Source organism: Lacerta agilis, chromosome 7 (assembly GCF_009819535.1).
Source record: "Lacerta agilis isolate rLacAgi1 chromosome 7, rLacAgi1.pri, whole genome shotgun sequence".
Lineage (NCBI taxonomy): Eukaryota > Metazoa > Chordata > Lepidosauria > Squamata > Lacertidae > Lacerta > Lacerta agilis.
In genome coordinates this window covers 72,186,267-72,393,668 of record NC_046318.1, presented here as the reverse complement: position 1 = coordinate 72,393,668, position 207,402 = coordinate 72,186,267, and the positions used below count along the sequence as shown (strand labels likewise).

Below are 207,402 nucleotides of genomic sequence, written 5' to 3'. Positions count from 1 at the left end.
GTGCCATTAAATTCGTAGTTGTATAGCTTAAGGGGAGGTAAAATATGGGTGGGGTTTCTTTGCTTCTTTGTATTGTGAGAGGAACAGTGTCTGTATGTTTACATTGCAATGTAGCCAAAACAAATTCCAAGTATGTTGGAAAATGTACTTGGCCAATAATAAATTATTCCTATTCCTATTCCTATTCCTGTTGAAGCTGTCCCCATCATTATATTTCTGTACTAGAAGAAGTTTGCCCTGTTCTATTTCTGCCTGCCAGGAAGTCAATGAATGGTGTAATAAAAGATGGTTAATTTGTAACGTAAAATTTGAAAATTCAATAAAAATCACACAAACACACACACACACACACACACACACACGGATTAAGTGATGTGAACATATCACAATGAAAGTTGCATGGTTAAACTATGGAATTCCGGACCACGTGGTGTTGTACTTGAATGGCTTTAAAAGGAGTTTAGGCAATTTCATGGAGGATAAGCCTATCAATTGCTGATAGCCAAAATGGATATGTACTAACTCCAGTAAAGGTAAAGGACCCCTGGACGGTTAAGTCCTGTCAAAGGCGACTATGGCTCATCTTGCTCTCAGGTCAAGGGAGCCGGTGTTTGTCCACAGACAGCTTTCCAGATCATGTGGCCAGCATGACTAAAGCGCTTCTGGCGCAACGGGACACTGTGACGGAAACTAGAGCGCAAGGAAACACTGTTTACTTTCCCGCCGCAGTGGTACCTATTTATCTACTTGCATTGGCATGCTTTCGAACTGCTAGGTTGGCAGGAGCTGGGTGGAGCAACGGACAGAGCTCACCCCGTTGCGGGGATTCGAACCACTGACCTTCCGATTAGCAAGCCCAAGAGGCTCAGTGGTTTTAGACCACAGCGTCGCCTGCATCCCTAACTCCAGTACCTAACTTCAGTAGCAGAGGTGGTAGGCCTCTGAGAACCAGTTGCTGGCAATCACAATTATTTATTTGTTTATTAAATTTATATGTCACCCTTCATCCAAGGATCACAGGGCGGTTTCATTACGAATGGGGAGAGTGCTGTTGTGCTCAGGTCCTACTTGCAGGCTTCCCATAGGCATCTGGTTGGCCACTGTGAGAACAGGATGCTGGAGTGGTAGGGAGGCTTTCTGTCTCCTCCATCAAGGGTCTTATTATGCTCTAAAGGTAAAGGGACCCCTGACCATTAGGTCCAGTCGTGTCCAACTCTGGGGTTTCGGTGCTCATCTCGCTTTATTGGCCGAGGGAGCCGGCGTACAACTTCCAGGTCATGTGGCCAGCATGACTAAGCCACTTCTGGCGAACCAGAGCAGCGCACGGAAACGCCGTTTACCTTCCCACTGGAGCGGTACCTATTTATCTACTTGCACTTTGACATGCTTTTGAACTGCTAGGTTGCCAGGAGCTGGGACTGAGCAACGGGAGCTCACCCCATTGTGGGGATTTGAACCGCTGACCTTCTGATTGGCAAGCCCTAGGCTCTATGGTATAACCCACAGCGCCACCTGCGTCCCTCTATTATGCTCTAGCTTTCTATAATTACCAAAACACAGAGAAATGCTACAGTGTGTGTGTGGGGGGGGTGTTCACATCTGCTGCTTTTGCTATAAAAATGCAAGTGGCACTTCATGAAAAACAGACCTTAAGGACCCATCCCAGAAATAAATTTTAATTTTTCCAACATCACCCAGCAACAAGATGGCAGCTTTTTGACTCCTCGAGAACGATGGGATGCGTCGTCTTAAAATAAAAATGAAATAAACATTGTCCTTCCTCTTCTGCTACCACCCAGAATTCAAATCTTACAGCTGCTTCTCACAAAAGAAAACTGACCTGGCAACACTCAAACAAAACGACTATACACAACAGGCAACTGAAAGGAGGATATTGATAGAGCTGTTATCGCCATAGTGAAGTGTTTAAGAGGAAATGAATGCAATGGAACAGCTGTTCCGCTTTCCTCTTCTACTTGGGGCTGAGTGCCCATAACAAGCTAAAACCGGTTGCCTTTCTCTGCCTTGAGTGCCAGTAAGGCTGGAAAGTGTGATTTCACTGGCCTGACTCTCATTTACTGGGCTTTCCTGAGTTGTGTTCTCCCATACCCAAGCCAGCTCATGTCTCCAGCCATGTATGGTTTGATAAACCTCTTGTTTTAACTCAAGTTGGGCTGATTGTCTCTCCTACACTCTTTCGCAGGTGATGTCACTGGCGAGTGTTAGAGAGCAATAGACCTCATCATCTACTGGGCTGCAACGGCTTGACTTTCCACTCTTGTGTTGACTCCAAAGCTATGGCTTTGGGGGAGCATCTAGAAACCAAATAGGGGAGGAAGATCTGTGGCAGTCTTCATCCTTCCAGACCTCCATCTTATCCTTATGTTTGTGTAAACAGAACTACCACAAAGACAATCCTGTCTCCTATGACCTTTATTCTAAGGAAACCAAACCCAAGGTATGGGACTCCTGAAATCTCATGCCACTCAAAGATTGGGATGTGTAACAATAACAAAAATATAAAGTTTATGAAATATCCATTGAATATTTTGCAGCTCTGCAAAATTCAAACTTATTATTAATGGGCCCCAATGAGTTTCAGATTAATGTTCTTTGGCAGGGCTTAGATATCAGGTGGCACTTTTGCTATAGCTACCCCTGCTGGATGGGAGGGCTGTCTGTCATGAGATAGGGCTTGTACTATCTCACTTTTCATACATCTATGTGAAAAAGCACATAAAAATGTAATTACTTTGGGAAGGCTAGTTTTATTAGGTTTGCCTTTTTTTAAAAAGGCACATCTGGAAACCCTGAGTCCTTGGGAGTTCATTTCTATCCTATCCTTAACTTTCCTTTAGTAAGATTTAAGGATATCCCTCAAGAAACCATTCCTTCTTCTATTGAGGGCTTATTTTTGGCAAGAGTTTCCTTCCAGATATATGTATTTAGGTACATGTGGGAAACTATGTATAGTCATAAAGCAGCTATATCCCTTCAATCCTTAAGCGGGGTTAACATAGGACATAAGTGGTCTGCTGGACTGGTGCCAGTTCAGTTCCCATCAACTTCAAAGCGAACATTTCCATTAGTTTAAGTAGGATTTGGATAAGACTTTGAGGGCACACAACCCTCATGGTTGCCTCCATCTCAGGGTTAAATGTGGTGCTTAAACAGTAGTCATTCTGCAAAGGGCTGAGTACAACTATTCGCAACAAGAGGCAAGGGCTCATCTTCATTCAAACCAGATGACCTATTCAGTGCAATGCCCTCTGCAGAAATCCCATTCTTCCATCACCTCCTTGATTTTACTGTAGTCCCTCTGAAACGCCGATACTTAAAGCAATGAGCAAGTGGGAAGGTCATTTTGGCTTCCTGGTTGCAGGTTTGTTTGGTCTGATCTCCTTTTCCCCCTACCCCACCAGACTCCACCTTTCAGTGTAATTGCTCTCCTATTTTGTCTGCTTCCAGAAGGCTCCATCTATTTTAATCATGTTGATTATATAATGAGTATCATGTGGAATTCAATTCCAGACAGATGTGAGGTCATGTTTGAATTAATGGAGTGGTTTTAATGGAAGAGAGGTTCCACTTTTGCTACCTGAGAAGCAAAATAAAGGTTTATGAGCAGCTGCTGGGGACCCTGAGATCCCTACTGGCTTGGGTCTTGGTTGATAGATGCTATCTACCAGAATGAATGAAGTGGATGACTGAATGAAGGCTCCACCCCTTTGCCTGTAGAAGCTGGGGAAGGAAAGGCCATCCCACTGGCTACATGTCCTGCCCCACCCATGGAACAGTGATTCCCTAGCAATGAAGGAAGGGCCTTGACCAGCCAGGAGGGGAGGCTGGACAGATGGAGCCAGTGGTGGGTGGGAGGGTCATGGCTGTTTGTTGAGACACCTTCACAGCTTTTATCCAGTCTCAGATGTACTCCAATAAGCAATGAAATAGCATTGACTTGTTATCTCACTCCATATTGCTGTGGAGAAATCTGCCAATCAATATACGTGGATGATATTGGAGGCATGGAAACATTTCCAAATATCTTTGCTCATTGAGTTTTGTGGAGGGCAAAACTGTGTGCCTGTGAGTGACATGAATGAACTTCCGTGCTATTCCATGATAAAATTGGATCTGCAAATTTAGAGCTTTGTAGCTTACAGAGTTAAGAATCTTCTACAATGCATGGAGCCAGATAGACCTCCACTGGCCAAACACCTGCAGGGCTACGTGTCACATAAATTATTTCCATAAAACTCATCCATAAAACACATCCTTGTGTATGTCCAGGCACACACAAAAAAGTAATACCATGCATGTAGTTGGACATGGTGATTAATTATCTGAAGAAGTATCATTGGGACTTTGTAAACAGTAGAATTAAAATTAGTTCCCCCAAAGGGGCATATTAATCCAGCACACCCAACAACATTCAAGGGATCAAGCATTCAGATGGAAGTCTGTGCATGCAGAGATTACCAAACACACAATACAAATATGCAGGAACGTAAGTTCTTGTCGTTGAAAAGCTACATCAAGTTCTTATGTGCAGTGAAACTTTTTAGAGCTTTGAACTCGAGCCTGAATGTTCAAACTGTAACTTACAAACTCACAAGCTTTTTAATGGAGGTATGATAGAGTTCTGTAGTGGCGTTCATAGATGGTGGCATCGATTAACCATTGAATCTGGCAACATAATCAACTGATGCTTCAAAGAAGCTCATCGTGACATAAAGCCAATGGACATGGTGACTGAAAGGGAGTGATGCTGCCCAGAACCAAATGCATAATCTCATGTCTTACTCAAAATCCACTGGCGGCAGGGTTGTGGTAGCATTAACTAAGCATCAGAAAACATGTCAGATGGATTTGCAAATGGTCAACCAACATCATCATCATTTATATAGCACAAAGTGCTTTAAAAGGAATAGGTACATTAGGTCTCTACCTCAAGAAGCTTAAAGAGAAAAGATGAAATTTAGGTGTAAGTAGCCAGGTGAAGACAGTGCTTTATTTCAATTACATGTTTAGGGACTAGCTGGATTGAGTATGGGGACCTTTGGCCCTCCAGATGTTGGAGAACTACAACTCCAATCATCCCTGTCTATTGACCATGCTTGCTGAGGTTGATGGGGCCAAAGGTTCCCCACACCTGAGGTTGGGTAAGCTGTTGTCTTCTCAGAAAAAGTGAGTTTGGGGGATGGGTTGGCCAGCTAGCTTCTTCACCAGTTGGGTCTGAGCCAATGAAATGCCCAATATAACCAACATCTCATTCAAATAATACAACATATATGAAAAAGTATATTGTGTTATGTAAAGTTCGTGAAGTTTGATTGGTGGTTTTCAAACTATGTTCATAGGGACTCTGCAGCTCCTCAGATGTTCCTCAATGCCATCCATAACAGTGGACAAGTTTTATTACAAAACAGGCTGTCCACCACAACCTTTCTCCTGCTGCAATGCAAAGCATCCCCCCGCCCCCCTGCTGTAGAATTTCTTTTCGTTGCAGGGATTCTGGGAAGTGCTTTGGGGAATACTCTCAGGTTTGCAAAAGGGCATAGTAACTATGGAGGGGTGAATCCATCAATTTCAGTTTCTCTCGGTTTCTCATTTTCTTCGCTCTGAAATTCAGTTCTACACATTTCCACAGCAGTATGTGGTGTGTACACACACACACACACACAGGTGTGTTTGTGTGTATACTATCATGAAAATTCAGCAGCATTTTAGAGTGAATTTCTCCTAATATATTTTTCTATGCAGTTTTGCCAAACATAAACATATTTGCAAAGCAATTTCCTCTAACAAAATGCTTTTTCCACTAACACCTGCATTTTTATGCACACTCTACAACAGAACACACTACTTGCCTGGAGAACTGCAGAATTCGGAGATGTGCTAATTTCATTGGGTGGCTACAAAGGTTGCTGTGAAAAGGAGACTTAACTCTGGAGACCACAATTTTAGATCAGTAGGATGTCTTTGCATTCATATTGGCACCATTTACACCATTCGTTTGACCATAATCCCACCAGGAGGGGCAATGCAAGAATCACAGCAGTCACACATCAAGTGTGATTGTGCACACCTGTGCTATATGGCATGGGTGCACACCAAGAAGCCAGGATTGATCCGTGTAGCTTAGATACATTGCCTTGTATTCTCTTTAGTGATTAAAAATAAATAGTTCTCTCCCCCCACCCTCCTTTCTGAAATCCTTGTAGATATTGAAAACTGTTGGCTTGTTCCCTCCGGCCTTAACATTTCCATAGTATGTAAGTTCATTGTGCATCACAAAAAATATTACACAGTGGTGTTGTTCTTGTTTGTTGTTCAGTCGTTCAGTCGTGTCCGACTCTTCGTGACCCCATGGACAAGAGCACGCCAGGCACGCCTATCTTTCACTGCCTCCCGCAGTTTGGCCAAATTCATGCCAGTCGCTTTGAGAACACTGTCCAACCATCTCATCCTCTGTCGTCCCCTTCTCCTTGTGCCCTCCATCTTTCCAAACATCAGGGTCTTTTCCAGGGAGTCTTCTCTTCTCATGAGGTGGCCAGAGTACTGGAGCCTCAACTTCAGGATCTGTCCTTCCAGTGAGCACTCAGGGCTGATTTCTTTAAGGATGGATAAGCTTGATCTTCTTGCAGTCCATGGGACTCTCAAGAGTCTCCTCCAGCACCATAATTCAAAAGCATCAATTCTTCGGCAATCAGTCTTCTTTATGTAGTGGGCTATCACACAGTAGCCCACTACAATTTTGAAAAGGTAGAGCTTTCTGCAAAAGAGATAATAGGCAAGTACCACACTTGGCCAAACTGCAGGAGGCAGTGGAGGATAGGGGTGCCTGGCATGCTCTGGTCCATGGGGTCATGAAGAGTCGGACACGACTGAATGGCTGAACAACAACAACAACAACATCAACAACAACAACCACACCATGTGGTGGGAAATGACCAAATAGGTGTGTTGATTTACTGTGAGGTCCCAAGAGCCTGACTGAGGGAGCTGCTTGTTTTGGAAGCACATGTGGCCAAATGATAACGTTTCATAGGGAAATGGAGACACCTTGAGGCCAAACTGTGCCCTGTCAACTCTTGATCGAAATGCTCAAAGAATATACTGTGGTTTGGTTTTGTTTTTAATGTAGATTTTAGTCTGTTTTTATTTTTCTCTCTCTTAAAAAAAGCTTGTCACGCTGGTGGCTTTTCAATGTTGCGATTTTATGTTGAGATCTAAGGGGATAGGGTGCTATAAAAAATTAACTGATGATGATGAGGATGACGATGAAAGACTGTTAATGTTTTCTGTTAATGAAGGTAAAGGTGAAGGGACCCCTGACCGTTAGGTCCAGTCGCGGATGACTCTGGGGTTGCAGCGCTTATCTCGCTTTACTGGCCGAGGGAACCGGCGTACAGCTTCCGGGTCATGTGGCCAGCATGACTAAGCCGCTTTTGGCGAACCAGAGCAGTGCACGGAAACGCCGTTTACCTTCCTGCCACAATGGTACCTATTTATCTACTTGCACTTTGACCTGCTTTTGAACTGCTAGGTTGGCAGGAGCAGGGACCGAGCAATGGGAGCTCACCCCTTGGCAGGGATTCGAAGCGCAGACCTTCTGATCGGCAAGCCCAAGAGGCTCAGTGGTTTAGACCACAGCGCCACCTGCGTCCCTGTTAATGAAGGTAGCAGGGAACATTTCACCAGTTTCGGGAGCGGTGAGGCAAATATTTAATAATTTTTTTCCAGGGCAAGGGAGGAAAGGCTGTATTTTTGTGGCAACGTCATCATTCCAACTTCCCCCTTGCCTGTCTGGAGGTGGGCAGGGGAAGAATTTTCTAGGTAGCTGGGCCTCATTATTCTTGCCTTCACAAATTTGTCTGGACATGACCATTGGCCATGTAGCACACGGCAATGAGCTTCATTTCCGAGTGACCTCAGCAACAAGCTGGTGTCTTTGCCTTGATGCAAGACAGAATCATCCCATGAGCTATGAAGCAACAGCCCCCTCTGTTTCCATCTGGCAGCGCCAACTACCAGTAATAAAGGGCAGTTCAATATAGCCTTGCTCATAATCTCACACCTCAGATGGTTTATTGCTCTGCAAAGACAGTTCACTGAGGTTTGCACAGCCCCTAAATCATTTCAATACTATCAACACTCTTAACAACACCCCGTTGCACGTTCCGCAAAGGGCAATTTTGTGTGATCGGTTTTCTTTTGGGTCCTGTTCCAGAACGTTACTGGCCGAATGGGGTGTAGCCCGCTCAGACACAAAGGGCCCATTATAAAACTGGATGCAGTGTAAAAGATGTACTCACCATTTTCAACTTCGCAACGCCCATAAAAGAGCCCTTGGGTGCCTTGAGGAACTCTAAACAAAACAATGAAAATGAAAAGAAAATAAGACAACATGGTCTTTAAACAAGTTGCTGGAATGACGGCATATCACACCCCACTGCAATCTGACGTTTATTAGACTTGAAACAATGTAAAACGCAAGTGTGGGGGACCAAGACAGTAAAGGACAAGCACACACTCCTTCCCATTAGTAGTTTGAGCCACATAGATCTTCTGTACTATAGAGAAGTTAAACCTTCAGTTGTGGGGGGGGGGAGGCAAGTAGCAACATACCTTTTCCTACCTGGCCTAGGAGGGTGAGGCCCGGACTGACTCCAGCTACAAAAGCTGAGGAAGAAGAAGAAGAAGAAGAAGAAGAAGAAGAGGAGGAGGAGGAGGAGTTTGGATTTGATATCCCGCTTTATCACTACCCGAAGGAGTCTCAAAGCGGCTAACATTCTCCTTCCCCTTCCTCACCCACAACAAACAACTCTGTGAGGTGAGTGGGGCTGAGAGACTTCAGAGAAGTGTGACTAGCCCAAGGTCACCCAGCAGCTGCATGTGGAGGAGCAGAGACGTGAATTTAATATGAAACCTTGGAGCATCTGCACATACTTCATTGTCTCAGAACAAAGGTAAACAGCAGGAAGAAGAAAAAGCCAACATGTTCACCTCCTTGACTTCTAGAGAACAATAAAATTAATGTTGAGTTGCCAGTGATTGATGATCCTTGGGCTGCTGGAAAATGGCATTCAGCAGCCTGTCAAGATCAACAAGCTATCGATTATCACTTCATGTGAGGTAAAATGATACAGAGCCCAATTGTGTGCCCAAAATGACTGGCATATGAAAGCACAGAACAGTTGAAGATGCTGTGATTATCCAACTCATTTCCAAAAAGCCCTTTGTGCTTCAATTTAATTCAGCTCTCTGCAAAGTGTGTATTGTAATTAATGGGCCTTCATGACACCGGGGGGGGGGGGGGCGGTTTCAGAGGCTTGTCAAAGCCTGGGGGGGGAACAGCTTTCAAATGGGCCCTTTTCACAAGAGACTGGCAAAGAAGGTAGGTAGTCAGGAGAAATTTCCTCCCAGGTTGGCTCAGTCAGTGGAGCATGAGACAGGGGGTTGTGCTAAACGACCTTCAGGATCCCTTCCAACTCTGCAATTCTATGATTCTATGAGCTGATCATGCTGTTGGTTTTTCTGCATTCTTTGTAATGGGTATCATTCATTTCTGGTCCCTGCAACAAGACTGGGGAATAGCCTGCCCTTAAATGCCCATGTGTTTCAGAAAGCAGGATTAGAGATATTGTTCACCCTTTCAACTCATTGTTAAAATTAACTGGGATTTTCAGCTTCTTTGCTTTGGCTTTTTTGCGGAGGGGAGGGGGCAGTAGATACCAAACGGGAGATCAAGATCTGTTGAAGTGTTAATGCTGTGAAGCCCTTCATCTTATGCTCAGCTTGTATATTTGTGTAAACAAAAACTATGTATCAGAGAGACAACTCTGCCTCCAGTGACTTTCATTCGAAGGAAATGAAACCCGTAGCTGCCAACTTTTCCCTTTTCTTGCGAGGAATCCTATTCGGAATAAGGGAATTTCCCTTAAAAAAAGGGAAAAGTTGACAGCTATGAAAACCTGAGGAACGTGCTGGGAGTCCCAAGATCTCTCACCACTCAGAGATTGGGGTTCACAACTACAGCGGTGGAACTTTCAACTGTGCCCTGTGCAGCGCCAAAATTTGGTCGTCGTCCCGACTGTTCGCCTTCCTTTCGACATAATAGTTGCAGTGCCCCCTGTGGCGCTCCTAAGGCTCCACGCCCAGTGTGACTGAAGCAGTCGTGCTCCCCTCTGACAATTATATATTCATTTATATAGGGTTTCCAGGCCCACTTGAAAACATTAAGGGGTGCTGCCTGTGTGAACTTGCTCAGAGCTCCCCAAGGGAGGGCCGGAAAATTCCTTAGCTGCACTAACTGAAAAGAACTCGGGCATAGGCAGCCGACAGCTTTTGTAAGGTGTTTAACCGCCCATCCAAGAAGTGTTGCCACAGTTGTAACTCGAATCCCAACTTCTAAAGTGTACAAGAATCAAGGGGGTCGTAACACTATTGGAAAAAAAGAAACAATTCAAGTTTGCTGTGAGAGCTGCCTGCAATGAAGGCCCCCCACCCATCCACATTTTTTTGCTTGGAAGATTTATAACGTATATTAGACATTGCATTCAGCCATAAAATCAAGGGAACTCTACAACTTTGACAAGCTTCCCCTGCACTAGTAAAATTAAAATGTGCACGCCTTGAATGTTGTCATAGAAACATGTGGGAAATATTAAAATAAGTGAATGTGATGAACGGGGATAATTTATATTTCTTCCCCTGCTTACCTCACACATTGCTAATATAAATCATCTAGTTCATGAGTGCAGTACAGGGATTTGTCTGTCTCCAGTTTTGAGATGTTTGATCGGTCAAAATAATAGGGTTTCGGCTGCAATTAATCCAGAACTGCGACGCAGACATTGGTTGACCTTCAATGAGATCAGTCCAAACTAAATTCTTTGTTGATGGTTTACATGTAAACAAGTAAAACAGTTGCAAACAAAAGCAGCCCTTCTGTGGGGCTGCCACAAAGAAACCTGTCTCCTGCGTCACTATTCCCAGTCGTTTAGGGTGACAGAACTACAAAGAAAGCCCCAATGTGCACTGATGCCGATCTTAACACCCAAGAGGGTCTGTTGTGATGGAGCAGAGAGACAGCACTAGATGTCATTGTCATGCTGATGACACCTCAGTTGAGATCTCCCGATGGCAGCTCCTAGTCATGACATTTAGTTGTCATATAGCACGGGAAGCTGTTTAGTAAGGCCAATTCTGGGGTGATTTCTAATACTTGCTTGGTTATTTTACATATTTCTCACAGCCCAACAAGACAATGACAAAAATCCACCAGCAGCATACAAATCAATATGGCTAACCTGATCCAAAACACCCACCCACCCCACTCACACATGAAAACAAAGACCACCACAGCCAACCACAAATGAACAAGCACACCCTAGGCCAACCCCAACCTCTCTCACCACCAAAGGAACACAAGCGAACAACAGAGAACTTGCACAAACAATGCTGAAACCAAACCCTACATACATTAAGTAAAACAAAAACATAGTCACCCCACCCCACCCCACCCCACCCATCTTTCCCCCCACCCCACCCACCTTTTTCTTCCTAATGTCTCAGCAAATGAAACTGATTTGTAAAAATGTTACTTGGAAAAAATACGAGAGAGAGACATTGCACATACTTTTGTGAATCAAGAAAATCATTAATAAAAAACAAAATAGCACGGGAAACAAGATAGAACCCTGTGGGACATGGGCCTCATGGTGTGAAACAGTGCCCCTGATACCTACTTTCGGGAAATGGCCTTGGAGGAATGGGTACAGGGCCACCAACTCATATTTCCTTAAGCTGCTTGAGAAGGGTTCCATGGTCAAAACCACTGACAAGTCAAACAGAATGAGCCATGGGTGACTGCAACCTTACTCTCATGTTCAACTACCTATGTTAGTTCTCCAAAGGTTGTTGTGTGTGTTGTTTTTTTTTAGTAAAACAGATGTTTCATTTCAACACTTAACTTTTTCTAAAGTGGTATTTTTGCTATTGTCAGCTTTGGTGACTGATAATATATTAAACATATTAAAGCATTTCCTCAGCAGCCCGTCTTGTATTATTTGCTAAGGCCTTCTGGCACCCTAATTCTAAAGGGATCATAACTTACCAGCAATCATTACAGAAATAAAATGGCTTGTTGAAAAGAAAGGCACAATTAAGTTGAAAGCTATTTGGCTGTGCAATGTTTATATACGTTTGATTAAGATGCAAGCCATTAAGCCGTATTTCTTCCTGGGCATTACTGCCTCTGCACTATAATTTAAGCTTCAGATCTCAGTGGTCTTAAATTATTGTTCACTTCGGAAGAGAAGGAATGAACTTCCAGTTTTTCAGTCTTGCAATTAGGAAAGGAAAAGTGAAATGCAAGGAAGGAGATATGTTTAATTATTGTAAGGCAAACCAGACGTGATGCAAAAGGACCAGCACTCTTAACAAACTACAGTTCCCAGGATTCTTTGGGGGAAAGCCATGACCGTTAGAGCGGTTTAACGGTGCTTTCATGGATGGTGTGGATGTGACCCTGGTGCAGTTTAGTTGCGTATCGAGGACCTCAAGTCACCCCCCCCCCAATGACTTGACACAGGAGACATAATTTTGTTTGGTTTTTTGGCAATAATTTAGGCCACAACTTTATTTAAAATACAAATTCGGTGAGTGGTTGCATAGGCATTGATTCAGACTATCTGTCCTACCGGGACAGCTGCTGACCTCCAGTCAGCGTCGGGAGAATGCAGCTGGGGAGAGTTAAGGAGGCTGGGGACAGAACCTCCCTCTCCCCAGCGGTCCTGGGGGCTCTGGCTATGGCCCTATCCCCGACCGGGGGTTCGGACAAAGCATAAGAGCCGCCGGATTCCTTTAACGGAATTCCCAGTATCATCATGATTCTGGTTGGGTACCGCCCAAACCAGCAATCCACACAGGAACCAATGCCTAACCGCCAACCTTACAAGTTGTGACAAGTTGCTACTGCAGTAGGCAAAACCAAATGGCAACAGCCAATCAGCCAGATGGACAAATTCCTACTGGGCCTCTGTCCCAAAAGCAGACAACCCCATGACAGGCAGTTGCAAGGTCAAGAGCAGAGGCCTAAGAAAAAGAGGGGGGGCGGGATGGGTGATCAGAAGCTCGAAGCCAAGAGAAAGATTACCCTGCGTGCAGAGGAATATATAGGACGCTAAGCTGTCCATCACAAATTGCTACATCTAGCTTTGCCCAGCAACACCTCTCTGCCCTATAGCTGCTAAGGCCGGCTGCCAGCCCCACCCCACAGGAAGGGATGTGTCTTGCCAGGTCCCGATCGCAACACGTGGTAGAACCCAATTTCCACTAGCTGTGGCTCTGTGTTTGTACATGCTAGAGCAGGCATCCCCAAACTTGGCCCTCCAGCTGCTTTGGGACTACAATTCCCATCATCCCTGACCACTGGTCCTCTTAGCTAGGGATGATGGGAGTTGTAGTCCCAAAACAGCTGGAGGGCCGAGTTTGGGGGTGCCTGTGCTAGAGTAAGTGGAAAGGCTGTATGATCTGCTCTGCTTTGCTACAAGAAAAGTGTGCTTTGCTGTGTTCCTAACAAAAGAAAAAGTTTTTTTTTTTTAATGAATCTACCTGTCTCCACTAAGTGCTGACCTGAAGACAGAATTTATCAGGGCACAGAAGAAGCTTGAATTCTACCCCTGGAATCCACAGACAACAAGAAAATATTATAACACTTGGACCCTGTATACAGTTCCCACCTGTGTGAGTAATGCGGCCATACGTGTGGAATTGAGGATGTCTTCCTTGGAGACACTTCTGTGGAAACGTGTTTTTATCTGTTGGTTAACTCTCTGGCACAGTTTACCTAATTATTATCTAGCCCAATGCCTATGGCAAGACGAGTTCACTAGCCCTTGGGCTGGTAAGATCCACGCCAAACTATCGCTTTTTGGAATCTCGCCTCTAGAAATTCTGAATTACGATCTCACTACAGCAAAAGCAACTGGCTGCTTGCTCTTAGGAAAACGATGGGGAAATATACTGAGAAGTGTGGGATGAATAAATGATTAACGCGAAGACAGATAAACACAACATGAGCAAACCAGGGCGAATACTCGTTTTTGTGTAATCTCCCCACAAACAAGTCGTAACAAATGCTCATTGTAAGCCAAACATGGTCTCACCCTGAGTAAGCTTTGTAAAAGCAGATTAAATGACTGCTTAATAAACAGGTTATCCAGAGGAGCCCTTAATTCACTAGATGGCAGCATTTACTTCTTGTTCCTAAAAAAAAAACAGCACATTATGTATACACTTGGCTGGTGGGTGAAGTAATCCTTGGGGGCAAGAGTTGCAGGTTATATGTTTTTCATATAAAAAGAGGTGCTAAATAACTAACAGTAATGGCAAAGCTATCTACACCATTTTGATATGTTGACAAAGATTTTCCAAGGCCCAGATTTTTAAAGTTCTGTCACCCCTTTTCAGCTAAAAACATTTCAATTAAATTCTTTTCAACTGCAGTATTCCAGTAACATTAGAATCCAGAAACGCACGAATTTTCTGCTGCTTTCACAGTTCACAATAACGTGAGTGTAGAATCGGAAAAATTGAATGGGAGTCACACTCCAGAAAGCATGCACTGGTGCCATACATACATATAACCAAGGATAGGGTTGCCATATTTTTAAAAAAGTGAAAATCCGGACACACCAGTTGATGAGCTTTTGAACTATTTTTAAGGAAATTCGCCAAAATTCACACTTCCGGCATGGGTTGCCATACGTCCGGATTTCCCAGGACATTTCAGCGTTTTCTGCAAAGACACTGTTTCTGACTGCCGAATCCCGTCTATGTCCGTGAAATTCCGGACGTATGGCAGCTCTACCCAAGGACGTGCTCTACAGGGAACTGGCTTCAGGCAACACGCCAACTCTGCATTACAAAGACGCCTGCAAACATGACGTGAAGGCTGGCAACATCATCCCCATCACTTGAGAATCCACAGTGCCTGGAGACAGGCAGTCAGATCGTGCATTCATAGCAGTGACCAGAGGAGGAATAACTGCTGGGAGGAGCGCAGAGGGAATAAACGCCATGGTGCATCTGCAACAGCACAACCAGACACCTTCATCTTCCCCAGCTGCAACAAAATACATCTCTCCTATATCGGCCTGTACATAGAATCATAGAATCACAGAGTTGGAAGAGACCACAAGGGCCATCCAGTCCAACCCCCTGCCAAGCAGGAAACACCATCAAAGCATTCCTGACAGATGGCTGTCAAGCCTCCGCTTAAAGACCTCCAAGGAAGGAGACTCCACCACACTCCTTGGTCGCAAATTCCACTGCCGAACAGCTCTCACTGTCAGGAAGTTCTTCCTAATGATTAGGTGGAATCTTCTTTCTTGTAGTTTGAATCCATTGCCCCGTGTCCGCTTCTCTGGAGCAGCAGAAAACAACCTTTCACCCTCCTCTATATGACATCCTTTGATATATTTGAACATGGCTATCATATCACCCCTTAACCTTCTCTTCTCCAGGCTAAACATACCCAGCTCCCTAAGCCGTTCCTCATAAGGCATTGTTTCCAGCCCTTTGTCCATTTTGGTTGCCCTCTTCTGGACACGTTCCAGCTTGTCAGTATCCTTCTTGAACTGTGGTGCCCAGAACTGGACACAGTATTCCAGGTGAGGTCTGACCAGAGCAGGCACTGTAACTCTCCTTCCGTTTGACTTCAGTCCCAAAGGCACTCTCCTCCATATGGTATGACAGATGCCAACCACATACCAGACTGCATTTCCTTTTCAGACATCACCCTAATCACTTTGGACTAAAAACATAATAAGAGCCCTCCTGGAGCAGACCAATGGCCTACGTTGTCCACCATCCTGTGGCCAACAGTGGCCAACCAGATGAACATGGGAAACTCTCAGGCAGGGCCCAATCTCAAGAATGCTCCCCCTCCTGCACTTTCCAGCCACTGCTGTTCAGGGAGAAAAGAGGGGGGGAGCAAACTTAGGCACCAATTCTTAAATAATAGTTCTGATATTGACAAGTTAGCATAGACACAGTGCCTGGGGTAGGAGGTGCTCGATGGAGCTGCTTTTTCAGCAGAGCTGAAGAAGAAGAGGAGGAGGAGGAGGAGGTGGAGGAAGAGGAGGAGTTTGGATTTGATATCCCGCTTTATCACTACCTGAAGGAGTATCAAAGCGGCTAACATTCTCCTTTCCCTTCCTCCCCCACAACAAACACTCTGTGAGGTGAGTGGGGCTGAGAGACTTCAGAGAAGTGTGACTAGCCCAAGGTCCCACAGTATCTGCATGTGGAGGAGCGGAGACGCGAACCCGGTTCACCAGATTATGAGTCCACCGCTCTTAACCACTACACCACAGTGTAGTGGCTCACAGTGAGCCCTGCTTCCCATCTCTCGCACTGACACAGCCTGATGGGATGGTTGCTGCCAGACCGACAGCTGGGGGAGGCCTGATGGATGCAGGTAAAGGGCCAAAAACTGTGTTGCTGCTTCCTTCTTGGAGCAAGTGCATTCTGTAACCCCCCCCCCCCAACAAGCAGTTTGGAAGGAGGACCCAAGTTTTCCATGCTCAGGGTTCTTCTGCGGTGTTAAACTGATCGTATTGATTCTCTTCTCCAAGCCACATCCAGCCCAGGAGATGTGCAGAGTGAGTACCGTATTTTTCCGTGTATAAGACAAGGTTATTATTATTATTATTATTATAAACAACTGCTGAAAATTGGGGGTCGTCTTATACACGGATAGTGCAGAGGTGGGACGGGCGATTGGTGGCTGCCACGAGCAGGAGATTGTCAGTGGCATTTGGGCAGGTGATTGGTGGCTGCGGCAAGGCCTGCTGGCGATTGGCTGCTGAGCGGGCAGACGATTGGTGGCTTTGTCGACCCATGCGATTGGCAGCGGCAGTCAGGCGGGTGAGCTCAACAAGTCTGGGCAATCCCCCCCCAAAAAAAAGCTCTCCCCCCATTTCCTCAATTTGGAGTCCAAAAAAAATAGCAGTTGTCTTATACATGGGGGCGTATTATACACAGAAAAATACAGTACTTATTCCTCTTCGCAACTGCAGCACTTGCCCTCCAGCATTACCCAAATTGGGAAGAGCTGGCAAAAGGGTTTAGGGCAGTCACCATCACTAATAAGTTAATTTGTTTTTCAATTAGATCCCATTGGGATTTGCCTCCCTTGGCAGAGGCATGGGGCTATCCTGTGATCCCCTCTCCAAAAACCTTGTCCACCTCCCAGAAACAAATAGGATTATCTCATGCTATGGCACTGATTTCTGAGACAAACTTCTACCTGCTGGGATGTTAAATTGCCTGTTAAGTACATTTAAGATTCTTTATTTTGAGGAAATAAATCTCTATTCCTAGTGACGAAACTCAAGAGATCGTCTAATTAATGCTTAACTTACATTGCAATAGTTTTGAAGCTTTCAGAACACGGGGGGGGGGACACCCCCCCAGTGGGTTTGCCCACAAAATGTGGAGAAATTGAAGGTATGTTCACCAAATGCCAGTAATTTCCATCAAAACATGGATACTTTCCAAAGATGATTTGTTTCCTGAAAGTTATGGGTCTTCCCCCCTCAGAATCCCAAACATTTATCCAAAACAAGAAAGCAAAGTTTCTTTCTTTCTTTCTTTCTTTCTTTCTTTCTTTCTTTCTTTCTTTCTTTCTTTCTATCCTCCTCTCTTTCAAAACGCAAATATAATTCAACACAAGCTAAGCTGGTCAAGCAAGCTAAGAGAAATTGCCTCAATAAAACACATACTGTACTACTATTTGCTCTTACAGGTAGGTAGCTGTGTTGGTCTGCCATAGTCAAAACAAAATAAAAAATAAAAAATAAAATTCCTTCCAGTAGCACCTTAGAGACCAACTAAGTTTGTTCTTGGTATGAGCTTTCGTGTGCATGCACACTTCTTCAGATACACTGAAACAGAAGTCACCAGACCCTTATATATAGTGAGAGTGTGGGGAGGGGTATTTGCTCTGTTCTTCAATTCACAACACTTGTTAGCTACTTTTCTTCTTTAGATTGATGGGGGATCCATCTTCTTTGGCGATCACTTGTAGCCGAGTAAGATTGTCTTCCATAGACACGGTTTTAACAATGAGTTCGTAAGTGACTGCGGAGGCCAATTCTGGACCCACACGTTCTTCCACAGTGGGGACATTGGTTCCCGGGTGGGGGTTGATCACGGTGTGGATTTGCCAAGCGTGCCTTCCTCTTAGCTCGTTTCTCCCTTGCGTCCTGCGTTCGAGTGTCTTCAAAGCCCATGACACCTTTGGTAAAGGCTGTTCTCCAACTGGAGCGCTCGCAGGCCAGTGTTTCCCAGTTGTCGGTGTTTATACTACTTTTTAAAGATTTGCCTTGAGACAGTCTTTAAACCTCTTTTGTTGACCACCAGCATTACGCTTTCCATTTTTAAGTTCGGAATAGAGTAGTTGCTTTGGAAGACGATAATCAGGCTTGGCTGGAATGTATTACAACATGTCTTTGTTACAAATAAAGAGCTGCATTGATCTGGAGATGATGGCTTCACACATAAAGAACGTATGCAATTTTCCCAGGGATATTACCGTGTAAAGACTGCTATCACATTGGGAGATATTGTCCGCAAAGCAGATTATTTCAATGCCTTTCTGTTTGTACTTTTAAAATAGCAATTGCTGACTTTCCCCTTCTTATGCATTCTGATATTGGGCATATTTACGTTAAATCACACTGGGTGCAATGAAAAAAATCCTTCCAGGAGCACCTTAGAGACCAACTAAGTTTGTTCTTGGTATGAGCTTTCGTGTGCATGCACACTTCTTCAGATAATAATAATAATAATAATAATAATAATAATAATAATAATAATAATTTTATTTATACCCCGCCCTTCCCAGCCAGAAAACCGGGCTCAGGGCGGCTAACATCAATTAAAATCACAGCAAGAAACATAAAAACGATCAATTTCATGATCAACAAAAACGATCATGAAAGCTCATACCAAGAACAAACTTAGTTGGTCTCTAAGGTGCTACTGGAAGGATTTTTTTTATTTTTTATTTTGTTTTGACTATGGCAGACCAACACGGCTATCTACCTGTAACTGGGTTCAATGAAACATATTCAGTGGGGTATTAAAAATATCTGATCGATAAAAATGGAAGAAGGCTTCCAAATATGACCATTTTTTATCTCCTTCTAAAAAAGATTTATAAATGTTATAAACCCATAAATACAATATGCACTTCAGGACACCTGATCAAAGATTTTCCACTTTTTGTTTGTTTAGGCCTAAAATCATACTTCCTGTTGTGTTACCTGTTATTGCGCTAAAGGTTGTCTCTTAAGTTGATAAGGACTACTTTGGAGTAAGCAATTGGTGGGCTGCCAGCCGCAGTTCTTGTTCTTCACCCTCCTACACGCCTTGACATTCTTTACTTGAGCCAAGTATTATTTCAAGAGCTGTTAAATAGTTTCTGCCTTTTAGAAATATGAGAAAAATTCTCAACAGGCTTCCTCCAGAATGCACATGAGGGTCAAAGAACAGAGGAACCACGAAGGAAATTAATGACATGAGAAGCATTTCTACAAGTCACACAGAATGAAGCATCAAGAGTCTGAGGTCTCCCTCTTCAGATGAACAATTGCTTTTTCTTTTTCTTTACTGCTTTTCTCAAGAGAGAGAGAGATGATCATTCCTTCATGTAGAAAATTAGCACATCAGTGAGAAAAGTTGAGTGCCTGAGAGCCAGTGTGGTGTAGTGGTTAAGAGCGGTAGACTCGTAATCTGGGGAACTGGGTTCTCGTCTCCGCTCCTCCACATGGAGCTGCTGGGTGACCTTGGGCTACTCACACTTCTTCGAGGTCTCTCAGCCCCACTCACCTCACAGAGTGTTTGTTGTGGGGGAGGAAGGGAAAGGAGAATGTTAGCCGCTTTGAGACTCCCTAGGGTAACAACAACAAAGGGTAGTGATAAAGTGGGATATCAAATCCAAACTCCTCCTCCTCCTCCTCCTCCTCCTCCTCCTCTTCTTCTTCTTCTTCTTCTTCTTCTTCTTCTTCTTCTTCTTCTTCCTCTTCTTCTTCCTCTTCTTCTTCTTCCTCTTCCTGAATAGGTAAGTTTTACCTACATGCAGGTGCCACCGTGGAGGATGCTGTCTTGTCGCCAGTGTTGAAATATTTCAAGATTCACCTGTAAACCCATTCGGCTTCTGTAGATAAAACAGGAAGAGGATTACATTGTCCTTCCCCTCTGACAACAAAACATCACAAGATGTAGTGATAACCACCAACCTGGATAGCTTTAAAGGGGGATTAGCCACTGATAAGGCTATCCGTCACTATTCAGTAGGCCTCTGAATAAAAACTGCTCACAACTGCAAATGGAAAGAGCGCTGTGGCACTAAGGCCCTGTTTGAGGTCTTCTCATGGGCATCTGGTTAGCCACTGTGAGAACAGGCTGCTGCACTGGATGCTGGTCCTTGGACTGATCCAGCAGGACTCCTCTTATGCTATGTCTTAATCAGGCCCGTCTTTACCCCAGGGTACAAGGGGTGCGATGCACCTGGGCGCTGAATTCTGGGGGGCACCAAATGTATTATGGGGGGGGGCACCAGAAAAATCTAAATTGGTAACACCTGGGACTCTTGTTTGAATACCTATATATAGTTATCCTTACATGGTATGTTTGTTCTACCCTCTATACTGCTGTTGTTCTGTGTTTGCGCATTCACTTCGAGTGGTATGTATAGCAGTATTTATTTTGCGGGTTGATAACATACATTTGGGTTAAGAAACTGATTTTGTACTTCTTTATAACATACAGCGTATTTGTTGCTGATGAAGCCTAATTATGGCAAAACAAGGACTGTAATCCGGGTAACCTTGTCCTTCTTTGTTTGGCGTTTTCTTCGTGCCAACTTCACCTGTATCCTTTGGAGCGGCGAGACTACAGTGCCATCGCCAGCCTCTACAACCTGCGTCATGCTCCACAATATCTATCACACCCCTCTGTGGCAACATTCATGTTGCAGACTGGCATGACTGTAATTATTACATCTATGCTTGCCTTTTGTCTGCCTTGGGACCTTGATCTGTATTATGTGGATCTCATGATACATATGGACACATGTTGGTGTCATATATTTACAGTTGAATACTTGTACCCATCTATTATTATGTTTGAGTTCTCTATTATATCTGTTTATATGTACAATTGATGAAAATTGAGATTACTTTAGCAGCCGGTTACGATCTTTGTGTGTTTGGTGAAAAGCAATGGAGCAAAAGTCCCCCCCCCCCAGTCACTCCATTGCGTCAAATATCCCAAGTCAGGAAACAAAAGCAGTTAGTTCCGCTGCATCGTTGTTACAGGTGAGCTATTTTCCTTCCCCCAAAAAGGTCAACAAGTTTGGTTTCCCCCCTCCTGGCGACGCATATGCTGAAGATGGCCCTGGTGTTAATTTTTTCTGAAATTGGGTCTCCAACTGTTTTTGGACTACAGTTCCCATCATCCCCGACCACAGGTCGTGCTAGCTAGGGATGCTGGGAGTTGTAGTCCACAAACAGCTGGAGACCTGAGTTTGGGAAACGCTGTGACTTAAACCAACCCTGGTTGTCAGGGCAAGCGCCAGGGAATTTAGTCAAAGGGTATTGCAAAATTTCTGATGCCCCTCACTGAATGACTATGCCAACCCTTGATGGTCAACCCTTTCAGGTGTGGATTTAGGTATGGCTTCCTGTAGCCATGGAAGATACTAACACGATCACCACTCACCTGGTAACACTGCACCCTGACTTTGCACTAAAGACTTAACCAGGTTGAAAGACAACAGATCATTAGCCATGTTATCTCTACCACCAGCACAGATTTTTTTCTCTCTCTCTTTTCGTGTGCAGATATTTTGCCAAGTAATTACAGAGCACAGCTGGAACCAACTAAGCCACTCAATAGCGCATCTAAAATTGCATAACAGTTTTCTATTCAGTGCAAATTGGAATTGTATAGTGGGGAAAGGAGGTCAAGGAATTTTTTTGTATGATCTCCGCCTTTCACTCTCTCTTCAGTAGAATTGATTTTGAAACTAGGCTTCTCTGCTGAAGGTTTTTCGACTTTACCAGGAGGCAGCCCTTTGTTAGTTGCTCTTCCTTATCACAATAGTGTCTGCACTGTGTCCTTATGAATCGGGGGAACCTGATGAGGGAGAAGAGAGATATGTGAATTCAGCGCTTCTCATCAACACAGCCCATGTTGGGTGTGCAGCCATAAAGGAAACAGGGCTCTTAAAAAGCACATTTATTGTCAGGAAGAATTTTAACACTGCATGAGAGGAGATCAGTTTCGTTATTCGCTACGAAAAAAGCGAGGGATCAGAATAATGCGTTGGAACATTCTGAGTCTACAGTCTTCAATGCTCTTAATGTTTTTAAAAATAGTTTATTGTTATTATTATTTATTAAATTTACATATTGCCCTATACCCGAAGGTCTCAGGGTGGTTCGCAACATAAAATCACAATATAAAAACACAAAATACGTAATAAAAATAAGAACAAGAACAACCCAATAATCCCTCATCCCCAACACATTTCAAAAGGGCATTGGATGTCAATCAGCCAAAAGGCCTGGTTGAAGAGGAATGTTTTTGCCTGGCGCCTAAAGGTGTATAACGCTCCCTGGGGAGAGCATTCCGCAAATGGGGAGTCACTGCAGAAAAGGCCCATTCTCGTGTTTCCACCCTCTGGGTCTCTTGTGGAAGAGGCGCATGAAGAAGAACATCAGAAGTCCGGGTAGATTCATATGGAGAGAAGTGGTCCTCCTTAAGTGCCATGAAAATTAATGCAAGCGCATTTCAGAGTGCTGATTTTTTAATCCAATCGGCTTCAGACCCAAATATATAGAAGAGGAAGAGGAGGAGTTTGGATTTGATATTCCACTTTATCACTACCCTAAGGAGTCTCAAAGCAGCTAACATTCTCCTTTCCCTTCCTCCCCCACAACAAACACTCTGTGAGGTGAGTGGGGCTGAGAGGCTTCAGAGAAGTGTGACTAGCCCAAGGTCACCCAGCAGCTGCATGTGGAGGAGCGGGGAAGCGAACCCGGTTCACTAGATTATGAGTCTACCACTCTTAACCACTACACCACACTGGCTCTGAAGAATGGTAGCAGAGTTTGGGACTTTTCAGGTTACTGGAAAGGCAAGCAAGTGGCAACATGACAGAGGTTTACGAAATTACACAAGGAGAAAGTAGGGAGAGAAAAGTTTCGCTCCCTCTCCCATGACAGTAGAACTTGCGAGCATCCAATGAAGCTGAAAGTTCAAAGATTCAGGAGAGAAAGAAAAAATACTGCTGCACGTGGTGCCTAGTTAAAAATACAGAACTTGTGCCCACAGGAGGCAATGATGGACGCCCAACTTGGATGGCTTTAGAAGAGGATTAAACAAGTTTATGGAATATAAGATTATCTTTGGCCACTTCTTCTTCTTCTTCTTTGGTGATCACTTGTAGCCGAGTAAGATTGTCTTCCATAAACACGATTTTAGCAATGAGTCCTTAAGTGACTATGGAGGCCAATTCTGGATCCACACGTCCTTCCACCATGGGGACATAGGTTTCCAGGCACAAGTTGATCACAGTGAGGGTTTGCCAAGGGCACTGGTGAAGGAAGGGTGGGGCATAGGGGGCGGGGCGCCCTGGGCAGCGGGATCCCAATAGGGTTCCATCTCGGTGCACCCTGCCCCCAGAATGTGTGCCCCGCCCCTGCGGGTGGTGCCCCCCACCCCCAGAACATGTGCCACGCCCCCACCTGCTTCCCGCCCGCAGTGCCAGAGCATGAAGCTCCGCCACTGGGCAAGCATACCCTAGTTTGAGCGTCTTCAAAGTCCATAACACCTTTGGTAAAGGCTGTTCTCCAATTGGAGCGCTCACAGGCCAGTTGTGAGCGATGCTTCTGAATACCATCATGACTTTAATTTCATGACACATAGGCCATGTTTGGACAAAATATTAAACCATGGTTCAGTGCTGCAGCGTAGTAGAGTGTTGGGGGGGTGTTGCTGCAGTTTTGCATGGAAATGGTCTTCAGAAAGGTAGCTTGTGTATGGGTAACGTGTTGTGCTTTTTTTGGTGACAGCTAATGGTTTGACACGGGTGGCGCTGTGGTGTAAACCACTGAGCCTTGGGCTTGCCGATCGGAAGGTCGGCGGTTCGAATCCCCGCGACGGGGTGAGCTCCCGTTGCTCGGTCCCAGCTCCTGCCCACCTAGCAGTTCGAAAGCACGTCAAAGTGCAAGTAAATAAATAGGTACCACTCCGGCAAGGAGGTAAACGGTGTTTCCTTGTGCTGCTCTTGTTTTGCCAGAAGCAGCTCATTCATGCTGGCCACATGACCCAGAAAAACTGTCTGCGGACAAACGCTGGCTGCCTCAGCCAGTAAAGCAAGATGAGCGCCGCAACCCCAGACTCGTTCACGACTGGACTTAACTGTCAGGGGTCCTTTACCTTTACTGGTTTGATATTTGGGGCTCAGACACAACCTCTGTTTTGTACTCAGCTCCCTAGTAAGCAACCTGTCCCCTGTGACTAGCCAAGCTCCCCCAGCAGCCCCCAACACTGTCTCAGATTTGCAAATGCAGCCATGGGTTCCAAACGATCAGTGACCCCGGGTATACTCAGTGGGAATGATTTTCGGCTGACCCTCATTCTGTTCAATCTAGCGATAGTGCAAAGAAAAGGTTTAATATATATATATGCAAATTTGTGTTTATGTACAGAGACAGTGGTACAATTCAACAGCCCAGTCCCGAAACTGAATCCCATCCAGAAAAGCACTTAAGCAATCTGTTGAACTGAAATGAAGTGCAGTTGGTGTTTTTGTTGGACGGAGGCTAAGCAGGTGAGAGAGAGGGAGGCCTGTTTAGACATTCTTTTATTTTGAAATATGAAGGTGACATACCCCTAGATCCTTTTCACAGGGAAATTTGGAACATGCTGAATTTTCCACAAGATCCAGCCATCCCAAAATGATGATACTGGCAAGATCGTCTCCTTTCCCACGCAAGACTGTATTTCATCCATACTTGAAGAGTATTGAGGTTGAATCCTGACAAGACAGAAGTACTGTTTTTGGGAGACAGGGGGCGGGTAGGTGTGGGGGACACCCTGGTCCTGAATGGGGTAACTGTGCCTCTGAAGGACCAGGTGCGCAGCCTGGGAGTCATTTTGGACTCACAGCTGTCCATGGAGACACAGGTTAATTCTGTGTCCAGGGCGGCTGTCTACCAGCTCCATCTGGTATGCAGGCTGAGACCCTACCTGCCTGCAGACCGTCTCGCCAGAGCGGTGCACGCTCTGGTTATCTCCCGCTTGGATTACTGCAATGCGTTCTACGTGGGGCTACCTTTGAAGGTGACCCGGAAACTACAACTAATCCAGAATGCGGCAGCTAGACTGGTGACTGGGAGTTGCCGCCGGGACCATATAACACCAGTCCTGAGAGATCTACATTGGCTCCCAGTACGTTTCTGAGCACAATTCAAAGTTTTGGTGTTGACCTTTAAAGCCCTAAACGGCCTCAGTCCCGTATACCTGAAGGAGCGTCTCCACCCCCATCGTTCAGCCCGGACACAGATCCAGCGCCGGGGGCCTTCTGGCGGTTCCCTCATTGCGAGAGGTGAGGTTACAGGGAACCAGACAGAGGGCCTTTTCGGTAGTGGCGCCCACCCTGTGGAACACCCTTCCATCTGATGTCAAAGAAATAAAGTAAGCAGCTATCCTATTTTTAAGAGTCATCTGAAGGCAGCCCTGTTTAGGGACGTTTTAAATATCTAACGCTTTATTGTTTTAACATTCGTTTGGGAGCCGCCCAGAGTGGCTGGGGAAGCTCAGCCAGATGGGTGGGGTACAAATAATAAATTATTATTATTATTGTAGTATTTGCATAGCTGAACTTCTTGCTTGTTAAAAGGGGTCAAGAAAAGGAAAACCATAATTCCAGCCAGTAAATATATATAGACCTGAAAACCTTCAAGCACAAAAGGAGCATTTATACTTTTATGACTTCTGTAGATTGTGGGTGTTCCCTCCGCTCTTTATCCATCATTTAATTCTCACCTTTTAACCTTTTTTTTTTTGAGATTGCAGATTGGATGGCATTAACTTGACTCCTCTCCTGCTAATTAGGAAGGGAAGAGGGAGAATCTTGTTCCAGAGGATAATACTTTGAAACGCTCATTTAGAAAGACTTCCAAGTCCTGTTTTAACTTAGTGTTTGTCAACAATCCAACAATATCAAATGATCAAGCAAAATTAGGAGGGCAAGAGGAGGAGGCGGTGGCGACACTTAGGTCTCCAGCGGAGAATAAGAGATTTTATAGTAAAAGATATCAAGCCACTGATCAAAGGGCTCCTTCAGACGTTGAAACAGAAGTAAACCCCAAGAGTATGCTGAACTTTATGATATGGTTTCAAGAGATCTTTGAGCCTGGGGTGCCAGTGGGGAGCCTTGGAGGGAATTGTGCTTAATCTTTTTCAAAAAGCTGTTTCCAAAGGCTGTTTTCCCATCAGCTGGGAGAGAGGATAATCTCCAGATTGCAAGAAACAAACTGCATGTAATTCAAGACACCCTCTTTGTCATTATTGTGCATATTTTATTTGGTAGCACTAGTGCTAGAAACGGGACACGGGTGGCGCTGTGGTCTAAACCACTGAGCCTTGGGCTTGCCGATCAGAAGGTCGCTGGTTCCAATCCCCGCATTGCTTGGCAAACCCCTGCTCCTGCCAACCTAGCAGTTCGAAAGCACGTCAGAGTGCAAGTACGTAGATAAAATAGGTACCGCTCTGGAGGGAAGGTAAACGGCGTTTCCGTGCGCTGCTCTGGTTTGCCAGAATCGGCTTAGTCATGCTGGCCACATGACCCGGAAGCTGTACGCCGGCTCCCTCGGCCAGTAAAGAGATAAGCGCCGCAACCCCAGAGTCGTCCGCGACTGGACCTAACGGTCAGGGGTCCCTAGTGCTAGAAACATATATCAGACTGTGGGTCTGAGAATTGGGGCTGTGAACTGCTATTTCAAGATGAGCATAGGAGCCAACTCCTAATGGGCAGAGGTCCCTTCATTCTCTCCCCCCTCCCCAATAAAATAGTTGAGGGGGCCACCCCTCCCCCAATAGATGGGCATTCAAATGGTCTGTGTCTTGTGATTGATTATGCAGAGTGGGGCTTACCTGAGGCTTCCAATATTTTATTCAAGTTTGCACCCTTGACAATGAGCAAATATTCTGACAACCAAAGGAAGAGATATTTTAAATGTATTTTCATGTTTGATGGAAGCCGCCCAGAGTGGCTGGGCGGGGTACAAATAATAAATTATTATTATTATTATTATTATTATTATTATTATTATTATTATTAGAGCTGGTCTGAGACCGTTTTAATAAATTATTATTATTATTATGGAAGAGATTGGCTGCAAGGTTGGGGTCAACGGCACCCATGACGTCTTCTGTCAGATGGTGGGGGGGGGGTGCTACAGAGAAGGCATTTATTTGGTGAGACTTCCCATGATAGGAAGCTAAGGGAGAGGGGCAAGCAAAACTTTCCTGCAGGAGCAGCTAGGCTGGAAGCCAGACACAAACACAATCCATGCAATCAAATCTGCAAGCACCTAATTGCCGCTTGGAAGAATGTGTCTTTACTGCACACTGCCAAGGCTGAGAAGGCTTCAATTTACCCAAACTAAAAGTCACTATTTCCTTACATAAAGGGACACCTGACCATTAGGTCCAGTCACGGACAACTCTGGGGTTGCGACGCTCATCTCACTTTATTGGCCGAGGGAGCCGCCGTACAGCTTCCGGGTCATGTGGCCAGCATGACTAAGCCGCTTCTGGCGAACCAGAGCAGCGCACGGAAATGCCGTTTACCTTCACTCCAGAGCAGTACCTATTTTATCTACTTGCACTTCGACATGCTTTCGAACTGCTAGGTTGGCAGGAGCAGGGACCGAGCAACGGGAGCTCATCATGTCATGGGGATTCGAACCACCGACCTTCTGATTGGCAAGCCCGAGGCTCTGTGGTTTAGACCACAGCGCCACCCGCGTCTCTATTTCCTTACATAGTGGTACATAATGATCACAAACATACCCTCCAACATTCCTCAGATGAAAATAGGGACATTTCTCCCCCCCACACAACTGACCCTCCTCAACTCCCCATTTTTTAGCTTCCCTCTGCCCTTGTAGTGTTGAATTGGAGGCTTCCTGTTCTTTTTTACCCAGAGTCTATTTATTAAGTCTGTCATATATCTTGATAGACAGCATCAAAGCCTCAGAAATGCAAAGCAATATATGCTTGCGATGACAGATGCATAGCCAGCTTTGAAGTTTGATTCTCTTGTGTCACGTGCTTGCTATATCTTTATTTGGGGGTCTATAATTAGCTCTAGTTACTGCTTTATTGCTGATTTTGAAGGGATATTTTTAGAGTAGAGTATCTCAGTTTTAAACAAATTATCTCTTTTTTAAAAAGATGTTTTGTATGTTGATGTCTGGATTTTGAAAAACAGTGCCATTAAAAAAAAAGCAAAAGAAAGTTACAAACATTAAGGCACTATACAAGTGCGAAGGGCTATTAAACGAAATGGTAACCTAACCTTTGCAGAAGATACGTAATATTTTAAAAAACATAATGGGTGCGGGGAATCTGGACAACGACCAGTCTTTGTGTTCTGGATTTCACATCTACACCATAGAGGGGAGGAAATATTCATTGTGCATTTTTATACATTCCATGTTCCAACCACTCCCATGGATGAAAGTAGATGCAATTAAAATTCTCCTAAAAGCCATGATTAGTTGCATCACCTATAACTCCCTAATTATAGGGACTGAATATAGCAATCAAGAATGTCCAATCACTTGAAACTGGTTATAATTAATTTTCTAGCATTGCTGGGTGCATAGTGCTTCTAAGCTTGAACTTCCAGTTTTAGAGTAAATGATCTCAAGACGATTCATGCTGTGTCAAATGAAGAGAGGGATGGCCACTGGTATTTATTGCTCATAGGTGAGGCTTTGCACATGTGAGGTTGTTGCCTGCAGGGAGCAATAGGCTGGATGAGGGCCAAATGAATAAGATGGAGGTGGACTGGCGGTTTTTTGAGTCTGGGAGCTGGGTAGATGGACTGTTCTAGATGAGGCTGCACTCTTTTTGAAGGAACAGGTGTATAGCTTGGGGGCTTGATCCATCTTTCTCACTGTAGGCTCGGAAAGGCATAAGTGCTTATTAGCAGCTACGCCCAGTGGTTACAGCCACTCATGAAGAGAAATAGTCCATGCTCTAGTAACATCCTGGCTAGATGATTGTTGTTGTTTAGTCATTTAGTAGTGTCCGACTCTTCATGACCCCATGGACCAGGGCACACCAGGCACTCCAGTCTTCCACTGCCTCCCAGTTTGGTCAAACTCATGTTAGTAGCGGCTAGATGATTACAATGTGCTTTTTCTGGGGCAACCCTTGGAGACTGTTCAGAATTTTCAACTAATGAAAACTGACTGGCTCCCATTCTCTTGGAATAAAATGACACTGATTCATAAGAATCTACACGGGTTCCCAATACACTACTAGTAGCTTGTCATTTATGTCACCCATCTGACTGGGTTGCCCCAGCCACTCTCGGCAGCTTCCAACAAATCAAAACATCAAACATTAAAAATGTGCCTATGCAGGGCTGCCTTCAGATGTCTTCTAAAGGTTGTATAGTTAGTTACTTATTGCCTTGGCTTGGGGGTTACATAACTCCACACCCTCCAACATTTCTCTGATGAAAATAGGGACATCCTAAGGAAAAGCAGGACATTCAGGGGTCAAATCAGAAACTGGGACCACTCCATTCCAGCGTGCAGGAAGCAGAATCATAGAAACATAGAATTGTAGTGTTGGAAGAGACCTCAAGGGTCATCTAGTCAAACCAGCTGCAATGCAGGAATCACAGCTCGAGAACCTGTGGCTGCCATCTTCCAAGCTAGTCAGTTGCACTGGCAAACAGCACTTACTGTCAGGAAGTTTTTCATAATATTTAGTCGGAATCCCATTTGTCGTAATTTGAATTGACAAAAGTAGGGCCAGTGAAGGTTGTGGTTGGGGAGAGGATATGACACAGGGAGACTCCCAAGGGCCAGATAGAGAGCCATGGAGGGCCGCAATTGGCCCATGTGTCCGAGGTTCTCCTCTACCCCTTTTCCAAAGCTACCGGTATATAGGAGCTGTTGTGTAGCGTTGGGGTTGGGGCAGAGTTTATCCAGGTGCAACTGCTTTGCGGGTTTTATTTTTAAAAAACAAAGCAATGAAGTGGTGTAAAAAGTTCATGAAATAATTAATATCAATAAAATAAATGACTGCTGCCACTGTCCGTTTCCCTCTCTTTGCTGGGAAGACCCTTCCCCACCATCATCACTGCCGCCTGGCCCTGACAGGAACCGTGCGTTTGAAAGTGCAAGACTTGCTTTGCCCCGGGCGGCTGGCAACCCACGCAACACCACTGTATAGGAGCTCCAACATTCCTCCTTTACAAATGAACCCCCGCTTGTTACATGGTACAAACATAATCATGAATACCGTTTGAAGAAGAGATTTGCCTCAAAGGAGAAATAAATAATACGCTGGCAGGCACTCTGTGTGCTTTTGCCAAGAGACAGACAAAACGAACTCTTGTTGTTCCTATATTGCAAAGCAGAGGCAGATATGGCATAACAAATGCCGAGAAATGTCAGAAGGCGGGCACACCGTCTTTTGGCAGGTGGCACCAGGACGTGTAGAGACAGGAGAGGGGGGAAACAGGGGCATGCAGCTGTTCATTTTCAAAAGGCAAAGAGTGGTCTGCGTCGCATGTCAAAACCAGAAGGTCGGCCAGCGAGACGTCTGTCACTTCTCGGAGGAGGCATTTCGCAAAACGTGGCACCCAGAGCTGCCAAATGTCATAGGACATGCGGCTGGGGGCTGGTAGGTAAGAATGTGCACTGTGAAAAGTCTTCATGGAGCAATTGTGGCACTTAGGGAGCTGGGCCCCCCCGCAGTGCTCAAGCCACTATTTTACCACCACTATTTGCTTCGAAATTTCAGTTTAATGAACTGGCAAAGAGAGAAAGAAAGAGTGGGTGGCCTTCTAACAGTGGATGAGCAGACTTGCATGATTTTGCTTTCTCCGGAGGTACCTGTCAGAGGGTTCCTCCGGAAGGCCAGTGTTTCGCAGGAAGTATTAGAGTTGAGAAATTTGGGTTTCCGCAATCAAAGCGGAATAAAGTAGGCTACTCTGTTGCCCTAACGTAACATAACCACTTTTAAAAAGAAACTCATCTTCTGCAGGTAGAGGATATGCATTGAACGGTGTGGAATGAGCAAATGATTAACAGGAAGTTGTGTAAACAGCCTGCAAGCAAATCAGAAGGAATCCGGCTCGGATGCTCGCTGTCATATAACCGTCCCACAAACAAATCCAACGAATGCTAGATGAGATGACAGGCCTGAGACAATCGAATCTCGGTGTAAGTTTTGTACAAGCAAATCAGGACGAGTGTTCAATATGTAGATTGTCTGGAGAAGCTGAGAATCTCCTGGTTTAGTCATGCACAACCCTGGCATGACACCATGAGAGTCTGCATCTCCACCTGGAGTTTGGCCGGCCACAGCTCATGAGAACGGTTTGTGGGGCTACCAGTGTTAGCCAGAGTGTGTGAGCCAAGGGTTGCACCCCAACATTCCCCACATTGTTTTGGGGGATACCACTGGTTGATTCACTCCTCCAGCTGCTTCCCTTGGCCACTTCATTCTAGATATGAGGAGTATTTCCCTTAGCCACTCCCTTCAGCCAAATACCAAGCTACAGAATGAGGGGAAGGGGTCACACACAGGAAAAATGGGCTTGGAAAATGTGGCCTGGGTCTCCATTTTGCTTACAGGCCACCATCTTGTATTGACCAAACCTAGTGTAAGAAATGCGGTAAACACACTTCGACGTTCTGTATTTGTAAGATCCAGTATTAAGCAACTCCAAGCAATACTTTTAGTTTGGCTGCTCCCTATTCTGTGGAATTCAATTTCCTGTTGAGACATAACAGGTGCCCATCCTCTGTCCTTCCTGAGAGCAGCTGAAGACATTTTTGTTCTGGCAATTTTCCCCAGCAGGATGAATACCATGGCTGTGTCTCCTCCTATTTCCCCCCAGTTAATTTGCTGCTATTTTCTGTGCTGATTTTAACTGCTTTTTAAAATGCTTTTCACTATACAGTGGTACCTCAGGTTACATACGCTTCAGGTTACAGACTCCGCTAACCCAGAAATAGTACCTCGGGTTAAGAACTTTACCTCAGGATGAGAACAGAAATTGTGCAGGGGTGGTGCAGCGGAAGCGGGAGGCCCCATTAGCTAAAGTGGCACCTCAGGTTAAGAACAGTTTCAGGTTAAGAACGGACCTCCAGAACGAATTAAGTTCTTAACCCAGAAATAGTACCTCGGGTTAAGAACTTTACCTCAGGATGAGTACAGAAATCGTGTGGCGGCAGCGGGAAGCCCCATTAGCTAAAGTGGTACCTCAGGTTAAGAACAGTTTCAGGTTAAGATCAGACCTCCAGAACGAATTAAGTTCTTAACCCGAGGTACCACTGTATTGTGTACATCGCCTGAAGACATTATATTAGTGGAAGGTGATATATTACTACTACTACTACTACTACCACCACTAATAACAATCATAGATTTTTTTCAAGAGCTGTGTTTCCAGTAGTACCTTGGAAGTCGAATAGCCTAGTTCTCAAACATTTTGGCTCCCGAACGATCGAAAACTAGAAGTGACTGTTCCATTTTTTTTTATAATGTTCTTTTGGAAGCCGAATGTCTGATGGGGCTACCAATTGGCTGCAATCAGAAGCCGTCCTTTGGTTTTTCGAACATTTTGGATGTCGAACGGACTTCTGGAACGGTTTCCGTTTGACTTTCAAGGTACGACTGTGTAACTAAAAGATGCAGTTGGGGAACCCTATGTTTGAATGATCTCACTGCTGTTAGTAAACCAGGGTAAGAGCGAAAGCAGATCTATCCTAGACTTCTGCCTTTCATATGAAATGAGTTTTAACTGGGAGGAAGAGTCCAGTAATTTGCCATCTACACCAAGAAGCAGTGTAGTTCATAGAGGACTACAGAGCCAGTGTGGTGTAGTGGTTAAGAGCGGTGGACTTGTAATCTGGTGAACCGGGTTCGCTTCCCTGCTCCTCCACATACACTGCTGGGTGACCTTGGGCTAGTCACACTTCTCTGAAGTTTCTCAGCCCCACTCACCTCACAGAGTGTTTGTTGTGGGGGAGGAAGGGAAAGGAGAATGTTAGCCGCTTTGAGACTCCTTCGGGTAGTGATAAAGCGGGATATCAAATCCAAACTCCTCCTCCTCCTCCTCTTCTTCTACTACAGCATTTTAAAAGGGAAAAAGCCCTGATTAGTCTCCTAATCTAGTTGTTTGCTGCCCTCTTGATATTACTTTGGGATGTGTGAAAGCCATGGCAAGATTCTTTCACCTCATGAGTTGATTTTGTGCGTCAGTGTGAATGTAACCCCTACACAGAGATGGCCGATACTACATATTGGGAAAGACTTGAGGAGTAGCAGGCTCCAAAAGCTGGCAGATAAATCTGGGTGGAATCCTACTGTAAGTCTAGTGGGAGAGGTTCGGATACAAACATGAGTGTTATTTATGGATAGCTATGGCAACAAAGGGCTACAGCGGGAAGGACACGTACAAAACTGCGACCGGTTGCTGAAATATTATGCCATAATAAGTGGTAAAAGTGAGCGGAGACAGTTTAGTACTCTTGGGTGATGGGAGCAAAGGGTCTGCTCCAGCTGTGGGGAAACTTCAGCCCTCAAGATGTTTCTGAACGACAATTCCCATCATCCCTGGCCGTTGGCAATGCTTTCTGAGGCTAATGGGAACTGTGAGAAAAAGAGGCGCAGCAGGAGAATAAGCGTGAGGCTTGTGGGCCTGCTGAATTGGATGAGGTGAAAACAAGTGTATGATTTTATCCCTTGGGCCTAACGAGGAACGGTCCCAATGCTGAGAGAAATCCTTAAGCAGACTCCAGCAGCCAGGGGTACCCAGAATCCCCTGGGTTTAGAAAGGGAACCTTAGAAAACAGAAGTGTCAGCATTATAAGCAGGTGTAAACAGGAAGAGGTGATCCTTCCGGTAGGTATTGCAACTCCATGCTGCTTAGGGTCTTAAAAGGCATCCTGCAGTTTAAAAATAAACGAACAACGTTGTTTGTGTGGGTTCTCTGTTGTTCGCTTGTGCTTCTTCGGCGGTGTGAGAGGTCCAAACCCTACATATATTAAGGAAAATAGAAACATCGTCACCCCACCTCACCCATCCCACCCACCTCTTTCCCCCTTCTCTCCCTAATGTCTCAACAACCAAAACCGATTTGTAAAAATGTTACATGGGGAAAAAAATACGAGAGAGACATTGCACACACTTTTGTAAATCCAGAAAACCTTTAATAAATAAATAATAGAAAACAAACAAATAAATAAACGAACAAAAAACTTATGATCGTCATGATGCCAATATGATCAAGGGGGCGGAGAAGTGCAGGAGCAGTTGACTCAGTTCTGCTCAAGAGCGATTTTCAGCGTTGGAATGAGAGACCCTTTTATGAGTTTGGGAGCCTTTTCTTTTCCAATTAGAGCGCACAGCTGCTCAAAAGAAAGTGATGCCTGTCTGATGGGTAGCAGACACAATGCAGGCACTCACGGCCTCAATGGGGCCCATTGTTCAGGGGGAAATCTTGCCATTCAAAATGCCCAGATGCTAATGGAACTATTTTCTACTTCATCTTTCATGGTCACTCTCTTTGTTTATCTAGCAGGGCTCTTTGAATCCAAGCGGTGGCTTTTGTGCACTTTGTAGATGACGCACCTTCCAGCTTTGGCCTCGGGGAATGTCATCCGGCTATGCTTTTGACAAGGGCTGTAGCTCCACAGTACTTTGAGCATTTGCTTCGCATGCCAAAGGCCCCAGGTTCAATCCCCGGCATCTCCAGGTAGGCCTGAAACCTGGGAGAGGCTGAACCCCTTGCAGCCAGCACTGGTTTGAGAAATGGCAAAGAAAGAGCCCTGTGGGGGAAGGAAATGCTCACAGGGTGACAAGAGGATGGTGAGGGGATGGACAGGAACCCGAGCAGCAGGACCCATCACCAGAGCATCTTCATGAACATGGCAGGCTCTGAGGTGTACAAAGCATTGGGAGGTACGCTCTAGGAGGCTGGAACAGGCAAGCGCCCCCAGCCCACCTCCTTATTTGACCAGGTGGGGCTCGCTAGCTCTGGGAGGTGGTGTGATTCTTCAGCTTAAGTAGGCTTGGAACAGGTGAGGGTCACCGGCCTCATAAAGCCCAAATGTGGCAATCAGAGCAGAGATGCTGTGTCTGCTCAGCTGCCCATGTTGGTGAAAAAGAACAGGAGGAGGGGTTTGGATTTGATATCCCACTTTATCACTACCCAAAGGAGTCTCAAAGCGGCTAACATTCTCCTCTCCCCCCCCCCCCACAACAAAGACTCTTGTGAGGTGAGTGGGGCTGAGAGACTTCAGAGAAGTGTGACTAGCCCAAGGTCACCCAGCAGCTGCATGTGGAGGAGCGGGGAAGCGAACCCGGTTCCCCGGATTACGAGTCTACTGCTCTTAACCACTATACCACGCTGGTTCTCAGTGCCTTGGTGGACCTTGGCCTGGATGCCCCTGGACTGAGCTTTGTGTTGGACTCTGGAATGTATCCTGACTGCTGGACTTCAGATTTGGCCCACTTGGATTGACCTTCGACCTTGCTTGCATGGATTGACCTATGGTCTTTAAACTTTGGACTTGACATACTGACTAGCTGCCAGGTAGGCCAAGGGTTCAGCACACTTTGCTTCTAGTTGCTCTCGTTCTTATAGGTTTGCATACCTTCACGACACCAATTAAATTCTGTTTTAGTGTCATCCAACCTTCCTTGGGTGATTTGGTCAACCAAGGGTCTCTAGAATTTGTTGAGAGCTTCCTTCTAGGTGAAATTCAGGCTCGCTGTTCTGCTTTTGCAAAGTCAAGCAGGCAAGCTTAGAGTAAGCGGTACGTTGTTTTCTGGACAAGCCTTCCCTTTGACAGGTGGACAAAGGAAGCGGTGACGTGTGGGATTGTTTCTCGTCCTCTCTCTTACTATGCTAAGAATTCCAATTTGCTCAACAGCTGCTGTCACAACCACCACCCAACCTTTGATCTGGTCGTTTTAAGCAACGTGCCTCTTAAAGCAGCAGCAGATGCAGCTGATTAAATATATAAAAATGCAACAAACCAAAGCCCCTCCTGGAAACAAAAACGCTTGCCACCTTGGTGCCCTGGGAAGCAATCAACGCTTGAAAGAGACTAGCAGAGCGGGGAAGGGATGGAATGTCATTGTAACTAAGGATATGTCAACACTTTAGTTATAGCCATTTATTTTTAGGATTGCTTGTTTGGCTTTCAACAACAAAATTTGCTGAAGGCTGAAGTTTATGTTACAATACTTTGGGATGGATCTTAACTCTCACCAAAACAGTAGGAATAGCCTTTGCTTTACTTCTTCACTACAGCTGAACTAGAATCCAGGGCAGCTGTCTGACCATCTCCATCTGGTACGCCGGCTGAGACATGACCTGCCGGCAGACTGTCTTTCCAGAGTGGCACATGCTCTGGTCATCTTGACTACTGCAATGCGCTCTACGTGGGGCTTCCTTTGAAGGTGACTCGGAAATGACAACTAATCCAGAATGTGGCAGCTAGACTGGTGACTGGGAGCAGATGCTGGGACCATATAACACTGGTCTTGAAAGATCTACATTGGCTGAGCACATATCTGAGCACAATTCAAAGCCCGGACACTGAGGTCCAGTTCCGAGGACCTTCTGGCGGTTCCCTCATTGCAAGACAAAGTTACAGGGAACCAGACAGAGGGCCCCCCAACCACATGTCAAGGAGATAAAGAACTGTATGGCTTTTAGAAGACATCTGAAGGGAAATTTTTCTAGAGGGAAGTTTTTAATATTTGATGTTTTTATCAAATATTATTTGATATTTTGATTTTATATTTTGCTGGAAGCAATAGTAGTAGTAGTGGCTCTGTGGGTTAAACCACAGAGCCTAGGGCTTGCTGATAAGAAGGCCGGCAGTTCGTATCCCCGCGATGGGTTGAGCTCCCATTGCTTGTTTCCTGCTACTGCCCACCTAGCAGTTCGAAAGCAAGTCAAAGTGCAAGTAGATAAATAGGTACCACTCCAGCAAGAAGGTAAACGGCGTTTCCGTGTGCTGCTCTGGTTTTGCCAGAAGCGGCTTAGTCATGCTGGCCACATGACCCAGAAGCTGTATGCCGGCTCCCTCGGCCAGTAAAGTGAGATGAGCGTTGCAACCCCAGAGTGGTCCGCGACTGGACCTAACAGTCAGAGGTCCCTTAGCCTTTAATAATTATAATTATTAATAATAGCCCAGCCTCAATTTTCTAACAGTACAAGTTCTGCTAATGTGCACACTCACACATGCAAACAGGGGAGGCTCCCCATTTGAGGAGGCTAGGCAACATGCCCTCTGGAGAGCCAGTGTGGTGTAGTGGTTAAAAGCAGTAGACTCGTTATCTGGGGAACCGGGTTCGCGTCTCCACTCCTCCACATGCAGCTGCTGGGTGACCTTGGGCTAGTCACACTTCTTTGAAGTCTCTCAGCCCCACTCACCTCACAGAGTGTTGGTTGTGGGGGAGGAAGGGAAAGGAGAATGTTAGCCGCTTTGAGACTCCTTCGGGTAGTGATAAAGCGGGATATCAAATCCAAACTCTTCTTCTTCTTCCCTTCCTCTGCTGTTGGGCCCTGGTGGACTTGCCTAGTAGCAACGGTGCACACTAGCAAGCAGCAGTGCCATTTGGATGGAGGCTGCTGCATTCATTCCTCACAATTCCCCGAAGCAAAACTGCTGTGGGAAATTGAGCTGCTCCAAGCATCAGGACGGATTCTTTATTCTTTTAAAGAGCGTTCCAGAGCTGGGTTCTGGGGCTGCAGCAGCTGCCCAGGTTGGATCTGCACATCTATTCTACAGGCCTAGACTAGAGGAATGCTCAGATAGCTTCTGGACGCCCCAAAACGCAAGATCTACTTTAGGGAAAAAGAAAGGGGAAAACTCGGGGCTCTGGTGGCCAAGCATGTGACTACCTGCAAGAAGAGGTAGCATCACTAACCTAAGAGTGCAGGGCCCTCTGCCAGCCAGTAGCCAGTTTTCAGGCAGCGCTCAGTATGTGAGATGCATAAGGGTAATTGCTTGAACACTTCCACTGTGAGACAGTGGAATCTGCTAAGGTGTGGGTGGAGCCTGGCAAACTCTGAAGTTTAGTGGGTTTTCGGGAGCCAGACACCCGAGGCAGTTAAGAATAATGACAATGGTGGGAAAAAGAATCCAGAAGTAACAGTTGGGTAGGTACTACCGGTAATTATTCCATTAGTTAAGGCCAACAAAAACAATAATGTGCAAACTCTTGTTCCCTGGAACTATATTATTATTATTATTATTAATAATAATAATAATAATATAAAACAACAAGAGATCTTTGCTGGATCAGGCCAAGGCAGGAGCGTACCTAGGGCAGGGTTTCCTAAACTTGGGTCTCCAGCTGTTTTGGACTACAACAACTCCCATCATCTCTAGCTAGTAGGACCCCATTGGTCAGGGATGATACGGATTGTAGTCCCAAAAAGCTGGAGACCCAGGTTTGGGAAACCCCAACCTAGGGGTTGGTCAGGTTGGCCCCAGCCAAGGGTGCAGGCCGGATGGTGGTGGGGGGGGGGTCACACAAATCACACCTCTCCACTGTGTCTCGAGTGGCAATGAGCCTGCCTACCTGCCTGCTCCCTGGGCTACCCCTCCACTGCTCTGGGAGGCCAGGTGAGGAAAGTTTCTTGTCCATGGTTTCTCCAGGCTTTGGAGGCGCTGATAAGGCTCTTTGCCAAGGAGCCTAGGTACGCCTTTAGGACGAAGGACCATCTAGTCCAGCACCCTGTTGTTCGAGGAGCCAACTACATGGCTATAGGTAGCCCAGAAGCTAGACCCGAGTGCAACAACGTTCTCCTCATTTGCAGTTCCCAGGAACTGGAATTCAGGACTATGCTGCCTTGGTCATGGAGACAGAGCAATCGCTTGTGGCAACTGATAGTTTTATCCTCCGTGAATTCGCCTATATAAGAACATTAACGGGGTGACATCCTACCCTGTCTTCAAGGAGCTCAGAACAGTGTGTGTGTATGTGTAAAAGAGAGAGAGGCAGTCTGTTTTCCACAACCTCACAAAGTGTGAAGCAAGCTGAGGCCTCGATCCTATCCCCACTTACCTGGGAGTAAGCCCCGTCAAACTAAATAGCATTTACTTCCGAGCAGCCACGACCAGGAGTGCCCTTAAACCGAGGCACGATTAACAACGCCAAGGTCACGCAAGGTTCTTTTGCCTTCAATTCGAGCTGCACCCAGCTCCGTCTAATAATAAGAAAACCTGTTTGTTTGTTTGTTTTTAAAGCAGCCCCACATTTCCTATGGCACGGTGAGCTTATTATTTACTTATGTTTGTTCTGTTAAACACACACACAGTCACACACACACACACACACACACTCTTTCTCTCTCCACCGCCTAGGTCTCAAAGCGGCTCACCACACTAAAATACGCAAAACTTAAAACCTCAAGAATCTCGAAACAAAAACAAGCTTTGCCCTTCCAGGAAATGCTTGATCTCTCCCTCTCTCCGGGCCGGCGGCGCGGGAGCCCTTCTGCTTTAACCAACTCCGAAGTCTCGAGCTGCGCGCCCGTCTCCAAACTCGGGCTGCCTCCTGCGCCCTTGGGCCGGAGTTTCCTCCTTCCGCCCGCCCCGTCCGTCCTTCCCCCCCACCCCGCCTGGTTCTCCCCACTGCTCCTCCCCTCGGCTCGCCACGCTGCAAGGCTGGGAGAGCTCCGGGACTCCCCCTGGTTCCTCCCTCTCCTCCTCCTTCCTCGTCCTCGACGCCTCTCTCTCTCTTTCGCTTGGGCGCCGAGGAGAAGTCTTGCGCGCTCCTCCGCGCGCCCTCTTTCGCTTCCCTTGCCCGTCCGCCTGTCTGTGCGCGCCCTCGATCACATGGTGCTTCGAGAAATGCTCCAAAGATGGCGGTAGCGGCGGCCGGAGGGGGAGGCGGCGTCAGCCGGGTGCAGCGCAGTGGTGCGCTGGAAGTTTTGGTGCGCGACCGGTGGCACCGGGTGCTGGTGAGCCTGAGCGACGAGGCGCTGGTGTTGAGCGCCGACGAGGGTGGCGCTCCCACCGCGGCGGCGTACAACGGCATCGGGGCGTCGGGCAGCAACGGCAATGGGACTTTCTGCAGCGGGGCAGCGCTGGGTCCGGCGTCGGGGGGCGCCTCGGCCGCCTGCAGCCTTTCCGGCGGGGGTTCTCCGGAGTCGCCGTCGGGGGGCGGCGGCGGCATGAGCCCCAAATCGGGTTTGATGAGCGGGGTGCGCACGGCTTTCACGGACCTGCCCGAGCAAGTCCCCGAAGCCATCTCCAACAAGAAGCGGTGCGTCAAGGTGCTCAAGCAGGAGATGGGCGGGCTGGGCATCAGCATCAAGGGGGGCAAGGAGAACAAGATGCCCATCCTGATCAGCAAGATCTTCAAAGGGCTGGCCGCCGACCAGACCCAGGCGCTCTACGTCGGGGATGCCATCCTGGCCGTCAACGGCACGGACCTGCGCGACGCCACTCACGACGAAGCTGTGCAAGCGCTCAAGAGGGCGGGCAAGGAGGTGGCGCTGGAAGGTAAGGGGTTAACACAGGGGCAAGTCCTGCAAAGTTTCCTAAGAAAGAGACCGGGGTGGGGGTGGGGTGGGGGAGAGAGAGAAATAGTCAGCTGGTGGAGCGCACAGCCCTGCCCGTGAAACGCTTCGCGCGTGTGTTCTGTGTGTGATAGAAAGCGCCTTGTTTTTGGTTTAAATCTGGGCTGTGCGCCAGAGGCGCTCTGTACATGCAGAGAGGCGCTCTTGCCGTTATGTCAGGCGCTTTTAATCGCTTTTGAGTGAAAGGCACCCGGGATGGGCTGGGGGCAACGCCGGGTCCACCTGCTGGGGGTGCGTGGGAATGTGCGCGCGCGCGCGCTGACGCCGCTCTGACTCCGCAAAGCATTTCGCCCGCTTGCAGAAACACCCACGGTATAGTGTTTGCCTGTGGTGTTTGGCGGTAGCCAGGGTGGGTGCCCTCCACTCGCGACTTGCTGTGGTCAGGGACGATGGGAGTTGTAGTCCAGCAACATCTGGCGGACCCCACTTTGGCTAACGTTGCTGTACTCACCCCCGTGGTGCAGCCTGTTGCCTACCCCATCCACAAGTTTAGCAGGGCTTGCTCACGAGTAAATGCGTGGTGGATCATCCCCTAAGGGCAAGTGTGCTGAAGAAAGGCTTCGGGTTTAAGTTCTTTGTTAAGCTGAATGTTTATCTTTTAAAGATATATAGTAATGATAAAAATAAATGAGAAAAATGAAGGGCGTTGGATTTTGCTGTGCTTGGAGCCCTTTGGGAACTGGCAAGGTGGGTTTTGAAGCTGCTCCTGCAGGACTAGCACTTCCTAACCAGAGCTGGTTGAGCATCTCTTATCATTCTCTTGCTGGTATTGAGCCTCCGCCCTGAAAACACACTAGGTGTTAAGTTCCTAGGATATAGTTTGTTATTACTGTGCAGGTGATGAGAGCCATGTGTTCTTTTGCTTGGTTGTATTGGGGTTAAAGCAAAACACACAATTAGGGGCTAATCCCCTAATTGGAGCCTGCAGTCCTAAGCACACACTCACTTGGGGGAAATGAACCTGACAGAACAGGATGAGATTTACTACCAAGTAAACACACATAAGATTGTGCTACAAACTGAGATCGGAAAGGACCTCCCTGTTTCTCTCCGAGAAATCGTTCCTGGTTTCTGCATGCGTGGAGCCTTCTTTGGAGCAGAAAGAACAGGCAGCAGGGAAAGTGTTAAGTTTTGTTTCCCCCCCCCTGTTGTCCTCCCTGCAACCCCCCCCCCTCCCTGCAACCTCTGCTCACAATTGCTCACTCCAGATTCTGGCTTTGGATTGTAGAAAGGAGAGAGAGAGGAAAATTAGGGGAAAGTTGCCTGTTTTATGTGCAGTGTTGCCTTGCATAGTATGGTGGTTAGATTGCTGGACTAGGATGCCTGGAGGCCAGTTTCCAAATCCCCACCCTCAGCCATGCGACTTCTCTCAGCTCAGCCTACCTAACAGGATTGTTGTGTGAGGATAAAGTTGAGGAGGGAAGACAACCGTGTCTTTATCTCCTTGGAGGGATATCAAAATAATCAGTAGATAAAATTTAAAAAATGAAATGGGAGACAGTCTGGACTGAGCAGGCACCCCCAACCTGCGGCTCTCCAGATGTTTTGGCCTACAATTCCCATGAGCCCTAGCTAACAGGACCCAGTGGTCAGGGATGATGGGAACTGTAGTCAAAAACATCTGGAGGGCCGAAGGTTGGGGATGCCTGGTCTAGAGGTAGAATATGCCAGGACAAAAGTCAAGGGTGGACAGGAATTTTCAAGCCTTCGTATGTGAATATTGAAACGACTCAATGTGTGTGAAAAGCATGAGGATTTGTATCATCTGAATAGGGGAAAAACAGCTGAGCAAAGATACCTTCAGTGTTAAGTTTGACAGCCTCTCACAGCCATTTGCAAGCACATCTAGAAAAAACAGGATTAGGGGCTTCACCAAAGGTAAAGAGAGGTGGGTTTGTTTGTTTGTTTACTTAAAAAGAAAAAGTTCAGATTCAGGATGACAATTGGACGATGCTTTCGGAAGATCCCTCTGCTCCCCACCCCACCCCAAGCCTGTGTTACACCTTGTAAGTGAATAAGGGGTTAACTTCTAGAACTTTGCCATCTTATCTGTTGAAACAGAGAACAGTGGGTCAGATCAGGTCTTTCTGGCAAGGTGTGTAGTAGATAAAGCAAGCTTGGCTGGATACTTTTTGTTTCCTCATATCCGAGGAGCACTGTTCATTTAAACTACTACTCTAAAGTTCAGCTCTTTTTGCAAGTGTCTGTCTGTCCGCCCCCACAACTGAAAATGTGAATGCAGATGTTAGAACTGCATTGGCTAAGAAGGTGCTATATGCTGCATGCAAAATGGTTTGCTTTTTTTTCCTGTTGTCAACAAACCCTCGAGACCTCCTACATTTTTTTTTTTTTAAAAAATGCCGTCTTACGGCCCAGTGATATTTAATCGCGAGGTGAGGCTTCCTCCCAAATAAGAGCATGCAAGATTTAGTGAGGCTTGTGAGAAGTCGTTCAGATCACAAACGTGAGCTCTTTGCTTGCATGGGAAGAAAATAAAAAGGTTAACTGCTGCATTGAGGCACCCATCTCTCTCCAGGCTCACAGAGATTAAGGGTTGTGCAACTCTAGATTCAAAGCTTGATCAGAGATGAGTGACAAGGTTGTCCTGCACACTCTGTTTGAGCAGGAACAGTCTGTGGGATAACCAAAGGTTAACAGTGTTCTCCTGCAAGGGCACTGCCCTGTAGACCAAAGTTGAGTAAATCACAACTTTGGGTGTGCAAAACCTCCGCCTAGTACCCTTCAGCAGTTTTGGGCTAGAACCCACATCGGACTTAGCTAATGTGGCTGATTCATGGATGTAGTCCAACATAATTTGGACACCACCATGTTAGAGAAGACTGGGGGTAAGAGAACAGAGATGATGGGAATCTTTGTCTTCATTGCCCTTCCTTCCCTAACATTGAAAACCATGGACCGCATTTTTAAAAGGTTTCCGAAATGGGACTTTGGAAGCAGGATCACACCTAAAAGTTGCTGCTGCTCTCTTCTCCGTGTTTGTCAAAAGTAAGCTGCGAGCGCAGACCCCCCCCCCACCCCTCCCCAGGAGTCAAACAGCAAAAAAAGTTGCAGGAACAAAACATCCATTTTGTGTTTTTTAGAGAGAGGAAATGCCCCCTCTCTAAAATGAACCCGAGTTCATTGTCCCAGAGATTCCCGACCTCCAGTTCATTGGCATTTGTGAAGAAGGTTGACAGGCAAAACGCCACTCGAAACCTCCTGTCTTCCTTTGAAAAGGTTTGCTCAAATATATGGCGGCACCTGAAGCCTTGAAAAATGATTGGAACAGAATGATGGAGTAACAGTGCTTCGGGAAGCACGTAAAACTTTCTCTGTAGTTGGGTCAGCTGAGCACATCAGGGTTGGAGTTTGCAAGCTTTTGTGTTTCATAGAACTCCTCATGAGGCAGAGTCATGTGTCCTAAGAGACTACACAGGCATCTACGCCCTCCCTCTTCCTGTCTAGAGATTTAGTCCTCTGTTGAAACTTTAGTGATGCTATGAAAGCCAGGTTGACCAGAACAAAATCAATACACACCTGTTGCATTAAACAGAAGCTTGGTATGCAGAAGGAAGCACATGAAACGTTATTCATCAGTCACGATCATTTACGAGTGTCAGCAGATCAAGACGATGTAAAATGCATTGGAGCAGGAAGCAATAAAAAGTTGACCACCCCAATAGAACCTAACTAGCTGACCGGGTGAAGTGTATCTGAAGACGTTTGCATGCACACGAAAGCTCATTCCAAGAACAAACTTAGTTGGTCTCTAAGGTGCTACTGGAAGGAATTTTTTATTTTATTTTATTTTATTTTGACTATAGCAGACCAACATGGCAACCTACCTGTAACAGGTGAACCACAGTTACTGGTATTGTTAATAAGGAAGAAGAAAAACTATGGATTCCTGTGTTCAATGACAACGGCTTTTATGGAAACTTGGGAAGTTGGAGAGTTGCAGGTAGCTTGAATACGTCCTTCACAACACAGGCAACATGATTTGCATATACAGTTGTACCTTGGATCTCAAATGCCTTGGTAGTCATCTGTTTTGGCTCCCGAACGCCACAAACCCGGAAGCGAGTGTTCCAGTTTGCGAACATTCTTTGGAACCCCGAACGTCCGACGGGGCTTCTGATTGGTTGCAGGAGCTTCCTGCAGCCGATCGGACGCTGCAGTTTGGTTTCCGAACATTTTGGAAGTCAAACAGACTTCCAGAACGGATTCCGAGGTACCGCTGTATGTGAACGAATGTGGAATTGACAGAACCATTGTCAGTGGAAGGTCAACAGGTGAGAGCAGGTCCTTCTTTCGGGCAAGCGAATTTTTTTGCACTGGCAGCAATCTGCTTAGCGCCACACTGCATTCCTTGCAAAATGTGCTGAAGTGCATGGTTGGCCCTGATCCAGAGAAAGTGAGTTGAACTTTAAGCTGCATTGAAATCAGTGGGTTTTGTTAGTTTGTAATTGATTATAATTTAGGAACTCGGATATATACACTGTATTTTTCCGTCTATAGGACGCCCCCTTGTATAAGACCCCCCTATTTTGGGGGATACAATTTTAGGAAAATGAGGGGAGATGGCCCAAAGTTGTTGAGCCTCTCCCCCCACGCAGCTGCGGGCAGGAACACTCCCTAGATCGTTTCCCGGGCGCAGCGGCATCGGGGGCAGTTGCATTGTCCTAGTCTGCAAGGAGGAGAAACTCACAAAGTGGAAATGGAAATGGTATTAATGATGGACTAAAGCAGAGGGTATTTTTAATTACAGTAGCTCGATGGAGATGTCAGTCACCAACCTGGTGCCCGGAAATCTCCACATAGTCACAATTGGACCCACGCCAGTAGCAAAACAAGCCTGGCACGAGGGGAATTTCAAACACTGCCTTGGAGGTGGTGTACAGTCGTACCTTGGAAGCCAAATGCCTCAGCACCCGAACAAATCGGCTCCCGAGCAAATTGGCTCCTGAACAATTGAAACCCAGAAGTGAGTGTTCCAGTTTCCGAATGATTTTTGGAAGCCGAACATCTGACGCTGCTTCCGATTGGCTGCAGGACACTCCTGCAGCCAATTGGAAGCTACGCTTTGGTTTTTGAATGGTTCCAGGGGTTGAACGGACTCCCGGAATGCATTCTGTTCGAAAACCAAGGTACTACTGCATTGTTGTCCACCCTCACATTTTTTCCTTCACAAGAACCCTGTAAGGTAGACTTGGCCAAGACAGTATTGGTGAATGGCCCAAGATGACAGAATGAGTTTTGAGGCTGATCAGGAGCTGAACTGTGTTTGCTTTCCTCGCTGCACTATACTGTGGGAACTCTGGAACACACTGCAATCCTATGTATGTTTACTTGCAAATAAGCCCGGAAGAGTTAAATGGGACATGCTCTCTATCAGGTGTGTTTAGGATGGCATCTGGAGGCTAAAATACCACCCCTGGTTTGTTTGTTTTTTTCAGTAAGCCCATTTGAACTCAGTGGGACTTACTTCTGAGTAAGCACGCCTAGAATTGAAAGGCAGCTTACTCTGGATTTGGGCCTTCGTTGAGCTGATTTGCAGTGAATCATCTGAAAGGCTATCAATGGCTATGTTCTGCCTCAACTGTCAGAGCCATTAGGTAATTAATGGGATTTCGGTTTAGAGATGGTGTTTAAAGTCTATTCAGGAGCTACTGCCACGGAAGGGCCTCTTAAAGGAAAGTTGTAGAAGTTAGTTTCGCTTGCGCCACCCACCTTGCTTTCCTGTTGTTGCAGCTCTCTGCTTCGTTCGCAGACTAGAAACTCTCAGGGGCCTGGATCTGGCCCTGGGTTGCTGATTCCTACTTGGATGTCTGGCAATGGACACGTTTGCTAAACAGATGCCCAGGCGGGCAAAGCAAGGTTTGCATTGCGCTGTGCGGTGTTTCATTTTCAGAGAACAATTCCTGGCAGGTTACAGATCGTGCGACATCTGCTTTTCCTTGGCTAAGCCTATCATCTGGTTGGCATGACCCAGAGCCCTGGTACTGCTATAACTGGCGAGGTTCAGAATTGCAAATCAGGCTTGCTGAAGTCATGAGATTGGCTTGGAGAGAACCCTCAAACATTTGAGGGTTGTTGTGGGTCCCCCCCTCTTTTTAAAAAATCCTTCCTGATCCCCAATACTCCTGAGAACAGAATTGGCATCGTGTTGTCTCATTTGAAACTCTCGTTTAAAAAAAAAAAAAGATTAAGGGCTCCAGCATTCCTTTAATACAAGGCCATGTGTGTGTCTCCTATATGCACGATCCCAGGGTGCTTGCTTACATTCCACTAAAGTCTTGGAGATTTAGGCTCTTAACTTTCTCAAGATGAACTGTTCCACCCTGCTTACGTTATGCACGTGGCCAGTTAGCCCTTTCTCATCTCGACAAATCGATTCATGCACCTTTTTTTTTTTTTTGGCGCACCACACATTTTCTGAGTGCCTGCCACAGGAGAGGGTGCGAAGGATTAATTAAAATCTGTTGCTGCAGACAGCTGATTGCAGACTGAAGGCATTGGCTATGTATTTACCATATTTTTCGCTCCATAGGGCACACCGGACCATAGGGCGCACCTCATTCTTAGAGGAGAAACAAGAGAAAAAATATTTTTCTGGTTTTCCTCCTCTAAAAGCCCTGTTTTTTTGAGGATCAGCTAAAAGTTTTGCAGCTTTTTTGCAAAGGGAAAAGCCCTGTTTTTTTGAGGATCAGCTAAAAGTTTTGCAGCTCCTTTTCCAAAGAGGGAAAAGCAAAGAGGAAAAGCCCCATTTTTATGGGGTTGAACTCACATTTCTGTAGCTTCTAAAGGAAAGGGAGCCTTTTCTACAGTTTCCAGACAGATAATCTAATCAGCCAGTCACATGTCGCTGGGGAAACAAATAACCTCCCTCTGCAGCACAGTCAACAAAGGAGGTCGGGGCTGAAAGGGAGCTGGGGACTCTTACCTCTCTCCAGATCTCTTGCTGATCAGCTGCTGAGTGGGGTCCTTTCAACACCCCCTTTTCTCTTTGTAAAATAAAAAGCATGATCCTCTTTTGGCCCCTGGGCAATTCAGCTCCAGGGACCACCATTCGCTCCATAAGACGCACAGATATTTCCCCTTACTTTTTAGGAGGGAAAAAGTGCGTCTTATGGAGCGAAAAATATGGGTGCGGAAGAATTCTTGGTTTCAGTTCATATCAGCCCCAGGACAAACTTAACATGAAGAGTGAGCGTTTTAGCCCAGACTTCGGCAGCCAAGGCTGACGAACTCTGCATGTTGTGAGAACGGAAAGCAGGAGCCCTGCCCTGCAACCTTGTAGAAACGGGCCCAGCTGACTCTTTTCGTTCGTTCATTTCATCCTGGCCTTATAGTAGGCTTCATTTGACTGCCTCCTCCACCCTTCTGGTAAGCCGGGCAGTTCTTGGAAATATCTGCTGTGGCAGGCAGGGAGCACAGAAGGGTGGCCATGTTCTGCCACAACCTCGTGGGGAGGAATGGGTATGTGGGCATAGCTTCGGAGAGAATTTGGCCTTTGCCGTTTAGTTGATGATTGATGTGAGCAAACACTGCTTTTCTGAAGTACTTTTCCACAGTTGCAGCAACTCACACTCCAGCCTGGACATGCTGTACCTTGGAGGCAGCTTGACTTCCTTGAGGAGCAAAATATGAAGGTATCTTGAGAGCAGAGTCCCTCTCTCCTAGTGCTGAGCAGCAAACCTTTAAGGGCCCAGAAGGTAACCAGGTCAAACCAGAGTAAGGATGCTTTCTTGAGAGGGGAGGCAAACCGGGGACCATCCAGATGTTGTTGCCAACTTTCCAAACAGTGCAAGTTAAGTCTGCACACAAAATTTGTGATAACAGCTGGGAAGGGTGGCATAAGGACCTGAGAAAAAACCATCTGCTTTTTCAATTTAATAAAAGTTTCCTTTGCTTGCCGTGAGATTTACAAGCCTAAACTATTCCAGTGCCTGCAGAAGTAGGGCAGGAATTGCAGTGTGTTTTTTGAAAATTGGCTGCGTATTGTGTCCCCAGGAAAAGAAAAGAGAAGTTTCCCTGAAATTTAGCTTTCATTTAAAAACAAGCAAGTAAGTCTCTGTTCCTTTTTACTTGGGAGATATAAGGAGAAAACAGGCAGGGAGTATTCTACCCAGAATCTCATTAAGGAGAAGTCCGGCTCTTGCCTTTCAGCCTTCTTCATGACTCCAGAATAACTGAGAAGCTCTAGGCGAGATATCTTGCCTCTCCTCAGCTCTCCCCAGCCCCTGACAACATGGGAGTTGTAGTCCAGATGTTGTGGAGGGTTCCGCACCTAAATAATTCAATGCGCTTAGAGAATTCTATTCACCTGCCTGCATTCAGGTTCTGGCAGGAAGAACATTGGACTATCCAGCTCAGTATTGTCTACACTGACTGGCAGCGCCTCTCCATGATTTCAGGCAGGGAGTCTCTTCCAGCCCTTCCTGGAGACTGAACCTAGGGCCTTCTGCATGCCAAGCAGTGTTAGAAATTAGCCAGGCGCCAGGCGCGTTTTGCTACTGATGTGGGTCCAATGGGGACCACGTGGAGATCTCTGGGTGCCAGGTTGGCGACTGACATCTCCATCTGGCTGGCCTCTCCAGCTGTCTTAAGAGCATATTGCTGCATTTATACCCCACCTTTTTCTCCAAGCAGTACATGGTTCACCCGCCTCCTCAGTTAATCCCTACAACGACCCTGCGAGGTAGGTTAAGAGGCTGTGACTGACTCCAGGGGTCACCCAGTGAGCTTCATGAATGAGTGGGGATTTGAACCCTCATCTCCCAGGTCCTATTCTGACACTCTAACCCAGGGGTCAGCATACTTTTCCAGCAGGGGGCCGTTCCACTGTCCCTCAGACCTTGTGGGGGGCCGGACTATATTTTGGGGGGGGGGAAATGAACGAATTCCTATGCCCCACAAATAACCTGGAGATGCATTTTAAATAAAAGCACACATTCTACTCATGTAAAAACACCAGGCAGGCCCCACAAATAACCCAGAGATGAATTTTAAATAAAAGGACACATTCTACTCATGTAAAAACACACTGATTCTCGGATCGTCCGTGGGCCGGATTTAGAAGGCGATTGGGCCGCATCCAGCCCCTGGGCCTTAGTTTGCCTACCCAATGCTCTAACCACTACACCACACTGGCTTCCTACAGTACTTCTGCTATGAGGCATCTATACGAATTAAGTAGCTAAATAAATATGAGGAAATCAAAATGTCAGAGAAGGATCTGAAATATTTTTCTTGAAGCTTGAATTTGTCTGGATTGTTTTAGTTGACGTTTTAATGTGTTGTAAACTGCTTTGAGATTTTTTCTTTGAAATATGAAGAGCTATACAAATGAAATTAATAATAATAATAATAATAATAATAGTAATAATAATAAGTGCCATTGCAAGAAAAAAGGTACCTAGACATTCCAATGTGACGACTGCAGCTCGGGTTTAAGGTGCCATTTGGCAATTAACTTATATATATGAGTTTCTAACGCTGATGTCAAGCTGATCCTCTGCTACCGAGCCACAGCCATTCCCTGAATTCTGCAGTGATTCGGTTTCTGTCTATAGGTCTGGGCTAAGCCTCTTGTGCCATGAGTGCTGTGCAGGCTACAAGGCTTGAGAGGGAAGGGTGCGTTGGATGTGTGTGTGTGTGTGTGTTGTCCTCTGCAAAAAAAAAAGTATTGTGCAAATTAGGAAGTTCCTTCGAAGCAATTTTTGATGAGATCTGGCTTCCTCTGCAGCACCAAGCAATCTTTTTTGCTGGGGCTGTTTTGAAACCTTCTTTCGCAACTGCAATCAGAAGTTACACCCACTGGTTTCCCCCCCTAAAAGCACGGGCAAAGAGAGGGAGATGCCTCAGACGACCTCACACTGAGAACGATCTAGCTCCCATTTCAGTAGATGGCAATTTGGATCCTGTGTCCTTTATCTTCCTTTCTCCCTAAAAGTGGCCTCCCAGGGGGTGGGTGCATATTAAAAAGACTCAGCACGGTAGGTAGGAAACTCGTACATGGATATGGACAGAGGTCAAACCTCCAGAAAGTCTTCTCTGATTCAGAAGTAAAAAATTGGCAGGACAAAGGGATGCTGCCAACCGCTGTGCCAAAGGTATTGCTTGTTTCCTTGCACTGTCACCGTGAAAGGTACAAGATTTGGTGCAAGGTGCTCTTTCAACACCTGGTCTCCCCGCAAAGTTGTCAGAATAGCCTATCAATCTCCAGAGAGTGCGAGTTGGGGAACCTTCGAGCATTGTGCCGTAAAAGCAACCGAGAGTTTGCTTGAGCCTTAAAGACTAACACAGAATTGCAGTTACAGGTAGGTTGCCGTGTTGGTCTGCCATAGTCAAAAGCAAAATAAAAAATAAAATAAAAATTCCTTCCAGTAGCACCTTAGAGACCAACTAAGTTTGTTCTTGGTATGAGCTTTTGTGTGCATGCACACTTCTTCAGATACACTGAAACAGAAGTCACCAGACCCTTATATATAATGAGAGAGTGGGGAGGGGTGTTACTCAGGAAGGTGGTGGGAATGGGTGATCGGCTGATAGGTGTGGAAAACCTGTTGACGGCTGTTAACGACTGTAATTGGTCTTACAGGAAAAAGCAAGGGTTAAGATGGCTAAAGAAAGCTTTGTCAAGTATAATGAGATAAGAATCCAATGTCTTTGTTCCGACCAGGTCTCTCCATGGTTTTAAGTTTGGTAATTAGTTGCAATTCAGCAACTTTTCTTTCCAGTCTATTTCTGAAATTCCTTTGTAGTAAGACAGCTACCGTATTTTCCGGCGTATAAGACGACTGGGCGTATTAGATGACCCCCAACTTTTCCAGTTAAAATATAGAGTTTGAGATATACTCGACCACAGATTCTCCACCCGGCGTATAAGACGACCCCCGACTTTTGAGAAGATTTTCCTGGATTAAAAAGTAGTCTTATACGCCAGAATGTACAGTACTTTGAGATCTTGTATAGAATGTCCTGGGAGACTGAAGTGTTCTCCTACTGGTTTCTCTGTCTTGTGATTCCTGATATCAGATTTATTTCCAATATAGAGAGCTGAAGGGCACTGTTGGCATTTGATTGCATACACAATGTTGGAAGATGAGCAATTAAATAGTCCTGAGATGGTATGTTTGATGTTGTTGGGGCCAGTTAATGGTGTTGTCCGGGTTTATGTGGCAGCAAAGTTGGCACCTGGGTTTATTGCAGGCCCTGGTACCAGTGTCCATGTTAAGTCCTGTTGTTGTATTATTGTGGGTGAGGAGTTGTTTAAGATTGGGTGGCTGTCTGTAGGTGATGAAAGGTCTTCCTCCAAGAGCTTGAGAAAGAATTACAGAATTGTAGAGTTTGGAAGGGCCGTGAGCGTCATCTAGTCCAACCCCAACATGTTTATTGCAGCAGTGTTTTATGTGATCTAGAAGAGATCCCCATTTGTCAAATGAAGGCTCCAACTCACTGGTGGGGAACCTCTGGCCCTCCAGGTGTTCTCGAACTACAAGACTCACAATCAAAATTCATAGGCAGGTATGTTGGTAATTGTAGTTCAGCAACACAGGGATGGCTGCAGGTTTTCCCACTCCTTCTCTAGCTCACAAAATAGTATACCAGAATAAGGTTGCTGGCCAGCTTTGCAGCAGAGGTAAGGGTTTCGTGGCTCTGATGAGGCCGCCCCCTCTGAAATGGGTCACTTTGCTCGGCAGGCATGCAGCCAATGACCAGTGAGATCACAATTGACACGGGTGCAGTGATCTGAAAGCATCAATAAAATTTGATAGACCAGACAAGCCATACGCTAGAGTGGGGGACTATTTGCATCTTGTAGGTCGCTTTCCATTCCACCTTGCCGACAAAGGTCCGTATAGTTAAAGCTATGGTTTTCCCAGTAGTAATGTACGGAAGTGAGAGCTGGACCATAAAGAAGGCTGATCGCCGAAGAATTGATGCTTTTGAATTATGGTGCTGGAGGAGACTCTTGAGAGTCCCATGGACTGCAAAAAGATCAAACTTAAAGAAATCAGCCCTGAGTGCTCACTGGAAGGGCAGATCCTGAAGTTGAGGCTCCAGTACTTTGGCCACCTCATGAGAAGGGAAGACTCCCTGGAAAAGACCCTGATGTTGGGAAAGATGGAGGGCACAAGGAGAAGGGGACGACAGAGGAGGAGATGGGTGGACAGTGTTCTCGAAGTGACTAGCATGAGTCTGACCAAACTGCGGGAGGCAGTGGAGGATAGGGGTGCCTGGCGTGCTCTGGTCCATGGGGTCACGAAGAGTCGGACACGACTGAACAACAACAAGGTCGCATTCCATTTTGGACAACATTCTGAGGGCCACATTCCAATGTGGGTGGAACCAGAAGCAAAAAACAGGCGGAGCCATGGATGCAGTTGTTAACTTTGTACAGTAGGTTACTTTCTGCACACCCTCTTCATCCTCTGCCCAAACACATAAGGGACACAGTTCAGCCTTGCAAAAACCAGTGAGGCAACAGCAGTGAGGGGGAGACGGTCCAGGGCAGGGTTTCCCAAACTTGGGTCTCCAGCTGCCTCCCCATCACCCCTAGCTAGCAGGAGCAGTAGCCAGGGATGATGGGAATTGTAGTCCCCAAACAGCCGGAGAACTATGTTTGGGAAACCCTGGTGTAGGGGAGTTTTACGGCCTGCAATTGGCCTCTAGGCCTGAGGCTCTTTACCTCTGATGATGAAGGTTTATTGCGTAGTGGGAATGCCTTGGGATAAGTTTCTGGGTGGCGGAGCAGAGAAACAAATCAAGAACGAGGCTTGCAGATTACATTATAGCGCAAAAACAGCAGAGAGCTCTCTGAAACAATGTGAAATGTATTTTTTGAGGGTGGGGGGAGGTACTAGGCACGAGGGTGTGAAATGCACCCAGTTTTTTTCAAAAGCCAAGCCGTGGACCTCCTACTTTTCAAAGGGCAAGGGATTTGAAGGGTCTTGGAGAGGAAAGCCCCCCCCCCTGTTTTGGGCAGGGTGGGGAACCCAAATACAAAGTGCTGGTGAAAGGATTCGGATGCTGGCAATGTTGATGGCTGTAAAGAATTGCGAAGTGGGCAGGGAAAAGGCAAGGAGGCACGCGGAGAGGAATGGAATGTCGATCGCTGCTCAGAACGACGTTTGGCCGGCTTAGGGCTGCGCAGCGAGGCTCTTGTACAGCAAAGAATGCATAGCTGTAGTGTTTGCACAACTGAAGTATTTCCTTATAAGTCTGTTGCATACACACAAGGGGATAGAAGCACGTCCTCCGTTATTCCCTAGCGTTTGTGTTAGCTGGATAACGTGCACATCTGACTCTGGGCTTTATGAGCCCTACATTCCTGTACAATAAATACTTAGCAGAAATCCCCTGGTGGGTTTTTTGTTCTTGCTCCATTTCAGGCATCTGAGGAAAAAAGCGGATGTGTGGGGTTGCCTCCAGACTGTCACTGTTTCGGCTGGGGGAGTTTAGGTTTATGCACTGAAGAGGACTAAAGCACTCTCTTGCAACAAACCCAACTTTAGAAAATGACCTTTTGTGGTTAGGAAAGTGACAGGGAAACGCACCCGAAAGTGTAACACGAGCGAGTGACAGGTGGATGTATAACCTCTACCACAGGGGTCGGCAAGGTGTACCTCGCCTGGGCCGGTTCACTCCAGCGCAGATCCCTCCGCGGGCTGGACTGCGCACGCACGTGATCTTGCGTGCCTGCAATTTCTGGCGTCTGCACAGATGCAATTTCCGGTGTCTGCTTAGATGTGATTTCTGGTGCCGTGGAAGTGAGTCCTTGCGCTGCGCTGTGCCAGTTTACCGCAGCATCCAGGGACTCGCCGAGTGGGCAGCTTGTGGGCTGGTTAAATGACCCCCGTGGGCCGCTTGTGGCCCATGGGCCTTAGGTTGCCGACCCCTGTTCTACGAGGTTGTCTTGACTCGGTAACAGAGTGGATGAGAGCCAATAAACTGAAGCTCAATCTAGGTAACACTGAGGCATTGTTAGTGGGTGGTTCCCACCTAGACCAGATAGCTGGGAGGTGGCCTGCTCTTGGTGGAGTTACATTCCCTCTGAAGAGCACATATGCCGCTTGAGGGTACTTCTTCTGGATCCTTAGTTGTCACTTGAGGCTCAGGTGGGCCTCAGTGGCACAGAGTGGTGTCCCTCAGCTTTGGCTGGTGGCCCAACTGCACCCATATCTGGACAGGGACAGCCTGCCTTCTGTTTTCTACGCTCTGATAACCTCTAGGTCTGATTACTGCCACGTGTTATATGTGGGACTGCCTCTGAAGATGGTTCCAAGACTTCAGCTAGCGCAGACTTCAGCGGCCAGGTTGCTCTGATGATTTGACCATATTACATGTATTCTGGCCTGACTGCACTGGTCACCAGTTAATTTCCGGACCCAATTCAAAGTGCTGAACCCCTGCGATCATCATCTGAGACCCGTCTTCGTGTGCCTCCTCCGCGAGAGGTCCAGAGGGTGGCCTTTTCTGCAGTGGCTCCCCATGAGTGGAATGCTCTCCCAAGGAAGTCTCGCCGGGCGCCTTCATTATAGTTCTTTTAAGTGCCAGGCAAAAACGTTCCTCTTCTCTCAGTACTTTGACTCATTGAACGAATTATGGCCTTTTAAACGGTGTGTGGAGGTTATTGTTTTTGTTTGTTACTATGTATTTTTGTGTTTTTATATTGTAAACTGCCCTGTGATCCTCAGATGAAGAGCGTTATAGAAATTTAAATAATAATAATAATAATAATAATAATAATAATAATAATAATCAGGATGAATGGTTACCCAGGAGCAGAGCTGGTGACAGTATTTAGGCTAGGATGACGGAGTGGTCCCTGCTACTTATACAGTGGAACCTTGGTTCTCAAACTTAATCTGTTCTGGAAGTCCATTCAACTCCCAAAACCGTTCAAAAACCAAGGCACAGCTTCTGATTGGCTGCAGGAGCTTCCTGCACTCAAGCAAAAGCCGCGTTAGATGTTCAGCTTCCGGAAAACGTTTGAAAACCAGAACACTTACTTCCAGGTTTTCGGCGTTCAGGAGCCAATTTGTTCGTCAACTAAGCCGTTCGAGAACCAAGGTTCCACTGTACCATAATGGTGATGCAGAGGTAGATTAACTGAGGGATGGGGGCCGTGAATAGGGGGACCTCCCCCCACCAACTGGAAAAAACACCCTACTTTAAGTCAGCTTTGCTATGAGATGCAGAAGGCGGGAAGGAAATGAGAATCGTGTGGGGCTGCTGGAACACTCGAAATGCCTACTCTGAGAAATCTACTTTCCCCGGAGTTGTAGAAGGGCCATGTAAAGATTTATATTCTTTTTATTGAAGAATATTATCTTAAGACCTCATTATCTTGTATGCGGCATAGAATCCATCCCTAGGAGTGTTTTAATAAACCTAATAAACTTCTCCAAAAATAAAAGATGGTATGTACAGAGAATGTATTTCTGCCTGTGGCTTTTTCTGAGCGCAGAGCGCCTGAATTTTTAACATGTGTTCCTTAACCGCATATTGTAACTCTGAGGCAACATGAGCACCAAGCTTACATTCCATAATTCCGCTGAATTCTAACCCTTTTCCAAGGAGATCCATTATGCATGCAGGAAGCCTCCCCCCGCCCTCCCCGGTCCTTCCTTCCCTCATGTTACATTACCAAGCGAGTTGCAAAAGGTGGAAGGGATAGGATAAATCTGTTGGCTTTTTGTGATAAATCTGTTGTTGTTTTTTGTATACTAAAAATATTCCTTGATCAACGAAAACATCTGGAAGATACTGGATCGGAGATCTATCTCTCCAGTTTCAAGTCGTCTTCAGCTATTTGTAGTAAAGGTAAAGGGACCCCTGACTGTTAGGTCCAGTCACGGACGACTCTGGGGTTGTGGCGCTCATCTCGCTTTATTGGCCGAGGGAGCCGGCGTACAGCTTCCCGGTCATGTGGCCAGCATGACTATGCCGCTTCTGGTGAACCAGAGCAGCACACGGAAACGCCGTTTACCTTCCCACTGGAGCGGTACCTATTTATCAACTTGCACTTTGATGTGCTTTTGAACTGCCAGGTTGGCAGGAGCAGGGACCATTAGGTCCAGTCATGGGGATTCGAACCACCGACCTTCTGATTGGCAAGCCCTGGACTTTCTGCATCGCATTAGCTTCTAATAATTTCACACTAGATTTCAGACCCTGCTTGTATGACCTGGAAAAAACTTAAGGGCACTTCGACAGTGTTCGAATTCAGCCAGGCGCATTTTGCATCCGGCTTTCGACCACTTGCGACCAAATGAGGATGCTTGGGTGCCAGGATGGAGCTTCACATCTCCAGAATCTGGAGTTGCATGCTTGGGGATTCTTGGATCTGGAATATTTTCCAACACTAATACCCCATTCTGTAGAATTCTATCAGTTATATTTTATCTGCACAATCTGAATGTATTTCTGGAAGCAAATTGCTTTTTCTATGCAGCCTGAGAAGGAGCTGTCTCCATTAAGAAAAAGAGGTCGGAATAGGCGAATATCTACGAGGACTGTCCCTGGATCAAGTGACTTTCCTTCTTTGAGGTCTCAAAGCTCTTAACCTAGCTCAAGGTTGTCATCTTAACTGGCCAGATGTTTAACTGAGAATCAATCACAATCAGTCCATTGTTTTAAAAATAAGACTTGATCAACTAGACATTCTATTTTGGCGACTGCAACCTTGGTTTAAGGAAGAAGAAGAAGAAGAAGAGTTTGGATTTGATATCCCGCTTTTCACTACCCGAAGAAGTCTCAAAGCGGCTAACATTCTCCTTTCCCTTCCTCCCGACACAACAAACACTCTGTGAGGTGAGTGGGGCTGAGAGACTTCAGAGAAGTGTGACTAGCCCAAGGTCACCCAGCAGCTGCATATGGAGGAGTGGAGACGCGAACCCGGTTCCCCAGATAACGAGTCTACCGCTCTTAACCACTACACCACACTGGCTCTAGCTTATATATTGGCCCCTAGCTTATATATCTATATAAGCCCCAATGAAATCAGTACAAATGGAGTCCTTAGTTTAATTTTAGTGTGCAACCCTGAGCACACTTGGACCTATTTAAGTGAATGAGACTTGCTCCTCAGTAGGCATTTTTCAGGTTAGGCAGAAAGTCCCATTGTATATAAGCGTGCACCTTGGAATCCATGCAATGTTGGAAGGGTTGTTATTTTTTTTTTTGACTGAGTCTAACAAGCTGTAAACTTACCACATGAAAGTGCCTTACGGACACTCTGTGGTTTGTGGGCTCTATGCTGCCCGCCCCTGTAATTGAGACGTTTGCTTAGAAGTGCGGTAGAACGCAGTTGACCAACAAGTAACCCAGATTCATTATTCTGCTCCCAAGCCAAGTTTCCAAAAGCGCTTGCAAATTCTCTACTCTCTCTCCTTCTATGCATCTTTGTTTTGTTGTGTGTTCATGGAATAAACAGTAGTTCCTGGGGGGCGGGCGGGTAACAGAATGGAAAACAATCCGTTCTTAAAGGAACAGGGAAAATTCTAGCCCAAACTGGCTTGGCTTGCTTTTCAGACAAGGAAGGAAGGAAACTTGGCAAATAAAAGGCCTGTACGAAATAGGAGTTTCCTTGTAGATTCATCTGCATTGTCATAAAAATTAATTGGGAGGGAGATGGCTCGCCATCCGCATCAACCACATGTAGCAAAACGGCAAGTTCTGCCCTCGAGCATTTTGGGACTTGCTTCTGCAAGGTTTTTTATTTTATTTTTTAACTGTGAGAATCTGAGCTGTTGACTGTGGTTCACTACAAAGAGTGCCAGGACACTTGCTGAGCATTTTATATCTGTATTTTCTGTTGTAGAGGGACCTCTGGTCACAGGGGTTGCAGCAGAAAGGTCCGGCTGAGGCCCTGGAGGCTTGGCAGACTCATTGTAAGCATATGCTGCCCAGTGAAAAGTGCTTCTGTTCACAATACCAGCCATTCGTGACCTTTTGCATTTCGTCCTCCACCATTTCCTATCTCTTTTTCCTTGCCCCAACCTGCCAGTCAGCTTTGTGTAGCTGTCCAGCATGCTCAGTCCTCACTGGGCACTTTTTGGGGGGTTCCCTCCCGCACTTAGCTCCCCACCCCTTAAATCATAGACTCATAGAGTTGGAAGAGACCACAAGGGCCATCCAGTCCAACCCCCTGCCAAGCAGGAAACACCATCAAAGCATTCCTGACAGATGGCTGTCAAGCCTCTGCTTAAAGACCTCCAAAGAAGGAGACTCCACCACACTCCTTGGTAGCAAATTCCACTGCCGAACAGCTCTCACTGTCAGGAAGTTCTTCCTAATGTTTAGGTGGAATCTTCTTTCTTGTAGTTTGAATCCATTGCCCCATGTCCGCTTCTCTGGAGCAGCAGAAAACAACCTTTCTCCCTCCTCTATACGACATCCTTTGATATATTTGCACATGGCTATCATATCACCCCTTAACCTTCTCTTCTCCAGGCTAAACATACCCAGCTCCCTAAGCCGTTCCTCATAAGGCATCGTTTCCAGGCCTTTGACCATTTTGGTTGCCCTCTTCTGGACACGTTCCAGCTTGTCAGTATCCTTCTTGAACTGTGGTGCCCAGAACTGGACACAGTATTCCAGGTGAGGTCTGACCAGAACGGAATATAGTGGTACTATTACCTCCCTTGATCTAGACGTTATACTCCTATTTTTCCCTGCTTCTGCAAACCCTGCGGTGTGCACCAAAAATGGGCAAAAGGTCATTTTCTCCTTCCTTGTGCCTTAATCACCACTGAAATGAGTCATTAACTTATTAAGATTTGCAGGTCACCCTATCTGCAAGCGCTCTTGGCAGCCTGCAATCTTTTATCAGGTAATGATACGGTTTTACTAGGTTATTAATCCTATATACGGAGGGCTGAACATGTTAGGGAGCTGTGGAATGCTTAAACAGTGACTGGATACGGGACGGAGGGGGAAATGAGGGGGGCAATGCAATGGCGTAGCATGGAATTCTGCATGGTTGGTTGCCTAGAGCGCGCCATGCTGTAACATTTTGTTGCAGTTCTTGCTTACCATGAATAATAGCTTGCTAAAAAAATAGGTAGGTGAAATACAGTAATGCTTGCAGTTGAAACACACTCTTTCTCGTCCTTACAAGGCAGTGTTAGTGACCATCACTCCCGTTCAGGGTCTCTAGTGTGTGTAAGTGGTCTCATTGTTTGCCCAAGTGTCAGAAAAGCAGTGGGAACACAGAGTCTTTTGCCTCTACAGGCACCAAAAATGTATGATTCTCGAACCAGATGCCTCTGCTTGCAAGGAGTTATTTGTGAACTTGATATTCCTTTCTTCCCCCTTTCTCCTTCCAATAGGGCAGCATGTTTATTTTTATTCCCACCCCCAGCATATTTCTATCCTCAAATCCTTCCAAAAACTGCAGAATATGAAACTAGTTCAAGCATCTGGCCCAGAAAATGCAATTTTGGAGTCTGTTAAGCATTTTTCTCCTGAAGCCTGGTGTTTTCGGATGCAACCGTCAACTCTTGTTTCTCACATCTCTCATGTTTGTCCATCTTTGGCATCAGTTGAAACTGAATAATGATTTGAACACACACAGTCAAGGAATGAGTGTGAGTTTAGAAATAATCTACACTGCATGCAAACCTTCCTTCTTTTTTTTAATTCTATGAGGCCCAGTGTAAAACTGCAGAATAGTTCCCTACCAGTTACCTGATCTCTGATTTCAAAAATTGATGTGTTGTTTGTTTTTGTTTTTTGGTATGGCTTTCTGTGTGCCCTTTGTAAACCTCCTGATGTATATTTTTTAAATAGCAGTATACAGTACAATTGCATCCTACACAAGGGTTGTGTTCTGAGGATGGTACATGCGTGCAAAAACATGTATAGTCGTACATTGGAAGTTAAACAGAATCCGTTCTGGAAGTCCATTCGACTTCTGAAATATTCAGAAACCAAGGCGCAGCTTCCGATTGGTTTCCGATTGTGCAGGCGCACCGGAAACAAAAGGGAAAGCCACGACGGATGTTCAGCTTCCAAAAAAAAGTTTAAGAAACTGGAACACTCACTTCTGGTTTTTGATCATTCAGGAGCAGGAATGTTCGACTCCCAAGGCGTTCGGGAGCCAAGGTACAACTGTATACTCAAACCATCCACTAAAGCAGCTCTTCAAGACCCAAGTGATTCCTGTTGCCTTACCAATTCCAGCCCTGACTGAAACACAGAAAGGCAGGAGCAGGCAGGCTGGCCCATTCCACAAAATTCTGTGGAAGGGTACCTGCAATCAATCAGTTTATTTCAGCTTTAAGCTCATAGCGGGGTAACTGTACATTTTGTTGCATAACTTTCTTCCTAGGAGAGCTGGAGACTTACTTGAAAAAGAAAAAGTTAGCTCAGAGTCTTTGGCTCCTGCTGGGAATACCAGTGAAGGCCTTCACGGGTGCCATGGTGCCTGCAGGCGCCCAGCTGGCGCCCCCCTTCCAATGTAGTGGATTGGTTTTGGGTTGTTGTTTTTTTGCAGTCCCCGTAACTGCTTGGAAACTCAGTAGTAAATGTGCTCTGGGATGGGGTGGGAGGAGGGAGGGAGACTTTGTTCCTTTTCAGAAACTCCTAACAAAAGGCACCTCTTAGGGTTCTAAAGTGCCTGATCCTGCCAGTACAATGCGGTTTAATTGTCCAAATCTCTTGCTTCTGGAGCTAAGCCCAGATTTCAGGTCATTATGTCCATTCTTCACCCCAGTAGATTTGCAGAGGTAGAAGCCTCGTGGGGGGGGGGGGGAGAGAAGCATTAGGCTTTCAAGGCCTCTGGTTTTTCAATCCAAGCACATTCTCTGGTGACACAATCTTGGTATGCCATTAAACCAGGTTGTTGGGACTTTGCAAGCGAAGGAAACATTTGGAGTGCTTATGAGTAAGATCAGGGGTCGGCAACCTAATCCCTGCCGCCACCCCGCTGCCCGCTCTTACCGGTGTGGCGACCGACTTCCAGGTTAATGGTGCCTGTGCACACGCTCACAGACGCTCCTCCGACCCAGAAGAGCACATGTGCGCACATGCTCTGGCCCATCCTCCAATGGACAGAGCGCGGACCGCCCATCGTTCGGTAAGCTTGCCGACCCCTGAGTAAGACTCTCGGTTCTTTGGCAGCATGGGTATGTAAACTCACCATTGGCAGCAATAGCCAAGCAAGTGCTCCTCCCGTGACTTTTGCAGCCTGTCTTCAGAGAGTGCATCGCAGGCCACCTGTCCTCTTCTTCCGAGGAGGCCTCTCCAGGGTTTGAGTCAGCTGAGATCCGAACAATGACCCCCCCCCGAATGTTCATCAAGATCCAGCTCTTCATCATTTATTGGAGATGCGAAAGGATTTTGCTGTGGTTGCAATAGCAATGATAGCTATATCATAAAAACAGTATGCAAGATTTGGTATGTCAAGATCATTGTTACCCATGGTTTCTTTGCTTCCTGCGCCAAGTTTGAGGGGGGGAAATCCCCACTCCCCACAAATCATTGGATCCATGAATAGGAACATTTTGGAGAAGAAAATTAAGTTTCGGGATGATCCTCCTCTTTATGGCGTGAAGAAGAGGGAGCCACAAGAGCTGCCATCTTCCAGGCATGAGATGTTTGGTTTGTCTAAAGCTTTAGATCTTTTGGGTGTGGAATAAAAGCCATTGAGTTTACTTTGGATCATTACACACAAATAGATTTGGGGTGTATAGCCTTTGGGGACCAGCCCTAAACATAAGCGATGCATATCGTTTGTTGGCTTCTTTGATTGATACCCCACCCTTCCTCCTAAAGGAGTTCATGGCAGCAAACACACCAGTGGTCCAAACAACATCAAAAGCTCGTGGTTTATTTCTAACACATAAGTGTCCAGCTTTATCATAAGATTGTGCAGGGCCTTTAATTGGTAAGGTTTTTGTTCTCAGTAGGGTGACCCAGAGCAACCTGCTTGAATCTGAATTACCCTGGCTTTGTTGTCTGGGTAATGGAACACTGTGTTACACATAGGCATTGTGTTCCTTTAACAAAGCTCCCTTTGCTTCTTCCAATGCCCCCCCCTTCTTTTTTGGAACAGGGGCCTTTCCAGTTAATGAATGTTGGCTAAACCAGTTACATTTTTAGTAGCTGACTTGCGCTGAGTTATTAGCACGGTCCTATATGTTGTATGGATTAAAAAAGCAGATCGAAAAACCTGTGCCAAGGCAAAACCGATTCAGTGTGGCTGAGTATAATTCCTGCAAGGTAGGCCAGCTGGCATGCTTGATCCTTTCCCAGCATGGAATCCATTGTAGGGCATTGAACAAAGTGCTTGCCTTGCTCCAGGAAGGAGGTACCTTGGTTCAAATCCTGATCAGCTCCAGAGCCTCACTGGATCACATGGAAACTAGTCACAACCCTGGTTTCTGTACTAGACACAGTTAAAACAAACCAGAGTTTCCTAAGTTTGTGCACCTTGGGGAAACTATGGTTAGTTCAAAAGCAGGTGCCTTCAGCCTCCTATGTGAAGAAAGAGAGGGCATGTCAGCCTGAGGTTTGTGTAGGCTGCCTGTCCCAGAAATGCCTGAGTAAATCTCTTGAACTAGGCTGCAGTCTTTGAAATATGAATGTATGGAAATTGGGGGGTTCATATGCCATTGTGAAAAAACCTGCCTCCCCACTGTTGGGCTTCTCCCGGACTGCAAATGTTGTCAGAAACTGGGGGGAACTTCCAGCATGTTTATCAGCTTGTGTTTTCTGCGCCTTTCTGTCCTTGTGGAATTTCTGGAATCTTCCTCATAGCTGCCGTAGATCTTAAAGCAGCCTGCTTATCACATGGGAAGTCGGCGAGAATGAATAAGCATAAGCCAGTTGTAATAAACCGTGGAATGTTTTTCATTGCTGGGGCCAAAAGCTGTCTGATATAGTGCAGCATTTCCTGCCGATGGCATGGCGTAGCTTTAACCCCAAACGAAGGAAGGAACCGGTGCAGGGTAGGTTGAGGTGGTAAAATCCATTTGCCGAGAAGCAGCTCATTCGCTCTCGGTAACTGGAGAGAAATTGGTGGGAAGTTAGCAAGGGTTTGCTAGCTTAGGTAATCATAACTGCTGGAGAGCAAAAACATAAAATAAAAAATGAGAGAACATTTTCTTTTCTGTGGTGGCTCCCCCTTTGTGGAATTCTCTGACCAGGGATGCTCACCTGACACCTGATATCTTTAGGTGCCAGGTGAAAACGTTTCTCTTCAGTCAGGCATTTTGCTGATTAACATTCTACGGCTTTTTAAATGCGTTTGTGGGACAGGGGTTATTGGTTTGTTTTCTTTTATTGTGTATTATGCATTCTCATTTTGTATTTTTCTGATGTGAACCAACCTGGGATCTTTGGATGAAGGGCAGTGTAATAATAATAATAATAATAATAATAATAATAATAATAATAATATATTTCAGTTAATCTGCACTGCAGAAGCTGCAGGCACACTTCCCTAAGTGTGTTAGCCATTTGTAGTGTATTAATTGCCTGAAATGAGAAACCGTTCTCCTAGAGGCAACTAGGCAAGTAAGTGGCTAAATCAGATTGCATAAACTAGATTGGTGTGTGTGTGTGTGTGTGTGTGTGTGTGTGTGCCCTCAGGATAATAGAATTGGAAGGCACACCAAGGGTCATCTAGTCCAACCCCCTGCAATGCAGGAATCATGCTACAACTTCCAGCATCTGTGACCTTGGGCCTTGCAGCCACCTTGCTGGCAACCCCTACTGGGATTAAGGCCTAGTTATTGTAAGATGTTTGCCTGCGCTGTGCCAGTGAGGATGGCAGCTGCCATGACTGAAACCTTGCCTGTCGAAGTCCACTGTGGTTTGGCTCTGTCCTCGGTGTCTGTTATTGGCTGTGCTCCCTGAGCCACCCTTTTCGTATTGGGCCCCCGTTATATTTTCCTACAGGTGGATCCCTCAGGGTTTCAGTAAAGAAAGGAAAACGAAATATCGTAGGTCTGAAATCTACTCGCGTCCACGTTTAGATTATGTACCGCAGAATCATCTGCAATGTTCAGAGAGAGCCCTTTGCAAACAAGCTGATGCAGAATTGCTTCCCTGAAGGCAGAACGTTTTTTTTTAAAGCGCCGTTCTCGAGAATTCTCAGGCTCTTTCGGTCAGGAAGTGATGGCAGCACATACCCTCATTGTTGGAGCCAGGTGCACGATTGGATTCCAGGTAAATTGAACACTAATCCAATCTCAAGGCCTTTTTCATAAGAAAGGCATCTGGGTGCATGTCAGGAGGATGGCAATTTGTGATGTACAGTATATGGCGTTTCTGCTAAAAGTGACATAGCCCAATATGTTCTCGTAGAATCGTTGAGTTGGAAGAGACCACAAGGGTCATTGAGTCCAACTCTTTGCAATGCAGGAATCTTTTGCCCAATGTGGGGCTTGATGTGTAGGTGCGTTCCCACAAGGCAAGACACAGCAAGAATCTTTATTGAACTACCTAACTGGGAAACAGAGGCGAAACAACTACTTATATACATTTCTGAAAACCTGGGCCACTCCCACTCCCAACGTGATTAGCTATCTAAACTTCCAAGCTGCGAATCACAACTCAGAGTTCAAGGGCCAGTGGCAGAGGCCAAAATCCTGAAATGTTTTGTGACTGGACAACATGTATCGAATCAGAACACAGGAGCTCAGATTCCTTAGTCCAGAGCAGTGTTTTTCAACCTTTTTTGGGCAAAGGCACACTTGTTTCATGAAAAAAATCACGAGGCACACCACCATTAGAAAATGTTAAAATTTTTTAACTCTATGCCTATATTGACTATATATAAAGTAATTCTCTGGAATAGGATTCAAATAAACAAATTTTTCCCACGGCACACCAGGCAACATCTTGCGGCACACTAGTGTGCTGCAGAACAGTGGTTGAAAAACACTGGTCCAGAGTGACTCAAGCTCAGGCAAACACAGACCACTGAATACATAACAGGGCTTGAACCCATGACCCAGAGATTAAGACTCTCATGCCTGGGTTTTGTTGTGAGATTCCTGCATTGGCCTGGTTTGTATGCCATGTGAAGCCAAGCCATGGCTTAGCATGAGTGCACAAGAGGAGATCAAGGCCATGAGGTACCTGAAGCCTCTCTTTTCTGCCTGTTGTTGTTGTTGTTCACTCATTCAGTCGTGTCCAACTCTTCGTGACCCTATGGACCAGAGCACGCCAGGCACGCCTATCCTTCACTGCCTCCCGCAGTTTGGCCAAACTCATGTTAGTAGCTTCGAGAACACTGTCCAACCATTTCATCCTCTGTCGTCCCCTTCTCCTTGTGCCCTCCATCTTTCCCAACATCAGGGTCTTTTCCAGGGAGTCTTCTCTTCTCATGAGGTGGCCAAAGTACGGGAGCCTCAACTTCAGGATCTGTCCTTCTAGTGAGCACTCAGGGCCGATTTCCTTGAGAATGGATAGGTTTGATCTTCTTGCAGTCCATGGGACTCTCAAGAGTCTCCTCCAGCACCATAATTCAAAAGCATCAATTCTTCGGCGATCAGCCTACTTATTTCAGCCTTAATAATAATAATAATAATAATAATAATAAATCATTTTCAACTAACTGTACACTAAAATACAAGAAAATAGCATTTCATTTAAAGGCAGGCTATGTTCTCGCATGTTTTCCTCTGTCCTTCAACTGGGACCAGTGATGTTCGTTCATGTATCTTTAGCCGGTCATATTCCCTTTTTGTTTCTCCTGGTATTATTTTGCTGGTTGTAGATAGTAACCTTTGGATACGCAGCAAACAATTTCATCCGAGCTAAGCTGAACTACTTAACCAAGTAGCAGCAAAATGTTCCAAAAAAACGATGTAATTGTGCATTTTATATTTGACTTCCTTTAGTAATGTTTTCTTTTGAGATGTTTCCAAGATTGTTTTGTTAACTTCCTGTCATTTATGTTGTTTGGGATATACACTTTATATTTGATTTTCACTAGTAATATTTTGTTGTGGATTGTTTTATTTGATGCTTTAATGTGGTTTGTAAACCACTTTGAGATCCCCCCTTTTAAATATAAAGTGGCATAGAAATGAAATTGTTAATAATAATAATAATAATAATAATAATAATAATAATAATGTATAATAAACTGCCAAAATTATGTACAGGGAAGCTTTTTAATGTCCCATGTTAACAACAACAACAACAACAACAACAACAACAACAGCAATGACGACAATGGTGCAGGGTGGCACGTTTGTTTCAGATCAGAAGCTCATTGCATATAGAAAGCTAACACCATAAAAGATTCCAGCCTAGCCTTGTCCCTGATGCACATTTACCTATTGCAGATGCAGGGGGATTCGGAGTGTTCAAACATGTTTTAGCTCTTCTTTGGCAATCACTTGTAGCCAAGTAAGATTGTCTTCCATAAACACGGTTTTAACAATGAGTCCGTAAGTGATTGGAGGCCAATTCTGGATCCACACGCCCTTCCACAGAGGGGACATAGGATCCCGGGCAGGAGTTGATCACGGTGTAGATTTGCCCAGCGTGCCTTCCTCTTAGCATGTTTCTCTCTTTCGTCCTGAGTTCAAGTGTCTCCAAAGCCCATGACACCTTTGGTGAAAGCTGTTCTCCCATCGGAGTGCTCGCAGTCCAGTGTTTCCCAGTTGTTGGTGTTTATGCTACATTCTTTCAGATTTGCCTTGAGAGAGTTTTGAAACCTCTTTTGTTGACCACAGGCATTACGCTTTCCATTTTAAAGTTTGGAATAGAGTAATCGCTTTGGAAGATGATCATCAAGCATCCGCACAACATGACCATTCCAATGAAGTTGATGTTGAAGAATCTTCACTTCGACACTGGTGATCTTTGCTTCTTCCAGTACACTGGCATTAGTTTGCCTTGAACTCTGAAGTGGTATAATCCTGAAGGGCTTTTTCACTTTGCAGTGGTACCTCGGGTTATATACGCTTCAGGTTACATACGCTTCATGTTACATACTCTGCTAACCCAGAAATAACGCTTCAGGTTAAGAACTTTGCTTCAGGATAACAACAGAAATTGTGCTCTGGCGGCGCAGTGGCAGTGGGAGGTCCCATTAGTTAAAGTGGTGCTTCAGGTTAAGAACAGTTTCAGGTTAAGAACAGACCTCCGGAACGTGACCTCACCTGGAATACTGTGTCCAGTTCTGGGCACCACAGTTCAAGAAGGATACTGACAAGCTGGAACATGTCCAGAAGAGGGCAACCAAGATGGTCAAAGGCCTGGAAACGATGCCTTATGAGGAATGGCTTAGGGAGCTGGGTATGTTTAGCCTGGAGAAGAGGTGATAGCCATGTTCAAATATATAAAAGGATGTCATATAGAGGAGGGAGAAAGGTTGTTTTCTGCTGCTCCAGAGAAGCGGACACGGGGCAATGGATTCAAACTACAAGAAAGAAGATTCCACCTAAACATTAGGAAGAACTTCCTGACAGTGAGAGCTGTTCGGCAGTGGAATTTGCTGCCAAGCAGTGTGGTGGAGTCTCCTTCTTTGGAGGTCTTTAAGCAGAGGCTTGACAGCCACCTGTCAGGAATGCTTTGATGGTGTTTCCTGCTTGGCAGAGGGTTGGACTGGATGGCCCTTGTGGTCTCTTCCAACTCTATGATTCTATGATTCTATGATTAACGTATTAAGAACGTAACCAGAGGTATCACTGTATTTCCACTGGCTTTCTGTCTACTGAAGGAGGGGCAGTTGCTCACCCTTCCGGTTCCAGGGGAGCTTGATTTGTGGCAAGCCAGTCCGTGAAACAGCTTCCGCCCTGCTCGCTGCTTAGAATGCTGGCTGATCGGGACATTTTTTCTTTTGCTGCCCCTGCCAAGAATTCCAAAGAGCCAGAAGAGGGTGCCCACCCATGCTTTAGCAAGAATGCGCAAACTTTGCCGTAGTTGCTCCAGGACACATATTTGCAGCGAACCATCCAACTGTGCAAAGTGGGTATAATGAATTTAGTTACAGCAATTGGGGAACCTTTTCAGCCCAGCAGGCCAATGATCTTTAGGATTGTCAAGCCCAATCGGAGGGTGAGAAATACACGAGACTCCCTCCACGGAAAGTTAGCCTAAACCATAGTTCAGTGTTGCACGCAGACAGAGCCAGCAAATACACTTGCAAATCAGCTCCGCAACTCTTAAAAACATTGTTGTATCTGCCTCTACACTCCTTGACATCTTGTGAACGTAACATTTCAGTTTCAGGGAAAGTCATAGAAAATAATCAAAGCACAAGTTTTAAGATGGCGACGTTATAACCGGTTATTGGTAGAATTTCTGATTCAGTGGTATATTTCAAAACCCTTAATTTCTGAGTAAAGGAAAAACAAACAAACCAATTTTCGCAACTCTCTTTGGTTCACATATATATTATGACAGAAAAAGCAGATAAAAGGGAGAAAACGTTGCCAACTAGAGAGACTTCAAAGGTGGTGCCTACATTAAGTTAATTGGTTTCCTGTTTAAATATCTGCAACTCATCCCGTGTTATCTTATAGATTTGGTAAAGAATCCATTAAGAAACAGAAGGGAGCCTGGAGCAAGGAAAAGCAATTCAGCTTTGCAAACCTTTTTTTAAAAAGAGGATTGAAATTACACGGGCTTTTAATATATCACTCGTGCTAAAATGTAAGCCTAAACTGTCCTTTTCATTGTATGTTCTGCCAGTCTAGAAGTTGATCTGGGTTAAAACATCCTAAGATAAAAGCAATTTTTAAAGAGTTGGCACAAGAATGAATCAAGGCAAGCCTTTGGATAGATGGGTTCAAAGATGCGTTTGCTGGAAAACTAAACCCCAAAGGGAGTGAAATGCTTAGTATAAAGTATTTTCTTCTTCTTCTTTTCATTTGATCTGGCTTGATTGATCAGACTTTGATATAACTCGAGGATTCTTGTTGGCTACTTTTGAGATGAGAATAGTTCCATTGTTTTTGCCAAAACTTTGTTTTTTGCCCCACACTTAGTTTGCTGGGAGGTATCCCCTAATGATCCACTTTACATTCCTAATCTTTTCATTTGTTGCCACCGTAAGGATAATTCTGCGGCCTCCTTATCCATACTTCTCTATCAGCCTCAGAAAATGGGACACAAGTATCTTACCGAGAGGCTGTATCAAGGTGTTCCCCAAACCAGCTGGGACAAACGAAATTAAATTTAAAGACTATTTATTCCAACTCCAGCATTTTAAAACAACTGGATACTTGGATGATAGGGTTTTGTTTGGCTTGAAGTTATCAGTTATTTTAAATATTCATATGGCGCCTTTCAGAGGAAAAACTCTCTGAAGGTAGCTTCCAGCAATATGTCACAATTTATAGTACACAATAAAAATGGAATGAATGAATAATCATTGGCCATACTAGTTGGGGCTGATGGGAGTTGGTGTCCACTTAAAAGGTCCGACTGTTCCTCATCTGATTGCTGGAGGTGGAGCACATTTGCTTAAAATTTAATTTAGTTAGCAACAACTGGTTAAGGGGATAACTTGTGCTGTGGCCATCTTGTGGTCATCTTCCTTTTTTCCCATTTGATCTCGGCTGTGAAGCACTAGACTCTCCAAGCTGGCTGGGAAGGGCAAAGGGGTCTAGTAGCTGTGCCAGCCAGCCTGGGCCCCTGGGATTTGGAGGAGCCAGCCTTGCTCCCCTCCATGGCTTGCTTGGGCTGCCCACTCACTGTCTTTCGTTACACTGTAGTTCACAGTGCCACCTGTCTGTGGCCAAGTGAACTTCAGCATGACAACATTCTTACATGCTTGTTATACATTGTGATTAGGTAGATAGATATAGATGTATATCATGAAATGTATACAGCTAATTTATCTTGTGAAAAGCCCTGATATCTTGTGTTGAAGGGCGGTATATGAATCTTAATGATGATGATGATGATAAAATAAAAATAAGGTGGCTTTGTGCTTTTTGCCCCTAAATAATTTGTGGCTTTGTGCTTTTTGCCCCTAAAAAATAAAGGTAAAGGGACCCCTGACCATTAGGTCCAGTCGTGGACAACTCTGGGGTTGCGGTGCTCATCTCGCTTTACTGGCCGAGGGAGCTGGTGTACAGCTCCCGGGCCATGTGGAAGCATGGTGTACAGCATGACTAAGCCGCTCCTGGTGAACCAGAGCAGTGCACGGAAACGCCGTTTACCTTCCTGCTGGGGGGTACCTATTTATCTACTTGCACTTTGAAATGCTTTCGAACTGCTAGGTGGGCAGGAGCTGGGACCGAGCAACGGGAGCTCACCCCGTCGCGGGGATTTGAACCGCCGACCTTCTGATTGGCAAGCCCTAGGCTCTGTGGTTTAACCCACAGTGCCACCCGCATCCCTTTCATACATATTAAAAATTGTTAAAATACCGAGTTTTCCAGCTGTATGCACTGTGTATGTTACAGTTAGATCCTGTAGCATTTGTTAATACAGTTTTATTACATTGGGTGTTGTCATTTTTAGGGTGTGTTGCTTTGTATATTTTTTAGAGCATATCATTTTGCACAATAGGTAGCCTTTTCTGGATCACAAGTGTCGTAGCATGTCTGATTTTCTGCTGGTGTCCGATCTTCCTCCCAGTCGCCTCTATGGCTCACTAGACTCTTCTGTCAAATGACGTTGTGTGCAAGTTGACATACTTGTTTTTGTACTTACAGAAGAAAGAAACAGCACCCGTTTTATATATATATAAAAAGCTAGGATGATCAGCCCAGTAGAGTTGAGGTTTTTAAGGGATTATCTGACCCTTTAATGGATTGTCTTGATTTCTAAGCACTTAATTGTTAATTAATTGATTAAATAAATATATTTGCATATTGTAAATGAGGCACATTGGCCATGGGGAGCACCTCTTGAGCTTTGCAACTCAGCTTATGTACAATTCCTCTACCTTAATAATAATAATAATAAACAACCAAGGAAAAAGTCATTGTTCAAATGAATATATTGCAAGAAGGATTTGTTTAAACTGACGAAACGGTATATTAAATAAATAGAGATACTAAAGGGCTTAGAGGAAGAGCCACCATTAATCACAACCGGGATGAGACTTCTCAAACAACTTTACGAGCAGGTAGAGACTTTCCAAATTGAAGCTACGATCACATGCTGCCGATAGAGCCAACTGTATATTGTGACATATTGCTGGAAGCTACCTTCGGATACTTTGTCCATAAAAGGCACCTTATGAATATTTTTAAATAAATGATAACTTTTTACCATCCTGGTGTTTCTTTGGCCTGTTATCTTACCAATTAATTTACACCACTTTTTAAGGGAAACCATCGCAAAGCATTTCGCAGACACTTAATGAATACAAATGGCCACTATCTTTCCCCGACTGTTTCCCCCCTTTTTTCTTTTGGTTCGTTAAACTTCTGAGAGGTGGCTCAGATATCTCTGGCAGCGCACCTCTACAGCCGCCGCTACAATTCTCTTTATAACTCCTCCTGGAATGCCACCAGTAGCTGTTGCTCTCATTGATTTTGTGTATCATTAGCTGGCTGCTGGATTGCAATAAAACTGATGGATGGACTGTAGCTCTGCCGGGTCAGAGGAACCAATGCACCGTGCGGCTTGGCGGAGCCAGAGAGGACAGGATAACCCCGAAGACCTTCTAACCTGAAGTTCTGCACGAAGCAACAAAGCACAGAGCTCAGCGCTTCTCAGTTCTTGTTTGAGATGTTCTCGGCACCATGGGGAAACAAGAGAACGGCCACTAGTAGGGAGATATTGGAAGGAGATATGCAGGCGGCCAACTTACCAGGTGGAACTGCAGCACTACCTTCATGGATCTGCTTTTTAAGACAGTTTGTAATCTTCAACCGCTGCAAAATTTGGCTGCCAGAATATGGCGAGGAGCAAGATGAGTGGCACTTGGGAACTAGCGTTTCCCTTTTTGCAGGCGTGCTGTTTGCAATGGGTGTTGTTGTTGTTGTTGTTGTTTTTAAATCATTTCCCCTGAATTCAGTGCCGGATTTATGTATAAGCTAAACAAGCTATAGCTTAGGGCAGGGGTCAGCAACGTGCGGCCCATGGGCCGGATGCAGCCCACGAAGACCGTTTTACCGGCCCACAAGCCGTCCCCGAACCGAGCCGCCCGCTCGGCGAGTTCCCCCCCCCACGCTGTGCTAAACCAGTGCAGTGCGTCGCGGGGACTCGCCAAGTGGCGCCAGAAATCGCATCTGCGCATGCCCAGACGCTGAAAATCACACCTGCGCAGAAGCAATTTTCGGCGTCTGGGCATGCGCAGAAGCAATTTCCAGCGCCGCGAACATGTGCAGATGCAATTTCCGGTGTCACGCTGTGCTGGCCCGGCCCACGGATGATCTCCGTGGGGGTGATCCAGCCCATGGCCACTAAACCTTGCCGACTCCTGGCTTAGTGCCCCACTCTCTTGGGGGCCCCCCAAAAATTAAAAGGACAAAAAACTGGATGTACATTTCCAAAATATAAGATAAAAAACAAATAAGATAAAGCCTACATGCAGCAACAGTGTTTTGTGTTGTGTAGGCTCCTATGATGTAAGTAATGCCCCCCCCCCCGCATATATTCAACACAAAAAACTGCGGCAATTTGTGGTTGACAAAGGACAGCTGGACATATAAAGGGCCCCATTACTTTCAGTAGCTTAGGTCCTCATACCTAAATCGGGCCCTGCCTGAATTGCCCCCAAATTTCTCCCTTTCCAGGCTCTTCAGAGAGATTCAGGATTTGTCTGAATCTTCTGCACATGACCATGACAGGGCTATAGGTAATTTAGTTCCCCTTTTCAATGCAAGCCCTGTGTCCTTTAAAGTTCATTTTTTAAAAAAGTGGCATTATTAGACTAGAGAGAGAGAGAGAGAATCCGAGAACAGCAAAGTTTCCGTTCCCTGAACTAGCTGTATGTTTGCAGTGCGATGCCAGCACTAAATGACCCGGCGGGAATAAGGAGGCATCGTAATCTTGTTGATGATGCACCTTGTTCAGTAGTTAATAACACAGCTTCCTGGGTTGCCCTTTTTACAAAGGGAAACAAAGTTTTTCTTCCATAAAGTGCAAGTGAAACATCAGCAGTTGGTATCGCTGTGGATATTCCAACCGCTTCACCCATGCAAACAAACACCCACCCACACCCTAATCCCTGGAGCAGATTCAGGGGGGATACATGGGGAAGGGAGAGGCTGGGAACGTTACATTGCACAGCTAAAAGTCATTGTACTAACACAGCTTTTTAGCTGAATACTGGCCCATACATTTGGAGATTGCTGCGGAGAGGGATTGATTGTATCTCTGCGAGGGATCTCTGGACAACTCTTCGCACCCTTGTTGTTGTTCAGTTGTTCAGTCGTGTCCGACTCTTCGTGACCCCATGGACCAGAGCACGCCAGGCACGCCTATCCTTCACTGCCTCCCGCAGTTTGGCCAAACTCATGTTAGTAGCTTTGAGAACACTGTCCAACCATCTCATCCTCTGTCATCCCCTTCTCCTTGTGCCCTCCATCTTTCCCAACAACAGGGTCTTTTCCAGGGAGTCTTCTCTTCTCATGAGTACTGGAGCCTCAACTTCAGGATCTGTCCTTCTAGTGAGCACTCAGGGCCGATTTCCTTGAGAATGGATAGGTTTGATCTTCTTGCAGTCCATGGGACTCTCAAGAGTCTCCTCCAGCACCATAATTCAAAAGCATCAATTATTCGGCGATCAGCCTTCTTTATGGTCCAGCTCTCACTTCCGTACATTACTACTGGGAAAACCATAGCTTTAACTATACGGACCTTTGTTGGCAAGGTGATGTCTTTGCTTTTTAAGATGCTGTCTTCGCACCCTTAACAAACTACATTTCCCAGGGTTCCTTGAAGGAAGCCGTTCCTGTTGAAGTGGTCTAATAGTGCTTTAGATGTATGGTGCAGACGGTCGCCTGAGTTGCAGTATTCCTTGTGGAGCAAATACTTCCTGGGCTCCTCTGGAAGCAAGCTAAGCCATGCACTGCAGCGAAAAACTGACTGCGCGGCAAAGTCAATCTGATGGTGGGGCAGGGGGTGGGAAGGAGTTCTTTCTGTGACTCCAAATTTGATGGTGAGTTAGTGTGAGAGAAGCTTATCCACCAGATCTCCCCAGCGGGATCTTTAATTGGCTAAATGTCAGCATTCTGCCCATAGAATCATAGTAGAGTTGGAAGGGACTCTTGAGAGTCCCATGGACTGCAAGAAGATCAAACTTATCCATCCTTAAAGAAATCAACCCTGAATGCTCACTGGAAGGACAGATCCTGAAGCTGAGGCTCCAATACTTTGGCCACCTCATGAGAAGAGAAGACTCCCCAGAAAAGACCCTGATGTTGGGAAAGATGGAGGGCACAAGGAGAAGGGGACGACAGAGGATGAGATGGTTGGACAGTGTTCTCGAAGCGACTAGCATCAGTTTGGCCAAACTGCGGGAGGCAGTGAAAGATAGGTGTGCCTGGCATGCTCTGGTCCATGGGGTGACGAAGAGTCGGACATGACTGAACAACTGAACAACAACAAACATGAGGGTCTTCTAGTCCAACCCCCTGCATGGCGGGAATCTCTTTGCCCAACGTGGGGCTCGAACACTTAACCTTGAGATTATGGGTTGCATATTCTATTGACTGAACAGTGGGTCATGGCAATGGCTTAATGCACCAGAGGAAGTGTTCGTTGGGAAACCACTTACTGTAGTTGGTCTCTAAGGTGCTACTGGAAGGAATTTTTTATTTTATTTTGTTTTGACAATAACAATGTAGGTTTCAGCCACGAGCTTAGACTGCTTACCTCCTCCTTTTTTAAAGAGCCTTTTGTGTTTCTTTCAGCCTTTGCCGCCATATTTTCCACTGGTGGCAAACAAAGGCTTACATTGTGTCTTCAATAGACGGCCAGGCTTTGGTCAAAATTGCAACAGCAGTACATTTAACAATTTGCGCGATTGCTACGAAGCATTTAAAAAGGAAATAAAAGTGGACGGTTCTGTTTATCTTCTGAAGGCAGGCTCCTCTCTGAGATGGCTGCTTCCATTCCTTCTTCGGGTGGCCAACCTGCAGGAAGTTCACAAAAAAAAAACAGCCTGGCTAAGATGACCACCCCGGCTTAAATTTTTGTCCCCAGCACCCCATCACATAGCTGTCAACCCTCCCTGCTGTTTCCAAATGCTATAATATGGGAATTTCCCACAAAAAAGGAAAAGGTTGAGAGTTGTGCCCCATCGACTACAACCGTGGTTTAAGGAGCCATTTGCTTGCTAGCTTATAGATCTAAGCTCCTAACATTCCCTACTTCTGTCAAGTGATTTGCTGGCTTTCTGCCATCTGGACATTGACCCAGACCTAAACCTGCTTAGCTTCAGCAAAGTGTTAGATTATATTGCTTGATAAGTTGCTGTCCTGGTTTAAGTTGCCCCAAAGAGCCTCATTTTTGCAAGTGGCTTGGTACAGTTTATGCTCTTTGTGGATTTTTGTTTGCCTGAAACTTCTGATGTACCGTAATTATTTCCACTTTTACTGCAAGCAGATCCTTTTTTTATTTTAGGTAGGTAAAAAAAACTTGAGCCGTGCTGTGTCAACAATAAAAAACTTGCTGATCTTCATTAGAATTAGGAAACGTTGAACAGAAGTGGATGGATTTCACAAAAGGATGTTTCACTGTAAAGTTTGCTTCCACTTAGCACAGTGTTTTCTCCATAAGTGACTTAACCTAGAAACTATAGGAGAGAGACCCAGTCCAGTTCAAATGAAATGTTCAGGAGAGTAATCTTCATTCTGGGCAATTGAGCAATTGGAGAAGTTGCTAAAATGCCATGCAGTTGCTCTCACAACAGGCTGAAAATTTTGGGGGCGGCTTTGCGGACAGGCTTGGCGAAACAGGGCCTGCTGCCATCTCCAGAACACCAGTAGCAAAAACAGATATTTTCTGGAGTTGCCATCAAGAGATGAAGTGCTTAAGCCCTGGGAAACCGTACTGAGATTTTCTGAAGGCAGCGAGAGTATGCTTATAAATATTATTAGGGTAATGCCATAAAAACTTTTATCATGGTTAGTATTCATATAGTGCTTTTTCTAGATGCTTGAAGTGCCTCAAATATCTTGTAAACTGACCATCAACCCGGTAAAGGTAAAGGGTAAAGGGACCCCTGACCATTAGGTCCAGTCACAGACGGCTCTGGGGTTGCGGCGCTCATCTCGCTTTACTGGCCGAGGGAGCCGGCGTACAGCTTCCGGGTCATGTGGCCAGCATGACAAAGCCGCTTCCAGAGCAGCGCACGGAAACGCCGCTTACCTTCCCGCCGGAGCGGTACCTATTTATCTACTTGCACTTTGACGTGCTTTCGAACTGCTAGGTTGGCAGGAGCAGGGACCGAGCAACGGGAGCTCACCCTGTCGCAGGGATTCGAACCGCCGACCTTCTGATTGGCAAGCCCTAGGCTATGTGGTTTAACCCACAGCGCCACCCGCGTCCCACTATCAACCCTGTAAGGTAGACCAATGCTGAGGAAGAGTGTCTTTTAAGGTACTCAGTTCTTGGCTGAACTGAGATTTGTACAAAGTGCGCCTGCCTTACTGCTCATTCTCATCACTGCTCTACTGCAAAGACTCCCTGTTCCGGAAACTTCTGTAAGCATCTATAATTACTTCCATCTTACTGCTTCCTAGATTCTCAAAGTGCTGCATCAGCTTTTAAGAATGTGCAATTAGTTGGCGCATATATATATATATATTTAAAAATGTCTTTCAAGTTGAAATCAAACACATTCTGGTCCAGTGGAATCTGCTGAGCCTTTCATGTCCACTTTGTCCACTGTTCCTCTCCATGTATAGCACTTGTTTTATTTTATGTTAGCAGATATTTTGCATGAGTCATCACTCCAAGTGGAAATTGATTATGCTGGGCCTGGTATTAAAGAGCAACATTAATATGTCAACAAAATTCTGAAGCAGGGGCTGTGCCAAAAGTGCTGAATCCAGCTAACACTGTCCCTCGGAGTTGGAGAAAGGGGGAGGTAATTTTGATTCTTCTAGAAGTCTGCCATTATTATTATTATTCAGCTCCCACACAGACATGATTTTATCGGTTTTCTTTAACCATGGTTAAGTACCGGTACTACAGATGCATCGAGGAAACCATGGTTAAGGCAATTTCCTTCCCTACCTACATGCAAGTTATGGAGCAGATCCTGCTGGTATCTCTCTCTTTACATCCTTCCAGGGAAAGCTTAGCCGACTCAACCGTGGTTCTACCATATGCTTGGGATGCTAACCAGTCTGAAGGTGGCAAGCCACGCTTACCGTTAACCATGGTTCAGCATTATGTCTCAACTGAACTTTAACAGAATGGCTGTGCGTAGCAGTACTTTGGAGGAAAAATTGTGGTGGAAGCCACTGTCTTTTGTTCCCTGTGTTTTTGACCAAAGGAACATTGAGCAAAGGAATTTGAGATGTGTACAGTATTTGCCTACCAGGGTAGAAAGGTTTTCACTAGCTGGTGGGAAACAGCAGGAGAGGGGCACACATGGCGCAAGGTGATAGACTAACTTGCTGCTTCTACAGAGAACATAGACGGGATGCAGGGAAGGTCTTCTGCATCAGATATTTAGGTAGCAAGCATGCTGGAGAAGGAGGAGATGGACTTCCAGGATATTCTAAATATTCTGACATTTTCTCCAGTATCTCTCCTTGGCACAGCTCCAGTTCATTCTCTCTCTCTCTCTCTCTCTCTCTCTCTCTCTCTCTCTCTCACACACACACACACACACACACCCCTGCAGGGGAGCCTAACCCTTTGCCGCTCTTTCTCGCTGACTCTCTGTTGCTCAGACGTTCCATTGCATGACTCATTTCCACAGTTCTGACAACATCCTCAAACGTCACAGGTTGCTACAGATGGAAAAGTTCGGTTTCGCTTTTTGAAGAGAAACAACCCAACTGGCACTCTTTGAACTAATACGCAAACCGAAGCACGGCTTAGGGTTCAAAATGTGCACATCTCTGAATTTTGCAATGCCCTCCTCCACCCAAACAGCGTGTTCACAAATGCATTACGGTGGGGGAAATTGTTTGCAGAAATGTGCACATTAGTCAAAACTGCATACAAAAATGTGGTTTTGGAGAGAGTTGCGCTTAAATACTGAACAATTTCCATGATTTTTTTTAAACCCTTTGTGATGTGCCGCAGAAACGAATCGTAGGGTTGAAAGGGACCCTGTTCTGGAAGTTGCTGGTGCCAATTAGTCATGTAGGTGCACAAGAATTTAAGAAGTGTCGCAGGATCTGGATCTAATCCAGCCCATATAATCTCACAGGAGGCTGCATATTATGAGAGCAGGCACTGTCAAAAATCCCGATGCAGGAGAAACTTTAAACCCAGCCAATGCCTCTACCGAGCTCCGTCCTTATTTCAGACATAGTGATATATCGGAATATCACAATGTTGAAAGCCAGAGATTGCCCAGCCCTTGTCTGTGGGAAACCTGCAAGCAGCAGGACACGAGTGCAATTGTGGAAGTGCGTGCATGAGATTAACAGTGACGAAGCCCGCATTGCTTGAAACAACAAGAGCAACATATCGGTGTCTTTTGGATGATTCTAAGGGATTTACTAGTCCGTAATTGCCAGGCTGAGGTGATTGGTAATAAAGGATCTGGAAGTGAGCATTAGTCTCCCACAGCTTTTTGCTGTGGCTTATCGCTGTGTCTCCCATAATTCTTTTTGTCCTTTAGTTTTGATGAAGCACAGAGTACCCAGAGCTGGCTATAAACAAGGCCACCAGGTCGCTGATACATTCTGTTATTACAGCTCTCGACAATGCTGTAAGGACACACCATGCTTAAAAGTGGGGGCAAGGGAGAGGGAATCTGTTCCATCCCAAATTCTGTGTCTCCCCTCCAAAAAAAGCTGGCGTTTGCGGGTCCGGTATAAGTTTTGCACATGAAGTGGAATTTGCGTGGATTATGTTATAACAGGGGACAGAGGAGGGGGAAGAAGAAGAAGAAGAAGAAGAAGAAGAAGAAGAAGAAGAAGAACTGCAGTGGCGGCAGCCAAATACTGCTGAATATTTCTTGCCACCTGTGCATGCATGGTCTGCACACGCAGCAGAATGAAGTGAGAGAATGCTGGCAGTGTGGGGTAGTGGTTAGAGCATGGATTTGAGCATTCCAGATGTTGTTGGAGTCCAAATTCCATGCGCTGCGGCTGGCAGGACCAGTGGTACCAGGAATTATGGGAGTTGCAGTCTAACCAACTGCTTGGGAGGGGGAGGGAATTTACCAAGTCCTGTGTTTAGAGGCCTGGATCAGGACTGGGAAGACGCAGATGGAATCTCCTACTCAGCCATGAAGCTCACTGTGGGACCTTGACCGAGCAGGCCCTTATCTCTCTCAGCCCAGTCTACTGACCTATCATGGTTGCTGTGAGAATAAAATAAGGAATAGTATGGTGTAATGGTTAGAGTGTTGGGCTATGACCTGGGTGACCAGGGTTCGAATCCCCGCTCAGCCATGAAGCTCACTGGGTGACCTTGGAGTCAGTAACTGGCCTCTCAGCCTAACGTACCTCCGAAGAAGAATGGCAGCTTAAGTTGACAGTATATGCACAACTTGCAGGATTAACATATAGAATAAGAGAACAAGAAGAACATACCGGTATGTTGAAAGAAGATTGGAAAACGTTTATTGAATATATGGGGGGGGGGGAATGGTGTATACTTGAAAACGTTGGCAGCATTAAGATAAAACCAACAGTGTAAATGAGTTTTGATGGATGTAATAATGGAATACTGAATGTTAGTTTATGTAAAATATGCAGGGATTTATAATATGCAAAATGAACCATTGAAAGAGAAGAAGGTAAGTCATTGATGTTTTAAGGTTAAATTAATACTCTAAATTGTAAAACAGTGAGAGAGAGAGAGAGAGAGAGAGAGAGAGAGAGATGGGGAGAAGAACTATGTACCCCACCTTGAGATCTTTGCAAGGTGGTATATAAATGAAAAAAGGGTAAAAATCATGAAATAGTCTATCCAGCTCCATATTGTCTACACTGACTGGCAGCAGCTCTCTGTGACTTGAGGCAAGGGTTTCTCTCTGAACCTTGGAACTTGCAAAGCAGATGCTCTTACCACTGAGATAATGGCCCTTCCCCTGTAACTCAGTCGGTAAAGCACAGGACTCTTAATCTCAGGGTCATAGGTTTGAACCCCATGTTGGGCGAAAAATTCTTGCATTGCAGGGGCTTGGTCTAGATGACCCTTGTCCCTGCCTGGTCGACAAGTCTATGAAATATATTAAATCTCTCTATATCCAAAAGAGAGCAGTCAGCGCAATAGCTCCTGCATTATGCAACATTTTCCCATGGGGGGAATGAGGCAGGTGCTGACATTATATGGATTTTGGTGTGCGGTGAAGACCGTCTTCTTTTAGCTCTAGCATATTCGGAATGTTAATTTTGATCTGGTCCTGTGTTCTTTTAGAGATCTCTATGATGGTTGGCAACTCATAAATCGTGAACAGAAATAACATAGACCAGACTTCAGTTTCCCTTTGGGGATGTGCTAGAGGACGTGTGTTGCTGGTCTTGACTTTACAGAACAGATGGCAAAACTGGGTTTGTAGTTTGTTTGTTTTCCCCATCCAGAAAAACAAAACAAAACAAAACAAACGGCTTCTGCTCAGAACTTGGCATTGCCAATAAAGCGTTCCAGTAAAAGGGGCTTGTGTGCCTAATTCAATTGGAAATTACAGTCAAAAATCATTAGCTCAGAATGCTCTCCGTCAATGGAAAGCCAACGCCACCGTCAGAATAAAAATTCATGCCCAATAATAATAAGGGCTGTGCATAGACTCATTGCTAAAGCAAAATTAAAATTCTGCAGCAAGGAGAAGCTGGATTCTGTGACCAGCATAAAGTATGCAACTTGAGCTGATTTGCCCATTTCTGCACTTGTTTTGCGCAATATATTCTGCTTCTGTAAGGTAGGGAAAACTGCAAATAACTATGCAGGTCACTGATGTGCTGCCATGTGAAATTCTTGTTTTGTTTCTGAGAGTCACATAGACTGCATTCAGGTGTAATGGTCAGGATCTCTGGGTTATTTGTGAGGCCTGCCTGGTGTTTTTACATAAGTAGAATGTGTGCTTTTACTTAAAATGCATCTCTGGGTTATTTGTGGGGCCTGCCTGGTGTTTTTACATGAGTGGAATGTGTGCTTTTATTTAAAATGCATCCCTGGGTTATTTGTGTGGCATAGGAATTCATTCTCTTCCCCCCCCCCAATATATTCTGGCCCCCCACAAGGTGTGAGGGACAGTGGACCGGCCCCATGCTGAAAAAGTTTGCTGACCCCTGATACTCCAACCCCTGGCAATGCAGGAATCTTTCGGCCCAACGTGGGGTTCGAACCCACGGCCTTGAGATTAAGAATCCCACACCCTACCGAGTGAGGTGTCAGACCCCATGGAGAAGCCCCCACCATCATAACTAAAGGACCTGGAATTGTTCACGCAAGTCAGAGGCAGCCCAAAGTGCCTCGTATCACGGACGTCTGAACTCAGCACTGTCCCCGATAAATTCTGACCGCAGGCCAAGCCTTAAAACCAAACAGAGTCCCTAGTTTGAGTGAAACGGCAAGTTGCAGTTAGCTGAAAAATGGAAGTACCGGTAGCTGCTTCCTGTTTCCTCATCTTGACTGTTCTGGAAGAAGAGACAGGAGCAAGTCCATGCACATAATGCTAAACATGCGATTTAGGGTTTAACATCCAAACCAGGTCACAGTGGCGCATGTCTTAGCCAAAGGGGCTAGAAATTTGGTTGTACTTTCTTTTGTAAAAAGTTTAGATTCTCAGTGGGAATTTGTGTGTGTGTGTCAGATGGCAGAATATGGGTATTTATTTCAAGGAATAAAGGGTCATAGGAGAGAGGGAAATGAAGAGAGAGAGACCCTATAACCTTTGGCATTTGGCAGATCATGGATTCCAGTCCCCCCTCAGGCCAAACTGCCTCTGTGCCGTTCTCTAAATGAATTTGCAACGGGTAAAAATCTCTAGAAAGGAAAGCCACGGTGAATTTTGTCTCCCTGCCTGGACTCTTCTTCTTCTTCTTCTTCTTTTAAAAGACTCTGGAGAGATTCCGACTTCGTTTTTAATATAACGTTGGTTCCTTTGAAGGGAAGGACGAACGCAGCAATGAGGTACAGCCTGCGAGGGGGGAAACCTGAGATAAGACGGTTTGCTTTTATGATTTGGATAGTGTCGTAAAGGCAACATTTTATGGAATAATCAAAGAGCCTCTTTCCTTCCTGTGCAGAGCGTGGCCGTAACAAGCCGTCCCGACCAGTTCAGCTAACATTGCAGCTGTGTTTTTGTTCCGAAACAGGACCTGAGCAGAGCAAGTGATAAAATATGAGCTTAAATACCAGGGATGTTTCCCACTCTTTCTCACGGACATCAAGACCTGGCCTTGCAGCTAGGGAGTGGATAGTATGTCTGCTAGAACGGAATCTCCTCTTTGGCCTCAGATTTCCCTTCGGAAGATTGAAGCGGTGTTCGTTTTAGTGCGGAACGGTTAAGAATTGGGATGGGGTGCAGTGTTGTGACTTGCAGTGGGTCGACAGATCCATGGGTACCAGCTTCGATGGATCTGCTCTGCCTCCGCAGTCAAGAGGCAGCGATGCTTCTGAAAATCAGTTGCTGGAAACGGCAGGAAGGCAGAGTGCTCTTGGAGAAGATGGGCCATTGGGCAGATCCAGCAGGCCACTTCTCATCCAGCTGGGATAGCTCAGTTGGTAGAGCATGAGACTCTGAATCTCAAGGTTGTGGGTTCGAGTCCCACGTTGGGCAAAAGATCCCTGGGGGGCTGGACATTGATGACTTTTGTGGCCCCTTCCAGCTCTACAGTTTTATGATTTTATGTTCCTAAATCTAGCCCTGCCTTGGTAGCCAGCCAGAATTTGGTTTTGCCATGAGCCTCCTCTCTCCACTCTTCTGAGGGTCTTCTGAAATTACTCTGAACTTGATTCCCTGCACGACTAGTGTTGAGGTTACCTTGCCTTCTTCAAAAGCTGTGGAAAGAGGGCAGGAGATGCGTCCCGTCCCCCCAGCGCTAAACATCTCAGCCGCTCGAAACAATAAAGCAAGAAGTCCTCAGGCTCCCCAAGTGTCTGCCTCTCAGGCTCAACAACAGCCCCTCTCGTGGCCGCGTGCTTCTGAAGTAAGCTTGGCATGGTGAAATAACGGGAGCCGTAGAACCATAGAATGCTAGAGTTGGAAGGGATCCTGAGGGTCTTCTAGTCTAACCCCCTTGCAATACAGGAATCTTTCACCCAAGATGGGGCTCGAACCCACAACCCTGAGGGTGATGGGTGTGCTAATTTTCTATGTTCAAGGAGGTTTTTCCTCAGAAGGGAACCTGACATTCAAGCATTCAAGCCCTGTAGTGTGCAACACAGTTTAGGAAAAACCTTTATTAGTGTTTGGTTCTCCTGTTTACTGATCTTGGCTTTCTGTATTCTTTGCTGGGGAAATGCACTAAGGTTTCTCACATGGAACGCAAGAAGCAGAACTATCGGTTTAACCTTACCATAATAGCAAGATAAGAACGCCAATTTGGGAAGGACAGGTGTTAAAAGGACTGCGCCGGCAACGGTTATCTGATAAGAGGCAGTGACTCAGGAAGCTGGATTGTGTGGAAATTGCAGTATCGTTTTTTAGAACTCAGTGGAAGCATATAAAACGATTCCCAGCAGGCGAGTGTCAACATCCTTGGGCAGAGTAACACGTCCTGGCAGAATCGGGGAAATTTTAAAATGTGAAATAGAATCGTTTAAATCAGGCGTGCAGAGTTTGTCTTGCTGAATAAATGGAGTACTTTTCTTTTTCGCCTGCAAGCTGTTAGGAACTTAGGAAATGGCCTTGCACCGAATCAGACCATTGGCCCATCTACTTCAGCATTGCTGACACTGACTGGCAGTATCTCTGCATGGTTTCAGGCAGGGGACATTCCTAGCCCTATCCAGTGATACTGCGACTTGAACTTGGGACTTGAACTTTGCCTGCAAAGCAGATGATTTTCCCAATTGTCTGGAAGCCAGGATGCATTTCTAGTTCTCCTGAACACCAAACTCGGCAGCTGAAGTTTTAGGTGCTGTTCATACAACCGCCTTCCCCTCGTGATTTGAACAGTGGTTAAGAGAAATGTTCTGGTGTCTTTGCTGCAAGCTGCTTCGCACCTGCGAGTCATCCCTTGATCACATCGCTGAAGTGGGATTTAAGTGCGCAGGTTGGCTGTGCAAACGCGATCACATAGCTGAGTATACAATTTTTATTGATTTCGGTGTGATTCACTGCTGCCTCACTTTGTCTGGATTACAGTCCATGTTAGAAACTTGGATACACAAACTTGCCGCACCTTAAAGCTAGGTTGCAGCCACCACAACAGAATCATAGATAAATCATAGAGTTGGAAGGGACCCTGGGGGTCATGGGTCATCTAGTCCAGCCCCCTGCAACTGTCCCATCCAGGGATTGAACTTGCAGCCTTGGCATTATCAGTGTCTGTGCCATTTCTCCCATGGGATATTATTATTATTATTATTATTATTATTATTATTATTATTATTATTATTTCTTCTATACCGCTTTTATATTTTAAAGAAAAAATCTCAAAGCAGTTTACAACACATTAAAACATCAAATCAAACACTTGGAGAAGGGTCTGGAATGTTTTCCTCGAAGCTAGAATTTGTTTTCTTCTGGATTTGATGTTTTAATGTGTTGTAAACCACTTTGAGCGCCCCCCCCCCCGGAAATATAAAGCGGTATACAAATGGAATGAAAAATAGTAATAGCAATAAAAAAATCTCACCAGGGAAGGGTGCAGATGGCTCCTAGAGATTCTGCAGTGTCGACTGTGATTTAAGGTGCCGTTTGTCATTTAGCTTATATATCTGAGTTTCTGACACTGGGAACTCCCAGGGAACGTGTGTGTGTGTGTTTGCATGCAGGTGAGAGAGATCTGAGAAGCTGCAGATGAGAGACATTATAAATGTTAAATTGTTTATCTCGCTGTGACATTTGCGGAAAAGCTAGGACTTCGTTGTTGTCCTTTAAAAACTAGGAGACAAATTGACAGTGGCAAGGACCCTAAAGGCCAGATTGCTGATGGCAACCAGCACTGTGTTTGTTTTATTCTGTTGTCCTTTCCTAGATGACAAGGCTTCGGAGAGGATTGGGGCTGATATAAGGCATTATACAGCCAGGTATATAATGGAACCATAGAATTGTAGAGTTGGAAAGGGACCACAGGGATCATCTAGTCCAACCCCCTGCAATGCAGGAATCTTTTGCTCAATGTGAGGCTTGAACCCATGACTCTTGAGTTTAAAAGTCTCTTGCTCTACCAACTAAGCTATCTCATTCCTTAATAGTCGATGAGAGCAGTGCAATCTATTTCTCTCTCTCTCTCTCTCTCTCTCTCTCTCTCTCTCTCTCTCTCTCTCTCTGTGTGTGTGTGTGTATCTTTCTCTGGTTCATGCTCAGATGGTGAATGGACAGAGTTGGTGCTCCGAGTTCATAGGATTCGAAGGGACTGAAAGGGTCATATAGTCCAACCCCCCAAAAACACTAATAGGTGCTGGACATGAGAGAGAGAGAGAGAGAGAGAGAGAGAGAGAGAGAGAGAGAGAGATATTAAAGTAAGCAACAACACATACTTCTCCCTGCAGGTTCACCATCTTTTAAAAAATGAGACGAAAGGTCAGGGAAGTTGACAAATAAGGACAAACTCCAGATAGCTTCCCAGCTAAATTTTTAAACTTCTTGTTAATGTACTTTTGGGTGGACTCAAGGCTTTTGGAATCTGCCTTGTTTTGGGGTGGTTTTTTACGCTATACAGGAGAAAGAGAGAGAGAGAGAGAGAGCAAGGTAGCATCTTGTGTTGTTAATGCTCAGAGTAGACCCCTTGAAATTAATGGACCTGTGTATCTACTCTGAGGATGACAAACACTGAATACAACCCAAAATGTCTCCCCCGCCTTCGCCATCAGGTCCCCAGGCAGGTTGCAGCAACAGAATAGACAATTATAAAAAAGACGGATTAAACAATTGCAATTATAAAACAAGTAAAACTGTTCCAAATGGAGCAGAACAGCATAAAATCAGCAACAGAGGTGGGTCACACAGAAACAAAAATACCTTAAATCTCAAATACCTACGGGTAAGTGGCGTGTTTTCAGCATGGGGCAGAAGGTATACAATGAAGATGCAGGTGCATCTATTTGGGGGACCACAATCTAGAGCAAGGTTTCCCCAAAAAAGGATCTCCAGCTGTTTTTGGACTACAATTCCCGTCACCCCTGACCACTTATCTTGCTAACTAGGGATTATGGGAGTTGTAGTCCAAACACAGCTAGAGACTCGTTTTTGGGAAGCCCTGACCTAGAGGTTGCCACAAAGATAGCCCTCTTCCAGGCCGCCCCTCCCAAACTTCTGAGGGAACCTGGTTCAAAAGATGTACAAGTCAAAGAACTATGAGTCCAGGAATTTGCTTTGAGCACCAGAACTGAATTGGAGCACACAGAGAATGCACGACTTTTAGCTCCAGTCCAGCTAAAGACATGGGAATGAGAAATCTCTGCAAATCAGACAGAGATCTACCAGTAGATCTTTCCTGCCCACTTGCTTTAATGGGTTAAATTAACTTGCAGTTAAATTAACTTGCAGCAATGACAAACCTAGACAGCATCTTAAAAAGCAGAGACATCACCTTGCCGACAAAGGTCCGTATAGTTAAAGCTACGGTTTCCCCAGTAGTAAGGTATGGAAGTGAGAGCTAGACCATAAAGAAGACTGATCGCCGAAGAATTGATGTTTTTGAATTATGGTGCTGGAGGAGACTCCTGAGAGTCCCATGGACTGCAAAAAGATCAAACTTATCCATCCTTAAAAAAATCAGCCCTGAGTGCTCACTGGAAGGGCAGATCCTGAAGTTGAGGCTCCAGTACTTTGGCCACCTCATGAGAAGAGAAGACTCCCTGGAAAAGACCCTGATGTTGGGAAAGATGGAGGGCACAAGGAGAAGGGGACGACAGAGGATGAGATAGTTGGACAATGTTCTCGAAGCGACTGGCATGAGTTTGGCCAAACTGCGGGAGGCAGTGGAGGATAGGGGTGCCTGACGTGCTCTGGTCTATGGGGTCACGAAGAGTCGGACACGACTGAACGACTGAACAACAACACAACTTGCAGTTCTCTGATTACTGGCATTATTCTGACGGTTTTTAAAGAGTGGGCCTCTGTTCCTAGTCCTCAGTATGTTCAGGCAAAAGATTCCGAACGAATAATGACAAGTTGCCAGCTCATGCCGTACGGCTGTAGCGATAGGGGTTATCTGCAAGTTATGTAAGTATTCCTAACGCCAAGGCTAATTGAGATAAACGATGATTTGTTAGAAGGTAAGACAAATACTGTCTCGTTGCCAAGAACATGTGACATACAGGCGCCTCTGTTCTCCAATTTGCTCACTCATATAATCCCGATAAATGGTCTCACGACAAAGCGAAAACTGGTGGAGGGACGAAGGGTTATCCTATGACAGCAGGGCCCAAAGAATCAAGGAACAACTTCAGTAAAACACCCAGGTTACATAATGTGTTTCCAGACAATGGGGGGGGGGGGAAACTGCCTAGACATATTAAGCAACTTTTTTCCCCTAGGGGAAAAGTCATTGCAGTCCAAAATGCAGCAGTTAGAAAGATCCTGTTGAGTAAGCATGCAGATGCCCAGAAATGGTACACCAAGAGGAAATTTGTCATAATCCAAGTTTGAACAAGGAAACTGGCCTCCAATCAGAGGTTGCCAGCTTTTTTTGGCTTGTGTGCACATGTGAATTTTAGAGCAAGTGCTGTGGGCACCACCTCCTCTGATCACTCCCCCCCCCATCTCCCCAGTGACGTCACCCAAGAAAACACCCATGCACACATACTGCTTTTCCGAGGGATCTGGGTAAAAGTTAGTTCCAGTAGAATAAATCTGAGCCTTGGAAAAGCACATGGAGCCGAAAGAGGAAGCGGGAAAGAGTTTCGCTCATCCAGCTTCCTCTTTCAGCTCTCTGCACTTTTTACTGAGACCTTGGGGTCCTTTTTAATAGCTTAATGAAAATGCCAGGAAAGGATTTGATAGTAAAACTGCCAATATCATAATGCCATTGTACAAATCTATGGCACAACCACATTTGGAGTGCCGTGTAAAGTTCTGGTTGCCTCGCCTCGAAATGGATATTGTAGAGTTGGGAAAGGTTCAGGAAATGGCGACCAAAATGCTCGATTTATAAATCACAGTAATTTTAACTCTGGGTACCTTCTGCCAGCCTGCTGTTTATTTTGAAAAGTGACTCTTCTGATCGCTGTTCATTTGTACAGCTCTCAATGTATCGTAACCCAATTTTGCACGGTGGTTTCCGAAGACCAAGGAGCAGGTTTTGGTCTGTGTTTGTATACAGCTGAATGCCATTTTATATTAGGATGGCGGATGGATAGATCAGTTGGTAGAGCACAAGACTCTTAATCCCAGGGTCGTGGGGTGTTTTTTTTTTGCCCCATGTTGGGCAAAAAGATTCCTGCCTTGCAGGGGGTTGGACTAGATGACTCTTATGGGCCCCTTACAACTCTACAATTTTATGATTCTGTGGAGCCTTTCAAAACTACACTGATTTTAAATCATTGGTTTAGTTGGTTTAGAAACTGCGCGAATCATTTGCTTTCTTAGGATTCCTGAGCTATGCTGGGCATGAAGCTGCTAGTACATTTAAGCATGGGAAAATGAAGTCAACGTTCAGTGGGATGAAAACTGGGCCAAATACATTATCAGTCTATATACAAATATTTGTCAATGAGCTTTCATTGTTATGACGCTACCAAAGTGATAGTTTCTTGGTTGAGATGGGGTATGGTGAAAGGCGTTCATCTCAATATGTAGTGGAAGTGTCCTGTAGCTTTCATTATTTTGTAACATTATAAACCCAAGTTCCTGGTTGTGTAAACTTACTGAACTACTTTCATCCTTCAGTGCTACGATAGTGATTCATGGTCCCCAGCCCCTCTTATTCTTATCTAGTGTGGTGTAGTGGTTAAGAGTGGTAGACTCATAATCTGGTGAACCAGGTTCACATCTCCGCTCCTCCACATGCAGCTGCTGGGTGACCTTGGGCTAGTCACACTTCTCTGAAGTCTCTCAGCCCCACTCACCTCACAGAGGAAGGGGAAGGAGAATGTTAGCCGCTTTGAGACTCCTTCGGTTAGTGAAAAGCGGGATTTCAAATCCAAACTCCTCCTCCTCCTCCTCCTCCTCCTCCTCCTCCTCCTCCTCCTCCTCCTCTTCTTCTTCTTCTCTCCTATCTTACCTGAATTGATTTTTTAAAAAACTATTTTGGCTATGCTGACAGGGGCTGATGGGAGTTAGCGTCTAGTAACATCTGGAAAGACAGAGGTTGCCAAACAACTTGGGAATGAAATATTCAAAGGTAGAGGGTCAAGACCAGGCTTCCTCAAACTCGGCCCTCCAGATGTTTTTGGCCTACAACTCCCATGATCCCTGGCTAGCAGGACCAGTGGTCAGGGATGATGGGAATTGTAGTCTCAAAACATCAGGAGGGCCGAGTTTGAGGAAGCCTGGTCCAGATGCTCAACATGAACCCACCTAGCAGTTCAAAAGCACGTCAAAGTGCAAGTAGATAAATAGGTACCGCTCTGGCGGGAAGGTAAACGGCGTTTCCGTGCGCTGCTCTGGTTCACCAGAAGCGGCTTTGTCATGCTGGCCACATGACCCGGAAGCTGTACGCCGGCTCCCTCGGCCAGTAACGCGAGATGAGCGCTGCAACCCCGGAGTCGGACACGGCCGGACCTAATGGTCAGGGGTCCCTTTACCTTTTACCCACGAACAGAAAACTGCTTTTAAAATCATTTTGCGAGAAGAAGTTTGTCTTGTTTCGCAACTCCTGGCGTTCCCTGCCATGCTGCTCTGCAAATATTTGAGATTCACTCGAACATACTGAAAGCGCTATGCCTGAACTCCTGGTATGTGGCATTTCTGAGACGTAAAGGGCAAGTCCCCTGTGAATTATCAAGTTGCTCATCTGACTTGGTAAAACAGAAATAGGTTTTATGTAGTGAGGGAAAGGAGAGCACTGGAGGTCTCTCTGCTACCCAGTATTGGGGCCTTTTGGGGGCAGCTTTGGAATGGTGGCTGCATGTTTTGCCCTCCGTAAGCCGTTCTTGCTTCTTTCTCAAGCTTCTGTGAATTTCTGCCATGTACCAGGCAGGCCACTGGAGGAGATCCGTACATGCATAGGCTTTAAAACTGGGGTTGGGGGTTAACAATATGTGCTTCCCCACCCAGTGATGCGTGACAGGTTTACAGAGCCTCCATGTTCAGGGGTAGTCTACCTGATGCCAGGTCCTAAGCTACTGAACAGGGTTGGCTCACCTGTTTTGGCCCAATGGTTGCACTGAGGGTGTACGTACCAATGGTGGGTGTCGACTGTTGCGGGAAGCATGATGCTTGATGAAACTTGCTCCGATCCAGTCGGTTTTGATGGGATTCTGGCATTCTGCAGGCTCAAGGCGATCCTCCATTCCAAGTTTTTTTGCTTGAGGAGGTTGTGGCCACCATCATTCATGGAGAAGAGCCTTTACCAAAGGTGTCATGGGCTTTGAAGACACTTAAACTCAGGACGAAAGGGAGAAACGCACTAAGAGGAAGGCACACTTGGCAAACCTTCACCATGATCAACTCCTGCCAGAAAACCTATGTCCCCACTGTGGAAGGACATGTGGATCCAGAATTGGCCTCCACGGTCACTTATGGACTCACTGTTAAGACCATGTTCACGGAAGACAATCTTACTCGGCCATGAGTGATCGCTGAAGAAGAAGAAGAAGAAGAAGAAGAAGAAGAAGAAGAAGAAGAAGAAGAAGAAGGATCTCAATAGGTGACTGCTGCCAAACGATGGCTTCCTTTAAGCTGGGCTGGTGGCTCTTAGTCAGATCTTTGATTCATAATATTCTGGTTACGTAGATAGCTCCACCTGGAGAAGCTAGGGATTGATCCTGACCTCCTTACATGCAAAGCAGTTGCTCCACCCCTCAGCTACAGGTCCTCCCCAGACAACGAACTGTAGCCCCTTTTGTTGCTGCCGCCGCTTTTTGCTAACCTGCATGAGTCATAAGACACCCCAGAAGCTTCTTAGTATGATATATTTGATGAAATTTGCCGTGTTGGCTTCCCTTCGTTAGACGCATGCTTTTCTTCTTTGCTTCCGCCCCCCCCCCAAATGTCATCTGCGAATAGTAACAAAGGATTAATTGTGGAAATGTTTTGGGGGCTTGGCAGGACTGCGCACAAATGAAGTGCTCTTTTAAAACACTGCGCTGCCTTGCCTTGCAAAGCAAGCAACAAACGCGGAGCCCTCGGCATGTGCCAGAGGCTTAATTTGTCCAACTGCCGCTTCCTTGTTTCCTGTCATTTTCGGCGTGGAGGGTGAAAGTACCGGCAGTGGGGATGAGGAAGGAACTGAGCATTGGAATTTTAATTGCTTGACCGCATTTTTTTATAGTTTTTTTTTGCAATTTGCCATACACAAAGAGACCGTGGATTATTAATTAGTATGTGATGATTAGAGCCTCTGCCTGAAATAGGTTGCGGGGTCAGCGATGTTAGTTTTCAGATGGCGCTTTTAGCCTGCATGTGTCTGTGGGCGTCAGATCAGGTTAGAACCGAGAAACTGAGGAAGTGTTTGGAACCCAGATATGTCAGCTAACCACCAAAGGGCACCTTAAACCTATGTTGCAGTTGCCGCAACGAGAATGTCTGGGTGCCTTTTTTTTTTTTGCAATGAAATTTATTTTTATTATTTGTTTCATTTCTATTCCACTTCTTATTTTTTTAAAAAAAAATCTCAAAGCAGTTTACAACTTATTAAAACATCAAATAAAACATTCCAGAATAAAACAAATTCAAGCTTCAAGAAAAAAAAATATTTCAGGTCCTTCTCTAAATGACCTTTTGATTTTGGCATGTTTATTTACCAACTTAATTTATAGAGCTGCCCCGTTGCAGAAGTGCTTCAGGAAGCCAGGGTGGTGTAGTGGTTAGAGTGTAGGGCTAGAAGCTGGGAGATCAGGGTTCAAATCCCCCACTCAGCCATGAAGCTCACTGGTCATAGCCTCTTAGCCTACTTCACAGTGTCGTTGTAGGGATTCACTGAGTTATGGGGGTGAACTTGGAGAAAAAGGTGGAATACAAATGCAATAAATAACCTCTTCTGCTTACTTGCTTAAGAAAGCTGGAGGAGCCAGCCCAGGGGTAGGCAACCTAAGGTCCATGGGCCAGATGCGGCCCAGTCACTTTCTTAATCCAGCCCACGGACGGTCCGGGAATCAGCGTGTATTTACATGAGCAGACTGTGTCCTTTTATTTAAAATGCATCTCTGGGTTATTTGTGGGGCATAGGAATTTGTCCCACCCACCCACCCCCCAAAAATAGTCCGGCCCACCACATGGTCTGAGGGACGGTGGACCGGCCCACGGCTGAAAAAGATTGCTGACGCCTGAGCCAGCCAGATGGAGATGCCCAGCCTGGCATCCAGAGATCTCCATGTGGTTGCAACTGGAGCCACACAAGTCGCAAAACACGCCTGGCTAATTTATAACACTGGTTAGGTCTAACCAACCTGGTGCCCTCCAGATGTTTCTGGAGTACACCTGTTGCACAACTCCATGCTGGCTGGGGGGGTTTGTAGTCCAACCCCCCCCCCCCATGGGGTACCAGGACTGGCAAAGGCTGTGCTAAATTGCAGCTAATTACAAATGATGACCCACTATCCATACAGAGACAAAACAGAGACTGAGGCGGAGTGGGCATTTCCTAATACAGTGGCACTTCTGGTTATGAACGTAATTTGTTCCGGAGGTCCGTTCTTAACCTGAAACCGTTCTTAATCTGAGGTACCACTTTAGCTAATGGGGCCTCCCACTGCCACTGTGCCGCGGCCGCACGATTTCTGTTCTCATCCTGAGGTAAAGTTCTTAACCCGAGGTACTTCCGTGTTAGCGGAGTCTGTAACCCAAAGTGTTTGTAACCCGAGGTACCACTGTATGGTTGGCTGTGGAAACACTTGGTGCAAGAGACAAGAGCGGATCCTGCCTGCTTGATAAACTTTACTGAACTTCTTTGAAAGCCACAGTGCATCCTGTCCTGACAGGACAAGAGGCCAGCTAATATGAAACTGAAATGTGGCCATCAATACCTGTCTGCATGTGGGATTTGTAATACAGAATTTGGCCTTTTAAAACAGGAAGTGCAGGGATCGAGAGCGATCGGGGCTTCTCATAACCAACCTCCCAGCCTTGCACCTTCAGATGGGCTGTAAAAATGCAAAGTTCACACAACATTAGTTGCTGCTCTTTCATGCTTTTGACCCAATTGGAATTTGGAGACACCAGACTCACTCTGGTGTATCACGCTTCTTGTGTAAGACCAACACATCCTTTTACCAGGTGTGCAACCATAGCTTCCAACACATTGAAGGCAAAAAATTATCTTCTGGGACGCCATCATCCTGTTTTTTTCTCACAAGAGAAAGCACCATTTTGGGCGCTGTGTTGTTGTTGTTCAGTCGTTCAGTCGTTCAGTCGTGTCCGACTCTTCGTGACCCCATGGACCAGAGCACGCCAGGCACGCCTATCCTTCACTGCCTCCCGCAGTTTGGCCAAACTCATGCTAGTAGCTTCGAGAATACTGTCCAACCATCTCATCCTCTGTCGTCCCCTTCTCCTTGTGCCCTCCATCTTTCCCAACATCAGGGTCTTTTCCAGGGAGTCTTCTCTTCTCATGGTGTGATCTCACACAATTTCACACCGTGATCCCGTCCCCCTGAAAAAGCATTTTATCAGGCACAGCTCCCTGATAAACACGTGTTTTGGGGCACTGTGCAAGATTCACCAGTGGGGTGAAATTGTAGCATGAAATCACATGAGATCACGGCGCCCAAAATGGCTCCCATCCTCTCATGAGAAAAAAATTGGATGCCCCCCCCCCCCCGCAGGACACTTTCGGGCTATGGTGTAACACAAAGCATTTAAAGCTATAGGTAGATATAGAAGCTTCAAGTTCAGAGAGGCAGTTGGAGTACAATGAATAAAAATAGCTTTATAGAAAATCAGGTTGCTTGGACTTCAACTGATAAAAGAAACAGGAATGTATTTCTGAAAAATTCTCCACCCTTCGGGAAGATGTTAGGATCATTCCCCGCTGGCTACTGCCAGGTCTTAATATTCTGAAAAGGCTTGAAGGTATTTATAGTAATGCTAGGAATATGTGCTGGAGCTATCAGACAGTAAACACAGATAAGGCCCATATTTTCTGGTTTTGCCCCAAAATAAGAAAATTTGTATAGACATAATAAGCAAAATTGAAATTATAACAGTTTATCAATTATTATTAGACCCCTTGATTGTATTGTCCAGTTTTGTAAAGCACTCAGTGTTATCTGAAGGCATCACAATGTGAGTGCGCCTCAAATGTTGATTACTGCAAATTGGAAGATAGTAAGAACTCCCAATGGTTGATGACTGGATTGTGCACTTATGAGAAATTGTATATATGTTTAAATTGACAAATATAGTAAGGATGAAGGAAAGAAGGCAGCAGAATAATATTTGTATAGACAAATAAGAGTAAATTTGTGGTGTAGTGGAGTAACAGAACTCCAGAAAATGTACAACCCTATGCACTATTGGGTTTGTGGTAACACAATTCAATTGATTTTATGTTTAAAAGTGACTATTCAAATTTGCACTCCTCTGAATTTTGTGTTGTGGTTTTCCTGCCAACATATATATATATATATATATATATATATATATATATATATATATATATATAAAAGCGCACACAAAAATCCATATATTAGTGATTAGTAGCATACAAAAATGTCTCATATTCAAGGGAATGGCTTGCAAAAAAAAAAAAGCCTATTATTGAGCAAAATGTCACGGAAAAATCTGTCCAAAACTAGCTTGAGGGAGGTGGGGATATCCGTAAACCACATTCAGATAGCATCATATCATGGTACATGAATGCTTTGGGACAGGGCCGGGGAACCTTGTTCATATCAGAGGCCATGTTTCCTTCTGGCCAGTCTTCTGAGGGCCACTGGAAGTGGGTGGAGATGGAGGCAAAAGTGAGCAGAGCAACGAATGTGAAGTTTACCTTCGTGCACAAGACTAGTTTCTGCCCACCCTTCTTCCTTCCTTCATCCAGACAAGCGAAAGAAATGACCAGACTCCAAAGGCACATTCCAGACAGGCAAAAAACACATTAAGGGTGTTAAATAGGACCAGTGAGGGTTGTATGTCTGGGAAGAGTTTTGAGGGCTAGACAGAGGGCTAGCATTCAGCCTTGTAGGCCTGAAGGTTGCCCAGCCCTGCTCCGAGGGAATACAATTGCTCTGAGGGCGTGGACAGAGCTTGCCCTAGGATAGCTTTTGGCTTGCGTGTTTAATTCAAAGGGCTTGTTTTTCACACTTTTTGCAAGGTGTCCTTGAAAGGGCTCGGGAGCTGGTCGGGACACCACTCTCGAATTGTACGGAAAGCAGCGACTTGGCAGGGCGAAGTGGAAGAATGTTTTACTCTTGTTGACAATGTCCTGGGAACTGCATTCACATCTGAATGTTCCAGGCTGTTGTTTAGTTTTCAGTCTGAGTTGCTCTCTCTGGCTTTGGTCTCGCATCCCATCATCACCTCTCCTCTCCTCTTCTGCATTTTAAAGAGCTTTGCTCAGGTTGCTCCACGAAGCATTTGCAGTTACATGGCGGCCATTCTTAAGAACGGTCAAAGCACGTCCGGCTTTGATTGACTTGTAGGAAGAGCGATTCTTGCCTCTTTAAAACTGTTGCTAAGTCGACACAATGTAAAAACAATTAGCAAACTGAGTTTTGCGTGTGTGTGTTTGTGTGTAATGTTTGTGTGTTAACTCTGGAAGTGTATCCTCAATTCTGACCAAACTATGCCTCCTAGAGTAAATTATACATAGGAGGCTACAAACAAACAAACAAACAAACAAACAAAGCCTCTTTTGTACCAGTATATTTTGATCTAGGAGGCATAGTTTAGTCAGATTCAAGTACAGTCATACCTTGGTTGCAGAACGTCTTGGTACTCGTATGTTTTGGTTCTCGAGCGATCAAAACCCAGAATGAGTGTTCTGGTTTTTGAACTTTTTTTGGAAGCTGAACGTCTGATGGGGCTACCGCAGCTTCCGATTGGCTGCAGGAGCTTCCCGCAGCCAATCAGAAGCTGCGCTTTGATTTCCAAACGTTTTGGAAGTTGAACGGACTTTCGAAACGGATTCCGTTCGACTTCCAAGATATGACTGTAGATCTCAGCACAGGCCTTAAATGGTTTGTAGATCAGTCTGGGGTGCTCATTTGCTTCCAGCTGTGACCAAAGTTTGGACCAATTTTATCCAGAGGAACATGCTTTGATTATTGCAGACAAAGCTGACCATTTCTTATTGCAAGCTTATCTTCAGGAGAAGGGGCTTTCTACAGTTTTTATTCACACCCCCAGCTGTTTTACATTTGGTTACCCTCAGAAGCCATGCTTTGGTTTCTGAACATTTTGGAAGCTGGACAGACTTCTGGAATGGATTCTGTTCGACTTCCAAGTTATGACTGTATACACTTCCAGAGTTAATGCTAAATACATTATTTCAGGTAAATGAGTCACCATAGCTGGTAGAGAGGGCTGTGACAATTTGTGTCTCGGGCTTTTTAGGCTCTTCTGTGGTGCTGTGGGTTAAACCACTGAGCCTAGGGCTTGCCGATCAGAAGGTCGGCGGTTCAAATCCCCGCGACGGGGTGAGCTCCCGTTGCTCGGTCCCTGCTCCTGCCAACCTAGCAGTTCAAAAGCATATCAAAGTGCAAGTAGATAAATAGGTACCACTCCGGCGGAAAGGTGAACGGTGTTTCCATGCACTACTCTGGTTTGCCAGAAGCGGCTTAGTCATGCTGGCAACATGACCCGGAAGCTGTGTGCCGGCTCCCTCGGCCAGTAAAGCGAGATGAGCGCCACAACCCCAGAGTCGTCCACGACTGGACTTAATGGTCAGGGGTCCCTTTACCTTTACCCATGTACTATCCCTTTGAAACCAAAGGGACACATGGGCTGCCAGATACGAAATGTATTGGTTATTTTCAGCTCTCCTACCCCACTCTACGTCATTGTGCGCTCCTTGTTTAAAGTGTGCCTTAATGTTTGTCTCGACTGGGATGTATTTGACCTTGAATGTTGGGTGAGGAAGCATCTTGAGGGGCTAAGCAGAGGAGGATCACCCAGGCCAATGGAGGCAGCAGGGCACCACATGAGTTACTCATGGTCTAGTGCTTCAGTGAAGGAGTGTTTGGCTCTCGGAACATTTTTTTCGCTTACTCACCTTTCATTCTTCTTCTTTGCTTCTTTGCTGCAGTGAAGTACATGAGAGAAGCCACCCCCTACGTCAAGAAAGGGTCTCCGGTTTCCGAAATCGGCTGGGAGACCCCCCCACCCGAGTCCCCCCGGCTGGGGAACGCGTCCACCGACCCCCTGTCGCAGCTGTCCCTCTCCATCCACAGAGACAAGAAGACGATCCCGCTCAAAATGTGCTACGTGACGCGGAACATGGCCGTGTCGGACCCAGAAAACAGGTAATGGGGGTTGCCGGGGAAGTTGGCGGGGCAGCTGGAAGGTGTTCGACCTTTTTTGGGGGGGGGGAGAGATAATATGCACTTACGCAAAAGCGACAGATCGAAAGAAACATCAACCTCTTCAACCAGGGGCTGAGCCACACTCCCGTTTGTTCCGTGATTTATTCCAGTTGTCTTTTGATTTCTAGTCACAGGTCCGAGAGGATTTAGTTCCCTCCTGCAGCTTTCTTTGGGAAAGCCCGCAATGTACTGCTGAATCGGAACAAAGGCCAATGTGCAACAAAACCCGGTTGACATTTGTTCTGATTCAGTGGTAAGCAGTGGGTTTTCCGGGGGGGAAGAAGAACCTGTTGGACCCACGACTAGAATTCATGGGATAAACAGAAGTGGGGATGATCCCTATACAAAATAATAATAAAATTTTACACACACACACACATAATTACATCATCGTTATTATTATTATTATTATTATTATTATTATTATTATTATTATTATATACTAATACTACTACTACAGCTAATAATAATAATAAAAATCAGTGTGTGTATCCAGAATTCATACAAACTCAGGTACATAGAAATCAACCTTATGGAATATATGTGTGGCTCTACAAATACTCCATTTTGAAAATTAATATTCCGACTTTTGTTCAGTTAGCTCATTTATTGATACTTATTCGTAGACATACAAAAAATGCATGCCCTTTGCAAAGTATCTTTTTTATAATATACTAAGAAAGACAACTACTTAGTCTAAAGTTTAAACAAAGAAACAAAGTACAATAAATCATAGAATCGTAGAGTTGGAAGGGAACCCAGCGGTCATCTGGGCCAACCCCCTGCAATGCAGGAATCTCAGCCAAAGCATCCATGACAGATGACCACCTGGTTGGCTGCTTTGAGAACAGGATGCTGGCTAGATGGGCAAATTGACCTGATTCAGCCGGCTGTTCTTATTCTCACGGTGATTCTTTCTTTCTTTTCTTTTTCTTTAAAAAAAACCCACGTGGAAGTCTATAACCAGATCTTTGTTCTAGGCCTTAAAGTATAAGAATTCACACAGTTCTAGTGTGCTAATGAGTGGGTGTGATTTCTGCTGGCTGAAGTGAATCAGATGAACTCATTTTACCAGATTATCTTAATTGGGTTGCCACTGTTCAGAAATCTCTTGGTGTTCTGCAAAGACTTCACCATGCAACAGGTTTGGCAAGCTTTTTTTTTTTTTTGATTGAGAAAGAGTACGAGCAAATACACCTCTTAAAACTATACCTAAGCCTTTTCAAAGCTGGGCAACTTTCTTATGACTCAAAGTCGGCAGCCTCCGGCCCATGGGCCAGATGTGGCCCACGAAGACCGTTTTACTGGCCCATGAGCCGCCTGCAAACTGAGCCGCCCGCTCGGCAAGTCCTTGAGCACGGTGCCAGAAATGGCACCTGCACACGCGCAGATACCAGAAACCGCATCTGCGCATCTCCAGACACCGGAAATCACTTCTGCGCAGGCGCGATTTTCGGTGTCTGGGCATGCGCAGAAGCGATTTCCAGCGCCGCGGAAATGCAATTTTCGGCATCGTGCTATGCATGTCCGGCCCACGGATGATCTCCGTGGGAATGATCCTGCCCATGGCTGGTAAACCTTGCCGACCCCTGTATATGACTCACTTGATGATGCTTCCAACATCCCTTTTTTCTTACACAGATAATATTTCTAAGTTGGGGGGGTGGGGAATGCATGCCACAGCTACATCGTCATGCAACCACGTTTGTTTCACTATGTACACATAAGAGGATCTCTGCTGGTTCAGAAAAAAAGTCCACACAGAGCAGCCTTCAGCTCTCACAGTGATCATGAGAAACCCACAAAGAAGAAGGAGGAGGAGGAGGAGGAGGAGGAGGAGGAGGAGGAGGAGTTTGGATTTGATATCCCGCTTTTCACTACCCGAAGGAGTCTCAAAGCGGCTAACATTCTCCTTTCCCTTCCTCCCCCACAACAAACACTCTGTGAGGTGAGTGGGGCTGAGAGACTTCAGAGAAGTGTGACTAGCCCAAGGTCACCCAGCAGCTGCATGTGGAGGAGTGGAGACACGAACCTGGTTCCCCAGATTACGAGTCTACCACTCTTAACCACTACACCACACGAGCATATCTGGTACATGTACAGGGAATATAGTTTACCCAGCCCTACCTTCTCCCCAGAAGCACCACACCCAAAGCCTAATAATGGTACCCACGATGCTCCTATAAGTCACCTGACTGGGTCATGCGCGAGGCTCCTCCAGACCAGTTGATAGGCTGTGGAAATTGCTTGATGCCACTGTGGATCGTCGGCCAGCTGATTGCTTGGCGTCGCTACCTTCGTTACCACATTACAAGAGAATTCTGGAAAGAAAGAACGTTAACGTTTTAGACAAATTCCTCTTCTACGCAGTGAAATTAGCCGTTTGTGCGGTGCATTGCGCTTCCGGCAACGAAGCCCGCATTCAGCAAACTGGCTGAACCGGGAAGATGCCACGGCATGATTGCGAACATTCCAACTGCATGTGGAAGGACACTGCCAACGTTAAGTTTGGGAGGAGAGGATTGCATTGTGTTGTATGAAAGTGGTGGCGGGGAATGAGACAGGAGCAGGTGGTTAAAGGAATTAGCAGATAGGGAGAAAGAACGTGATGGGGTAAAAATCAAGGATCTGAAGCAGAGGTAGGCAACCTAAGGCCACAAGCGGCCCATGGGGGTCATTTAACCGGCCCACGAGCTGCCACCAAACCAAGCCGCTCTCTTGGCGAGTCCCCGTGCGCTACGCTAAACTGGCACGGCGTGGGGACTTGCTTCCACGGTGCCAGAAATCGCATCTGCGCATGCTCAGATGCCAAAAATTGCGTCTGTGCAGATGCAGATCCTGGAAATCGCAGCTGCGCATGCGTGATCCGGCCCATGGAGGGATCTCCGCTGGAGTGAACTGGCCCCGGCGAGGTAAACCTTGCCGACCCCTGATTCTGAAGCAACAATGGGTGGTGGAGAAATGGAAGATGGATTAGGAGCTAAAACTGAAGGTGGTTTGCAAGAGAATCTCATCTAGAGCTTTGAGACAGGAATAGGGTGCCTCTAGATAGGAAACGGGCAAGGAAGAAGAAGAAGAAGAAGAGTTTGGATTTGATATCCCGCTTTTCACTACCTGAAGGAGTCTCAAAGCGGCTAACATTCTCCTTTCCCTTCCTCCCCCACAACAAACACTCTGTGAGGGGAGTGGGGCTGAGAGACTTCAGAGAAGTGTGACTAGCCCAAGGTCACCCAGCAGCTGCATGTGGAGGGGAGACACGAACCCGGTTCACCAGTTAACGAGTCTACCACTCTTAACCACTACACCACACTGGCTCTCAGGGGGAGAAGGCCCTAGGGCAGGCATAGGCAAACTCGGCCCTCCAGATGTTTTGGGACTACAACTCCCACCATCTCTAGCTAGCAGGACCAGTGGTCAAGGGATGATAGGAGTTGTAGTCCCAAAACACCTGGAGGGTCGAATTTGCCTGTGCCTGCCCTAGGTTTACAAGATATAGAGTCTTGACCGTGATAAGGTAGAGGGCCTAAAATCCTCATATTATTTTGAATTGCCTCAGCTTGGGAACCTTCTGCTCACAAGGGAAGTGAGAAAGGCAGAATGGCACACAGGACTTCCATGGTCCTTTGCTTCCTGGCGCTAAAAATAGGGTGAGCTTGTTGGTCCCTATTTTAAACATACGTGGAACCAGCTGCACCCCAGCACACTGCGGCTCAACATCATTGTCTCTCTCTTAGTTGCTAACCAAACAGAAATAAAAGAAACCAATGAAGTCAGAGGAAGGGGTGGGGGTGGGGAGTAAAAGGAGAATATTCACTCCCCCCATTTCACATCAATGAGCTTTTTGTTCCTACCCAGTACAGAGGCTTTTAAAGAAATTGGCTGCAAGTTCGTTGGCTTTCAACACTTCTCTGTCTGAAGGGGGCTTGAAAGCAGAAGTTTTTCCAGTTTAGGGAGAGGGCTAGGAGCATGGAAAGCAGCTGTTCTCATGACTTTGACAGCGGAACAGCTGGATCTCTCAAATCCTTGCGGATATCCTTGGTTCAGCTGCGGACACGTCCATACCCTAAATTTAAAACACTGTGATACCACTTTAAACAGCTATCTCCCACCCCCATAAAAAAAATCCTGGGAACTATAGTTTGCAGGAATAAATGGAGGCAGTGAGAGATTTTACTTTCTTGGGCTCCATGATCACTGCAGATGGTGACAGGAGTCATGAAATTAAAAGACGCCTGCTTCTTGGGAGGAAAGCAATGACAAACCTAGACAGCATCTTAAAAAGCAGAGACATCACCTTGCCGACAAAGGTCTGTATAGTTAAAGGTATGGTTTTCCCAGTAGTGATGAATGGAAGTGAGAGCTGGACCATAAAGAAGGCTGATCGTCGAAGAATTAATGCTTTTGAATTATGGTGCTGGAGGAGACTCTTGAGAGTCCCATGGACTGCAAGAAGATCAAACCTATCCATTCTGAAGGAAATCAGCCCTGAGTGCTCACTGGAAGGGCAGATCCTGAAGCTGAGGCTCCAATACTTTGGCCACCTCGTGAGAAGAGAAGACTCCCTGGAAAAGACCCTGATGTTGGGAAAGATGGAGGGCACAAGGAGAAGGGGGCGACAGAGGATGAGATGGTTGGACAGTGTTCTCGAAGCTACCAACATGAGTCTGACCAAACTGCGGGAGGCAGTGGAAGACAGGAGTGTCTGGTGTGCTCTGGTCCATGGGGTCACGAAGAGTCGGACACAACTAAACGACTAAAGAACAACAGAAAGGATGCTGAGGATTGTCAATGGTCCTTTACTCCCCTCACTGAGCTACAGTTCTCAGAGTGGTTTAATAACCAGCCTCTCTTTTGAGAATTGTCCTTACCTGGCCCTTTGCTCCATCCGCTGTGGTGGCAAGAGACTAATTGGATGGCAGTAAGTTGAGGATGGCGCCCTCTTCCTCCAATCCATCATTGATGCTATTGCCATGAATGGAGCCAGGCCCAGACTCTCGGGGCTTCAAAACTGACCATAACTCTCAGACCCTGAGGAAAGACAGCTTCACTCTCGCTCAGGTGTGAGACAATGCTCTGTTTTAGATACAGCTCACACCGTCACGAATAACCTTTGTTATCTGCGGGAAGCAAGTAGTTTTAAGACTCCCACACGTTAAAAGAGGGCTTATCAGTTCTTGTGGCGTTTATTTCCTGTGGAAACTCTGAGCTCTCAGTTGACGTTCTCCAGCCAACATCAGACAAGGTGCGAAACCTTGCTGTGTCCTGTATTCCCTGCCCTCTCCAAATGAGTGGGGAGAAGGTCTCGCAAAAACACTTTGAGAGACCCCCGCAGCTTCTGTAGCTGCTCCAGCCCAAATCAAAACATAACTGCAGCTTATGCGATGTCGACGAGTCTAGTTAAAATATTGGCAACTCCATTGTCGGTGGAGATTGACGGATGAAATCATTTTCTGTTCCAGGGCTGCATTTTGGTTAGGATCTCTCCCTAATCCATTACTTCTCTGCTTCCTCTCTTTCCTTGGGGGCATGAGGAATCATCGCAGCAAGACCCCCGTCTGCACTCTGATACCACTTTAAACACCCCTTGCTTCCCCCAAAGGATCCTGGGAACTGTAGTTTGCTAAGGGTCCTGAGAGTTGCTGGGAGACTTCTGTTCCTGTCGCAGAACTATAATTCCCAAAGTTCCCTGGGGGGGGGAGAGAAGAGGGATTGACGGTTAAGCCATTCTGGGAATTGTAGCTCTGCAAGGGGAATTGGATTGGGGATGGGTTTTCTCCTGGCAACTCTCAGAAACTTTAACAAAGTACAGTTCCCAGGAGTCTTTGGGGGAAGCCACAAAAGTGTCATGATACTGCTTTAAATGTGAAGTGTAGATGGGGCCCAAAATATAGGATGTTGAATTGCGTAGCATTTTATCACCACACACACACACACACAGTCCAGACAATTCCTGTAAGACAAAAGTTGGCATCCTGTGGCCTTTTGTGGGGGGAGTCTCCCCTGCAGTCCCCCCCCATGCCGTCTGATCCAGCAGAGGTCTTCTTATGTTCATAAGGAACCTGTCCAATTTCAGGCCTCAGTGTTGTTGTTTTTTAAGACCCTATATGTGCCTCCCCTCGCAGAATGTGGCTTGTTTCCTTTATTCAGATATCAGATAGTACCTTTTTGGACATTTTGCCTTAGGGAAAGGAAGGTAGAATAATAGGAAATATATTCAAGTTTCTGCTTCCGATGTTCTGCTCAGGGAGCGTATAGAAGAGGGACCCACCCAGGGAAATCTCAAATATTGGAATCAAAACAAATGGTTTGTGTACAAGCAATGCAAATCTGCTGCTTAATCTGCATAATGTTCTTGGCACGGAGTTTGGGTTTTCGTCTTGCGTCAATGTCCCTGAGCATACCTCGCTGCTCTGATGAGAAGTGCTCTGCTATTTTAGAACGCAGCCCATGACATGTTCATGCTCTCTAGCAAAGTAACTTGGCCATCCATGCCCATAAAAGCAAAATCAGCCGTCTGACAGAGCCTATACACTTCAGCTATGTGCATAATGATACGTCTGGAAATCGTCTTTGATACAACTTTGAAGTACAGCTTGCATCCATATACGGAAGTAGAGAAGTTTTAAAAAACCTGAAGTCGAACGTGGAGCAGCCATAGTAGGAAATGACGTTTTAAAACCTAAATTTTGTGTGTGTGAAGAAGAGGAGTTTGGATTTGATATCCCACTTTTTCACTACCCTAGGGAATCTCAAAGCGGCTAACATTCTTCTTTCCCTTCCTCCCCCACAACAAACACTCTGTGAGGTGAGTGGGGCTGAGACTTCAAAGAAGTGGGAGTAGCCCAAGGTCACCCAGCAGCTGCATGTGGAGGAGCGGAGACGCGAACCCAGTTCACCAGATTACAAGTCTACCACTCTTAACCACTACACCACACGTGTGTGTGTGTGTGTGTGTGTGTGTGTGTGTGTGTGTGTTTTGGAGCAATCGTGTGCAAAGTGTAAATTAAGCCAGCGAAAAGTTAACCCCGGATCAAAAACCCATTCTGCAGTGGGGCTGTTCCCGCTGCTCTGCCCGAACCCTGACAAGAGGGAAAACAAGCATTGACAATAGTGTCCCTTGTCAAGTTGCCAGATGAAGCTGAATTGACTTAGGATTCAGCCTAAGTTTCCCCCCTCTCTGATCCTGACCCCCTTTTTGGTGCTTACATTAGCTGAGCTGGGATGAGCAAGTTATGTTGGCTTCTCTTTGGCTGAGTCACGGTTGGGGACTTGAGATTTCTGAGCTTGGCGGAACAAGAATCAGCTGGTGCAGCCTGAGATCCTCTGCATCCTCAGCTAGTCATCCCAGCAGATTTTGCCATGGGATCGCCCCCTTTGTGCGTGCAAGTGTTGGGGGTGAGGCTGTGGGAGCTGCAGTGAGCGTGGCTGGAGATGTGTCTCCTTTTAAAGGTAAAGGGACCCCTGGATGGTGAAATCCAGTCAAAGGCGACTATGGGGTTGCGGTGCTCATCTCGCTTTCAGGCCGAGGGAGCTGGCGTTTGTCCATAGACAGCTTTCCGGGTCGTGTGGCCAGCATGACTAAACCTATTCTGGCGCAACGGGGCACCGTGGAGGAAACCAGAGCGCACGGAAACGCCATTTACCTTCCCGCCACAGTGGTACCTATTTATCTACTTGCGCTGGTGTGCTTTCGAACTGTTAGGTTGGCAGGAACTGGGACAGAGCAATGGGAGCTCACTCCGTCGCAGAGATTCAAACTGCCGACCTTCTGATCGGCAAGCCCAAGAAGCTCAGTGGTTTAGACCACAGCGCCATACTCGCACTGACCAGAGTTGGGTGTTTGTGTGATGCAGCCAGGAGAACAGAAACTAAATGCACCATGTTATAACAATGGGCATTTTTTAAAAAACAAACAAACAATAAAAGAAAGCTGAAATGGTTCTGCTATGGACTAGGGAGGCTAGGATGGTAATTTGCAGTTGCGTATATTAAATCCTGTTTGCCATTATGTTGCAGGTTCAACAACAACAGTTAAAATTCATATACTGCCCTATGCCTGCAGGTCTCAGGGTGGTACAACCACATAAAATTGCCATCTACAAACACAAAATACATAATGAAAACCAAAACAAGAAAAACCCAGTAATCCCCCCCTCTCTCTCCCCCCCCCCCCAACAAATTTTTAAAAGGGTGCTGGATATCAATCAGCCAAAGGCCTGGTTCAAGAGGAACATTTTTGCCTGGCACCTAAAGGTGTATCATGAAGGTGCCAGCCAAACCTCCCTAGGGAGAGCAACAAGGGCCCTGTTAGGCTCTTCGCCTGTTTATGGGAGGGCTAAATGCATGTCGGAGATGGGAAGTATTTTGGAAGTGAAAGGAGGAATGCTGGGAAATGGCCACTGGCAACTCGGGCTCTCCTGAAAGAGAGGTTTGTTTTTGCAAAGTTAGCCAAACAGCCCCTGAGAAACCGTGATACCATTCATGTGCGTGGCTTAGTGTGTATCATGGCAGCCACCTCGCATTTAAACGTGCCATTCCTTTGGGCTGGCGTAGGTTTTATCGAAAGCCATTCTGCGTGCTGTGTTTGCATAACTGGCGGTGGCATGTGAGGATAAGCACAGCTGTGGCACTGCCTGAAATATTTCTAGGCCAGGGAGAGTGGAAAAGGGAACTTCTATCGCCAAATAGCAGATAAACATAATGTTGCCTTTCAGAAGGCAGATTGCCAAGGAGCGTAACGCGTTTTAAGCCATTTTCAAACTGGAGCTGTCCCGTCCGTTTGGCAGGCACTTCTTGCTTGCAGAACGTTTGCGCGGCACCTCGGCCACCGTGCCTAGCATGTCGATGTATTTATGCAGACAGGTTGGGTAGGGAAATCTTCTGTATGTGGAAGGGCCACAGCTCACTGGGAGAGCATCTGGTTTGCATGCAGAAGGTCCCGTGTTCAATCCCAGGCACCAAGAGACGCTGCCAGAAGTCCTGGACTCCGGCTGCTAGTCAATATTGGTGTTTGTTATTGATGCACGGATAGCTCAGTTGGTTAGAGCATGGTGCTGGTAATGCCAAGGTTGCAGGTTCGATCCCCGTATGGGACAGCTGCATATTCCTGCATTGCATCTGGTTGGACCAGATGATCCTCGGGGTCCCTTCCAGCTCCACAATTCTGTGATTCTATGCTTCCTCTCACTTGTCAAAAGTTCAGCTGTAAATGCCTTGTGGGCAGTGACCTCCTCATTTGCATGTGTCATTGTGTAAAGCACCATGTACATTAAGTCTAGCATATTCTTTGCTATTTGGACACACTCCCCAACAACAACAATTTCCTCGAGTGCTTCTTGCACTTTGAGGAGAGTTCCTATGTTTTCCTCTTATGTAGAATCATAGAGTTGGAAGAGACCACAAGGGCCATCCAGTCCAACCCCCTGCCAAGCAGGAAACACCATCAAAGCATTCCTCACAGATGGCTGTCAAGCCTCCGCTTAAAGACCTCCAAAGAAGGAGACTCCACCACACTCCTTGGCAGCAAATTCCACTGCCGAACAGCTCTCACTGTCAGGAAGTTCTTCCTAATGTTTAGGTGGAATCTTCTTTCTTGTAGTTTGAATCCAGTGCTCCGTGTCCGTTTCTCTGGAGCAGCAGAAAACAACCTTTCACCCTCCTCTATATGACATCCTTTTATATATTTGCACATGGCTATCATATCACCCCTTCACCTTCTCTTCTCCAGGCTAAACATACCCAGCTCCCTAAGCCGTTCCTCATAAGGCATCGTTTCCAGGCCTTTGACCATTTTGGTTGCCCTCCTCTGGACACGTTCCAGCTTGTCAGTATCCTTCTTGAACTGTGGTGCCCACAGTGACTGAGCTGCAGTGATTGCTGGCCTGGTGGGCTCTCTGCTCTTGAGCACAAGGTTTGGAAGCTGAAAACTTCTGTTTCTACTTTTGAAGAAAGCACATCCAGTTCTGTTCAAGTTCTAGTTCATTCGAACCAACCACAACCAGCCTGTGATGATTCGTGGCTTGTTTGTTTCCTCTTCACTTTGCTAACTAGAACTTGAACTCGGCCACCCACACCCTGCGGTATTTTCATTTTCTTTTCTTTTCGCTTTTTAATTTGTATACACCCTACCTATATACACATGGCGGTTCGCAGCAACAAAATATGCGATAAAGAATGCACACCTTCTAATAATCCGATGCAATACGAAAAACCATAATAAAACATAACTTGGAAAGACTTATATCAAATAAAGTAATATTCAGTAGTCTATTAGAGTACCGTGGAACCTCTACTCACGTACAGAATTCGTTGCGGAGGTCCGTTCATGAGTTGATCTGGGTCGCTGGTAATGCGCCATTCTGCACATGTGCATTCGGCGGCGGCGCCGTTCTGCGCATGTGCAGATGGTGGAAGCCGCTTCTGCGCATGCACGAATTGTGGCAAACCCAACATTTACTTCCAGGTTTGCCGCAGTAGCGAGTCAAATTGTTTGTTGAGTAGGGGCAGTGGTAAGCCGAGGTTCTACTGTATAATAGTGCAATTTGCATAAAAACGTGACCTGCAGTGAGATAGATAGATAGACAGACAGACAGACAGACAGACAGACGGATATTTAATGCTTGTATTCCAGCAATGTTCATAGGACTGGGCTGTTTTGCAATAGCCACCCTAAACATTTTGAGACTAAACCTCCAGCCGTTATCCTGATTCTGTTATTTTCCCTCCTGCAGGCTTGTAGAAGTTCATTCGCCAGATGCCAGGCACACCCTGGTTCTGAGGAGTAAGGATTCCGCCACGGCGCAGGCCTGGTTCCACTCCATCCACTCCTGCATCAGCGATCTCATTCCTAAGGCCATCTCGGAGGTCAAAGATCAGCTGGGCAAAGCAGGAATTGCTGGAGCTCGAGAGATCAGGCACCTCGGCTGGCTCGCAGAAAAGGTAACAAGTTCCTCATTTTGTCCACAGGCCTTCCCTCTTGGGCTTGCCGATCAGAAGCTCGGCGGTTCGAATCCCCGCAACGGAGTGAGCTCCCGTTGCTCTGTCCCAGCTCCTGTCAACCTATCAGTTCGAAAGCATGCCAGTGCAAGTAGATAAACAGGTACCCCTGCAGCGGGAAGGTAATCGGCGTTTCCGTGCGCTCTGGTTTCCATCAGTGTTCTGTTGCGCCAGAAGCGGTTCAGTCATGCTGGCCACATGACCTGGAAAGCTGTCTGTGGACAAACACCACACCCCATAGTCGCCATTGACTGGACTTAACCCTCCAGGGGTCCTTTACATTTTGCCTTCTGAGCATTCTGAGGGAGCAGCGAGAAGGGCGCTCCAGGAGGCTGAGGCAGGCAAGGGCCCCCCGCAGGAATAGGCTCAGGATAGGTGAGGGTCACCGGCCTCATCAAGCCGAGACGTAGCAATCAGCATGCAAGGTATCAAAAGGAAGCAGAACGGAGGTGCCGTGTCTGCTCAGCTGCCCACATTGATGGACCACGGCTTGGTTGTTCCAGGTGCTCTCCGAGATGGTACTTTGGGGGGCTGTGTACACCAGTGGGAACTTTCTGCCAGGTATGCTGGGGGTTCGGGATAACGAATTTGTCAAATCCTCTTTTTGAAGCAGCCCAAGTGGGGTGGCCATCACTGCCACCTTTGGGAACGAGTTCCATTGAGGTACTTTTCTTTTCTCTGTCCTGAATCCTCCAACCTTCTGCTTCGCTGCATGCGCACAAGCTCTAGTGATACAAGAGAGGAAGAAGAGCTTTTCTGTTCCCACTCTTTCCATGCCCCAAACTGTCAACCTTCCTTTTTTTTGCATTGGGAAATGGCCATAGCTGTCAACTTTCCCTTTTTTTGCAATGGGAAACGGCGCTGGAGTAAGGGAATTTCCCGGAAAAAAGGGAAAGTTGACAGCTATGTCCATGCCATGTATAATTTTATAAGATTCCCTCATGTCACCTCTTGCTTGCCTTTTCTCTAAAAAGTCCCAGACGCTGCAGCTTTTCCTCACAGGGGTCTCGATCTACTGCCCTGATCATTTTGATCGCCGCACCTTTGCTCCCATAGTTCTTCCAGATGTTTCTGGAGCATTGTGGGATTTCATCTAGGGCCTCCTATGGATAAGTTCAAATTTGAGCATCTTTTTTCTAAGGGTTGGGAACTCTTTGTTCATGATAGGCTTTTTTTCCCAGCTCCCTGCATCACTGTTTTCTCCTCCTCCTATGGACTCCTAGAAGCAAAACACTGAACTCATAGCAAACTTTGCCCAAGCTGGTTACCTCCAGCTGCTGCTTTGAACTTCAACTCCCAACAGCGCTAGCCTGGCTGTGTTGGCTGAGGCTGATGGGACTTGTAGTCCAAAACAGCTGGTTGGGGGCAAAGGCTGCTTTATTGGAGAGAATGGGGCTCCACTTGAGTAACGTTTTGCAAATCCCAATTGGCGTTTGGCTGTCCGTCTATGAAATGCAATGTGCTGTTGCTGCATTAATGTGCAGGACAGCAGGCATTCTATTCTGCCTTGATCAAGGGCTCGGTTGGAGGTGGTGGCAGTATATTTAGCAACGATCGCACGGGCACTTCAAGGTACCTCAGCTGTTCTCTCTGCCCTGGGCCCACAGACTCAGCGTTCTGGATTAAGACAGAAGCTTAGCAAGAGAAAGTTGGTCCCAGAGGATATTGAGCTCTTTGCCCATTTAGGGCTTTAAGAGGCATGGATCTTGGACAGTGCCCAGAACTGAAAGCCGATGCCAACGTGGGATGCTTTCATAACACTTGGTAATGCTTGGGGCTGGGGTGCCCTTTGTGTGGTATGCATCTCGTGTTTGTCGTTCCAACTTGAAACAACCTGCGCCCTTCGCTTTTTCCTTGGAGGTCACTGCTTCCGATCTTGTTATGAAGTGCCGGGAGTTACTTACCACAAATAAACTGGGCCGTTGGTTTTGTTTGTTATTCTTGCAAGTGCTTCCCGGGACCCCTGAAACAAACCGGACAGCCCTTTGATTCATTGCAAAACTATGATTTTATGCTTTAAAAACCCCAAAACACAGGATTCTTAGCTCTTGGGACTTCAGAGAAGAACCTGACAAATTTAGTTACAGGTGGGTAGACGTGTTGGTCTGCCATAGTCAAAACAAAATAAAAAATTCTTTCCAGTAGCACCTTAGAGACCAACTAAGTTTGTTCTTGGTATGAGCTTTCATGTGCATGCACACGAAATCTGAAGAAGTGTGCATGCACACGAAAGCTCATACCAAGAACAAACTTAGTTGGTCTCTAAGGTGCTACTATTGGTTCTGACAAATTTAGGCAGCTTTTGCTGTAAAGAGCAATGCAGCCACGCAGGATTGCTACGGTTTCTTCATTTAAAACCCATATTTAGTCCTTTCCCACAGAGTCTTTGGTTCAGTGTGGTTATCTACATGTGACTGCCACTGGTAACTATAATATGGGGTGCTTCTAATGATTGAAAAAGCAGGTTGTATATAGCATACTGGGACAATTTTCAAGATGTCTCAGTTTTCCAAGATTTCTGATTAGTTCCATGTTCATGGCTAAAATCCAGCTCTACATATGCATGATTCCCCATGCGGTTGCATGTGCCGCGTAGAACAGCGACAGATCGCTATTACCAAATGGTAATTGGATCAGTTTCATTTGCAGTTTTTGTTAAAAAAATAAAGAAAGGTATAAATGTTTCGTGCACAACGCTTCAGTTGGCAGTGGTCCTTTGTAGTCGCTGGTCTTAGCCAGCAGTAATTCACGTCACACTGCAAATGTCAGAAAAGAAAACCCATCATCTTATTTACAAAGATGCTTTGAAGCATTGCAGCTTAGACCTTGCTTCAAGTCCTCTCCTCTCCAGGATTCCCCCCCCCCCAAAAAAACAATCGGAGACTGTGTCACCAATCTTCCCTCCATCCTCTTCATGCCTCTTCTGGTTCTGGCAGACAAGGGGGGGAAGGGAGCTTAGTTGCTGCAGGAGAGGAAGATACCTGTATTTCTTCACCAGCCTGACCCACCTCTGCCTCGTGGCCTCCTTTCTCTCCTTCTTCTTCTTCTTCTTCTTCTTCTTCTTCTTCTTCTTCTTCTTCTTCTTCTTCTTCTTCTTCTTCTTCTTCACTTCCCTCTGCCACAGGCTCTCTCTGCTCACTGAGCCCTGTTACCTCTTCAGCTTCCTATACCTCCTCCTCCTAGGCTTCTCCCTCCATCGTTGTCCCACCACCAATCCCCAGGCTCGGAGCCTTCTTCCCTTGGCAGTTCCCCAGCTGGTTCCTCCTACCATTCCTCTGCGTCTAACCAGTCCATGACAATATGACCAGATGTGCTTGGAACCCTTAACATCATATCACCTGCAGGAGCATAGGAAGTTTCCTTATGCAACGAACCTCCACTTCAGACTCTCCCCTCATTACTAAGTGAATTTTTAATCAGGTGTTCTGGGTCAAATTACAATGCACCCCACCTGTCCCTCTGAGGTCTGTCTGTTATTTCAATCCCCCTTTATCTATAATCTGGGGATCCCTTAGTAACGGGAGTTTTCCTGTCCAGTGGCCATGGCCGGTTATATCTTCTGCTCTGGCCTTCAGGGGTTAACCTCTCCTTTGCCTACAGTTCGGGGTCTCTCTTTATTAGATCCCCTCACTATATCAGTTAGCTAAGCCCTCTTAGCAACTCTGTGGCAATACCAGGGTTTCCGCCCGCTAGCCCCTCCTGAGGGAACTCCAAGACACAAACTATCACCCTTTCAGTTTAGTTTTATCCTTTCCCTGAGTTCACCTCCTCAAGAGCCTATATAACTCGCTGGACCAAATGAACGACGATATTTTCTTAGCTCAACAATAAGAGGTCTTTATTTCTTACAGAACATAACGGTTTCAGTAATGGTTCATAAGCTTAGTTTCATAACAGTGTAAACTCTTTCTTTCAGCAACATATACACATCTTCAACGATCCTAACCTAACCTGGCCCCACACCCTGCTTCTTCCAGTCACCACTCTCCCTCACACTAACGGCTCCTCCCTCCTTTTAAAGAGCAGAATGTCCCGCCTCCCAAGGGGTATCTGCCACTCAAACTGGGGTGCCCATTAACTCCTAAAACACCCTGGGTTTCTGAACATCCCCTAATTTAGATCTGATTCTTTACACCTTACACTGAGTCAGACCACTGGTCTTTCCAGCTCAATGTTGCTTACACTGATTGGTAGCGATTCTAGGGTTTTCAGCAGAGGTCTCTCCCCACCCTACCTGAAGATGTCGGGGATTGAATTTGGGTCCTGCTGCATGCCGAGAAGATGCTCTTACCACAGACCTACGGTCCCTCCCCTAAATGGATTAAGTGTCCTGTCTGAGACCCATAAGAGCTGCAGCCATTGGGTTAGGTGGACAAAGCACCTGTCGTGGTGTAAGGCTTACTGCAATATAAAATATTCTCAACCAGAAGAGGTAAGAAGAAAGGAACTGGCCGCAGCAGAGCTTCCTTTTCTCCCTTCCCTGTCTCTCTTCTCAATTTTTAATGAGGCTCTGTATTAGTTGTCATTCCGCCCTTCCCCCAGTGATTAGTCCGAAAAGCAAAAGCTTGCAACATGTATAGGAGAGAACATTCTGCAAAGGTGCTGACCTTTCCTTTTGCAATAAACTCTCATTTGAGAACGAGTCCCAGGACTAAGCATGTGGTTGGATCAATCATGTTAGTTTGGGGGTGGGGGTTTGGCTCGGACAGTAATGCGCAGCTAATGAGTTGTATGCTGTGGACATTAACCTCAGACCTCAGGTGATTTAGATGCAGAGCACATTGCAAGATCACCTTAGGGCTTTTTTTAAAAAGGAAGAAATACGCACCATGCTGGCATGTTAATTGAAGTGGGCCATTGGCACAGTGGCGCAGAACGCAGGTTTACTGCTTGTACAATGTAATCAACGGTGGGGAAACAAGTCATTTTCTGTCCCTTGTTTTTTTCTAACTTTTTTTTTTTAAAAGATGGACTACATCATGGAGGAACTTAAAGGGCTGTGAAATAGGAAGGGGCACCCGAATGTTAGGCAATGGCTGTGTTCAGAAGCAACAGTAAACCGTAGTTTACTGCTTCAAGAACAAGCTTACAGGGGTCAGCAAACTTTTTCAGCAGGGGGCCACTGTCCCCGAGACCTTGTGGGGGGCCGGACTATATTTTGAAGTGGGGGAAATGAACGAATTCCTATGCCCCACAAATAACCCAGAGATGCATTTTAAATAAAAGCACACATTCTACTCATGTAAAAACACGCTGATTCCCAGACTGCCCGCGGGCCAGATTTAGAAGGCAATTGGGCCGGATCTGGCCCCCGGGCCTTAGGTTGCCTACCCATGAGCTTGGATCTCGTGCTCCCAACTTTTGCATGGCCACAGAGCAGGTCTATTTTCCATATTTCCTTTTGTAGTATGGATCACAATCACAATGGCAACGTGTTAAAAAAAACCAAGCCTTATGAGGAATGGTTGAAGGAGCCTGGAAAAGAGGTGGCTGAGAGGAGATAGGATAGCCTTCCTCAGATATCTTCAGGGTTGCCACATGGAAGAGGGAAAGCTTGTTTTCCCTTGCTCTGGAGGCTAGGACCCGAACCAAAGGCTTCAAGTTGCAAGAAAGGAGATTCCGACTAAACATCAGGAAGAACTTTCTGACAGTGAGAGCTGTGGAGTGGAGTGGAGAGGTGGTGGATTCTCATTCCTTGGAGGTTTTTAAGTAGAGGTTGGATGGTCATCTCTCATGGATGCTTTTGTTGATATTCCTGCATTGCCGGGAGTTGGATTAGATCATGTTTGGGGTCCCTTCCAGCTCTATGATTCTGTGATTCAATATCCTATGGGTGCAGAAATGCTAATAGTGATTCACGCAGCGGGGATTCGAACCGCTGACCTCCTGATTGGCAAGCCCAAGAGGCTCAGTGATTTACACCACAGTGCCACCCGCGTCCTGTTGCTCTGTCCCAGCTCCTGCCAACCTAGCAGTTCAAAAGCACAGCAGCGCAAGTAGATAAATAGGTATCTCTGCGGCGGGAAGGTAAACGGCGTTTCCGTGCGCTCTGGCTTCCATCACGGTGTCCCCTTGCGCCAGAAGCGGTTTAGTCATGCTGGCCACATGGCCCAGAAAGCTGTCTGTGGAGAAACGCCGGCTCCATCAGCCTGAAAGCGAGATGAGCCCCACAAACCCATAGTTGCCTTCGACTGGACTTCACTGTCCATGGGTCCCTTTACCTTTTACCTATGATGGAGGACTCTTATGCATGCCTGTGCAGTGCAATGCTAAACTGAGCAAAGGCTCAAAACCTGAAAAACCTGCTTGCTAGAAGAAGAAGAAGAAGAAGACGAAGAAGAAGACCAAGCAGACGAGGAGGACGAGGAGGAGGAGGAGCAGGAGGAGTTTGGATTTGATATCCCGCTTTATCACTATCCTAAGGTGTCTCAAAGCGGCTAACATTCTCCTTTCCCTTCCTCCCCCACAACAAACACTCTGTGCGGTGATTGGGGCTGAGAGACTTCAGAGAAGTGTGACTAGCCCAAGGTCAATGTGGAGGAGCGGAGACGCGAACCCAGTTCACCAGATTACGTGTCTACCACTCTTAACCGCTACACTACACTGGCTCTCAAGGCTAGAAAGTTGTAGGATCTGCTTTTTGCTGAAGTTTGTAAGATTTCTGATTTCCAACCACAGCGCAGCAAGCCCTGGGTTGGAGTCCCAGCACACAACAATGTCCTCCCTCTCTGCCATCTACCTCAATTTAAGGATTAGGAAAGAAAAACAAACACGGCCCGCCAGCCACACAAGCAAGGAGCAACGAGCCTGAGCTGAAACCATCTGACGGCAGCAGGATGTTGGGCATACGAAGGTTTGAATAAGCTGAGGGCCAGCCTGCCAAATGCCACTCTAGGCCACCTTCCCTGTGCATTGCTCACACTGACCAATAAGGAACAAAGGAATGTTGCCTTCTCAAAAGCAGGGACCACAGCTTAAAAGCCTGGAGCAACAGAGGAATATAATGGGAAGCTGTCTGGCTCAGCTCCGTTTTCTTAAGCTAACTTTTTCACGGATACAGAAAGTGGGACACAGGACGGATGAACTTGGAAAGCAAGTTGAGCAGGCTGCCTAGCCGCCGTCGGTGAGACGACGAAAGCTTTTCCTGTGATCGGCTCAGCATAACTTCCAACGAAGGTGTCCAGAGTCTCATCCCGAGCTCTTTCCCTGCCTGCCCTGCAACTTGAATATTTAACCAGATGTACTACAAGGGCTTGGAATGTGGGACCTTTGACATCGCTGAGTTGTGGTCTCTCCCCGTGAAGCCTATAGAAGTTGGGAGAGAGGGGAGAAATAGCACAGAACCTCCAAGCAGAAGGCATAATGGGAACAGATGAAGGCAAAGGTGTTTAAAAACGGCCTGGGTATATTTTAGGAACAGCTAAGCAAGGAGCAGCAGGTGAAAGAAGCCTTTGAAGGAACGCGCCAAGCGATCCTGCCCTGCTAAAGAAAAAAGCTAGGGAACTTGAAAACGGCGGTGGGGGAACGCAGAGGAAATAGTACTAGATAGAAAAAACCTCTCGGAGGTCAATTGTCAGCGCCGGCCTTAAACATTTCACACACAAAGCAAAGAGTCAAGGAGGTGCTCCCTCCTCTTAACCCCCTACCATAGCTCTGGATCGAAGCATGTTTTCTAATGAGGTCACAAGACAGATTGGAAGAAGGAAGATGTTGCCCCCTTCCGGAATGTTCTGCGTGGAATAAGAGCAGCCACCCCAATTGTGAGTGAGGCCAGAAATCGACTTGTTTGTCAGAAATCTCAGCCTTATTTGCACATGTATATTTGCATGGTTTTTAACCATGCACGAGCAGTTTTGCATCTACTTGCCCTGGAAGATACAAACTATGGCCTTTGGTTTAGCACTTCATCTAAACCCAGGGAACATGGTTCGACTCGCAAGAAACCACGATCTGTAGACAAAGTCAGGATTTGGAGACCATGGCTTGCTCGGATGTCATGTTTAGCTTTGTTTCCTCCCAGGTTGAACTTAAAAGAGTTAGACAACCCAGCAGTAAACCACTAACCATGGTTTACCATGGTGTGCAAACTGGGCAGTTTTCACAAAATCGAAAATTCTTTCTAGTAGCACCTTAGAGACCAACTGAGTTTGTTCCTGGTATGAGCTTTCGTTTTCAGAAGGGCAAAGCAAACCACAACCCCTGTTTCGAATGTGGCAGGGATTATGGTTTATTACCTCCCAGCGTGAGCAACAAGGAGTCAAAGCTGCTCCGTAGCCACGTTCATGGTACAGTGTTAGCTATGGTTTACTGTGGTGTACAAACCTGGCCATTTTCAGAAGGTGGACGTAACACATACCAGGGGAAGGTGGAACATGAACTAAGGCTGAAGATTCATTGAGATTAAGTATAAACAGATATGTGCCTGGAGAGGCTATTGGTAGATTTCGTATTTCAGTAAAGTATGTTTGGCTTTAAGCCCAATTCAGCCTCACTGACCTCAACAGGAAAAACTGGTCTTAGATTATTTAATTAACTTTATTTTTAATTATGGTTGCAAGCTTTTTTTTAATTGGCTTGTATATTTTAGTTGTGTCTCATATATGGTTGCAGTTCATATATTTTTTTAAAAAAAATATAAATATAAATATAAATATAAATACAGTTGTACCTTGGTTGTTGAATGCCCTGGAACTTGGACGTTTTGGCTCCTGAACATTGCAAACTCGGAAGTGACTGTTCCGGTTTGCGAACTATTTTTGGAAGCCGAACAACCGATGGGGTTTGCGCAGCTTCTGATTGGCTGCAGGAGCTTCCTGTCGCCAATCAGAAGCCGCAATTTGGTCTTCCGGAACAGATTCTGTTCGACTTCCAAGGTATGACTGTAGATCTAAATGGTTTGTGGATCAGTCCGGCATCCTCATTTGCTTCCAGCTGAGACCAAAGTTTGGACCCATTTTATTCAGAGGAAAATGTTTTGCTTTTTGCAGACAAATCTGGCCATTCTTACCGCAAGCTTATCTTTGGGGGGAAGGGGCTTTCTACAGTTGCTCTTCACACCCCCAGCTGCTTTGCATTTGGTTACCCTCAGACTTTCCCAATAGCCTAAAGGAACATCCAACCTGATCTACTCCTTACATGGTTCAAAAGCGCTTTTCACAGCTGCCTGGATGTTTTACTAGGGATATCCAGCAGCTCTGGGATGTGGTTTGGGATCGTATCCAGAGGAATGAGAAAGCCCTCCCCCACATATTTACAATGGGAACCAAATGCTGCCTGATAGCGGTTATGCACCTGTTACCTCAAACGATTCGTGACCAGCGAGTTGGCTCCGAAAGGAAAAAGAGAGATCTGACTCAGAGATTTCAGAGCAAGGAAAGGAAAAGGGAGAACATCTGCCAATACCAGCAGTTTTATTTTTAAAGTATGTATATATGTATTTAACCTTACAGTTGTGTAGATGAGGACCGCTCAGTTTAATGGGCTGATTAATCAAGGGGGGAAACTTTAGGAACAAGTTTTATCATCCCCATCGTTATTATAGGCAGAATGAAAAAGAAGTTGGGAGACTATGGCAGATGAGTTACACGCAGAAGTTCCTAGTTCCAATCTTGCCCAGATTAGGGAAAAGATTCCAGCATTGCATAGGGTTGGACTAGATGACCCTCATGGTCCTTTTCAACTCTACAATTCTGTGATCGGTCCCCGCAGGCTAGCGATGGCTACTAACCCCGATGGCTGTGTTCTGTGTCCACTTTTGGAGGCAGCAATGCTTTACGAATCCCAGTTGCTTGGTAGTGGGATAGTTCTGTTCTGCTTGTGAGCTTCCCATTGGCATCTTGGTTGGTCATTATGGGAACGGGAAGCTGAGCTCTGCTTGCATTCTGAAGCCAGTCATTGTAGACAGCATTGAACCAATGGTCTGACTCTGAACAAGGGCCGTTTCCTATGTTCCTAACGTGATCCTCGTGTCAGGGGAACATGGCTTTTCAGATCATGGAATACTGCAGCACTGTGTAGGAAAAAATACGGAAAACACCCAGAGAACTGGAGAGTCACGTTAAAAGCATTAAACTTTAGAATCTCCATTAAAGATAGCATGTAATTTCCTAATAGGATTTCGGTTTAAAGATTGACAGCCTTAGCAATCTTCCATCGTTCAGTAATCTGGAGGAAATAATACTGCATTGCACTCCATCCGTTTGTGGTGTGCATATCTAATTTAAAACTCCACATAACTGTCAGGTAGGAGAAGATTAAAAATAAATAAAAAAATATCCTCCTGCTGCTACCCAACATAGACTTGAGTTATAACGCCGAGAGTATCTCGCGTTTAGTTTGCAAGCAATGGTTTGCCTCAGATAATTGATTAAACCCGATAGGAACAGAGATGCCAATTTTGGGGTTGTGATCTTGTCATCTCTCATAAGCCAAGCAGCAGAGAGATCCTGGCTCTGAGAGGTCTCCCCTAAAAACTCAGGAGGAGAAATACAACAATTAAAAAATTGTTTATGTAGAAGATGCTGTGCTTCATTAAAAGGTAAAGGTAAAGGACCACTGACAGTTAAGTCCAGTTGCGAACGACTCAGGAGTTGCAGTGCTCATCTCGCTTTACTGGCCAAGGGAGCCAAAGTTTGTCCACAGACAGTTTTTCCGAGTCATGTGGCCAGCATGACTACGCCACTTCTGGTGAAACCAGAGCAGCGCACGGAAACACTGTTTACCTTCCCGCTGGAGCGGTACCTATTTATCCACTTGCACTTTGATGTGCTTTCGAACTGCTAGGTTGGCAGGAGCTGGGACCGAGCAACGGGAACTCACCCCATCGCGGGGATTCGAACCGCCGACCTTTTGATCGGCAAGCTCAAGAATTACAGCTGTGCAATGAGCTGCTGCCCTAGATGACGACGACAACAACAGGGCTGCCTTCAGATGTCTTCAAAAAGTCAGATAGTTGTTTATTTCCTTGACTTCTGAAGGGAGGGGGTTTCACAGGGAGGCTGCCACTACTGAGAAGACCCTCCGCCTGGTTCCCTGTAACTTTTCTTCTCACAAGGAGGTAACCAGCAGAAGACCCTCAGAGGAGGACATTGTCGGGGGTGTGTGGAAGCGCACCTTCAGGGCTGAGACAGTTGAGGGCTTTAAAGGTCAGCACCAACACTTTGAATTATGCTCGGAAACACACTGGGAGCCAATGTAGGTCTTTCAGGACTGGTGTTATATGGTCTCGGCGGCCACTCCCAGTCTAGCTGCCACATTCTGGATTAGCTGTAGTTTCCGAGTCACCTTCAAAGGTAACCCCACTTAAGCACATTGCAGTAGTCAAAGCGGGAGATAACCAGAGCATTCACAGGCAGGTAGGGTCTCAGGAGGTGTACCAGATGGAGCTGGCAGACAGCCACCTTGGACGCAGAATTAACCTGGGCCTCCATGGGCAGCTTTGAGTCCGAAATAACCCCAAGCCTTCGCCTAATGCAGACTTCTCTCCTACATATTCCACCCTGTGCCTAATTTAATGTGAATCTTCACTTGTGCTTCCTTGCTGCCATTGGTTTCCTCAACTTGCCGTTTCATCATCATCCCTCCCCCCACCCACCCCTGCTTGCTTTGGCTTCTTTCTCTTTTCTAGGGTGAACCTAGACAATCAGGGAAGCCTAAACAATCAGGGATCACGTAGTGTTTTTTTTTTATGAAGTCACGATGATTTGTACAGTCTGGTCTGGCTACATGACAATGTCGCTGCGGTTAAGCGAAGCCGGTTTAAGAGTGCTCAGCTTGGCGATACGAACAAATTTGGACCACTACTTATTATCATTCATTCAATCAATCAGTCATTGCAATTGTGCGTTTATCTGCTGCTATCTTCCCTGAGCGTTCAGACTCCTAGCACCGAAATGGCCCCACAGCCCAGGCTGCATAATCTCCCCCCTTCCCCACCTTCAACTCGCACCTCTTGTTTTCGTTAGGTACTTCCAGCAGTTCCTATTGTGCCCTGCGGGGAATTTTGTATGCCTTGGCAAACGCCCAGATCTGATAGCGACACAAGCCTGCATTGTAGTGCGCATTGGGATCAGGAAGAGATTAGCAATGGAAATGTAGCCGTTTGCTTCTTTTCATTTCCCTCTTGAAATAATTCTCCCAGTATTGCCTCCTTCGTCTGTGGCTGGGGTCAGAGGTGTAGTGCAGCCCAATTTCCTGCCGCGTGGGATGTACCAACATCCTGTGCTTACGGCTGTCGGCTCTAATCAGCTCCACCGCTGGAAATCGCCTTGGTTTCAGTGAGTTCACAAATGCAGCTCGGAGGGAGACAGGACACTGTAGATGTCATGCGATGTGTTTCTGCATTGCAGTTTATTTTGCTTCGGCCAATCAAATGTCATTATTTTTGTATTCGGAATCGCCTCCTGCACTTGAATCAAGATTATCTACTAAAAAAAATTAAAAATGTGGACGTTGTCATTCACCAACCAGAAATAAAAATACATATCTTAACATCTGTCAAAAGGGGGCCACTTCCACACTGTGCAGAGTATCCAGAGGGATTAGTTGCCTGGTAGTGTCAGGAACTTATATGCAGAATTTAACTTATATGTAGAATTCATCATGCGAAAGGCTGGACTGGATGAATCCCAAACCGGAATTAAGATTGCCGGAAAAAATATCAACAACCTCAGATATGCTGATGATACTACCTTGATGGCAGAAAGTGAGGAGGAATTAAAGAACCTTTTAATGAGGGTGAAAGAGGAGAGCGCAAAATATGGTCTGAAGCTCAACATCAAAAAAACTAAGATCATGGCCACTGGTCCCATCACCTCCTGGCAAATAGAAGGGGAAGAAATGGAGGCAGTGAGAGATTTCACTTTCTTGGGTTCCATGATCACTGCAGATGGTGACAGCAGTCACGAAATTAGAAGACGCCTGCTTCTTGGGAGAAAAGCAATGACAAACCTAGACAGCATCTTAAAAAGCAAAGACATCACCCTGCCGACAAAGGTCCGTATAGTTAAAGCTATGGTTTTCCCAGTAGTAATGTATGGAAGTGAGAGCTGGACCATAAAGAAGGCTGATCGCCAAAGAATTGATGCTTTTGAATTATGGTGCTGGAGGAGACTCTTGAGAGTCCCATGGACTGCAAAAAGATCAAACTTATCCATTCTGAAGGAAATCAGCCCTGAGTGCTCACTAGAAGGACAGATCCTGAAGTTGAGGCTCCAGTACTTTGGCCACCTCATGAGAAGAGAAGACTCCCTAGAAAAGACCCTGATGTTGGGAAAGATGGAGGGCACAAGGAGAAGGGGACGACAGAGGATGAAATGGTTGGACAGTGTTCTCGAAGCTACTAACATGAGTTTGGCCAAACTGCGAGAGGCAGTGAAGGATAGGCGTGCCTGGCGTGCTCTGGTCCATGGGGTCACGAAGAGTCGGACACGACTGAACGACTGAACAACAACAAAGTGTCAGGAACTATTTTGTTTTGGTATGGTATGGTTTTGTTAACATACAGGAATATGGAAAGTTTCTACCCCCAGCCTTTAAGCAGAGATGCCTCCTCATAGCATCTTTAATTCTGCTGCCCCTATACTCTGAAATGGGAAAAGGTGAAATAAAGTTTAAAGCACTGGGTCAATTCTTCACCTGGTGTGCTCACCTGAGTAGATCCCTTCATGAAGATGTTTATTAGGCGCTTGTCCAGAATGTCAACTTCATTTTAAACCTAGGCTTTGTTTTCCTTTTTATATTGTTTATTCGAAAACATTTTATTTTCCTATACGTTTAAAAAAATCAGTGCAAATTTGTTGAAAAGAAAACAACCCATTTTCTTTCAAACAGGAAAACAGAACATTTTTTTTTTTGAAATTTCTCTTCTTTAAAAGTTTCTATTCGTAGTTGGTCTGTAAATCTAGTGAAACGGGGATTTTTATATCCTGAAAATCAACTAGCCTCTGTGAAACACGAGACTTTCCCCAGATCCAACGCATCCTTTGCTTAAATCTCACAGACCGAATGCCTGGTGAAATTTTCAGCCTGCTGATACTGTGTAATTGGTTTAATAAAAAAGGAATTATAATTGGAGTGGCCCTTTCCAATTAATGAAAAAAACAGGATGGCTTTCCAAAACAGGACTCCCAATTTAATTATCGATTAGCTTCACAGTTTGAAAACATGCTTTTACACCATTTGGCAAAGTCTAGATTGCGTAAGTCAATTGATTTAAGAACAAAATGTGTGTCCCGCTAGAAAACTGGAGTTTAGGAAGGAAAACATGGCAGCAGTAGCTAATTTTTGAATGATTTGCCTCCCCCCCGGGGGGGGTGGGGGTGGAATACTTTCCTTAAAGGTGGGATACATATTGCTCTTAGAGCAGTCAGAGGACGTTCCTCTAATTTGAAGGTCTGCGAGAGGAGAGTCCTCTGCTTGAAGGTAACCTCTGTTTGGAGGGCTGTCTGGTCCAAGTCTGGTTTGAAGGTAAAGGATCATAAGAAGAGAGGAGAGGCCTTGTAGCTGCCCATAGCAAATCTGTTGGGTTGCCGGAACTCAGTGGTAGAGAACATGCAGCAGATCCCTGGCATTTGCAGATCAGGCTGGGGTTCTTCCCTGTCTGAAATACTGGAGACCTTCTACCAGTCAGGCTGGACAGTACAGGTAAGACTCAGTCTAATGTAGCTTTTCCCTGTTAGACTACACATGCCGACAGGTCTTCCCTATTTTTCTGAGATGCACTTGTATTAAAATTATAGCAGTTACTTCTGGATTTGCATCTATGCATACGACAATTTTACGCAAATCAGTGCGCTCTTCGAGGCTATGCATAAATGACCACTACTAGTTGTTGTTCTTCAGTTGTTCAGTCGTGTCCGACTGTTCGTGACCCCATGGACCAGAGCACGCCAGGCACCCCTATCCTCCACTGCCTCCCGCAGTTTGGCCAAACTCATGCCAGTCGCTTCGAGAACACTGTCCAACCATCTCTTCCTCTGTCGTCCCCTTCTCCTTGTGCCCTCCATCTTTCCCAACATCAGGGTCTTTTCCAGGGAGTCTTCTCTTCTCATGAGGTGGCCAAAGTACTGGAGCCTCAACTTCAGGATCTGTCCTTCCAGTGAGCACTCAGGGCTGATTTCTTTAAGGATGGCTAAGTTTGATCTTTTTGCAGTCCATGGGACTCTCAAGAGTCTCCACCAGCACCATAATTCACTATTAGAGAAGTGATTAAATCAGTGAACTCATTGCCTTCCTGGCAGAATGTGCTTCTCGTCCCGTCCCGTCCCCCTCCAGAGTAGCTGGCAACTGCAATCTAGACTGGTGACTGGGAGCAGCTGCTAAGACCACATAACACCGGTCTTGAAAGACCTACATTGGCTCCCAGTACGTTTCCAAGCACAATTCCAAGTGTTGGTGCTGATCTTTAAAGCCCTAAACGGCCTCGGTCCAGTATACCTGATGGAGCGTCTCCACCCCCATCGTTCTGCCCGGACACTGAACTCCCAGTGCTGAGGGCCTTCTGGCAGTTCCCTCGCTGCGAGAATCCAAGTTACAGGGAACCAGGCAGAGGGCCTTCTCGGTAGTGGCACCTGCCCTGAGGAACGCCCTCCCACCAGATGTCAAAGAGAAAAACAACTACCAGACTTTTAGAAGACATCTGAAGGCAGCCCTGTTTAGGGAAGCTTTTAATGTTTAATAGATTATTGTATTTTAATATTCTGTTGGAAGCAGCCCAGAGTGGCTGGGGTATACATTATCATCATCATCATTATTATTATTTATTTCCTTGCCGCCATTTTACAGGTGCCATTTCTTTTCTCCCCCCAGGTGCTGGGAGAGAACGAGAGGCATTGGAAAGCTGTGCTTGTTGTACTGACTGAGAAGGATCTCTTGATGTACGAGAGCATGCCACGTATCAAGGAAGCTTGGTTCGGTCCTCTTCATTCATACCCTCTGCTGGCCACCAGGTACCTTTGTTGATGTTTTGTCACTGCTTCCATAACTAGCGACTGTGCGCTGAGCCTTGAGTCATGTTCGCAGGCCACTTGCTGTCATCATCATCATCATCATCAATTTATGCCCTGCCCATCCGGCTGGGTTTCCCCAGCCACTCTGGCCGGCTTCCAACAAAATATTTAAAAAATACAATAAAACATCAGACATTAAAAACTTCCTTTAACAGGGCTGCCTTCAGGTGTTTTATAAAAGTCAGATATCTAGTGGTTGATAAGCTCTGGCATCACAGAGGGCAAGCCAGAGCCTCCTTTGGCATGCTTGATGTCACAGAGGACATAAACGCCTAGCTTTTATGTCCAACTTCTTAGAGGGACAAGTGGCGTTCAGCCACCCCAGATTGATTTATATATTTGAGTTTGTAACACTGCTTTGGACTACATTAGCGAGGCTGAGAGGGGGGGCTCGGATGGGCAGCCCTCAACCTCCATACACACTGCCCAGGCTTGCACCCCGGGGGGGGGGGGTCACTTATGGCCCAGCAGTTTGACTTCACTCCTGGAGGCTCACTCCATTGTCTCTTGAGACAGACAGTAACTCCCAGGGCCAATGGTCAGGGATGATGGGAGTTGTAGTACAGCAACATCGGAAGGGCACTTTGTTGGTGACCCCTGGACAAGGCAGATGAGTTTTCACGAGGCAGCAACGTAAGGACATAAGAACAGCCTGCTGCATCAGGCGAGTGGTCCATCTAGTGCAGCACCTGTTCTCACCATGGCCAACCAGATGCATTTGGGAAGCCCACAAGCAGAACATAAGCACAACAAACCTCTGCCCACCTGTGATTCCCAACAACAGGTATCTGGAGGCGTATTTCTGTAGAGGTAGTGTATAGCTTCCTTTCTTAGGAAGCATTTGGAATCCTGTTCTAAGGTTAATGAGAAACATTTTTCGAAGACTCTTCAAGTATTCTTATGTCTTCTTTGGCGATCACTTGTAGCCAACTAAGATTGTCTTCCATGAGCACGGTTTTAACAGTGAGTTTGTAAGTGACTGTGGAGAAGCTCATTGCATGTAGAAAGCTAACACCTTAGAAGATTCCAGCCTAGCCTTGTCCCTGATGCACATTTACATAATGCAGATGCAGGGGGATTCTGAGTGTTCAAACATGTTTTAGCTCTTCTTTGGCGATCACTCATAGCCGAGTAAGATTGTCTTCCATAAACACGGTTTTAACAATGAGTCCGTACGTGACTGTGGAGGCCAATACTGGATCCACACATTCTTTCACAGTGGGGACATAGGTTTCCGGGCAAGGAGTTGATCACGGTGAGGGTTTGCCAAGTCTGCCTTCTTCTTAGCATGTTTCTCCCTTTCATCCCGAGTTTGAGTGTCTTCAAAGTCCATGACACCTTTGGTAAAGGCAGTTCACCAATTGCAGCCCTTGCAGGCCAGTGTTTCCCAGTTGTCAGTGTTTATACTACACTTCTTTAGATTCACCTTCAGAGAGTCTTTAAATTTCTTTTGTTGACCACCAGCATTACGCTTTCCATTTTTAAGTTCTGAATGGAGTAGTTGCTTTGGAAGACGATAATCAGGCATCCGCACAACATGACCAGTCCAACGAAGCTGATGTTTAAGAAAACTGGTGATCTTTGCTTCTTCCAGTACACTGGCATTAGTTCGCCTGTCTTCCCAAGTGATGTGTAAATATTTTCAGAGAAACCCTTGATGGAATCTTTCAAGGAGTTGGAGGTGGTGTTTAATTTGTATCTGGGGGGTGGGGGTGGAGCAAAGGCCTTCTGTGAACCATGAATGCATATATGGCAGCAAGCAGCAGGCTCAAATGCAGATTTTTGTGTGCCTCTTGTATGCCCAGTGCTCCACATGGCCAGAAACCCTGGAAAGGCAGTGTTCCCAGTTGCATGGAGCAATGCATAACACCTGCATGACATAGTTGCAGGGCATGTATTTGCATACTTCTGCAGAGGCTGACCCTGTGTGTCCCTTGTCAATGCAGAGGATGTTGTTGTTGTTCAGTCATTCAGTCGTGTCCGACTCCTCGTGACCCCATGGACCAGAGCACGCCAGGCACGCCTATCCTTCACTGCCTCCCGCAGTTTGGCCAAACTCATGTTAGTAGCTTCGAGAACACTGTCCAACCATCTCATCCTCTGTCGTCCCCTTCTCCTTGTGCCCTCCATCTTTCCCAACATCAGGGTCTTTTCCAGGGAGTCTTCTCTTCTCATGAGGTAGCCAAAGTACTGGAGCCTCAACTTCAGGATCTGTCCTTCTAGTGAGCACTCAGGGCCGATTTCCTTGAGAATGGATAGGTTTGATCTTCTTGCAGTCCATGGGACTCTCAAGAGTCTCCTCCAGCACCATAATTCAAAAGCATCATTATTATTGCTGCTCGATTTCTGGAATTAATACCGCTGCCGCCAAAGAGGCAGATCAGCCCTGGATATTGCCAAGCCCTCCAGAAACATTGCTGGTGTTGTATCATCCTTGTTGGTTTGGTTTGGTTTGTTTTGTTTTACTCCCTCTTCATGCTTCTTTCTGCTGCCAGCTGTTTTCACCAGAGATGCAAGCTTGCAATAAGGAAGACATTTATCCATTGGGATAGGAGATAACAGAGGAACAGCTGGTTACCCTAAAGTGTCAGGAAGTAAGAACAAGTAGATGGGTAAAGTGGGACAAAGGGAACATCACAAAGAGCTGGCTTATGGGCACACTCTAAAGCAGACTTCCTCAACCTGGTACCCTAGAAGTTTTGGGCTGCAACTCCTATCAACAGGCCAGCTAGTAAGTTAAAAATAATGACTTGTGCAAAGCCACTAAAAAAAATTTCAGGCAGCTAGGGGTTACAATGGGATGCTTGCCACATTAGATGCGTGAAGCACAAATGAATTAAAATGTGCAGAAAAATTCAAGTGGGAACTTCAGCCAGTTGCTGGTTAGAAAAATAGAATTGTAGAGTTGGAAGGGACCCCCCAAGGGTCATCTAGTCTAACCCCCTGCAATGCAAGGATCTCAGCTAAAGCATCCTGGACAGGTGATCATCCAACCTCTGCATAAAAACCTCCAAGGAAGGAGAGTCCACAACCTCCTGAGGGAGACCGTTCCACTGTCAAACGGGCTCTTACTATCAGAAAGTTTCTCCTGATGTTTAGTCGGAATCTGCTTTCCTATAAATTGAAGCCATTGGTTTGGGTACTGCTCTCCAGAGCAGGAGAAAACAAGCTTGTGCCCTCTTCCATGTGACAGCCCTTGAGATATTTGAAGATGGCTATCATATCTCCTCTGAGTCTCCTCTTTTTCCAGGCTAAACATACCCAGCTCCTTCAACTGTTCCTCATAAGGCTTCTTGGCCCACTTCTTGGTCCACGTTGCACCCCAAATGTTTGTGGGAGCCAGAGCCCAAACCACATTTGGCATAAAGCATGAAGAAGCTCTTTCCTAGCTTGATGTTGTTGTTGTTCAGTCGTTCAGTCGTGTCCGACTCTTCGTGACCCCATGGACCAGAGCACGCCAGGCACGCCTATCCTTCACTGCCTCCTGCAGTTTGGCCAAACTCATGTTAGTAGCTTCGAGAACACTGTCCAATCATCTCATCCTCTGTCGTCCCCTTCTCCTTGTGCCCTCCATCTTTCCCAACATCAGGTCTTTTCCAGGGAGTCTTCTCTTCTCATGAGGTGGCCAAATAAACTAGCTTGATACTAGTTTATTGATAAAGATCATTGCAAATGTTTTCCATTATTGTTAGGTTATATCCAATCTGGTGCAGAGTAATGTGTTCCCCCTGTGCGAGAATTTCTACTTGCGCAGTCAAACGCCCCCGCCGTCGCCGCCACACCCCTAAATCTGTTCTGGGGATTTCCCCAACCCTCCAGATTTGGGGTATGCATGGTGTGTGTGGAATTGCATTGCACAAGTAGCAATCCTTGCACTAGTGGAACATGTTAATTGAACACCATCCCGTTTCAGCGTTCGAAACTCCCATTGTTCTAGGCATGTTTTGCGACAGGGAACTTCATTAATGCGAGCAGTTTCTGAGTTTTGGGTGCGGTACTGCGCCTAAGATTTCAGATGAAAACTGCCACTGCTGGAACGAAAGGAGGACCTTTTCCCTGCCTCTCCACTTCCAGCCACTCTCTGAAGGCTGGAGAAGAGACCCTCAGGGGGTGGGCAGGGGAAGTGTGGCTTTGTTTTTTGCGGTCTTCAGATGAGGACTAGACCATGTGAAAAATGAAGATTTTAGCTGCAGTTCATTCATTTTCAGCTTTGTATTCTTGTCGTAAAAAGCGCGTCTAGATATGCGGCGCCCATAACCTAGGTTTAAGGAGCCATCTAGCTCCTAGCTTTCATATCGTAACACTGCCCAGTTCACCAAATGCATGGACCACTTCCTGGCTGAAGCTGTAAGACTCTGAACACAATCCAGTTAAAACACTGTATTGTGGAGGACACAAGGAGAAGGGGACGACAGAGGACGAGATGGTTGGACAGTGTTCTCGAAGCGACTAGCATGAGTTTGGCCAAACTACAGGAGGCAGTGAAAGATAGGTGTGCCTGGCGTGCTCTGGTCCATGGGGTCACGAAGAGTCGGACACGACTGAACAACAACATACTACCAAAGGTACTCTTTGTCTGAGCACTTGGTGGCTTAGGGTATGCTCTTGTGCGTCTAGCTTCGAGCCGGCCACACGCAGTGACAACTGCCAAGCTGTCGCTAGGCGAAACATTTCTCACATATCCGAGGACAGCAAATGGAGACAAATGTGGAGGCAGAATTGGCCCCGGCTTGCAGAAGACTTAACCCGCCCAAATAGTGCGGGATTCCTGGACTGCGAGGAAACAGCACAAGACACGAATGTTCTCATGTTACAAGGCTGGCGAGTCTGCATGTTCCCGCTGGCAGTGGCGTGAGGGACTCTGCAGCCTCTCAGTGACCCCGAGCGAGTTAGTAAGGGCGTCCAGAACACCCAATCCCTTCTTTGTACCGGCAGGAGGGTTATCTTAGGACAGCCACTCAGGGAATGACAACTAAATTGCCACAAGTGTGCAGCTGTTTGTGTCAGAGAGAAGTGAAAGTGCTTAGGAGCAAAGCAAGCTCCCTTGCTGGAGGTATTTTTAGCAGAGGTTGGGTGGCCATCGGTCATGGATGCTTTGGTTGTGATTCCTGTAGAAATTGGAGTTCTTGGTGATATCCAGAAGTCAAAAGTAAAGAATCCAAGAACTCTGGCCAGGCGGGAGATCAGTTTTAAAGTCTTCAAACAGTTTTAGTATTGAAACAAATTCCAGTTGAAATAAATTCCAGGACAAGGCCCTGTTTCGCTTGGTGAGGCATACAGAGAATTGGTACACCTTGACCATGAAAATCTAGCTGACGAAGAATTAGCGAAACAGGGCCTTGTCCTGGAATTTGTTTCAACTGGAATTTGTTTCAATACTATAATAATAAAACTGTTTGAAGACTTTAAAAATGATCTCCCGCCTGGCCAGAGTTCTTGGATTCTTTATTTTTGACTTTGGTTGTGATTCCTGCCTTGCAGGAGGTTGGACTAGATGACCCTTGGTACCTCCTTCCATTTCTACAGTTCTGTGATTCTCTGAGTCAGACCATTGGTCCATCCAGCTCAGTACTGTCTGCGCTGACTCGCAGGGGCTCTCCAGGTTTTGAGCAGCCCTACCCAGATATCCCATGGACTGTAAAAAGATCAAACTTATCCGTCCTTAAAGAAGTCAGCCCTGAGTGCTCACTGGAAGGGCAGATCCTGAAGCTGAGGCTCCAGTACTTTGGCCACCTGATGAGAAGAGAAGACTCCCTGGAAAAGACCCTGATGTTGGGAAAGATGGAGGGCACAAGGAGAAGGGGAAGACAGAGGACGAGATGGGTGGACAGTGTTATCGAAGCGACTGGCATGAGTTTCGCCAAACTGCGGGATGCAGTGAAAGATAGGCGTGCCTGGCGTGCTCTGGTCCATGGGGTCACGAAGAGTCGGACACGACTGAACAACTGAACAACAAAACCCAGATATTGAACCAAGGACCTTCTGCAGGTGCTTTGCCATTTAGTTCTGGCCCCAGAGCAAATTCCAGTTTCAGATTTAGGATTTTTGTTTGGGGAGGAAATTCTCTTTCCCCCCCCATCCTGATGGTATTTGCATTTCTAAACACCAGTCTGTACCACAAGTTAGTGGGAAACTCCAGGCTGCAGGTAAGCTTTAAAAAGAATAGCAAGCAAGTTTCACCATCACAATGCGAATCCCCTGCAAGTTGCAGTACTTGAGAAACTGAGGAGTCCTTGCCAATTCCAGCGGAGGCTGATCTGATCCCAGACTAGTGTATGAATTGAAACTTGGTTATCCCTTAGATCCATTAGCGGTTCCCAATTGGTGGTCCGTGGACTGGCTGCTATATAAGCAAGAGGATCAGTGATTCCTAACACTCTGCTTGTTTTGACAGCATTCTCAGCTTTACAAAAAGGCACCAAAATGCATTTCAAATGTGTGTTGCGAGAGAGAACACTTTCGGGAATGCAGAGTCTTGAGTGACAATATTCGGATGCAGATTTGGTTGTGGGTTTAAAATGTGCTCAGGTTAATGCAGAAATGTGGGGGGTGGGTGGGGAGACACACGCAGAGATGACATGGGCAGGAAATGGACTTATTCCATCCTTATCAAGCTTTAAGAATGAGCCATGAGTCTACATCTCCTTGAGTACCATCAGGAAAAAGGGGGGTTATATACGTAAATTAAAGGAAGAAGAAGAAGAAGAAGAAGAAGAAGAAGAAGAAGAAGAAGAAGAAGAAGAAGAAGATGATTCTTTATCCCCATATGGGACAGCTGCATATTCCTGCAACTCTACAAGTCTATGATTCACAACGTGCTGGGGGGGGAAAAGCTAAGTTTGTTTTGGATTTTTAGCTCTCCTGTGCCCTCTGCTGGGAAGTGCTGGTCCTTGAATGCACACACCCAGGGTGCTATTGAGAAGGACCACTTACCTGGCAAAGCCTCTCTATTTGGCTAATCTTCAGGTGAACTCTCTCACCGAGAGCTGAAAGCTCTGAGCTCATACAGTTCCCTGCACTATATCAATTGTTCATCAACTTCCGAATGGCCCTGCTTGTTGAAGGGTTAAAAAAAAACAACCCCAAAAAGCACTGCTTACATGAGTAATAAATGTTCTGGGTTTATCTCATGCTACTAAACCCATGTGCAAAAAATGCCTTGTGGCTTCTTTTCCCTTATCTTCTGAATGCAACATCAACTGCTTTTAACTGAATTGGCTTACTTGGACTACATGAGTCCAGGTGCTTCTTTGAGTCCAAATGCTTCTTTGGCTCTCTTTTCTCCTGCTGATCCTTTCCTTCCCTTTTTCTTCTTCTTCTAACATCAGCACATGATAAAATATGTTGAAAATGAGCTGGATTCTAGGATTCTGTGTTATAAAATCAAGCACTGCCATTTCGTTTTGTTTCCCAGTGTCTTTCTTATCAATAAACAATTCGGTGTGCCGCGAGAACATTTCTATTCTGAAAGTGTGGCTCAGAGAAATACGTTTGAGAACCACTGCATTAAACTAGTGTTTTATGTGAATGCACATCAGGCTAGTACCTGCTGCCATGCTTCTGCTGCAGTGTTGATGAAGCAAGAGTATCTGTGGAGAACAGGATGATGCCGGACTTAGGAAAGCCTTTGGTCAGACTAATCAGGCTCACCTTACATACTTCTGCTCAAAGATCTCAAGGGACAATTATTGCAATTGCTTTCTGTAATGAGCTGGCCTCTCTCCGTTTCTGCAGAGCTGAAGCCCAATAGTGTCAGATTTGCAAATGAATTCTGACCCAGCGGCTTGATGGGAGAGGTTGTGGGCTCCTTTTCCTTGGAAGGTTTCAAGAAAAGGTCACACACAAAGGAACAGGAGATGTGAGACATGCATTGAGGATGGTCAGCCGGCTGGTTCCTCAGAGCAGTTTCCACCCGGACCCTATCAAATTTGAACCAAGATGTGGCCAAGGTTTGCTGCTCCCAGTTTCGCTCGAGTATAGACAGCCGCAAATGCTGTTAAGAGGTGCAAGAAAAGGAAAGAAATCACACTTTCATGGTAGACCTCCCTTTGGATTTTTGTTGTGACCTGGCTAGGCCTGCACACATATCCTCTGTAACAGTAGGGCTATGCCGTTTGAGGGAACCCTTCCCATATTGACTTGCCTACCACAGATCCGCAGTTGAGCAACAGAAGTTTCTGGGCCATCTTTTGTCTGCAAAGGCGAATAGTTGTGTCTCTTACCCTGCAGAAACCCTCAGACTTTGTGACATGCAGCCAATGGTGGGAGGCTTCCTTACTAAATGGAGGCAACTAGTTAAGAGTCCTCAGTTGGTAGAGATGAAACTTGTCTGTTCAAAGGGTGATATGGTGGAAACAGTTCCTGAGAGCCCATGTGGTCTGGAGTCACGCTTTTAAGGTTACTTATTAAAATTACCTATGTGAGTTTGCAATGGCACAGTCAGTCAGAATGCAGAATTAGCAAACACTTTAGATTAGTTAGCATCTGTGTTGACAAAGTTACCTTTAGATTAAACCACACCTCAGAAGTTCAGACCGGCACCTTTCCTAACAATCCTGCCGCTATCAACTTCCAAGTTCAATGGCGCTTCAGGAAATGCTTGCTTCTCGTCCAATCGTTTTGCCACCTTCCGATAAGAGTCGTGGCTTTTGCAAGGAAACCTTGAATAATATACTTTGATCCGATCTCGTCTGCTTGATGCAACCTCTAGTTTAAGTGAAATTGAATTATAGCAGAAATTGCAACTGGGACATTCTGCATACCAAGCAGGGAATCTACTGTTGTGATCCCTCCCTCTAATGCCAGCTTCCTGTTTCGTTCATTCTCCTTTAGGTTGGTACATTCAGGACCTGGGAAAGGCTCCCCCCAGGCCGGGATGGATTTGTCCTTTGCTACCCGTACGGGTACGCGGCAAGGAATCGAAAGTCATCTCTTCAGGACGGAGACCGGCAGGGACCTCTCGCTGTGGACACGGAGCATAGTTCAGGGTTGTCACAACGCTGCGGAACTCTCAATGGAAATCACTACCGGTAAGCCAAACCCATAGGGCCACAGTCGGCAACTAGCCTTTGAAATAGGGGTAGGGCACCCACGGCTCCCCAGCAGCCATGACCCCTAGGTGGGAGAAGAGGGCACCATATTGGTTACCTCTGGCCTGTTTGCTGTCCAAATGGCCAAGGGGTGCTCAAGGCCCCTTTGTCAGCTATATCCAGGAGGAGTGAGCAAAACGAAGGGTTCTCTCACAGTGTATGCTGCTATGCGCACTAGGGAGGAGTGTGTTTTAAGAGCCCTTTGCTCCTGTCTTGGTTCATGCAGACCTGAATTATATAACCGAGGAGAACCTTCGAGTTCAGGAGTTCTTCTGCAAGCCACAGAAGCTGGGCTTATGGGGTGGGCTCCTAGACCACCAGCTGCCATAAGGAAGACTAGTTCACAGACCAGGTCGTTCCTGGTTTGTGTCCCAGCTATTGTGAGCCAAGGCGCCCGTCACAGAAATTATGCCTGGCTAGCACCAATTTGCAGGTTCAGAGAGCCTATTAACACCCCCCCCCCCCCCCGCTTTTAATTATTACTATTAAATACAGCTGCAGTCGGTATTACTTCCTGCCTTCCAGGTATCTTCTTGGCTCCTGCTGATGCTCAGCCACGTATGCTGAAATATTAGTGCTACGCTGTTTTCCTGCCTGCAGTTATCGGAGCGTGTTTTCAGTTGTCATGGAGCCAATTAGTTCCCTATCCCCAAGCTTCTCTGCAAGCTGGAACCAAAATATTCAAAAGCCTTCAAATAGGATCATGACTTCCCACCCATTAACTATTACCAACTCATGTGTGTTTTTTCCCTTCAGCTTGCACCTACAAAAGCCAGGAATGCCGTTTGACCATTCATTACGAACACGGATTCTCCCTCGCAGCTGAACCCCAAGATGGTGCCTTTCCCAAAACCATTCTGCAGTTTCCCTACGAGAAGCTAAAAATGTCCTCGGACGATGGGATTCGGATGCTTTACTTAGACTTTGGAGGAAAGGAAGGAGAAATTGTAAGATTTTTATTTCCCCCCGCGTTGCTGTGAATATAGGTTGTTGTCATTTGTAGCATCTCATCCTTCGATAAACGTTTTGTTACCGGGTGACAGTGATGGTGCAGCGCTGTGCTGCGAATTAGGTGCTTAAGAATTTGGAAAGTCATTGAAAAAGCAGGTGTCATGTCACAATTCCTAGTAATCGGGAGACAGCTCCTTGCAGGCCTGAAGGTAAATATGCAAGGCTATGTGTACGCTACAGGTTAGTTTCTGATCCTGGGCAACACAAATGTTGCAGCAAGAATATCTGCCGCTTGTGTAAAATATACAAAAACAAATGTGCACAGCTTTCGCTTGATTGAAGTATTTATAGGCCTGACGTATAGCAAAGTTATTTAATTCGCAGGTTTAATGTCCATTACCATTGCACAGGGGCCACGAACAACCTAGGAGAAACGATGGAGCTTGACTGTAAAGTTCCCATGATCTTTTCCCGGAAAGTGAATGGGGATGGCTCAGCTAAGGGAATCCCATTTCTAAGCACACACTCATTTTCAGCTTAGGACAATTTGCCTGCTCTTTATCAGTAGTTAAGATGGGCAACTACTCCCACAAAGGATAGGCTATGCCCTATTCCTTTACTTTAAAACCAGCTACTGGAGGTGCACCTAAGGTTAGCTTCTTCCCCAGTAGCTTGCTCCAACTACTGAAAGATCAGCAAAAACAAGGATCAGCTGCGTAGTCAGGAGAGAGAAGGGCTACATTTGGCCTCTCCAGCCGTTGCTTTGCAGAATTGCTTTTTTACAGCCCTATGGACTACATGTCTGATTTAGCCTGCTGCATAATCTACAACTACGTCACCATCAAAGTGATGCATGCTTTCATTCTAGTTTTGAGCTTACTGTAAGAATACTGAGAACTTTTTTTTTTCATACGATCAAAAATAAAATTGTGGGTTGCATCGAAAGATCCCATTTCTGCTTACAGAACCATTCGTTTTGTTAGCAAGACACCTTCGGATGCAACCCAGATTTCCTTCTGTGTACATCCTTTATTGAGTCGACCCACAGCTCATACTTCTCTCTTCTCATTTCAGCAACTGGACCTTCACTCTTGTCCAAAGCCAATTGTGTTCATCATTCATTCATTCCTTTCGGCCAAGATTACAAGACTTGGGTTGGTAGCATAAGCACAGTCTGAAGGAAGAACGGAGGAGCTGCCTGCACAATCTAAATGGCAAGGAACATCTAGGCAACAGCAAAAGTTTCTAGGATTATATATATATTATGCACAGGAGCAATACCCGCGTTTGGACCAGCTACCAAAACGGAGCACAGAAAGGAGCAAGAGTTGCCGAGATGCTCAAGAGCAGGACATTTGCTTCGACTAACAACACTGCAGGGGAAACAAAATCGATTGCTTGTAAATAAGATAAATAAATAAATGAATGAATGAATATTGAAGGAGTAAATAGCTTAATACTGCAGTGTGGCATTTCCAGTATACATAACTGTGCCTGTAGCAGTGCTAAGAGAGCAGTGATTTTCAAACTGGGCTCTGAGAAACTCTGGAATGCTTCGGTTAGAAAATCAGCAATGTGAGAACAGCTCCGCTGAAGTCCACCATTTTCCCTGGCATCGCCCAGCCGCAGTGGAGCAACGGTCAACTTTAGGGTGGCCCTCTCTGTTCATGTGTCATGACAACTACTCCCCACAGATGGGGCCGACAGTCTTTGTGGACTGATAAAGTGTGTCCCAAAACATCCCAGAAATCTGCAGCCCAATGTGGGTGAGGAGCATCGGTTGAACACAGATGTGGGCAGGGGTTCTGAGAATATGAAGTTTGAAAACCACTGATGAGTGAAAATAAGGGCTAGGCAGATAGGAGAGCACAGTAAGCATTTTATCCACAGAAGATCTGGTGGAAAAGTTGTCAAGATCTTGTGCACCCGTGGACTTTGTATCCGCTGAGCCATCCTTCCGTTTTCAGAAAACAACACTTTCCTGCCATGAATGCACCAGCAGAGTAGTTTGCTTGTCCAGACAAAGGTGGGAATGGTTTGGAAATCTAGTTCTCTGTGAACATTGCACGAAAGGGCACTATTCCCAGGTGGAGAGGTCACACTTAGGCAGCATTGCCAAGCCAGTCAGTCATGACCAGAGCGGGGGGGGGGGACCTCAGAAGTGTCCTTAAGTACTGTAGCTTAAGGGTTACAATGGCCACATGTAACATTTGGCGGTAGAAGCCGCTGTGCCCGCTCAATTAATAAATCCAAGCAAACTTTCATAAAACGGAGTTGCTCAGTTAACAGTAATAACTTGTGGTGAGAGAATCAGTATACGTGAAATTATGTGATTCATTTCAAATCGTTCTAATCTAAAGACATTGAAGGCAGCGAAGATCCTTTTGGAAGAATTTTAAGATGGGGAGGCTCATTTTGAATTGAGCTTTGGCTAAAGGTCCTTCAGTGGTGATGCTTTCCGCTGACAGGCGAGCCATTCCATGCGCCAAGGCACAAAGGAAGAGCTCTTTAATACCTTCCTTCCCAGCAACAAACTTTGGCAACTCTTTATTATGCCGTTTCACTCCCATTTGCGGCTTCTTGATCCAAGTATAGGATCTGAACAGCTGTAGTGTAAGAACACCAGCAGCACTCGGGAGCAGCCAGTCACCACCATGGCAAAGTACCATTTTATTGGGCTGGAACAGACCCAGGGAAGCGGGTGGACTTAATTCAGTCATGACTAACTTGCCCATTGATGTCAATGGGTCTCCTCTGAGTATGACTTGGTTGGATACGACCCCCAAAGAATATTGCTTGAATGCAGTCTTCCAAACGCATCAACACTAAAAACCCTATCTTGTACACACACAAAAAGGCAGAAAATGTGATCGGGAGACCCTGAGCTGTTGGCTTTCAGTATAACAATTATCCTTATTATTCAAGCTTCCTGGAACATTGCTAATTTTTCCGATGTTGATTCCCTCTGACAGACAAAAGGGAGCTCAGTTGTGTTTCATTTTAATTGTGTTCCCTGGAAGTGGGACACGACAACTAAATCTCTTTTTAGAGTTATTTTTGTACATGGGGGGAAAAACATTGTTTTATATACAGAAGATACCAAACGGGTTCCGTATTACGGCGCAGATCTTAACCATGGCTAACGGATCAAATGTTGCTTAGCACATCATGCACTTAACTTCATCCAGAACTGAGCATTAAGCCAGAGTTTCCTAACCAGGGTTTGAAGCTAATAATAAAACCCTGGTTGTAGAGTATATGCTTGGCATTAATAACAGCTATGCCTGGTACAGGTGTAATTGTTAATGATGGTAAATGCAGGCATGGTGCAGGCAGAGAAGGGAAAGTACTGAAGCCCTTGAGAAGGGAGGGATATGATAATAGTGGTCTTCCAATGTAGTATAATAGGTCTGTCAATGTAGTGTTTCCCTGATCTAGGGCCCAATGTCCAGTGCGCACAGAAGACTCTATGGGCTTCCACATTTCACTTGAATGGACTTAGGAGTGGAATGCATTCAGGGGTAGGTCTCGGTCCTGCATTTAAAGCATAGGAACATATTTGCAGGTAAGGGATCTCTGTAAGTGAAATAAGGGTGTCCATGTCAGTTGAAGGATGATAGAGGGATACGTGAGGTTGGGCTGAAATCTTTCCTTCTGTGAAAAATAAAGGAACATGCAAATATGCAGATGGAGAGCCATCAACCCTATGCACTTGCCATCGTCACGCAAAAAGTTCTTCGTTCAAGAGACAACTGAAATTGCAAAGGGAGAGCGTTTATGGATTTGAATGACAAAAAACAACCCATAATTACTGTGTATTGTAGGGAAAGTAAATGCATGTGTAAATTATACTGTGCTACTTCCTTAAGCACTTTTTTAAAAAAAATCACTGGAATGTTATAGATATACCTGCATTGTAAATAATCAGAATTTATCTATTAGTTATCAATTAATAAATAACACAGTATGTCATGTAATTTACGGTGCTCAGATTACAATATAAAAAATAAGCGAATAATTTGCAGAGAGAAAAAAATGTTATATATTTATAGACAAATTAAATACAGATTTTGGATTGACTCATTTGGTTGGAGTTGATAGAACGAATTATACGGCACTACTCAAGATTTGTAAGAATTTAGTTTAAAATATTTATATTTTAGAGGAAAAAAATACTATATTTAATAAAAAATTCATTTACTGGAGTTTTTGTGGGGTTATAATTTATATGGCAAGAACAGAATGCTCTGAGAAAGCATTACAGTTACATTCAGTGACGCTAGCTTGATTAACCCCAGTGGAATTTCTACAACTGAGTTTTGGCTTGATAGCAGCAGTTATTCTAGCTAAGTCTCCTTTTACAATTATCTCCCTTGAATCTTCTGAAACTGGTTGAAATTTATGCTTTGACTGAGGCATTCTGGTTCATTTTGGTTCATCTATGGGGGTCATGGGATTCAGGTCTAGAGCGGGGATCAGCAAACTTTTTCAGCAGAGGGCCGGTCCACTGCCCCTCAGACCTTGTGGGGGGCCGGACTATATTTTGAAAAAAAAATATATGAACGAATTCCTTTGCCCCACAAATAACCCAGAGATGCATTTTAAATAAAAGCACACATTCTACTCATGTAAAAACACGCTGATTCCTGGACCGTCCGCAGGCCAGATTTAGATGGCGATTGGGCCGCATCCGGCCCCCGGGCCTTAGTTTGGGGACCCCTGGTCTAGAGGAAGAATATTCCTCCTGGTGGCCTTTTAGTTCAGCGTTTTTCAACAAAAGCCACTGTCCTCGACACTTAATTTGTTATCAAGCGCAAGAGGGTTTTGTCTGTCTTGTAAAACTTTTTATGGCTAGTTGGTTAACCACAAGGTAGGTTATGCGCCTAGTAAATCAGGCAAACAGGAAAAGAACATAACGCTGTCAACCACTTAGAAACCTGGCTTTTATTTTCTAAATAAAAAAGCTGTACAAGCCGCATATAAAAAAAAACATAGATTTGATTGTGTTATTTATACAGTTTGAAATAATAAGTGTGTGTGTATATATATATATATGCACACACACACAGATATATACACACAAGGCTCAATTCAAAGCCATTTTTTAAATGTCAGAGATCTTTGAGGGTGTTACACTGCAGGAATCACTGGTTTTAGGGATTTCTGCTACATAACAACGCACTCCCACGATGTCCATTTAATGTGCTGTGCTTACTCAAAAGGGATTCCTTCCTGGAATGGCAATGGTTTTAGCACATGTCATTTCTCCTTGCTCTTGTCTAAAACCCATTCAATGACCTGTAAACACATCCCAAGAAATGCACTTAGAATTAAAAATGAACATAAAACAAAGCTTAAGAGGTGTAAAATGATGCAATACAGAAATGTTAAATCTAATTATAATTCAAGGATCTTCAAAAAACAATAGCCAACAACTATTACCAAACTGTGAATTCGCAAAACAAAGGCAGGTATTATGCTGGGCAAACAAACCCATTTTTCAGGTCACATTCCACAAATTTAATACTAATGGGACAATTTGGTCATCTTACAGACTCATCCAGCAGCCCAATGAAGCCACTATTTGAGGCAATTCAATCTAGATAACCCTGAGAACCACTCTGATAAGCCAAGCCAAGCCTCAGTACTATTTGTAATATTCTCCAGTACAGAAAACATAATCTGGACACATGGACACGTAAGAGAGTCTCACCTGTTTAACATTGCTGGTTGCAGCTTTCTTCATTTCATCAAACAGTCCCCTAGATGTTTTCAGATCCTAAATAAGAACCATATTACATCACGAGCAGAAAACTTAATTGATCGCAGTGTTAGATTTAATGTTAGCAAGAAGGAATAGATGTATTAATATTCTGCAAAACAAAGCACTACAGTAACACCAAAGTGCATAAACTTTAATGGATGACAACTGGCCTGTAGTTCATAAAAGCTTATTCCATAAAAAAATGAGTTACTTTTTAAGGTGATACAATCCTCTTTGATTTTTTTTTTATCGCAAAGAGACTTAACACAGCTATCCCGCTGGAAATGGCAATAAATGGTAGTAAAAGCTGTACTGAACATTTCCAAATTTTGATATTCCACAGCCAAACAAACTAGTAAAATTAAAATTAAAAAAAACCCCAACGCTCAAGTGTTTTTATTTCTTTTTACTCCCCTGGCTACTGAGTCCTCTTAGCACATTTTTGCATCTTGTCTTTGCTCGTCCACATTGCTATTGAACCCATTTTGCTATTTCAACCCCCAGATTTCGTGTGTGAGCATTCCTGAAATCATTGTGCCAGGCGCGGTGTTGCGATGCTTAATCAAAACCACGTGGGTCACCTATGCAATGAAATGGTAGCATGGGCAAATGGGGCAGAGTGGGGCTGAGGACTGCAAGAGTACAGGTGGAGGGAAATGGCACAGAGGATAAGTATTCAACCAATGTGAATTTGATTGCAGCAAGTGCCCGGAAACCGCCACAAAATGGAATGAAAAAGGACACTGATCCCTATCCACAAAATGGAATGAAAAAGGACACTTTGGATCATCCCTATCAGAAATGCATAATACTCTTAATCTTGGGGTCATGGGTTTGAGTCCCACACTGGGCAAAAGATTCCTGCTTTGCAGGGGGTTGGACTGGATGACCCTCGGGGTCCCTTCCAACTCTACAATTCTATGATTCCAAGTCGGTAAAAAGAAGGCCAGATTGAGGGCACTTTGCAGAATACCGTACTTTTCCATGTATTAAGACTAGGTTCTTTTCTTTAAAAATAATGCTAAAAAGTGTGGGTCGTCTTATACATGGATAGTGCATAGGGTGGATGTTTGATTGGTTGCTGCTGCAGCTGTCAGCGACTATTGGGCGTGTTATTGGTTGCTGCGGCAATGGCTGGTGTTGATAGGCTGATGCTGTGTTAATTGGGTGGGCGACAGGCAGTTCCTGCCGGCTCGGGGACAAATGAGAGGCAGATTTTTGGATGCGTGCGGGTGAGCGATTTTCAGCATTTCCCCCTAAAAAAAGCTCAACAACTCTGTGCCATCTCCCCCCATTTTTAAAACTTGAGTCCCCAAATGGGGGCATCTTATACAGTCGTACCTCGGGTTACGTACGCTTCGGGTTGCGTACTTTTCGGGTTACAAACTCCCGTAACCCAGAAGGGTAACCCGCCGCACACGCGATCCGCAGTGTACAGCGACCCGGAACCAATTAAGTACGTAACCCAAGGTACGCCTGTACATGGAAAAGTACAGTGTATCACACATGCCACCCTTCCTTGTCAACATATCAAACCATAACACAATCTCGCACTGTTCTGCGCATGCGGAAGCTGGAGAAAAGTACCTTTAGATAATACTTGGATATCTCAAACAGACGCTGGCTGCACGCCGCAAAGCACTTGTGATCTTCAACAATGCCGTGCTCCTTGAGGGTTTTCGCCACCACCTCCTTCAGCATCTTGAAGAGAAGCATTGGCAATGTACTGCACTTCTGAGGCCCAACGCCCCACACGCCCCACTTTCAAATCCACTTTTTTTTTTATCGGAGCAAAACCGTGCTACTAACAAAGGGGCCCGGGCACCAGGATTTCTCAGCTCAGCCCTGCTATATAGTCAGTGCCTGCAGCATTTCACAGGTAACACATCTAAGCAAAATTTAGGCTTACGATCCGCTCAAAAGGAAGCTGCGGAGATCAAAGCTGCCTGGTGAATATAAACTCCACGTTGCATGTGGACACCTACACACATTTTGCTGCAATCGTATCTTTGCAGGCCTGGGTGCCAGGCTAAAATATAATAGATGTCCCAGTGAAAGATGTAATTATGACGTGACCCCTTCATGCTAGAGCAAGAAACGAAGCTTGTTCCGATTCTTTTTTTATTTGTACAAGCAAACAGATCACTTGTTTACCTACCTCACAGGAATATGAATAAAACATTCATATTGTCCTTTGAAGATGAAACACTAGCTGCTAGGCATTAAAAAAACAACAACAACCCTATCATATACACACACAACATCATTGTTTGGATTTTTATTTAGTTGTTTGTTTTTATCCTCCTTTAATGTCTCCCCCCCCCCTTTGACTAATTACTTAAGCTGACAGTTCCCTGTACTGAAACTATTCTCCATCTAGGGATAAAATGGATATTGTCTTCTGCTGCCTAAGTGCATAAACAAGCATTTCCCAAAGCTTAAGAAACTGTGCACTAACTCTGTAATATGAACTGTTTATAATGCGGTGCTATTGCTCACTGCTCAGAACAAAACTAAAATACACATATCCTTGGGGCATGTGCAGAGTACAAGCAGAACTGAGTTTCTTGGCAACAGGAGCAACATGGGAATTTGAAGAAGAGACTCAAAAGGCTGGCCAAAGAGGATGGCAAGTAATTTGTTGTATTTATGGGTCTAATACACAAAGCTCAAATCTTCGCCCTGCCTTATTTAATCCAGGGACAGCAAAAGCAAAGACAGAACTTCATTTTTAGCTATCCGGAAAAGTTATTTACCCGTGTATGCTTCTGAGATCTCGATTCCCTTGTGGGCTTCAATGTTTCTGGCTTTCCCCCACACCTCTGGCTTGCTGAGCTGCTCTTTAGGGCTACTTTATGCATCCGACTGTGAGACTGTTTCACAGCTACTGAAGGCAGAGAGACTGAAATCTCCTGGCATTGCCTTGTGACAACTCCTGAATGGCGACTCCCGCTGCTTCCGCTTGCCTGGGACAAGAGAGAATCTGTACTTTCAGATTTCAGCAACCTAGAAAGAAGAATTGAGGGAACAAAACGGATGTTAAGATTATTCTGTTCCGTGCACGGCTCGATTTGTCATTAAAACACCTGTCAGACACCAGCAATTAAAAATTATCGATCTGAAACAGGAGAGAAAACATAACACGTTTCTGCATCTGATCTTTCATCCAATCTGGCAGTGATATATCTGAACAGAACCAGTTTGGTGGGGACGTCACCCTCACTCGGCATCTTGCATCATGCAGCCCTATGGAGCTTAAGTAAAAATGCCTTCAGGTCCTGTTTCAACATATTCAAAGCTAACGAAAGGTTATCGCACAGGAAAAACAAGGCGGGGAGGGAGGAATTAGCAAAAGAGGATTAAGATTATCTGAACATTATGCCACAGAAAGCTCTTCGGAATGAAAAGAGAGCTGAATTTACACATACTCAAAATATCTCACTTTTTTTTTTTTTTTTAAAGTGTAGCATATTACCACTAGCATACCTGGGGGTGGGGGCACACTGGACGGCCACTTAAGGGGGGGGGCTGCAGCATGCCCAAGCCTGGATGCCTGAGCAGCTAGCTACGCCGCTGCATATTACCTCTTGTTGGGATGAAAGCCGTCCTGGTCCTTTGATCTGCGTTTCAACCTGGATGCCTCTGTTTGCAGCTCCCTCTGCAAAGATTCCCCCTCGGGGACACTCCCGGGCTCTGACAAAACCGCAGGAGATGGCAGAGGGCTCAACGCACAGGGCACGGGACAGGACTCCTTTGTGCAGGTGGTCTGTGTTTCGTAACGGATAAGGCGAGTCTGAAGTTCAGCAAACCCCACGTCTCTCTCCAAAGCTCTCCTGTTGTCAAGGCAGTATCTAAAGTGAAACATGAGATAGCTTCAGAAGCCTGAGAGGAGGCATTGCAGAAGAACGGAGGTGTTTTCCTAATTAAGGGATAACTTAGTACCCCTTGTTTACGTTTCGGTATGAGACTGTCTCCCCTTATTTGAATTGCTGGTGAACATCTGCTATGATACGGGTGACCTCATGGATCAAACCGCCTTCCACCTTAGTTTCAGAGTACCACGCTTCAACCCACAATTTGCTGGCATAAAAAAGAATGCTATTTGTATATCCTATGCATGGTTACTCAGAAGTAGGTGCCACTATGCTCAGTGGAGCTTACTTCCTAGTCAGTGGGTTTTGGATTCCAGCCTAAAAGAAGCCGGGTGGTTTACAACTGTTCTCTTCCTCAGCATGTTTCCAGCACTGCTGTTACGAAGTTGTTGCTTTGCTGTGTTATTATGAAATTGTTTTTGTAGTGTTTGTTTGAAATGCACCCCGTTTCTTCGTTGTAAGCTGCTTTGAGCATGGTGTGTGCGTGTGTGTGCCCGTGCCCGTGCAGCATACAAATAAAAAGAAGGAATGGGTATTCCATCTATCAGGAAATCCCCAGTTTCAACCCGTATCTGCCATGAATGAACTCGTTAGATGGCCTTACGCAAGCCTCTGTCTCTTGGCCTCAGTCTTCCCTATCTGTAAAATGGGGGATGGTAATGACAGTGTTGCTGCAAGGCTTACAACTAGCTATTCGTAAATGCTTCGCATGCACTACACAAAAGTATTATTAAGTATTATCCTTCAGAGGATTGTTTTAAACACTCACTCAGATGAGGAGATGGCATGTGTGTGATGACAGCTATTGTGGAGGAGTCCCATACTGAGGCAAAAGAAGGTCCTTCTTCAAATCTTTGCTGCCAACAGGCATGGATGAATCAATCTCAGAGCACAAATCAATCTCAGATATAGCAATCCATGGAGCACATCCACATATGCTTTAGAAAAGAAGAAAATTCCTGCTGGAATTGACAAGTGGCCAGCCTTCTGAGTTCAAAAGTGACCAACCAGATGCTTCCAAGAAGTGCACAAATGGGACCCAAGGGCAATAACCATTCTCTGATCATTTGTTCTCTCAATAGGGAGGTTCCATTTGGCCTTTATGCCTAAAAGCATATACTTTCCACTTTAGCAGATAAGATGGGCGGGATTGGCTTGCCTGACAATTCAATCAACACGGAGGCACATGGCTATTATAATTATCTGAGCACCAGTACATCGCGCTTCCACCAGACTGTCAGGACAAATCAAGTCATTTTCTGTTACCAAGATAATATTGTCATACGTAGCCTGAAGTCTATTCCCTCCCCTAAAAAGAGAGTTTTTAATCAACGTAAGTAATGAATTCAATTTTGCCACTAGAAACAAGCTCATTATCTGATAAGACAAAAAACTTCTTGCTTATCCATTTCATGGTATTTTGAGTTTCCTTGTTTGTACTCTGAGTTAAGCTTTGCTGCCCATTCTACAGAGCTGACATATTAATTTATCCTGAGTAATGCTGTCACTTTGCTCACTCTTTTTATGGCAACATCTTCCTCTCCTTCTCTCTCCCCCCAATCCAGCTGCATCTGATCATTCATGACAATGGGAAAAGGTTATGCAAATTGGTTTTGATCAGGCGCAGCACCAAAGAAACGCAAAAATACCAAGAAATTCCAAACTGCCTTTTTTTAAAGGTAAAGGCCTTTCATTAAATACAAAATTTAAAAGCAAGTGGCAAAGTAGTACTCCATGTGATTGGTTTGCTTGATGTATGTTTTAAAAGGAAGTAATTTGCAAGGCACATTGTGTTGATATATGCAGACTCTTCAACTATCCATTAACCACTTTTATAGGTGTTCTCATAAAAGTCAGGTAAAGGTAAAGGTAAAGGGACCCCTGACCATTAGGTCCAGTCGTGGATGACTCTGGGGTTGCAGCGCTCATCTCGCTTTATTGGCCGAGGGAGCTGGCATACAGCTTCCGGGTCATGTGGCCAGCATGACTAAGCCGCTTCTGGCGAACCAGAACAGTACAAGGAAATGCCGTTTACCTTCCCGCCGGAGCGGTACCTATTTATCTACTTGCACTGCATGCTTTCGAAAATGTTCGGGTGCTAATAAGCATTCCACAATCTGCTGAAGACGGTGTTTGGCTCTCCCACCCCATACCAGCCACGAGGCGCTTTGCACCTCTGGTTCTCATCGCTAAATTGTCAATACCACTGCCATCATAGAACACTAAGTAGTAAAATTAAATGGATTTCATAAAGTAATGGGAAAACGGCTGACATTACTTTCCAAAACACACACACATAAACATGGAGAAAGAGACAGAGACAAAGGCAGACAGAGAGAGAGAAAATGCTAAAGTCCCAGACACCAATTATTATTAATAATAATTTATTATTTATACCCTGCCCATCTGGCTGGGTTTCCCCATCCACTCTGGGCAGCTCCCAACAGAATATTAAAAACATGATAAAACCAAACATTAAAAACTTCCCTAAGCATGGCTGCCTTCAGATGTCTTCTAAAAGTCAGATTCCTAGACAGCTGATGAGAGGGCGTTCTACTGAGAAAGCCCTCTGCCTGGTTCCCTGTAGCTTCACTTCTCATAGTGAGGGAACCGCCAGAAGGCCCTCGGCGCTGGACCTCAGTGTCTGGCCTGAATGATGAGGGTGGAGATGCTCCTTCAGGTATACTGGGTGTAATCCAAAAGGATTACAAGCCCTAGTGAACTCTGGAACAGATACAGCACCCTGGGATGAATATCCAAAAGCAAAACATTTGACCAGCAACAGTCAATGCAGTGACACCCAGTTGTTGTTGACTACAGCTCCCACTGGGAATTGTAGTTCACAAAACGTGGAGGGCACCAAGATTGAATACTCCTGAATTTTAGTTTAGGTCTCATCATGCAAATGAAATAGAGGAGGGCAGGTGATCACCTAATGCCATGGGCTTTGCACAGCTAGAGTGCTATGGAAGTCTATTTGAAATTATAGAGGATGCGCTTTGTTGCTTACCCCAAACTGCCTCTTTCATTTGTATTCAGCTACTGAAAAGAGCTTCTGTAAGAAACTAATGCTGCTTCTCAGTATGCATGTTGCGCTTCCCAACCCTTCAAAGTGTTTAACGATCAATGACAACCACCAACCTAGGCCATGAAAGCTTGGGGAAAGTCCTTTGAAGTAGATACTAAACCGTCTGAAGCAGCCTGTTCTACTTAATTCTCCCTCTATTTCATACTTCAATAAGGCAGACAATCATCACTAATCATTTACAGACCAACTTCTCCAGGACAAAGGCATTAAGGACTAAACTTCACCCAGGACTTCTCGGGTAAGATGGGCATTTCGAAGAGAGAGGAGTAAAAATACCCTGGCTCTAATAAGACGTTCTTGGAATGTTCCACCACTGCTACTATGCACTGGGCATTCTTGAGATTTACCTTCATCCTCACAGTGGAAACTAAAACAAGCACAGGGCAATGCGGCATTCCCAGAAAGGAATCCACTTTGGACATTCTTGTGCCATACTGGGTACCTAGTGAGCAGTCCGATACATTCAGAGCATTTTCCACTAGTAAGTTAGAGGCATCTTCATGTCAAAAAGGGTACAGTACACTAGACTCTATGACACCCAGTGTGATAAAACTACCCGAGAGCTTTCTCTAGTGTAGAGAAAATGATCGACCTGCTACTTCTAAAGAAAATGGTGGTTGCTCCTCTGTTATCTGATAGGGGGCCTGTTTCCAAGCATGGAATGATTAAAAAACGCCAGAAGCCCAGGACGGCTGTGCTTCCCCCATTGCAGGATCCAGATGTAGCGTAAATACACAGCAGCCTCTGTGAGAAGATGTGCATGGAGCCTCAGCCCCATCACTGGGCTCAATATCCTTTAATGTAGGCATCACAGCATATATTCTCTGTTCCAAGGCCTCCTCCGCTGTCTACCTCCCATCCTGGCATAATAGAACCGCAGACTTAATTCATGGGCTGTCAGCAATTTTCCTTATTGCTTTGATTTGAAAGTGAAAAGTTACTGTCATAACATCTTAAGCACCCATTACCATAAAAACGTATAACTATTCAAATCAAAGGCGTAACGCTTTCATTCCAGACAATTAATTATTGCAAGATGCTAGCAAATTCAAATGATGCTTCCACTCGCATAATAATAAGGCCAAATGTGAAGTGTGTGCGTACGTTGGATTTACACTGAGTAAGAGGACCGAGCGAACAGTTCGCATCACTCACTTATAAAGGAACTTACTCGAGGCCGTGATAATGGCAGCCAGCAGCTTTTTCAAAGGGCAAGCTTCTGAGTTTTCGAGGAGTCAGTTCTGGCGTCAGAAGGAAAGTATTTTCACTGAACCGAGTGGGGAGGGAGAAAGAATTGATTTCAATTTGCAGCTTATTTATAGAACGGAGGATAACTTTTTTTACAGGAAGAACAGCAACTGTCTGCCACACTGGCACCATTATTACTAAAATTACTCTGGCACAGTTAAACCTCAATTCATAATATTCAACAGGGGTGGGGAACCTATAGCCCATGGCCCAATCTTGGCCTGTGAGGTTGATTTCCCCAAACCACACCCACCTTTCAACCGGTGGGTGTCACTTATGCTGTCAGCTAGCGGGCGGGAAGGTGGGGTTCAATTCTGCATTGGTCCTGGTTGCCTGGCTCCCAGAAGGTGACAGGCACGCAAAACCAAAGTAGGAGGAGTTAACATCCAATTGACGGCTGACAAACCAGGGTTTAATGCTGCTCAGTTTGGCTGTGCGCACCTGTTCCCAGCAGGAAACAGGCACGCACAAACAAACTAACAAAGCAACCCCCCCCCCAACTATAGGCTATTTGAGAGAAAGAGACTTCCTCACCACACCCCATGCCACCCAAGCCAATGCCTGGAAAAAGCTTAGGGCTTGCAAAGTGCTTGTTTCTGCACTCGCTCTGGGAGAGAGCGCCGAAATAAGCCTGCTTTACAGACTTCCTTGGGCTGTGCGTGCCTATTTCCAGCAGGGAACAAGCGTGCACAGACAATGCAGCAGGATTAAAGCCCCGCTGGACGGCTGACAAACAGCTGGGTGAAATCCTGCCCAGTTTGGCTGTGTGCACTTGTTCCCAGCAGAAAGCAGGCACACACAGCCTGTAAAATGCAGGCTTCATATTCCCTGCTCCCTTCAGGGGGACAGAAGGGGGGGGAGCGCTTTGCCAACCCTACGCTGAGCACTTCCGAACTGCAATGCCCCTTGTGCTGCGGTTCCCAAGAGCCCGGCGGGCAGCTGGCATGTGGGAACCCCACGCAAGGGATTCTGACAAGTGGTTGGGGCAACCCAACACTCAAATGATGCCAGGTGACTGACAGGTGGGCAGCCCCACCCACCCATCAAACTTGCACGCACCCCCCCCCCCAAACAATCCTGATAAGGAAATGGTCTATGGAGCTGAAAATATCCCCCCGCCCCCCGGTCCCATTGTTGATTTTGCAAGGTGTGGTGCACACCCTCAGCGACGGAGAAATTACTATTAGGCACCTTATGGGGATATTAGAAATAATGTCTCACATAGATTCAAAAACGCAATCCCGGCCCTCAGAATTACAACCTTAAAGAATGAACTATTCAACCGTGTGTTGTATGCCTAACAAGGCCTTACCTTTTTTGAACGTGTAAAGGCTGCAGATCCCCAATGGGCAGGCCTTCTGGCGTGAAATACTTCAGCAGCTCTTTGGCATCAAGTGATATTGCAGAGCCCTTTTGGCCTTCTTTACGGGCAAGTAATTCAGAAACCCTGGCGAGGAAAACAAAACAGATGAACAAAAATCACTAACTACACTGATAGCTGATGCTGAATAAGGTAGTGCGGTTTATAAAAAAAAACTGCCAACATTTAAGCCATGTTAATGTTACCTCGCTTTTGGTTTAATTTTTTCAGTGCTTTCCAAGTTCTGCAGGACGTTTCTTTCTGGCCACTTCAAAGGATTTGAATCTTTCAGCTCTAAATGTGAGACGTTGGAGGTGGGGGAAAGGGGGGAGGAGGAGGAATAAAACCAAAACAATACCATAATTCACTGCAAAATCTAGATGTAGCAGAAAATCTACCAGCTTCCCATTATACCCCATGGGAGTCCTGTATAACTCCAAAGTTTGCATTTTTCTAAGTGTTTTGTACAGATTCTGCAACCCCTGTGGAAACTACCGCCTACACCATTATAATGAACCCTATTAGCTCTGTCTGTACTTTGCAGCATCAACAGAAGCAAACAGCTGGAATGATCAACGAAGAGCATTAGAACATAGCAAGATCAGAAAAGCATCTTAAAATGTTAACTTTTGTCTAAAACATATGCTGTGCATTTCGCTTTATGCATCTTGTACTTGAATGTTGATCTTAAGCTCCGCTCAACCGATTGGAATAATGGGATTCGAACAAACAAAGAAATCAACCACACACCACTTTTTTGGTAACTCATTAAAAAGGCCCTTTTTTGCATGACTTGCACAGCACCTCTTTCTTGGAATTAAGCTGCTTGTTTCCCCCTACTCCCCACTGTGTTTGTGTACTGTGTGTGCCCCATGAGTGTGTGCACATGCTGGGAGACAGCCCTCAAGAAAGGTGGTGAACCCTCAATGTGGCCTTCAAGGCGAGAGAAGTCAGCCACTGCATCCTATATCTCTGCGTTTCTAGTGCCACTTGGTTCTCCCAGGCTGCTGGAGGAATCTGATTTGATTGGTTAAGGCCTGCCGCTTTAATTCTGCTGGCATTGTACCAGGGTGTTGATGAGCATTCCCTTTAACATTTTTGGTGGTTGATATAGCGGTCGTTTTAACTCTGTAATCTGTGTTTTATTGCTTTTAGGCTGTTTTACATGACACAATTGTAAACCACGCTAAGAGCTTGATTTGAGGGAGTGTGGTTCAAAAGTTGGATGAATAATAATATTAAAAAGCCAAGATACAAACAAACTTCTTTTACTCGCTTCACTCCAGCCAAGCCAAGAAAGCTGCCATTTACTGCAACTTCCTGTTACATCTGAAGAGGGAAACTATGATTAGTGGCTTCTAAACATGCCAGGATATTAAATCAACTTTAAAAAAAAGATTTAAATCAACTTTAAATCACGTCTTCACATTCTGGCTTGCTTAGTTCTCCAGTTTTTGCTGCTCTCTAGCTAGTTTCCCTGCTCTCGCCAAGGGAGGAGCATGCTCACTGATGTTCTTAAGGGAAAGAATATCATGATTGTTAGGTACTGCTGTACCTTGGTTTTCGAACAGCTTAGTTCTCGAACGTTTTGGCTCCCGCAAACCCAGAAATGAGTGTTCCAGTTTGTGAACATTCTTTAGGAACCTGAACGTCCGACGGGGCTTCTGCAGCTTCCGATTGGCTGCAGGAGCTTCTTGTAGCCAATCAGAAGCCGCGCTTTGGTTTCCGAACGTTTTGGAAGTCGAACGGACTTCCGTTCGACTTCCAAGGTACGACTGTACACATATTGAGGATGAGGATGGGGATTTATTACCTGCCCTTCAACCTAAGGTCCCAGGGTGGGTTGCAACATTGAAACACAATATTACAAACAGCTTAAAACAAATGACAATTACAGAAATCAGGAGGGTCCTAAAATATACACCTCAAGTATAAAAAGCCAGCATTTTCCCAAGTGGTAATAACTATGCAACCAAATTATGCCTACCACAAGCTGCACCCTGGACTTTGGCTTTGACAGGTGCTACAGGACGATTTAGCTGGCTGGTGCTCCACAATTCTAAAAAATGTTCTCTGGTACACGTCAGCAGGGTTTTCAGTTCGTTGCTTGAAACCACTAGGAGCTGTCTGGCAGATTCCTGCCTTTCTGCAATATAGAACACAAAAGCTCAGCTTTTCTTCTTCTTTGGTTACTGACATGGTACTCTCAACACGAGGTTTAGAGTTAATCAATAACAATTTACTAAAGTAACAACATCACCTCTGACCGAATGTTGCTGCCAAGAAGAAAAAAAGCAATTTGGAGGCAAATGTGAATCACCTTTACAAAAAGCTACCTAGAAAAAAAATGCATTTGTTCCAGTAATCTCTTCTCATTTGCAACCAATAACAACAATATATGTTTGTCGTTTCTAGCAGACTATTAATAATGCACTTTTCTCCAAGGTATTCTTTTAATTAAATAAAGTCTTCATGATTCACTGAACTAGATTAAGACAAGCAGTGATTCCGGTGCAGCAAGGAAATCAGAAGGAACCATTCAAGAACGAACCGTCAAGCAATACGGATAGAATTCCCATCTCTCGGTTGTCACAGACCTCAACAGTGTAATCTACATAATATGCAAACCGTTCACTAATTCAGCAAATGAGGCATATTAATTCATGAATTTTGCGTCTACTTCCAGCAGTCGCCACTGGAAGTTTGGGAAGGGGTAGTGGAAAGTGTTTTGTTTTTTTTAACCTGGCCATTTGCTAATGCCTAGCTATTTGCTCTATCGATTCACCAAAGCACGCAGGAAACATAGCTGGCGGCTATATTCTCCCCCTGCTTCTGCTGCTTCTGTAGTTGAAGGCTATGGGGCTGCTCCCCACATATGCTTTAAAAAGAGATTGCAGAGGGTGCTCCTTTTCCCAAGGCCTCACCTGGAGCTTTTGTCAAATGGATACTAAAAACAAAATATCCTCCCTTAGCGCTTAGCTTGTTGTCCAGAAGAAAATGGAAGGTGTTTGTAAGTCAGCAAAAGATTCAGGCAGCATTTTTTATTTATTTGGAAATACCCACCACATTGATCTTGGTGGGGTTTCATTGGAACATACTCCCAAGTAAGCCTGTATAGGATTGCAGCCTTTAAGCCAATCTTAATGGGGTTCACACGAATTGAGAAGAAAGTCAATGGTCCCAATGGGATTGAATTTCAAGTACAGCTGTACAGAGGCATTTATTTCCTTGACTTGAATAAATCCATGAGGTGGGGAGAAGAATGGCGGCTCTGCCTCCCCTAGTGTCAAAACAAAATCGAAAATTCTTTCTAGTAGCACCTTAGAGACCAACTGAGTTTGTTCCTGGTATGAGCTTTCGTGTGCATGCACACTTCTTCAGATACCCTAGTGTCGTCGTCCCCGTCCCCCCAGGAGCTGGGTGACAATCTGAAGTGAGCCTGTTCTGATCATTTACACTCCTCTCACTGTGTAGAGCATGTCAGGAAACGGCCTACTCACAAGTAGGTCCCTGGCAGAGACACATGCCCGACTGGCATGTTCCCTCCTTCCTGGGTGGTCGTTCAGGAGCTTCTCAGCCTCTTCAGCCCCCAGACATCATAGTGATTGATGTGGGAGTACATCAACACACTCTTAGGCATCCGCAGAGGTTTGCGCAATTGCGTAACAGACCACAGCAACTCAGCATGTTTGCTAACCTACTTTATTACATATATATACAGATGGAGCTCGTCAACATGGCTCCCTCTCTCTCTTGCATCAGACAGCAAAGAGAGAGAACAATGGACAATAGTCCTACTTCAGGGAAACACAGTAAGACAAAACACCCTGTCTTCCGTCACTTCCCACTCTGTGGAATGAAAACACATACCCAGTCATGTGATAAACAATAAACCCATGACAGCACACAGGGAATGAATCTCACAACAGAGCACTGGGTTCATGACTAGCCCTATTTTCTGTCTGTTGCTTGCTTATTTGTAAATGTTTTTATTCAATCTTCATATTACATTAGGACCAGTAAGGAAGTGATTGTTTCAACAATATACAACAAACCACTTATCCTGGTGTTCCTACAGATTGCTTGTGCCCTGTTGAAACAATAAAATCTCTATTGGATATTTGGTTTTCATTTTAAACTTTCATCGCACCCTCCGATTTAGCTATCTGCCCTACAAGCAGGCAAAGACACCCTTGCCCTCAAAAAAAAACCAAAACAAAGTATGTGATTTGAAGCAATTTGGGGGGGGGGGACGGTGATGACAACCCATTATCCTAAGCCTGGTTTGAGTTACCTGATGTGCAGTTGTAATTTTTCTTAATGACAACACTTTTAAACAATATTTGAACTTACGAGCTTCTCCAGGGCTTATAAATGTAAATAGTGTCAAATTAAACTCCAAATTAAGATAAATGTGGTTTATATCAGTTCACCGACTCGCTCTTCTCTCTGTTACTCACTCCGGCAGTGAATCAAAGCCAATGCTTGGGCACGAGCCAATTTCTTCTCTCTCTGTAAAATCTGATCTCCGCAGAAATGTGGGAGAGATCTGATGAATTCTTCAAACAAACCTGTGTTGATAGGGAAAGGGAGGGAGAGATGAGAGGTGTTCTTAAAAAGTGCTGATCAAATTAGAATCTTAGAATCACACGAGCCGCATGGAGATCATTTATGACAGAAAGCAATATAGAATCACAGAATTGTAGAGTTGGAAGGGACACGAAGGGTCATCTAGTCCAACCCCCTGCAATGCAGGAATCTCACCTAAAGCATCTTGGGCAGATGACCACCAAACCTTTGCTTAAAAACCTCCAAGGAAGAAGAGTCTATAAACTCCTGAGGGAGTTCGTTCCACTGTCAAACAGCTCTGAGTGTCAGAAAGTTATTCCTGATTTTTAGCCAGAATCTCTTTTCTTGCAACTTATTGATTGGTACTGGTCCTAGCTCCCAGAGCAGGAGAAAACAAGCTTGTTCCCTATTCCACGTGGCAGCCCTTGAGATATTTGAAATTAAAAGATATATGAAATTAAAAGATGCCAGCTTCTTGGAGAAAAGAAATAACGAACTTAGACAGCATCTTAAAAAGCAGAGACATCACCTTGTTGACAAAGGTCCGCATAGTTAAAGCTATGGTTTTCCCAGTAGCGATGTATGGAAGTGAGAGCTGGACCATAAAGAAGGCTGATCGCCGAAGAATTGATGCTTTTGAATTATGGTGCTGGAGGAGACTCTTGAGAGTCCCATGGACTGCAAGAAGATCAAACCTATCCATTCTGAAGGAAATCAGCCCTGAGTGCTCAGTGGAAGGACAGATCCTGAAGCTGAGGCTCCAATACTTTGGCCACCTCATGAGAAGAGAAGACTCCCTGGAAAAGACCCTGATGTTGGGAAAGATTGAGAGCAGAAGGAGAAGGGGACGGCAGAGGACAAGATGGTTGGACAGTGTTCTCGAAGCTACTAACATGAGTCTGACCAAACTGCGGGAGGCAGTGGAAGACAGGAGTGCCTGGTGTGCTCTGGTCCATGGGGTCACGAAGAGTCCGACACGACTAAATGACTAAACAACAACAACAACATTATATCTCCTCCCAGTCTCCTCTTTACCAGGCTTAAGCATTATATTGGATTATGAAATTTAACAATGCAACTAACAATGCTTAACGAGATGCCTAGTAAGTACTACAGTGGTACCTCGGGTTAAGAACTTAATTCGTTCTGGAGGTCCGTTCTTAACCTGAAACTGTTCTTAACATGAAGCAACACTTTAGCTAATGGGGCCTCCCGCTGCCGCTGCGCCGCCAGAGCATGATTTCTGTTCTTATCCTGAAGCAAAGTTCTTAACCTGAAGCGTTAATTCTGGGTTAGCGGAGTCTGTAACCTGAAGTGTTAATTCTGGGTTAGCAGAGTCTGTAACCTGAGGTACCACTGTACTATTAACATTCAATGATGCATTTCTATATTCAGACTGATCCCTTTCTATACCTGAAAAAAAAGTTTCCCCCCAAATTGGGAATAAATATGAATGGGATGCTTATTAGCAGCTTTCCGAAACTGGAAAGATGGGCCACAACTTGTCCACATGCTGTTTGATCCATCAGCAAACACGGAAAAAGTCACCAATGTCTTGGCCAGCTCTAGCAAACCCCCTGCAATGTTCTAATTCGGAGACATATTTTGCTGGGAAATGCAATAAAAGAAAACATCTAACCCCACCTTTGACAACCTGGTGCCCTCTGTTTGTTTTGGACCACAACTCCCACCAGGAGGGCTGCAGACTGGCAAAAGCTGCTCTAACCCGTGCAGTTGTAATAGCAGTGTGTATAATAGCTATTCCAAGACTTGTCTCATCAAAGTCAGTGAGAAAACACTCAGGAGAACAACCCTGTACACAGATCTCATTCCCCGACTAAAAGAACTAATAGGCAAGCTCACAGGCTTGATTAGTTCTTAGAAGTTAGAATTGGTTAAAATGATTAATATCCTTATTATCTTGGATCCAAGACTCCAAATGTTGAATATATTAGATCTCTAGTTTTAAAAAGAAACTGGTGCAGTCCACATCTTGTTCTACTTGGAAGGAAAGTAATGCGCCATAATACTTACATGCTTCAGTTTCTCCTGTCTTTGTGGTAGATTTTCCGGTTGTTTTTGCAAGAGTGAGTGATCCATTGATCTGACTGGCTGAATAGATCAATGTTGCTTTGCAACCTCCACGGCCGTTGCCTTGCACCAAGAAATAATAGTTGCAAGTTTCTCCTTTCAGTTCAACTTCTGGAACTAATTAGAACACAAGAAGTTGTGCAACTAAAGACTTCAGACCATACTAAAGTAAACAGTAATCTGTTCAATAAACACATACAGAAAATCTATAATAAATCTTAATAAGTTCTAGATTTAGGATAGCCAGGGTTCCTCTAGTAAGAGAAGTAAATACATTTGAACTTTGGTTAATTTAAACACACACACACACACACAATTTCTTCCTATTTATTTCCTATTTTTAAAAGACATCTGAAGGCAGCCCTGTTTAGGGAAGTTTTTAATATTTAACGCTGTATTGTTTTTTACACTTGATTGGGAGCTGCCCAGAATGGCTGGGGAAACTCATCCAGATGGGCGTGGTACAAATAATAAATTATTATTATAAATTATTATTAAATTTAAAGAAAACCTGATAAATTATTCAGATTAATATATTTAGGCTGCAATGTTATATCCATTGGCTAGGAAGCAAGCCCACTGAATACACTGGGGGTTGCTTCTGAGTAAACACATATAAGGTTATGGTATTAGCTCTTATTTGTATACTTAAGGAAACAGAAGCATTTCTTTTTTATACTGCTTTAAAAAAAAAGCTTCAAAAGAGGTATTATTTTTATGCAAGGTTCATATACAATCAATAAATATCTACCAAGAGTTTCAAGAGAAAAAAGAGCAATGGGGGGGGGGGGGTTAATGAAAAAAGTGGGCCAGCATGACAGGGGAAAAGTGCAAATGTAGTAAAGAAAGATAACTTACCATTAATGAGTCTGGGTTTCTGAGCTATATATTCCTTCCATTTTTTTGTGCTCAGCTGAGTGGGTAAAGGAATCAACATGCTGCTTACTCTGCAAGGCAATAAAAATAAGGCTCCTACCTGCAGAAAAAAGCATATGTGCACTTTTCCATTACCAAATAAACATCACAGGAGAAAGATTTTCAAAGGGTCGGGTAGTATGACTGATCTTTCAAGGACAGTTGAGACGATGAGAAAAGAATGCTGCTCAACCTTGAAAATGAGGACGACGACGACGACGACCATGGCTTCTCTAGTCACTAAAGAGCAACTTCGCTAATCCCTTCCTCCTGCACTATGAGAGTCATGCAAACAGGTCACTTGTGTGAACATTTATCTGCGCATGTAAGATGGCTGCAATAATGCCTCACGTGTTCTGAACCAAGTGAATGCAACAACATCCAGACCAATAAATCTGCTTGATTCTTGTTGCAAACTGCAGTCTCACTTTACGGCACATATTCCCCTGTATTTTGGATATGGAAGATACTGAACTTTTATGCCCGTTTTTCTTTACTCCATACATTTGCAACCCCCAGGTATATGGCTCGTAATTTAGAAATGATGTGCATTTCCAGTAAAAACACTAAACTACTGTTCGAATCCCCGTGGCGGGGTGAGCTCCCGTTGCTCGGCCCCTGCTCCTGCCAACTTAGCAGTTCGAAAGCACATCAAAGTGCAAGTAGATAAATAGGTACCGCTCCAGTGGGAAGGTAAATGGTGTTTCCGTGCACTGCTCTGGTTCACCAGAAGCGGCTTAGTCATGCTGGCCACATGACCCAGAAGCTGTACGCCAGCTCCCTAGGCCAGTAAAGCAAGATGAACACCGCAACCCCAGAGTCATTTGCGACTGGACCTAATGGTCAGGGGTCCCTTTACCTTACTTTAAAGGAGCCATGGGCTCATGCACTCTCTCTCTTGCCTCTGCTATAGTTGTGAATAAGTGGGGAATCTTTCACTTTCACTTTTAAACTAAACCAGAGCAACCCTTTCTAACTGAATTCATGGAAACCATGGTTAAACTATGGTTCGTTTAACCATGCCAAGATCAAACCATGATTTGTGAGCTTGGCTTGCTGACAATAGTTTAGAATTACATTCATTAAATCAATGCTTCTCAACCTTGAGTTGCAAAGCTGTTGTTGGACTACAACTCCCATTATCTCTGTCCACTGGCACCGCTAATTAGGGATCATGGGTTTTGTAGCCCAACAATAGCTGGAGACCAAAGGTTGAGAAACACTGCATTAAATATATAATTTATACTTAGAAAGTTTGTGAATAGTCCTCAGATACTTCTGTGCTGCAAAACACAGCACTTGCTATCTTTCCAATAAACTCGCTACCCCAAATGGAAACTACGCTTATTTGTATTTAAGCTAATGTGCTCAATACTTATTAATATTTACCCGAGAAATAAGGTGTCACACCAGAGACCAGTATACATATAAAACTTAACATTATACTTGATTTTCCCAAGAGACTAGTGCTTTTTTTCTAAAAAAAAATATGTTTAGGGGTACTCTCATTTTCCTACTCGTATTGAACTACTGCCCCTAAATGCGGCCAAACTTAGATTCACAAAATGCTTAGCGGTATGCGTACCCCCACGTCACCCCAGAAAAGAAGCACTGCAAGAGACAATATACCAGGGGTCAGCAAACTTTTTCGGCAGGGGGCCAGTCCACTGTCCCTCAGACCTTGGGGTGGTGGTGGGGAGAAACTATATATTTTTGGGGTGAACGAATTCCTATGCCCCACAAATAACCCAGATTTGCATTTTAAATAAAAGGACACACTCTAGTCATGTAAAAACATGGTGATTCCCAGACCATCTGTGGGCCAGATTTAGAAGGTGACTGGGCCTACCAATGCAGTATACCTTTCCACTCAGAGAAGAAATCTGATTCCAAAACAGCAGAGATTTCTCCTCAACATCAGTTCTTGCCAAGCTCCTACACAAGAGAGTTAAAGAACCATTTCTTCATAGAATCACAGAATTGTAGAGTTGGAAGGGACCACAAGGGTCATCTAGTCCAACCCCCTGCAATGCCCAACGTGTGGCTCGAACCCATCGCCCTGAGATCTAAGAGTCTCATGCTCTACATGCCCTCAAAGCATCTGAACCACACAAAATGAGTCTGGTAACAAAAGGATACAGCTCGAACTGAAGACCTGAGACTAAAGACGAAGGCAGATGTGACAGCATCACTATCTGTACAAATTTCAACGCAGGGCAATAATAATGGTAAACCTGAGAAGAAATTAAAGATAAAAGGATTATTAGGCAAACACATATACAGTGGTGCCTCGGGCTAAGAACTCAATTCGTTCTGGAGGTCCGTTCTTAACCTGAAACTGTTCTTAACCTGAGGTACCACCGCACGATTTTCAAATATTCTGTTTCATTTTTGCCTGTGAATGTTTTCCAGTCTCCATAAAACAAATCTTCAATTTTATCGCATGCCTGTTGCCTTGATTTTGCCACTATTGATTCCTGAAGAGGAGAAGTGCAGTTTCAAAGACACGTAAAGCACAGGCTTTACCTCCGACAAACAATCATTAGTATTCTGTGTACGTCCAGTTTCGTCGGCAGTAAAGTAAGGATTTAAAGCCAAGGTGCCGAGCTGCCTTCCTGATGCAGTGCCTTTTATACAGAAGTCTGGAAAAGTAATTTCAGATCCAAACTGAAGAAAACAGAAATAGAAAAGAGTAAGTGCAAAAAAAAAATCTATAGTAGGAGTCGCTTTTTTTTCTTTTTAATTAGTCAGAAACACTTAAGGTGAAAAAAGAAAACACAACGAATGGAATTAAAAACAATGCATTAGTGGATACACACACACACACACACACACACACACACACATATATACACTTTCAATTGCCTTTTCCGTGCTTGTGTGCTCAGATAAGCTGGTCCCCCCCTACATCCTCTGCTCTTCTTTCTGGGGAAGGAAGTGGATAGCATAGAGCAGGCATAAGCAAACTCCAGCCCTCCAGATGTTTGGGACCACAATTCCCATCATCCCTAGCTAACAGGACCAGTGGTCAGGGATGATGGGAATTGTAGTCCCAAACATCTGGAGGACCGGAGTTTGCCTATGCCTGGCATAGAGGCAAGACCAGAATGCTGCCATCTAATCCTTCTTTAAATGCACAAGTATTATTCCTCACTCAACCTCAAAATCTCCTGCTGCGGTAAGAAGAGAGGAAGGCATGTGCACAACAGGAAATGGGAGACCTGCCTCCTTTGTGTCAGGAAACGTCCTACTCACAAGTAGGACCTTGGCAGAGACACATGCCCGACTGGAATGTTCCCTCCCTCCTGGACGATCGTTCGGGAGCTTCTTAAGCACTCCTCAGCATGAACATCACCGCGACTGATGCCAGATGACATCAGCACACTTAGGGATCCGTAGAGGTTGCGCAGTTGTGTAACTCAGCAACTCAGCATTTAGGCTAATCTACTTTATTTACATATAAACACACACGGAGCCCTTCATCATGGCTCCCCCCCCTCTCTCTAGCATCAGACAGCAAAGAGAAAGAACAAAGGACAATAGTCCCACTTCAGGAAACACAGTAACACAAACATCCTGCTTTCGTCACATTCCATTCCTATGGAATCAAAACACATACCCAGTCATGTGATAGACAACAAACCCATGACGAGCACACGGGGAATGAATCTCCAACACTTTGTGCCCCTCATGCCTCTTTTCTGCTTAATATGCTTTTCTATGACCTTCACTTCTCTGTCCCTCTGTGCTGGTATCTTCACCATCCAAGGACCATTCAAGTCCCTGGATTCATCATAAACATGCAGATTTTGGATCTACACACTGCTCTTGTAGCGACTGATGGTGCTTAAATGAGGTTTCTCTCGCAGGGAACTTGAAGCATGCCGTCGTCGAATAGCTCTATCTCCTTCCTTTGTCCTATCTGGCACTGGGCTTTGTGCGTTCTGCCAGTAAAGCAATTTGACAATGGGACGGACGGACGGACGGCATTTTCTGGGTTTGCAGCTCATCTGCACGATCAAGCACATCCAGAGTTAGCATGCTTGGGTTGCTATTTCAAATCTGCAAGCTCTTCCTGCCCAAACAAGAATGCTAGGCTGTTTCAACCACACACACCTTGATCACTAAGTTTAAAGCAACACAAGTTTTTCTCTGATTCACTAAATTCAATCAATAGCTTTGAAGCCTTTCCATGTACGAATTCAGCATGCATTTTTCATTAGCTTGATACAGGTTTCACACCGATACCTTTCGCTCCCATATCTGAATCTTTCCTCTCCACAGGTCTCTTGAATCAATGCTATTATTTAGATTCTCAGGAGCCACAATATCTGCAGAAAGATAGTCTGCGATTTTCTGCCAACTGTTGCAGAAAGAAAACATGAGTGAGTTGTGCGTTCTTTACTCAAGTCTTTATATCTTTACAACTTGAATGTTTAAGACAATGGTAAAACACCAGCTATCAGCGCAGTACTGCTTTTATTTTTTTGTAAAATGTATTTTAGTAGTTGCGGGCATTATCTATATGCCTTCATTTAACCAAAGTCACTCAATGATCTTATAATTCAAATTCAGTGGTCTCACAAGTCTCCCTTAGCATTCAGGTGTCTAGCTCAAGACTTCCTAGCCCTCTAGGAAACCAAAAGGCAGCTTGACAAGTTCACTACGACACCTGAGAACACGATTCATCATCGCCAGAAAAACCTCAAACCCCGTATACAATTTAAACATAAATCAGGGCAGAGAAGAAATCTACCAGAAAGATACAATGCAAAGCTTTAGTCAACATTTTGGAGGTATGCTGCTCTTGTTTTCTCTTTTGGTGCAAACTTACAATTTGTTTATAAGCGTGCCTGCCAAAATATTGCAATTTATGAAATGAGATGTTAAAATATTTCTACATAAAGTGACATAAACACTAAAATTAGTTCTCTTGTTTAAATGGCACTACTCACATTTTGCTTTCACTTGCTACAATAGTTATTTTTGCTCCATGCCATTCTCTCAAGTGTTTCAAGGCACCAATGGCAGGTAAGCAATCTTTTAATCTAGGGGCATCGCTTTCTGAAGAATGCAATATGACATCAACCATTGTTCTTCCTGTAGAAGCAATTGCAACAGATATAACACAAACCCCTCACTATTAAACACAAGATAGGGTAAAGCTGTTTTATCCCCAAAAAGCTATTTTCAAGCAGTTTGCCCAAAGTTATAAGCTTGTTTGCAGCATTTCTCAAACATCTAGTTGTGGAACACTCAAATTTAGCAAGATGGTTTAAGAGACGCAATCTAACTTAGACATCACACCTTCACTGCTATTCTCCATCTTTTACAGATAACCTCAGACGCTCCCCAGGAAAAGTTGCATTTAAGCTTCTTGATATCTTCTGCAGTTCCAATTTTCCTTCCATTGTATATCAAGCTTCTTACTTCATGACCCTTCTTTCATTCCTCTAACACAGATCTGTAAATCTGCCCTGGAAGGCACAGATAACTCGGTGATATAAAAATGGCTAAATAAATACTGTTCAGCTCTGTTTGCAGCAAGCAACATCATCTTTCAAGTCCATTTGCAAGTCTATCACAGTAGCCACAGATAAAGTGTTGACTTATTTCCATTATGATTCCTGATCACTTTTAAGGTTTTTTAAAAAACTAAATTTTGCCATACTGTATTTCTTCTACCAGACTGCTTTGCTGCGGAAACCTATTGCCATTTTGCTTCCAGACTATGAATGCTGGAAATACATAAACAGAAGCACAACACCAACTGGTGACAGGATCAAACTTTCCAGTAATGTGAAACTACTTGCCAAATATGAGAGGATTATATACAGAAGAGAGAGACAACATGCATGCTTACTTGAATAAGGATCGCCATACAAAAAAACAAACAAAAAAATTAGAATAGATCTGTTATACCCCAAATGCATTTTTAAAAAAGATATTTCAGGGGAAAAGATTTGATTATTTTAAAAAGATTACCAGGAGCAGGAAGCTTATCTGCTAACAGATGTATACTCTCTGCACACTCTTCATAGAGACTGAAACACAATGAAAATAAATAAGCTATCATCTTTCAAGAATAAAATGCTTTGAAATCTTCTAAGCATTATGCAATCAACATATTAGAATTGCAAAGTATCAACATGTTTTCAGTCTGTGAAACAGACGAGTAGGCTCACTTCTTATTTGATGTCTGCTACCAATGCCTTTATGGGACGCGGGTGGTGCTGTGGGTTAAACCACAGAGAGCCTAGGGCTTGCCGTTCAGAAGGTCCGCGGTTCGAACCCCCGGGACAGGGTGAGCTCCTGTTGCTTGGTCCCTGCTCTTGCCAACCTAGCAGTTTGAAAGCACGTCAAAGTGCAAGTAGATAAATAGGTACCACTCTGGCAGGAAGGTAAACTGTGTTTCCGTGCGCTGCTCTGGTTCGCCAGAAGCGGCTTTGTCATGCTGGCCACATGACCCGGAAGCTGTACGCCGGCTCCCTCGGCCAATAAAGCAAGATGAGCGCAGCAACCCCAGAGTCGTCTGCGACTGGACCTAACCGTCAGGGGTACCTTTACCAATGCCTTTGGCCTCTCTTACCAAGAGGGCTACTATTAAAACAAACCATAGGGAGGTGGGTTAGGGAGCCCATAAAGATCCTATGAAAACATCCATGCAAGGATGATTTAAATCAGGGGTCAGCAAACTTTTTCAGCAAACTGTCCCTTGAAGGGGGGAAATGAAAGAATTTCTATGCCCCACAAATAACCCAGAGATGCATTTTAAATAAAAGGACACATTCTACTCATGTAAAAACACGCTGATTCCTGGGCCGTCTGTGGGCTGGATTTAGAAGGCGATTGGGCCGGATGCGGCCCCCGAGCCTTAATTTGCCTACCCATGATTTAAATTTTATGTTTTAAAAAAATTATTCTTTTATGCCAAGTCAAACTCTAAAAATGTCCCTCTAACAAGAACACTGTTTTCTTCTTATAACACAATCCTATGTACCGGTACGTTTATTCAGAACAAACCCAACTGAGTTCAGTTGGGATTATTCATAAGTATGTATGTTTAGAATTTGAGGCTAAAGAGATGAAGCAACTTCTGTTTGACATATTTCAGTGATCAACACACTGGCTCCCCCTTGTGTTGGCATTTATAGCTTTCTTTTAAAACTCACTTACCATGCACAATTTGTATCTGAAATAATGTTTTAACATTCAACTAGTCAAAACCTCTCCAAGAAATTGCTAGGCTTACAAGGCCAAGACCTATTCATAACTGCTGTTTTATGCAGCCTCATAACAGCCTAACATTATCACGCTTTTCATTACAGCCACTTTCACAGCCCATGAACGCATTTCACGTGTTCTGACAACCAAAGAAGCCAGCCAAGTTCTCAAACGGAATGCCCTCTTTATAAATGCTTCCGTATCACAGTTCCATTGTAAAAATGGTGTGTCTGTATTGTCTCACTGCTTATGCTTCCTGCGAATTATCTTGAGGGACTCATTTGGCTGAAGATAAAGTTATAAAACACACACAAGCCTTCTGACCTCAGCATGGCCGTTTCACCGTTTTCGCTCAGCTAACAGCGTCCTAAGACAAGCTATCTTGCCCTTGTTCTTCCCTGGTATGTATCCCAGCTCCATTTTTGTACAGTGGCAATAGCTGCCTCCTCCCTAGGATACTGCGCTCCACTGCAGACTCTCCAGGTGAATTATGTGCAACCCTACTAAAGTCAATGATTCCCATGGTTTTCTGGTTTACAGCCTAGGTTTTCTGGTTCTTAAACCGTACTATTTGGGTGCAGAAGCGCCGAATCGCGTCGCACACATGTGCAGACGTGACGCTTCATGATGCATTCTGCTCATGATGCAAATGGGGCTCTGGAACAGATCCCGTTCTCATCCAGAGGTACCACTGTATTATCAAATATTGAATCAGCTTACTCAATCAGGGATAAGGATTCCCGGCTATTACTGTCGTCCTCAAAACTTTGAAAATCACCAAGGCACGCTTCGATATTTCTTTGAATAGAGATTTTGCTTTCCTCCGTCTCCAGGTCAAAATTGATGTCCTCCCAGTCACCAACTGCAAAACTATCCAATCAAAGGAAATTCCGTAAGGGTCGGCCAAGTTACATTAACGTTGTAGATAATGATGCAACTTGTACTAACTCACCTGAGAAAACCCACTTATTGACTGAATTGCAAAATACCATGCCTTCACACCTGGAGTCCCAACAAGTGAACATGCTAAAAAAAAAAAGGAAGGAAAAGAAAGAAAGAAAGAATATTAGTAGCTAGTATCCAAACCCTATTTCCTTCTTCAGATATATTTAATGGACTGCAAAGGCTGACTCAAGAACTGCAAGATGCAACAAATTCCATACACACGGCTCTTGTCAAAAATATACACAAAATAACAAAATGCAAAATATTACTGTAAACAATTGTCTTTTTGTTGCATTATTAACTATCCTCTCTTTTATCCCCATCACCCCAGCTCTTGCATGAAAAAGGTTTGCGAGTTTCTGCTGTTTTTCCTTGTTTTCTAGTGGTCATATACAGTTAACTAAACCTGTGAGGCCCTCAATAAATGAGTGCTGTGACTTTATAAATTACCATAACTGGCATCTCAAGCACAGACCTGAAAACATTTAAAATTTATAGAGATTTCTCTGTTTTCAACAGTGGCAAGTCAGATGCTTCTGAGAGGTTCACAAGCAACACAGGTTGGACCTATCCATCCCTTGTGAGTCCCCAATGTCTGAAAACATGGCATATGCTAATATTTGCTATTTCACTTACCTGGGAAATCTTCAACTTTTGTGTTTAGTGAGGTACTGCAGTTTGTTTCTAATAAGTTATAAATACTTTCAGCAGTCAAACCTGCAAAATACAAATTTTAGTTTATGTGCAAGAAGCATCATAGGAACACAAGAATCCACATTCCATCCTTATTAAGCATTCCTTAAATTTACAGTAGCATGCATGCCAAAACACCTCTAGTATTTAGCTATGACAATAAGGATGACAATAAGCAAATGAGGTTCACATGTGTACACATAAATGAAATCTGCAATAAACATGATATTCAAACACATACACATGAATGAAATTTGCAATAAACCAAGAAGGTCCACATGCATACAAATGAATTAAACCAGCAATAAACACATGAGGTTCACACATAAATGTGAATGATACTGCAATAAGCAAACAAGGTTCATATACCAACATGGGAGAGCAACAATAAGCAAACGAGGTTCACATGCGTACACGTTTATTAAATCTGCAATAAACATATTAAATTCCCACACATACACATGAGTGAAACTTGCAATTAACCAATAAGGTTCACACACATACACATGAATTAAACCGGCAATAAGCAAATGAGATTCACACTGTACACCTGAATTGAACCAGCAAGAAATAGGTTCACACAGTACACGTGAAATAAACCTGCAAAAAACATAAGTTCACACACATGCACATGAATGATACTGCAATAAGCAAATGAGGTTCACACGCCAACATGGGAGGGCAACAATAAGCAATAAGTATGTACACGTGAATGAAACCTGCAATAAACACACGACATTCACATGTATACACGTGAACGAAACTTGCAATAAACATACGACATCCACATGTGAATGAAACTGGCAAGAAACACACGACATTCACACACGTATCAAACCTACAAAACACAACATTCACATGAATTCACATGAATTAAACCTGTGATTAAACACATGGCGTTCACACATGCACACATAAATTAAAACGGCAAGAACCACACGACATTCACACGCGTACACGTGAACTAAACCTACAATAAACACACGACATTCACGTGAATTAAACCTGTGATTAAACACACGGCGTTCACACGCGTACGCGTGAATGAAACCTGCAAGAAAGTCGCGACATTCACATGCGTACACGTGAACGAAACCTGGCATAAGCCAACGAGGTTCACACGGGAAGGAAGCGCGCACCTGGGCGGCCTTCGGGTCCGGCCTCCCCTCGCCGGCCTCGCCAGCTCACGAAGAGGAGGTGGCGGTCCATGAGGGTCCCGTCGCCGGGTGCCCGCTTCCCGCCTCCAGCCTCCCGCCTCTCCCTCGGCGGCGCTCCCGCCTCGTCCCCGGCGCAGCTTCCGCTTCCCGAGGAGGAGCTACAGGCCTCGGCCGCCGCAGGCCGCCCTCCTTCCGCTCGCGGCCGGCAAGAGAGGCCCCTTGGACGGCGAGGCCTCAGCCTCCGGGAGCCGCCATGGCCAGCTTCACCAGGCCGCGCAGGTACGGCCTTCGAGCCCTCGGAAAGGCACACCGCCCCCCCGTCAGATCCCGCGCAGGGCTGCTGGATTCCGTGGCTGCGCGCCTTGATCCGGAGTGAATCTGCATTCTTTAAGCGGGGGTGGGGGGTGGGGGTTGCCTTAATGTGTTGCAAAAGGCCTGGAGGGACTCGGCGCGCTGCAAATGTTTTAAATCGGGCAGCTGGGGGTGGGGGGCGTAAAGGGATCTGTAACCCTTGGTAAACTGTGTTGATGTTGTATTTAAGGATAAAGCCACATGGTGGTGATTGTTGTTATTATTATTATCGTGATTGCTGTTAACTGAATTTGTATACCACCCTTCCTCCTGAGATCACAACGTTAATAAAAATTAATAAATGAATGAATGAATGAAAATGAATAAATGGCTTAGAGCAGAACAGGTGATGTAAAATATATCCCATAGTGGAACGCAAGGTTTGTGTTTGGTACCAGATATAGCAAATAATCCATGAACGTTACCAAATAAACTCATATATATTCAGTGGGGATGTGTGAACCATGAGATTGCTCGGGTCGTATAAACCGCAAGCCCAAGCTCTTTAGGTAAAACCATGTTCTGCCTCCAGCATTGAGGTCAGGGTGCCATATAACAGTGTCTCTCCATTTCCTTCTGGGTCTAAAAATGCAATGCTTATTGTTTTCCTTCTCTTTCCGGAAGAGTAGGCTTTCAGGGGCACCTCCTTGCGTAGACTCCCCAGAAAAGTGACCGGGAAAGGACAAGGGACTTGAGTCTTCTCTTGCCTGGTCCTTGCCTATTTCAGCAAAGATGGTTATGTGCTGCCCTCCGCTGTCGGAGGCAGTATACTGGGAGTCACAAGTTGCACTTGGGCCCTGCTTGCAGACTTCCAGTAGGCTGGGTGCTTTGACCCTCCAGATTTTTTTTGCTGGACTACAACTAACATGACCATTGGCTATGCTGGCTGGGCTGTTGAATGCTATGGGATCAGCGAAAATCTGGAGAGCCACAGCTTTAAAGGGAAATTGCCTCTGAGTCCGTAATGCACATTTGCATGTGACAAGTGGTGTGTGACACCAGCCCCCCCCCTTAACCCATTAATTGAGGGTTATGTTAGGAACTCTAATTATGATTTACATGCTACAGAACTTCATTTTTATTATAATGTTCTTTGCATCTGAATTTGTTCTGAATGCCAACTTCTGAATAGCCTTTTAAAATATGGCTTCAGCCTGATGCACACTTACTTTGAACTGATTCCCACTGACTATAAGCGGATTTACTCCCAAGTAAGTGTGTGCAGTCTACAGACTTAAGCCTGTTATTCTCAGTTATGTTGGTGCACCTATACTGCATAGGATTGAGGTATATAAAAAAACCAAACCTGGAGAAATTATGGCATGGATGCCACTGTTGCTTTCCAACTTCATGTGGAATCTCTGATTGCTGACCATCTTCTGTGTCCCAGGGCAGCAAAAATGTGTCTTTAGGCAGGTTGGTGTTGCATTTATTTAATGCAACCAGTCCTAATCGACAAACCACAGTTCTTAATGTCGTATGGGTCAAGTAATATGTGCCGGGGATGGCTCACTGAGATGAGCACAAATATTTTTGTTTACTAGGAATAATAATAGTTCTATATGTTAACCACTGTCCATTATTCCTTTAAAGCAATGGGCCACATTTGCTCGAGCCTGGTATCTTATAGATGCGAAGATGCAACCGCCAGGAAAAATTGCAGCCATCACTGCCATCAGACTTCAGGGGAAGCATAAGCCTGTATACCATGCACTAAGTGAGTTCAGATGTTTGCTATATCAGCACTGATTTGTTTTTATTGTTTAAAGCAGGGGTCAACAATCTTTTTGGGCCAGTGAACACATTTTCAGGCTGGAGGAATTGTGGGCACCACAAACACTGTAACCTGTTCTGTTGGGTACAGTAGAATTCTTTCAAGCCTAATTTCAGAGGGAGGACAAAGAGTGGATTCTGAGGGCATCAGAGAGGGTCTCTATGGCCAGAGAGTGATCCTATGGGCACCACATTGACAAACCCCAGCTTAAAGCTGGAGTGGAATGAATTGAGTTTTGCATTACCCTTTTGTTGTTGTTGAACTGGAGTCCTCTCAGTTAGAAGTGTCTACATGTAAATTTTCAAAATGAGAACATTGCATGGCATCTCCTTACTATTAAGGCATAATTAATCTGTGTTGAATGATCTCGGGTATGCCTTCTTTCTTAAGTACTTTCCTGCATCTTATGAAGGCCCATCTAATTCAGCATGCTTTGCAAGGATCCCAGCCACTTATCTGTGAAATACACACATTTTGATGTAGGGTAACCAGTTGCTTATGAGCAGAATATATTTTGTATGCAGTAGATCTGAGAATAGATGCAGAGCAAATGCAGAATTACTCTCAGGTTCTCTTCTCCTTAAAAGTGCTGCTGCTGCTACTGAAACCAAACCAAATGCACACTTCACAAATTGAGTAGCTTGCTGACTGCACATTGCACACCCCTCTGTAGCTAATGAGGGCATGACTTAAAAGGAGCTTTGCCAGTACAGTGGCGCCTCCGTTTACAAACTTAATTCGTTCCGGAGGTCCGTTCATAAGCCGAAAGCGTTCTTAAACCGAGGCGCTCTTTCTCTAATGAGGCCTCCCATTGCCGGTGCCCTTCCACCGTTCAGATTCCGTTCTTAGACCGAGGTAAAGTTTGCTAGCCGGAACACCTACTTCCAGTTTTGCGGCGTGCGTTGCCCAAATCGTTCGTTAACAGGACTGTTCTTAGATCGAGGTACCACTATAATGGATGCCATGAAAACTAATGCTTTTGATGCATGTACCTCAACATTGCACTGGATCATAGATAGTTCTTTGATATGGGTTCAGTTCGCACATAATGCTAAGCCAAATCATGGTTAGCATGAGCACACAAGTATGCAGGCTCCCAAAGAGGAGGTCATCGCTACTGTACTCCTCCTCAGGTCCTGCTGCTGCTGCACTGCTGTGAACTAAGCCATGGTTTGACTTAGTGTCTTGTCCTTGGTTACAGTTTATGGTATGTCTGAAGGAAATTGTGCTATACACCTGGAGTAGTTTTGTTGCTGATGATCCTGTTAACTGAGAACCCTTTTCTTTTCTTTTTAGGTGACCTTGGAGATCATGTTGTCATAATAAACACAAGGCACATTGCTTTTTCCGGTAACAAATGGGAGCAGAAGGTGTATTCATCACATACTGGGTAAGCTTTCGACATCTTAAGGATTAAAAACATGGAACAAATCAGTACTGCTGGTAAAATACGGATATACTGTAAATGGCTTTGAATGTTGTTACTGTTAGAAAGTCGGTAAAGGGAAGCTTTGTATTTTTAGCATAAGATATGCTAATGTTTATTGGAAATGCTTGTGCAACTCCCATAGTAAAGGGTGTGGGTTTTTTTTTTTTTTTAGCAAATAGCCCTGTGACAGGGTGCTCTACATTTTTGCTCACTACAGCAAATGTGTTGCCGTCCTTTAGCAACCATAACAAGTCTGAGCCTTCCTTCTAACCTTGGAGTTGCAGAAGTGGATGGAGACAATTGCCTCTCCAGCTCCAAAGCGGGGAAGCAGGCAAGGGGATGTTTGGCTGCTGCATTGCTGAGGCACACAGGGCCAGTCCAGAAAGCCCCGCCATCCTTTCCAGCTCCAAACTTGGAGCTCTCATAACATAACATAACATAGGGCCTTCTGGTGGTTCCCTCACTGCGAGAAGCTAAGCTACAGGGAACCAGGCAGAGGGCCTTCTCGGTAGTGGCGCCCGCCCTGTGGAACGCCCTCCCATCAGAGGTCAAGGAGATAAACAACTACCTGACATTCAGAAAATACATGAAGGCAGCCCTTTTCAGGGAAGTTTTTAATGTGTGATATTTTTGTATCTGATTTTTGTTGGAAGCCGCCCAGAGTGGCTAGGGAAATCCAGCCAGATGGGCGGGGCACAAATAATAAATATTATTATTATTATTATTATTATTATTATTATTATTATTATTATAACATACAAATTATTAATATTATTCTTATCTGCCATTCACCCAGCAAGTCCAAGGACAGAATACAGCCATTTAAAATTCAATATGGAAAAAAGTTAACACAAATCAGTCACGTGAATATGGTTGCTTCCGAAAATATCAATGAAACGACAAGATGATATGAATCAACGTCAATAAAATACTTATAAAACCATGAACAATGCAGTTCACTAGCGAGCGAGCTTTGCAGTTGCTGATAGGCATGTTTTTATTTGCAAGATGGCAATCTTTGCTATCGTTCTCTTATTCAGATATGCTTCTGAATTTTCTTGATTCTGTCAATTTGTAATATAGATACCCTGGTGGCTTCAGACAGGTGACGGCAGCTCAGCTTCATCTAAGGGACCCAACTGCAGTAAGTGAGCACGCTTTCTCTTGTCCTGCCCCTCTAAATGACTTCCCTCTGCGACGTTCTGCCTTCATTTCAAGTGGATCATATTGCAGGCAGAGTGCCAGCTCTCACGTGTGTCACAGTGGCAGGTGCTCTCATCTCAGGGGTACGAACCCTCGAAGTCATTTTTGGCTCCTCCGTATCATTTGCCTCCCACATGAAGCAATGGCCAATCCTAGCATTGAGATCATTAAGAGTCCCATGCGATCATTAAGAGACTGTCACATCACAATGCCATGTGAGCGAGATGAATAAACACCCAACAATAAAAGAATGGGAGAGAGTTTACCCCAGCAATATATTTGTCACAATTACAAATACAGACGGTCGTTCACCCACACTAGATTCAATGTGCTGCCATCTGTCTTATTGCAGGGCAGATTTGAGGGTAAACCATACACGGAATGAGTCTGTCCCTGTGGCTTGATGGAGGTAGAAACTCTCTCATGCCTCGTTACGATGTCGTTTCTACGGGGACATACACTCGGCACTTATCACCCCTGCTATTCAAAAATCTTCAAATGGGTCTGAACTCCAATGTTTAAAATCTCTGGTAGAGGAGAGAGATCCAGAGATCATGTTAAGGTGGCCAAATTCTATGCGATTGCCATAAAACTTAGGGAACAAGCTGTGATACCGTCATGATTAAGGTTTTAAATGACAACTTGAGGTTATATTTTAGTGAGTAAGATCTAATTTATATATTTTAACTGCTGCTATATCTGTACCATCCCTGTTATACCGAACTGCTAATTTAAATGTATCCCTATTGTGTTTCATGACTTCCCTGATTTTGTATGTGAGTTGGAACTGGCCTGTGACTGAAATAACAAATTCATTCATTCAGACTGTCACATCTTTGCAGTTGAAGGGGCTTGCTGCACGAGATTAGAATGATAAAACTGTTGTGTCTCTACTGGACATAATAGTTGGTGGGTAACCGTGCTACTGATCAGCTCTTTTTTTTGCGGGGATGGGAAGTGCAGGCACTATACAACAAGTTCCCACAATGCAGTGCAATTCAAAATGCCATGTGTTTATTTAGTTTCTGAAGCAACGGCCCGCCCCAATCTTCCGAAGCCCCCAGCTATGGCTCCATTCCATGCATTCCACCAACGTTGGTTTTCTGGTCCTCATTTTACAGCTCTCAGTCTCTACACCGAACTTTTTTATTTTCTCTTCTCTCCCATGTGGCCATTATCAGTGTTTCTGTACCGCCAAAGCTCATTTCCATGCCTCCCGCTGTGCTGTTACCTGTGGTTGAACAGCTTCTATATCTCTTGTCAAACTGCCTTCCCTCCTCCAGTTATTCAGATTCTGAGGTTTTAGCCGAATTATTTTAAAGAGAAAATCCGGAGTCATTTTAATAAATAAATAAACAAATCCTTAAATCCAGCTTTTTTAAAATCCTTGATATTTATCACACTTGTTAGGGGCCATGCTCTGCCCATGTTCTTTGGGGTACTTGGTGTATTGAGTCTGTGTGATTACACCACTCGTGGTAGTAGTGTTAAGTGTGCTGCTAGTGGTTATTGGCATCCATCTGTCTTGAGATATAATGGAGTGCACCTCTGGGGAGATTCTGGGCTGCCCAGATGTCTTGGCCTTGCTGGTGTGATCCAAAAGAACACAGAGCAATATGTTTGGCTGCAGGAGTTGCCGAAAGGAGAAGTCCTTAGGGACTCCACTCCAGATTTGTGTACGGTTTACTCCTGAGCCTTTTCCCCCCACCCTCCCATGGATATTCTGCAAGGCAGTGGAGGTTTAGGATCAGAGTTTTTCATCTCCTAGATGAGCTAACTGGTAGTTAAGTCTCGTAGCAGCAGCAGCAGCAATGATGCAGTTTAAAATAAAGGTTTTCAGAAAACAACTTGGTGCTTACAGATGAACGATAGATTCTTTGACTAAATCAGTCTTTCATGACAAATAGGTTTTCAGTTTTGAGTTGCACATGTTGGCCAGTGAACACTTGAGGGCAGCATAACTTAACATGCCTCAGACACAGAAAAATTGTGCTGCTGGATTATGTGCTGGGAGTGCAGTTGTTGAAACCCACCTTATATCATGTCAGGACCCAGGCAACAAAGACCAATGTACAGTGGGGGGGGGAGTATTTGATCCCCTGCTAAATTTGCCCGTTTGCCCTCTGACGAAGAAATGACCGGCCGGCGGTCCATAATTTTAATGGTAGTTTTATTGTAGCTGTGAGAGACAGAATAACAACAGGAAAAACCCCAGAAACCCAGAAGACAAAAGTCAGAGATTGATGTGCATTATAATGAGTGAAATAAGTATTTTATCCGCTATCAATCAGCCAGATGTCAGGCTACCTGGTATCTTCACTGTATGTAACGAGCTGAGATTAGAAGCACCTTCTGTAAGGGAGAGGTCTTACCTGTAATCCCAGCTCATTACAGTACCTGTACTGTCAACAGAAGCAATCAATCCAGCAGATTCCAAATTAGCCACCATGACCAAGACCAAAGAGCTGTCCAATGATGTCATGGACCAGATTGTAGACCTGCACAAGGCTGGACTGGGCTACAAGGCTATTGCCAAGCAGCTTGGTGAGAAGGTGACAACAGCTGGTGCAATAATTCGCAAATGGGAGAAACACAAAATAACTTTCAACCTCCCTCGGTCTGGGGCTCCATGCAAGATCTCATCTCGTGGAGTTGCAATGATCAGGAGAATGGTGAGGAAGCAGTCCAGAACTACACTGTGTGAACTTGTCAATGATCTCAAGGCAGCTGGGACCATAGTCACCATGAAAACAGTTGGTAACGCACTACACTGTGAAGGACTGAGATCTTGCAGAGCCCGCAAGGTCCCCTTGCTCAAGACAGCACATGTGCAGGCCCATCTGCAGTTCGCCAATGCACATCTGAATGACCCAGAGGAGAACTGGGTGAAAGTGTTGTGGTCAGATGAGACCAAAATCGAGCTCTTTGACATCAACTCAACTCGCCATGTTTGGAGGAGGAGGAATGCTGCCTACGACCCCAAGAACACCATTATCACCATCAAACATGGGGGGGGGGGACATACTATGCTTTGGGGGTGTTTTTCTGCTAAGGGGACAGGACACCTTCACCGCATCAAAGGGACGATGGATGGGACCATGTATCATCAAATCTTGGGTGAGCACCTCCTTCCCTCAGCCAGGGCATTGAAAATTCAAGCATGACAATGACCCAAAACACACAACAAAGGCAACAAAGGAGTGGCTCAAGAGGATCTGCAAAGAGGAGTGAGACAAAATACCTCCTGAGATGTGTGCAAACCTGCTGGCCACCTACAAGAAAAGTTTGACCTCTGTAATTGCCAACAAGGGTTTTGCCACCAAGTACTAAGCCATCTTTTGCAAAGGGATCAAATACTTAGTTCACTCATTATAATGCACATCGATCTCTGACTTTTGTCTTCTGGGTTTTTGGAGGTTTTCCTGTTCTCATTCTGTCTCTCACAGCTACAATAAACCTACCATTAAAATTATGGACTGGTCATTTCTTCATCAGAGGGCAAACGGGCAAATTTAGCAGGGGATCAAATACTTTCCCCCCTCGCTGTAATAGTCTATCCCAGTTTTTCAGCAGAAACGTGCCTAGACTAACAGAGGAACAAGTGGAGAGAAATGTTGTTCCAAAAAATCATTAAAAGGTCTGCTTTTAATATTGAATGGACTCTGGTTTTGTCTTCCTCTATCCCAATATTCAGAGCTAGGTATATTGATTAGGCAGAGCATTTTGGAGAAAGGTTGCTCAGGGCAAATAGGAAGGAAGAGCAAGACAAGCTGGAAGACTGGTAAAAGAAAATGAAGCAGGGAGATGGATGTGAAAGGGGCTTTGGAGAAAAGGACATTAGGTGGTGGGGCACACTGCATGCTGAATTTGCCTAAAAGGGCAGAATGGGACATCATTTTTCAAAGTAAAATTTGGAATAAATTATGTAAGGATTAGAGCTGTAATCAGCTGTGTTATTTAAGAAGTTTGTCTTGTCTCGGAAAGAGCACCATTCATTTGGGAATGAATGTGCACTTATTTCAGTTGTTCTCCCATAGAAATTGCTTATCTTCATGTATTTGGAAAGGTATTGTAGGGGGAAAATGCGAACTTCCATTCCGCCATGCGATAATTGCAATTCCATGGCTGCACAACTCTACTTTAGAAGTCAAATTGTTTTGTAGAAGAAATCCAGAAATAAGGCAGTTGGAACTAAGGTCTATCAAATTTGGCATGCAAGTCCGTTTAGCTTAAAACAGTATAGTTTTTACAAGTGGAAAAGTAGCCTAATCCTCTATAATGTTTCCTCCCCCCCCCTTCCTTGTAATTCTATGTATTTCAGAAAAACTGTGCATGGTTCCTATATTATACTCCTTGCTATATAATTTTTTCCCCTTTTAATTTCTCTTCTCTAAGATGAATCTCTTCTGTTTATGTAAGACAACATCTCTGCCTAAATGTGCACCCATTTTGTTATTCTTTCCCTATAGTTCTCCTGGGAAGGTGAGTTTTCCCAGTCTGAGACTAACCTTTTAACTACAAAACCAATGACTCAGAAGGGCAGTAGCATAGTTGAAGTCTACACTTTGCACACGTAAAGACTGCAGTTCCATCTCTGGCATTTCTAGGTAGGGCTGGAAAAGACTGGCAGTGATTCTCAAAGGTTTCGATCAATGAAGATACTGAACTAGATAGACTATGGCAGGGGTGGCCAACTCTGAAGAGACTGCGATCTACTCACAGAGTTAAAAACTGGCAGTGATCTACCCCCTTATTTAGGGTTCAGGTCAAAGTTGTTGAGTTTTTTCAGGGAGGAGGTAAAACGTTGAGCTTTTTTTTAGGGGGCCACAGTTGTTCAGCTTCTTTCGGGGGACCCAATGATCTACCAGTGATCTACCGCAGACGTCCAGTGATCTACCGGTAGATCATGATCTACCTGTTGGACATGCCTGGACTAGGGGGTCCAGTTTGGTATAAGGCACCTTCCTTTTCATTCCTTGCACTTCATTTTACTGTATTTTTTCATGTATAACATGACCCCATGTATAAGACGACCCCTATTTTTTGGGAGCCCTCAACAGTTGTTAAGCTTCTTTTGTAATTTGGCTGAGCTGCTGAGCAGCTTTTCGACAACCCTCTGCTCTGGCTGACGGAACTGGTGCCGTAATGCATACTGGCACTCACCAAATACTCTTCCTAAGCTACGAAGAGCGGGTAAGCAGCCTCCTCTCCGGACATTTCCCTGCTACCGCCGGAGCACCAGCCCTCGCTTACTTAGCATATTAACCCGTGTATAAGACGACCCTCAATTTATCACAAAAAAAATCAGAAAAAGGTACATGGAAAAATACGGTATTTAGGGCTGGTGCAGGCAGCTTTTTGGTTCTAATGGTTCCATTAGTCACTTAGCAAACCAGCTCTCACCAGCGTATTTAAAAGAAGAAAGGCACTTTATCCAAATACAGGTGGGTAGCCGTGTTGGTCTGCCATAGTCAAAACAAAATCGAAAGAATTTTCGACTTTATCCAAAGACTTCCATCAATAACTGGGTTTTCTTCTCACCTTTTTTTTTTGCTGATACCATACACTATCTCCTTTAACAGATCACTTTTCCAGTGGTTTTTTTGTGTGCTGGAATCAAACAGCATTATTCAATTTTTGAACCAGATTTTTCTTCTTGAATTTTCTTCATTATACCAATGTATTCTCAAATAATAATGAGTCGGCCAGATTTTCTTGGAAAGTTTAGTTACTTCTTCCAAATCTCTGCCTTTCCAACTATTATATGGGTGTATTTATACACACACACACACACACACATATATGTATATATATATATATATACATACATATATATTCTTCACAGCTGTCTGTTTGGCATTTTTATTAGTTCCTTACTAGAGAGCTTGTCCAAACTTTTCAGGAACTGCTTAATGTTAGCATTTTGCTCCCCCCCCCCCCCGGTTGACTTTTTATATTATATTTTAGAAGAGGGATAAGCAACTAGCAGCCCAAGGACTGGACGTACTGTCAAGGGGGTTCCCCATCAAATAGTCCCTGATTTCAAGGAATTGGACTTCCTCACCCCATAATGCTCCTCAGCTGCTAATTCCTATGTACAGGTCAAGACACGTGTAAATAGAAATGCAAAACTGAAGAACCACAGAACTACTTTTGTTTTTGAAGAATGTGAACCAAATGAAATCAAGAGTTGGTTGGCTCAGCTAGTGTCCGCTTTGTCCTGACAATGCTCCACACCATAAGTTGGAGAACTGAAAAAGGGTTCTTCCCCTCACCCCCTTTGTGTGTGGTTTACTGTCTACCATGATGTCTGAATTCAGAAATTATGCTTAGGACTAGTCTTCCAAACCTGGGTCAGTGACAAACTATGCAGAAGGTGACTATGCATGGGTTGAGAAAGGGATGGATAAGCCCACATCTCATTTGTGAGTTAAATTCATTTGTGACTTCAATCAATCAATCAATAGAATTTATTCGACCGTCAGTCAGAACACCATCATTATCCATACAAAAATTAAAACGTCTAAACATCTCAAGGAGCTTAACACTAAAACATACAATGAGAAATAGATTATACATTTAGACCCATCTCAATACTGTCGATTTTAACCTTACAGCGTTTAAGGGCCAAAAAAAAAAAAAATGGCCACCAAAAAGGTTGTGGTACCAGTGAAATTGTTCAACAAAAACAAAACCTGTCTTTCTCTGTCTACTAGGCTAAGTTGGCATAGGAGTGGAGCTGTAAGTTTTTGTCTAAGATCTGTATAAAATGGGCAGGTCAAAAGGATATGTTCAGTTGACTCAACCGCTCCCAAGGCACAGGGACAAGATCTCTGGCCCTATGGAACTCCCCTATATCTTCCCCACAAAACCGCCAATTCCAGAACATTTAACCTAGCGGCTGTGAGGAGTCTGCGGTATTCCACATAGTGGATTTCTGCCAGATAAGGGGCTGGTGAAATCTGGAATATCTGATCCCAAAAAAACATCCCAGGTTTCACAAGGGCAATGTCCTCTTGTCTAGCAATGTCCCTCAGTCTTTGAGAGATCACAACATTAGCTTGACTGAATGTCATAGACTCCAGGAAGAGATGTGAGAGTCCGCAGATCTGCACTTCGTTTAAAATCTCTATTTCCCACGGTGATTTGTTATTGGGACTGACAGTGAGTCCTGATGATATAAGCAACTGAAAGGTCTCTCTTATCACATTCTCTTCCCCCTATAAGTAAGTGCGAGTTCATAAATCTCTGGTAGTGGTTTTTCTGTGTTTTATTGATGGGAGTATATTTATTAGTTGCATTATAATTTTCATTGTGCTTGCAAGCCAACCTGGGAACACACTGGTGATGAGCGAGGGGTATACATTTCTAAAATAAATACAACCCTCCAGTCCAAACCATGTCACCAAGAGGGCCCAACTGCATGTTAGGTGAGAAAATTGTGATTGAATCTCCTAGCGTATTTGAGGGTGGCACTGTGGTTTAAACCACAGAGCCTAGGGCTTGCCGATCAGAAGGTTGGCGGTTCGAATCCCCGCGACAGGGTGAGCTCCCGTTGCTCGGTCCCTGCTCCTGCCAAACTAGCGGTTCAAAAGCACGAAGTATAAGTAGATAAATAGGTACTGCTCCAGCAGGAAGGTAAACGGCGTTTCCGTGCGCTGCTCTGGTTCGCCAGAAGCGGCTTAGTCATGCTGGCCACATGACCCGGAAGCTGTACGCCGGCTCCCTCGGCCAATAAAGCAAGATGAGCGCCGCAACCCCAGAGTCGTCCACGGCTGGACCTAATGGTCAGGGTTCCCTTTACCTTTACAGCTTGGATCAGGAGACTGGAATGAACCCATGTCCCCTGAGCAGCTATAAACTGTAGGGGGGGGACATGAAGGCAGAATACAGGGATGCAATTTGAGTAGTATTGGGGATGGTTGCAGTACAGGGAGAGGATTGAATCTCTTTCCCCGTTGTAAGGTCCTCAGTTAGTTGCTCATGAGTAACCAGGCAAAGCTCCGACCTTTCCTTTATTGTGCATACTATGTACAGTGCAGAGCTAACAAGTTCATGTCTGTATCAAACGCCGTCAGAATCCGGGAATGGCCCCTTCCAGTTCTGACCCCAACAAAAGAGTTTCGGTATGTGGAAACCCCGCCTTCCTTCCTTCCTTTCTTTTCATCCCTCTACGTTTTTGGGGCGACAGAAATTGCGCGCCTCCTTCCTCTGGGTCTCTCACGCATCCTCCGAGCCTCGACACTCCATCCCCTGAGTGCCTTGTCCCTCTCCACTGGAAGCCTCGCTGCTTCCTCCACTGGCAGAGGAGGTGCTACTGGTCAAATGGGGCCGGTGCTCTCTGTAGCATCCCGAGAGCCCTTCCGCCACCTTGCGCTGTGCCGGGACAGTTCCCTGACACCTGTCATCCAAAGTAGCGCCTCAGGAGCCTGCTTTGAACGAAAGAAAAATACCTTGAATCTCCCTTAATTTAGCCAAGGTGGTGTTTTTTTGGGTTTTTTTTTAAGACAACTGTAATATGAGGTGCAATTGTGTAAAACCACTCTGCTGGCATATGTGGAAATGTATAGAGCTCTCTCTCTTGTATTTGAAAGAGGAGCACGTGACCACTTGAAGCTTGGAAGTGAAAGTTTCTGCCTTTTGACTTGTGGCTTTTATGTTCCTTCCAGATTGCATCACTCTTATCGGCTTTGTAAACTGTCTATTGAAAGCTAACGTTCACGGCATCTTTTGTGGCTTTTATTCAGGATTTAATGCACACGCACACAAAAAAAGCACCTGAAAAATATAGTAGTTTCTGCTGTAAACAAATCCTAGACGTAAAACTGTTGAAACGGCCCTGACGAGAAAGAAATTCCAGATGCAAAGCGACACAGCAGTTCTTATTGTAACGCGCTCCAAGAGTTCTTAACTCCAAATCTGAAGGCAGGTTTATGTTTTTAAAAAGTAGACGTTTTAAAACAAAGTGGGCAAAATATTTTTCGGTGTGTTATGCACACAGGGGCTGAAGGATCTCAAGGACCTCAATTCTGGGGTCCTAAAAGCTGGGGAACTAAACCATGTTCATAGTGGGAAAACCAGCAATTAATATAGGTTTCTTATGGTTGTTGTCATACGCACACTTGAATGGGGGTCAGTAAGCTCTACTGGAAATGGTATTTTTTTAAGTAAAAAGGAAGAGGATTGTGTTGCTCAAGAGATCTGACAGGTTTAATAGAACTTTCACTAGTCATGAGCTTTTCTGCATATCTGATTATTGGGAATTAAAGTTTAACATTGTTATGCACTGCAAAAAAAATAAATATTGAAGCAAAGGACCCCTCTTTCTCCCTATCCCTCCAGAGGGACATGTGTAACTGTCATTTAGTTGTCTGCTCACTCTTCCCCCACTCCCAGATTTGCCTTTCAATTACTTTTGTTGACTGTATTCCAGAATTATGTAGTGACTATTAACTGCAGAGGAAGTTACTTTAGATTAGTTCCTATATTAAATAGCTTACACAGGGGATTAAATTACACTTATAATCAGCATTTTGCAATGACTAATGTCTGTTCTGATTTTCACAATTCCGATTGCTTGCTGGTTATTTTTTCATCACTTTCTTTCGCACTCATCAACCTAAGCTGCAGACACATGTCTTGATCATGTAAGCTGATCTTAAATTGCTAATTGCATTTTTTTTTAAAGTACACCCTCTGACAGGTTGGCACGGTAGAGCCACAGTTCTAGAATTAGAAGTCCTCTGTTTTGAGGTTTGCTCACAGTTTCCCTTTGGGTAAAGTCTGTATAGCTTTCCAGTTTTTATGCAAAGGAGCATATCGGCATACTCAGATCTTTAGGGTAAAGTTTTTAAGGTGTGATGTTTTACTGTGGTTTTATAATTTGCTGGATGTCTCCCAGAGCTGGCGCAACCCAGTCAGATGCAGTGTTCGAAGTTAGGCAGGCACCAGGCGCATTTTGCACCTGGCTTTGAGACCAAGTGAAGATGCCTGGGTGCCAGAATGGGCCTGACATCTCCACCATCTGCAGGTGCATGCCTGGAGATCCTTGGATTTGGACTAATAAATACCCCATCCCGTAGAATTCTATCAGTTATATTTTATCTGCACAACTGGAATGAATTTCTGGAACCAAAATGCTTTTTTCTGTGCAGCCTGAGCACAGAAAAAGAGGTCGGAATAGGGCAAAATCTATGTGGACTGTCCCTGGATCAAATGACTTTTCATAGAATCATAGAGTTGGAAGAGACCACAAGGGCCATCCAGTCCAACCCCCTGCCAAGCAGGAAACACCATCAAAGCATTCCTGACAGATGGCTGTCAAGCCTCCACTTAAAGACCTCCAAAGAAGGAAACTCCACCACACTCCTTTTCTTTAAGTTCTCAGAAGTTCTCAACCTAGCTCAAGGTTGTGATCTGAAGTAGCCAGATGTTTAAAGGAGAATCATTTGAAAAATACGACTTTAGAGTTGTCTTGCTCCAAAATGACAACTAGACATTCCATTTAGAGCCTATAACCTTGGTTTAAGGAGCCATTTGGCCCATTGTTTATACCTGTATATCTACACTGGTCAGATGGCCGGCATGTTGTTGTTGTTAGTACTCAGCTGTTGTTCTTTTGTATAGACGAAAATTGGCCCATAGATCTTATTCACCTTTGCTATTAATGGGCCTGTTCATCTTGAACAAATCACTAAGCAAATAATTTTCATAGGCTTCAATGCCTACAGTTAAAGGCGAAGCTACACAGTACTTTACCTTAAAACTGGGATATGTGCCCTGAATTCCTCACCTGTCGCTGCCCTTCTTTAATATCTAGTTAAATTTGTTTTGCGTCCTATTTTTTTAAATTATTATTATTAATTCATTTGACACCCCACCCTTCCCCAAAATAACCTGAATTATATATAAACAAAATCAAAAATTCTTTCCAGTAGTGCTACTGGAAAGAATTTTTGATTTTGTTTTGACTATGGCAGACCAACACGGCTACCCACCTGTAACTGAATTATATATGTTCAACTCCATATAATGATAATAGGATACAAGATGAGATGAACTAGACATTGCTGTATTTTGTGTGATTTGTGTTGCTTTCTAAGGCTGCAGTCTTAACCTCACTAAGAGGGAATAAGCACAATTGAATTCAATGGGAGCTACTTCAGAATAGACATGGTTAGAATTGCAGTCTTTCTGTCGTTCTTCAGGTGGGCAAAGTTGTCTTTCTAGAAACGAAGAACAAAACTTGAAATTATTCTAAAACGATATTACATTTTTAAAAAGAAGCAAGGTGATAGATAGATAGATAGATTGCTCACATGTGATACTTTAAAAATATTATTCAGATCAGGGGGGCACAACATAATATATTTTGGAAGGGAATTTATGAGTGTGTAGCTACATGGCGAGCAGGCTCTGTTTTTAAAACTGAAACCAAATACACTTGTACATTTGGAAAGAATTATTTGGATAAATGTATCTGTCTTTCACCTCTAAATATTTACAGTATAATCAGCATTTACTTATAACGGACAAATGGGGATAGTCAGAAATAGCCATTAACTGTCCAATCCTTAGTGTGTTGTGCCAACAGGACTGGAAGCGAGAGAGAAGAATTGAAAGTGCTTTCAATTATAATTATAATATTTATTATTTGTACCCCGCCCATCTGACTGAGCTTCCCCAGCCACTCTGGGCGGCTCCCCAACGGATGTTAAAATAATACAGCAGTTAAGGCCAATGTCAGAAACGGGGATGCAAAAGCTAGAAGCAACATTGCTCCTGGGACTTGAATTGTAGGCGCAAAAACAGAATGTCCGTCACCACTTTGTTTTTAATTATATGGGAGTTTCTTTTTTTAAAGATACTGCAGGTTTTCTGTTTTTTTAAAAAACAAACCCAACAGATTTTGGCACACATTTAATCCAGGCATGTTTAATAACATGAGAGAAATAATAGTTTAGCAGGGATTTTTAATGCAACTATGTGAGTGTCATAGCTGCCTGGCAAGAGCAATGGGGGGAATCCCATAATGAAGGCTCTTGTCATTTCCGATAGTAAACATTCCCTTCATTCCCTGGTAGGGGAGATGCAAGAGATTCATTGCAAGCAATGATGAGGTGGGCTGGGGAAGATGATACAACAGGAAGCACAAAGCACTGGTGCTTCCTGTTGCCTTTGCAGGTCCTCTTTGAAGGCAGCCTGACACTCCCAGCCACATTATAAAGAAGGAAGCATTGGCACACAAGCATTGCTGTCTATGACTTTTTTAAAGTGCCCAAAACAGCAAACAAAAGTGTTGTGGTTTTTTTAAAAAAACAAAACAAAACCAACAACAGCAAAGGTAGCTGCAGATAGAGCCTTGAGAAAACATTTTGGAGGTATAGCTAGGGGTTCAAGTCAGGCCAGTTAAGAGAGGGGGGTGTTGAAAACTTTATATTTTTTATTTAAAATAAAAGATAAAATAAAATTCTCTTATTTAATTCTGTATTAGCTGGCTGAAGATTTCTGAGACCTTAAGGCTGCCAATATTATGTACTGTATTTTCTTTTGCAGATTGTAAAACTGGCTACATATGGCATGCTCCCCAAAAACCTTCTCAGAAGAACTATGATGCAAAGGCTGCATATCTTTGCAGATGATGTAAGTTAGTTGCCGGTGTTGTTTCTTGTGTACCAATCTTGACTGTACCCACACAAATTCTAACCTACATTTTCAATCCATGTACAGCGGTACCTTGGTTCTCAAACTTAATCTGTTCCAGAAGACCGTTACAAAACCAAAGCATGACAAAACCAAGGCATGCTTTCCCACAGAAAGTAATGCAAAATGGATTAATCTGTTCCAGACTTTTAAAAACAACCCCTAAAACAGCAATTTAACATGAATTTTACTATCTAATAATAATAATAATATTTATTATTTGTACCCCGCCCATCTGGCTGGATTTCCCCAGTCACTCTGGGCGGCTTCCAACAATAGATTAAAAATACATTAAAACATCAGTCATTAAAAACTTCCCTAGACAGGGCTGCCTTTAGATGTCAGGTGGTTGTTTGTTTCTTTGACATCTGGTAGGAGACCGTTCCACAGGGCAGGTGCCGCTACCAAGAAGGCCCTCTGCCTGGTTCCCTGTAACCTCACTTCTCGTAGTGAGGGAACTGCCAGAAGGCTCTCGGCACTGGACCTCAGTGTCTGGGTTGGACGATGGGGGATGGAGACGCTCCTTCAGGTATACTGGGCCGAGGCCATTTAGGGCTTTAAAGGTCAGCACCAACACTTTGAATTGTGCTCGAATACATACTAGGAGCCAATGTAGGTCTTTCAGGACCGGTGTTATGTGGTCTCAGCGGCCGCTCCCAGTCACCAGTCTAGCTTCCGTATTCTGGATTAGTTGTAGTTTCCAGGTCACCTTCAGAGGTAGCCCCACATAGAGCGCATTGCAGTAGTCCAAGCGAGAGATAACCAGAACATGCACCACTCTGGCAAGACAGTCTGCGGGCAGGTAGGGTCTCAGCCTGCGTACCAGATGGAGCCAGTAGGCAGCTGCCATGGACACAGAATTAGCGCTCCTCTCGGCCCATAAAGGCTGGTGGAGAAATGACCGTGTGCCCTGGTCATCATCCCAGTTGCCAGCTGGGGGTAGGCTTGCACTGCAAAGGAGGTCTTTGCTTGATGAACAAAAGGCACCAGGAGGTATATGGAGGAAATAGGCTGCCTAAGAAATGTAGGGCTCAGTCTCCCAGGGGTTTCGGATGTATCTAAATCAAAGCAGGGTCCTGTGATGGACCTAAAACACCCAATATACACCACAACTGCACCAGTTCCTTTACAGCAGGAGTGGGCAACCTGTGGGCTTTCAGGTGTTGTTGGGTTATTTCTTTCATCATCCCTGACCATCACGGATGCTGGCTGCGGCTAATGGGAACTGGAGCCCAGCACCACCTGGGTTGCCCACTCATGCTTCAGAAAGGAAGTGATGTAATTGATGACTGATGGCTGTTTGTGTTTCGCTCTTCCTCAGGTTATCCCCGAAGAAATACGCAAGAATCTTGTAGAAGTGCTTCCGCAGCCACGCAAAGTGCCCAAGAGGTTTGACGAATATACGCAAGAGGAAATCGGCGCTTTCCCGAGGCTCTGGAATCCGTAAGTGTCTAAAAGTCCTTGCACAGTGCTTTTATAACCGCATGTGATGGATTAGCTTTTATAGAATGCATTAGCCTCTAAGCGGCTAGAGAAATGTTTTTAAAATGCCTTTGAAGCAAAGATGAAGACTGATACGCCATGTCGATTTTTCCCTTCAGTTTTTGGATTACTTTGAGAGTAGATTTTGTTATTTTGTGAGAAATCAATGCATGTCTGTTTTTGGTCTTCTAGGAAAATGCTTTCTGAATAGTTTCATTAACACAATGGTCTAGCCTATAAAATATAGTAGTCTGCTTCTGCGTGGAATACGTTACACACAGGTATTTGTAAGGCTTTGGGTGGGTTAAGTTGCAGCCTTGAAAGCAGTCATGATATGTGTCTTAAGTTTTATAAGTTATTTACAAAGAGAATAAAGCAGGAAGCTGAAGTGTCTGTAACCTGAGGTACCACTGTACAGTGGTACCTCGTGTTATGTGCCATCCCCCTTACGCATGCTTCGGGTTATGCGCTCCACTAACCCGGAAGTAGATGCCCCTTGTTCCGAACTTTGCCCCGGGATGCGAGCAGAAGTCGCACTCCGGCGGGCTGGCAGCAGCAGGAAGCGCCATTAGTGAAAGCGCACCTCATGTTACGAGCGGTTTCCGGTTACAAACGGACCTCCGGAACGGATTAAGTATGTAACACGAGGTACCACTGTAATCATATAATGTTCCAGGGAGCTCATCAAATGTTTTGCAACACATTTTACTCCTGCGTCATTACTGTACATTGATATCTCAACAGTGGGTCTTTTACTAGCAGATTTCTGAGGTGGTCAGAGGTGGGGAGCCAGGTCCTGTTGCTTCCCAGACTGTCATTCATAAAGGTGGCACCACACAGACCGACCGCTGCTGATTCCAATTGCACAGGCATATTTTTTATAGACACAGCGACAGTAAAACTTCTATGGCAGGAGAGGTGGTGGCAGGTCGTGGGAAGAGAAGAGGCATCTACCCTGCACTTAAGAACAAGCTCTGCTTGGGTAGCATCACCTCAAATGCCACCGAAAAGGCAATATTCTAGCGGGTAGATACTGAGCTTGGAAGTTCTGCTCCGCATGCTAGGTTTCTTCCTTCACAAAACACCCTTAATATTTGATGCAAGTAATGGTTTCAAGATTGCATTCCGGTTTGGCAAAGGAATATCTCCTCAGCTTCCTGCTTTATTCTCTTTGTAAATAAGGTACAGTGGTATCTCAGGTTACAGACACTTCAGGTTACAGACTCCACTAACCCGGAAGTAGTACCTCAGGTTAAGAACTTTACCTCAGGATGAGAACAGAAATCATGCGCCAGCAGCAGCAGGAGGCCCCATTAGCTAAAGTGGTACCTCAGGTTAAGAACAGTTTCAGGTTAAGAACGGACCTCCAAAACGAATTAAGTTCGTAACCAGAGGTACCACAATAGTAGCTTTTTGTATCTGCAAGGCCCATACATCAGAGTTCTAAATTAAGATTTCCATACTGACCTTACTTTCAGTTCAGATTCTCTGCATGTGATGTAAGAGTGATGGGAGAACATAAGAAATCAGTGCTCTGCCTCCACAATTGGAGGCAGTAATGTTTCTGACTACCAGTTTGCTGGAAACTACAGGAGAGGAAAGTGCTCTTGTGCTCAAATCCTGCATGCTGGTCTTCCACGGGCTCTTCATAGCTTCTTACATTACAAAATATGGCAGGTTCGGAGCCTCCCTTTCACTGCAGTGCTTTGAAATAATTCTGCCTTATCTAAAGAAAGTTATTTTCCTCACTGAATGAGTCTTCACCTTCATTAACTGTTGAGGCTTGGACCTCTTTTTTTTAAAAAAAGATTGTTGGGCATTGTGGTTGTAGGAAGAAAGGAAAAGTTAAAAATAGATATTCCTCCTCCGTGGGTCTTCTGCTGGTTCCCTCACTGCGAGAAGCGAAGTTACAGGGAACCAGGCAGAGGGCCTTCTTGGTAGTGGCGCCCGCCCTGTGGAACGGCCTCCGTTCAGATGTCAAGGAGATAAAGAATTGCACAACTTTTAGAAGACATCTGAAGGCAGCCCTGTATCGGGAAGTTTTTAATGCTTGATGTTTTGCTGTGTTTTTATATACGCTATAAGCCGCTCAGAGTGGCGGAAACCCAGTCACATGGGCGGGTTATAAGTAATAAAATTATTATTATTTTATTTATTCGGTATCTTATATGGGTTTAATTTCTTTTGTTTATGGAGGAGATAAAAAAGCGTTTTGGAAGCTTAGTGTGCTCCTACCTCTTTCACAATCCTCTTACGCTCTTATAATGAGCAGAATTTAAAATGTGCTGCTGTTTACAAGTACGGTATTTCCATCTTATCATGGCATATGCAAAATTATTCCATCCTGTGATTACGTAGGACAGAGAGAATCACAAAGACAGACAGAGACCACCCGAAAGAGAATTCTCAAGAGCTTGAGCTGGTTCCCTGTGAGCTTGATTATTTAAAGCCATTCTCCTTCCAAATGGGACTTTACAGTCTGCTAACTTTGGAATAATGACGAGTCAAGGAGAAGGTTCCAGGAGAGTCCAGGTGTCTGACCCTTTCCCCTCTGTGAAGCATTTCACTCTTCTAATATTATCTGGTGTAGTGTATGAACTTAGACTGTGAGCCAAGAATCTCGCCACAACTACAAACTCCCTTAACTGCTTTTCTGTCTCCTCCTGCTGTCCACTATGCCAGAACACTGATACTGAATGGCCATGTAGCCCTCTTTGGTCTATAACATAGGAAATAAGCTTGTATTTGAAGTACTTTGAACATCTATATATATTAAAAACCCAATATATAAATGCTGAATATATATCCTTATGTCTGCACCCAGTGTCTGGAACAATGGAAAGCATGCAGATTTCCATAAACTAACTTCATTTTGCATACTTTCATCTGGCTATATTACTGGTTTTGTCAAAATCCAGATACCTTGGTGAGCACTATAATAGCTAAAAGGCAAGGAATGAAGAGTCTACCAGAATTGATCCCTGAGCTGCTGGTTCCTTCACCATTGGTTCCTGGCTGTCCCTTGCCTCTTTCTCCTCTTTCCTCCTTAATTGCCTAAAAAGGTTTATTTCTAGATTGTTGCCCACAGAGGATGAGCAACAAATAGATAACTGGTGTTGTGGATTCCTCCCAAGGTTGTGTGAGAGCCACAGCTCAGTGATTACTGTGCATGACATACATGTATCTGATCAGTGTTAGAAACTCAGATATTTAAGCTAGGGGCCAAATGGCTCCTTAAACCAAGGCTGTAGTCTCTAAATGGAATGTCTAGTTGCCATTTTGGGGCAAGACGGCTCTGATGGGCCAACTGTGATTGGTTCTCAGTTAAAAATCTGGCTAGTTCATATCACAACCTTGAGCTAGGTTGAGAACTTCTGACAACTTAAAAGAAGAAATATCACTTGATCCAGGGACAGTCCACATAGATATTGGCCTATTCCATCCTCTTTTTCTTAATGGCAACAGCTCTTGCTCAGGCTACATAGGAAAAGCATTCTGGTTCCAGAAATTCATTCCAGTTGCGCAGATGACACCAAATTGGGAGGGGTGGCTAATACCCCAGAGGACAGGATCACACTTCAAAATGATTAGAGAACTGGGCCAAAGCAAACAAGATGAATTTTAACAGGGAGAAATGTAAAGTACTACACTTGGGCAAAAAAAATGAAAGGAAATACAGGATGGGTGGCACCTGGCTTGAGAGCAGTACATGTGAAAAGGATCCAGGAGTCTTGGTAGACCATAAACTTGACATAAGTCAACAGTGTGAAGCAGCAGCTAAAAAAGCCAATGCAATTCTGGGCTGTATCAGTAGGAGTATAGAATCTAGATCAAGGGAAATAATAGTACCACTGTATTCTGCTCTGGTCAGACCTCACCTGGAATACTGTGTCCAGTTCTGGGCACCACAGTTCAAGAAGGATACTGACAAGCTGGAACGTGTCCAGAAGAGGGCAACCAAAATGGTCAAAGGCCTGGAAACGATGCCTTATGAGGAACGGCTTAGGGAGCTGGGTATGTTTAGCCTGGAGAAGAGAAGGTTAAGGGGTGATATGATAGCCATGTTCAAATATATAAAAGGATGTCATATACAGGAGGGAGAAAGGTTGTTTTCTGCTGCTCCAGAGACGCGGACACGGAGCAATGGATTCAAACTACAAGAAAGAAGATTCCACCTAAACATTAGGAAGAACTTCCTGACAACAAGAGCTGTTTGACAGTGGAATTTGCTACCAAGGAGTGTGGTGGAGTCTCCTTCTTTGGAGGTCTTTAAGCGGAGGCTTGACAGCCATCTGTCAGGAATGCTTTGATGGTGTTTCCTGCTTGGCAGGGGGTTGGACTGGATGGCCCTTGTGGTCTCTTCCAACTCGATGATTCTATGAGATAAAATATAACTGATAGAATTCTACGGGATGGGGTATTAGTCCAGATCTCCAAGGATTCCCCAGGCATGCACCTCCAGATGGTGGAGATGTCAGGCCCATACTGGCACCCAGGCATCTTCACTTGGTCACAAGTGGTCAAAAGCCAGGTGCAAAATGCGCCTGGTGCCTGGCTAATTTCGAACACTGGTATCTGCCTCTTGACCACTAGATGCCCTATCTTGGACCCCTTTGGTATCTGAGCCGTCAAGAGGCCTTGGCTTAGCATTTCTCTTCAGAATTGAAATGGGGAGAAATATGAAGTTTGTCTTGTTTCTGCAGAAGTGACTGTTACAACACTAAATAAAAATTTCTTTCCAGTAGCACCTTAGAGACCAACTAAGTTTGTTCTTGGTATGAGCTTTCGTGTGCATGCACACTTCTTCAGATACTCACTATTAGGCTTGACTCTTCTTCAGATTCCCCCCCCCCTCCCCACTCAAGAAACATTTAAGTATTTTGCTTAACCCAAAAGAGGAAGCGAGAGAGGAGTTCAGAAAGCTTTTCTTCCCACTGCTGAGAAAGGGGGAAAGCACTTGACCCCTTGTTCCATAAGAACAAGGAAGCAATCAAAGCACTACATACTTGGGGATTAAGAGGCGGCAAGAATCCTTAGTGCAGAAAGGAGAGTTCTGGAAAAAAAATATAGTGGGGGGGGGGCGATTGGAAATGGGTTGGAGATGCCGTAAGACTCCAGCCAAATTGATATTGATGCTTCTCCTCATATGGAAGCCAGGAGATGTTTTCATAAAAAATCCTGCTAATGTTAGACCTTCGCAGTTTTATGCTGTAAAATTGGAGTCTGTTACCACCACAATTAAGAAGGTTACAGGAAGCTGGTGGTTTTAACGCAGAGAAATGCCATGTGGCATTAAGCATGGAAATGGTACTTAACGGCACAGCTTATAATTAGTAAAATGTGCATGAAAAGTGTCTGCCTTCAGCTGTGAATATTAGGCACCGTTTTAACTGGAAAATTACAGGCCCCTTTCACTCCAGCTGCCTGAGAGACCGAGCATAAAAGAACTTGCCCCAGGGAATCATGCACGGCTAAAAAATACTTCTGTGGGAGTGCCTGCTTACCTGCCGTGTTTTGTTTATTCAGAGGAAAGATGAGCTGAACGTAGCTGTGTTTTCCAGCTTCTCCGTAGCAAAAGTTCTACAAAATTATTTCGGCTTTTGTTTCTCAGGAGTTGGGAGCACAACTTTAGCTGGGTCACAGCCAAATGAGTAGCCTCCTTTGCAACTTGGGAGCGTGGTCATCCCAACGGCCGTGTAGCAATCCTCAGCTCCGAGGTTGGGAGGAAGACGGGGGGGTTGTTTGGCAGATGCACGGCCAAATCACCCAGAGCAGGAAAAGAGGTGCTCTGAGCTGCTCTGCCAAACATCAACAAAAGCCAACATGCTCCCCAGCTCTTTTCTTCACAGGTAGGGTGGGTTGGGGTGTGAGAGTCTGTAACTGACTGATATTGGACAGTGCTGTTGCTTCTCCCAAGCCATGAAGGAACCTGGTGACCATAAATTTTGGCTTGGCTAGCAAGGCCACATTTTTTGTATTCTGTTTTACTTGAGGTGCTTTGAACTGTGCAATGGCACTGTTCACTATTCAGTTTTACGTCTCCAACTTTTTCCTCACTTGAGCTATCCTTTTATTCTGTCCTCAATTTAAAAAACAAAAACAAAAAAAAACTTCCTGCCAGTGATGAGATGGGCAGAAACAACCCTACAGAATCGGGTTAAGTACCAACGTTCGTTTTTCCCCTGGGGAAGCATTGCACAGGTAATCAGGTACTTCAAAAGAAGGACTCTCATTCCCTTGGAGCCCTCAAATTTGCCCAGTGGCTAGAGTGTTGCTCTAATATGAAGGCTCAAAATAAAATTTTAAGAATCCGAAAGGTCAGCAAATCCACGATTAAGCCCTTTTGGCTGTTTAAACTTAATCCCATGATTTCTTTAGCCATGAAATGCACCCCTCTTTAAGTCTTCCACTGCCTTTCCCTCTAACCTTCCCCCCCCCCAGTTAAAATTCCAATTTGCAAGGATGTCTTTGTTGCTGTCAGATGAAGTGCATATGCGCTACCTAGTGAACCGTGAGAGGCACGTCAAAATAGTAAAATATTTACATTCTCTTGTAGTTAAACAGATACAGAAGGAACTGAAGCAGGGATATTGCTTGGTAAAAAATAAGCAATGCATTGATTTCCCGTCCCCCCCCCCACCCGAAAACTGCTCTCTTTATGTTGTTATCGTAATACATGCATTTATACCCTGCCTTTTCCCCGATGGGACTCAATATACACAGGATCTGTTCCAGTCTGGTTCTAATCTGGCCTGTGACTATAGAGCAGTACTGCCAATTTGGCTGTGTCTTCTATAGGGAGGTCTGGCTAGCTGGCTGGCTGGCTGGCTGGCTCCCACCCACAAATCTGCTAAGATAAGAAAGCTGTTTCTTGGCTATGCATCCAATCTGATGTCAGATGGCGGACCGAAGCTGGGGTACCAAATGCTCCAGCAGGACACCAGAAGAGAGGCTGGCACTGATGAGGTAGCACACCTGCAAATATGATGTGGCTATCAGGCAGGAGGGGAGGTCAGATGCGAGAAAACCATATTTACCATATTTTTCCGTGTATAAGACTAGGGCTTGTTTGTTTGTTTGTTTTAAACAAAAATTGAGGTTTAAAATTGGGGCTTGTCTTACACATGGGTAGCGCTGAGAAGTGTTTGCTTAATTTGGAGTCCCCAAAAATGGAGGGCGTCTTACAGACGGAAAAATACGGTAAGTTGAACTCGCAAGAAATTAAAAAGATTGGTTCAAATGAAACGTAAGATTCACTTAGGTGAATCCCACTCAATAGCTCCTACATCAGCGAAAGCCCACCCATTATGTATTTAAAACAGAATATTGTAATATCTGTCTACAGAGAGAGAGAGAGAGAGAGAGAGAGAGAGAGAGAGAGAGAGACCTTTTTTTTAAATCTTTATTGCATTTTTTAAAATTACAAAGAAAGAATATATTAAATATTACATCCAAATATTCAAAACTAAAGAAAAAAATTAAATAAAAATATAAAAGGGGGGACGAAAAAAATTAGTCAAATACACCAGATGATTCAAAGGATACAAACAGTGATTTGTGATCATTCTGTACGCCAAGTTCTAGAAAACTAGTTTGAATCCCTTCTATGTTGGTTGACTTCCCTCTTATCTCTTTGCGGTTTCAATACTTTCCTTAAGTAGCGAGTATTCTGTATTCATTTATTAAAATCAGTTTTCCCCATGTATCTGTATACATATAAGAGAGCAAGAGATCTCATATTGTTAATCCTTGGATGCAGGATTCAGTTTGTGACATGACGAATATATAAATAAAAATATCCTGCAAATCTGTACAGAGTTTTAGTGTAATTAACCATGGCCAAACCATGTCATAGTGTGAAGATGCAGGCTGCCAGTGAGATCTCGGTCATTTTGCAGCTGCCCTTAGCTTAGCATGTCGTCTGAGCCTGAGCTTGTCGTTTCGCTCTCGTGGACAAACCACGAGCCGTAAAGCATAGTCGAGCCTTGGTTGCAGCTCACGGTTGGTCTTGCAAGAGCTGAACCGCAAGCCCAGGTTCAGACAGCACACTAAGCCAAGCCATGGCATGATGTAGCAGAGGAACAATCGAGGAGCTGCAAAGAGGCTGCGGTCTCCTCTGCCAGAACCCATGCATTTGCGCTAAGCTATGGTTTGGCTTAGTGTGGCACGTGACTGATTACATTGACTGAAATAAACTGGTATATACGTTCCCGCCCCCCTCTCTATATATACAGATAAAATAGAACATTAAAGAACCTGTTGAAAAACATATTTTGTTAAGCAAGCCTGAAAGAGAAGTAACGAGACATTATTGCAAGGCGGCATTGCTGTCATCAACTAATAATAACTCCACATTCTTGTGAGCGTGGCTTTCTCCTTGATGGTTTTTAATTTCTCGACTGCAGCTAGAACAAAGACTGGTCTAAAGCAAAGCAAATGGCCTGATTCGATCTCAAGTTCTTGAAGGAGATGGAATTTCTTTTCTCCTTGTCATCCAGGGCTGTCATGGCCAGTGCAGCTTTGAAGGGGGCATTTGGGGAGCAGGCTACGTGTTCCCTGCATTCATATTCAGTTCTGTTGGCAGAGAAATGTAAACTGGCGACGGCACAAGGATCTTGATTCTCCAGGTCCCTTTTCACCCTGATAAGGCCAGAGGCTCAAAGATGCATACTGGACATTTCAGCGTTGGTTGGCCATTTTGAACCATGTGCAGGTTTTTGTCTCTTTCTGTTCCTTTCAAAAACATATTCTTGTACTCTGCTTAGCCTCTCCCACTTTCTTGGCCTTCTTCTTCTTCTTCTCACTTTCTTGGCCGCCTTCTTCTTCTTCCTCCTCCTCCTCCTCCTCCTCCTCCTCTTCTGCGATCACTTTCTGTTCCTTTCAAAAACATATTCTTGCACTCTGCCTCTCCCACTTTCTTGGCCGTCTTCTTCTTCTTCGTCTTCTTCTTCTCCTCCTCCTCCTCCTCCTCCTCCTCCTCCTCCTCCTCACTTTCTTGGCCTTCTTCTTCTTCTTCTCACTTTCTTGGCTGCCTTCTTCTTCCTCCTCCTCCTCCTCCTCCTCCTCCTCCTCCTCTTCTGCGATCACTCATAGCTGAGTAAGATTGTCTTCCATAAACACGGTTTTAACAATGAGTCCGTAAGTGACTGTGGAGGCCAATTCTGGGTAGCACAGATGAGAGGGATCTCTTTTCAGGGTGCACACTCTGTGCACCGTTCTTTGGCTCCCTTCCCTCTTGGGTCTCCTCTCACTTCCAGTTTTGGCTGCCCTCCTGCTGTACTAGAACTGGGCAGGAGTCATATGTAGCTCAAAATCCTAGTATTTTTTTTAACCGCCCAGTCTTCAGACTTCAGCAGATTTTTCTGCAGAAATTGTCCAACCACTTAATTTCAGTGCAGAATTGGTAGAGAGGGTGCATTGTTACTGTTTGTTTGGCAAGACTGGCATTGTCCTCAGGAGCCAGCCATGGATTGTGAAACACTTGGAAGTTATTTCTGCAAGAAATACACATGAATGGAAGTGGGAGCAGCCCTGTGGATGAAACGGTTGCACAACTCTTGCAGAGACTCTATGAGTGTCTGTCTTGATTCCATGTCTGGAAAAGTTCTCCCAGCCATTCATGCAAACCGGAGTTCAAACTCATTAATGCCCTTTTCAACTTTGCGTTTGTCCTGTTACTTAATCTCTTCTCGTCAGATTGTTGGTGTACACCGCTAATAGATTAGCTGCAAGGCACTGACCTCATGCAATGCTTCAGAAAAAAAACTTAAGCCCTGTCAGAAAAGTCAGGTTTGTCCATGGCAAGGAGGTAATGAATACCTGCCACTCACTGCATGGATGGGGGTCATTTTTCTCACTTGACAAGGAGAGGGGGTGAACTGCAGGCAAATAGGGGGGGGGGATGCCATTTTGAAGGCTTCAAAGTCGTCATGCCAGGTGCATATTGCTGGCTTAGTAAGCAACTTCTGCTGACAAATCTTGGTATTTCTGTATTTGTGGAGCAATGTTTCATAAACTTAAAAGACAGCTAAGAAAGCTGTGATAGTCTTCCAAGTACGTGTTAGAAGTGAAGGGGAAATTGGTTGTGCTAATTTTGACAAAACATTGAATATGTTTCTTGTTGTTCCGATGTAATAATGGAGTTTTGAATGAAAATAATCTAAGAAACCTTTTTAAAGATTCCATTACTTTTTGAAACCTGAACACCTTCCGTGTCACTGTAATCCAGAAAGAAGGAAGAACTCCCATTTATCCAAGTAAAATGTTGGCTTATCTCTCTGTGTTGGATCTTCCATGCCATTTGGATAAAGACCTATGCATTGATTTCCCCTGCTCTTGTATTTTCATAATTAGGATGGAGAGGAGGGTTTTTCGCCCTCCTTCTCAACTTCCACGTTAGCTAATGTGAAAACCTTTTGGCATTCTTTAAAACTAGCTTTGCATAGGAACACAGGGATCCTTCCTTGCTCTCTTGGGCATGCTTCCTGCCTTTATATAACACAGTTCCAGTTTTATCAGCCCTTGTGCTTATTTGCATTGAAATAATGTGGGGATACGCCTTGTCATTAAAGGCTGCAGAGTCTTGTTAATTATGTTTACTATGCTGTTAAAAATAAAATAGGCTGCTACTCCCACCATACAGCTTCAGCCAGACCCCAGCTTTTGGTCTGCGGAGCATTGCTAGGCAAAAAAAGGGTCACCTTAACAGGAATGTGCTGCCTGCGGTTTTGCTAAGGAGCAAACTCCACAGTGACTCCATTGAGATTGGGCTAAAAACTACCACAGTTTGCTTTCACTTATTTCAGCAGTTTCATCAGCACCTATTTTTTGTACCCACTGAAAATAACGTTTTAACAAGGCGGTGGGGGTGTTAAAAAGCATCATACACGGGACGGGAAGACAGAGTTGAGTTTGGGAAGTTTCCCCCCCCCCTTTAAAATAGTGGCTGTCGAACATGCAAAACTGCCTTAAAGCGAGTCAGTCCATTGGTTCATCTAAGCCAGTATTATCTACCCTGTGTGGCTGTTCATGGTTTTGGAGAATGTTCTTTCTTGGCCCTGAGATCATTTTTAAACTACACTAAATTGGCCAAAATTGTGGAAACCTTTTGGGAAAAGTGTATTTCCGAGGTTTGATGACTCCTAGCACCACTTTCTTTTGGAATAATACCATAAAATTATATATCAACGGAAAGATAATTTAATGAAGAATGTAGTGCAGTATCTTTTATGAAGGTTTCCACAATTCTGGCCACTAGTGTAGATATCTCAGATGCCAGGAACTGAACGGGGGGCTTTAATTGTGCTAGGCTTCCCGTGACTCCTGCTGAGGCACATGGCTAACATGACAGACTGTAACTGAAGTGGAGATGAGCCCCTTACCCAAAACCGCAGAATGAATCCGTAGCAGAAGTGGTACCTGACGCAGGTCTCTAGATCAGTCCATTGGGCTACTGTTTCAAAGCTGCAGGTTATTAATGCTCGATGAGTTGAATTAATTGCGATCACATCAGGTGGTTCTTTCAGTTACAGCCTTCAGTTAGAGCCAGTGTGGTGTAGTGGTTAAGAGCGGTAGACTCGTAATCTGGTGAACCGGGTTCGCGTCCCCGCTCCCCCACATGCAGCTGACCTTGGGCTAGTCACACTTCTCTGAAGTCTCTCAGCCCCACTCACCTCACAGAGGGTTTGTTGTGGGGGAGGAAGGGAAAGGAGAATGTTAACCACTTTGAGACTCCTTCGGGTAGTGAAAAGCGGGATATCAAATCCAAACTCTTCTTCTTCTTCTGATGGGCACAGTAGGGTGGTGAGGAACTGGCAAAACAGAGTGGCCCTCATCCCAACCCACTTTTTATCCTCTGATGAAGAGAGAGGCTTTCACAAGCCCTATAAGGCGTCCATTTATTCATACGTTGTCTAAACCACTTCCCCTCCCTCCCGTTTGCCCAGATTTCCAGCCCACAGCTTCCAGTTGCCAAAGGTCATGTACTTTCTTCGGTTACACTGTGCTGATTTGTTCCAAGGGCAGAAGAATTTTTATATTTTGTTAAGTGAAACTCAGAGAGTGAAAGAGGTGTGTCCCAGGTTTTATATGGCCATCGCTCATAGGGATATCAATTAATGCTGTTAAGGGCTTTCTTAGGATTGGAGATGTTTTTGTTTCGTAAGTCTGTATTCCTGCTGACAAAACGTGGAGACCTCCGCTGCCAGAAGCAGTCTTCTTTGGGCCTGGGCTGTATCCGTGCCTAAAACTCTTTGGAAAGGACAAAGAAGTACCAGTAGCTTTTGAAAAAACCTAACAGGGTTTCAGAGAAAGGGATTGTTCACCTTTAATTTGGGGGCACATAAACTCCAGGACTAGACCATGTGAAAAATGGAACAGAATATTTCAGCTGCAGTTCATTCATTCATTTTCAGCTTTGTATTCTTGTTATTTAAAAAGTGTACCTAGACACTCCATTGTGGTACCCATAACCTCGATTTAAGGTGCCATTTAGCTCCTAGCTTTCATATCTCAGCTGATATGGTTCCTTTGGCAACGAGGAAAAAGTGTATTTGGAGCAGCAGCTGCTTCTCAGTCAGTGTTCAGATACCTTTTGTTGACTCTGAAATGCTGCAGAATAGCGTCTCCCACCTCAAAGGCTCCAGGCTCTTAGCTGAGGGAGCCCTCGCCTCGGATGCCTTGGCCTGTTCCCAGTCCCAGGTAACGAAACAGCATAGTAACGTTCCAATTAGCACTTGTCTTTTATGGTTTCATGACTCCACTGCAAGAGCAGAAACAGAGAATGGGAAGGAGGGAGGGAGGGATTGAAGCAACTCCATAATGCTGACCAGTGGATTCCCATGCATCACTTGGGAGAAGGGTAAAGAACTTAATTAAATATTTGTAGATGTAGCAGCGCCTGGTGAGCATCTACCTCAAGTTCAGTCTGTGTCTAACTATTATAAACACTTTTTAATAACTGCCATATTTGGAGGGGGGGCATAAATAGCAGGGTCTGGCCTCCAGATCATTGGAGAACTTGTGTGGTATACTGATTTGAGCTGATGCATGCAGCCTTGTTTCATTTTTATCAGCTGAGCAATGTGGTTGCCAATTTCTGCATTTCCCATCTGCTCAGCAGAACCCTGAGCTCTCCTGGGTCATGGGAATTGGAGGCTCCCTCCCATGTTGTATTTGTGAAACGAGATGATCTGATGATGCTTCCCAGTTTCCATATCCAACATATTATGCTGTTCTCGGTCTGTATGTTCACGTTATCTCATTTATCACTGCTAATGGCTTGTTTATTTCCCATGAGTGGTGGTCAACTAAGTTTTACTCACGAGTAGGTCTCCTGAAATTAATGGACCTAACTTGAGTCATATTCATTCATCTCAGTTGGTCTGTTCTGAGAAAAACGCAAGTTGAAAACAGTCCCTTGGGTTACGTTACTCTCGAGTAACGTAAGCGTCGGGTTGCGAAAGCGGCAAACACTGAAGTATTTTTCCAGGTTTTGCTGCTCACGCATGCAAAGAAGCGCTCCACACGTATGCGCAGAAATGGCGCCTCCAGATACTGATTTTTCAGGGTGTGCATGGACCCCTGGAACAAATTAAATTCATATGCAGAGGCTCCACTGTATTTCATTTCAGGTTATTGCATCCCAAAGCATCTTTAGCTACAGAAAGTGTGTGTGTGTGTGTGTGTGTGTGTGTGTGTTTGGTTTTGAGTGGGATGGGACCCGGGATTACAGTTCACTTTGCTAATTTCCTTTAGATGAGCAGAAATAAGTTACAGGAAACTCCATAAATGACCACCTCCTAATTTTTCTGCTTGTTCTTTGGTACATTTTTTTCCACATAAGTTTTTCCATAGCACAAAGTGATGAGCTGTTATTTTAGCTGCCAGTATATCAAGGGTGAGGAACCTGTAGTCCTGTCTGAACGGCAACAGGTTCCCAACCTGTAATAACAGTAAAATTACTGCTGTAATAATAGTTTATGATCTATGTATTTCTTCTACTTTGTTTTATTTGACAAGCTGCCCTAGCATATTTATTCATCCCTTTTTCTTTCTTTCTTTCTTTTTTTGCAGACCTAAAGATTTTCGACCAGTGTAGCAGGAAGAGTGTGGAAGAATGAGAACAGGAGCCTACATACTTCATCTTCTAGAAGATAAAAGCCACCCAGCATTTCACAGTTTAGTGGATTGCATAATGCTTTAATTGTCTGCTCTAAAGCAAACTTGATTTTTTTTCAGGTATAGGGCAGTATTACTTCATTTGCTTATGCTTGGTAATCCCCTTTTTCTTCCGTGGATGGGGAAACAGGGCTGACAATAAAAATACTTTTTTCTGAAATTAACTGCAGCATCTACATCTTTTTATATAGTGTTCTGGCCTTTGGGTGAACTTGTTTTGTGGCACGCGTAACTGTATAATACGTAAAACATTTGAGCAAGTGTGCTGGCTGTCAGATTGTCATATTCCTGCTGAAGCCTGCAGTTAGCCAATGACCTCACACTTAAGTTTAGGCGTCCTGCACTAGCAAAGACTTATATGTACACACATCCTGGAGAAGGAACTGTGCATGCAGAACAGGGTTGATAGACAGCTAGGGCTGTCATTAGAGACAGTGCCGTGCTTCCTTCTGCCAAAAGAGGAGAGTGAGGTTAAACTTGGATTCAGGGTCCCTTGTCTCATCTATAAGGTAGATCACCAGTGCATAAGTTACCGTATTTTTCGCTCCATAGGGCGCACCTTGTTTTTAGAAAAACATTTTTCTGGTTTTCCTCCTCTAAAAGGCTGGGGGGGGGAGCGGAGGAGGTAGCGGCGGTGGAGGGAGCAGTCCGGCGAAGGGGGCTGAGGACACAGGGGGAGCCCGGTAGCATCGCTACCAGGCTGATCTCCCCCCCCCCCCCCGCGCTGCAAGCATGCTCCCAGCGGGATTTGGCATCTTTCCGCAGGGCCTGCAAGACGGAGCTGTTCCACCTGGCCTTTGGGTTGGTTTCTGTTTGATACTTATGCTTCATTCTTTTATTGGTGGGTTATTTGAAAATGAGACTGCAGTTTTAATATTGAATTTTTAAATTTGTACTTTAATCTGTTATTTTAAAATTGATTGTGTTATGTTTTTGCTGGAATTTTAATTAGTGTTAGCCGCCCTGAGCCCGGTTTTTAGCTGGGAAGGGCGGGGTATAAATAAAAACATTATTATTATTATTATTATTATTACCCCATTCACGCAAGCAGGCTTGTTTTTGCGAACGGGGTTGGCGGGGAAGAACCAGCAGCATCCCTCCGCCGCTTCTCGCTGATCGCGGCGGAGGCAGAGGAGATGCTTCACAGAGCAGGGACACGCCCCTCCTTCCCTGCTCCGTGCAAATCTCCCTCCCCACCCCCCGGCCACCACAGCTTGTAAAAGCAGGCTTTTGCAAACCTCAGTGGCCGGGGGGGGGGGGCAGTGGAGATGCTTCACGGAGCAGGGAAGGGGTGATGGGCGGCTTGCTTGACAGGGAGCCTTCGCACCATAAGACGCACAGAGATTTCCCTTACTTTTTAGGAGGGAAAAAGTGTGTCTTATGGTGCGAAAAATACGGCAGCATCACCAACCACTTATTGGGTAGCTAGCTATTAGTTGGAATTTGTTTTGTTTGCTGCGCTTTCTCCATAGGCCGGCCCCTAGGGCAGCATGCATGCAAGCAATTAAAGCAGAAACAATACAAAGGCATGCAATTAAAGTACAAACAAAAATAGAAACCACAGCAATCCAGTTCAGTACACCACAATGCATAGAAGCAAGGAGACTGCTGTCAGACCCTTCCTCCAACATATTGTGGAACAGTTCCAGAAGACTCCTGACAGCAAAATTCCAGCCATGGAACACAAGGTGTGTCTCGGCAGCATATGGAACGAGCACACCTATACTGAATCTGAACTTCTTGTTGGAGGTTCGGCTTGAATCTTTTGAGAGGACAAGATGTGGTGTAAGTAATTTCCCTCCCATTGACTCCCAACAGATGGGACCGGTAAAAGGATTGCTTCCCTGGCCGTGCTATTACTGTGTCTCTCTTGAGGTGGGGATGTTTGGACCACCAGTAGACTGGAAGCAATGCTCGGAGCTGTTGAGATTCCCAGATTGCTCAGTCTGTTGAAGAATGTATTTTGAACTGCTTCAGCAAAACACAGCATCTTTTCCTAAATTGCAGTGTAGGTGTTTTAGTTAGGCCCTCTCAGTCGTTCCTCCTGTGTTAAACGCTTCGGAGTTGCTCTGACTTCTTAGAACATCTGGCAAAATCGGCAACTCTCCTAAGATTAAAAAGTGACTGGGTTTTGGAAGAAAATTTGAAGCTACACATCTGCCTCTTGCTTCTTTTGGCACGTGTATAAAATGATAAATAAAAATGTTCTAAAATCTGCAAAATGGGCATTGTTACTGAACTGTTACCAGAGGGCATGAGGTTTTCTCCTTTCCTGGGTGCAACACAGTTTTCCTATGACATCAATTATTTGAACAAATCAAATATAGTTATCAAGACTACAGGTGTGATTTAGTTCTGACACTACAAAAAGTCAATCCCAGTGGCCATAACAAATGTTCTGGCAGTTGTTCCTGTTTTATGACATGCGCTTAGGTCTTAACGCTGTTGGCTGGAGTTAAAGAAGCCAAGTTACGAGTGATAAATTTTGGTCAAGGAGAAAGAACGTGTGAGATTAATATGCGGTGTGAACTTCATACAGCCTGCATAGCACAACCGCCATTAAAAATTATAGCTCACTGTTCATTCTCACGCAAAAGCTGCAACTTGGGCACTCTGCTCTCCTGGCGAACTACGGTCAGTTTCTTTGTGAGCATTTTCCCAAGTTGTCCACTTAACTCTGCTCAATTGCTTCTTGAAAATCTCTGATCCGAGCTGGTCAAACAGAAATGTGTTACTTTCCACATATAGGTAGGTAAAACCAGCAATATGCTCATGTATACATAGGTCCTGCTTACGGAACGCAATGCATTACCTGGAAATCGAGCGTTTAAATCCACGATTCCCATTGATACCTGTGGGAATATTTCTAATCTGCTTTGTCCAACCTCCCTCCCTCCCTGCATGGTGTCTGCCTGAAAATGACAGACGCCAAAGCACAAAGGTGTAAGGAAATGGGCAAACTGGCTGTTTGGATATCTGAATGTGCAGAGTATTATAGCAAGGTTTGGGCATAATCCTATATCTTATTTTACTTTCTTTTTCTTTCTCGGTTTTCCCTCTGCTTGCTGTTGGATAGTGAGCCATACTCTCAGCGAGGAAGTTTTTCAGAGAAAGTTCTGGCCCTCTCCTATTGTCAATCCTGCATAATTGTTTATGCAAATATTTACATCGCAGGCCATTTAGCAAATTGGGCTTGCACCATACGTAATCCTGCACAGCATATGAAATACTAGGAGCCATCCCCTCTCACGTTTAATTTTGGGAACAATTCCAACAGGTCCTGGCATATCCTTGGATGCTGTCTATAGACAGTCAGTCATGAACTGCGATTTACACTGCTTTCAGATTGCTTGTTAATACTGTATGCTTAGCTAATGGTCCAGATATTCATCTAAGGTAAATCTTAATCACTGCAAAAAAAAAAAAAAAAAAAACACCAGCTGCAATATTAGGTCATGATTTTGTGGGGAGTTGGGTTAAAACATACTGTCAAAATCTTGGACAGGATATTATGGAGTATGTAGGAACCTTACCAGAGCAACAAAAATCAGCATTCAAGGAACATAATGTGGACCGATATGTGTGTCTACTGAGGCAATTTGGGTGCAGTGCATCTTTGGCCGGGTGGGTGGGTGTGCACAGGGATTCCATTTCATTTTGGGTACAAAATTGATCTTTAGCCTACAAACTGTAAGATGTCTGCATTAAGAGGCAGCACTGATTTATTGCAACCTCCAGTGCGTTGCTTTCCAGACTTTGCCATCTGGTGCAGTGTTTTCCCCTCCTAAGCTGAAACTGGAGACACACTTAATTCCCTTTCTCTATTCATATTTGATCCAGATTAACTTAGTTTCACACCATCGTAGAACTGCAGTGTTTGAAGGGACCCAGAGGGTCATCCAATCCAACCCCCTGGAACGCAGGAATCGGCTAAACCAACCTTAGCTGGGAGCCAACCAATATATCTGTTTAATTTGCCTAATCAGTTTCCAAAGCAATGGGGAGGACTCCTGGCAACTGTAGGATAGCCCACTTACTAGTCCCTGCTAGCATCCTACTGTTCCATTTGCCATAGTCAGGACTGATGGGTGGATCCTAATTTGGGGCAAAGGTGACATTTCTAGGGCAGCTCTCACAATGCCTCTGTGGCTACATTGTGAGAGCTGCCCATTGTGAGAGCTACAATGCCTGCTGTGGCTGTAGAGACCAATGTAGAAGAGACATGCTTTGTTGCAGCTAAGGCAGATGAAGGCCTCTGGTTGTGCTGATACAGGTGTACCATGGTGTTTCCTCTGTCTGCGCTCCTCCTAGCCGTCATTCCTCTGCTGGTCACTGCTGCAGATGCACAACATGGCTGCCTCCAGGCACTGCAGTCGTGTGCGAGGGATTCCCACACAGCAGGGTGGATGTTGCTAGCCTTCACGTCTCTTTTGCAGACATCTTTGTAGTGTAGAGTTGGGTCTGCCAACAGGCCTTGTACTTGAAGCAGACCACGTATCCTTCGAGATCTTGCCATCTTCCATTCTGTGGAGGTGACCAAGACAGCACAAATGAAACAAGAATGTGAACATGCTGGGAATGTGGGGTTGGGAGAGCACATCTTTGTCCCTGCTATTTGCATTGGAAATCAAAGTTCCTATTGGACCAAATGGAAGCTTTAGCCCCCAATGCAAATAGCATGTGTTTGAGGCCTGATATCTGGATCAGAACTCTAGAGCATGGCAAAGGGCCAAGGCCTCCTATTCTAGATCCCAGTGTAGATCAAGCTATCAGGCCACCAACTTGCTTTTAAAATCTAGAAGAACCTCGTTTATTTCTTCTGGTGTGCAGAAGCTTGAGAAATCAGCATTTTCTGGCAAAGAACAGCAGCATAAGAATGTACATACATCATGGCATGAAATGTAATCAGAATCAATTAATCTATACTATATCATTCCAACATTTCTGACATAAATGGGGAAAATAATCAGAGTCTTTCAGCAGTGGGGAAAATAATCAGAGTCTTTCAGCAGCCTCAGATTTCCAACATATTCTGACCTAATTATAAGAGAATGAGAGGAATGAGTTGGCTACAAGGGACACCATTTCTGGAATAAATATGCAGCACATAGACACATGTGGCCATCTTGATGGAGAATAGCTCATGGCAGTCTTTAAGCAAGTTTTATATGGGAAAAGGTTTTCACTTGCAGGGGAGTTATTTTATAGTAATGCAATACACAGGCACGAGACGTCTAAAACACTCAAGGTGAGCATGGTTTCAGATAAACAAGACAGATGTTTGTAGCATACTAAGCTGGGGGAAAATAAAGATTAGGTGGGTAATAAGTGGGAGTTATTGTACAACAAATGCTTAGGTGTTAAGCTGCAGAAAATACAGGTTGCTTACCTGCAACTGATGTTCGAATGGTGCATTTGGGATCCATGCCAGTGTTGTGGAAAGCGCCAAAAACTCAGCAACAGAACCTCTGCTAAGGCAGAGAAACCCTCTGAAAACTTAGGTTGCTATTCAACTAGTTTGCCCCACCAAGGACACCGGAGGCACAGGGATGGTTGCCTGGGGCACAAAATTGTTAGGGGGCGCAAAATTTCAACA

The 207,402-nt window shown here is 45.0% G+C and overlaps 3 protein-coding genes and 1 non-coding gene across 4 annotated transcripts; 3 read left to right on the top strand and 1 right to left on the bottom strand.

The window, feature by feature from the left end:
- Positions 1–40,063: 40,063 nt before the first annotated feature.
- Positions 40,064–139,156, top strand: SNTB1 (syntrophin beta 1). The gene is made up of 7 exons (XM_033155797.1): positions 40,064–40,880; positions 98,443–98,659; positions 109,450–109,657; positions 125,522–125,661; positions 134,554–134,750; positions 135,567–135,757; positions 136,836–139,156. Exons 1-7 carry the CDS (start codon positions 40,238–40,240, stop codon positions 136,926–136,928), a joined length of 1,689 nt encoding a protein of 562 aa, XP_033011688.1. The 5' UTR covers positions 40,064–40,237; the 3' UTR covers positions 136,929–139,156.
- TRNAQ-CUG lies at positions 83,690–83,762 on the top strand. The gene has a single exon. It is a non-coding gene; the product is annotated as a tRNA-Gln (tRNA).
- A 1,523-nt stretch (positions 139,157–140,679) lies between the features above and the next one.
- On the bottom strand, positions 140,680–168,788 carry MTBP (MDM2 binding protein). Its single transcript, XM_033155796.1, has 22 exons — positions 168,670–168,788; positions 167,474–167,554; positions 166,837–166,918; positions 166,613–166,762; positions 164,654–164,712; positions 163,624–163,768; positions 162,917–163,031; positions 161,195–161,335; positions 160,808–160,902; positions 160,531–160,603; positions 158,612–158,729; positions 157,697–157,870; positions 155,554–155,664; positions 153,081–153,239; positions 151,300–151,387; positions 151,046–151,180; positions 149,657–149,752; positions 145,110–145,376; positions 144,282–144,531; positions 143,113–143,226; positions 141,475–141,540; positions 140,680–141,059 (listed from the first exon to the last, which is right to left on the bottom strand). The coding sequence occupies exons 1-22, from the start codon at positions 168,737–168,739 to the stop codon at positions 141,021–141,023; spliced, it is 2,628 nt and encodes an 875-aa protein (XP_033011687.1). The 5' UTR covers positions 168,740–168,788; the 3' UTR covers positions 140,680–141,020.
- Positions 168,742–187,608, top strand: MRPL13 (mitochondrial ribosomal protein L13; the record flags this gene model as incomplete). Its single annotated transcript, XM_033156105.1, has 6 exons — positions 168,742–168,966; positions 170,632–170,755; positions 172,109–172,202; positions 173,325–173,385; positions 186,000–186,086; positions 187,468–187,608. Coding segments are annotated over 6 exons (717 nt in total), but the record flags the coding sequence as incomplete, so codon positions are not given.
- Between the last annotated feature and the right edge of the window lie 19,794 nt (positions 187,609–207,402).

What these genes read in the sequence shown, in the direction of transcription:
- SNTB1 (XM_033155797.1), top strand. Translation starts at nt 40,238, where the DNA reads ATGGCGGTAGCGGCGGCCGGAGGGGGAGGCGGCGTCAGCCGGGTGCAG. An exon ending in CAAGGAGGTGGCGCTGGAAG is followed by an intron (nt 40,881 to 98,442) that starts GTAAGGGGTTAA and finishes TCTTTGCTGCAG; the next exon opens with TGAAGTACATGAGAGAAGCC. An exon ending in TCGGCTGGCTCGCAGAAAAG is followed by an intron (nt 109,658 to 125,521) that starts GTAACAAGTTCC and finishes TTCTCCCCCCAG; the next exon opens with GTGCTGGGAGAGAACGAGAG.
- MTBP (XM_033155796.1), bottom strand. Translation starts at nt 168,739, where the DNA reads ATGGACCGCCACCTCCTCTTCGTGAGCTGGCGAGGCCGGCGAGGGGAG. An exon ending in AGATAAGCTTCCTGCTCCTG is followed by an intron (nt 163,769 to 164,653) that starts GTAATCTTTTTA and finishes TTGCTTCTACAG; the next exon opens with GAAGAACAATGGTTGATGTC. An exon ending in GGCTTTCATCCCAACAAGAG is followed by an intron (nt 144,532 to 145,109) that starts GTAATATGCAGC and finishes TCTTCTTTCTAG; the next exon opens with GTTGCTGAAATCTGAAAGTA.